The sequence below is a fragment of the Bufo gargarizans genome, chromosome 3 (assembly GCF_014858855.1).
Source record: "Bufo gargarizans isolate SCDJY-AF-19 chromosome 3, ASM1485885v1, whole genome shotgun sequence".
Classification (NCBI taxonomy): domain Eukaryota; kingdom Metazoa; phylum Chordata; class Amphibia; order Anura; family Bufonidae; genus Bufo; species Bufo gargarizans.
In genome coordinates, this window is record NC_058082.1 from 275,785,986 (window position 1) to 276,074,343 (window position 288,358).

At 43.3% G+C, this 288,358-nt stretch overlaps 3 protein-coding genes across 3 annotated transcripts; 1 reads left to right on the forward strand and 2 right to left on the reverse strand.

The window, feature by feature from the left end:
- Positions 1–2,372: 2,372 nt before the first annotated feature.
- GLOD4 (glyoxalase domain containing 4) lies at positions 2,373–21,151 on the reverse strand. Its single transcript, XM_044286760.1, has 9 exons — positions 20,934–21,151; positions 19,442–19,491; positions 17,491–17,611; positions 16,525–16,669; positions 14,844–14,980; positions 13,095–13,181; positions 11,116–11,229; positions 3,940–4,026; positions 2,373–2,536 (listed from the first exon to the last, which is right to left on the reverse strand). The coding sequence occupies exons 1-9, from the start codon at positions 21,021–21,023 to the stop codon at positions 2,459–2,461; spliced, it is 909 nt and encodes a 302-aa protein (XP_044142695.1). The 5' UTR covers positions 21,024–21,151; the 3' UTR covers positions 2,373–2,458.
- A 125-nt stretch (positions 21,152–21,276) lies between these two features.
- MRM3 (mitochondrial rRNA methyltransferase 3) lies at positions 21,277–36,889 on the forward strand. Its single transcript, XM_044286759.1, has 4 exons — positions 21,277–21,602; positions 31,148–31,392; positions 32,000–32,167; positions 35,946–36,889. Exons 1-4 carry the CDS (start codon positions 21,280–21,282, stop codon positions 36,476–36,478), a joined length of 1,269 nt encoding a protein of 422 aa, XP_044142694.1. The 5' UTR covers positions 21,277–21,279; the 3' UTR covers positions 36,479–36,889.
- A 21,548-nt stretch (positions 36,890–58,437) lies between these two features.
- Positions 58,438–197,136, reverse strand: NXN (nucleoredoxin). The gene is made up of 8 exons (XM_044284789.1): positions 196,640–197,136; positions 105,845–105,962; positions 103,014–103,147; positions 102,381–102,481; positions 91,137–91,243; positions 84,318–84,497; positions 70,933–71,057; positions 58,438–60,289 (listed from the first exon to the last, which is right to left on the reverse strand). Exons 1-8 carry the CDS (start codon positions 196,967–196,969, stop codon positions 60,107–60,109), a joined length of 1,278 nt encoding a protein of 425 aa, XP_044140724.1. The 5' UTR covers positions 196,970–197,136; the 3' UTR covers positions 58,438–60,106.
- Positions 197,137–288,358: the final 91,222 nt, after the last annotated feature.

A 288,358-nucleotide genomic window follows, 5' to 3' on the forward strand; every position in this document is an offset into this window, starting at 1 on the left:
TTTTAGTTTTGGTTCTGGGCTCTTTTACTCCCTATAAGAGAGGAATAACCAGGTATCAGTAGACATGATAAGTTTAGCAAGTCGATATGATACATCATTTCTTTCTCCCCACAGGGGAACTCACAGTTGGAGTAGCCGAGGGGGCTTCCGAAGATTCCATCTGGACTGCAGGAGTGTTAGGGTCAGACATCTGTGCTTGGAGCACTAAGAGGAAGACCAGGTTGTGTTCCACTGCATATTCAAAACTGCCGCTTCTAATATCCAGAGCGGCGTCTGACGTCATCGCGGTGTGGTGCCCCGCCCCTTCAGCCTCCTGCCGGTCCGTAGCAGAGTGCAGCGCTGAGGCTATTCAACCAGGAGTCGGCGTGCGTGTCTCTGCGGCGCATGGTCAGCTTCCTCAATGTAGGGAAGAGGGACTGACGCTGTGAGGAGAGATACAGGCCCCTGCTGACAGGAACGAGATCAGCTCCATTGATATCCTCTGCCCAGCTTTGGACTCAACCGCAGGAGGGCAGAGGTAAGGGACACGGATCCCAAAGGTATTTAAAATAATAAAAGTCTTCACCTCCATCAGAAGGACTCTCTGTGAGGTCCCCCCGTAGGGACAGGAAACACTGAGGGTAAGAGTGGGGGTGGCCTTTTAAACTCTCTGTGTTCCTGCCCCTACAGAGGTCAAGGGGTCAATCTCATAGTAGAGCCGTCATGGTGGACGAAATGGAAAAATTGTTTTTCAAAGTTTTGATTTATTTTTACAGTATTTATAAAACCTATACATATGTGGCATTGTTGCAATTATACTGACCCATTGAATGAAGGGCACATGTTGGAGTTATGGCTCCAGGAAGACAGGGAAGAAAAATGAAAATGCGAAAAAATAAAAAATCTCTGGTATTATAAGGGTTAAAAGTCCATGCATCCATATAAAAATGGTTGGTTGTTATGGGCTTGATCTAGTTACCATACACAGTAGCTAGACTGCTGATATGGTTTCTGATTAAGAACTCCAATGCCTTGACTAATGGTGTGCGATTCACTGAAAGTAGCTAGTTAATGCAGTACAAATTTGCTAAATAAATATTGATCTTTATATCAGTTTTGCCAGGCGCCTTATTCCTTTGAGCCATTTATAGTAGTGCAGTGCAGAAAGTCTCAGTAACAAGTTGTACAGACTTTTGAGACACTATTTGGAGCTCTAACTAGAGATGAGTGAATCTGAGAAAATGTTCTATATTGTAACCCTGTATTTTCCCATATAAGACAATGAAGGCTAAACTCCAGAGATCGGCAGTACTGAGCGGCCTCTGCCACTGATTGTTCTGCTATAGTGAGGTCAATAAATAATGTCTCAATCATTAAAGGGGTTTTCCAGGATTTTAATATTGATGACCTATCCTCACCGCTGCGCTGTCGACAGCAGGCAGGTAAACAATGAAGGGAAGGCAGGGCTTGCATGGACCGTGGCCTTCTCTTCAACCAGTTGATCGGTCTGGTACTGGGTGTCGAACCCCGCTGATCTGATATTGAATACCTATCCTGAGGATAGGTCATCAATACAAAAATCCCAGAAAACCCCTATAAGGACCCTCTTCTATAGGCAGGGTGGAATTAGCATTTCTAGGTCGCACTGCTAAGCTCCACCCCAGCACACCACTAATCTCTGCCCCCATCTGCCTGCTAAATTCCATCCCCATGCAGCCGGGGCATTTCTGCTGATTTAAAGAAGCACTCCCACAAAAATCTTCATTATCTAGCCTATTAGAAAGGTACATAATATAAATTGTAGTGAAGGTAATATTTTTAACTGTGACTGTATTTGTGAGTTATAACCTCCGTTCTGATCCTAAGCTGTGTCATGTGACCAACACTCTTCCTCTCCACACAAACTGGGTTCCTGTCCACACATAAGATGCTGTCTTATTTGGAGAGACAGAGTGTCTGTCACATGACATGGCTGAGGATCTGAAGAGAGGTTATAACTCACAAATACAGTCACTGGTAAGAAAATTACCATCACTACAGTTTACATCATCACCTCACTATCAGACCAGAGACGAAAAAGTGTTGTGGGAGTGCTTATTTGAACCTCCTTGCAGCTGATCTGGCTGCACAGGCGGTATGTCTGCCCCTGGTTTAGTTGTTCTTCTGCCCCATGATTTCTGGGGCCCAAAGCATTTGCATGGTGGTAAAGTCTGCCACTGTCTGTAAACCATATCAAGAAGTGTCTAAGAAAAAGCAGCTCCAGTTCTTGTAGACTGAGCCAAGCTCTGCATCCCGTACTCGGCCAATTTAATATTTTGCCTAGACGAGCCAATGCAGGGAAAACAGTGCACCCTTTGTAATTCCAAAATCTGAACAGATTTTATATCAAAACATTTAATTTTATGCAACATTTATTGGTAATCACGTCATTTTTTTCCTCTGTGAGCTTATAAAGCAGAGGCGGGTAAAGGCTTTTACATCATCCGGTTGATCCCGCAGATGGCTTCTGTCTTTGGTGTTTTGCGAACCATTCATCACTCTTGTCTGCTGACATTGCCTGTAAGAAATGAACAAAACAAAAAGATTTATGTGCATCCATCACAATTACATACACTAGAATTTTAAAGGGGTTCACTACTTGATAATAAGGCTTACTAAATGCCCATAAACAACAAAATGCAAACATTATTTTACCTCAGTTGCTGCCATGTCAGTCAATTGTAAATGCATAAATGTCTATGTCCTGAGCTCCTCTAGTGGTTGCTGCAGGAATACAGTTTTGTAATAGATGTGACGCAGGAGAATTATAAATGCATTTACGCCCCTGCCTCCCTTTGCAAGGCTCCGGGCACAGTGCTGATCACGTCAGTGCCATTTTCAACTTGAAAACCTTCCCTCACAGTTCCTCGGACCACACTGACAGGATGTTGCCAAGATGGCATCAGGATGTCTATAGAGTGAGCAGTGTGCAATAGATTATGTCATCTTGCCTAGTCTCCCCACCCACTCTGCAGACCGAGCGGGAGCATACATGTTGGCTGCAAGATGGAGGGTAAGTAAATTCCCCTGAAGGGGAGCAGAAACATTAAAAATATTACCAAGCATGTGCTTGAAGAGCCTCTGTCACTATGTACCCGAGTAATAAACCAGTAGCTTCATCATGGTCTCCTGATTTAAAAGTTGTTGGCCCCCTGCAGATCAGTGCCTCCATTGCTGAGAAAATAAACCTTTTGTGCAAAATGAGCTGTTCGGTGCAACGAGGGCATCACCGTTGCACCAACAGCTCCCTTCCCTATTGCGCTTAGCCCCGCCCTCCAGCTCTTAGTGACAGGACCAGGCAGTTGTAATGTAATCTTGCCTGGCCCTGCGTTCTCGCCTGTGTGCTGGTGCACATGCAGAACAGTACTATGCAGCCCTAGCAAGCAGCGGGGCTGTACTGCCGATGCACAGGCTAGAACATAGGGCCAGGTGAGATTACATGGCCACTGCCTCTCCATGTCACTCAGCGCTGGGGGGTGGAGTTAAATGAGATAGGGAAGGGAGTTATTTGTATGATGAGGTGCAATGGTGATGCCCTCATTGCACCAAACAGCTCATTTGCATTATACAAAAGGTTTAGTTTCTAACCAACAGAGGCACTGATCTGAAGGGGATACAAAAACGTTTGAATCAGGAGACTGAGATGATGCTACCAGTTTATTTGGCTTACTACTCAGGTACAGGGTGACGGACGCTGAGACCAGCACAGCTCAAATATATGTTTAGCACTCACATCCTGCAAGGTCGCTTTAATAGTAGACAAAAATACACAGTAAAAAAAAAAAAAAAAAAACACAGTTTTCCATACTTCAGATTCCTGCATTCACCTTTCCGGAGCCAGGTTGAAATGAGAGAAGAAGCATGACAGGGTGCCACAATACCTAAAACCAGTCTTCATGTTTTTCACTGATGGAAACTTACATCATTGAGAAGCTGATCAGCCTTTGGATCGAACTGAGACAGTTCTTGGAATGCTTCATCTTCAACAAAGCAAATTTCATGACCATCCTAAAAGACAACCGCAAACAATGAGTGTATACAGTGCGCCACTTTTATAGTACGGCAGAGAACGCCCTAGGCAACGTCTGCATCCTATAGAGCTATGCCACCGAGAAAGTCTCCACTCCCAAGGTCAGCTATACTAGAAACTACGCTAACCTGTAAGTGATGACTTCATAACATCCTATAGAAATTTAGCTGCATGTTCTGTTCTGGATTATTCCACAGTAATGAGCTGCTATCGGTTTATGATGATGAAAGTGAAAATAAAATGCTGCTGCCATACGGAGATGGAACCAATTTAGCAGGAATATTACTCGGAGTCTACAGTCCTAAAGCTCCTCTTATGCAGCATCTGGTAAGATGTTTACTGGGTAATTAAAGAGGAAGAAATTATTGGGCCTTTCCTATGATCTGAGGCATTGAGTCTTTCTAATCTAATAAATCCAATAGTTCCTGAAACGGTAAAATGCAATAAAGTCATTTAAGACTAGGGCAGCTGGCATGGAGCCAGACCGGGAGAGCTATCCTAGGGAGTCTTGTAATCATTACAATGCCAAATATTGGGAAAAGAGTTTAGAGGTTGAATGATGCCAAGAGCTGATGAAAAACGCGTGGCCGCTATTATATTACACCATGGCTCCGTGACCAGGGCTTTGATCCAGTCTTCCACAGGTCATAACATAGGATCTAAGTCACTGTATCGAAAATAACCCCTTACCGACATCCACTGGATATACATGACACTGTTGGAAAGTAATTCCCACAACCCACCATACAAGTACAGGACAGCAACCGCCCAGGCTCAGGAGCTGAGTGCACACCATCAGAAGTGGATATCAGCTGTAACATACAGCTGACACCCTGCTCCAGTGGTCAGAATTGGAGACAACTCCACTCATGGTCATCCAATGTTTTATTGGCTCAAAAAAATTTTTAAAGACGTACACAAATGGTTTCGCTGTACTCTACAGTTGTGCTTGAAAGTTGGTGAACCCTTCAGAATTTTCTATATTTCTTTATACATTTGAGCTAAAACTACATCAGATTTCCACACAAGTCCTAAAACTAGATAAAGATGACCAAATTAAACAAATATTTCAAAAATTTGAAAAATGATCCATTCTGTGAATTGCAAATGTATGTGAATCTTCGCTTTCAGTATCTGGTGTGACCCTCTTGTGCAGCAATAACTGCAACTAAGGGGGAGATTTATCAAACTGGTGTAAAGTAGAACTGGCTTAGTTGCCCATAGCAACCAGATTCCACTTTTCATTTTTCAAAGGAACTGTAAAAAATGAAAGGTGGAATCTTATTTTTTGCGGCACAAATTGTATTCTCTTATGGCACCGTGTAATTATATACAATGTAAAAGGAAAACATTTCCAAATGGGGTGTAAACGCAATTTTGTCATTTTTTTATGGGTTTTCCTTTTACAGTGTTCCCTATTCGGTTAAAATTACCTTTTTTACTTTAATTTGCAGGTCAGTAGGATTATGGTGATACCACATTTTTATATAGTTTTTCTTGTGTTTCAGTACTTTTTAAAAAACAAAATGCTTACTTTTCATTGCCCTATTCTGACCTCTATAGCTTTTTTAAATTGACATCCATGGAGCTGTGTAAGGGCTCATTTTTGCAGAGCGACCTGTCTTTTTCATTGATACAATTTTGGGGTGTTTATGATTTTTGATCACTTTTTATAAAAAAAAATTTAGGCGGGAAAGTGACCAAAAAAATAGCAAATCGGACTTGGAGTGGTTATGGTGGCTGTAATACATTTCCCCAGGTAGAAACTTTTAAATATAAAAAAGGTAGGTTATAAATATCTAAGGGAAGACATTTATTTATTGTTCTGTGTGAATTTTGTCTTGTTTTTGCTTAAAAAAATGAAAAATATGCAAACAGAACACTAAAAAATAGGTAATAAGCAGATGGCTCACTCTGAATTGTCACAGTTGGTGCACAGGTTCAAGAAGACACACCCCTGATTCTGTGCTGCATAAATAAATGTTGAATGGAACCGGCACTCAAACAGTCGGAACACACGTGGGATTGTTTTAACTTATAAAACTTTATTAAATAATATGTTTTTTGTGCACTTCTAAAAAATATATAAAAAACTTAAAAATAATAACTGCTGCACACATTCAATTGGAGGCTTTCAGTGAGGAAGAATCGTTATTAAAACTGCCCTGTAGGTTCGCTATACCATATGTCGCTGCATCCGTATCCCGCTTGTTTAATGGGACTAGTGAATCGCAGCCGTCTATGGTCGAGCGACCTATTTGTGGGGCTATTTGTATGGCTCCTTACAAATTGACAGTTACAAGCAGATGGTTATATAGATAGTCCCTGCGACAGATATATAGTATAGCTTTCAAGCAACAGCTCGCATTGTATAATGTATCAGTCCTCTAGCGCAGTTTTCTTAAGGCTCCGGGTGTATCACCCAAGCAAAGTCAGCAGTTCGGTAGAGTTTTTAAAGTCCCACCTATGTAAGCACAGAGATATAGCGTCGCTCCACGTATATTTCTATCAGTTGTATGTATTACTCACTGCGTTCCGTATGGGTTCACTATGTGTGTCCCGTAGTCGGTTGTTAGCGTGGCGTCCCACGCTTCCACCTTTCTCCGGTATGTTTCTATTACTTCCGGCTCTACTGAAGTCTCGCTTTTAGTCTCGCGAGAATCTTGTGTCGGGTAATTCTTTCGTGAATCCCAATACGGTGTTCCGTGTATGTGAGTTCGCTGGAGTTCTTTCTGTCTTTATTTGGGATTATCAGTTGTCAATCCTTCTGTACATGGCCATGCACTGTTTCACAGGTAACACCCTGGGTGTTACCTGTGAAACAGTGCATGGCCATGTACAGAAGGATTGACAACTGATAATCCCAAATAAAGACAGAAAGAACTCCAGCGAACTCACATACACGGAACACCGTATTGGGATTCACGGAAGAATTACCCGACACAAGATTCTCGCGAGACTAAAAGCGAGACTTCAGTAGAGCCGGAAGTAATAGAAACATACCGGAGAAAGGTGGAAGCGTGGGACGCCACGCTAACAACCGACTACGGGACACACATAGTGAACCCATACGGAACGCAGTGAGTAATACATACAACTGATAGAAATATACGTGGAGCGACGCTATATCTCTGTGCTTACATAGGTGGGACTTTAAAAACTCTACCGAACTGCTGACTTTGCTTGGGTGATACACCCGGAGCCTTAAGAAAACTGCGCTAGAGGACTGATACATTATACAATGCGAGCTGTTGCTTGAAAGCTATACTATATATCTGTCGCAGGGACTATCTATATAACCATCTGCTTGTAACTGTCAATTTGTAAGGAGCCATACAAATATTCCCACAAATAGGTCGCTCGACCATAGACGGCTGCGATTCACTAGTCCCATTAAACAAGCGGGATACGGATGCAGCGACATATGGTATAGCGAACCTACAGGGCAGTTTTAATAACGATTCTTCCTCACTGAAAGCCTCCAATTGAATGTGTGCAGCAGTTATTATTTTTAAGTTTTTTATATATTTTTTAGAAGTGCACAAAAAACATATTATTTAATAAAGTTTTATAAGTTAAAACAATCCCACGTGTGTTCCGACTGTTTGAGTGCCGGTTCCATTCAACATTTATAGAACACTAAAAAATGTTTAAGTTTCCCATCGATATGCCAGAAATGTATGTGGTGGTAGAAGAGATGTCGTCGTGTTTTTTATGAAATCATACAAAGATGTTTAAAAGGGGTTGTCTCACTTTAATAAGTGGTATTTATCATGTAGAGAAAGTTAATACAAGCCACTTACTAATGTATTGTTATTATCTATATTGCTTCCTTTGCTGGCTGAATTCATTTTTCCATCACACTATACACTGCTCGTTTCCATGGTTACAGACCACCCAGCAATCCATCAGTGGTGGTCGTGCTAGAAGAAAAAGAGTCAGCCTCTCTGGTGGCTGGGGCCATGTTAACGAACATAGGCTTCGGCTTTTTCCTATATTGTGCAAGCACGACTACCACTGATGGATTGCAGGGTGGTATGTAACCATGGAAACGAGCAGTGTATAATGTGATGGAAAATTGAATCCATCCAGCAAAGGAAGCAATATGGATAATAACAATACATTAGTAAGTGCCTTGTATTAACTTTCTCTACATGATAAATGCCACTTACAGAAGTGTGAGAACCCCTTTAACCGCCTCCGGACTGCCTAACGCACGGATGCGTCCGAAAGGGGCATCGTGCGTCATCTCGCGAGAGGCGAGATTTCCTGTGAACGCGCGCACACAGGATCGAAAGGTAAGCGAGTGGATCTGCAGCCTGCCAGCGGCGATCGTTCGCTGGCAGGCTGTAGATGCGATTTTTTTTTTTTTAACCCCTAACAAGTATATTAGACGCTGTTTTGATAACAGCGTCTAATATACCTGCTACCTGGTCCTCTGGTGGTCCCTTTTGCTTGGATCGACCACCAGAGGACACAGGCAGCTCGGTAATAAGTAGCACCAAGCACCACACTACACTACCCCCCCCCCCCCCGGCACTTATTAACCCCTTATGAACCCCTGATCACCCCATATAGACTCCCTGATCACCCCCCTGTAAGGCTCCATTCAGATGTCTGTATGTGTTTTACGGATCTACGGATCCATGGATCGGATCCGCAAAACACATACGGACATCTGAGTGGAGCCTTACAGGGGGGTGATCAATGACAGGGGGGTGATCACCCCATATAGACTCCCTGATCACCCCCCTGTAAGGCTCCATTCAGACGTCCGTATGTGTTTTGCAGGTCCACGCATCCATGGATCGGATCCGCAAAACACATACGGACGTCTGAATGGAGCCTTACAGGGGGGTGATCAATGACAGGGTAGTGATCACCCCATATAGACTCCCTGATCACTCCCCTGTCAGGCTCCATTCAGACATTTGTTTGGCACAAGTTAGCGGAAATTGTTTTTTTTTGTTTGTTTGTTTTTTTTCTTACAAAGTCTCATATTCCACTAACTTGTGTCAAAAAAAAAAATCTCACATGAACTCACCATACCCCTCACGGAATCCAAATGCGTAACATTTTTTAGACATTTATATTCCAGACTTCTTCTCACGCTTTAGGGCCCCTAAAATGCCAGGGCAGTATAAATACCCCACATGTGACCCCATTTCGGAAAGAAGACACCCCAAGGTGTTCCGTGAGGGGCATATTGAGTCCATGAAAGATTGAAATTTTTGTCCCAAGTTAGCGGAAAGGGAGACTTTGTGAGAAAAAAATAAATAAAAAATTATCAATTTCCGCTAACTTGTGCCAAAAGAAATTAAAATTCGATGAACTCGCCATGCCCCTCATTGAATACCTTGGGGTGTCTTCTTTCCAAAATGGGGTCACATGTGGGGTATTTATACTGCACTGGCATTTTAGGGGCCCTAAAGCGTGAGAAGAATTCTGGGATCCAAATGTCTAAAAATGCCCTCCTAAACGGAATTTGGGCCCCTTTGCGCATCTAGGCTACAAATAAGTGTCACACATGTGGTATCGCCGTACTCAAGAGAAGTTGGGCAATGTGTTTTGGGGTGTCATTTTACATATACCCATGCTGGGTGAGATAAATATCTTGGTCAAATGCCAACTTTGTATAAAAAAAAATGGCAAAAGTTGTCTTTTGCCGAGATATTTCTCTCGCCCAGCATGGGTATATGTAAAATGACACCCCAAAACACATTCCCCAACTTCTCCCGAGTACGGCTATACCACATGTGTGACACTTTTTTGCAGCCTAGGTGGGCAAAGGTGCCCACATTCCAAAGAGCACCTTTCGGATTTCACCGGCCATTTTTTACAGATTTTGATTTCAAACTACTTTGCACGCATTTGGGCCCCTAAAATGCCAGGGCAGTATATAACTACCCCACAAGTGACCCCATTTTGGAAAGAAGACATCCCAAGGTATTTCATGATGGGCATAGTGAGTTCATGGAAGTTTTTATTTTTTGTCACAAGTTAGTGGAATATGAGACTTTGTAAGGAAAAAAAAAAAAAAATCATCATTTTCCGCTAACTTGTGACAAAAAATAAAAAGTTCTATTAACTCACTATGCCCATCAGCGAATACCTTAGGGTGTCTACTTTCCGAAATGGGGTCATTTGTGGGGTTTTTCTACTGTCTGGGCATTGTAGAACCTCAGGAAACATGACAGGTGCTCAGAAAGTCAGAGCTGCTTCAAAAAGCGGAAATTCACATTTTTGTACCATAGTTTGTAAATGCTATAACTTTTACCCAAACCATTTTTTTTTTTTACCCAAACATTTTTTTTTAATCAAAGAAATGTAGAACAATAAATTTTGAGAAAAATTTATATATAGATGTCGTTTTTTTAGAAAAATTTTACAACTGAAAGTGAAATTTCGATTAATAACAAAAAAAGTAAAAATGTCAGCAGCAATGAAATACCACCAAATGAAAGCTCTATTAGTGAGAAGAAAAGGAGGTAAAATTCATTTGGGTGGTAGGTTGCATGACCGAGCAATAAACGGTGAAAGTAGTGTAGTGCAGAATTGTAAAAAGTGGTCTGGTCATTAAGGGTGTTTAAGCTAGGGGGGCTGAAGTGGTTAAAGTGTAACGCTCATTCTTTTAGTATTTTTGTAATGTGTAGGGGCAGTGATAATGACTATTTTTGCAATATACTTTAATTACTGAAATCGTACATTTCCATCACAAAATAGCTCATTGTGAGCCTTAGCAACGCTCCTTTGTCTTCTGTTTACATAACAGTGGAGACTTGCTAACACTGACTTATGTAAACAGAAGACAGAGGAGCGTTGCTAAGGCTCAAAATGGGTGACTTTAGAGCTATTTTTCTAATGGAAATGTACTATTTTAGTAATTTAAGTATATTACAAAAATGGTTAGTATCACTGCCCCTACACATTACAAAAAAAAAAAAATATAGAATGACAGTTACACTTTAATGGCAATTTTGCACCATGGAGTAAATCCTGATCATATGATTCATCTTTATTTTAACTGGAGCTACACTTTAATATCTACTGGTGACACAATTACTCACAGGATCAGCCAAGATAACAACTTGGACTGTAGCTTTCCCCGGGGTGTCCAGGCTTACAAGTGGAGTTAGGATCTTTTGATTCTCTCTTTTCATGGCTGCCTCAATAGCTGGAAGCTGGCAAAAACAGAAGACACATACCAAAAAAGTGATATAAAATATATGGAATCTAACATCCTGGTGATAGTTGTATTCTTTGGTTAGATACTGGTCCTCATTTTTTTTGCGGATCAGATGCATAACTATTCATATTAGCTGGGTCCACAAAAGATGTGGACAGCGCAACATGTGCTATTCGTATCCGTATGTCCGTTCCGTGGCCCCACAAAAAATAAAAATAAAACATGTCCTATTCTTGTCCATTTTGCGAGCAAGAATAGGCATTTGTAACATACTGCAGGGCCTGCAGAAGGGGAAAATACAGGATATACACAGCCGGTATCCGTGTTTTGTGGATCTGCAATTTGCAGACTGCAAAAACAGATACTATGTGTGTATGAGGCCCTGTCATGTGTTTTATTTTCTTCCTTTAGGAGAAATTGACTTTTTAAAAAAAAAATAAGTGAAGCTTTTTCCACACTGGTATCATGAGGGGAAACTGTGCCATATCCCATAGTATGATGTATCCAATACGATGAACAATAAACCCAACGACTTATTGAGGTTTTCATGGTACGACATGGCAGAACTCCTGACAAATGCTCACAATAGCCAAATGTGGATGAAGAGGCATTTTGTCTTTGGCATGTTACAAAAACAACAAATTATGGAAAACGGTTTTTTTCACTACTAGGCACACTGGTAGCACATAAGCTACCTCAGTATGTTAATAATTAGACAAATGAAGCCATTCTTATTGAATTCTCCAGGTGGGAGATCTAACAAGCACTGTAATGAACAGTTCTGCACTATTGTGGCCTACGGGAAGTACGTTTAAAGGGAATCTGTCACCTGGTTTGAGCATATTAAAGTGTTACTACTGCCATGTACAATGAAATACCTTATTTCTTGCTGTAGCTCCTGAGGGCAACAGCTTCAAATGTGTCACTGGGCATGCGCCGAGTCCAGTGATAAATTTAAAGCTATTGCCCTCAGGAGCGTCTACATCGTGCAGGCAATCCGTGGTACTGCGCCTGCGTGAGATTTCATCGAGCAGACGCAAGGAATCTGTGGGCGCAGTTATATCCAAATAATGAAGTAGCAGATGGGGGGCGGCGGCAAGGAGTTTGGGTGTGGGCAGTTACTTATGCTGGAAGAGGCGTGCTTGGGCTCTGTAGGGAGGCGGGCTGGGCACTGTACGGGGAGTTCCTGGGCTCCAGAGAAGGACAATAACGCCCCTCTGGGCACCTTGGACACTCATTTGCATAACAGAAATAGTGGATTTTATCGCTAATGAAACCATGAAACAAAAATGAAGACTACAGCAAGAAATAAGGTATTTTATTGTACATGGCAGTAGTACCACTTTAATATGCTAAAACCAGGTGACCGATTCCCTTTAAAGTAAATCCTCATTATGGGCCATCACTTGGTGACTAGTAGGGAGGGGATCAACAACCCACACCCTGCCGATCAGCTGTTCGGGTGTAGCTGATGGAGAACCTTACTACAGATGTCAATGGGAGCAGGCCTGCAATGATGAGCGCTGTCCACTAGTTCCAACACTGACTCCTGGCAACAGAAATAAACCCAAACAGCTGATTAGCAGGGTGTCTGACCCCCAACGACCTGCCAGGATCGGCCAGGAACCCCTTTAAATATGAAACTTTAACAAAAATATTTCATTCACAAAATATAATTATATGTTGCGTTTTTTACAGTTCTTTTCATTCTGCTACTGAATAGGTTACTATTTTATCTTTTCAACTATGATAAACTTGAACGTTTGTATAGATACAACTCGCTTGGTTGAATTTATTTTATTTTTATATGCAAAAAAAAATTGGGATAATTGAAATAATAAAAAGTCATTTAAATCTAACCTCATCTTTTGGACAAGCAAATGCAATTCGTCCAAACGCTGTAGCATGATCCACTGGTCCCCCGATATCCTGCAGCTCCAGCTTGCACTATGAAATGACACCTAAATTAGTTACCCTCTTCCCATTTTTGGAGATTCATTTAGGTAATGTTTGATGTTCTGAAGGATGAAGAGTTATTAAAACTGGTGCAGAGGAGAAGTTGCCCATAGCATCCAATCAGATTACTTCACTTGTCTTCAGAAAAAGCAGATGGGAATGTCCTGATATGCTTGGTTTTTGCCCTTGGAAACAGCAACAGTAAAAGTGAATCTGTCACCGCCATACGATGCCCTATCGAAGGGCAGCAAACTACAATAACAGCTCTGCTGGGCTATTATATCAAACAACATCAAAAAATTATGTTAATTTTGGGTAACCTGCCAAAACAGAATATAATAGACTTATGGTTCTGAATCTGCCCCATTCAGAAAGAGGGCACTTAGAATAGTTGCAAATTTTGTTACAAGTATCGTTTGCATCAAAATGTGCAACTTTTTGACTTTTTCCAAAAAGTGGGTGGGAGGAGGCGAGCTGCAAGTAGGAGCTAGGCTGCCTAACTCATTTAAAGGGGTTCTGCACTTTCATTTAATTGACGATCTATCCTCTGGATAGATCATCAGCTTCTGATCGGCGGGGTCCGACACACGGGACCCCCGCCGATCAGCTGTTTGAGAAAGGCAGCGGCGCTCCAGTAGCGCCGCGGCCTTCTCACTGTTTACCGCCGGCCCACTGACGTCACGACTAGTATCAACTAGCGTGGGCAGGGGCAAAGCTCTGTTCACTTGAATGGAGCTCAGCCGCGCCCACGCTAGTTGATACTAGTCGGGACGTTAGTGGGCCAGCGGTAAACAGTGAGAAGGCCGCGGCGATACTAGAGCGCCGCTGCCTTCTCAAACAGCTGATCAGCGGGGGTCCCGGGTGTCGGACCCCCGCCGGTCAGAAGCTGATGATCTATCCAAAGGATAGATCATCAGGTAAATTAAAGTGCAGAACCCCTTTAATGACATTGAGCCAGAAAGCAAGTACATTTCTGTTCTGACTCACGGACAGCAGATGATGTGACAAATATATTAAGTGCACCTCCTAATAAATTAGTTGGATCCTCTGACAGCAGGGCGTTTACTGAGAAAGGCATGTAAAATGGCAGACTTCAGTAAATGACCCCCTATGAGTCTGCTGTATCCTGTCTCAGCTGCTATTAAGCAAACTGCACATCACCTTTTAGATGCAATTATATAAAATAGCCCAGTTAACCAGTTATAGGACACTGTTCCTATATAAGTCAGTGATCTGTGTTTTTAGTAAATGTTATTCTCTGACCTGCAGTGTCTGTATTTGTGAGTTATAACCTCCCTTCTGCGTCTCAGCTGTTTCATGTGACCAACAATCAGACTTTCCAAATGACACAGCATCTTATGTGTGGACAGGAAGTCAGTTTCTCTATGTATTCCTATGGGAGCCTCAAAGTCAGTCTCATAGGAATGAATAGAGAAGTAACGGACTTCCTGTCCTGTGTCAGTTAGAGATCAGAGTGTTGGTCACATGACACAGCTGAGGATCAGAAGTGAGGGGATAGCTCACAAATACAGTCACTGATGAGAAGATTACATCATGTGTCTTTCTATCAGGTCAGAGAATAAAAAATTTTTTTGCGGGAGTTCTACTTTAAGAATAGTATTGTGTAACGAAATAAAATGAAGATGTCTCTACCTGGTTGTCTGCATAACCCAACAGGACGCTCTTTTTGGCCTTATCCTCATGATAGACTCTGAGGCCTAACAAGTCAGACCAGTAGGCAGTAGACTTTTGCAGGTTGGATACAGCAACAGTCACTTTCTGCACTGGATCTGTAAAAATATTACATCTCAAATAAAATATCCTCGTAGATCTGCTTAGAGTTCCAGAACTCTAAATGTGACATATCTCACTAAAAAGGCTTTATTGTGGGTTTTTTTTTTTTAAGGTAGAAAAAGTTGTTAATCAGAATAGAGTTAAGGCAGGGATCAGCAACCTCCGACACTCCAGCTGTTGTGAGACTACAACTCCCAGTATGCTCCAATCGCTTCTATGTGAGTTATAAGAACATCCAAGCAAGCCAGCATGCTGGGAGTGTAGTTTCACAGCTGGAGTGCCAAAGTTTGCTGACTCCCGTTGTAAGACCTGGTTCAGACTTTTTTTTATTGGAAGGCATCATGCACACAACCGTTGCTTTGGTCCGCATCCGAGCCGCAGTTTTTGCGGCTTGGGTGCAGACCCATTCACTTCAATGGCGCCGCAAAAGATGCGGACAGCACTCTGTATGCTGTCCGCATCCGTTGCTCCGTTCCGTGGTCTGCAAAAAAAAATATAACCTGTCCTATTCTTCTCCGTTTTGCAGGACAAGAATAGTCAGTTACATCAATGGCTGTCCGTGCCGTTCCGCAAATTGCGGAACCCACACGGGCGCCATCCGTGTTTTGCAGATCCGCAATTGCGGACTGCAAAACACACAACAGTCGTGTGCATGAGGCCGATTGAGCATGGAAAAAAAAAAATCCTCACACATACCTCCCACTGTTTTCAGTGGGAGGCAGTGACTGGTGCTGCCCTACCATGTGGTTGTTTCTATGTAGGAAGAGCGAACAGCCTGCAGTGGGTAGTCACACACTGATTATCCCCATTGAACGGAGCTATGAAAATTGCAGCAGAGCCCCCAACACAATGTCGAGGCTCAGCCTCAGCTTTCTGCCGTGGCTTCCACAGGCAAAATACTCACTGGATTTTAATACAAGTATCTTTGCCTGTGTGAACATACCCTGAGGATGCTTTTAGACGATGATAATACAGGTGCATTTTTACACCCATACTGCACACCCAAAAGAACTGAGTTTTATCATTATGGAAGCCTATGCTGATCTAACTCTGATTCTGGTGAATGCAAGAAATCCAGGTGTTGAGTCTGAATTCAGGTGAAAAAAAATTGCTTGTATTACAGCTGTCAGCGTTATACCAGGTTACCCCTAGGACTGTGACTGTGACGAGGGGACATCCTCTACGTCTAGAGGAAAGAAGGTTTGTACACAAACATAGAAGAGGATTCTTTACAGGTAAGAGCAGTGAGACTATGGAACTCTCTGCCTGAAGAGGTGGTGATGGTGAGTACAATAAAGGAATTCAAGAGGGGCCTGGATGTATTTCTGGAGCGTAATAATATTACAGACTATAGCTTACTGGAGAGAGGTCGTTAATCCAGGGAGTTATTCTGATTGCCTGATTGGAGACGGGAAGGAAGTTTTTTCCCCTTAAGTGAGGAAAATTGGCTTCTACCTCACAGGTCAACTTGCAGGATGACAGGCCGAACCGGATGGACAAATGTCTTTTTTCGGCCTTATGTACTATGTTACTATGTTACCTGTGTTGGGTTGAGTTTTGTCTTCTAATAAGAACTTGTAACCTCCAGGAGCTTCAGTCTGGAACAGTCCAGGTGATACTTCAGAAAGCGGCCAATTCATCTTCTTTGCATTGACTACAGCTTGACTGGACTGTAGTGTCAGCCCCTGATGAAACATAGTAACAGAACATACTTTCAGTCCCTTGAAAACGAAGGCTCACGTTAATTTAAAGGGGTTGTCCGGGATTAGGGACATGGCTGTAAGAGAACACCAAGCACATAAATATTACATACAGTCCTGTCGTACCATTGCAAGACTTTTCTGATGCCCCGTTTTCTTGTCCTAAATTCTCTGCCGGAGGTGCCACTTTTCAAAGATTCAGTGATGTACCGGGTCCCTTTCTGCAAAGCGAAGCCTCTGCTTCCGCTTCGCAGGGAGCCCGGTGACGTCACAGCCAGCACCAGTGATTATGCGGAGCGCACTGAGGGGCGGAAACTAGGCGGCAACACATTGTGCCTAGCCCCGCCCCTCTGGTCCGGTGATGTCACCGGGCAGGGCATATTCTCAGCAAGGATGGAGGGACGGAGCCAGGAGGCGCTTAGGGGCGCGACTAAGAGGGAGGAATAGTTGCGGCAGGAGGCGGCATATGAATTAGGGGGGCGGCTGCACGAAGGAAACAACGCGATGCTGCGCTGGAAGTTACTGCACACATAAACATAGAGGTATACAATCAGTGGGGGACTGTAGGAGGGGGGGGACCTTCAATCCACTATTAACAGTGATTTAACTGTTTTTTTAAAAACAATCTTGATCCCGGACAACCCCTTTAGTGCTCTGAATGCTGCTGCAATGAGTCTCATTTCACTAAATAACAAATTTTAATAAAAGGCTAGTGTGCGTTTAAACAACTAGTATGAAACCATTGTAACTATAAAACAAGTCACCTACGTGTTAATCAGAGAGACACCATGAAACATTAGGCATACCAAAAAATCATTGCCGAGACGGTACTCCCCGACTCCATAGTTGTAGGTCAGCTCCACAACAAAGTGGCTGTCTTCAGACCCATAGCCTATCATGGTTTTACTCCACTTCCCATCATAGGGGCTGGAATGATGTACAACAGGTTGTAGTTAAACACATTAATCATAAACATACTGCAAGAAAGTACGACTACATTCCCCAGATGAAGAAGTCAGTCCTTCAATTGTCCTTGTCCGTTATCAGTCCCCACTGTGGTTGCCAGGCTATGCAGCATTTCTGAAGAAGACATATGTATCACCTTATAATTACTCATAGATGACTATAGCTAGAGAAGCACAGAATACAATTTCTAACAACTTGACAGAAGAGAACAGGAACTTGGGGGACATTCATCAAGACAGTCTCGATTCCTTCTGAGCAGCCGGAAGATGCGCCAAATTTATGCAGAACCGCACGCCTCGATTTGTTACATCTTCCTGCAGACTCAAATCTGTCAGTCTCCTGTCTTTATTTATGGCAGAAAACTGATGTGAATAATGGTAACTGAGCCAGCTCTGCTGTGCCGCCTGCCAGGGTCCCGTTAGAGAAGTGGCATAAAGGGCCAAAAGTTGCTAATTGTGCCTCAAATATTGCATGCAACAAAATGTGCAGCTTTTTTACACCTATTATTTGAGGCGTAATGACCCCCTTGTTTTTTATTTTTAAGGTGCTCTGACTAACCGATTTTATGTAGCGAGTGACACTGCATCCGAGTCGGGCTGGGTGGAGAGAAGCTGGACTATATTTTCTTCGGAGGCTGTCGTAAAGTGTTTTTCTGGTAAAAATGATTTTATAACAAGTTCCTGCAGCATGGTCCTTGAAACAAAACATTCCTACTTATCTGCTCCACACTGCTTGGGTGCTCTGCCTCCGTCTGACGGTCCTGGCATTGTGTACATCTGGTAGGCTACGGGCATGGTCACATGCACAGCTACAGCCAATGACTGGCTTTAGAAGTGACGTGGCCAGAAGCAGCACCGGGAATGAAAGATGGAGGGAGTGGAGGTAGCATGGAGGCTTCGGAGCGGCATGACGCACATGAATATGAATCTTCTGTTTCAGGGGCCATATTAGGGGAACTTAATAAAAAAATGTTTTGCCAGAAAACCCATTTAACAGGAATCTGTTTTATACTGTCCGATTTGAGGGCAGCATGCACTGATTAAAACAGCGAGTCGGTTACTTGAATCAACCTAGTTATTTTGCCAAAAGCTGAAGTGAGCAGCTCCGGAGTGATCCAAGAGCGGGAGCCTGCGTATTCATCAGCTCCTGGCACTCCAAGCCCCAACATCTCCCTTCCTCCTATCGGGAGAGAGCCGTCATCTGCAGGTGTGGGGCAGGGGGTGTTCACCAGGAGCTCCTAAATACCAGCACTTCTGAGCTCATGCTCTGTATTGAGCAGACTCCAGTGCGTGGCTCAGAGCGGGCCTCCTCAGTATTAACGACTGGTACACCTCAGATAGGGCAGCATAAAACTGCTGACAGACTCCCTGTAAAACACAGGTCAGCACCTGGAGGCTATTTCATGCTGCCTGTGGTTAGGACAGCTGCTGACAGGTTCTGTACATAGATGTTCAGGGATGCCCAACCAGTGGCCCTCCAGCTGTTGCAAAACTACAACTGCCAGCATGCCCGGAGAGCCTACAGGTATCAGCCAACAGGAGGGCATGATGGGAGTTGTAGTTTGACAACAGCTGGAGGGCCGCAAGTTGAGCATTCCTGTGCTAGAGGTATACCACCCAAGAACCCAAATTTGGTCTCATTCCTTCTTCTTTGGGATACCTTCCTGGCTATGTAATTATGGAATGATGCAGTTAGTAGGTTTCATATTCTTCATTTGATATTTTGCGTGTCACTAGTTTGTCATTGCCCCTGCCTCATCAGTAGTAGCTGGTAACATCTCATCTTCCATACCCATTGCAAGTTGCTTTGCAACCTTCTTCAAATTCTTCATGACGTAAAACCTGAAACAGACATTACAACATGCATGTTAGGACTCGAATCAAACCAAAGGGACCTACCGTGCTCTGACCCCTTTGGTGCTGTGTAGAGATTTTAGAATATAACTTCACATTCCCACTACTCCTGGTGAAAAAAAGCTCCATAAAAAGGTATGTTTGTCCAGTAAAGCATGGTCAAAACTGCTGGCAGACTCCCTTTAGGTGAAAGGGGTTTGGTTTCAGCAGGAAACCAAACAACCCCTTACCTGACAGCTCCCACACTGCTGCTCATGTCCTCCCGGCAGGGCTCTGTTTACCCCACTGCAGCGGTGACATCATGTCAACACCTGACTGCTGCAGCCAATCACTGACCGATGCACTGAAGAAGCCAGTGATAAGAATTTCTTATAAACGGAACTGATTTTCAGTCACTGAAAATTCTGCAACAAAATCCACAGGTTGTGAAGACACCCTAACAGTCTATTCTTTATTGAAGGTGGATCACATGCACTGACCTGGGCGCCTTGGCTACAGTTTAGGAGCTCCTCTCGCTTCCAAACTTGGTTAGATTCCGGTGATTACTCCTGAGACATCTTTGACTAGTTCTCCAGTTGTTCCCCCTCTTTCCCGCCCTCCCTTCTCCCTCTTACCTTCCCTGTCTCATGTCTGTCTATGTCTTGTCTTTGTTTGTTTCCTTGTCTACGTGGGTTGACTTTTTCGTGTTTCTTACCATGAGCCACGATTTTAGAAGCAATATATTCGCCTTACTACCATTATGTAACTCAGGTTCGAGACATGAGTGCTTGCTGCATTCACTTTCAGTATACTTGGCCTACAACCTACACTGTGCCGTTATAAGTGTTTGCACTACATGGTACTCGAGACGGCCCTCCTTCTTCAAATTGTAGCTTGACTAGAGGATTATGTGGTAACGTGTATTAGTATTCTCGCTGAAGCCTCTATGTGTACTTAAGGGGCATTTTTTTTCTTTACATTGCCTATAACGCTATGTTTACTTGCTTTGTCTTTCTTTGCAATAAAAAGAGATTCAACAATAAAGGTGGATCACATGCGTTGTTTGGGGTCCCCCTGAAACCAGACAACCCTTTAAGTGGTCATCAGGGCACATCTGCTTTGGCTTAGGAAATCTGAAATGACATTTTACCAGTTTGCTCTATTTTCGGTTCCATTCCCAGTTTTGCTTACAATAGCGGCACAGTTGTAGCTTCACAACAGCTGGACTGCCTGAGCTTGCTGACCCCGGCCCTAATGTTAAGGGGTCCAGGTTGGTGAAGCTGAATGTATGCCTAAGGACCAGGCTGTGGGCAGGTGAGGATAATAGGCTCAATTCCTGCCCCCTACCCAGCACCTGAGCACGGTGGGGCATGTCGATCCCAATGGCTAGCCTTGCTTTAGTCCTGAATACAAACCAAGTGTCACCTGTCTGATCCGTATACACTTCTCACCTTCATTCCGAGAACATCTCGGAAGAATCGTGCAGTCTGAGGCCTATCAGCCACTTTGAGGACATAGTGCAGGGCTCTCCTGCCACCCATTTTTGACAGCTACAATATCAACGCCACAACCTGCCTCTCAGCCGGCGCTTCTTGATGACGTCAAGCATCATCACCATGGAGACCACCCCCTTCTTCCGCTCCCCCCTCACTTACAGTTCAGTACTTGTTTTACGTTATCTCAAAGCAATAATAAAAAATATAGTAACTACAGCACATTAACACAAGTTGTATTCTGCCAGTCACAACATGGCCGCTACTTGTTAGACGCTGACGTCACTAAGTGCGACGGCCCAAGATGGCGGCGCTCATGAGGAGCGTGCTTGGCTGCTCTAGGTTGACAATAAGGCTCCCGGTTAGTGTGCAGGTGAAGCGGGATGTGCGTGCTCTGCGGAGGAAACCCGTGCGGGTCATTCCTCCAGAAAGCCACCGTGATGAGCGCGAGAAGAGAGCTAAAGACGTGAAGGAGCCGGCTACCCGAGCATCTGTGCCTGGCAAGCACCGGCATGACCCTGTCACTAGGGACAAGAGCCCCGCGGATATGCAGCATGGTACTGCCGAGAAGCATCAGACATACGAGCTCAAGTATGACCGGGCCACCGCGGGGGATAGGAGACTCAGGTACCAGCGAGGTCCGCCTCAATGTAAAGCCTGCCTATAGCAACCAATAAGATTTCTGCTCTCATTTCTCTTATGCAGACAGGGAAATCGGAGCAGGGGCCTGATTGGCTGACATGAGTACCTTCTGCCTTGGCACTAGTCTTTATACAGCCACTGACTAGAACAGAGCCATACTTCCCATTACGGTTGCCACCTTTCCCAACAAAAAAAATACAGACAAGTTAACCACTTCAGCCCCGCTAGGTGAAACCCCCTTCATGACCAGGCCACTTTTTACACTTCGGCACTACACTCCTTTCACCGTTTATCGCTCGGTCATGCAACTTACCACCCAAATGAATTTTACCTCCTTTTCTTCTCACTAATAGAGCTTTCATTTGGTGGTATTTTATTGCTGCTGACATTTTTACTTTTTTTGTTATTAATCAAAATGTAACGATTTTTTTGCAAAAAAATGACATTTTTCACTTTCAGCTGTGAAATTTTGCAAAAAAAACGACATCCATATATAAATTTTTCGCTAAATTTATAGTTCTACATGTCTTTGATAAAAAAAAATGTTTGGGCAAAAAAAAAAATGGTTTGGGTAAAAGTTATAGCATTTACAAACTATGGTACAAAAATGTGAATTTCCGCTTTTTGAAGCAGCTCTGACTTTCTGAGCACCTATCATGTTTCCTGAGGTTCTACAATGCCCAGACAGTAGAAAAACCCCACAAATGACCCCATTTTGGAAAGTAGACACCCTAAGGTATTCGCTGATGGGCATAGTGAGTTCATAGAACTTTTTATTTTTTGTCACAAGTTAGCGGAAAATGATGATTTTTTTTTATTTTTTATTTTTTTCTTACAAAGTCTCATATTCCACTAACTTGCGACAAAAAATAAAAAATTCTAGGAACTCACCATGCCCCTCACAGAATACCTTGGGGTGTCTTCTTTCCAAAATGGGGTCACTTGTGGCGTAGTTATACTGCCCTGGCAATTTAGGGGCCCAAATGTGTGAGAAGAACTTTGCAATCAAAATGTGTAAGAAATGACCGGTGAAATCCGAAAGGTGCACTTTGGAATATGCGCCCCTTTGCCCACCTTGGCAGCAAAAAAGTGTCACACATGTGGTATCGCCGTACTCAGGAGAAGTTGGGGAATGTGTTTTGGGGTGTCATTTTACATATACCCATGCTGGGTGAGAGAAATATCTTGGCAAAAGATAACTTTTCCCATTTTTTTATACAAAGTTGGCATTTGACCAAGATATTTTTCTCACCCAGCATGGGTATATGTAAAATGACACCCCAAAACACATTCCCCAACTTCTCCTGAGTACGGCGATACCAGATGTGTCACACTTTTTTGCTGCCAAGGTGGGCAAAGGGGCACATATTCCAAAGTGCACCTTTCGGATTTTGCAGGGCATTTTTTACACATTTTGATTGCAAGGTACTTCTCACACATTTGGGCCCCTAAATTGCCAGGGCAGTATAACTACGCCACAAGTGACCCCATTTTGGAAAGAAGACACCCTAAGGTATTCCGTGAGGGGCATGGCGAGTTCCTAGAATTTTTTATTTTTTGTCACAAGTTAGCGGAAAATGATGATTTTATTTTTTTTTCTCTTTTTTCCTTACAAAGTCTCATATTCCACTAACTTGCGACAAAAAAAAAAAAATTCTAGGAACTCACCATGCCCCTCACAGAACACCTTGGGGTGTCTTCTTTCCAAAATGGGGTCACTTGTGGGGTAGTTATACTGCCCTGGCAATTTAGGGGCCCATATGTGTGAGAAGTACTTTGCAATCAAAATGTGTAAAAAATGGCCTGCAAAATCCGAAAGGTGCACTTTGGAATATGTGCCCCTTTGCCCACCTTGGCAGCAAAAAAGTGTGACACATCTGGTATCGCCGTACTCAGGAGAAGTTGGGGAATGTGTTTTGGGGTGCCATTTTACATATACCCATGCTGGGTGAGAGAAATATCTTGGCAAAAGATAACTTTTCCCATTTTTTTTTTATACAAAGTTGGCATTTGACCAAGATATTTATCTCACCCAGCATGGGTATATGTAAAATGACACCCCAAAACACATTCCCCAACTTCTTCTGAGTACGGCGATACCAGATGTCACACTTTTTTGCAGCCTAGATGCGCAAAGGGGCCCAAATTCCTTTTAGGAGGGCATTTTTAGACATTTGGATCCCAGACTTCTTCTCACGCTTTAGGGCCCCTAAAAAGCCAGGGCAGTATAAATACCCCACATGTGACCCCACTTTGGAAAGAAGACACCCAAGGTATCCAATGAGGGGCCTGGCAAGTTCATAGAATTTTTTTTTTTTTTCGCATAAGTTAGCGGAAATTGATTTTTTTTTTTTTTTTTTTTTTTCTCACAAAGTCTCACTTTCCGCTAACTTAGGACAAAAATTTCAATCTTTCATGGACTCAATATGCCCCTCAGCAAATACCTTGGGGTGTCTTCTTTCCAAAATGGGGTCAGTTGTGGGGTGTTTGTACTGCCCTGGCATTTGAGGGTCTCCGCAATCATTACATGTATGGCCAGCATTAGGAGTTTCTGCTATTCTCCTTATATTGAGATTTTTTTTTCCGTTCAGCCTCTGGGCTGAAAGAAAAAAATGAACGGCACAGATTTCTTCATTCGCATCGATCAATGTGGATGAAAAAATCTCTGCCAAAAAAAAAAAATGGAGGGGAAAGGCGTCTGCCAGGACATAGGAGCTCCGCCCTACATCCATACCCACTTAGCTCGTATGCCCTGGCAAACCAGATTTCTCCATTCGCATCAATCGATGTGGATGAATAAATCATTGCCGGGATTTTTTATATGTATATATATATATATATATATATATATATATATATATATATATATATATATATATATATATATATATATATATATATACAAAGTGCTTGCCAAAGCATAGGAACGCCGCCTCCTCCTCAGCTCGTATGCCTCGGCAAACGTATCTGTCACTGCAGAGGAGAAAATCCCGTCTTGCAGCGCCGCATACACCGACTTGCGTGTAATCTGACAGCAGCGCAATGCTTCTGTCAGAATGCACATCGGTGCTGCAGCTGGTCGATCGGTTGGTCCACCTGGAAGGTAAAAAGACAAAAAAAAAAAAAAAAAAAACCAGGCCACAACGCAATAATTTTATTAACTTTGGAACAGAACATGTAACTTTAACTTTTGGAACTAAACATTAACCTGTTTGCTTACCTGTTTTTTTTTTTTTTTTTTTTTTTTTACCTTTATAGAACAAACCTCTCCTTCCCCATGGGTCAATGTGCAAAGCGCAAATCGCCCAAAGATGTGGCGAAGTGCGTTATGCACTTTGTCCCATGTGAAAGGAGACGTTTGCAGCAGCTGTGAGTGAATGGGCCCTAATAGCCCTGTGTGCCTATCCTGGTGAGATGTGATCCCTATGCTAGGTGTACCTGTGTGTGGTACTTTCGGAAACACTCCCCTAAGCATAGGGCAGGGTGGTCGGGACAGTCAGGACAGAAATAGCGGGTGTCACGCCTTATTCCACTCCTGCTACAGACACGACATTTTTTTCGGGGTGGCGGTCGGTTTGAGGTACCAGCAACGACACTGGGGAAGTGTCGCTCGTGTAGACGGCTAACTACACTGGTGGATGGGGCCACGGAACCTCCTGGATACAGGAGGTTCGCGATGATCTCTTCCTGAAATTTGAGGAAGGATCCAGTTCTCCCAGCCTTACTGTAGAGAACAAAACTATTGTACAGAGCCAATTGAATTAAATATACAGACACCTTCTTATACCAGCGTCTGGTGCGTCGGGAAACTAAATACGGAGCCAACATCTGGTCATTGAAGTCGACCCCTCCCATGTGGAGGTTATAGTCGTGGACTGAGAGGGGCTTTTCAATGACACGGGTTGCTCGCTCAATTTGTATTGTCGTGTCTGCGTGAATGGAGGAGAGCATGTAAACGTCACGCTTGTCTCTCCATTTCACCGCGAGCAGTTCTTCGTTACACAGTGCGGCCCTCTGCCCCCTTGCAAGACGGGTGCTAACGAGCCGTTGGGGGAACCACAGGCGCCAATCCGTTCTAGAAACAAATGCCTAAAGAGTGCCACACTTGTGTAGAAATTGTCCACATAAAGATGGTACACCTTGCCGAATAAGGGTGACACCAAGTCCCAAACTGTCTTCCCACTGCTCCCCAGGTAGTCAGGGCAACCGACCGGCTCCAGGGTCTGATCTTTTCCCTCATAGACCCGAAATTTGTGGGTATAGCCCGTGGCCCTTTCACAGAGCTTATACAATTTGACCCCATACCGGGCGCGCTTGCTTGGGATGTATTGTTTGAAGCCAAGGCGCCCGGTAAAATGTATTAGGGACTCGTCTATGCAGATGTTTTGCTCAGGGGTATACAAATCTGCAAATTTCTGGTTGAAATGGTCTATGAGGGGCCGAATTTTGTGGAGCCGGTCAAAAGCAGGGTGGCCCCTGGGACGGGAGGCGGTGTTGTCGCTAAAGTGCAGGAAACGCAGGATGGCCTCAAATCGTGTCCTGGACATAGCAGCAGAGAACATGGGCATGTGATGAATCGGGTTCGTGGACCAATATGACCTCAATTCATGCTTTTTTGTCAGGCCCATGTTGAGGAGGAGGCCCAGAAAAGTTTTAAATTCGGAAACTTGGACTGGTTTCCACCGGAAAGGCTGGGCATAAAAGCTTTCCGGGTTAGCGGTGATAAATTGTGTGGCATACCTGTTTGTCTCTGCCACGACTAAGTCTAAAAGCTCCGCAGTCAAGAACAGCTCAAAAAATCCCAGGGCCGAATCGATCTGAGCTGTCTCAACCCGAACTCCAGACTGGGCGGTGAAAGGGAAAACTACGGGTGCGGCTGAAGTTGGGGACTGCCAATCAGGGTTTGCCAGCACCTCTGGGATTCTAGGGGCTCTACGGGCACGTCTTTGCGGTGGCTGCGACGGGGTCACTACTGCACGTGCCACCGTACCAGCTTCAACTGCCCTTCTGGTGCTCGCTACTTCACCAGGTTGTACGGCAGTGCTGGTACTAGGTCCAGGAAGGGCTGGGCTGCTGGTGTATGCCTCACCACGTAATCCGACAGCACCAGCCCCACTCTGCTGCTCTTGAAGCGGATCCTGCGCAACCTGCGGTCTAGCGACACGGGGCCGGGTACGCCTGGTGGTATCAGGGACCTCAGCCTCCTCGTCCGAACTTTGGGTCAGAGAGCCACTGCTTTCTACAGGTTCGTATTCTGACCCGCTGGATTCATCAGATGAGGGTTCCCACTCCTCATCCGACTGGGTCAGAAGCCTGTAGGCCTCTTCAGAAGAATACCCCCTGTTAGACATGTGGGCAACTAAATTTCGGGGTATTCCCTGAGACTACCCAAGAAAAAAAAAAGCAAGCCTGTCTTACAAATGGGAGGCTAGCGAAGTACCGGAGGCTGCTGCGGTTGATAAAAAATATCAAAACTGATTTTTTTATCGCCGCAGTGCGTGTAAAGTGAATGTGCAGTGATCAAAAAAAAATAATTTTTTTGTCACTGCGGTGGGGCGGGCGTGGGCAAACGCACGTGTGGGCGACCGATCAGGCCTGATCGGGCAAACACTGCGTTTTGGGTGGAGGGCGAACTAAAGTGACACTAGTACTATTATAGATCTGACCGTGATCAGTTTTGATCACTTTCAGATACTATAAAAGTACAAATGCTGATTAGCGATACGCTAATCAGCGAATAACGGACTGCGGTGCGGTGGGCTGGGCGCTAACTGATCGCTAACTACCTAACCAAGGGACCTAAACTATACCTAAAACCTAACGGTCAATAACAGTGAAAAAAAAAAGTGACAGTTTGCACTGATCACTTTTTTCCTTTCACTAGTGATTGACAGGGGGGGGATAAAAGGGGTGATCAAAGGGTTAATTGGGGTGATCTGGGGGCTAAATGTGGTGTGGTGGGTACTCACAGTAATGATGTGCTCCTCTGCTGGAACCAACCGACCAAAAGAAGGAGCAGAGGAGCACAGCAGCCATATAACCCCATCATATTTACTAATATGTGGGGTTATATGGCTGCTGATTGGTTTTTTTAAAAATCAGCAGCCTGCCAGCCAATGATCGTGGCCGGCAGGCTGCTGACGAAATACTGTGCTGCGAAATGCCGGCCCGCGATGCGCATGCGCGGGCCGGCTGTGACGTAATCTCGCGTCTCGCGAGAGGACGCGCCGATGCGTCCAGGAGGAACTAATCAACCACCTCCCGGACGCATCGGTGCGTACAGCGGTCGGGAGGTGGTTAAGCCACACCTCAAAGGGAGTGTGGTTGTTGGGGCACGGCTTAACATGGGGTGTTAAGTCACTGTCATACTGTGGCTCCCAATAATATTAGTGCCCCCCAGCATTAATACTGCCCCCATTAGTGCCCCTCCAATAATAGTAATGCCACCCATTAGTGCACCCCAGAGTTAATGACCCCATTAGTGTGCCCCAGAATTAATAATGCCCCCGTTGGTGCTCCCCCACTAATGATAACGCGCCCCCGTTGGTGCTCCCCCACTAATGATAACGCGCCCCCGTTGGTGCTCCCCCACTAATGATAACGCGCCCCCGTTGGTGCTCCCCCACTAATGATAACGCGCCCCCGTTGGTGCTCCCCCACTAATGATAACGCGCCCCCGTTGGTGCTCCCCCACTAATGATAACGCGCCCCCGTTGGTGCTCCCCCACTAATGATAACGCGCCCCCGTTGGTGCTCCCCCACTAATGATAACGCGCCCCCGTTGGTGCTCCCCCACTAATGATAACGCACCCAGTAAGAATAACGTCCCAATTAGTACCCCCATTAGTGCCCCATCATTCTGCAAACAAAAACGCAACACTGGCTGCTGACTGGAAGCTCGGGACAGGGTCTACGCTCCAGCATGATGACTTCTCACACGTCCTGTCCTCCAGTCAGCAGCGAGTGTTCCCCACAGCACAAGCAAATGGAGGAGGTGAGTTTTTTAAAAAATTTTTACACAATTGGCGGGGGAGGAAAAGGCTGTACTAATGAGCACTCCACAATGGAAGCACTCACTAGTAACAGGCCTTGTAGAAATATACCGGCAATTAATATTGCTGGTAGAAAAACAATTACCAGCACCAGCAGGGCCACTAAAATACTGCCCGGGTGGCAACCCTACTTCCCATCTTTGGAAAAGCCCGAAGAGGGACAATAGCAGTGGCAATCGTAGTGCACAACCCTTTTAACTCCGCCCAACTTAGGGCTCTTTCACACAAGTGTGTTCCTTATGGGAATCGCGCTTTGTGTGACAGAGACATTGTGCGGTCTGGACTACAGAAGCGCATGGCATTATCATGATTTATAATGCTGTGTGCCTCATACTGACAGCTTTATACTAGTATCTTTTACCCTGGTTTCACACCTAAGCGTTTCGCAAACGCGCGTTTTTATGCGCGATTTTGTCGCGCGTTTTATGCGCGTTTCTTGTAATAGTAAATGCGCGTTTGACGCGCGTTTGGGTGATTGACAGCAGTGTTGTCCAAAGAGTCTATTGCCCAAACGCGCCAAAAAAAGCTCCTGTACTTGTTTGAGCGTCGGGTGTTTTACAGCGCGTTCAAACGCGCTGTAAAACGCGAAAATGTGAACCAGCCCCATAGGGAAGCATTGGTTTTCATGTGTTGCGCGTTTTACAGCGCGTAGGAACGCGCTGTAAAACGCTCAAGTGTGAACTTAGGGTTATAGAATATGGTGCTCGCTACCCTCGGCGTGCACCATGTTCTCATCAGCTGACACAGTGGAGAAGTGCACACGCCGCGTACATTTGAGTTTAGCCATTAATTAGATTCTATGGTGCAGTGGCAGCTTCCAATCGGAGGCCCAGCAGTGAAATTGCGGGGCTCTGATCGGTTACCATGGCAGCCAGGATGGTGGTAAGATCCCTGCCACTGTCTGTGTGTAATACCCCAGAGTGGTATTACTATTCTTACATCCTGCTACTGTCTTTGATTGCTACAAATAATGCCAAATAATGTATTTATTTCCAGGTCCTTTACACTGTGCATTTCTATTATTGTTATGAAACTGTTTTGTACATGTAATATACCTGGTTCACCAGCAGGTGGCGTTGTGTATCTGGCAGAGAGATAGATCCTTAGATAGAATGGAACTTACCATTCCATTCTCCCACTTTGAGCTAAGGTGGGCCAGTCCTGTTTCCTACCAAAAGGGAGGGGTTGCAATTCTAGTTAAGGGCAGTAGTGGAGCTGAGAAAACATGAAAGATGTAGCAGCGTGGGGAAAGTTCCACCTCCTGCAGCAGAAGTCTCAAAAGGGAAATAGTTCATAGAGCACCCTGACTCCTTACAGATCTACAAAGAAAGTGTCACCACGGGTTCAGAAGCCAAAAGCACCCCATTACAGAGATATCAGAACAGTCCTAAAGTCCAGCTACCAGACTAAAGAAGAGTTTAGCACAGCAGAGAGAGTTTTTCCTGCCAGTTTATGCCAAAGCCTGCTGGAACCAAGAGAAAATCTGAATATTGTCTGGATGCAAGTTGATGTAAGTAAAGCTGTTGAACTTTCTAAGGCTACTTTCACACTGGCGGCAGCAGGATCTGGCAGGGAACAGCCTGCCGGATCCGTGCTAACGCTAGCCCACCGTGCCGCTGGAAGTCCGCTTCGGCCCTATTCAGTATAATGGGGACAGGCCGGAGGTCCGGCCGCAGCACAGCAAACATGCCAAGAGGCAGCTGGACAAAAACTACAGCATGTCCGCCGGAACAGCCTGCCGGACCCTGCTGCCGACAGTGTGAAAGTAGCCTAAGAGTCTGGACTCGACTTACTCTCCACCATTACTCATCCCCTTTATTGCTTCAGAGCCTAACCCTGGGGAGCGATGGTATCCGTGACACAAACAGAGACTGTTAAGGGCCACAGCACTCTGCATTCCTAGATACCTGGGACATTATTGGCCCTGGGGTGTGGCACATGCACAGGGCAGCAGGGACAGTGTAAAATCCTATTCACCGTAATAGATCTCTATTACAGTAGATAGCACAAGGGTTCCAGCCCCATAAGGGGGCTAATAGTTATTGAATAAAACGTAAAAAAAATGTTTTTTTTTTTTTTAAATGACCCCCTTTCCCAATTTTACATATAAAAATATAGAAAGAAAAAAAACTATTAAAATATTTAAAAAACATCTCTTATGCCGTAACAGGAAAAAAAAAACATGTGATTCGCCATTTTTACTCACCTTGTCCCCCCGCCCTCCCCGCAAAATAAAAATAGTATAGGACTGTTCTATTATGGGCTGGACATTCCTTCAAATGCGGAATCCACACAGCTTTTTTGGTGTTTATTTTTCTTTTGTGTGGTATCAAAATTTGTGGACCTGCTGTTCATTCGTAGCCACAGTGTACTCTGACAGGGATCGTGAAATGTCCTGTCATTGCTTCAGTCTTTGTTTCTTTTGTTATCACAAAGTCCCATCATCCGATTAATCTGATTTTGATGTCTTGAATACAGCAAAGTAGTTACGATTGCAAAGTCCAAAAAATTTCGTGAGCGCCATGGACAGGTTTTGCTGGAAGGACAGAGGCTGCTGGCGGACGCTCTAGACGCTGGTGCCGTCCTGCAAACGCTCTTCTTCAGCAGAGTTGAGCAGCTAAAGACGCTGCCCGTGGAGAAACTTAAAAAGGCAAACCTAATCAAAGTGAAATTTGAAGATATTAAGATGTGGTCGGATGTAGTCACGCCACAAGGACTAATGGGTGAGTCAGCATGGGATGGAAGCCTGTTAACCTCGGAGGAGTGTGGCAACATTTTACTCTATACTATTGTAATTGTATTGTTTGTATATTGTCATCTTGCATTGTATGAGATGGTTTATCCCATAGAGCAGGGATGCCCAACCTTTACCCCTCCAGCTGTTGCAAAACTACAACTACTAGCATGCTGTAAGCTATGCTGGGAGTTGTAGTTTTGCAACAGCTGGAGGGCCGCAGGTTGAAAATCCCTGCTATAGATGATTATTGGGGACATGGGTCTACTGTAATCCATGTGCACTGTGGCTGAGCCAGACATTTAGCATGTACACTGGAAAATACCCTGGTATATACTGTTTGTCAAGCATGTATCCATAGGACTCCACTTACCTGATGGAGACCGACTGAGTGTCCTGCATCATATACCCTTTTGTCTAGCTGTATGGGAAAGAGCATTGCACTACAGTAAAAAATGCAGATTGTGCTGTATGTATTTATTATTTTTGTTAAATAATGTATATGGCTTATACAGTTGCACAGTGATTCCTCCACCACAAGGCTTGGTCTTGTAATGTCACTGCAGGCACCAAATGACACTTGACTTCCTCCATAGGAATTTTTGGGAGACCTGATCATGTGAAGATGAAGTTTCCTGATGTCCAGGTCCAGAACAGTTTACCACTATCTCTCATCTGTGACAACATCCGTGATCCTGGAAACCTGGGCACCATTTTGAGATGTGCAGCTGGAGCTGGCTGCAGTAAAGTCTTGCTCACAAAAGGTTTGTATGGACCTGAGCGTGTCTGATCACTGCTGCGTACTAGGGGACTCTGGGGCCATTGATGCATCCGTTTTTCCTATTTTTATATATTTTCACATTTTGTTAATATTTAGATTAGATCCAAATTGTCACTTACCTTGGAGATTTGTCACTCTGCTAAGAAGTTTATTAATGCTACTAGCAGTGTATAGCCAGATACAAGAGGTTGTGAAATAGGGGTTAGGCTAGTATCTGAATGATGGTATGAAGAAATGTAAAGGGCATTTGTCAGCAGATTTGTACCTCTGAAACTGGTTGACCTGTTGTATGTTGCCAGCTGAAGGCATCTGTGTTGGTCTTGGTCCCATGTTCATATGTGTCCACATTGCTGACGTTTTTAAATATATGCAAATAAACCTGTAGGAGCAACTGGCGTGTTGCCATTTCACCTAGAGGCTCTGCTCTCTCTGCAACTGCTGCGCCCTCTCCACTTTGAATGACAGGACCAGGCAGTGTAAATGCCATCATGTCTGCCTGCCCCTATCAAAGTACAGAGGGCGCGGCAGTTGCAGAGAGAGCAGAGCCTCTAGGTAAGGGTAACGCCCCCATTGCTCCTAGAGGCTCATTTGCATACATTAAACCATCATTTTTCTCAGTTTCATAGGTACAAATCTGCTGACAGATGGTCCTTTTTAAAGGGTTTTTTCAAGATCTGTATTTGGGCTCTGAATTAAAAAAATAACAAATGTTGCATTTGTTGCCCCTCATGTTGACCTGACATCACGTCAGTTGGCTGCAGCAGACAGTTGCTGGCTGCAGTCGTCACACTTCAACTGAAGTGATGTGATGTTACCACTTGAGCCCATATGCAGAGACTATGAAATCTTGGCGGCAACGTCTGAATCGGGCTACTTTTACACTTGCGTTAGGTGCGGATCCTTCTGGTATCTGCACAGACGGATCCGCACCTATAATGCAAACGCTGGTATCCTTTCAGAACGGATCTGTTTGCATTATTTTTTTAAAAAAAGTCTAAGTCAAAACTGATCTGTCCTGACTTACATTGAAAGTCAATGGGGGACGGGTCCGTTTTCAATTGCACCATATTGTGTCAGTGAAAACAGATCCGTCCGTATTGACTTACATTGTAAGTCAGGACGGATCCGTTTGGCTCCGCATCGCCAGGCGGACACCAAAATGCTGCAAGCAGCGTTTTGGTGTCCGCATCCAGAGTGGAATGGGCCGCTTGTGAGAGCCCTGAAACGGATCACCAGTGTGAAAGTAGCCTCAGACAGTAATCTGGACGCTAAATTCCAGCCAGTAATTGGTGTGCAATTCTATTTGTGACCGGAGGAATTAAGAACCTGCCTGTCTCAAGGGCCACAGAAAGCCAAGGATTCAGCAATCAGTGGTGTAGACTCCTTGCGTCACATTTATTGATGTGGCTGTACCAATAATTTGTCTAAACTGGCACAAATTGCCTAGGGGGAGATTTATCTAAGGCTACTTTCACACTAGCGTATGATCGGATCCGTTCTGAACGGATCCGATCATAATAATGCAGACGGAGGCTCCGTTCAGAACGGATCCGTCTGCATTATTTTTAGCATATAACAGCTAAGTGTGAAAATAGCCTCGTACGGATCCGTCCAGACTTTCAATGTAAAGTCAATGGGGGACGGATCCGCCTGAAGATTGAGCCATATTGTGGCATCTTCAAACGGATCCGTCCCCATTGACTTACATTGTAAGTCTGGGCGGATCCGCGCGGCCAGGCGGACACCCGAACGCTGCAAGCAGCGTTCAGCTGTCCGCCTGTCCGTGCGGAGGCGAGCGGAGCGGAGGCTGAACGCCGCCAGACTGATGCAGTCTGAGCGGATCCGCTCCATTCAGACTGCATCAGGGCTGGACGGCTGCGTTCGGGTCCGCTCGTGAGCTCCTTCAAACGGAGCTCACGAGCGGACCGACGAACGCTAGTGTGAAAGTAGCCTAAACTGGTGTAAAGGCAAACTGGATTCCACCTTTCATTTTCCAAAGGAGCCCTGAAAAAATGAAAGGTGAAATCTGATTGGTTGTTGTGGGCAACTAAGCCAGTTTTTCTGTACACCAGTTTAGATAAATCTCCCCCTACAGTTTCTATACTTTCTTCCTACGTGCTCGACATTGTGTGCGGCCCAAGAGGCTTCACAATTCTGGCTCAAAACTCCCAGTAAGCCAACCAATAGTCAGTGAAAAGTGTCTATCCCTACACCACGTTTCTCCTCCAGACTGGTACAGGTCTAGACAGATGATTCATCATCTTAAGTAAATCTGGGCCAATGTGCTCCAAAATTCTGGCACAAAGTAAGCCCCCTAATAAATGGTATACATTATACATTTAGACTAGACAGTTTAAAGTCCTCAACCACTGTGATGATTCTGGTGCATATTTAGACTGCCTAGAACTCCAGCTGTTGCGAAACTGTGACTCCCAGTATCCTCCACTTGTATGGGAGGATGGTGGACAGTTGTGAATGCTGGGAGTTGCAGTTTCACAATAGGGATCGACCGATTATCAGTTTTACCAATATTATCGGCCGATATTCAGGATTTTCAAAGTTATTGGTATCAGCATCTATTTTGCCGATAACAAATCGGGAACAAGGATCGTGCTGCTGACCGCTCTCCGTGTTTCCTCAGCAGCACAGGAGAGAAGGAAGCAGTGTCTCCATCCCCCTGTGCCGCTGCTGTCACTGCCACCAATGAGAGGAGAAGAGGAAGGGAGGGGCTGTGGCCACTGCGCCACCAATGATGTTAACTCACTCACTCATTCATTCATTCAAAATCAACAGGAGGCAGGAGCTGGCTACAGGATCATATAGCCGCACCCGACCTCTATGACAAGTAGCTGCGATCCGCGGCAGTTAACCCCTGCCACACCTAAGGGGTTAACTGCCACGGATCGCAGCTACAGCTCATAGAGGTTGGGAGCGGCTATATGATTCTGCAGCCTGTATATGAATTAACGGACGAGTTATCTTCATTGGTCGCACAGTGCTCCCCACCCACCCCAGTATTAAAGACATTGGTGGTGCAGTGCGCCGCCCCCCAGTATTAATCATTGGTGGTAGTGGCCACAGGGTCCCCTCTCCCCTCCTCCTCATTGGTGGTGCAGTGGCAGCTTCTGATCGGAGCCCCAGCAGTGTAATCCTGGGGCTCTGATCAGTTACCATGGCAGCGAGGACGCTACTGGAGCCCTGGCTGCCATGGTAATCTCCCTGCTGCTGTGTGCACTATGCACATGGCAGCAGGGAGAGTGTGAGGTCCTATTCACCCTGATAGAGCTCTATCAGGGTGAATAGGACAAGGGATGTAGCCTGTAAGGGGGCTAATAGAAGTAAAAAAAATAAAACAAACACCAAAATATTAAGTATAAATGAAAAAGAAAGATTTACAAAAAAAAGCTAAACGTTGACAAATAAACATGTTAATTTTCAGCAGATTTGTATAGGAATTTTTTTTTTCAAAAATGAAAGTTCACAGATTATCGGTATCTGCTCTAAAAAAATAATATCGGTCAATCCCTATTTCACAAGACCTGAAGTGTTTAAGGTTGCTGACCCCAGGTCTAGTCTAACTTTACACGGTCTAAAAACTGTACAGTCTTAGTAAATCTGAAACCAGACCTCTGAGGGTTTTGAATCTGGAATCCAACAGATCCAGAACACTTGCTCCATGCTCTTGATTGGTTATAACTGTAGCTATTGGCTAACCTGTCCTTAGCTGAGTTACTGGGAACTAATTTCTGTATCTTTTCTAGGGTGTGTGGATGCTTGGGAACCTAAAGTCATCAGAGCAGGCATGGGAGCCCATTTTCGCTTGCCAATAATCACCAGCTTGGACTGGGACACTGTCTCTAACTATCTCACAGAAGACACCAGAGTGTTTCTGGCGGATCACTTCTGGCAGAACATCCCCACTGAGGCCACGTGTTCTTCTAATAAAGCTATTGATTATGGCTGGATTTCTACTGATCCCAGGAGGCTACATAAAATACAAGACTCTGACTATTACTCATCCAGTGATGAAGAAGATGGCGAGGATAACAAAGTACAAGAGATTCCTAACATTCCTATTCAAGGATATTCTCAACCATGGGCCAGGGGCCCCAGTGCACTTGTGGTTGGGGGAGAGACACATGGACTGAGTTTGGAGTCATTACTATTGGCTGAAAAATCAAGTGGCAGGAGACTGTTCATTCCTGTTGTACCAGGCATTGACAGCTTGAATTCGGCTATGGCAGCTAGCATCCTCTTGTTTGAAGGCCGAAGGCAGCTGAAGCCAAGTTCATAACCAAAGAAACCTTTTTCTTGTAGATACATGAAGCTAGTGGGAATGCAAGAGCTGTGGGCCTGTATAGAGTTACGCACTGCTTCCATTTATGCTTTATAACATGTTCATTCTACCATCTTGTTAACATGTTCCTTACACTGTGTGTCATGCATAAATAAAAAATGTGTAGCTTTTATGGCTGGAGCACTAGACCTCATGTCCCAGCTCCTGTACATTTGCGGCTTCTGTATGGCTTGGCACTGTGTAGTGACACACTTAGCTATATAGGTAACTTGATCATAGTGCATATCCTATGGTCTGCAAGCAGGAGAAACTGAGAATATTTTTTTACAGAACGCACATACGGAATGCACACTGAGTAATTTCCGTTTTTTTTGCTGACCCATTGAAATGAATGGTTCTGTATACGGTCCGCAAAAAACCCCAGAACGGACATGGAAAGAAAATACGCTTGTGTGCGTAAGCCCTTAGGCCAGACACATGAGCAAGTTCAATGCGAGGAACTTGCAGCGTCTGTCAGTGTGAGGTCCTGTTTTGACCTCCACTACTCTGACAGGATTGCACAGCATTATAATTAGGGATGAGCGAATCTGCTTCGGATGAAACCATTTCCTGAATTCTGGTTCGGTTCCAAGGTACCATTTTGGAACCGAACCAGAGTTCGGGAAATGTTTTTTTTTTTTTTTAGTTTTTTTTTTTTTTACAGTAGAAATCAAATTCTGAAGTTATTATGCAAAGATTTGAGTGACTTCGCAAAGTAATATCTTTGGTCATCAGAGCCAATACAGTCTAATACTGTACGGAGTGCTCGCTTCATACAGTATTGAAAAGTTTTATTCGAATTGACTTCCCTAACTATAATGATTTAGAGTCCTGGAATTTTTTTTATTTTTTTTTATTATTTTTTTTAGTTCATTATGCGGGGCCACAAAAAAAAAAACGGAACCTATTCGGAAATGCATTCGTATGTCTTCCGTATCCGTTCCGTTTTTGTGGAACCATCTATGTAATTGCTGTATACTGTATATGGCCTATGGAAAAATGAAACGGAAACAAAAAACGGACTGCAAAACACTGAAAAAGCCATACGGTCGTGTGCCCTAAGGGCTCATGCACACAAACTTTTTTTCTGTCCATGTCCATTCTGTTTCTTTTGTGGACCGTATGTGGAACCATTCATTTCAATGGGTCCGCAAAAAAAAAAAAACGGAAGGTACTCCATGTGTATTCCGTTTCTGTATGTTCGTATTTGTGTTCTGCAAAAAAAAAAAAATAGAACATGTCCAGATTACGGACAAGGATAGGGCTGTTCTATTAGGGGCCAGCTGTTCCATTCTGCAAAATACGGAATGCACACGGACTTACTTTTTGAGGATCCTTTTTTTGCGGACCACAAAATGCATACGGTCGTGTGCATGAGCCCTAATGCTGTGAGATCCTGTCAGTGGAGTAGGGGGTCAGAACGGGACCTTTCGCTGTGAGCTCCTTGCATTAAACTCGCTCTAATTTGAGATTTAAATGAATATTGTACATGTTCTACTGATTGATTTATTTATTTTCTCCCACAAAAATACACTGCTCAAAAAAAATAAAGGGAACACTTAAGGCTACTTTCACACTTGCAGCAGGACGGATCCGACAGGCTGTTCACCATGTCGGATCCGTCCTGCGGCTATTTCGCCGGACCGCCGCTCCGTTCCCATTGACTATAATGGGGACGGGGGCGGAGCTCCGGCGCAGCACGGCAGTGCACGGAGAATGCCCGCCGGACTAAAATTACTGCATGTCAGGCTTTTTAGTCCGGCGGCTTTCTCCGTGCACCGCCGGAGCTCCGCCCCCATCCCCATTATAGTCAATGGGGACGGAGCGGCGGTCCGCAGGCACGGCATAATAGCCGCAGGACGGATCCAACATGGTGAACAGCCTGTCGGATCCGTCCTGCCGCAAGTGTGAAAGTAGCCTTAATAACACAATGTAAGGCTACTTTCACACTGCCGTTTCAGGGTCTGCCTGTGAGATCCGTTTCAAGACTCTCGCAAGCGGCCCCAAACGGATCAGTTTAGCCCCAATGCATTCTGAATGGATGCGGATCTATTCAGAATGCATCAGTTTGGCTCCGTTCCGCCTCCATTCCGCTCTGGAGGCGGACACGTTTTGGTGTCTGCCTGGCGGTGCAGAGCCATACGGAACCGCCCTGACTTACAATGTAAGTCAATGGGGACGGATCCATCTACATTGACACAATATTGGTGCAATTGTAAACGGATCCGTCCCCCATTTACTTTCAATGTAAAGTCAGGACGGATCCGTTTGACTTACACTTAGACCTCTTTCACACGAGCATGTCCGGATAAGGTCCGCATGCGTTGCGGCAAACCCGCGTGAGTAGGTACGCAATTGCAGTCAGTTTTGACTGCGATTGCGTTCTGTTGTTCAGTTTTTATCGCGCGGGTGCAATGCGTTTTGCACGTGCGTGATAAAAAAACTGAATGTGGTACTTGTTCGCGCAGCCGGCATCTCTTCTGTCTTGTTCTGTGAGGAATAGGACCTTTGATGACGTCACTACGCTCATCACATGGTCATTCACATGATCCATCACCATGGTGATGGATCATGTGATGAGTGTAGTGATGTCATCAAAGGTCCTTTTCCTCACAGGAGACAGAAGAGATGCCGACTCAGCGAACAAGTGGATTAAGGTGAGTTAAATTTATTTATTTTATTTTTAACCCCTCCAGCGCTATTGTACTAAGCATTCTGTATTTAGAATGCTATTTTCCCTTATAACCATGTTATAAGGGGAAACAATAATGATCGGGTCCCCATCCCGATTGTCTCCTAGCAACCATGCGTGAAAATTGCACCGCATCCGCACTTGCTTGCGATTTTCATGCAACCCCATTCATTTCTATGTGGCCTACGTTACGTGAAAAAAGCACAGAAGAGCATGCTGCGATTTTCACGCAACGCACAAGTGATGCGTGAAAATCACCGCTCATCTGCACAGCCCCATAGAAATGAATGGGTCAGGATTCAGTGCGGGTGCAATGTGTTCACCTCACGCATTGCACCCGCGCGGAAATCTCGCCCGTGTGAAAGAAGCCTTAGACTTTTTTTTTGACTAAGTGTATGCAGACGGATCCGTACTGAAAGGATACCATTGTTTTCATTTATAGGTGCGGATCTGTCTGTGCAGATACCAGACGGATGCGCACCTAACGCAGGTGTGAAAGTAGCCTAAGGCCTCATGTACACAGCCGTTGTTTTGGTCCGCACCTGAGTTTTGGCAGCTAGGATGCGGTCCCATTCACTTCAACGGGGCCGCAAAAGATGCAAATAGCGCTCTGCGTGCTGTGCGCATCCATTGCTCCGTTCCGAGGTCTGCTTAAAAAAATATAACTTGTCTGTTTTGCAGACAAGAACAGGCAGTTATATCAATGGCTGTCCATGCCGTTCCGCAAATTGTGGAATACACATGGACGCCATCCGTGTTTTGCGGATCCGTGATTTGCGGACTGCAAAACACTGGTCGTGTGCATGAGGCCTAACTCAAAGTCACACACTTCTGTGAAATCTCAACCTGTCCTGTTCTGAAGGATTTCTCCTGCTGTTGTGCAAACTGAACAGACAACAGGTAGAAATAATAGGCAATTAGCAAGACAACCCCCTATAAAGGAGTGGTTCTGACCACAGACCATTTCTCTGTTCTTATGCTTTTTGGCTGTTGTTTTGGTCACTTTTGCATTTTGTCATTGCTCTCACCCCTAGAGGTAGCATGAGGCGGTGTCTATAACCCACAGAAGTTTCTCAGGTCGTGCATCTTATCCAGGATGGCACATCAATGTGAACTGTGGCAAGGTTAGGCTACTTTCACACGTGTTAGGTGCGGGTCCGTCTGGTATGTGCACAGATGGATCCGCACCTATAATGCAAATGCTGGTATCCGTTCAGAACGGATCATTTTAAATTATTCTTAAAAAAAAAAAAGTCTAAGTCAAAACGGATCCATCCTGACTTGCATTGAAAGTCAATGGGGGACGGATCTGTTTTCAATTGCACAATATTGTGTCAATGTAAACGGATCCGTCCCCATTGACATACATTGTAAGTCAGGATGAATCCGTTTGGCTCTGCATCGCCAGGTGGCCGCCAAAGCACTGCAAGCAGCGTTTTGGTGTCCGCATCTAGAGCAGAACGGAGCCAAACTGATGCATTCTGAACGGATCCTTATCCATTCAGAATGCATTGGGCTGAACTGATCCGTTTGTGAGATCCCTGAAACGGATCTCACAAACGGAATTCGAAACGCCAGTGTGAAAGTTAGCTGTGTTTGTCAGCACAGTCTCCAGAGCGTGGAGCAGATACCTGAAGACAGGCCAGTACAGCAGGAGACGTGGAGGGGGCCATAGAAGGGCAACATCCCAACAGCAGGACTGCTACCTCCTCCTTTGTGCCAGGAGGAGCAGTGCCAGAGCCCTGCAAAATGACCTCCAGCAGGCGACTAATATCAATGTGTCTGTTCAAACTGTCAGAAACAGACTCCATGAAGGCCCAACAGCCACAAGTCAGTGTTGTGCTTACAGCCCAACACCGTGCAGGGTGATTGGCATTTGTCAGAGAACACCAAGATTGGCAGATTCAGCATAGGCAACCCTATGATCTTCATGGATGAGAGCAGGTGCGCACTAAGCACATGTGACAGAGTCTGGAGACGCAGTGGAGAACGTTCTGCTGCCTGCAACATCCTCCAGCATGACTGGTTTGGCAGTGGGTCGGTAATGGTGTGGGGAGGCATTTCTTTGGAGGGCTGCACAGTCCTTCATGTTGCTAGCCAGAGGTACCCTGACTGCTATTGGGTACCGGGATGAGACACTCTGACCCATTGTGAGACCAGGTGCAGTGGGCCCTGGGTTCCTGCTGATGCATGACAATGCTAGGCCTCCTGTGGCTGAAGTGTGTCAGCAGTTCCTGCATGATGAAGGCATTGATGCTAGGGCCTGGCCTGCCTGTTCCCCAGACCTGAATCCAATCAAGCACATCCGGGACATTATGTCTCGTTCATCGACCAACACAACGTTGCACCACAGCCTGTCCAGGAGTTGACTGATGCTTTAATCCAGGTCTGGGAGGAGATCCCTCGGGAGAACATCTGCCGCCTCATCAGGAGCATGCCCAGGCGTTGTAGGGAGGTCATACAGGCATGTGGAGGCCACACACACTACTGAGCCTCATTTCCTTGTCTTGAGGCATTTCCACTGACGTTGGATCAGCTTGAAATTTGATTTTCCACTTGGATTTTGAGTATAATTCCAAATCCAGACCTCCATGGAATAACAATTTTTTGTACGAATTTTATCTTTTTTTTTGTCAGTACTATGCTATTAAAAGTACAAAATATTGTCTTTCTGTGGCATTAATGCTGAAGAGAGTAAAGTTCTTTACTGCACAGGGAAGGGTTTATCTGCAAAGTTATCCTTATTAGGGGACCTTCACAATAGCATTTGGAATCTGGTAGCCTGATCCTGCGGAGGAAGAGGCGACCGCCTTGTCCCTATTGGCTAAAATGGGATTTGGCTGCTTTTCCGGTATAAATGACGGGTTTCAGACAGACAAAAAACGTTGCCTGCAATGGTTCTGGGTCTAGTAGACATTTGTGTCAAATCAGCATGATGCAAACCCGTCCTTAGGCTACATTCACAAAAATGTCAATAAAAAACAATTTATAAACTAATTTTTTTAAATGACTTTTTTTCACTGGGTCCTTTCTGAGAAAGGCGTGTCAAAAATGGACAACACATCCATTCGTTATACACTGGCTGTAAAAAAAAAACCTGACATTTGAATAACCCCATAAACTACTGTTGTTCCTAAAAAAAAAAAAAAAAAAAAAAAAAAAATCATCTGCCACACATCAGTTTTTTACTGTCCTGTGAATGTAGCCTTAGGCCCCTTTCACATGGGCGAGATTTCCGCGCGGGTGCAATGCATGAGGTGAATGCATTGCACCCGCACTGAATCAGGACCCATGTTCACATGAGCGGTGATTTTCACGCATCACTTGTGCGTTGCATGAAAATCGCAGCAAGCTCTATTTTGTGCGTTTTTTCACGCAACGCAGGCCCCATAAAAGTGAATGGGGCTGCGTGAAAATTGAAAGCATCCACAAGCAAGTGCTGATGTGGTGCGATTTTCACACACGGTTGCTAGGAGACGATCGGGATGGAGACCCAATCATTATTATTTTACCTTATAACATGGTTATAAGGGAAAATAATAGCATTCTTAATACAGAATGCATAGTACAATAGCGCTGGAGGGGTTAAAAAATAAATACATTTTAACTCACTTCATCCACTTGAGGGCTGAGCGAACAAGTGGATGAGGCGAGTTAAATAATATTTTTTTTTAACCCCTCCATCTCTATTTTACTAAGCATTCTGTATTAAGAATGCTATTATTTTCTCTTATAACCATGTTAGTAAGGGAAAATAATTACCTCTACACAACACCGATCCCAAACCTGAACTTCAGTGAAGAAGTTCGGGTCTGGGTACCACATTCAGTTTTTTATCACGCGCGCGCAAAATGCATTGCACCCGCGCGATAAAAACGGAACGCAATCGCAGTCAAAACTGACTTAAATTGCGTACCTACTCGCACGGGTTTGCCGCAATGCACCCGGGACACATCCTGAGCCAAAACGTGACGCACGTGTGAAAGAGGCCTTAGAATAATAGGTGGAGGACTGCTTTAAGCCTCTTGCAGATGAGCGTGTCCGGAATTATGTCCTGAAGCATTGCAGATGTGTTCAGAGAAAACTGCGCAATTTTGCAAAAAGCCATTCAGTTTTGTTTGCGATCATGTTCAGTTGTCCAGTTTTTATCGTGCGGGTGCAATGCGATTTACTGTGTTTTGCATGCGGGTGATAAAAAACGGAATGTTTACAAACAACATCTCTTAGCAACCATCCGTAAAAATCGCATCCACACTTGCTTGCGGATGCGATTTTCACGCAGCCCCATTCACTTCTATTGGGCCAGCTTTGCGTGAAAAAATCGCAGAATATAGAACATGCTGCGATTTTGCTGCAACGCAAAAGTGATGCGTGAAAACCACCACTCATGTACACAGATCCATTTAAATGAATGGGTCTGGATTCCATGCGGGCGCAATGTGTTCGCATCACGCATTGCACCCGTGCGGAATTCTCACTCGCGTGAACGGAGCCTTAGGCTACTTTCACATTAGCGTTAGCAGGGTTCGGCAGGCTGTTCTGGCATCCATACTAAAGCTAGCCCATGTGTGCTGCCGGAAGTCTGCTCTGGCCCCATTCACTATAATGGGGGCGGTGGGAGATGTGGCCACAGCACGGCAAACATGCCGAAAGGCAACCGGACAAAAAAAAGAAATGATAGAGGAGGAACCGCAGAGGAAGCAGATGTGGGTGCATCCTATCATTTGCAGCGGGTCAGCAAAGGTCAGTTTGTTGGTTTGTACTCGGACCTGCGCACCCTGTGAAGTTCTTTAATTATTGCCGCATGTCGGTGGCTACATTTGATCGGCTTTTGGGGGAGTTGAGACCTGGCTTGACTTTCCAGGACACCAACATGCGGCTGAGTGTCTCACTTGAAGAAAGTCTCATTATTACTTTACTTTAAGGTAAGACTATATTATCAGACTCATACATGAATGACCCACTGTTTGCCTATGCATAGTATTTCGGTCTATGGTCTATGTAATCAGAACTTTACCTCTTCTATGTATAAGTACGTAATAGTAGTTCACATGTATTGTATATAGTACATTATAAGTAAGAAAGTGTGTGTGCTTTTGGGCCAGCCACTTTGTGTTATACCAAGTCATTTATTAGTCACACCAGAATCAAGTTCCGCGGGGGTTAATCTTTATAATCCTGGCTGTAATGATGAGGATATGTCACCTGTGTGTATATGGTAACGGTCTGGAGGTTGATGTAGCTAAACGGGTTTCCTTACTATAAAGTATATAGCAATATCAAGTATTCAGTCCCAATCTTGGAGTATGGCCTAATGTTATTTCAACTTGCCAGACACATTGCCATTAAATAGTGTAAAGTAATGTATTCGATTTAAAAACGTGATCTTTTGTGTATTAATGGTGCTAATTAATATTTGTTTTTCATTTCAAATATCAGGCGACTGGCAACTGTTTTTCGTCATTACATTTTGAGTTTGGTTGAGACTGAAAGCTTTGGTGCTGCCACATCCAACCAGGCAGTAGTAGCTGGATATGGCCCAGGGCTTCCAGGAGAGGGCTCAATTCCCAAATTGTATAGGTGCCCTTGATGGGAAGCACATACGGGTTAAGAAGCCACCGAACTAATTAAAGACAGTTTTTCTGTGTAGTTTTGTTGGCCTTGGCTGACACAAACTACAGGCTTATAATTGTAAATATTGGGTCCTATGGAAGTACTGCAGATGCTCGCATCTTCAGGGCTTCCAAAATAGGTTGGTGGCTTCAGTCCGACCAACTGGACGTACCACAGCCAGCAAACCTTGCTTGCTCCTCTGGCCCACCAGCACCTTATGTGGCTGTAGGGGACAAGGGTTTTGCCTTTTCTAAAAACATCATGCGAATCCTAGGCGAGGTTTAGATGTAAAGAGGCGCACTTTGGCTCCCATTTCCTTAAAACTCTCGTTACTGATCTACCATAGCAGCAAAGAAGAAAACTGGTATTACATAGAGAAAAACCATGGTAACCAACTCCTCCCCACTATCCCAGTATATACAGGCTCAGCCCTCTAGGATCCCCCTCTTTCTTTGCTGCTACCATGGCAGATAAGTACTTTGTCCTTTGTCACGCTTTTATTGTATATTGGCACTTTGTCAGATTCTTTGCCTTGCCCTTTTTTGGAGAGTTTTATTTGTGGTGTTTGGCGTTTGCTCCTAGGCTCAGTTTGGGTTGTTTTTTCCACCCCTGGTTTATCTTTTCCTCTTTTGTTTCGTTTTTCTCTACCCTCATTTATTTTCCTTTCTGAGAGGTATTCCGCTCCCCCCGTTGTCTGGTTTTCACCCCTACCTTTTGCTTTGGTATCTCTCGCCATCCTTGCTGCATTCTGCCCGAGATCTCGCTATAGGCGGGAATTCGGGCGCCATCTTAGTTCCCTCCTGTAGGTTCACGGGCATCGCGTGTATTCGCGCGCTTTGTCGGCTCCTCCTCCGTGATCTCGCGGGATTTTCGCCGTTAGTTTGTCGGGCATGTCCGTTCACCCTGCCTGTCCCTGCGCTCGGCTGCTTTTTGCGCCTGTTCGTCCATTCGGCTCTCCGGTGAGTTTTTTCTTCCACCTTCCCTTGCGTTTCTTGCGCAGGTTACCAGGGTTCCCTCCCCTTACTTTGTGTCTTTTCTTTTTCCTTCCTCAGATTCAGCACTCTGTGTTTTGGTGGTGTGGGGTGACATACTCCTTCCTCCTCATATCAAGATGTCTGTTAGTAGCACTCCTGCGGTCCCTACTCAGGACAATCCTACTCCTGTGGTTAGTCTCCCTTCCCTTGACAGAGTAGTAGATATTCCACCTCCTGAGGACCATGCCACTCTGCTGCAGCAGTCCATCTCCAATGCCATCATATCGGCTATGGGTTCCATGACCTCTGCTATTTCTCAGTCCATCTCCCAGGCGCTTAGCGCTCACCCAGGTCCCTCCTATCAAGCACCGGCTTTAGCGCAGAGCACACTGCCACATGCCTCCAGAACAAACTTGACAGATGGCTTAGCTCCATCAATTGACCACGCGGATATGCAGCGTAAAAGAGCCTGCCCACGCCAGGCGGAAAAATCGCGTGCGCGGAAGACGGCCAGGGTGTTGCCTGAGCCCGTGACTGACTCTGAGGGAGAGTCTATAGAGGAGGCACATGAAGAGTCCTTGGACGACTCAGTGGATGAGTTGGCAGATGTGGCGCTTGATCCATCTGGGTCAGGTCAGATTCCCTTAGTCATTAGGCCCACACCCACCCCCTCAGAGAGACAGCCAGATGACCTGTTGACAGATTCGTTGGGGGAGCTGCTCTTTAACCCGGACGAACTCCACCACCCTCGTTCCGCGGAATGGCTGCCCGCCACTCTGGTGGCCCAATACTTAGAGGCCAAAATACGCACTCCCCTCTCCAGAGAGTCGCGCAACAAATTACGCGCTGAATGTCCACGCCCCATTATACCCCATAAGATTGTCCAACCTGGCACTGTCTGAGGCGGGCAAAGAGGCCCAGGGCCTGCTCTTCGGTGAACCTTTCATCAAGGAGCTCGGCAGATATGTGGGCGCCTTCAGAGCGCTAGACAAAGCGCAGTCTTCAATGAAGAGGGTTTTCAATAACTGTTTCTCTAATAGGGCCGGCAGTTCTACTGTCCGGCCGTTCCTACTCCCATTCCCGGGGTAAGGGAAGAGGCTCCTACACATACAGATCGTCCCTGCAGGATCAAAGACACCAGCCTTCCTTTTTCCCTTCGCGAGGCGCTCCCGGCCGATCCAGAGGCTTTAGGGGTGCTCCCAGCTCCAGACGACCTGTGGGTAAGTCCAGCCCTATTTTCTCCTCCTCTTTTTTCAGTAGAGTGTGTCGGGGGCAGACTCCAGTATTTTTCCCATGTCTGGTCAGAGATCTCCTCCGACCCATGGATTGTAAACACCGTGAAGGGTTTTGTAATAGACCTAGTCGCCCACCCGGGGCTGCTCCCTGCCCCACCTCCACCACATCCCACTTCTTCCCAACACCAGCTTCACTCAGAATTTCTGGAGCTGCTCCAGAAAGGTGCAATAGAACGCGCTCCCACGCATTCCGAGGGTGTCATCAGCACTATGTTTTTGGTACAAAAGAAGGGTGGCCAGATGCGCCCGGTTATCAACTTGAGAGCCCTCAATTCCCTAGTACAATATCGTCATTTCAAAATGGAGGGCATCCATCTACTGAGAGATTTGCTCATCCCCGGGGACTGGATGGTCAACCTAGACCTCAAGGACGCTTACCTGACAGTCCCCGTAGCCCTAGCTTCCAGAGACCTTCTCCGCTTCCATTGGAACGGTCAGATTTGGCGTTTCATCTGCCTTCCATTCGGTCTCTCCTCCGCCCCTTGGTGCTTCACCAAGTTAATGAAGCCAGTGGTTGCGTGGCTACGCAGCAGGGGGGTCCGCATGATTATATATTTAGACGATATCCTCATTATGGCGCAGACCCCTCAGCTCCTATTACATCACCTACGCATGTCCATCAACCTTATCTCAGGCCTGGGTTTCATTATCAACCAGGGGAAATCCTGCCTCACCCCCTCCACTTCGATAGAGTTTCTAGGATTCAGGGTGGACTCCATCTCCCAGACCCTCTACCTTCCCTTGACCAAGATTCACACTATCCGCAAAGAGCTGCGGCATACCTTAGTACGTCCTCACCTCTCCCTTCGCCATCTGGCTCGGATTATCGGACTCCTAGCCGCTTCCATTCAGGCTATCTTCCCGGCCCTCTTCACTATCGGGCTTTACAACGCCTGAAGATTGCTCACCTTCGGGCGGGGTCCTCCTATGCCGACACCATTGTTCTGGACAAAGAGACTCATCCACGAGATACAATGGTGGATCCAGAACCTCACGGTTTTGAACGGCAAGGCGATAATTGGTCCGCAGCCAGACCTCATCATCGAGTCGGACGCCAGTTTGAATGGTTGGGGGCGCACACTGCGACGGGGTGTCCACGGGGGGGGACCTTGGTCCCCGGAGGAGTCACGCCTCCATATCAATGGCTTAGAATTGCTTGCAGGGTCATTCGCGATTCGCAGTTTCGCCAATGGCACCATCAGGTCTTGTATCAGATTGCGGATGGACAACGTATCCGCGGTCCGATACGTCAACGGTATGGGGGGAACACGCTCTTCAGTCCTTACTCACCTAGCGAAAGATTTTTGGGAGTTTTGCCTGGCCCGAGGCATCATGGTAGTGGCGGAACATCTACCTGGCCTGCACAATACTATGGCAGACTGGAACTCATGTTATATGACAGATTCCAGTGACTGGAAGCTAGACGAGCAGGTTTTCCTTGCTTTATCATCTCATTGGGGTTTCCCCTCCATAGACCTGTTTGCGACCCGCCTGAACACCCAGCTGCCTAGGTTCTTCAGCTGGCTGCCGGACCCGTCGGCGGAAGCAGTAGATGCGTTTCTCCAGCACTGGAGGGGATGCGCTGTTGTACGCGTTCCCGCCTTTCTCCCTCATTTCACGGGTCCTCTTGCAGGTTCAGCGTCAGATGGCGGAACTAATCCTGATCATCCCCTTTTGGAAATCCCTGGTTCCCGCAGTTACTGGATCTGCTGGTCGATTATCCCCTCCTCCTTCCGGATCACCTGTCTCTCCTCCAGGGGCCCCTGGGGGAATCTCACCCCCTTCTCCAGACCGTTTCGTTACGTCTCCTCGCTTGCAGGGTCTCAGGAGTTCCTGGGACATCTCAGGAGTTTCGGACACGACTACCTTCTTACTGGAGAGCACGTGGGCTCCAGGCACACGACTGGCTTATAGATCCGCCTGGGACTCTTGGTCTCGCTGGTGCGGCTCAAGCGATTTGGATCCCTTTCAGGCACCTGTAGGTTCGATTCTATCCTTTTTGTCTTCATTGTATGATGAGGGTAAGGCTTATCGCACCATAAATGTGTATAGGTCAGCGATCTCGTCCAGACATAAGGGTTTTGAGGGCTGTCCTGCGGGTCAACATCCCCTGGTCAGACGCTTGCTCAAAGGGTCTCGCCTTTCCCGGCCTCCCAGACCTTGTTTTTCCACCACTTGGGACGTTTCGGTGGTTTTGAGATTCTTCTCGGACTGGCCGTTGAACTCGCTGTTGTCCCTGCGCCAATTGTCTGCTAAGCTGGTCACTTTGCTTTGTTTGATTTCCTGTAAAAGGGTCTCAGACATGCGCACCCTGGATCATGATGCCAGATCGTTTACGCCGGAGGGTGTCCAGTTTAATATTTCCAGACGGACCAAGACCAATATCCGTTCGGTGGCGTATCCTGCTTTCCCTCTTTTCCCCTCAGCTTTGCCCAGTTGCCTGCCTTCGAGAATACGAGTCCCGCACCTCCGCTTTTCGTTCTGTGCAGTTCCCTCAGCTGTTCATCTCTTTTCGCAGGCCTTTCGCTCCAGTCACCAGCGCGACTCTCTCGCGCTGGGTGAAGTGGATCCTTTCCCTAGCAGGTATTGATACGGGTATCTTCACTGCACACTGCTCGCCTGGAGGATGTCATGAAGTTGGCTGACTGGTCTAGGGTGTCCACTTTTCGTGAGTACTATTTTAGGCCACCGTCTCATGCCTTTGCGTCGGTGGTCTCTCAGCTTTAAACTTGCAATACGAGCCTCCGTGTCTTGTCATAAAATTTCATGATTTTCCTATTTTATGACGTAAAGTCATGATTTTATTAAAGACATGGAGGCGAGTATTGCCCCCCCCCCCCCCTTTTTTCTTTCCCTCCCACTGCTGGGGTTTTTATGTAGGGATCTTTTACACTTTTCTTTTGAGAGTTATTCATGTACTCATTGGTTTGCATTCTTTGTTGATTGCAGGAATTTGTGGTTTTTAGTCACATGTTATTTGGTTCCCCTTTTTGTTGTTCGTAGGTTGAGCGGCTTTCGCGGTGCAGAGATCGTGCCCAAGGGTCCAGGGGAGTTTTGCCTGGTCGTTAGTTCAAGTTACCATCTTCCGTTGAAGATCTAAGCTGTCAGGAGTTCCATTCGCTTCTGGTTCCAGGTCACAGTTGGCGGTTGGGAGTTATTTTTCATTCCTGTGGTCTTCGCAAAGAAAGAGTTGGATCCCAGAGGGCTGAGCCTATATATACTGGGATAGTGGGGAGGAGTTGGTTACCATGGTTTTTCTCTATGTAATACCAGTTTTCTTCTTTGCTACTATGGTAGATCAGTAAAGAGAGTTAATGCAATAGGAGCCTCCGTGTCTTTAATAAAATCATGACTTTACGTCATAAAATAGGAAAATCATGAAATTATCGTTTAAGTAGGGCCAGAAGGTTTGTGGAGTGCGTCTTTGGTATTTTTTTCAAGCAAATGTTTTTTTTTTTCTTTTGGCCATACAGCTGGCCCCTGAAAATGTGAATGTGGTCATCAAAGTGTGTATAGTGCTGCACAACTACATAAGCACCTATGAGTCAACACCTGATGAAGACGGCCAAGTACAGGTGAAAAATTAGAATATCGTGCAAAAGTCCGTTTATTTCAGTAATGGAAATTAAAAGGATTGCATTAATGCAGCTTAAAATTAGAATTTTGTGAAAAGGTTCAATATTCTAGGCTCAAAGTGTCACACTCTAGTCAGCTAATATTCCATACCGCCTGAGCAAAGGGTACCTGAGATTGTGACTTTGGGGTTTCATAAGCTGTAAGCCATAATCATCCAAATTATAACAAATAAAGGCTTGGAATATCTTGCTTTGCATGTAATGAGTCTCTCATATGTTAGTTTCACCTTTTAAGTTGCATTACTGAAATAAATGGACTTTGCACGATATTAATTTTTTTTTTTCGAGTTTCACCTGTATATAGTCCGTCATCTGGAAGAGACACTTTCCAACTTGGAAGATCAGGATCTGCTGGACTGAGGGAGTTATTTTCTGATTATTTTATGTCCCTTATCGGTTCATTCCCTTTCCAGCAGTAGTACTCAACACATGGAAGGTTGTAGTTGCCATTATATATATTTTTTTTCATAACTTGGATGGTTAAATTAGTTTTTGTATTTTTTAGTTCGGCAGGAGGCATCGTCTGTCTTCTTTGCCGGCTGGGTAGAGGCAAAGTGGGGGTGGGGGGATCCACTCCCGAAGCAACAGGACGCGCGGATGCAGAGGTGCAGGGTCCTTCAGCACTCTCTGTAGGAGGTGGCCCAGAAGAAGTGTGGAGAGGACTCTTCAGCTTCCTCCTCTAGGTTGTCCTCCGTTCTTCAAAAACAGAACAAGTAAATTAATATATGAACACCCTTTTTTTTTTTTTTTTTTTTTTTTTTATAACCACGTCACATATTACTATAATCAGCAAAATACATTTAGCACATAGTACTACATGAACTAACCAACATTACAAATGTGGTCATGTAGCAACATTGGGGGAATTAGAAGTGGCATAGCTTGCCATAGCAAAAAATCCAATTTCACTTGTAATGTTGTTCACCGACTTTTGCTAATGAAAGGAGGAATCGGCTTGGTTGCTATCGGCAACTATGACATTTCTAATTTACAAATAGTTAAAAATCACATTACCAACATAGTCTACATACAGTGTATCAGTGGTATAAGTAGTGTATACCAAATGGTACCATTCCACTACCTTAAGGAATCTTTAACTAAGTGTGTCTCTTGGAGGCAAACGATAACTGGCAAGAACCTCTTCATCCACTCAAAGATAGCATATCTCTTTACCCTTTCTCGCAAACTTCTCCCATTTAACGAAAGAATCTTAATCATCTAGCAGAGGAAAAAAAAAATGTGATGTGTGAAAAACAACGCTCATGTACACAGACCCAATGAAATGAATGGGTCAGGATGCAGTGCACCCACGCAGAAAACTCACTTGTGTGAAAGGGGCCTTACTCCCTCCTATCTAATGGTATGACCAAGCTCGTTTAGTGAGATGCTCTGTCATGCTAAAACTCCAGATATCTGGACCAGAACTAGTATACATAGAATGACTTAAAAAAAATTATAACCAGAAAACATCCGCCTTTTTTTTATTTTATTAAAAAATACATAGCCTATTCACATAGATGTTAATATATGATAATAAAAATTGATGTAAGTGACCCTATATTTGAATAAAAAATAAAGGTATATTCATGATTAGAACATTTATAGTGTGCCTATAGGACTATTATGGCAGATTATTATTTTTTGCATTAAAAAATATTACTTTTTTTTGTGTGCCCTTGCAACTTATGATGGCAGTGTTTCCAATTCTAAAAGCGACAATATTATATTACTTATTTTTGCAATTTTTTTTCTCCACAATGGTCCCATCCCCCAATTTTTTGTGCATTTAAAATGGCATAGAAACATTTTTTTTTTTTTTTTTTTTTAAGATGTTAGTGTGTCTTTTATGATCTTGTAGTGTTTATTAAAGGGTCACCTACATTTAGAAAAAATAAATAAAAAAAGTTTAGTGATAGGAAATGATCTAAAATAAATATGTGCATCCAAAGCTGCTGCTTCAGCCCTCCCCGCCAGGCTTTGTTTAACCTGCTGCAACTAATGACATGATGATGATGAGTGAGTACTGCACCCAGTCTCCGGCCTCAGCAGTTGTTTATTGACTTTACATTATTGCTGCAGCCAGCTAAACAAAGCTTGATGAGGAGAACTGAAGCGGCGGTGCTGGATCTACCGGCACATGAATGTATTTTTTGTCCGTCCGTGTGCAGAATCATTTATTTCAATGGGGCCGCAAATAAAACGGAAATATGCATTCCGTTTCTATATGTCCACATGGCCATTCTGCAAAAAAGATAGAATATGTCCTATTCTTGTCCATTTTGCGGACAAGGATAGGCATTGTTACAATGGATCCGCAAAAAAACTAAGATCCTTCTTTAAATCTCCCATATACTAAAAGAATAAAATCTGCATAGGAAAAAGTCCTTATGTCAATATTGTCCAAAGGTGCAAGACAAGACAAAAGTACATATTTTCAAACAGGTAACTCGCAAGAAGGGAAGAGGTGCAAATGAGCTCTTAACAAGCTCTGCCTCTAATGCCACCTGATGTAAGGCAGCTATCCTATAAGTCAATGTTCAGCTCTTAAAATAAGCCTTGAGACAGGACTTGCAGGGAGACACGGTGGAGGTGAATTAAGCCTGATCACATGCAGATGCAACATTTTGGGTCCTCCCTAAAATCATAAAATGCACTGCATGTATGTTTTGGGTGGAGTAATCTTGTAAATATAGAAGCTGCAATTACAATGGCTATCCACTAGGTGTCATATTTGGATAAGGCAGAGTTCACATATCAGTTATTTTCATCAGTTATTGTGAGCCAAAACCAGGTGCAGATCTCTCCATTATACCTCATCTCTGTGGAGGCTTCACTACTGGTTTTGTCTCACAATCACTGATGGAAATAACTGATCAAATAACTGAAGTGTGAACTTGGCCTAACTTCTTTTCTAAGAGCAACCATCACAAAAATGTACCACTGTATGTGCTGATCAGGCTAGTGTTTTTGTTGAAACCCTTAATAGGCTTCCTTCACACGCAGACTTTAATTTATTTAAAAAAAAAAAAAGCAAAAAACTCCCCACTTTGGGGGGTCATTTATCAGGAGCAGCATCTGTACACTGGTCTCGATATCCACTGTGCTGCCAGAGCATGTGCTTTATTTTATGACCAGACGCAGGCATCATAAATTAAGCACATCCTCCAGCTGTCCACACGCCTAGATTGTGAGCTGGCATAGATTTCAGTCATTATTTAGTCCCGAAAATTGACATAAATTATGATAAATGAGCGGGGGCTGATGGCCCTGCCATTCCCTTTTTGAAAAGGGGACAGGACGTAGAGTGTAGAAACACTCCCTGTGCCCAAATATAGGCACAATGGTGTTTAAATAGTTACAGAATCGCAGTTTGCAACTTTTTATTTTACACCCGTTTCTGCCATAGAGGGTCATCGTGTGAGGGCCGGACAAGATGCAGGTGCGTTGCGGGAAAATGCAAGATTTTTTCGCACACGAGTGCAAATCGTTTTAATGCGTTTTGCACGCGCGTGAGAAAAATCGGCATGTTTGGGACCCAGACCCGGACCTCTTCACAAAAGTTCGGCTTTGGGATTGGTGTTGTGTACATTTGATTATTTTCCCTTATAACATGGGTATAAGGGAAAATAATAGCATTCTTAATACAGAATGCTTAATAAAATGTGCCTTGAGGGGTTAAAAATAATAAACAAATTTAACTCACCTCATCCACTTGATTGCGTAACGGATCTCCTCTTCTTTCTTCAGGACCCGGGTAAAGGACCTTTGATGACGTCACTGTGCTCATCACATGGTCCATTACCATGGTGATGGACCATGTGATGAGCGCAGTGACATCACCACAGGTCCTTTTCCTCAAAAAAGAAAGAAGACATGCCAGGCTGAGCGGTCAAGTGGATTAAGGTGAGTTTATTAATTGTTTTTTATTTTTTAACCCCTCCATCACTATTTTACTAAGCATTCTGTATTAAGAATGCTATTACTTTCCCTTATAACCATGTTATAAGGGAAAATAATAAAGATCGGGTCCCCATCCCGATCGTCTCTTAGCAACCATGCGTGAAAATCGCACCGCATCCGCACTTGCTTGCGATTTTCATGCAGCCCTATTCACTTCTATGGGGTCTGCGTTGCGTGAAAAACGCACAATATTGAGCTTGCTGCGATTTTCACGCAACACACAAGTGATGGGGGAAAAATCACTGTTCATGTACACAGCCCTATTGAAGTGAATGGGTCCAGATTCAGTGCGGGTGCAATGCGTTCACCTCCAATGCGTTCACCTCACGCATTGCATCCGTGCGGAATTCTCACCCGTGTAAAAGTGGCCTAAGTGTACCTCCACATGGTGGAAATTCAGTAGCAGCTTTCACTGAAAGGGGTTATCCAATCCTATAAAATGCCAATATGCCAGGCTCCTCACAGTGTATATACTTACCCCGCACTGCCACAGCTGCTTCTCCCCATCCACGGATGAAAACATCCGGTCGGGTGGGGAGCAGCCAATAATGGCAGGCGGGGATGCGCCTCACTAGCATCACGGGTGACGCTAGGGAGGCCCCCCGACACCGGATGTGCACAGGAATAAGCGGCACAGGGAGCAGGGATCCGGGCAAGTATATTCAATGTGAGAGGCCCTGCATATGGAGGGGCAGTTTATAGGACTGGATAACCACCTGTAGGTGGCATTGCTTAAGGTTTATTTATTTTACTCACATAGTGCTGACATATTCCACAGCGCTTTACAGACATCATCATCATTACTCACAAACTAAGTTCCCTATCAGTATGTCTTTGGAGGGGGTATCAAACCGAAGTACCTGGAGGAAACTCGAGCAAACACAGAGAGATGATGTCCTTGGTCAGATTTAACCACTGAGCCACCGTGCTACATGTAAACGCATAGCAGAAATTGAAATCCTGGGAATTGAAGACGCACAGTGCAGTTTACACTGTGGTTTTGTTTTTTTTCTGCAGCATTTGGATAGTCTTTCTGAAATCCCATCCATCTTGCTGGTATTGTAAAGGATGCAGATTTTCCGTAGCAAGATCCGCAACATCTACACTACATGTGGCACCAGTTCCATCAAGAGAAGTTAGCTTAAAAAATAATGGGGCCAAAACCTACAGTATATTTCCTGAGGAAGCAAGTGATTATAATCAATATAAGACCTTATGTTGTAAAAAATAATAGTACTGGATGGGTTAAAAATGAAATCCAACCAGACTGATGACCACTGTTACTAGACTAAGGGTACAATCGACCACACTGTGAGGTCGTGCCACAGTTGTGAAGCAGCTGCACTGTGGTCAAGTGCCACATGAGACGGTACACGCCGCAGAGGGCTCCTATAAGCTAACAAAGACTGCATTGTTATGGCAGCGGTGACTACATTGTGATTTCGGACACGGCATCTGTTATATGCCGAAGGCTGCTGTGTAGTAGGGCAGCCATTGAATTGAATGCGATCACAGCATGACTCACATGTTGCTGTGGCCCCATTCAGTTCAGTGGCTGAACTATTACATGGTGGTCATTGGTAGTGCAGATCGCCATGTAGCCCCAGTCTTATTTTCATAAAGACATGCATCCGACCATTGTTTTATGGTAATACTGATAAGAGGTTCAGAAGAGACATAAGTGGATTTTAGGGACTCTGTTCACACAAGTATCTGCTGGAAGTATTAAACACTAGTGTTATGCTCATGCCACAATTGACACAGCTTGACCACGGGTCTAACTGACTGAACTCACAGCTTCATAGGAATCTGTCATAGGGCCATGACGCACATAAATACCACAAATGGATAATACTTCTGGTATATGCTGGTGTGAATTCGGCCTAATGGTATGGCCACACAACACAAATGGCCACATGTGGGCAAGACACAGCCACCTGCAGCAGCCAATGACTATGACAGCACAATGTTATGGTTAAATCATGCAGCCAATGACTGCTGAGAGGACCTGTCACCTCTCCAGATATGTCTGTTTTAGGCTACTTTCACACTTGCGGCAGGACGGATCTGACAGGCTGTTCACCCTGTGGGATCCGTCCTTCCGCTATTTCGCCGTGCCGCCGCTCCGTCCCTATTGACTATAATGGGGAAGGGGTGGAGCTCCGGCACAGTACGGCAGTTCGCGGTGAGAGGCCGTCGGACTAAAAAGTGGGACATGCAGGACTTTTAGTCCGGCGGCCTTTCGCCGTGCACTGCCGTGCCGGAGCTCCGCCCCTGTCCCTATTATAGTCTATTGGGACGGAGTGGCGGTCCGGCAAAATAGCGGAAGGACGGATCCGACAGGGTGAACAGCCTGTCGGATCTGTCCTGCCACAAGTGTGAAAGTAGCCTTAGCAACTACTTGCATCTCCCATGTAACAACAGTTCTGGAGCATCTATTCTTATGACTCTGATGTGCCTTTCCTTTTTTATTCTGCTAGAAGTTATGAATTAATTACTAGCAGTTTGCAATGAAGGTCCAGATAAATGTTACCAGTTGGGAGGGGGTGTCCCTGCAGTCTGACATTATCAAATCAGTGCTGCCAGTGTCATACTATGCAGGGACAACTCCCCCCAACTGGTGACACCAGGGGCCTAGCTATAGGGGGTGCAGAGGTAGCAGTCGCTACAGGGCCCAAAAACCCATGCATGTGCCACACAAGACACCGGTATTATAGAAAGTGCATGCTGGTCAAGTTACACCTCTGGCTGGAGAGAAGGGGTTAGATCAAGAATTAGGCATGGGGGACGGGGGGGGTCCATTTCAATTATTGCCTTTGGCAGGGGTAAGACTATGTGATTCCCTGCCCCTGGTCACAAAGCACTGAGGGAAGGGGGGCCCAAGCTGAACTCAGGGCATCAGGGCCCATGAGCCTTTAGCTACGCCCCTGGGTAACACCCATCGGGACCTTCATTGCAAACTGCTAAGAATTCATTCATACATTTCTATAAAGAAATGGTACCGCATAGAGTCATAATAAAGGCCGCAGAATTGTTATTACATGGGAAAAGCAAGTAGTTACTAAAACAGATATGTCAGGAGAGCGACTCTTTTTTATATAAAACCTATTAGTCAGAGTGGGGAACCGTGGAGCTGGTCGATATGAGATTTAAGACAGTGACACAACATTTTACTAAGAGCACCTTAGGACACCATAAAACTAATGACAGATTTAAGGCTAGGTCTACATGACGACATTTGTCGCGCAACATTTTGTTGCACTAATGTCGCGCGACAATTTTTATAATGGCAGTCTATGGTGTTGCACTGCAACATGCTGCGACGCAACAGTCGCAGAAAATCCATTCGAGATGGATTTTTCTGCGACTGTTGCGTCGCAGTGGCAGCATGTTGCAGTGCGACACCATAGACTGCCATTATAAAAATTGTTGCGCGACATTGGTGCAACAAAATGTTGCACTACAAATGTTGCAGTGTAGTTGTGCATTGTCGCGCGACAAATGTCGTCGTGTAGACCTAGCCTAAGAGTTTCAGGAGCCTTTGCGACTTGAAGCAGACTTTTCAGTGTCATGACTTCACTGTGCAGAAAGTGTGTATTTCGATGCCTTTCTTCCCATTCACTCACTCTTACACACCTACAGTAACAATTGTAGGTGTGCCTCCAATGTCCTACATTCTAGTGTTCCATAAATGGCAGCAATATGAACCATGCTGAAGCTTCAGATGTAATAGAGGGATGCATTGAAATAATTAGACATAAGACCACTTTATTGAAACCATTTTTCTGTTTGTCTAGGGAACACAGTAACAAATACCTGGAGCCATCAATCAATTCTATATGGCGTGTAGATCGGCGGACTGGTCAAGCAGCCAGGCATAACACTTCTAGTAGTGTCACAGCACAACTTTAAGCATCCATTCTGTTAAAGTGAATCTGTCACCAGGAAACTCACTGGTAAACCGGGCACAATACCTTGTACAGCTAGCTTAGCTGAATGTAATGATACCTTTTACTTAGGGATCTGTTGCTTTAGTCTGGAGAATTAGTACTTTGAATGCCATATGCAAATGAGCTGTTAAGTGCACTGAGGGTGGGCCCAAGCTTCTACGTGCACCTTGCTTCTCCTGCCAGCCGGCTACATCTCCTCGGCCTGGCAAGATGACTATGCAGGGAGGGCAAAGATAAACAAAGTGGCTTGGGCCTGGCCTTGGTGCACTTACCTGTTCATTTGCAAATGGATAAACCGTACTTTTCCTCCTGAATGAATCAACATATCTCTAGGGGGTCATGCACACGGCCGTTCAGTGCATTGGGGACAGCAATTTGCGTGCGGATTACGCAGACGGATCCAGACCCATTAAACGGACCTGTCAGCCTACGGTCGTGTGCATGGGCCCTAAGTTTAAGGTATCACTACATTCAGCTGAGCTAGCCCCACGAGTTATTGAGCTTGGCTTAACTGTGAATTTTGTGGTGACAGACATCCTCATTGTTTGGTGAGAAGAAAATCACGACAAAACACCAGACTCGACTTGTCCGAAACATTTCCACGTTTTTCACTCGCCTACCTTGTTCAGTGCAAGGTACAAGAAAAAATAAATGTGTGCCAGTCTTGAGAAGGACGTATGTTTGCATCACTAGTACAGAAGTTCTGAGTAATGTCACAAGGATTTTGTGTGATTAATGATGATGAGTGGACTTTATCGAACCCTACAAACGTTACACGTCTCTAGTTCTGTTCAGAAGCTGAAATTGTTGTAAAAGCAATATACAAAATATAAGTTACTCCTAAAGATGACAGATTGGTGTTTTACATGAAGATGTGAGGGCTTGGTAACAACGAGAGATATCACAAGCAAGCCAGTGATGAATTGAGGGTAAGAGGCTGAAAGCCAGGCAACAAGTTATGTGCACAGCACTGCTAATACCATCCAATCGAGAACACTGAATACTGATGGGTGAATCCCTGCTCACAAGGCTCTGGAACATAAAAAAAGCTAGGAAGCAAAGAAAACGTATGTGAAACACAGGAGAATGCATGATAAATGCAGTGGGAACCTGACAGGGAGGACAGGTGACCAATCCAATTCTAAAAAACACATTTACTACAAACCCAGTTATCATATCAAACCCATATAAAGGGAATTCTCAATGACAGAGGTTTAGGGTCTACCGCTGATGACAGATACAAATCCAGGCTTGGAATACAAAACGATGGCGAGGGTTTCAGAAGAGGCTTTTGGCAACAGACAGTTCTGGTAGAGGATCAGTTTTTAAAACCATGACACAAAAGGCACCTTGACAAGGCGTTCTCTGGAGAGATAATATGATAAAATCCTTATGGCGACAGGGTAAGCATTTGTGTTCTTAAATAATAATTCTTTATGCAAGGCATGAATACTGATCGAGATCTTGTTAAATAGGCTCCGGTTTCAGTTTTTCTGCTAGGAAGTCGTTGACGAAATTCTCCACAATATCCGGCGTGATCTCCTCCACATCCATGACATACTTTGCCCGGGCAGACATGTCCAGTATGGTCAGCAGAGGCGCAGCTTCTGGGAGGTTAGTGAAATCCCGCAGGGAGTCCGTCATGTCATCCTGAAAGCGTAAAGGCAAATGTTATTTCCCCCAGTCAGGCTCATTAGTTCCTACTGTTGTGATTTGCTTGATCACATAAAGGCGTATCAAGAATAATAGAGCATATAAAGACTTCATCTCAAGCACTTCCTCAATAAACATTACATGGACTCCCTTTAGACTGTGCCCTTCCCGATGCATAAACTCTGTGTCAATGCTGGTTAATAGCTCAGACACCATAATCCCACCGGGAAAAAAAGCACAAAAGGTCCTATGTGCCTGCTGCTGTGGCACATGAAGTTTCTACAGGTCGCATTAATCCACAAGGTGTAATATAATTCCCGAATACAACATAACAATGCAGCATTTCAGCGTTTATTTCACACAGAATCCATGAGGAAAAAAATGAAGGCAAACAGTATGGGTGCTCAGACAACAATTTGAGCAGAATTCTTATCAAATTGCTCTAAAACCGTATATCACAAGCACATGATCTTGCTTATAGCTCCCGTCACCTTCCCCTACACAGACAAAGAAGCAGGAAGTTCAACTTTTCATCCTGCTCCCCAAATAATACAGCAAGAGCTCATTTCAAGTCTATGATTATGGAGCTTAAAATAATATCACACTTAAAGGGCAGATTTATACCTATGAGACCTGGTACATGTGCGCTTGGCAGCAGAAGGCATCTGTGTTAGTCCCATGTTCAAATGTAACATATGCAAATGAGCCTCTTAGAGCAACGGAGGCGTTACCGTTACATCTAGAGGCTCTGCTGTCGCTGCGCCGCACCTTAATTGACAGGGCCAGGCAGTAAAAAGGTGATCACTCCTGGTCCTGTCAATCAAAATGCAGGGGGTACAGAGCCTTTAGGTGTAGCAACAACTCCCCCATTGCTCCTAGAGGCTAATTTGCATATATTAAAACATATGGGGTCGTTTAATAAGAAAATACTAATGGAGCTCACCCCAACCAACAATACACACTGAATGATACAATACTACAGAGGTAACCGTCGCTCTTGCCATAAAATATGGGTAAATATATCTCATAATAAGATCTTTACTAATACACAATGAACAACTACTGTATATACATAAAATATATCAAAACTGCAGTCCAATATACAAAGATCAAACCACATAGCAACATGGATATATAATACTCCTGGGCAGAGCCTTGCAGCTTATAGCCATGACAATTGTTTAAAGTAATGCTGTATTACATACAACTTTGCACTGAAAGAGTTAAAGTGAAAAAAATCCCTGAAACACATTTACGTAGAAGGGTAAAATAAACCACCACTACGTGGCATTGTAAGCAGGACAGGAATAAAGTACTGCTAGAAAGATGGATTGCCGTGGTTGTGCATAAGCCTCCCTTTTGTTGCTAAGAAACAGAAGATGTCAAATAGCTGCCGACACTGCCGATACAAGTAAGCTGCGCTGCACATTTCTCATTACATATGGTTAAGTGGTTGTGTCGATGGCAAAGCAGCAGTAATGACTTAGCAATGCTGCAAAATGCTGTCTCTCTAGGGCACCATTCATCGTAAAACAAATAGGTTTAGTTCTCATAACTAAAATATATCATTTTAGGGTTGAGCTTGTGCCGGGGTGAACACATCTTATAGGGTCCTATAGGTAAAATAGTATGAGACCCCATGCACCACCAATTTCCCAGTACACGTGAGTCAAACACTCCCAGGCAATGTGGAACGAACAGCACAATGCCCCAGATTTCTGAAGAATTTATGCCCTTTTTTGATTAAAGGGGTTATCCCATGACTAATGTAAAAATTTTTGAGAGATCATATAATACACGACAGTCACTTTCTAACAAAGCTAGAACCAGCCCTGTACCTCACATGGATCCAGAGATCTCCCCATTCACTGCTAGATTTATATCAAGCTCACAGCTCAGGGGTGTGTCTTTTCTAAGGGGGTGTGTCCATGCTCTCCCTATCACGATTTAGGAAACTGAGCATGTGCGGCCATCTCAGTGAGCCGAACAAAAATTAAAAATCACGTGGGACGCCGATCCTGAGCGAGGAATACATCGCACAACAGAAGACAACCTTCGGGGTCGGGTGAGTAGCTGTACTACAGGTGGGACACCCCTGTAGTAAGCGAAACCCAGTCTCTTGTGAGTAGAGATAGAGAAACAAAATAACTAACATAACTACTAACAGAATAACTAATAAAAACACTATATAAACACTATATGAACATATGTGACACCAACGGGTCCATAGAGGAATATACCCACTGGAAATCCTTTTTAAGTGTCAACCACCACAGAATTGGATGTGAAGTCGCTATTGAAGTGTCGGAACAGACACTATTTCAATGGTTTATAACTCTGTGGGCATAATATTGAACCCACTGAAAACACTTAGTAATCTAAAAACCATTGCCAGCAAAACCGTATACTGGGTGTTAACAGGAGCACATACTACCACGGGTTGAACCCTACAGTCTATATTGACTGATATTGATGTAACTTTATTAACAACTGCATGTGTTATTATTAACTCCAACATTTTTTTTTACTAACCCGTAAATTATTGTTACTAAAGCAACCATCTATAGGCCTTGTGCAATTTTTCTAACTTTTTATGCTTATGTTTTTTTATGATGGTTTTTATTAAGAATAAATGTTATTTATAAGCACAACAACTTTTTATATATATATATATATATATATATATATATATATATATATATGGAATACAGATGGTGAGTGCCTGCTATTTTGTTGCATAAAGATTTTATCTCAAGGAAGTGACTGGGTGAACCACTTTAAAGCAAAGCACCATTGCCATAGTGTTAGGAGGGGTGAGCCACTATAAACAAGTTATACTTGCTAAAAAAACTAACAAAAAAAAAAAACACAACAGCAAGTAGTGCTATACAGATAGATTTTGTTAAATAACTTTGTGCTAAATTTTTAATTAAATGCAATTACAAACTAATTCCGATCCAGTTGCTGGTTTGAAAACTGCAGAATATTTTTCATGGGACAACCCCTTTAAGCAGAATTTTTTTTATAGTATAGTAATATAATCCAGCACTCGATATTAAAAGCGCTCCCTTTTTTAATCCATGCAAGAGCTTTTAATATTGAGTGCTGGATATTATCAAACTTTGCTGAAGGATTTATTACACTAGGACGCCAGTCCTGCATTGTCTGTGCACTATGCATAGCTTGGAGACGTTTGAATAGATGGGGCGAGAGGTTTGTTTTTCTTTTATTGTACCGTAGAAGAAATAAAAAATAATAATTGTGATAAAAAAGGTCTCCCTCCGCCTCACCCACTTTATTCAGTTTCTATGTCAGAAAAAGTGGAACTGGTGCTTCAATGATTTGGAACTCATTCTGAACACCATATTTCTCAATGTATAATCTCCTTCTTCACTTCACATATTGCAAAGCAGTCTGCCTGCAGCTACCACTAGGGGGGGCTCAGTGCATACAAGTTTATAAAATGACCATTGTCTGCAATTGAAGCTGTAATCATCTCCTTCCCCTGAGCTCCAAGTGGTGGTTGCATTAAAATGCAGTGTCTTCACATGAGAAACAGGATAGAGTTGAGCACCAAGCACCCCTCCTTCTCCCAGGCCACATAGCAGTCGTGTGGTCTGGTCCACTTCCACTACGCCACTGAGCTTGTGCTTTCATTTACACTTTTTATATCTAGTATCAAACAACATGCATACCCTTAGCACGCAAAAGGGGGAAAAAAAATATAAAAAAAATCACCTTTTTCGATTTTCCCAATACAAAAAGGCAAATGACAAATACTATAGTATATGCATAAATTATATGGTGGTTAAAAAAGTTATATATATTAAAAAAAAATGTGAAATACTAGTCCACTATATACCAAATGCTATGATCCCAGACCATTGTGTAGGGGCAGTACACACATGGTCATACCTGGGGCTGATGTGGCAGGGGTGCAGTCTCAGTCAATGTGCCCTTACTACTCTGTGACAGATGATGATGTAGGGTGGCATCAACATCCAAAGGATCTATATTACCTGTATCTTTACTCAGTCTCTGGCAATGCTTACTATATCACAAAAATGTGCATAATGCTGAACTTGCAATCATATTTCTTTTCACTAGAGGGTATCGGCAGCCACTTTTCTCTGACTAGACAAGGGGCAGTGCCAGGACAGCAGTATTCTGAAAGCATAGAAAATGGTGAGAGAAAGAACAGGAAATTCCAGGATAAAGTACGTAGATATACAGACATCACCTCGATGGGGGATGTCATGGGCTTTGTGCCAGTTCAAATGCCATATTTCAATAAGGACTGCTTTGTACAAGTTGCGCGCTTCATTGAGATGGATGTTCAGGTTTCTGAGCGCCTGCAAATTAGTTCCAGGACTCAACACTTGTAGAAGACAATAAACCAAGATCTTAGCCTAGCAATGAGGGAAGCATGAGATGTGTTTACTGCGCCATCTAAACAATGGCCGCATACACAGCGCAGTGCCATCTGCATTATCAGGGGCATAGCAACACAGCCAACAATGCTGCTATTCTAGAAAGCTTGCATTCTCTAGCATGCCTGTGCCAGGGGATTATCAGACCTCACCACAGAGAATTCACTATATCTTTCTTTTATTAAGAGATTGTATAGAGCAGATTTTCTCATAGGGGCGCACACAGTGCTGTAAATAATTTTATTAATGCATGTATAGTCACAGACTAGTAAGACATAAACAATAGCTTTTACTCTGTTCGCCCGTTTATTCCTAATTTTAAACATTTTGATGCAAACGGACTAAGTAGGAGACCTATAGCCTATAGTAAGAGCATGTAAGTCTCTCGAAGCTGCACACTATACTGTGACTGATGAATTGATCATGGGAGAGATATATGTGATGACCATTAATATATTTATACATGCTTATTAGATTTACCAACAGTCTTTTTTTTTTATAAACTACCATATTTCTTGCACCATAAGACACACTCCCCCCCCTCCCCAATGAAGGGGGGAAAGTTAGTGTGTCTTATGAAGAGAATACTACTGACTGCCTCCATTATGCAAGCACTCACATTACACAGTAGTACCAGGGAGCACTGTGCTGTGACCTGATGCTGTGTGACCTCAGGTCACAGTGCAGTGAGGTGTCGGCAGAAGACAAGGGAGCAGTGAGTGCAGGAAGAGCTTGCTGGATCTGAGAGTGGTTCCATCATCCACAGCAGAAGAGGTAAGTAAATTTATTATACATTAGGTCTCATCTGAGATCTGATGGTGGTCTAATAAGGAATAGGGGTCTAATCTGAGGTCTCGTGAGGATTGGGTTCCTGATTTGGGGGTCTGATCTAAAGTCTGATGAGAAAAGGGGCTTTGATTTGGAGGTCTGAACTGAGGTCTGATGAAGACCTATGGGGTCTGATAAAAATAAAAATGTTTTTCTTATTTTCCTCCTCTAAAATCTAGGTGCGTCTTATGGTGCAGAAAATAAGGTAAATAGTTCTCATTTTGATAATCTTTCGGGGTACTGTAGTCCAGCCATTCTAGTTATTACTTTAGTTGCCCTCCTCTGAACCCTCTCTACTTCTGCTATGCCTTTATTGTGCATAGAATTGTGAGATCTGACTAGTGATTTATAATTTATAGAATTTAGATGGGAGTCAGACTATACAAGAATATAGTAATATGTAACATGGCAACAGCAGAGAATGGGACAGGCTTAACCATATACATATAGACTGTGGATGCCAAGGGGAAGGATTCATTTTAAATACTTTTTATTAAAAAAAAGCAAAAATCTGTGTTATGCTTCATCAATAAGATGCATAACTAAATATAAAATTATGTACAAACCTCCAAAACACTGTATGACTATGACATTTGTAGAACTTTACACAGCGTACAACGCTAATGTGTGAAGACCATTCATCTGTCGTGGTTTGTCATTGTCTTTATCCTATTCTCCTCCTTCCCCTGCTGCATTCTGTCATGTAATAGTCACAGTGCCTAGACCAGTTTGCTGAGGTCTCATATTAATATTAAGTGTCAATTATGTTTTTGTTTTGTTTTTTTAACACGAGAGAGAGTATACGAATATTAAATAGGTAATACAAATATAACTCTTCCATCCTTCTCCATTCCTTCTGAGTCATACTTTTCCCGTTTTTACAACCCTACATTGCTCCTCTCTAGCAGTTCCAGTAGAGCACAAGCCCAGTAATGGTTAACAGGGTGAAATAAACTGTCTACTCATAGCCAACTGTGGTGGAATTGACGGGCCAATATGCCAAATGCAGGGTCGGTATAAAGAATTAAGGCCTGTTAAAGTCAAGAAAAGTGGAAGAAATAATTGATTGAATGTTTCAGCAATTAAAGGAGACTTCCTATACCAACATAACTGCATAAAATGGCCTGCAGCGTATATCAAATTATGTGTAAGCCATATTAATATCTTATTCTATGATAAGTTATTCGTAAAGCCATGTAAATGGTGATTTGGAGCCATACAGCAGATTAGATTTAACAAAACTATTGCAAAGGAAAAAGAAGAAGTCGCCTTTTCCAACCAGTCAGTTTGCAGCTCGTTTAAGCTCTTGGAAAAATAAAAGCAGCAAACTACTTGCTATGGGCAACCATCAATTTTACTTCCCCTGGTTCTGCTAAATCTATAAAAATGACTTCATGACAGCAGTGAACTTAAGAGACATCAGTCCAAGAAATGGGATTACCACAAACAGCAGCCCATGTAACTCCCAGTCCTTATGGCTTTATTTATTACTTCTGATAGGTATCCTTTAATTAGATTCCTGGGACCCAGAGAATCCATACCATAAGCTGAGATAGCGCACAGGAGCACTGAGAAGCAATCACTGATGATAAGTTAGAGCTCTACGTTGAATAGAGATGAAGTGAGGACACTAAAGATGAGGCTTGGCCCTCGCTGTCTAGCAGCATGGCCGTGAAATCCTGAAATGATATATAACGTGCTCCTCCCATTTTAGAAATTAATTCCTCTCCAGTTGGAATGGACTGCTGAAGAGAAACAGATGTGAACACTGTTACAAAATCGTCTCTGTGCTGACTGAATAATGTGATAGATCACAGACATGGAAACGGGAATAGCATTAACACCACTTTATTAAAAAGAATTAGCAGATTTAGCCACACCTTCACCGATGCAACTGCTTACTGTAATCTCAAGTACTGTACGTGATGCACAGATCATTTTAAGGAATGCAAATTATGAGAAATGGATCAAAATCTTCCCATTTGGTTTGAAGGCTAAAAATGACAATTACACAAGTTCTTCAGGATCAAAGATGGCGGGGGCAAAAATCGGACAACAGTGGCTACATGAGCATCCTGCAACATGCATATACCGGGCTGGTACCTGCTTTCCATCATATTACCTGCATGGAAACACTAACGCACAAGAGATTCCAGTACTGAATCTCAATATTTGTAGCCCCAAAGTGACTCAATACTCAGTAATAAAAGACAGCCATCTAATCAGGCCACTTGTTTACCAACGTAAAAATGGGGTATAGTATAGCTCTACCGGCAGCTAGGATATTTATCTACTACAGCGCTGCTTAGGAAAATCAAGTGTTGGAAATAAGCCTTTATCCCACGGACATGTGGGTAGAAAAGTCAGCCAACAGTTTAAAGCCTGGTTACAAAATGCTTAGAGAAGAGCACATTAATGAAATTAAAGGGGTTGTCTGGTTTCAGTAAAAAATAGTTATTTACGCAATAAATCCTGTGCTGCAGCTCTAGATCTGGCTGCAACAGTAATACCATGTCAACAACATGTGACCACTGCAGCCAATCACTGGCTGCTTGGGTGCACCACTGAGGCCAGTGAGTGGCTGCAGCGGTGTCACGTTGTCAATGTGATGTCACCACTGCAGCCAGGTAAACACAGCCCTGCTGGGAGAACCAGTGATTCTTTATTGCAGGTGGATCACACTTAGACTAGACAGTGTATAGGTGCACCAGACTTATCATCCAGCATCAGTGACTGTCATAAACCTGCTGCAGTGTAAGACTGTCTAAGTTTGCATTCTCTTACATTTACTAATATTGTCTAAAAGTAACAACCTATCAGAAAGGAAAGTCAAGTAATAAAATAGATAAAAAAAAGAGAATACAGATGCAGTAAGTAGCCTTGAAATCCAGCAGACTGTGAATGGTTGCTTCAGCTTCTGACTTAGGAATCTTAATCTCTAGCCTTATGGGCAGAACAAAGATCTGTCAAGACAAGGCAAAGTCTACCTAGATAAATGATCAGAAGGGTGTACATCTGGTTTAAGGAATGCAGAGACCTGACTGCTTTTGTAGCTTGGAGAAACATTAAATACAGAATGAGTCTTGCTCAAATATAGAATATAACTCTAGATAGAAAAGAGTTTTCAGACAATATTTTATAAAATATAAAAAAAAATCTTAAGAAACAAGAATTAACATTGTACAATCCAGGACTCATATATAAATAGCATACACCGCCATATGTAAAAAAAAAAAAAGAAAAAAGTTATAAAAACCCCAAGTATGATATATTGGTTCAAAGGACAATGAACTACATGGTGGAAGAATTTGTCGTCATAATCTGACCAGCAAGGTATTCCTCATTGAGAAGACCATCAATTCCCAAGTATGAGAGAAAATAGAACTAATATTATAGCATTTTTGACTCTTGGGATAATGCATCACAATCCTTGAATTCTAATTCTCTTTTTATTATTATTTATAATGCTAGATTTGGTGTGGGAAGGCAAAAATTGACACCTGTTGAAGCCGTTACCTTGATTCCATCCCATATGAATTTGTCAATTCTGCAATAAATCAAACAGCCCCATAATTCTTCCCTGCCTTAAAATCCATATTCATTGCCTTTATGAGTAACCAAAGTCTTCATCCACCCACAGACTACCCAGTTCACAAGTCTAATAACAGAAGTCTAACCAGGTAAGAGAACGGGAAAACAAGTTTGAAGAATCTTCTATTTTCTATCAAATTGTAAAATGAGGTGTGCTCATGCAGCCTGGCCTGACTCCCTGGAGATGGGCCGTGTACTCAAGCAATCAGCTTTAGTTTGTATTGCCACACCCAGGGTCTGAAACCACTAAGTCCCACGTGTCTCTTTCCCAAGTCCAAATGATTGATGGTATTTTGGACAGAACATCATACAGTTTTATACCAGAGATATAAACGCTTACAAGGTTTTCTTCATTACCTAAGTATTTTTGTATTGCGACACTAACTTGGAATTTGCAAATGTCCAGTTAAATTGTCAAAATTAGAGTTAACAGACTCATTCTGGGATTTCTTCCTAGACAATATGTAAAATAAATGAAATTGTGCATATTTTTTATATACTGTATATCTCACAGCTCTTTACATTTAGGAAGAATTAGAATCCATACCAGGGGTAGTGGCCATTGGTATTCCTTCTGAGTTGAGCAATCAGAGAACACAATAATAAAAACGTTTGCTACAAAACATTCTTCAAGTTCTGAATGAAAGGTTGGAGCCTCCATTAAAACTCTAATTAGTCAGCTAAACAAAAATAAGACCATGTTTCTGCATACAAATTCCATTTTCCCAGAAAGCCAAATAAAATGTAAAGAAGGTTTGAGTGGGGGCCTTGTTTCATGTTTTGGTCTTCATTCCTGGATTCAAGGACCTGCATACCAGCTACATATTAGACTGCACAGAAAAATAGCAGTACTACCAGTATTCAAGAGATGCCAAGGTGCTTGGACCAGTTTCTAACAATTGATGAAAGTAGGAAGGATTTGCGATCTCCTGCCTTTAGCAAGGAACAGACATATCCACCATGCATTCAGCAGATAAATCCTTCATACTTATTTTATCACCACAATTGAAGTGACATCACCTGATATTTTAAAGAGAACCTGTCACCGTAAAAAAGCTAATTTATCTGCAGGCAGCATGTTATAGAGCAGGAGGAGCTGAGCTGACATATATATAGTTTTGTGGGAAAAGATTCAGTAAAACTTGTAATTCATCCATTTATATCCATGCTCATTTCTGGGCTTTGAAGTCAAGGAGGTGGTCCTATCAGTGATTGCTGGCAGTCACTTATAGGACCTCCTCCTTGACTTTAAAACCCAGAATGAGCATGGTTATAAATGGATAAATTACATGTTTTACTGAATCTTTTCCCATAAAGCTGAGCTCCTTTTGCTCTATAACATGCTGCCTGCAGCTCAAACACCATGGTCAACATGACAGTTTCCCTTTAAAGTCTACTTTTCACTGCACATAGATGATAGTTTTGTATTACATTTTACTGTTGCTTATATAGTGCCAATGCTCTCTGCAGCCCTGTAAAAAGTCTTCATTTGCATCAGCCCCTGTCCCCAGTGTGGTCCCAATCTATTTTCTCAAACACACACATTAAGGCCAGTTTCTTATGGAGCCAACAGTACATTTGTGGAGTCTTGAAAGGAACAAGCAAACACAGGGAGAACATACAAACGTCATGCAGATGTTGTCCTTGGTGGGATGTTGAACACAAGACCCCAGAGCTGCAAGGTAACAATGCTATCCATCTGAGACACCATGCTTGCCCATATTCACATTGTATTTGGGCATATTCACTGAAGGGAAATTCTACATGTGATTCTTCTTTCCCTCTACTCACCTCACTGGCCACAAAGAACAGTAGTGGTGCTTCCTCATCTTTGGCTTTATATTGTGCTATAATTTTCTCCGCTATGGGTTGAACGAGCTGTTTTGCTGCCTCTGACTCGCCTTCATCTTCAGAGTCTATAAGATATAATGGGTGAATGATTACTAATCTCTGACAAATACAATAACCCAACCTGCAAAACAAGTATTGGAATTCTGATTTCATAGTGAGGATGAGGGGGGTAGACAATACATAGAATGCTCACTTGGGTCATAAGCATAAGATGGTATATGACACTTTCACCATCCATTGACGTTTGGCTTCAGAAGAAAGGAGAATTAAGTGGTTGTTTACTTCTAGTGATAGCTAAAAAGCCATCCTACATTTGAAAACACTCACAGACTTTACATTCTCCACATTAATTAAATATGCAGGGTAAAATACAATATTTTAACTCTTTTTACCCCGAGCCAGTTTTCACCTTCCTGCCCAGGCTATTTTTTGCAAATCCGACATGAGTCACTTTTTGTGGTAATAACTTTGGAACGCTTTTATTTATCCAAGCCGTTCTGAGACTGTTTTCTCGTGACACATTGTACTTCATGATAGTCATAAATTTGAGTCAATATATTTCACCTTTATTTATGAAAAAATCCCAAATTTACTCGAAATTGAGAAAACTTAGCAATTTTCAAAATTTCAATTTCTCTGCTTTTAAAACAGAAAGTGAATATTTATTACTTAACATTCCCCATATGTCTACTTTATGTTGGCATCATTTTGTAAATGTCATTTAATTTTTTTACGACGTTAGAAGGCTTAGAATTTTAGAAGCAATTCTTAACATTTTTAAGAAAATTTCCAAAACCCACTTTTTAGGGACCAGTTCAGGTCACTTTGTGGGGCTTACATAGTGGAAACCCCTCATATATTACCCCATTATAGAAACCACACCCCTCAAGCTACTCAAAACTGATTTTACAAACTTTGTTAACCCTTTAGGTGTTCCACAAGAATTAAAAGAAAATAGAGATGAAATTTAAAAATTTCACTTTTTTGTCAGATTTTCCATTTTAATCATGTTTTTTTTTTCTTTAACACATCGAGGGCTAACAGCCAAACAAAACTCAATATTTATTATCCTGATTCTGCGGTATACAGAAACACCCCACATGTGGTCGTAAACGTATGTAAGGGCGCAGAAGAAAAGGAATGCCATATGGCTTTTGGAAGGCAGATTTTGATGGACTGGTTTTTAGATGCCATTTTGGAAACTAGGGGATAAGGTGCCAGTTTTATTGCTACCATTTTGGGGTACATATGATTTTTAATTGCTCTATATTATGTTTTTTGTGAGGCAAGTTAACCAAAAAATGGCTGTTTTGGCACCGTTTTTATTTTTTTACAACATTCATCTGACAGGGTAGATCATGTGTTATTTTTATAGAGCAGATTGTTACGGACGCAATAATAACAAACATGTCTACTTTCTTTGTTTCTGTTTTACATAATAAGCATTTTTTTAAAAGAGAGTATGTTTTTGTGTCTCCATTTTCTGAAAGCCATTTTTTATTTATTTTTCTGCCGATCGTCTTGTGCAGAGGCTTGTTTTTTGCAGGAAGAGTTGATGTTTTTATTGGTACCATTTTTGGGCACATATGATTTTTTGATTACACACTATGGGGCAAGGTGACCAAAAAATTGGTAATTTTGGCAAAGTTTTTATTTATTTATTTTTCCAACATTCACCTGAGGGGTTAGGTCATGTGATATTTTTATAGAGCAGATAGTTACGGACGTGGCAATACCTAGGATGTATACTTTTTCTTATTTATTTAAGTTTTACACAATAATAGCATTTTTGAAACAAAAAAAATTATGTTTTAGTGTATCCATAGTCAGAGCCATAGCTTTTTTATTTTTTGACTTAGGTAGGGTCTAATTTTTTGCTGTATGAGAGGACGGTTTGATTGGTACTTTTTTGGGGGGCATACGCCTTTTTGATCGCTTGGTGTTGCAATTTTTGTTATGTAAGGTGACAAAAATAGCTTTTTTGATACAGTTTTTATTTTTTACGGTGTTCACCTGAGGGGTTAGGTCATGTGATATTTTTATAGAGCTGGTTGTTACGGATGCTGCGATACCTAATATGTATACTTTTTTAAATTTATTTCACTTTAACAAAATAATAGCACATTTGAAACAAAAAAATGATGTTTTAGTGTCTCATGTTCTGAGAGCTATAGTTTTTTATTTTTTTGCGGGATGAGGTGACTGTTTTATTAGCATCACTTTGTGGGACATACACCTTTTTGATCGCTTGGTGTTGCACTTTTTGTGATGTAAGGTGACAAAAATGGCTTTTTTTATGGTGTTTATCGGACGGGGTGGATCATGTGATATATTATTATAGAGCCGGTTGTTACGGACGCGGCGATACCTAATATGTGTGTTTTTTCTTTTTATATTTTTTATTATGAAATCAGGGGAAAAGGGGCGTTTTTCTTTTTTCACTTGAAACTTTTTTTTTTTTTTTATTAACCTCCTGCTGTCACACTAACACCGATAGGCACTCTCAGGTCTCAGTGACGCCAATTGGCTTCATCTCGCGAGACCCGAGATTTCGTGTGAATGCGCGCGGTCACAGCGGCGCGCAGCTGAGGAGTTAATCTACAGCCTGTCAGTGATGATCATTCGCTGGCAGGCTGTAGATGCTAAAAAAATTGCATCAGAAAGGTATATTAGACGGGGCTGTGTGTGAGAAATATCTCTGTAAATGACAACTTAAAAAAAAATATATATATACAAAGTTGTCAATTTACAGAGATATTTCTCTCACCCAGCATGGGTATATGTAGAAATACACCCTAAAACACATTGCCCTACTTCTTCTGAGTATGGCGATACCACATGTGTGACACTTTTTTGCAGCCTAGGTGCGTAAAGGGGCCGAAAGTCCAACGAGTACCTTTAGGCTTTACAGGGTTGCTCACAATTTAGCCCCGCCCAAAATGCCAGAACAGTAAACACACCCCACAAATGACCCCATTTCGGAAAGTAGACACCCCAAGGTATTCACTGAGGGGCATAGCGAGTCCGTGGGAGAATTTTGTATTTTTTTTGCCAGAAGTTAGCAGAAATGGAAACTTTATTATTATTATTATTTTTTTCCTCAGAAAGTGTAATTTTCCGCTAACTTATGAAAAAAAAATTAAATCATACATAAACTCACCATGCCCCTCCACGAATACTTTGGGGTGTCTTCTTTCTAAAATGGGTCATTTGGGGGGTATTTATACTATCCTGGCATTCTAGCACCTCAAGAAACATGACAGGTGCTCAGAAAGTCAGAGCTGCTTCAAAATGCGGAAATTTACATTTTTGTACCATAATTTGTAAACGCTATAACTTCTGCGCAAACCAATCAATATACACTCATTTTATTTTTTATCAAAGATATGTAGCACAATTAATTCTGACACAAACTTGTATGGAAATGTAACTATATTTGAACAATTTTACCAGAAAAAGTTAAAAATACACTTTTGAGAAAATTGCGGTCTATTTTGATTAATATCAGAAAAACGAAAAATCTCAGCAGCAATCAAATACCACCAAAAGAAAGCTGTATTTGTGAGAAAAAAAGGAGGTAAAATTCATTTGGGTGCCAAGTTGCATGACAAAGCAATAAACCGTTAAAGTTGTGAAGTGCCGATTTGTAAAAAAAAAAAAAAAAAAAAAGGCCTGGTCACTAGGGGGGTATAAACCTGTGGTTCTTAAGTGGTTAAAAACACTTTTTACTTTTTTTTAAACTTTATTTCTGACTTTAACTTTTGGTGGTCTGATCTCCTCTGCAATGCATTACAATACATTTGTATTGTAATGCATTGCCTGTTAGTGTATTACACAGAGTAATACACTAACAGGTTGCCTAGGAGACCCAGCCTGAGGCTGGATCTCCTGGGCACCCGTAGAAGGCAGGTCCCGATGCCATGCAAGGCATTGGGCAGCCTCTGCACGGCATCGGGCTGCCTTCTCACCCATCGGGTCCCTGCCACAGCAGCGCGGGGACCCGATGGGCTCCCTCACCCGCAGCAAACCCCTTCTATGTCGCGGTCAGCACTGACCGTGGCATAGAAGGGGTTAATGCACCAGCATCAGTGTTTTCACCGATGCCAGCACATAGAGCAGGAATCCGGCTAACGGGAACAGCCGGTCCCCTGCAGTTGATCGGGCTCCTGCACCCGCCCAATCAGCGGGCCATAATAGTACGGTGCTGGGCGGCAAGTCTCGTCTCGCTGCACCGTACTATTACTGTGCTGGTCAGGAAGGGATTAAAAGGTTTGTCTAGCTTACAAAATCCACCACATATATCCTATAAGAAACCTTTTAGGGAATTCTGAATTAACAGAGGTGGTAGAAAGCGGAGTGCAGTTATAAAGAGTGGCTCTCACAGTGGCAGACCTGACTTGTCATGCATTACATAGACAACCGATTGATTTGAATTTAGTAATATTTTATCATGACTGGCACAAATGTACAAGACCGATGCATGAGAAATGACCTCCCCTGAGAAGCACCTTCCCCCTTGTTTACAGCTTTCTACACAAAGCTCCCAAGTTAATCATGGCTGCTGATGGAGGACCCAACAAGATCATCAGCAGCCTCCACTGAAAAATACTACACATTGTCATTTACCATGCCCTGTGCAGCGTTAGGCCTCCTGCACACGAACGTTTTTTTACACGGTCCGCAAAAACGGGGTCCGTAGGTCCGTGATCCGTGACCGTTTTTCCGTCCGTGGGTCTTCCTTGATTTTTGGAGGATCCACGGACATGAAAAAAAAGTCATTTTGGTGTCCGCCTGGCCGTGCGGAGCCAAACGGATCCGTCCTGAATTACAATGCAAGTCAATGGGGACAGATCCGTTTGATGTTGACACAATATGGTGCCATTTCAAACGGATCCGTCCCCATTGACTTTCAATGTAAAGTCTGGAGTTCTGTTATACCATCGGATTGGAGTTTTCTCCAATCCGATGGTATATTTTAACTTGTAGCGTCCCCATCACCATGGGAACGCCTCTATGTTAGAATATACTGTCGGATATGAGCTACATCGTGAAACTCATTTCCGACAGTATATTCTAACACAGAGGCGTTCCCATGGTGATGGAGACGCTTCAGGTTAGAATATACAAAAAAACTGTGTACATGACTGCCCCCTGCTGCCTGGCAGGTGCTGCCAGGCAGCAGGGGGCAAACCCCCCCCCCCCCCCCCTGTTTTTAACTCATTGGTGGCCAGTGGGCCCCCCCTCCCCTATTGTTAACTCGTTGGTGGCCAGTGTGCGCACCCCCCTCCCTCCCTCTATTGTAATAATAGCATTGGGGCCAGTGTGCGCGCCCCCCCACCCCCCCCCCCCTCCCTCCCTCTATTGTAATAATAGCATTGGGGCCAGTGTGCGCGCCCCCCCTCCCTCCCTCTATTGTAATAATAGCATTGGGGCCAGTGTGCCCCCCCCCCCCCCCGATCATTGGTGGCAGCGGAGTAGAAGATTCATACTTACCTGGCTGCTGGCTGCTGCGATCTCTGTGTCCGGCCGGGAGCTCCTCCTACTGGTAAGTGACAGGTCTGTGCGGCGCATTGCTGTCACTTACCAGTAGGAGGAGCTCCCGGCCGGACGCAGACATCGCAGCAGCCAGCAGCCAGGTAAGTATGAAAATCTTCTACTCCGCTGCCACCGATGATCGGGGGGGGCTGTGGGGGGGGGGGGGGGGGGGTTGTGCGCACACTGGCCCCAATGCTATTATTACAATAGAGGGAGGGAGGGGGGGGGGGTTGGGGGGTGCGCACACTGGCCCCAATGTATTAAAACAATAGAGGGAGGGGGGGGGGGGGGTTGGGGGCGCGCGCACACTGGCCCCAATGTATTAAAACAATAGAGGGAGGGAGGGAGGGGGGTGCGCACACTGGCCACCAACGAGTTAACAACAGGGGAGGGGGGGGGGGGGCGCACAATGATATTCAAACTGGGGAGGGGGGGGGGGGTCTGCCCCCTGCTGCCTGGCAGCCCTGATCTCTTACAGGGGGATATGATAGTACAATTAACCCCTTCAGGTGCCGCACTATCATATCCCCCTGTAAGAGATCGGGTGCTGCCAGGCAGCAGGGGGCAGTCTTGTACACAGTTTGTAGTGTATTCTAACTAGAAGCGTCCCATCACCATGGGAACGCTTCTGTGTTAGAATATACTGTCGGATCTGAGTTTTCACGAAGTGAAAACTCAGCTCTGAAAAAGCTTTTATGCAGACGGATCTTCGGATCCGTCTGTATGAAACTAACCTACGGCCACGGATCACGGACACGGATGCCAATCTTGTGTGCATCCGTGTTCTTTCACGGACCCATTGACTTGAATGGGCCCGTGAACCGTTGGCCGTGAAAAAAATAGGACAGGTCATATTTTTTTCACGGCCAGGAAACACGGCTCACGGATGCGGCTGCCAAACGGTGCATTTTCCGATTTTTCCACGGACCCATTGAAAGTCAATGGGTCCGTGAAAAAAAACGGAAAACGGCACAACGGCCACGGATGCACACAACGTTCGTGTGCAGGAGGCCTTATTCAATCTGTCACATGTCCCTCCATCAGTGACCATGTTTCCAGCGCATTTGGGAAAATAAGGATAAGGCGGTACTTATTAGGTGGCACTTACTGCCAGGTTTCTCTACAGATAGCGGCTGATCCTCGGGGGCACACCAGAGAGACATATTCTGATCAGCATAATGTCAAGCGACCCTTCTAACAGAACCCCTTTCAAGAGGATAACCGGAGTGAGATCTCTATGTGTTCTGTGCAATATGAATAAGAAGGCAACAAGCACAGACAGATGGACCAAATGTCACATGACCACAAGGTCCTGGGTGATCAGAAAAGTGTAGAAATGTATTCACATGTAAATAGCAAAAATACGAATTCATTAATCAAGTGGTAAATACTTATGGCATGAATTATGCTATATTAACCTGGCTTTTTCCCCCAAATATATACACTATTTTATTTTATAGTGTTACCCTTTAAGTACTGTTGTGCTTGAATTTTGAAAGTATGCATTTTAAAAATACTAGGAGGAGGGAAAACAACTTAATGAGAATCTGTAAAAATTTCAAACTCCTGTTTTGGAAAATGTAAGAACATTCACATGAACACATAATACGTTCATAAACAAGCTAATTCCTAAATGTCTCTGTGAAAAAATAACCACACATATGTGAGACAGACGCTCTGGAAAGTTACACATAAACAATACTTTATAGTGTTGGATCTTGCACTCAGCAGGGAAACAGGAAACAAGGGAATCATTTCCCTTCCCAGGCAAAACACTTATTGCCTTCCATGAATTAATAACTGACCATACAAAGGAAAGAGAGCACGACTGCGACTGCCCGCTTTAGTATGAAAAATCACTTTGTAACGATGGAAACCAGCACCATTCCGTGACAAACACATAGAAAAGAAAAAGCTGTCTGTAGAAAGCACACTGCCGATGAGGGAGATTTACAGGTATAATTCTGTGTGTCCATTTCCTCAACCAGATTAACATCACACAGGATTTTATGGGTGAGAAGAGTTCAGGGACAGATGCAGGATTCTGTGGGCGTCAGCACCGCTTTCATAATACAGTTGTCTACTAGTCACTCGACTGCCCTCCATGTAAAGCCTCTGTGTTCCAGTTCACATCAATGAGGGAACTATTCCCATGTCTTCCTCATCAGAAATCAGGGCAGCTGAAGATGTCCATGTCAGCAGTTTCTTGGACTAGACTGCTGCTATGCTTAATATTAATACTTCCTGTAAAATTACATAATTTTATATGATTTTAGCTGGAAACACCACTATAAAAAGCATTTTAGAATTAAGGCCATGTGGGAAATTTACATAGAGGTTCCTTACAGGCGACACCTACATATTCTTCCTGATGCTGTGCTCCAGATGCTTCAATAATGTATCCACTCTGGGACAAGTGTCATCTTACTGGTGCTGTGGACGGGTTTCAGGACCACTATAAAGAACCAAGACAACTGACGCAGTTTTGATACAAAAAAAAAAAAAAACTACCGTAAATGAATTCTAGACTGCAACAACCAAATTTATGCAAGCTACCTTTTGTCCATTCTATGTATACTGTAATGCTGTGTCATAATGTATCATGCAATATAGCTGGCATAATCGCCTTCTCGGCTGTAACCCAACCAGTGGTACATCACCACTGAAGCCAGTCATTGGCAGCAGTGGAGCATGCCCAGCAAGAAGTAAACAAGCTAGGGACTGAAAGCCAGAACACAAGACCGAAGCAGGGATCAGGTAGGTGCGGGCCTTTCAATAGCGGAGGCAGACTATGGGCATCACTTAAAATTATGTTATTCCAAGAAAACCCCTCTAAACTGTGCACACCTCTTGAATTTGGACAGTTAGTAGGAAAGATGTATATGTGTATATATTCTGCATAGTCAAGGTGCTAGTTAGATTGGATACACAACCATGACTATACCTGTGCAGAATAACGTAAGGCAGACCTACGCAAGCACCAAAGTCCTAAAAAGACCCACAACAAATTGTTTATGGATTAATATCTCATAGTACTAGAGCAGGAATATATAATCCTCAAAATGAAGCATAGAAAGAAACCTAATAATGCATTATCAAGACAAAGGGGGGGATTTATAATCTACCTGCACCGGAAAATTTGACTTTTTACAGAGATTCTATTCACACTGTCTATTCTGTAGCGGTGCAGTCATGGTTGTGTGTTCTTCCATGCAATTTGATCTTAATAATTTTGGCACGTTTTGTACTGTTCTAATATAAGAAAATTACCAGTGATTCCACTCCTGCACGGTCTACTACAGTTTTTTTTCTTCAGAAGCTGCCCCACATCTGTCCATGGGCTGTGTCTAGTATTACAGCTCATCACCACACAAGTGAATGGGGCTGATCAGAAATACTAGATATAGCTTACGGACAGACCTCCTTCTGTTTCTGGGGACCTGTATTCCCAGACCTACTTTTTTTAACAGAAATAATTCTGGCTCATCTTTTATTGCGAGTGACATGATAGGTTCAAAACACATCTACTGGCCAATATGGAAAATTATATTTTGAATATATATATTTTTCCATAAACTGTCATTACTATAATGATTGCAGTAGCAGCTATGGCTATGTTTGGAGCCTACGTCAGAGGTATTTGGATACAGTTCCATACATTACCCATAGGCCCCCATTGTAATTTTTCCCATTTTAGGTGGCCCTTCGCATAGGAAAGCGCACTAGACTAAGCTTTTCTATACAGTGGAAAACTGTGAATGCCAAAAGGCTTTTGGAATAAGCTGGGTCATGGGGCCTAATGAGTTATGAACAGAGCCCAAGGGTATTTTCAGACTGAATTTTTGGGGCATGGGTTTTAGTGCAGATTTCATGCCAAAAACCGGGCCGAATCTGTGCTGAAACCGCGCCGCAAGTCATGAGGATAAGTTTTTTTTCCGTGTGGTTTTCTACACTGCACCAAGAAATGTACAGGTACATTCCTGGAGGAAACCTTGGAAAGCCTGCTTGCAATTTAGCTCCATTCAATTGCGCTAAACCGAGAGCGGGACCATACCAAAATCCACAGTAAAAACCGCAGCACTTTCTGCCGTGTAATACGCAGGTGGTTTTGTCGCAAACTAAATCCCTTGTGTGAACTTCCCCTCAAACTATGAGTGCATATTTGCATATTAACTTCCAGCCAGCAAGTAAGCAGAAATTCATAGCACGTGTTCTGTCTATTAAGGTCACTTAGTGACCCGAGTGTGATAAAAGGACTCCCTCGGACTAATACTTCTTTCAGAGAAAAAGCAGTCATAGTAAGTAGTCAGATTGTGACATTTTTAAAAAGACGCAAAAACGTTGCACATCCATGACAGGCATCCCCAAGGTGTACTTTTACTGAAATAGGCGCAACCATACTGCACTTGCATCAGATTTATTATTGCTGTGTGCCACTTTCACATATTTGGCACAGGTGAGCATAGCAACTCCAGTCTAATAACTAACCTTCAAATACACCTACCATGATACATTTCTCCTAAAAGTAGCACTTTTTAACTTTTGTATGCGTCACTATAGATTTTTGCTTACATTATGGCATTTTCATTACATTACGACAACACGGCAGATTATTTTATTTTTTTGCAAAGATTTCGGTGCGTTTTTATGTGCCATAAAACTCCATGACAATAAGCATATAAAGGGGTTGTTCAAGACATTCTAATTTTTTAAAAGAAATAGCAGGGACTCTATTAGAATAATTAAAACAAAAGATAATGTAATGTCATTACAATCACTGGCCTCTGCATGACTCTGCCGAGGTCAATTATTGGCTGCAGCTGTCATGTGGGGTTATACGGCATGTCATTGCTGAAGTCAGGATAAAAAAGCCTGGCAGAGCAGACAACACTGGAAGGGAGGGAATTCTGGAAGATAAGTATAACTTTTTTTTTTTATAATTCTGTTAGCAACCGTGCCATAATTTTAGTTGTTTTCTGTTCACATAGCTGCATAAGGACTTATGTGGACATTTTTGTGGGACAAGTTGTATTTTTTAATGGTACAGTTTATTTTACTACAGGAAAAGGAGGTGATTTAAATTTTTACTATTTTTTTTTTTTTTTTTTTTATATATATATATTTTAACTTTGGTATTTTCATTTATCACTGTAATTTTAAGTCCCCCTAGGGGACTTGAACATGTGATCTACTGATCGCTTGTCCCATAGGCTTCAATCAAATACTACTACAGCCTATGAGATTCTGATGCTTTTTAGACAGTTAGTAATGGCAGGCCTGGAAGCTTTCCCAATTCCCCAGACTGTCATAGCAATCAATCGGTGCCGATCGTAAGGCAGAGGGAGCCTAACGCCACAGATGCCGTGATCACTATTGATCACAGCATCTGAGGGGTTAAATGACTGAAGGTGGCCGGTTCTTTTCCTGTTCAGCTGCATTTACTCTAATGCAGCTGAACAGGAAAACAAGTTGCCATATCCAGGCAGAAGAACCCACAGCGTGTGCAAGTGCACTGCAGACAACAGCATCAGAGTAGCCGGGGATGGGTAAGTACTGGCTACAAGATCTTTCTTCCACAGGTTAGTAACACCTGTAGATTAGGTAAAATGGACAAAGAACCCCTTTAATGGGGCAAATATTGTCCTCAAATAAGAAATCCGCTCACTGGTTCACTTACTACAGAATGTACCTCCCATTTTCGATAACTGTTATAGCTGTTGATGCTCATGCTCGCCCTGCGGCACGCCATGTAAGTCTTCAAAACCACTGTCTACTTAGATTTTTCTATTCACAGTAAGCTCTCTTTACAACTACCAAATTTTAGTGTCATAAGGTGCTGCGAACTAAGAAGCTCACACAGTGACTGGAAAGTAAAAAGGCACAGCGGGATATCTGAGAAGATCAACATTGCTCAGGAGGATATGCCAGCAGTAGCTAAACAATTTAAGGTTAAAGGACTTGCACAGTATTAGATAAAGATGGCTTCTTTCTTACAAAACCAGTGCCACACCAGTCAATGAGGTGTGTCTGAATAATTGGGACTGAGCTGCAATACTGAGCTCCTATGATCACATAAATGGCAGATTTACTACTGTAAATAGATTTGTATGTCTTGTAGATCTCATTTCAAAACAGGGGACACCCATTAAAGGGATTATGCCACGATTCATGTAAAAAATGAAAATCAGACATTATATAGTACATGAAACCCTCTTTCTAACAAAGCTAGAACCAGCCCTGTACCTCACATGGATCCAGAGATGTCCCCATTAATTGCTATGCTATACTTTCTTCAGGCTGGCAGCTCAGAGAGTGTGTTCTTTCTGCTGCAGCTCTCTCACTGTATGTCACATCTACTAATGGTAGACATAGTTGGTGGCTGTTAAAGGATGGAACAGAGAATGTGCCACCATGTCAGCAGATGGACGTGCTCATAACTATAAAGAGTCAAGGGGGCGCCATTATAATGAAATAAATTAGAAAAATACAAAAGTAACTCATTTTTTTATGCTGAATAATATTAAAATAGCACCCTTTAGGCGAGGCATAACAAACCCTTTAAGTGAGGCATAATGACTATTTGTAAATCACTTGCCATTGCTTTCACACAATTAAATACATTTGCCCTTGAATCAGACATTACTTTGTATGACTCTGTGGAATCTAGAGAGTGAATCGATTTAAACAAACCCAAACTTCTTATGATGTATTTTGGGCAAAACAGAGAGAGAGCTAGAAAGTAAAAAAAAAAAAAAAAAAGAAAGAAAGAAAGAGACCCACGTGTAATACTCCACTGGAAAATAGACGTGCAAGTCAGTTCTCCTTCCAAAAGGAAGAGAATATCGAGTGCCCCCACATTATACTTCTATGAATGAGACATGCAAGTCAATTCTCCTTCCAAAAGAAAAGCGTCTTAGTGTCTCAAGAGCGAATTACCCTGGTTAGCCGAGTGGCCTTTCTCAGGGTCTTCATGGTGCTCTCTATTATTATAGAGACCAACTATTATGCATGTGGAGTCTTCTGCTTTTCTAGGATATACGCAACTTAATTGATGTCTGCCTGCATCAGAGAGACTTAGGCCTCTTTCACACGAGTGTCATGGATTAGGTCCGGATGTGTTCAGTGAAACTCGCACCATTTTGCAAGCAAGTTCAGTCAGTTTTGTCTGTGATTGTGTTTAGTTGTTTTTCCACGTGGGTGCAAAAAACTGAAGGGTTACAAGCAACATCTCTTAGCAACCATCAGTGAAAAACGCACTGCATCAGGACATGCTTGTGGATGCTATAAGAATATAGAACATGCTGCGTATTTCATGCAATGCAGAACTGATGCGTGAAAAGAAACGCTCACGTACACAGACCCATTGAAATGAATGGGTCAGGATTCAGTGCGGGTTCTATGCGTCACGCATTGCACCTGTACGGAAAAACTCGCTCGTGTGAAAGGGGCCTTAGCGTTCATTTCTTTTAGCAAGGAAAGCTAGTTTGCATACCTTTGATTTTCTGGGAAAGGTATTAAAATTAGCTTTTCTTCCAAAAAGAAAAGAAAACAGCTTCCCTGATGCCAGCAGAAGATATGATAATTTGCCTAGGTCACCTTACAGTGTTTTATACCAATTTTCAGGGCAATTGGAGCATATTTGATTCTGGTAGGATCAATTCAGAAGTGAATCAAATATTTTTTTTTAAATTGGGGAATAGGACACAAAACTCATTAAATCCACTCATCTCTAATGGAATCCCACCATAACGCTAACTTTTAGTGAATTGACCACCATTTGATTTTCATACCTACAAAAAGGACAAGGCAGGGACCCTCATTCAGCTGAACGGCATTTAACTCTGTCAGTTCCACAACAGGTTTAGGGTACCATGGGAACTCTTTACAGTCAATGTCATGAAGAACTTCCACTCTCCCTTGTCGTGTAATGACCTCTCCTTTTGGATCCAATATAATGAGATTTGGAATGCCTGCAAAAATAACCACATATTATGTTGAATAATATTCCACCAAAATGGAGAATTATGTAAAAAAAAAAAAAAAAAAATCAAGCATCACACATACAGTACTTGCTAGTATACTGCCAGCAAGTGTAGAACTGATTAACATTACAATACAAAGTGGACCCTTCCTCTTTTCTCTTACATGAACACATGTAATGAAGATGGAATACTGCAAACATATCGCTTTCTCAGAAGCAGAAATCTAGATTTATGATACCATCAGGCCTCTTTTATAGAATTTATAGTTCTCATGGGTAATACAAAGGGTCAGAGCTGCATTTTGCCTCAGGCAGCGTCTGCGGGAACGGCAGTTAATGGTCGGGTAGGACTCCCATCCCTGCTATTCTTTGTCATGGGCCTGAATCCTATAAGTCAATATAATGGTACAAGCAGTTAAGATGACATCTTCACAAACGCCTGCACTGGGTCTGTGCATCACACTGTCTAAGACCCTGGAACAGGCCAGTGGCTGGCATTGCAGACAGCGGCATGGAGCAGGTGAGGATTTTGCAGTTTTTTCCCCTTTCCTGCACTACTTTCGGCAATACAGAGGGGGACCACTGCCATTATACATACTTAGGGCATTGCAGAGGGGGCCATTATACATAAGGCATTGGAGGGAGCTTTATATATACTGTGGGGGCATTATACAGTAGCTACTGGAAGCACTACAGAGGGCATTATAAAGACTAGGGGCACGTAAGGGGAGCATTCTGACTACTAGGAGCACTAAAAAGAGCATTATAAATATTGGGGGCACTATACAGGGCATTATAACTATTGGGGACATTATAGAGGGCATTATAACTACTAGGGCATTATTATTGGACACAATATGGAGGGTACTGCTACTAATGGAGTACTCCTGGTGAGTATTATCACTATTGGGGGTACTGTAAGGGGAACTATTGCTAATGGAGGAACTCTGGGAGAGGATTTTTACTACTGGTGGAATTTTGGGGAGCATGGCACTATATGGCATTATTATTTCTACAGTACAGTGTAGTGTTTGGAGGAAATGGGGAGCACAGCAAGTATTGGGATTAGCAGCAGGATAACACTGTTGGGGTACCAGAAAGACGATGAAGAATGAGAAGTGAGGAACCTAAAGCTACTTTCACACTAGCGGCAGGACGGATCTGACAGGCTGTTCACCCTGTCGGATCCGTACTGCCGCTATTTCGCCGTGCCGCCACTCCGTCCCCATTGACTATAATGAGGACAGGGAGCGGAGCTCCGGCGCAGCACGGCGAGAGGCCGCCGGACTAAAAGTACTGCATGTCCGACTTTTTAGTCCGGCGGCCTCTCACCGCACACTGCCCCCGTCCCCATTATAGTCAATGGGGACGGAGCAGAAGTCCAGCAGATCAGACAGGGTGAACAGCCTGTCAGATCCGTCCTGCCGCTAGTGTGAAAGTACCCTAAGATGTCTTTGTGGTAAACTCTGCAGAAACGAGACGTGGCTGAAATTATTTCTCGTGGAAGTCTGGTCTGAATGCTAAGGATGAAGAAAGAGAATGTCAACATTAGAGAAGATATCACTGGATTTCCATTCTCCTATATGTTTTAAAGCGCTTTATGTAACCTCCATAATGTCGATTAGAATGTGTCTTTAGCAGTAGTGCTGGGGGAGGGGAGGATTTGGACTGACAATTTGGCAATTCTGGCAGTTAAAATTTTCTCCTCAGGCAGAAAAAAAGCTAGAATCTGTCATGCAAGGGGTATAATATCACTGCACTATAAGTGTCTCTAAACAGTGTGCCGCAGCTTGAAAGACAAATCGGAAGGAAATGAGGGTGAACAGGAAAGCAAGCCATAAAAGTTACCTTAAAGGGGTTAGACACTTTCTGGTTACTGTAGATTAATGTGTTTTTAAGATGACACTTACTAATATAGTCTTTGTTGACATTCAGCACCTTTTTCCATATTTTCAAGTTATTCTCCCAATTATTTTGTGCTGTCCGTACAGAGGTCCTGTCCATTCCATAAAATGGCTGCTGATGGAGGGTTATGTGACCAGACAAATCACCTCCATGTGATGTCTCCTTCATTCACATACACTGCACCTGCACCTACCATCTGTACTTCACAGTTGGAAGTTTAGAGCAGTTGCAGCGTTAGGGCTCATTCAGAAAACCGTATCTGTTTTTGAGGTCCGCAATATACGGATACTGGACTTGTGCGTCCCACATTTTGTGGAACGGTACTGCTAGCCCTATAATAGAAATGTCTATCCTTGTCCGTCTGAATGAGCCCTTAGAATGGAGTCTGGTCACATAACTCTCCATCAGCAGCCATCTTATTGCCAGACAAAAGATTTGCCTAACAAGGGGACATAGCTTAAGAAATATAGCAAATGGCACAGAATATCAACAAAGGCTATATTAGTCAGTGCGGTATCGTACATGCATTTTAGCCACAAGTAGCCAGAAAGTGGCCAACCCCTTTAAGATGGTTTCACACACAGGGCCAGATTTACTTTGTATGTCTGTGCCTAGAATCTGTTTAAATAGTTGTGCAAATTGGCGCAACTAGGCCTTCCCCAATTCTTCCCTATTCTCTTGGAAAGGGATGTGGCTTAGCAGTCAAGGGTCTGGCTTCACAGGAAAGGAGAATGGACTAAAATGTGACATTTTGCGCCATAATTGTGGTCTATAATTCTGTCTCAGAATAAGCCAAATCAATAGTGTATATAAGCCCTGCACCACAGTTATCTTCAAGCCTGAGCCACCGTTATAAATCTGTTGCACTTGTTTTAAGTTTACACCATCTGTAGGATTAGTAAATCTGCCCTAGCCTAGCGTCTTTTTTTTTGCGGTTTTCCATGAAGTACTTTAAGCCAAAGCAAGAAGTGGGAAATACAGACAATAGTTTTTTACTTTTCCTTCCTGCTGGATCCACTTGTGGCTTTGGCTCTGGCTCAAAAAACTGCATGAAAACTGCAGTGACTTTTTCCAAAATGAGGAAAAAATTAATAAAATGTGTTTGAATCCACCCTAAGGCCTCGTTCAGATTTCCGTGTCAGTGAAAAAAAGCATACGTGTTTCATCCGTGAAAGATCAGTGGTTGGTCTGTGTGTCCATTTTTACCATCCGTGTTCCACCCATAATTTCCGAAGAATCTTCTATTAGTCATCAGTAAAAAAACTGACGCAACACAGATGTATGTCAGTGATTTTCACGAGCCCATAGACTTCAAAGGACGTGCTTGGTCCACATCACGGATCAAAGTAATGCATGTCCCCGTGATGTTTTTTTACTGACCTAGGGTCAGTAAAAAAAATAAAAAATACTGAAATGTGAACAGACACATTTAAATCAATGGGTGCGTGTGCAGAAAATGAGGACATAGTGAAAAACGGAAATGTGAATGAGGCCTAAGTGAAGCACACAGGCTTTCACAACTTTACTTAATACTTAAAAAACCCACTTAATCTACACACTGGGCTATAAATCCGACTAATAGGGGTATTTATCAATGCCTTTACCCCACAAAATCAGTGTAACAAAGTCGCAAATTATATCACATGCCATATTTGCGGCATAATTTGGGAGAGTGGCTGGGTTTCACAAGGCCCAACGAATTTGGCCCCATTCACATGACCATATTTTTGGTCTGCATCTGATCTTCATTTTTAGCGGATTGGATGCGGACCCATTCATTTTAATGGGGCTGAAAAAATTGTTAGCCACATCCGCAGTCCCGCAAAAAAGATCATGTCCTATTTTTGTCCTTACTGCAAAGAAGAATAGGCACTGATACAATGGGTCCACAAAAAAATAAAAATGAAACTCATGGATGTCATGCGTATTTTTTGCTGATCTGCGTTTTGTGGACCGCAAAGAACATACGGTCGTGTAAATGCACCACAGTTATAGCTGAAGTTAAAATGTCCGTGTGCATGAGCCCTAATTTATTAAGAGGCATGTGCCACTTAATAAATTAGGCGCATCTTACTCCAGTGCAGGGAGACGTCCCCAAAATGTACAAGGTGTAGAATATCAGACAGACCTGATTCGTGTCCTGTGGAGCTCTCCTAAACTACAATACTGGAGTGAACCAGTCAACCCCATTATCTGCCTGCTTGGGTATACTTCTGATCTCCTTGTGATGGAGAACTAGCGAGCCATCTTGCGTTTATTATACCAAGCCCGCAAACTCATATCATATCACTACAAATTGATCCAACTAACGTTGCAAAAAATCCTCATATTAAGGATCTTTAATATTTTTTTATTACTTATTTATATAGGGCTGACATATTCCGCAGAGCTTTACAGACATCGTCAATAACTGTCTCGAGTGGAGCACATAATCTAATTTCTAAATGGAGTGTGGGAGAAAACCCACTCAAAAATGGAAAGAACATAAAAAACTCTGTGCAGATGTCGCCTTTGTTCAGATTTGAGCCTAGAACCCCAGTGCTAACCACTGTGCTCAAGGATTGAGAAACATGTCTATATTTATGGTCAAGAAAGCTAGATAATCTGGCTCTAGTGCCATTAACGTTTATAGGAAATAGATTTTTAGGTCCCTGATCCGTGGTTCTCCTTCTGTATTACAAACAGTATTCAGTAATGTAAGTAATTTATCCTGATTTCTTCTCTTGTTTCTTACTGTCTATAGATATGGTAGCGGAACGTGTATAACAAAAGCATACAGGTACTGTATTGTGGTTGTGGGTCTTGCAATTATCTGCAGACTTTTAGTTATCTTACATATACAGACATTGCTGCAAAAATGAAGGATGAAAATGGACTTTGGAGAGCAGGATTTTGGTTGTTTTTACTGTAAAACTTCAATAAAAAATTATCTGATAAAACGAAAATAAGCTGCATGTACAAAATATCTGGATGCAATGTTTAGTTACAACTCTGAATGTGAAGGAAAGATTCACATAGTGTTTAGGAATGCCACACAAGCTTGGTCTGAATGTAAACACATGGTAAACCCACATATACAAATGAAAATGTGTTAACACCGGCTGGATTCAGAGCAGACTGTCTGTGCTCAAGCATGTCAGGCAGGATCCTGGAGACTTCTTTAATAGTGGCGTGTGATTTCGTGTAAAGCTACTACATCTAATCTCTGCTTTTAGAAACCGTTTCTAATCCCCATAAAACAAACCTTACAAACATAAAACATTGTATTTAACCACAGAGCAAACACAATCCTAAAGCTTGCCGAGAGCACTTGTGAAATGTGCTGTTCAAGAAGAACCAGCAACCAAAGCTTCCCTTATTTTTTATGTTCTTTTAAAATATATTATGATGCGCCAGTGCAGGGCTTTATTAAGACTGGCGTCTAAAACGCCGGTCTTAATAAATGACCCCCATAATCTTTTATAATGGTTTTTCAGTTTGCCTGTAGACAATTGATTTTTGGATAAGTTGCTCAGAAAAAAGAAGAATTCCAGTTGGCAACTCTGTGTGTACACCTCCCTCTAGGGTGGGCAACAGATGCATAAACCTTCAGCGAGGTGGCTGCCCAGAACTTACAATGTATGGTCAACCAAGCACCAGATTTTAAGATGTCTGCGCACAGTAGATGAATGTCGGCCAAAAAAATGCTTCTTTCAGTTGGACCAGTCTGTTTAGGCTTCTAAGTTCTATTAAGTCTTTGTTGCTAAATTATATTCCCAACACCGACATAAATACTCTAGGGCGGTGTCACACTCAGCATTTCATGGCAGTTTTTGGTGCAGTCTTTTGAGCCAAGGCTAGAAGTGGATCCGGCAGGAAGCAGAAGTATAAGTAACTTCTTATGTCTTAAGTCATTATAAATTTCTCATTTGCTACCAACCCGCCTCTGGACATCTTGGCTTAAAAAACTGCATCAAACACTGCCACCAAAAGCTGTGTGTGAAGAATTCCTGCCTTGACGTTTATATATGCCCTAGATAGCACCTACCCTGTAAAGGTATTTCCATTTAAAAACACTGAAATTAGGCCTCTTTCACACTTGCGTTGTCCGGATCCGGCGTGTACTCCACTTGCCGGAATTACACGCCAGATCCGGAAAAACGCAAGTGTACTGAAAGCATTTGAAGACGGATCCGTCTTCAAAATGCTTTCAGTGTTACTATGGCACTCTGGAGCACCCCGGGAGCCGCACGGACGGTAAGTATACTTCTCCCCCGCTCCCCACTACACTTTACCATGGCTGCCAGGACTTTAGCGTCCCGGCAGCCATGGTAACCACTCTAAAAAAGCTAAACGTCGGATCCGGCAATGCGCCGAAACGACATTTAGCTTAAGGCCGGATCCGGATCAATGCCTTTCAATAGGGATTCATTCCGGATCCGGCCTTGCGGCAAGTCTTCAGGATTTTTGGCCGGAGCAAAAAGCGCAGCATGCTGCGGTATTTTCTCCGGCCAAAAAACGTTCCGTTCCGGAACTGAAGACATCCTGATGCATCCTGAATGGATTTCACTCCATTCAGAATGCATTAGGATAATCCTGATCAGGATTCTTCCGGCATAGAGCCCCGACGACGGAACTCTATGGCGGAAGACAAAAACGCAGGTGTGAAAGAGCCCTACAGCAATAAATGTCAAATTTCCATCTTGAAAAATTCCTGTGGCTACAAAATAGACAATTCTCTCACCTTGTATTCCATATAATCTGTTCAGCCGTGATCGTCTTGCCTCATCACTATATGGAACAGCCAGCCAAGGCATTTCACTGAAATACTGTTTAAAGGATTCTTCAGATCTGCGGAAAGAGAAAAAAAACAACACAGTTTTAATGCTAAAGAACCTTTCTGTAATTACAACAATAAAATCTGTATTTAAAGTTATCAAATCTGCAGATAGAGGTTTGTATGACAGGGACAAAAGGAACAATTTGCAAATTGTTAAAGGGGTTATCAATATCAGCACCCCCCACCAACAGCCACTAATAAAAATACAGCATTGTGCAGAACACAGCGGTGTAAACAATATGGAGAGGGGAGGGGTGTATTAGTGTAGTGTTATTTTAGGCAGGATCAGTGAGGAGTTTAGGGCACGCCACCAGCGGCATAGATAGTTACAGTGGTACGCAGTGAGGGACAAAGTTACTGAGTATTGCTATACTGATCTCTATCAAGCAATATTGAGGTCTCCATCATAGCCAATAGTAGGACAATGACGCACACCCCTGTGCTAAGTGTCGACCTGCGGTTGCGGTGCAACCAGTAGCAACTTGAAGAGACAGAGCTGTCGCTACAAATGTAACCCTTTGTACAGGGACCAAAATAGGAGTTGCTCTGTCAGATTGACACAAATGTTACACAGGTGGTAGAGCCTCAAACAAGGGGACTCCGTCAGCTACATAGCAAATAAAGTGACAACCATTAACCCCATAAATAAAGGTTGACGACATTACCCAACTAGGGGGCCCCACGTTATTAATTATACCACATACCACCACAGTTTCAATTGGAACACACTCCAATCTATGCACCCCAAAGGCATTAAGGAGTAAATAGTAGGTTGCTGGTAGCAACCAGTAATAACACAGATAGCTACTCTATACCTCACTAAACACTGGTATTTTTAAATGGGTTTTCTTTATGTGTGTATGTCTATAAACAAATTGAATAAAGATAAGATTTGAAATATCAGTTAGGGACCCCTAAAGGGATTGTTGGTCCCATAGACCATTTCTGTATTGCAAACAATATGGAGGACACAGTGCTTGCAGACCTGTGGCCCCTTCAAACAGATGATCTGCAGGTGTGCTGAGTCGGTCCCCAAATGAGCTATCCTAAGGTTAGGCCATCAAATTTCATTTTAAGGAATGTGAATCCCTCTTACAGCTGAGATAAAATTAGCAAGCAATCGCCAGGCACCTCTAATGCTGCTGATCTTGCAGGACAGTATAACAAAAATAAAAGTAAACCAAACCTGCCATTAATTGTTGTTGAGATTCAATGTTTCAAGGGTATCTGCCAGCCCCCCACAGGCCTTGCTCACACAGTGCCAAAACCAAGAGAGGACCCTAAACAAAAGTATAAAAGACAAACTTATAGTGCTTTTTTCTGATCCAATTTGGGATAAAAAGTGCATGCAAAACTGCACTGTGTAAACAAGGCCTTATATATTAAATCAACAGCAGGTCCCACCTCATGCTGGCAATAAAAAAATAAAATCAGGGGGTCGTAGCATACCTCTAGCCAAAAATAAAAATTTCACAGAAAGTAGCTCTCTGTCAGTTGCCATGTACAGCAATGGGTTTGTTTTTCACATCACATGGTCAACAAGAGCCCCCTCTCCCAGCTCCGCTTGGCAGCCAATGGCAGTGAAAGAGCTCTCTTACTTCCCATCATGTTCATGTGTACCTGAAAAAGTTGCACTGGGGTTTCAGAACCATGGTGTCTATTTTTGAGACACATTGTTCTTTCATGTTAGTGGTAAATTTAGTGGTAATACAGCAAGGGTTAATGGCAAAAGAAACCGCAATATTGATTACCCTAATTCTGTAGTTTACAGAAACACCCCATATGTGGTTATTAATTGCTAAATGGGCACATGGCAGGGTTCAGAAGGGAAGGCGCCAGGGTTACCGACCATTTTGAAATTTCTGGACAGATCATAAAAATAGGAGACTTTTTTGTCCGCAAAAAAAAAAAATAGAAGTGTCTGTAATTTTTTTGAGGCTGCTGGTCCTTGACTATCATTTTGGTTGTAATTATCATCATTTTACAGCTCACAGTAAATGCTGGTAATGAGCTCTTATCAGTATACTGAGCTATAGACATGCATTACTTATAGTCTTTATCATTCATTATAGTTTTTCAATTTGTCCGTAAAAAATGCTGTCTGTGATTTTGGGATAAGTTGTCCAAAAATAAAAATTCTGGTTGGCATCCCTGGAAGGCGCTCTATATGGTTTTTAGAGGGCAGATTTTGGTGGAATGGTTTTCAGGTGCTACAGTGCATTTGAAGAGACCCTGAGGTACCCACCCAGTGGAAACCACTAATAAGTGACTCCATTTTAGACACTAAACCCCTCAAGGAATTTATCGTGGGATGTAGTGAGTGTTTTGACCCAACAGGCATTTCATATAAGTTAAAAAAACTTAGCTATGAAAATTAAACATGTAATTTCTTCCAATAAAATATTGTTTTAGCCCCAAGTTTTTCATTTTCACAAGTGGTAATAAGAAAAAAAGCACCCCAAATTGTGGTACATAATCTTTCTCTAGTAAGACTATGGGCGAGTTCACATGACATATTTTTTCCATCTAAAATAATGGATCTCTGATTAAAACGGCTCAAACGGATGCCACATGTGCATAACTGATACTCAGAAGTTAACCCATTTTACAAACACCACCAGTCACAGAATTTACCAAGGGGTGTAGTGAGCATTTTGCCCCCACAGGCGTTTTGCAAAAATGTATTCACATCAGATGGTGCAATTTGAATATTGCAATATGTTGCTCTCAGCTTGTGTCAGTGTAAAAAGTAAGACTTCTTATTATTATGCCATGCTTACTGGTTTTAGAAACATCCTACATATGGCCCTAATCGTTTTCCTGGTCATACAACAGGGCTTAGTAGTAAAAGAACATCAAGTGCATTTGAGGTCCAATACAGCGATTTAAGCAGCTAATAACTGTAGAGACGCTGGGTGAAATAGTACATGGAACACCTGAAAAGTGAGGACATTTTGGAATTTCTGACATCCAAGTATTAAAGGGAACCTGTCACCGGGATTTTGTGTATAGAGCTGAGGACATGGGTTGCTAGATGGCCGCTAGCACATCCGCAATACCCAGTCCCCATAGCTCTGTGTGCTTTTATGGTGTAAAAAAAAAAACCAATTTGATACATATGCAAATTAACCCGAGAGGAGTCCTTTCCCTGACTCATCTCACGCACAGGACACTTCTCAGGTTAATTTGCATATGTATCAAATCGTGTTTTTTTTTTACACAGTAAAAGCACACAGAGCTATGGGGACTGGGTATAGCGGACGTGCTAACGGCCATCTAGCAACCCATGTTCTCAGCTCTATACCCCAAATCCAGGTGACAGGTTCCCTTTAAGGGGTGGAGTGAGCATTTTAACATCACAGGTATTTTGCAGAAATTAATGAGCAGGGGATGGTGCAAAATCAAAATGATAAAAAAAATATTTTTTTTGCCCCAATTCTGCTCTCACTAGAACTTGGACAAAGGCATGTATGGTTAGAATATAAAACATTATAGATTGTTTATTGCCATTAACAACTTTAATACTGTTGAAGTGCATCTCGCTCAGAAGAAAAATGTTTCCAGTCAGCCGCCTAACTGTTTTCATTCCAACGCTATTCAGCAATTGCCAACAAATATCGTCTACCGAGATTATGTTTACTGTCCCCTGATATATGAAATAACTTGGCAAAGGTTCGATCTGTACTTCTCACTGGTTCACTCAGCAGTAAGCCAGCTAAAGAGTTCATTTTCACATTTAGTTGTTTACTGAATGGCAGAATACAATTACGGAAAATATGTAACCATTTTATAAAGTAAACTATTCTAAAGGTATAAACAATTCAGCATTTCACTTATGAGACCTACTGCTTTTGTGCAGTCCTGCCAAGTTCTAGAGGCCCTAATAGAGAAAATAAAATGAAAGTCCACACAGTGAAATGTATATCAGGATCACGGAAGATATTTAGAAATAACTCAAAAAGGTAAAAGCCAACATTAATTTTGCCGATACAGTTGCCAACTGGCTCCTGGCACAATTTTAACCAGCTCATTAACTTGTCCCATTACTCCTCTCATAATAGTCACCTATCACATTTGATCTGCACAATCATGCAAAGTACATTCACTGTTATTTTTGTTATTGGTTGGTTTATTATATCATAAAATGTGTGAACCTCTACCAATCCGCAAAATGATGGAAACCCATCCCAACTGTCAGTGAAAAGATGATCTCACATGTATGTGAGTAACCATTCACATGTGAATAACCATTGCAATAAATTGAAATCATAGAGGCCGTCCAGTAGTAATAATTTTAATTTAGTGACAACCTGATGTTTCTCCACCAAGGATCACAAAAATACCCTTTATACAGTGGTCCCTCAAAATATTTAGCCTCAGGGTACAATATTTTCTACTAACAACGCTCTTTCCAGTCAGCATGGCCATTTCTTTGGTAAAACACGTATACAGTGTGGTACTACATGTCCTGTACTGTCCTCTGTCTGAGCTGCTCCTTTGGATGTCAGGTGAGGGTGGTTCCACTTTTTTTTCCGGGTACACTGTGTGCTATACAGGACCCTGAAGAAGCTCCTGTCCTTACTATAGAAAGTGATTTATAGCTCCAAGCAGCCATTTCTGACTTACATGTAGGGACGTTCTTTTTCTATCTAAGCCATCTGCAACTTTTTTTAATTCTTCATTTTTTATGATCTTGAGATGACATTTTGGGTTTTTTAAAACCAATTACTAGTTTTCCATAGAGTTATGGACTCAAGTTGCAAAGGTTCCAACGGACAATAGTGTCCTGGAACCAATTAAAATTGTAACTTTAGGGACCATTGTACTTATGAATCACTGGCATTTTTACCCAAAATGTTTAATTCTGTCTTTTCTGTACTGTCTGTAGAAGCTCTGTGTCCGTGTTGCAGGCCGAATGCTACCCCGCAGCTGCACCCTGTGCATGTGTGATCTGCATAATCTACAATCTATTAGCTATGAGACATCATTTATAGGAAAAGAAAATGAAACTCATATGTTCAGCCTAGCAAGATCTTCAAAAGCATTTTCCACAGATTATAAATCTTCTTTTGTGATTGACTTGACAGTTGCATCTCTACACAATTACAGTATTCTACGATGTAATAAATAAAGAATTAGCTGGGCTCTAAGCAAACAGCTGAAAAATGAGCCAAAACATACAAGACTAGTGATGTCACCATCACAATCCTGCAGCGCCAAACCAGGGAGGCTTGAATTATTGTGAAATACAACTCCCATGGGGCATCTGCTAATGTTGCAGTAATAAAGAAAACGTTGCAAAATGAAAAAAATGTGTGCCACTTATTTTGTGAACATATACTCTTCAGCTATACATATGCTTGCTAGATGAGAAATGGCAGTACTCTATATAATATTTAGACGATAGGAAGTTACCATAACTTGTCAGTAATCTGAAATATGTTTCTTCAATTCTGTGCTCTGCTGGCTACACCTGTCTACCATATGCATACTGTATGTTTGAATAAATCTGCTCTGTATCAGAAAAATTGGATTTTTTGTGCTTTCCTGTAAAATCCTTTTCTGTCATTGGGGGACACAGAAGACCATGGGTATAACTGCTGCCACTAGGAGGCGACACTAAGCAAAAAAGTGTTAGCTCCTCCTCCTCAGCTATATCCCTTCTGCAGACACTGAGCTAATCAATTTGTACAAAAGCAGTAGGAGCAGCCAGGAGAAGCCAACAGAACACAATAAAAAGGAAGAAAACCGGAGATGGGTCATCATCAAGAACCAGAAGGACCCATCTAGGAGAAACAGCAATGTACATACAGGGTGGGAGCTGTGTCCCCCCAATGAACTCAGCGAGAAAAGGATTTTACAGGTAAGCACAAAAAATCCTATTCTCTTGCTTGTATCATTGGGGGACACAGAAGACCATGGGACGGTAAAGAGCAGTACCATGGGGAGCCAACAAAAACAGAACGAATCCAAGGCCAGTCATAAGGCCCTGCACAGAAATGCTGGGGAAAGACACACCAGGAACCCTGAAAAGGGACAGGAAGACCCATTCCCCGAAAGGCAGACCTAATCGGAAGCTGCAGACAGGAACCAGAGATAGGAAAAATATTGCGCTAGGAAGGGAGTGTGGACTAGGGTTGGGCAATAAACCGGTATTAACGATATACCGCGGTATAAAGAAACGGCGATATGGCGATATCGCCATTTCTTAATTACTGCTGTATTTTAGTGACATCATAGGGGCAGTCGCACGTCACAGTGCTGAATGCCTCTAAAATGTCCGGCGCACATTACAGTCAGCATAGTGGAGAAGGAGAGTCCCTCCCCACTGTGATCCGGCTGCCGCTGCGCCACCAATGAGAAGTTAATAGTGAGGAGGAGCTGTTGCCGCTGCGCCACCAATGAGAATTACCCTCAATTCAAATATAGACTGCGGGTGCCGGCCGTATCACATACCCGGCACCCAGTCTCAACGACAGAAAACGGCGATCCTGCGAACCGAGGCAATTTACCCCTCAAATGCGGCACCTGAGGGGCTAATTGGCACGGTTCGGCAGGATCCCTGTCATTGAGGCTGAGTGCCAGCTGTGTGATATGGCTGGCACCCGCAGGCTATATTTGTATTATGAGGTTAATTACATTCATTGATGGCGCAGTGCGCCCCCCCCATACCCCAGTATTATAAATTATAATCATTGGTGGCACAGTGCACCCAAGCCCCCCAGTATTATAATCATTGGTGACAGTGGCCACAGGGTCACCTCGCCTCTTCATTGGATAAAAGGTTCCCAGGTTCTAGCCCCATAAGGGGGGCTAATAGTTATTAAATGAAAAAGTATAAAAAAAAAAAAAATTTAAATTTTGAATCACCCCCTTTCCCAATTTCCATAAAAAAATATAAACAATAAAAAAAACAAATTAAGTATTGCTACATCCGAAAAATTCCAAACTATCTCCTATGTGGTGAACGCCATAACAGAAAAGTCCCTTAGGTCACAAAGAAATGGCATCTAGTGGCTGTAACCAATCTGGGGGCTGCTGCACAGACAGGCCGGCGCTGAGGACAGTTGCTGCATTCTGGGGACTGCTGCACAGACAGGCTGGGGCTGAGAACAGTTACTGCACTCTAGGGGCTGTGGTAATATGGCTATAGTGTGTAGGGACTAAGACCCACATGGGAAGCGCCAGTCTTTAGTAAATGACCCCCAATGTTTTATTTGACTGAAAGGCATATTTATAATGCCAAGGTGCCCTTCCTGACAATGTGCACCTATAATGGGCACACTCTGAACATCGCACTTATCAGGGTTTTCCGCTAGGATGTCCCATTTTCTATGGGAGCGGTGAAGACGGCTGATAGCTGCTATCTCCAGCAATCCCATAGAGAATGAATGGAGCAGCAGGGGGCACAGCCGCTCCATCATATTTGGGGGGGAATGGTGACCCCGTTCTTGGTGGGCAACTAAGAGATATTACTGCATAGAGGCATCAATGAGACATTATACTGTATGGGGGCAACAAGGAAACGTGAATGCATGTTTTGAGTGTTTTTTTTCTAAATGGACATCGCGATATATATCGCTATTGCAATAACTTTCTATATATCGTTATCGTGGGAATGTTTTTGATATCACCCAACCCTAGTGTGGACCCCACAGCAGAACGGGTGCATACAATCCAATCCAATCCAATGGCTAAAAACTGATTAGCTCAGTGTCTGCAGGAGAGATATAGCTCAGAGGAGAAGCTAACTCTTTTTCTGCTTAGTGTTGCCTCCTAGTAGCAGCAGCAGCTATACCAATGGTCTTCTTTGTCCCCCATTGATACGAGTGAGAAATTGCGTTTTCATATCTTAATATATGTTTTGAGAGGCTAATTTGCACATTCTTTTATGTCAAATATCTTTTTATTTTTTAAAGACGTATTGTAGAACAAACAATACATAGTTCAAAGGGAATCATTTACTCACAACAAACAGCACTATCACTTAGAGGCTAATCTTCAACTAACTACATTGTTTGTCTACCTCTGTAGTGCTGGTGAGATATATACCAATAAATTGAGAAATATGTCAACAATAAAAGATGTCATGATAAAGAAAGTATGAGAGATAGAGAAAGAGGGAAAATTTGGGGAGGGGGAAATAGGGTAGGGGGGGAGAAGAAGTAAGTGAGGGTTCTTCCTAAGGTGCGTTCAGTGAATTGTAAAAGAATGAAATAAAAAAAAATAAAAAAAAAATAAAAATCAAGGTTGTGCAGAAGTTGAGTTAAATGCGTCCATGTATTTGGATTGCTTCCAGAGGTCCCAAATTTTGAGGAAGGATGATCTGGTCATAGCTTCCCAATGTGCTAGTTCTTCTAATCGGAGTATTTGATTGACCTTGTTGGCCCAGTCTTGTAGGGATTGAGATCTTGGGCTTTGCCAGAGAGTGGGGATTAACAACTTAGCTGCAGATAGCAATAATATGGGTAGATTGTGTTTACGGGGAGTAAAGGAAGAGGTTGGGGAACACAGGAGGACAAGTGGTGGAGTTAATGTGATCTTGCTGGAACACACATAATTTATGCTGTTTTCTATGGCTTTCCAATAATCTTTTAAAGGGGACAGTACCACCAAAGGTGAGATAAGGTGCCTCTATCAGACAGGGACCTCCAACAGGCATCTGGAATTTCTGGATTAATTGGATGAAGGAAAACCGGAGTTTTGTACCAGCGTGTTAGTAATTTAAAGGAGTTTATTTGGAGCTTTACACATCGCGAAAAGCCATGTGATCTGGAGAGTATAATATGCAGTTCTGGATCAGAGAGGGTCATATTCAATTCTTCTTCCCATTTAGACACGTACTGGGGCTTAAGTTGAGAGTCGTTAGTTAAAAGCCAGTTGTATAGGAAAGAAAGCTCTTTGTCTTGGGGCGAATGTTTCAGTAAGTGCAATTCTAGCCATGTATCCCTATGTGTAGAAGGCATTTTCTTGTATGCAATTTTACAGATAGAGTCGAAGTCATGTCGCTGTATCAAGTTGGGGGGATGTATTTTAGTCTTTTGTAGTAAAATATCTGATGTGGGAGCAGTATCTGTGTAGAATATATCCCCTACTGTAATGTTAGAAAGTTGTGTCCAAAAGTCTGAGGGAATGTTTGTACCCAGATTAACATATTTAGGTAGGAGGCTCAGAGGCATTACTGGTGATGGGGATGAGATCAGAGCTGTTTGTTTATTGAGCTTTTGCCACACATCTGCAATGCTTCTGAGAAGGATATGCGGGTGATAATTAGCAGGTTTAGAGATGTCCCACCAACAACAACGGTCTGCTAAGGTGAAAAGATAGTTTTCAATGTTGGCATATAAATTAGATGGTGGGTTTAACGTGATTGTGATCCATCTACTAAGCTGGTTCGCTTTATAATAGGTGAGGAGGTCTGGTAGCCCAAAACCACCGAACCTTTGTTTGCGTTTCTGAAGTCTAAAAGGGAGTCTAGGGAGTGCTTTGCTCCATAGAAATTAATTAAATATGGACTGTACTTTGGAGAAAAGGGAGCCAGATTGTAGCAGGTAAAGTAATTTGGGCACAATATAAGCTTTAAGGAAGTTTTTCCTGCCTATCCACGACATGAAAGGTAGATGTAGTTTTTTAAGCTGATCAGTTATGTCTTGCAGTTCTGGTATATAGTTGGCTTTATACAGATTAGCTGGATCTGGTGTTAAATTATGACCCAGATACCTAATATAATCTGCTGGCCAAGTGTACTTAGATTGATGTTGGAGCTGGCGAGTCTGATGTAGCGGAAGCGTTATATTCAGAATTTCTGATTTAGTGGACCTGGCATGTGATATTATACGTATAACCCTAACAGTATTGTCTTTCTCCTGTCTACTTTTAACGAACCCGGTTTGTTCAGCACCAATGATCCTGGGCAGTATAGGACTCAGTATATATGCTAAAGCTTTAGCCCACCATTTAAGGTCTGTGTTGAGAAGAGATATCGGCCTATAGCTGCTGGAGAGAGTTGAATCTTTGCCTTCCTTAGGTAATATAGTTATATGAGCTTCTAGAGATTGCGGTGGCCAGATATCTCCTCCCAAGAGTGCATTACAGACTTTAGTGAAACACGATAGTAAAAGGGATTAAAATTTTATATAATAGTTGATGGAAGGCCACCCGGACCTGGTGATTTACCCGATGGGATACACTGTAGTACTTTGCCCAGTTCTAAAGGAGTAAAGGGTTGTGTCAAGGCACTTTTATCGGTCTCTGAGATGAAAGGGAGATTAAGTGAGTCCAGGAACTGGTCAACTGCTCCTGGGGAGGGTGTCGAAACTAGGGAGGCTGGGTCAGAATGAAGATCATACAAATTAGAATAGAAATCTTGAAATGCCTGAGCAATTGATTTGGAATCAGTAGATATAGTTTCCTGTGGCATGCGAATTTTGGCGAATATGTGATTTATCTTTTTGTTGTTTTACCAGGGCTGACATAATCTTATTACGCTTATCTCTGTGGGCATAGGATTTAAACATGTGGAATAACTTAGCCATGCGAATATTAAGAATGTTTTTAATCTTCGCACATTATTTTAGATAAAAAATAAATAAATAACATTAATTAAACAGTCCTCAATAGCAGAAATTCATTTAAGGCTACTTTCACACTAGCGTTCGATCGGATCCGTTCTGAACGGATCCGATCATATTAATGCAGACGGAGGCTCCGTTCAGTACGGATCCGTCTGCATTAATAACTTAGAAAATTTTCTAAGTGTGAAAGCAGCCTGAGCGGATCCGTTCAGACTTTCAATGTAAAGTCAATGGGGGACAGATCCGCTTGAAGATTGAGCCATAGTGTGTCATCTTCAAGCGGATCCGTTCCCATTGACTTACATTGTAAGTCTGGACGGATCCGCACGCCTCCGCACGGCCAGGCGGACACCCGAACGCTGCAAGCAGCGTTCAGGTGTCCGCCTGTCCGTGCGGAGGCGAGCGGAGCGGAGGCTGAACGCCGCCAGACTGATGCAGTCTGAGCGGATCCGCATCCATTCAGACTGCATCAGGGCTGGACGGAAGCGTTCGGGTCCGCTCGTGAGCCCCTTCAAACGGAGCTCACGAGCGGACAGCCGAACGCTAGTGTGAAAGTAGCCTAAAAAACACTTACCTGTCAGCACTAACTAGAATAATTTCAAACTTTTGACCCAACTCTTTAATTTTCCGGTAAGACTCCACCAGGACTCTGGTCAGACTTCGACATGGAGGACACTGAAATGTAAACAGAAATATACATAACATTTTTATCTACATATGGAGATGGATATCAATGAAATTGCATGCTGCCATAATAATTAAAAGGGTTGTCTACTCCTTTACTATTGATAATCCATAAATATCTGATCAGCAGGAATCAGACACCCCACAATCCTGCCAATCAGCTGTTTCAGAATAGCTCTGATGCCGTAACTACACAGCTCTGTCCATTGTGTAAGGGTCACCATTTGTCTCCCCTTTACAGGTCCAGCTAAGTGGTCACAACCCCTTTAAAGGCCTATTCACAAAAACCATGTTCAAGTCAGGGTGCTGTCTGAGTGTAAAACGGACAGCATGCAGACTGAACTCTGGGACATTAGTTAATGGGCCGATTAACACATCAGTTTTTTCTGCACAGACTGAAATTCCCGACATGCGATCTTGATCCCATAACTGCCTTGACTGTCCAAATAACCATCTTCAGTATTCAATGCATCGTAAAAATCATGCACCCCCTTTAATTACTTTTCTGATTGATTGTACTCACCCAGTGTGCAGAGAAATATACACCAACATAAGAGCCTTCCAGGGTACTACTATCCTGGGACTGGCCATTCTTCCTGAGCAAAGGGCCTGCAATAACTTCACTGAAGGGCTTTGGACCCCAAGGGAACTCTAGACCTGTGTAACATAATAATTGCATTTGTATTATTCGTTATGATCGCTTATGTTTAGCTATAGAATATTGTAACAGAATTTCAGTAAAATTCTTATTTTCAAAGTACTGCACTATACCGGTTCATGTTATATAACTGTAGCTACTGCTTAAATGTTCATTTATTTTTTTTACTTTTCCTTTTTTAGATGCTAGTATGATGAAAATGTGCACTTAAATAGATCCCAGACAACCTGATGTCCAGATTACACCTTAGTAGGGCTTATAGACATCATACAGGAGGGTCAGTCACTCATGGCTTGCCCGCCCCCATTAGCCACTCTGGCAGACTTGGGTATTACATAGATGGCTACTCATTTGAATCAATGCCATGTAATGCCACATTTTGCAGCACCAGCTTTGTTTTAAAATAGGATCGCTGTTGATAAGAGAACGCCTTTAAAGGGACACTGACAGGCCCAAAAAGCATATTTAGGTATATATATGATAGTACAGTACTGCCGTTTGAAGCGCCGCCCAGCTCATCAATATTCACTTCGCTGGGCGGCTACTCTGAAGCGCTGCTGTGCCCGGCGCATGCGCATAAAGCAGAGGCTGCATCGGCCTCTGGGAATCAGACTGTGCGCAGGCGCGATGCGATCCCGGCCAGTGAGGGTGCCGGGCGCATGCGTGCGCTGAAGATGGCCGGGGACACTAGTAGCCGCCCAGCGAAGTGAATATTGATGAGCTGGGCGGCGCTTCAAACGGCAGTTGTGGCGAGGCTGGCTGGGCGCAAGTTGAGATGAAACGCCGCCCCTTGGGCAGATTGAACACGATGAAAGCAGGTTATAAAACTTCTTTTTAGTGTATTTATAAGGTGGACAGGGGGGGATACTTAGATGATTCTAATACACTTTATAAGAACTGTACTGTCATATATATACCTAAATATGCTTTTTGGGCCTGTCAGTGTCCCTTTAATGACTATGGGAGAGGAGACCACTCATTTGTGGTTTTGAAAAGTTTTTATAGGATAGAAGTCTACTAAGGGAGGCAGAAGAGCACAGACAAGAAGTTGCTTGCTCCTGGAGCCACAGAGTTTTGTAATCTTAAAGAGTAATTGTACTTTTGCAAAGCTTTGACATGTCACCAGTGCCATGTCAGAAGTTTAGATTGGTGAAAGTCCAGGTGCTAAGACCTTCACCAATTGCTGAAATAAGTGGTAGAAGCACTCAGCTGAGCATTGTGCCACTAACCTTTCCTGGTGATGAGCTCATACATGTCAAAGGATTAAAGGGTAACTGTCATATTTTTTATTTTATTTGCTAGTTCATTAGAGCTAGGCTCACCTGAGTTACTCTGTCAATGATTATCAAAAGATCTGTAATTACCTTATAATAACAGCTTTCATTAATGTCCTCTGTCCCTTTCCACTGCTCCCTTAAAAGATGTTGCTATGGCTTGTCTGTCTTCCCTTCAGTTTAAACAGAAGACAGAGGCGGTCCTTCACACTGCATGCCTGCATTAAGCTTTAGAGTGAGGAGGCGTGTCTCTCAGTAATCCAATCTGATTGGCTGGCAGGGAGCTGCTGGCTACAGCATGTGTGTATGGGAAGTGAGGGCAAGCAGTTTTGGCCTCAGAGAACTGGCAGAGGAGCTATCTTGAGAAGGTCCTCATATTGTAAATGTTTAAACAGCCGTAACTAAGGTAAAAACTCAAGGAAAACATCGGTATGTGAAACTAAAGATTGCTTTATGCTTTATGCTGCTGTAACATATGCTAATTAATTTTTTTTTTTTTTAGGAAAACATGACAGTTACCCTTTAAAGTTTTTTGAACTTTAAAAATTATGTGCAAATGGTTTATATGCAGTAAGGCGTAACACCTATTAATGTCTGAATTACTGTCTGTAGCCGACACAGCCCTGTAAGCTTGTCACACAGCCATGCCCCTGGTGTTTATCTCCTGCTGGTGTGACATCCCATTGTGGATGCCACAGATTACATCTCTGTCATGTCCGTATTTCACATGCTGGGCAGCAAACAATGCAGTGTATGTGAGCAAACCAGTAACAGAACAGATAGGGAGCTATTAAACCACTACCTTACATATTGTAATAGAGAGGCATGCAGACTGCTGAAGTGGGGAAATCTGTGAGAAGAGAGAGGAATCATGGGTAATACCACCTCTAGAAACTCTAGCATCACTAAAACAAATGTACATCACAGTGCAAGGCAAGACAATAAAAAAAGAACTACTTTTGAGCTATGGAGATCATCTGGTGAGAAATCATAGACATATAGGTATTATTACGGCTTATTTTTATTAAGCCCTTAAACACCTTTAGGCTGGCCATACACTTAAGACAGCCACAGAACTGTAAAAGTGCATACTCTACTAGGCTTAGCATGCATGTTTATTTGGAGAGAGGGGAATAAACAGCTGCCAGATAACACTGTCAGATGTTTGTCTCCTGGGGGAAAAAGGATCAGCAAGTTTAAGTCATTCATTCCCAATACCGCTTCCGCCATAACACCTCTGTCTTCAGGTAGCAGTCAGTAGACAATAATACATGAAGTGTGGATGTAGCTCAAGTATATAGCCAGCTTTATACAAGAAAATGTACTTGTGTAAGTAAAGTCATCCCATAACAGCACAAACATTAAACATTTTTCATGGACAGAGAAGTCTCGATCTTTTGTACAAGATTAAAACATACTAACCTTCTGGGTCATCTCTTATTAATAAGAGGCCGTTTCTACACACAACCTTCCCGGTAGATGCTTCAATAAAGATAAGGGAGGGAATGTTGGAAATTCTGTACTTGTTCCAAAGTTTCAACTGTTAAGAAAGGAGAAACCCAATTACAATAACTAGAAGTGAAGTACAGTATAACATTTTATTTCTGAAAAGCAAGGACATGCTTAATCAAAACTAACTAAAGCAAGTTATTCCAGGAAGATGTGACCACCTAAAATACATTTCTTTAGATATATTCATACTTTCCATACTTTGCTGGTGGCTGCTATGCTCCATCATTTAACTAGAGAGGTTCTATAGCAGCAAAAAAACATCAGCTCAGCTGAACATGATTTTCAGATCCATAGACATCAGTAAAGTTCAAATGTAATGAGAAAAACCCTCCAGGAAGTAAAGTAAAGTAAACCTAAATAAAACCAAGTGATTACATAGGACATAGCTTCAGACCAAAACCTAATTGAGATATATTATGTATATCCAAGCATTGTTAAACCAAAACCACTTGACAGACCACACATGGAATATAGGGGCTTATTTACTAAAGACCGGTGTTTTATATACCAGTCTTCGTAAAAGACTGCAGCGTAAGATGCGGTTAAATTCTTAAGAGGTGAATATCTTCAAATACATTTGTTGCATCTTTTGCTGTCCATGTGCCAGAAACGGAAACCTACTTCAGCTACAAGTTAGTGAAGATATCAGTTATAAGTTACACTAGATGACTGGCGGAAATTGTTTTAAATGTGTCAGACTGTGGTGGCCTCAGCCCATTCTGCTAGGCTCCACACACTTGTTTAAAAAGTGCTGAGAAGGGCGTGGCCTACCGCAGCATGGAGTAGGGAGCGCTTCAGATCACTCCTGCCTGAATCCTGTCACATCCCGATATCTGAAGACTGCTGGTGGAAGCAAAACATATTACAGGTGCCCCAGAAGGTAGCGGATTATCCTGAATAGAAAAAGGTTTAACGGGTACCGCGCTAATTTGTAAAGCAGTATACAGGATCAAGAACCAGAAAGCAACGTGCCAAATTCGTATGATGCACAAACGAAAAATTCCAAATCCATAAACAATAATATACAGGCGGATCTCACACTTCCATATAAGCCATGCGATGATTTTCAGCAACCTGATACTCAGCTGCGCATATATGAAGACGACTGTCTTACGTCTCCCAGTTCACATGCGAAAGAATGGATGTCCGCCTGCAATATACGGTGAAATCTCCCCTTGTGATAACAGTCACACGAAAAGCCTGATCCGAAAACAGTCCGGAATACCCTAATGAAGGACAGAAAAAGATTGCGCAATACCCTCGGGGTTTAAAAGTAGGAATACTTTAATCTACTTACAAAAGGCAAGTTTTCACAAGCATATAAAATACCCGACCCGGGTTTCGCACTTAGCTTCGTCAGGGGCTGCAATCCAAATGCCGCCAAAGGTCAACACATATATAGCAGTCATTGACCCCGGAACAAGTACGGACTTCCGTTTGTCCGGCAAAATATTTAAACTGATCTTTTTAAAAAATAAATACTAAAATTGCCAACATAAGTTCTAATGACACATACATTTAGCAAGATACAATAAAATACAATAAATTACACAAAACTAAAATAGTATTAAACATAGTAGAAAAACTTGCGTTATATAATAAAACATCTAAAAATTTTTTTTGATTAAACCATACAGACAGATTTTATATCCCACTCAATATTATGTCCGTTAGGCTGCAATGTGTTCATATCATAAATCCATTGCGCCTCCCTTTTATTAATCTGTGTGGCAGGATTACCTCCACGCCAGTGACGTTTCACCAATTCTACACCACAAAACTTTAGACCCGTAGGGTCTTTCTGATGGAACCTCTTATAATGTGCAGAGACACTATGAGTCTCGAGTCCTTTTTTAATATTTTTAATATGTTCGCCAACTCGAACTTTTAACTTTCTCAGTGTTCTTCCAATATACTGGAGACCACACGGGCACTCCAGTACATAAATAACTCCCATTGATTCACATGAGATACTACCACTAATTTTTTTAGAGATAGATTTGGAGGTAGACACAATATCATCTTTTCTGATTATTTTTTTATCTTCTCTTGTGCGATTTCTGCAACATAAACAGAAGCCGCACCAAGTGAAGCCGTTGCGCAATTTCGGTGCACCAGAAGACTCTCTCACATAACTGTGCACGATACGGTTTCTGACAGTGGGGGCTCTTTTAAAAATAAAGGGCGGTTTTTGGGGAATAAATTCACCTATAACTGGATCATTTCGCAAAACCTTCCAGTTATTTTGAATTATTCTTTTAATATGGGGGCAATTAATAGAATAGGTGGTTGAAAAAGCAAACTTATATTTTTCTTGAATCTGTATTTTATCTTCCGCAGACACTTTCTTTTTAATAGTACCCAAATTTTCCAACTTAATTTCTTCCTTTTGATTCAACAGAACTTCCTTTTTATATCCCTTTTCTACAAATCTATTTACTATGATGTCACTTTGTGTCTCATAATCTTCTATACTGGTACAATTTCTTTTGATACGTTTCAATTGTCCCTTCGGCACATTACAGATCCATGGTTCATGATGGCAACTATTTCTTTCAATATAACCATTGCGGTCAGTAGGTTTAAAATAAGTGACAGTTTTTATCTTTTTTTCATCTACCCTGATCTCCAGATCTAAAAAATGTATAGTGTTTTTACTAACATCATGGGTGAAATGAATGTTCCACTTATTTGCATTAATTTGAGAAATAAACCTCATTAACCCTATCTCCGTTCCATACCAAATGCCGATGCAGTCATCTATATATCTCCTCCAGAGTTGGAGGCTACCACCCTCCATCTCAACTTTAATAATCGGGTCTATATTAGACTGTTCCCAGTAAGACATGAACAGATTGGCGAAGCTGGGTGCGAATTTCGCACCCATCGCCACTCCCGACACCTGGAGAAAATAACTATCAGCATACCAGAAATAATTATGTCCGAGGCAGTACTGTATACAATCCATAATAAAGATTTTTTGCTCATTAGACATTTGAACATCTCTATTCAAATAAAATCTTATCGCCTCCATGCCTATCTCATTTGGTATGATTGTGTAAAGTGAAGTGACATCTAATGTCATCAAAATAGCATTTTCGGGTAAATCATTTATTTCTCTCAAAGCCTCAAGGATATGTCCAGTATCCCGTAGGTATGATGGTGTGATAGTCACATATTTTTGTAAGAAAATGTCTATATACTCGGATACACGGCTGGTTATTGAATCAATCCCTGAGACAATGGGTCGCCCTGGGGGGCGTTCTGCATTCTTATGAATCTTAGGTAAATAATATATAGTCGGAGTTTTTGGGTACAAGTTATTTAAATACTGATGTTCTTTCTCATTCAGCACTTTTTGCATTAGACCCCTATCTAACAAAACTTTAAGTGTTTTTTTATATTCGAATATGGGATCCCTTTTCAATTTTCTGTATGTAGTAGTGTCGCTAAGAATTCTCTGCATTTCCGTGTTGTAGTCCTCATGATTTAAAACAACTACACCTCCACCTTTATCTGCTGGTTTTATAATTATTTTATCATTTTTTTCCAGAGTTTTTAACGCCTCCTTTTCATTTTTAGTTAAATTATTCTTTTTTGAACCTCCTATATCTAATTGATCTAGCCCTTTAAGAACCCCACGTTTAAAAGCTTCTATACATTCATTTTCCTTATTATCTGGGAAAAAAGTAGATTTATTTCGCAGATGCGTGTATATTTTAGTATCTTGCGCATTGGAAGTTTTTATTGGATTCTTTTTCAAATATTTACATATATTTAATTTCCTTATGAATCTATGCACATCCAAATATGTTTCAAATTTATTTCCTCTATATATTGGGGCAAATTTAAGACCCTTATTAAGCACAGAAAGTTCATCTGGAGTCAAACTATGTGTGCTTAAGTTATATATGCCTATGGAATCCCTCTGCCTTTCTTCGCTTCTGGGCTTATTGTGTCTTTTTCCTCCCCTTCTTCCCCTTCCTCTCTTTTTTTCTTTCTTGGTGTCCCTTCCATCTTTTGTGGTGATTGTGGTGTTTTCCCTTTTATCATCTTGTGGGGAAAATTTTCCTCATGAGTGTTAATTCCCCTCATTTCTTTAACATATACTGTATCTTCAATGTCATTTGTTTTTTTAAAAGGGCTATGGTTATAAGCCTGTCTATTTTCTGAAGGGAGATTTCTACCCCCTTCTCTATTATCTGTTCCTCTAGTACGGTTATAATCATTATACTCTTGTATATAAGGTTCTCCCCCTCTATTATTATAATAGGGGCGGTATTGTTGTCTGTTTCTGTCTGAATTATGGTAATCCCGGGAACCATATTGATATTGATTATAATGCCCACGATGGTTTTGCGCATTATAATAATGGTTCTCGTTATGTCTATAATAGCCTTGATTTCTACGATGGCCATTCCACCTAGGTCTATAATCACGAGGTTGCTCCCGGCCCCATCTGGGGTTGGAATTTACCTGGTGATTATAGGTGGTGGTTCTCCCTATATCAGGTGCGGTGCGCTCATTGTTTTTAGGCTCACTCACATATACTGCTGTATCTTCCTTTTTCTGTTTCCATTTGTACACTGTATTATTTTTATATTCCTCTATAACCTTTAAATACTTTTTTTGTTTTTTCTTTTTTACTTCTTGTTCAGCTTTCATGACTTCTTTTTGGCATTTTTGTGATAATTCAGAATATTCAGATAGTTCTTTAAAAGGCGCTAGTTTGACCTTTATCTCCTCTATTTTATTACATATGGAGGAAAGTTTCTTTTTCCTTCTCTCTATAATAAATCTCATAGCACCAAAACCGCATGAATTAACAAAACTCTCCCATTCATATAATTCTGTTTCAATGTCTGAATTCAATGGGAGTTGCCACCTGAGGCCCTCTGGGATCTTTTCTTCCACAAGGAACCGCTCCAGTGAAATAACATCCCAAATGGTTCTAATTTCTTTAACCATTAATAATTCTAAGGTATTAAAAACCTCATCAATATCATTACTACAATCTTGCTGAGGTTTCTCATTAAATACTTCGTGTACATTTAAATGCATATTGTCTCTAAAAGTAAAAATATCCATAATCCACACCAACTGAACCTAGAAACAAAGTAACAGACAGAAACAGATTGGTGGGTGTGGACCAATGGACAGTCAGCTGCGGCGCCCTTAATAGGACAGGTTCAAAGTCCTTAATACAAAATAGAAAAAGGTTTAACGGGTACCGCGCTAATTTGTAAAGCAGTATACAGGATCAAGAACCAGAAAGCAACGTGCCAAATTCGTATGATGCACAAACGAAAAATTCCAAATCCATAAACAATAATATACAGGCGGATCTCACACTTCCATATAAGCCATGCGATGATTTTCAGCAACCTGATACTCAGCTGCGCATATATGAAGACGACTGTCTTACGTCTCCCAGTTCACATGCGAAAGAATGGATGTCCGCCTGCAATATACGGTGAAATCTCCCCTTGTGATAACAGTCACACGAAAAGCCTGATCCGAAAACAGTCCGGAATACCCTAATGAAGGACAGAAAAAGATTGCGCAATACCCTCGGGGTTTAAAAGTAGGAATACTTTAATCTACTTACAAAAGGCAAGTTTTCACAAGCATATAAAATACCCGACCCGGGTTTCGCACTTAGCTTCGTCAGGGGCTGCAATCCAAATGCCGCCAAAGGTCAACACATATATAGCAGTCATTGACCCCGGAACAAGTACGGACTTCCGTTTGTCCGGCAAAATATTTAAACTGATCTTTTTAAAAAATAAATACTAAAATTGCCAACATAAGTTCTAATGACACATACATTTAGCAAGATACAATAAAATACAATAAATTACACAAAACTAAAATAGTATTAAACATAGTAGAAAAACTTGCGTTATATAATAAAACATCTAAAAAATTTTTTTGATTAAACCATACAGACAGATTTTATATCCCAATCTGTATGGTTTAATCAAAAAAATTTTTAGATGTTTTATTATATAACGCAAGTTTTTCTACTATGTTTAATACTATTTTAGTTTTGTGTAACATAATATTGAGTGGGATATAAAATCTGTCTGTATGGTTTAATCAAAAAAATTTTTTAGATGTTTTATTATATAACGCAAGTTTTTCTACTATGTTTAATACTATTTTAGTTTTGTGTAATTTATTGTATTTTATTGTATCTTGCTAAATGTATGTGTCATTAGAACTTATGTTGGCAATTTTAGTATTTATTTTTTAAAAAGATCAGTTTAAATATTTTGCCGGACAAACGGAAGTCCGTACTTGTTCCGGGGTCAATGACTGCTATATATGTGTTGACCTTTGGCGGCATTTGGATTGCAGCCCCTGACGAAGCTAAGTGCGAAACCCGGGTCGGGTATTTTATATGCTTGTGAAAACTTGCCTTTTGTAAGTAGATTAAAGTATTCCTACTTTTAAACCCCGAGGGTATTGCGCAATCTTTTTCTGTCCTTCATTAGGGTATTCCGGACTGTTTTCGGATCAGGCTTTTCGTGTGACTGTTATCACAAGGGGAGATTTCACCGTATATTGCAGGCGGACATCCATTCTTTCGCATGTGAACTGGGAGACGTAAGACAGTCGTCTTCATATATGCGCAGCTGAGTATCAGGTTGCTGAAAATCATCGCATGGCTTATATGGAAGTGTGAGATCCGCCTGTATATTATTGTTTATGGATTTGGAATTTTTCGTTTGTGCATCATACGAATTTGGCACGTTGCTTTCTGGTTCTTGATCCTGTATACTGCTTTACAAATTAGCGCGGTACCCGTTAAACCTTTTTCTATTTTGTATTAAGGACTTTGAACCTGTCCTATTAAGGGCACCGCAGCTGACTGTCCATTGGTCCACACCCACCAATCTGTTTCTGTCTGTTACAGCGGATTATCCTGGATCAAATAGTGGGGGTGGAAGCAATGCCGAAACGTGGGAAGAGCGGCGCGCGCGCGCACACAGGACGGAGGGCAGCTGGAATAGAGGAGGACGGAAGACATGAGGCGGTGAGTCGGAGTGCGGCAGAAGGGGTAAAGGACTGGTCACAAACTGCTGTGGAAGGAGGTAATTCCTCCTCAGAACAGGAGCAGCACTCCACAGATGAAGAGGGAGAGAATAACACTGGCTGCCAGGTCCCTTTGTCCCAAACAAGAGCTCAGGGTAAAGAAAACCCTCACAAATATACTGAAAAGGAACCTACCCTTAAAGATAGAATGAAAGCAGTAGCTAGCTGCAATTGCACCCCAAAAGACCTTAACCTCCAAGTGGGCAGCCTACGAGAAGATATATCCCTGATCAGGCAAGACTTACATAAAGTTAATGAAAGAACATCAGAGCTTGAAAAACATCAGAGATGGAAGATGAAGCTAGGCCTCTTAAGATGGCGGCTAAGACATGTGGCGGCCCTGTTTGCCAAAAAGGAAAACAGATCACGTCGTAATAACATCAGAATAGTGTGGGGGTCCTGGAAATAACAGAGGGGACAAATGCCACAGAATATATTGAAAAATGGCTACAGGAAAAAAGGACTGGATACCATTTTGAGGCAGTCACGAGACAACGTGGATTTGGTCATCAATGGAGCGAAAATTTCCATCTTCCCAAACTATTCCACAGAGGTTCAGAAGAAGCGGACAAAGTTCCTGGACATCAAGAGACGACTTAGGAATCTACATATTCCATACTCGATGTTATTTTCGGCCAAGCTACGCGTGGTGGCGATGAGTGATACCAAGTTCTTTGAGGACCCATAAGAGGTGGAGCACTGGCTGGACCACCATGAAATTAAATTGTGAGCGCGAGACAAGGATGTCTGAGAAGATCATCTCAGGGAATCTATTTCTTCAGTGTATAGCCTTTTTCTCTGTTTTCCTGTTTTTAGGAATGTAATATGAAGAGGGACACTTCATCTGACGATGCTTCCACAGATGGGACTTTACGAACACAAATAATCTATCGGTTCCTCTGATGCAGGAGCGTGAGTAGTGCACAGAAAGTGCAGCTCAAGGAAAGTTTCTAGTTTATATCTTGCTCTTAAGAGCAGTTACATACTACAAGGTTAAATATGCCATTTCAAAATGTGGGCCTCTGTGTTAAGGAGAGCCCTAGTAAAGTGTTGTTTCAGAATCCGTTATAGGGGGGGGTGGGGAGGGCGCGTACTCACTCCGACATGGCAACAGGGTCAACTTTACACTGCATGTTAGTGCGGCAACTGGCCTCAATGCTGATGAAATGCGTTGGGGTTCAGTTCCTGACTATACATTATGGGTTGGTGCGATCACTGGAGGGAGATCACTTTTACATTCCATATCAGGAATATGAACATACATGACGAGGATACTCAGCTGGAATGTGAGGGGCATGGCTGAGACACACAAACGTCATAGTATCTTCAATTACCCATCACGTTTTCAGCCAGCTATTTGCTGTTTACAAGAAACACATTTAACCAAGGACACATTGCATTGGTTGCAGAAGTCTTGGGTGGGATATGGTGCTCATGCGGCACTATCCTCGCATTGCAGGGGAGTTAGTATATTAGTACATAAGAACATTAGATTTGAATGCATTAAAGAACATTTAGATGAGGAAGGAAAATTCGTATGTGTACTGTGCAACACTGAAGGCATTCAAATGATACTGGTAGCATTATATATTCCCCTGCCATTTGTGTCGACCCTGTTGAGAGTGATCCTTGAGTTTGTGGCAGAATATCCCGGAATTCCGTGGATGCTGGTGGGAGATTACAACTGTACACCAGATGACCAGATGGACAGATGTAGGGTGGAGGGATCTGGAAGATCCCCGGGAAGTTCGGCGTTATGCAACATTATGACAGAGATGGGTTTAATGGATGTATGGAGATTGAGACACCCGACAGAACAGAAATATTCTTGTAGCTCGTCCACATATTGTTCTTTATCTCGAATAGATTTAGCACTGGTGAATGATGGAATGTTCCCGATTGTTCATTCCCCCGATTATTTTCCCAGGTCGATATCAGACCATTCCATATTAAAGGTGGAGCTGGATATAGGGAGGGCTAGAATGGGGCCGAAATTATGGAAGTGCAATGCAATTTGGTTACAAATTCTGGGGGACCTGACAAATATGACTGAATCCCTCAAATAATATTTTACTTTTAATACTGGTACGATGTCTCCCCATGCTGTCTGGGATGCTATGAAAGCATATCTGAGGGGGCTTTTGATTAAGTCCATTAGTGTACATAAAACTAGATCCAAAATAGAGGATGTCAGGGTTCACAAGGAGGCTGAGGAGGCGGAGAGGGCATTTGGGGTAGCACCCTCCCTGGCTACCAGTAGGGTATTAAAAGAGGCGCAGAAACAATTGAGGTGCCATCTATTGAAGGTAGCAGACAGGAAACGCACCTTTTATAGACAATGCAAATTTGCAGAATGTGAAGTGTTGGGCATACTATCGGTTATTTCCAGGGCCCAGCAAGGAGCATCATGTATTGTGGAACTGTTGGATCCCCAGGGGAGGCCTTGTACAAGTACAAAGGATATTCTAAGTGTACTACAGGGATTTTACTCCTCTCTGTATAGCTCCAGGAATACCAACTCCGAGAAAGCGTTTTTACAATTCCATAGGGGGGCAGAACTACCCACACTTTTGGCAGAGGAGAGGGACAAATTAGAGGGGCCTATTGATATGGAGGAATTGGTGGAAGCCTTGAAAGATGTGGCTAAGGATGGTATTCCTGTGGGGACATAAGAAATTTCAGGATATACTATTACCAGAACTACTGAAGGTCTTTAATTATTCGTTGGAGGTGGGCTGTCTTCCAGCCTCTATGCAGTGGTGATACCGAAACCAGGGAAAGATCCAATATTCCCCAACTCCTACAGGCCAATATCCCTCCTAACGTTGGATGTTAAGCTGTTAGCAAAGGTTCTGGCGAAAAGACTATCTAAGGCCATACTTAGCATAATCCACCCAGACCAAACGGCTTTATGCCCCAAAAATCTACAGCTATTAATATTCGTAGAGTATATACCAGCTTACAAATACCAGCGGATAACTGGGGATAGGGCAGTTCTGTCGATTAACGCTGCTACGGCCTTCGACAGTGTGGTGTGGGGATATCTCTGGGGTACATTGAGATGTATGGGCTTTGGTCAGCGGTTCATTAAGTGGGTGCAGGTCCTCTACTCTAATCCAAGGGCACGTATTCGGGTAATGAGAGAGTGTCTAACTATATCCAGCTAGCTAGGGGAACTAGGCAGGGGTGCCCATTATCCCCCCTCCTATTTGCTATAGCTATTGAGCCTTTAGCGGCATCAGTGCGCAAGTCCCCAGACATTAAGGGCTTTCAATAAGGGCAGATAGATAACAAAATTGCGTTGTACACTGATAACACTTCTATTTCTCGGGGGCCTTACTATTAATTGGCAAAAATCTGCGTTGATGCCTATTGATGATCAGGCAATATCTGAGGTGGCCATTGCTCATAATATCCCCTGTGTTAATAATGTTAAGTATCTAGGAATCCAGACTTCACCCAGGATTAAAGACTTTAAAGAGTTAAACCTATCCCCCTTGCTAGCGAAGTTTAGAAAGAAGACTATAGCATGGAATAAGCTATTTCTTTCCATAGTGGGCAGGGTAAATCTCCTTAAAATGGTGATGATGCCACAACTTTTATATGTGCTCCATAACTCCCCGATCTGGTTACCTTTGGAAAGATTTAAGAAAATTAACTCTATATTTAGGGAACTTATTTGGAGAGGAGGTCGGCCAAGAATCAAACTGGAAACATTACAATACTCTTAAACGACGGGGGGGACTGGCGGTACCAAATCCCTGGATCTATTACCTAGCAGCACAGTGTCGGCATTTTAAGGGATGGAAAAACTATTAGTTGGCAGATATGACTAGTCAGATTCTACAGCAAAAAATGGGGAGGAAGGATCTAATGTGGTTACTGGAAGGAGAGGGAAAGCATACTCTGGATGATAATTTCCCTCTGATAGGCCTTATAAGGAAAGTATGGAAGAAAGTCAAGCAGCTGAGAGGCGTGACGGGCGTTAGCGAGCTAACCCCGATTTGGAATAACTCATCTTCCGGAATTCCTTTCTTGGTCAGGCCTTCAGGGTTGGGAAAATAAAGGGATCCATGGGATAGGCGATGTAGTAGAAGGTGGGGTATTTAAATCATTTACAGATATACAGGAGAAATTCCAAATTCCTCAAACAAGATTTTTCAAATATTTACATGTGTATGAGACCATGAGGAAAAAAAAGGTACTATCATTACTAAACTAGATACGGCCCAAAAAGTAATCCTTACAGGAAGAGAAAAGAGAGGTTTGATATCTATGCTTTATACATTGTTACTAGATAAGTTCTTAATCCATTGACTTAAATGAAAAAGTGGGAGGAAGATGTGGGGGAGATGTCGCAGGGGCAATGGGAGGATGTTTTGAAGGTGATTCCATTGACTTCACTGAGTGAACAGGGAAAGTTGTCCCAACTCTTCATTATTCACAGAGTATATAAAACGCCAATATGTCTAAAATACATTGGGGTCAGAACAGATGCATGCTGTCTGAGATGTTCTATGGAACCAGTGGATTTGATTCACATGATATGGAAATGTCAATATCTAGATATGTTCTGGATAGAAACCATACGCCAAAACATGGCAGTTAGGGTAGATAGAGACCCCAAAATATGTATTCTTGGATACGTCTCTGAAATAGGGACAGATGGGTATAGTAAGATAGCGGTGGGTAGATTGTTGTATATAGCCAGAAAACTGATTGCGTTGCATTGGATACAGACTAGTCTCCTGACGTTAGAAGAATTTATGGTTACAGTCAATAATATGTTGACCTGTGAAAAAGCTAAATTCCTGAAAAGAGGGTGCCCGCAAAAGTTTGAAAAAACTATGGAGCAAATGGTTGTCTAATAGTCACGTTAGATTCTAAAGAGATAGAGGGAGAAGCACAAATGTTGCAGTGAGTACGGATTTTGGGAGGGGGGAAGGGGTTTATTCATGTATGTTATATAATTATATACAAAAATAATACGCAAGAGAGTACATCAAATTGATTTATTTTTCTGTATTGGGATATCAGAATATGCTTATTGTACACAGCTTTGAAAATCTTGTTAATAAAAAAGATTTGACTAAAAAAAAAAAGTGCTGCGAGCAGCGAGAAACACAGAAAGTAAAAAATAAAAAAAAGGGAGTTTGCGCAAAAATTTGAGAATTTGTATGCCAGGAAACTGGTGCCAAGATTTGTAAATAATCTCCATTGTGTACAATTTTGGGTGCTTGACATAGCTGAACTGTAGCAAAGCAAACAAGGGTGCCCAAAGTAATTTAGGTAATGAGTGAATCACAGCGCCAAGATTATCAAACTTTAGGCTATTTCCTTTGTTAAAATAAAAAAGACGGTTTAGCAGTGATCTAATCCATGTTTTATACCCAGGCCTGTAACCATGACATCCATCCATAATGTATAAAGAATAGAAGGTTAACACCAGCATAGATGAGATTTCTTCACTAGAAAAGGAGTAAGACTATGGAGCTCTCTGCCGGAGGAAGCTGTCATGGTTAATTTATCATTAAGTAACATATCGTTAAGTAAAATAAAAAGGGCCTGGATGCCTTTCTTAAAAAATATATTACAAATTACATGTACTAGTTTTCTGGAGATGGATCCAGATATTTATTCAGATTACCAAATTCGGAGTCATGATGACCTGGAATGGAACAAGGAACACTTCAAATGCTTTCTTTATGATCAGGAGTAGAGATAAATGAATTGACGACCTATGAGGGGTTGTCTCTGCAGGTGAAGAAGTGCCTATCTGCCGCTGGATTTACATGGCCAGACATTTAGGCTACATTCACATGAAGAAAAAAAAGAAAAAGAAAAAGGGGGCTATTAAAAATGGCAAAATAGTCTGTTTTGAACAGCCATGAAACTGATACTTGTTAAAAAAAAAAAACAGGCTATTAAGAACTGTCCCCTTCAATTGTTTGGGGTTCATCTGGCCATGAAAATAACAAAAAAATAGCACATATTCTATTTTTGAATGCCCATTATTCATGGGCCATTAAAAAATGACCATGTGAATAACCCCATAGACTAAAATGATTCTGAAAATGGTTGTGTGACAATTGTTTGAAAAATATCTGTGTGAATAAAGTCTTAGCCCGGCCCTGACAATTTCCTATTAGCTGAGAAAGGACAGAGGCTCATCTTCTACTTTGGGGCTGCCACTGTGCGCTCCTCAAAGTGACAGCTTCGAAGCCAAGCCTCTGCCCTCACTCTGCTAATTAGAACTTGTCAGGGCTGGGCTCAAAGTCTGGCCCTTTAATCTAGAGGCAGGTGGGTGCTTCTTCTCCAGCAGGGTCAGCCCCTTACAGTTGAAGTTGATTTTCTCATCTTTAATTAGGAGTTATAGTTGAGCAAGTGGTCAGTGCTGGATGCCACGTGTGGAAAGTAACCCCATAGGTATGAAAAGAACACCTTAGGGACAAAATAACTTCTAGCTTTGCCTTAGACCATTATATATGTATTCTTTCTCCAGCAGTCCCATAGAAGTCCCATTCACACAGGCACTTGGGGTAGCTCTGACGCCAGAAGACTGCACCTGACACACACAGTTCCATCCACTGTGTAGTGGACAGAGCGAAATATTGCAGCGCTGCCCCTATTGAAGTGACCAGCTACCCCCACCACACAATGGATGGACTTGTGTATTGTCTGCGCAGAAATACCCCAAAACAGCAGGGGTGTGGGGTGTCAGACCACACCGACCAGATATTGATGGTCTATACTGCTCTCCCCAGCCCCTACCTAGTGCTGTCAGCCATTAAGCATGACCAAAACTGCTAAGTAGGTCTTAAGGTGCATTTACATGGCCTGAGATTCGGGCAGATTATCAGGAACGACCGTTCCCGACAATCTGGCCATGTAAATGCTCATTCATCAGGTGATCCTGTCATTCATGCAGGCGCCACCAATCAAGTCTTCTAGGCAGCAGATCGTGTGGTCGAAACAAAGATCTGCTGCCCAGAAGCCATGATTCTGTATGAGGACAAGGGGTCGCTATAGACATCCCTCATCCTGTGAAGATCTCTGCATGTAAATGCATCGGTCTCCTTCACCTAACGAGCAGCCGACTGTCGGGAAGGAACGCTTCCTACCCGCTCAGCCGGCCCGTGCAAACAAGTCATTGTAGGAAGAACCATGTCAATAAGGATTTAATTACAGTGAAACTTATTTGTCATCCAATGATCTAGATTCTAGGTCAAATCACACAGCACAATGGCAAGAAGTGATGCAGACATGGGCAGGTGGCTGACAGGTCTGTGAAGCAATAAGGTGCACACTCCAAGCACATCTGGGAATGTTATACATATATAAGCGGAGGTGGAAAATCTAATACACAGGACCTGCTAGTGCCTCCATAACTGATAGTTTGTTTGTTTTTTCTTTAAATCTGGGAACACTCTGCCTTAAGACTTGCAAATCCAAACTTATTTTCAAATGGTCAAAATACAGTGAAACCTCTCCAAAAGAGAGTAGCAGATTTCCTGTGGCAGACTTTCGTCTCCACCATATATACTGTCTTTTTGAGAAGGCCACCCCTCTAGGAGACCACCTCAAAAGCCGTTTTGGGTGGTCATCTCCTCTATGAAATCAGAGTAGGGTCTTTTAAATGTGGACATCAGAAACGTATGTGTTGTTATAAAGTCATGTATATCTCTAAACACTTTGAGGGTCATTTATTAAAGGGGTTGTCCGGGTTCAGAGCTGAACCCGGACATACCCTTATTTTCACCCCGGCAGCCCCCCTGAGCCTAGCATCGGAGCATCTCATGCTCCGATGCGCTCCTGTGCCCTGCGCTAGATCGCGCAGGGCACGGGCTCTTTTGTTTTCAATAACATACTGCCGGGCGGTAACTTCCGCCCAGCAGTGTGTTCTGTGACGTCAACGGCTCTGAGGGGCGGGCTTTAGCTCTGCCCTAGCCGTTTTACTGGCTAGGGCAGAGCCAAATCCCGCCCATCAGTGCCGGTGACGTCACCGGGGTTCCTGTCAGCCCCATAGAGAGCCCCGGTACGTCACCAGAACTCAGAAAAATGCCTTTGCCCTGTGCAATTTAGCGCAGGGCAAAGGAGAGCATCGGAGCGTGAACTGCTCCGATGCTCCTGTCAGGGGGGCTGGGGACTGGGTGAAAATGTAGGGCTGTCCAGGTTCAGCTCTGAACCTGGACAACCCCTTTAAGACCGGCGTTTTAGGATCCAGTCTTAAAAAGGCTCTGTGCTGGATCCGCCAAAGTTATGTAGAGGCGCCGGCATCTACATACCTTCAGCGGATCCACCCCTGCTTCTAAATCTATGCCAGCTCCCTTGCTGCTGTAGATTTAGACCATTTTCTATGCCTAAAACAGAAGTAGAAAATGAGGAATGAGACGTCCCCTTTCCCTGCCACAACCCACTTTTGTAGACCTGGCGTTAGCAGGGAAAAGTCACAGATTACAACACAAAGAACATTTGCGGCATAATCTGTGCCAGAAATACGCCCAATATAGGCGTATTTCTGATCGTAAATGAACCCCTTTGTGTCTACATCTAACAACACACTGCAATACATTAATTGTAGGTAGCACAGTCTATGTTGTGTACTTTGTTGCATGTAGTGCGCCACAGGACACTTAAAAATAAGAGTATGCCGATATCTGCTCTGTTCTGAAGTCCATGCATGGGATACTTCTTCCCGGATTGTTCAGGCAGGGGATTACAAGGGTTATACACCAGATAGGGGCAGGAATCATCAAAAACTTCTCAAGAGAGGCTTTCTGGAGACACATGTCTAAAGATTCGTTCACATCTCAAGTGTGTACACTACCAGAGTACACAGGCATAGCTTTCTGCTGGCATTTATGCCAGAAAACGGCCGATTCCCATTATAGTGAATGGGGATCCAGGGGTAGCCGGCTATGCCGGATATGGTGTATACTAGGGATCGACCGATTATCGGTTTTACCGATATTCAGGATTTTGAACGTTATCGGTATCTATTTTGCCGATATATTGATAACGTATGGGAAACAAGGATCGCTCTTCTGACAGCGCTCTCATTGTTCCATCAGCAGCACAGGGGAGAAGTAAGCAGTGTCTCCCTCCCCCTGTGCTGCTGCTTCCACCAATGAGAAGAGATAGGACAAGAGGAGGGGAGGGGCTGTGGCCACTGCGCCACCAATGAAGATAACTCTCTCATTAATTCATATACAGGAGGCGGGAGCGGGCTGCAGAATCACATAGCCGGCTCCCGACCTCTATGAGCGGTAGCTGCAATCTGCGGTAGTTAACCCCTCAGGTGCCACGGATTGCAGCTACCGCTCATAGAGGTCAGGAGTCGGCTATGTGATTCTGCAGCCAGCTCCAGTTTCCTGTACATAAATTAATGAGAGACTTATATTCATTGGTGGCGCAGTGCGCCCCCCCCCAACCCCAGTATTAGACATTGGTGGCGCAGTGCCGCCCCCCCCCCCAACCCCCCAGTATTAATCATTGGTAGCAGTGGCCACAGGGTCCCCTATCCCCTCCCTATTGGTGGCAGTTCCGATCGGAGCCCCAGCAGTGTAAGCTTGGGGCTCCGATCGGTTACCATGGCAGCCAGGACTCTACTAAAGCCCTGGCTGCCATATCGGCTCCCTGCTGCTGTGTGCACAAAGCACAGAGCAGCAGGGACAGTGTGAGATCTATCAGGGTGAATAGGACAAGTGTTCTAGTCCCTAAGGGGGCTAATAGTTAGTAAAAAAAAAATAAAAACACACCAAAATATTAATCATAAATTAAAAAGAAAGATTTACAAAATAATAACTACACGTTAACAATAAACATTCATTTTCAGCAGATTTGAGTAGGAATTTTTTATTTCGTTTTTTAAACGGAAATTCACAGAATATCGGTATAAATTATCGGCTATCGGCTGGAAAGTTCACAGATTATCAGTATCGGCCCTAAAAAAATCAATATCGGTCGATCCCTAGTGTATACCAGTATTCGGTTCCTCTGCTGGAACAGACTACTGGGGTTCTTTTGAGTCCTAATAAAGCCTGTGACATTTCTATAATTGGATACTGGGACTTCCATTTTCATGGGCCGCATATTTCTGTGTATTCTAATTCCAGGTGAGCTGGCTATGTATGTTATTATGAATAAATGTACTATTGGGTGTTACCAGTGTGGGGGGAGGGGTCCATGCACAGTCTGATAGTGATGGAATCAGTGCTGTCAGACTGCGCAGGGACACACCCTTAACTGGCAACATGCAGTTTTACATTTATTCACAAACTTCTAGTAGGAATAACAGAGGCATGGCATAGGGTCACCATAGACCATCATTATAAAAATTGTATCGCGACATTGGTGTGACACAATGTCGCGCGACACATGCTGCAACGTAGTTGTGCCCCATGTGTCGCGTGACACATGTCGTTGTGTAGACCTAGCCTAAATGCTTCAGAATTATTATTATTATATGGAAAATGCAAGTATTTACTACAACAGACATATCAGTAGATGGTGACAGGTCCTCTTTAAAAGGAACAGAACAAGACTGCATGCTTATAAATGCGTTCATGCAGTGAATAAAAAAAAAAAAAATTTCAACACGTAGAGACTCCATCCATACTGCTTACAGTAAACATTGTTAGGCGGCTACCAAACTGATGATATCATGCGAAAAAGGGAGTATTTTTCACCAACGCTTGACAGCCTATATAACCTGAGCTAAAACCACACCTGATGTTTTACATAAATCTGTGTACATGTGAGTACACTCATCCCTGTGGCATCGTTCTCACCCTCCAGCGGCCTGTAGTTTTTCACCTCTGACAATGAAGTGTCAGAGGTGAAAAAATCTTTTATCACACTTGGTAATGACGTACAGGATTTTGCATCCACCATTTCATTTTCTGAAGTTCTGCCTGTGCATAATGTTCAGAATGATAGGCAGAGGCGCATAAAGGAGTTCAACATATGGCTTGGTAAATGGTGTCAAGAGCAAGGATTTGGCTTTGTTTCTCATGCTAGCTCTACTTGGAATAGAAAGGAACTGTACAAAAAAGATGGTTTGCATCTTTCTCTCAAAGGAACAAATGTACTTAGTGAACAACTCCAAGAATTTGCGAAAGAGTATTTAAACTAGGAAGGGGGGGGCAAAAGAGTTAAAATAAAAGAGTCCAATTGCCCCCCGAAACAATGCCAGAACAGGTCAGAAGCACAGAGGTTAAGAAATGATAAGCTCCGAGTCCTCTCTACAAATGCTCGCAGTTTAGGTAAAAAAAATCAATGAACTTGGGTCAATAATGGCATCTGAGAATGTAGATTTAGTGGCTGTTACGGAGACATGGTTTAATGAAAGAAATGACTGGGACATAACCATACCAGGGTACTCTTTATACAGAAGAGACAGAGAAGGCAAGAAAGGAGGAGGAGTGGCCCTGTATGTGAAAGATAGCATTAAATCTAACCTAATACAAGTTGGTGAGGCCAACATAGAGTCAGTTTGGGTTACGTTGCAGTTTGCTAATCATGCAGTAACTCGTGTAGGTGTGATATATAGACCACCTGATCAAGTTAAAGAACTAGATGATCTACTAGTTGAAGAAGTAGCTAAAATGACAATGAAAGGAGAAGTTATCATTATGGGAGATTTCAATCTTCCAGATATAAACTGGAAAACCAAAATAGCAAGTTCTACCAGGAGTACAGATATTCTAAATTCCCTACTGGGGTTATCCCTACAACAAATGGTTGAGGAGCCAACCCGGAGGGAGGCCATTTTGGATTTGATATTCACAAATGGGGATTCGGTATATGATGTCATTGTAGGCGAAACCTTGGGACCTAGTGATCACCAGTCAGTGTGGTTTAATATAAGAACTGTGAAAGAGTCCCACCACACAAAAACAAAAGTTTTGGATTTTAGAAAAACAGACTTTTCAAAAATGAAATTAGTCATAAATGAGTCCTTATCAGACTGGAACGGATTACATGGAGTCCAGGAGAAATGGGACTACTTAAAAGGTGCATTATTGAAGGCAACAGAAAATTGCATTAGACTTGTCAGTAAAAGCAAAAAAAGGAAGAGACCACTGTGGTACTCAGCAGAAGTGGCCCAAATCATTAAAAATAAAAAGCTAGCATTTTGTAATTATAAAAAAAAACAGAGCAATGAAGATAAGGAAATCTACAAGATTAGGCAGAAAGAGGCCAAGCAAGTTATAAGAACTTCTAAAGCTCAGGCAGAAGAAAAACTAGCTCAGTCTATGAAAAAAGGGGATAAGACATTCTTCAGATATATAAATGAAAAAAGGAAATTAAAACAAGGAATAACTAAATTAAAAACAAAGGACGTAAGGTATGTAGAAGAGAATAAAGGGCTAGCCGACTGCCTTAATGAATACTTCTGTTCAGTTTTTACAAAAGAAAAAGAAGGAGAAGGACCTCCACTAGAAAGGATGACTATTAAATCGTTTGATGCATGTGTCTTTACAGAGGAAGATGTTCTAAGTTTGCTGTCTAAAGTGAAGACAAATAAGTCACAGGGGCCTAATGAGATACACTCAAAATTATTAAAAGAGCTTAGTGGTGAGCTGGCAAAACCGTTAACAGATTTATTTAACCAATCATTAGTAACAGGAGTCATCCCGGAAGATTGGAAATTGGCAAATGTCGAGCCCATTCACAAGAAAGGTAGTAAGGAGGAATCGAGCAACTATAGACCAGTGAGTCTGACATCAATAGTAGGCAAATTAATGGAAACCCTATTAAAATATAGGATTGTGGAACATCTAAAATCCCATGGATTGCAAGATGAAAAACAGCATGGGTTTACTTCAGGGAGATCATGTCAAACAAATCTTATAGATTTTTTTGACTGGGTGACTAAAATAATAGACGGTGGAGGTGCAGTAGACATCGCATATCTAGATTTTAGTAAGGCTTTTGACACTGTCCCACATAGAAGACTTATCAATAAACTGCAGTCATTGAGCATGGACTCCCATATTGTTGAGTGGATTAGGCAGTGGCTGAGTGACAGACAACAGAGGGTTGTAGTCAATGGAGAACATTCAAAACAAGGTCATGTTACCAGTGGGATTCCACAGGGATCTGTACTGGGACCAATTTTGTTTAATATCTTCATAAGTGATATTGCAAAAGGCCTCGATGGTAAGGTTTGTCTTTTTGCTGATGACACAAAGATATGTAACAGGGTTGATGTTCCTGGAGGGAAACGCCAAATGGAAAAGGATTTAGGAAAACTAGAAGAATGGTCAGAACTCTGGCAACTGAAATTTAATGTGGATAAGTGCAAGATAATGCACCTGGGGCGTAAAAACCCAAGGGCAGAATATAGAATATTTGACACAGTCCTGACCTCAGTATCTGAGGAAAGGGATTTAGGAGTAATTATTTCAGAAGACTTAAAGGTGGGAAGACAATGTAATAGAGCAGCACGAAATGCCAGCAGAATGCTTGGATGTATAGGGAGAGGTATAAGCAGTAGAAAGAGTGAAGTGCTTATGCCGCTGTACAGAACACTGGTGAGACCTCACTTGGAGTATTGTGCGCAGTACTGGAGGCCATATCTCCAGAAGGATATAGATACTCTAGAGAGAGTTCAGAGAAGAGCTACTAAACTGGTCCATGGATTGCAGGATAAAACTTACCAGGAAAGGTTAAAAGACCTTAATATGTATAGCTTGGAAGAAAGAAGAGACCGAGGGGATATGATAGAAACTTTTAAATACATAAAGGGAATCAACTCGGTAAAGGAGGAGAGCATATTTAAAAGAAGAAAAACTACCACAAGAGGACACAGTTTTAAATTAGAGGGGCAAAGGTTTAAAAGTAATATAAGGAAGTATTACTTTACTGAGAGAGTAGTGGATGCATGGAATAGCCTTCCTGCAGAAGTGGTAGCGGCAAATACAGTGAAGGAGTTTAAGCATGCATGGGATAGGCATAAGGCTATCCTTCATATAAGATAGGGCCAGGGACTATTCATAGGATTCAGATATATTGGGCAGACTAGATGGGCCAAATGGTTCTTATATGCCGACACATTCTATGTTTCTATGTTTCTAAGTTTCCCTTCTCCTGCGTGCAGGCTGTAACTGCTCAGACCACATGAATATTCTGTGTAATGTAATAGAAGAAACTGAAGGCAGGGAGGGGATATGCAGCTGCAGATTCCCTTTCTGTTATACTGCATGCTGAAAGAGAGGAGGTAAAGCGGGAGCTTACTATACGAGAGACACATGGCAGTAACCCAGCAGAATGGAACAGATTTTCTGCAACAAAATCTGCCACGCGTGAAGGCAACGCGGACAAATGAAAAAAAAAGGCAGCAGATAGTTTTTTCTATTTTTAGAAAATTACCAGTGCTTCACATTTTACAGTGTTTCACAAAGAACTATTTCTTGCAACAATGTACCATAATTAGTACGTATTCTTATTAAATATTATTTGGCTTGAAAAATTAAATGTATGAAGTCAGCCTAGGGTCTTATTCACACATCAGTTCTACACAGAATCAGCATGCTTTGGTTTGTTTATTCAGAGCAGGCATCCTCAAACTGCGGCTCTCCAGCTGTTGCAAAACTACAACTCCCAGCATGCCCGAACAGCCTACAGGTATCAGCATACAGCAGGGCATTGTGGGAGTTGTAGTTTTACAACAGCTGGAGGGCCGCAGTTTGAAGATGCCTGATTAAGAGGGTCTGTAAAAATCACAGACAGCATACAGATGCCATCCATGCGCTGTTTTTAAGGCTACGTTCACAGTGGCGTTGTGAATCCAGTAGCCTGACCAGACAGGCTGCTTCGGCATGAATGCCAGCTGGACAGTAACCACTGCATGCAGCAGTATTTCTCTGACCGAAAGCCGGCATTTATATATATGAATAAGGCTAAGTTCACACTTCAGTTATTTCCATCAGTTATTGTAAGCCAAAACCAGGTGCGAGCCAAAAGCACAGAACAGGTGCAGATCTTTCTCTGAGTAGGCTTCACTACTGGCTTTGGCTCATGCACATGAACATATGCCTCCCGAGACATACGGTCCATGAGTGGGCCATATGTCCTGGAGCGACAACGATCGTGTGCACAGCATCATAGGCTACTATGACACTGTGCGCAGCATATGAGTGCGGGACAGTAGCCCTGCGAGCGGACCGCCGCACATAGCATCATAGTCAAATATAAAGCTGTGTGCTCCGATGCACACGATCGGTGGCGCTCCAGGACATATGGCCTTCTCAAGGACCGTATGTCTCGGAAGGCAAATGTTCGTGTGCATGGGCCCTAACTGATGGAAATAAATGACCAAATAAGGGTGGGTTTACACTAGCGTTATGGAGTCCGTTATGGCTTTCCGTTATAACAGGGTTATAACAGAATCCATAGGATGGAATGTAAAACGGAAGCCTTTAAGAGGCATTCCGTTTTGTTCCGTACTAATAGAAGTCTATGGGAAAACATAACGGATCCGTCTGGGTCCCGTTAAGCAAGACGGAGAACAAAGTCCTGTCAACAGGACTTTGTTTTCCGTCTTGCTTAACGGGAACAAAACAGATCCGTTTTGATTCCCATAGACTTCTATTAGGACGGAGAGCGACCTTTTTGAATTCCGTCATAATGCAAGTCTATGGGCCGCATAACGGATCCGTCCTTCAGTCTTATGGATTCCGTTATGTTCCGTTATAACCCTGTTATAACGGAAAGCCATAACGGACTCCATAACGCTAGTGTGAACCCACCCTGACTGAAGTGTGAACTGAGCCTATGAGCGCTTTTCTTTCTGTGACTGCTGTGCCAATGAGTGAAGCGCGTGGCTTCTGAGCAGCTGTTTCAAATCTTCCTCATCAGCCAAAGCTAACACAGATGTAGAATCCATTAGACGATCCTCAAGCTGAGCTTTGTGCTGCCCTCAGAGACACGAAACTACAATCTGCCTGGTACATTAACCTCCAAAGTGCTTGACCTGTCAGAGAAACCCTGAACTTTGCCAAATACAAGGTATAAAAATATCTAGATAACGTAACAGAAGTTTCCCCTTACATCTCACAATACTGTTGTCACCCTATTCCATGCATCATCTGAAAGTATGCTACACTACTTTGACTACTTTTCTAGCAGACATCATGCAAGTGACCAGAGTGTGACTGACTTCTAAAGAAGAATAAAGTGGCAAGACTCTGCAGTCCGTCCCTTCTGAGAGGCTTTTACACAGGCTGACCGTTTCCCATAATATAAATGTACCGCCCTTTATTCAACAAACGAGCGGTTTCCACTGTTTGTGGGCAGCACATTGTCAGTTGTACACAGGTATGTGCTACCTGCAAACAATCTCCATACAGAGGGGATGACTGCTGCATGTAAATGGAGCTCATACGAGCTGGCAATAATCAGGAGAGGATGATTTATTCCCAGGGACGGACCAGCCATATACCATACAGAGAAATTTCCTGATAGGCCGATGCCCAGGGGCAGTTTGTGCACTCATCACGGCCGCCAGCTGGGTACATAATGATCTGATGCTCTCAGCATCAGGTACTTAAGCCACGGGCCAGCATCCACAGGTACCCTCCTGAATTCTACTCTATCACTGTCCTCAGGAGAATACTGTAAGGCTACTTTCACACTTGCGTTTTGGCTTTCTGTTTGTGAGATCCGTTCAGGGCTCTCACAAGCGGTCCAAAACTGATCAGTTTTGCCCTAATGCATTCTGAATGGAAAAGGATCTGCTCAGAATGCTGTTTGCCCAGTTTGCCTCCGATAAGTCACCATTCCGCTCTGGAGGCGGACACCTGCCTGGAGCGTTTTGCTGTCCGCCTGATGAAACTGAGCCAAACGCATTCGTCCTGGCACACAGTCTAAGTCAACTGGATGGATCCGTTTTCACTGACACAATCTGGCACAATAGAAAACGGATCCGTCCCCCATTGACTTTCAATTGTGTTCAAGACTGGTCCGTCATGGCTACAGAAGACATAATACAACCGGATCCGTTCATGACGGATGCATGCGGTTGTATTATAGTAACGGAAGCGTTTTTTCAGATCCATGACAGAGCCCCAAAAAACGCTAGTGTGAAAGTAGCCTAAGCGGATGGCAGTATTTTATGCTGCACTGTAGTATTTTATTCTGCTGGGGCACTAAGGTACTGCTGAACCTCCCTCTCCACTTCTATTAGCCCTGTCTACGTCTACTGCCCCCCCCCCCCCCTCTGTCAATCTGAATCCACCTACGACATGGGGCTATTTTTAGGTTTATGTCCAGGGTCGCTAAAAGGGGTTGTCTCATCATGGACAATGGGGGCATATCGCTGGGACCTGCACCTATATCAAGAACAAAGTCCCACAAGGTGGTGGCTGGAGGACTCCGGTCCGGCCACCACCAAGCTGGCTCCCCATAGAAGTTAATGGGAGCGTACCGGGCATGCGCGCCCCCCGCTCCCATTCATTTCTATAGGGCTGACGGAAATAGCAGAGCGCCAGGCCCCATAGAAAATGAATGGAGGGCAGGCACGCATGCGCAGTGCACCCTCCTTCACTTGCGGGTCTCTGTTCTTGATATAGGTGCGGGTCCCAGCTGTGGGACCCGCACCTATAAGAGAATGGGGGCATATTCTAGCGATATGCCCCCATTGTCCATGATGAAACAACCCCTTTAAGTTTCCAGTCCGCCCCTGTTTATTCCCAATCACTGCCTTGTCCATATAAATGGGCCCGGACTGCATTTTTGCCTAAAAATGCTTGATATTGGGTAGGGAAAGTTTGTTGTAGTAACTACTTGCATTCCCCATGTAATAACAATTCTGGAGCACTAATTTTATGGCTCTATGTTGTGCCACTTCTTTATTATTCTTACTGGAAGTTCTGAATGAATTGCTAGCAACTTGCAGTAGAAGTTACCAGTTTGGGGTGTGTCCCTGCATAGTTTGACACCAGCAGCACTGACAGGACAGTCAGTGACTAGTAACACCCATCAGTACCTTTGCTGCAGACTGCTGGTAATGCATTTGTGATCTTCTAGCAGGAATAATGCAGGAACGGCACAGCATAGTCATAAGAATAGATGCTCCAGAATAGTTATTATGGAGAATGAAAGTAGTAACTAAAACAGACATGTCAGGAGAGGTGACAGGTCCTCTTTAAGGCCTCTTGCACACAGCCGTTGTGCTGCCGTTCCGCGCATTGGAGACCGCAATTTGTGGTCCCCAATGCACGGCCCCTATCCTTGCGGCAGGCAGACTCATTCAACTTTAATAGGTACATGATCCGTCCGCACCATAAAAAAATAGAACAAGTTCTATTTTTTTGCGGTGTGGAGGCATGGACAGAAACACCACAGAACCACGCCGTGCCTCCGTTCCGCAGCGCAGCTCCAGATTACGGACCCATTCAACTGAATGGGTCTGCATCTGTGATGCGGGGAGCACAAGGCCGGTGCCCGCGGGCCGCAATACGGGTCACGGCCAGCAACGGCCGTGTGCATGAGGCCTAAATCGGTATTGTTACATATATGGCCATGGGAAGGAATCCGGTTAATGACAGGATTACTAGGGACATTGAAAATAACATACACATGGATTGTCATCACAAGTCCACAAGCCTCTCATTATAAATGATCTTATACTTGTCAGACCACGTGGAATGGAATCTGGTCTAACATTTCAAACATCAACATCTTGAAAAGCTGCTCGCGACCCACGTTCCAATCACAGCGATGGAATGGCCTTGAATATTGTAAGCATATAAACGTCACAATCCAATCCAAGAGTTAACAAAATCATATTGCACAACAGGCCCCACCTATGTAAAGGCACAGCCAAAATATAAGGCGATGCTTAGTCTTCTGTATTAACACACACTTCTCCATACAGTCAACTCTAAAAGCTTTGTCCATATTCCTAGAGGATACTCAGCTATTAATATACGAGTGTTGTTTCTAGCCTCAGAATGCCCCCAACATTGTACAGTGGGAATAAGTGCATGTCCATAGTGCCACGCCATCATAAATATGTAATTTAATCATTTGAACAGGAAACTTAAGTCAGTTTTCTGTACAAGATAAAAATATGCTGAAGGGTAATCCAGCTGAAACGTTCTGCATGATTATACCTAATCCTTCCAAGGTGGTCTAAGCCTTATGCGGGAATAGCTAAACTCCCTAATAGCAGAACACGGCCCTCACCATCCCAGGCTGACAGCTGCAGGATCTATGATTAGACATGTTAAATACTGCATCACGCAGGTATCCGGTCCAATTACATGGGGCTCCTTCAACACGGGCTCATCTGTCCAGCATGTCTGCTGCACCTGCAGTAAGCCTTTATAGGGCTGCATTACAAAAAATGCCTTCTTAAGGGTTAAATGGGTTGTCCAAGTTAAAGGGGTTACCCAACGTTTAATATAAGAAATGAAAACCAGACATCATCATATCACACATGACAATTGCCACATCTGCCCATGGTTTGCACCTAGTTCCACTATAGTGAATGGAGTTAGGAGAGACAGATTTTTGATTGATACCCATCTCATGAGCATGGGTACCTTGAGGCCTCATGCAGTCTGCAAACCACAGATCCACAAAACACTGATACGAGCCATGTGCATGCCACCATTTGTTCCACGTCTATAGAAATGTTCTATCCTTGTCCGCAAAACGGACAACTCTTCGTTTTTACAGGCCATATACGGATGTGGACAGCCTATGGCGTGCTGTCTGCATTTTTTTAATGAAGTGGTAGGGATAACCTACTCATTATACCATAATTTCTCCTTCTGGGTACATGTGTACGGGGTGTAAGAAGCATGACTCACATGGAGATCTAAAGGGCTTCTGTCAGCAGATTTGTAGCTATGACACTGGCTGACCTGTTACATGCGCACTTGGCGGCTGAAGGCATCTGTGTTGGTTCCATGTTCATATGTGCCCGCATTGCTGAGAAAAATGATGTTGTAAATGAGAAGCAAACAAGCGCACAACCAGTATTAATATAGAATCCACGTGTAGTCCATTGTGTAAGAAAATGCTCCTGCAGACAGTGGAGCCATATAATGTAACAGAGTCTTCTCTTTTTGTTGTATACTGTAGAGCTGAATCACAGAGACATATAATTAAATGGGTTTTGGAGCCTGGCCAGCGCATCATTTCTCTCTGCTTCAGTATTGCTCTGGAAATATTTTATTACATATATAAACTACATGACCAGCCAAAATGTGTGCTGCCCAGAATATACATTGTGGTACTTCTATAACAATGTGCTGTATGACTGTTGCATCACTGAGCATTTGCAACACAAATAGTCAAACGTGGAACTGCAGGCAATCTTTATATCTTTCAGTAATGCAGAAATCACATTGCTGGGTTCCTCTCAGTCTGTGCACATATAGAGGAAATCACGCTGCCTTATGACTGCCAAAAAGCCAGGCTCCATCCACTCTCAGGCCTGGTCTAAGTTAACAGAGATATCTCTAGCAAAAAAAAAAAAAAAAGCAGATTGTTCTTCGCAAGGAAACCCTTTACTTAGTCACCGCCTATTGACATCAATGTGGTTTATATAAAATCTACAATTAAGACCACAGAATAAAAGAGCCCTTGCTCAGACACTGAATTTGCCTGAAATGTTTCACAGTTTTTGTAGATAAGTCATTCTTTATGGGCTATGGAAAGGGGTGCTCCCTCTTATAACCATGTTATAAGGGAAAATAATAATGATCGGGTCCCCATCCCGATCGTCTCCTAGCAACTGTGTGTGAAAATCGCACTGCATCCGCACTTGCTTGCGGATGCTTGCGATTTTCACGCAGCCACATTCACTTCTATGGGGCCTGCGTTGCGTGAAAAACGCACAAAATAGAGCTTGCTGCGATTTTCACGCAACGCACAAGTGATGCGTGAAAATCACCGCTCATGTGAACATGGGTCCTGATTCAGTGCGGGTGCAATGCTTTCAACTCACGCATTGCACCCGCGCGGAAAACTCGCCCGTGTGAAAGGGGCCTTAGGGTGCTGCCACATGTTCAGGTTTTTAGATGCAGCTTTTAAAGCCTAAACAAGGAGTAGATAAAAAAATTAAAAAAGTATCTATCCTTAAAGCGTACCAGAGTTTTCAAAAACAGTTTGTATGATGGCTCTCTTCATTGCACAATTATAACTAAGAAGGTATAGGTCTTTTTTGGGCTTCAATAATGTCTTTTTTAGCCTAATTATTCACCTCTTCAGCTGTACAGTTAGATACATGTCTCTTACAAGCGGGGGGGCCTATCCTTTCTGTGGAATCTGCCTGCAGTGTACTGCTATGACATCCTTTCTCTTACTTTCCACTATGTTTTCAGCCACGGAGCTCACAGGGCAGATAAGGAGGGGGGAATCACACTTACAGAAAAGCAGAAGGCACCAGAGATCTTCAGAAGGCGTTCTTTTATTAGGCTCAGGATCTCAGCTAGCTCTCATACGCCCCCACTTTATCTCTGCCTGCTGCTGACTTTACAGCTTTTTTCAGATGGCTGCAGGCATATTTTTAAAATAAAGTGATTTAGAAATTTTTTATTTACCCCATTCTCTTTTAAATTAAATGGAATTGTGTGAAAATACAGCGACTCTGTGGCTTTAAAAACAGCATAAAAAACCTAAACGTGTGGCAGCACCCTTAAGTTGGAAATACACATTAGATATAGGTTGGCTGAGCCTGAACCCAGTGAGTTTAGAAGCTTCAGCTGAGCATCTGATGTGTATGGCATTCTCCACTGACAGCTGGTGTCAGGAGAGATTAGGATCAGACATGATGGATTTCAACTGCCCAAAACATCTGTTAAGCTGTTATGAGGTGTCTGGCAGCAGCTTTCTCCCCCTCTCCCCATTTAGTACACCTGCATGCTCAGCCGACGACTGCCCAATGGTTATCGTGGATAACAGTGGATTCTATCCAACCCAATCTTGCTTCTCCAGGAGATATGTGCCAGACAACCTCTCTGAATCATAAAGCTTCAAAGGGGCAGTTCATAACCATGAAAGGCCAAATAATGTTATATTACCTTAAAAAAAAAATGTATTACTTTTAAATTTTAACAATTGAGAATTTGCAAGCCAAAGCCAGGAGTGAAATGGGTAAAAAGCAGTATGAAAATATTTGTACCTCTTTGGGTTTCGGCTTGTGTGACATGGCTAAAGAATAGGCATACACATTAGGCTTCGTTCACATCACCGTTCAACCTTTCTGTTTTCCTGCTCTGTTTAGGAACAGAAAGGACTGATTCGGCACATAACTGAGCCGAACGGAACTGAAGGACCCCATAGTCTAATATGGGGTCCGTTAGGTTTCCGCTCATAGGAACATTGTTGAAATGGAGACAAAAGTCCTGCGCGCGCAACTTTTGTCCCCGCTCCAAAATCATCTTCTGAGTGGACTACACCTAACGGACCCCATTTATAACTTTTAATACAAATGCCAGTATCTGCATACAAAAAAGAAAAAATGAAAAACATTTAAATAGAATAGAAATGCTGCCTTCAGTATAAAAAGCATTGGTTTACTTTAGTATAGCCTGATTTGGTCTATTAAGTAAACGTCCCTATGTTTCTTTCCTTGGCTGCGAGTGGTATGACTTCAGTGCCCAGCACCCAATGCTTTACAGCCAATCAGATATACAGTCAGCTAGCTCTCTGAACAGCAGCCTTCAGGGTATGTTTGTACTTAGAGAAAAACAGCAGATAAAATATACTGCTCCCATGTAAAAGCATTCCTTTCCAAAACTTGAAAATTAACACAGGATATAAATGCTGGATCCAGAATTTTGGAGAAACTAACCACCGTGAAAGTAAAAGTTATAGTGCTTACAAGAGTTAGACGTCCATAGGATAATTACAAGCTTTGGTGAACCAACACTCAAACAGCAATCCTCACTTTTGGATTTGCCACCTTGCATGGTATTGTGCTGCATGCACTACTTTTTTCTCCGCTCCAAAATCATCTTCTGAGCGTAAACCTAACGGACCCCATTATAGTCTATGGGGTCCGTAGGCTCCGCTCGCCTCAGTTATGTGCCCAATCCGTCCTTTCCGTTCTCCTGCTCTTATAATGGAGCAGGAGAATGGAAAGGCTGAACGCTGATGTGAACTAAGCCTTAGGGTCAGACCATACAGCAGGTTCGTGTCGCAACCGTATCGTCTCAGCGTGCTCTAATTAAACTAATGAAGACCGCGACGTTTAGTCAGTCTAAGGCTAGGGCTACACGACGACAATTGTTGAAGCAATGTCGCTCACCATTTTTTGTAATGATAGTTAATGGTGATGCACTGCAACATGCTGCGACACGACAGTCGCAAAAAGTCTATCCAAGTTGTGTTTTTGTGCAACTGTTGCGTCGCGGTGCAACATTGGTGTGACACATGTTGCCATGAAGTCCCAGCCTAATGGCTGTGCGGCCATTATCAATGCACCCGACTAAACAGTGCGGTCTTCATTAGTTTTATTACAGCAAGCTATAGCCGCATGGTACTCAACTGCAGCGCGGCCATGTCACAAGTGCACTGCACGGTCATACCATAAGGGTTCAGCCACACATGATGGATATGCTTTATATTATCCACAATGGAACTGTGTGCAGAAAATCCACAGTGTAATACAGTAGTAGCAAGTGGAGGCGATTTAAAAAAAAAATGCAGTGGATTTTAAACTGCGTAAATTTATGCTGTGGATTTCTACGCGTATTTCACGCTTTCTAATGCAGAGGGGTATATCTGGGGCAAACGTGCAGAATTTACATTCTAAATTCTGAAACAAAAATACATTGGGCTACTGCGGGATTGTGGCAGATATGCACCAGTTTTTCCGCTGTAAAAATAAAGATATTGAACCCGCCCTGTGTCGCTGTACCCTCAAGCCAGGTGTATTATGCATCCATATTTTGGACAGGCGTCCCGGCTCAACACTTAGCATCGTAGGAATCAATGATGCGGCAAGCTCAAGTCAGTTAAACCTGGTTCACACATCCAAAACAAAAACGCATAATGCATTTGTAATACCCTTGTAAGGACCTCTTGAAAATCAGTCTTCAGACTGCTGTATAGCTGCCCAAAAATATTAGTTGCAAAAGAGCAATGTTGTGAAGAACCTGTAGAAGTATTATATAGAAGGTATAGCTACAAAGGAATACATTTAATGTGTGTGTGTGGAATACCTAAAAAACCTGCCAAAGGGGGGAGTGGCCAGCAGCCAAAATGACTAAACGCATCTGAGCGGTGTTCCGAGGCTGGCACAGCACTACCAGGATAAATCCTGCAGACCTCAAGAGATGTAAACTCTCCAACAGTCTATCGCGACTTCTGAGGGTGTGATATACTGACCTGCCAGTAAGACACCCTGATCTGGCGCCGGAGCGTGCAGATCCGGGACTAGTGAGACGAGGGGCGAAGGAGGAGGCTGAGTTGCGGGCATACAGAGCGCTGCGGCGCAAGAGACAAGTTGAGAGGAGCGGGGAAAGGCAGAAGGAGCACAGAAAGGAGGGGAAAGAGTGGGGAATCGCAAAATGAACACTATTTAGAGCGCCACTGCGGTGAAGGACAGAGCGCGATTGAAGCTGCGCACCTCCAATAGTTTTCCCGCCAAACGGCCATATTGGGAGCTACACCTTGGTACTGGGAGAAAGAAAGAACTACGGCCAGCGGAGAGCCTACTCATAATGAAGCCCACTGACAATCCTGTGCTACACAGTACAGCTAAGCTCCCTCACACAAAGAATAAGGGTTAACCCCAGACTGCCTGGACAGGATATACCCATAGAAGCATAAGTCAGCTCCATATAAAGGACTTGCCAGATCCACTGGCAGCTTTAGAACTCACAAGAAAACACACTGCAATATATCAGCCCCAGACACAACTATACTCGCTGTCTATTACTCCATCATCGATCATAATCGGGGTCTCAAAAAGCACCAAGTGCTGCAGACAAATGAAAAGAATTTGCCAGACAACCTGATGAGAATTCGCGGTCAACACTACCGCAGAGGAATAGGCATACCAGAGCCAGCACTGCATCAGCTATAACAGCGCCTGTAAATGCTTCTGACAAAGTCCAAGATGAACCTACTCTTAAGTAGTGATGAGCGAACTTCTGTTTTAAGTTCGGCGTCTAAAGTTCGGCTTCCGGTTAGCGGAGAATCCCGATATGGTTCCCGATATGGATTCCGACTTCCGTTGTGGTCCGTGGTAGCGGAATCAATAATCGGCCATTATTGATTCCGCTACCACGGACCACAACGGAAGTCGGAATCCATATCGGGATTCTCCGCTAACCGGAAGCCGAACTTTAGACGCCGAACTTAAAACAGAAGTTCGCTCATCTCTACTCTTAAGGAAGTAACAGCTCAGGTTCTAGAAGCCATTACTGCATGTAAAACATCTCTCACAGGGAAATTGGACGAAGTCAAGATCGATCTAGGCCTCCTGCGTCAAGACATGCACAATTTACGAGAAAGAGTTCAACACACTGAAGAGAGTATATCATGCATAGAAGACGCTACCGCCACTGTTCACAGATCTATTTCTGACCTTAACACTAAAGCGGAGCTCTGGAAACAGAAAGCTCACCTAGAAAATAGGCTCCGCAGAAATAACATCAGGATCATCGGCTTGCCTAAAAGAGCAGAAAGGCCGCAAACCTGAAAAATTTATTGAAACCTGTATGAAAGAACTTTTTCCAGATGCTAATTTCTCATCAGCCTTTGCAGTGGAAAGAGCTCATAGAGTATCGGCAAAACTACCTCCACCTGGAGCCCCTCCTAGACCCATGCTCCCAAGATTCCTTAATTGCAAAGACAGAGATAAGATATTGGCTCTTGCCAGGAGAAAACAAGAAATCAAATACGACAACACCAGAGTATCCATATTCCTGGATTTTTCTATGAAACTGCAGAAACAACGAGCCACCTTTATGGATGTCAAGCGACTCCTGAGAGAAGCCAACATACCATACTCCATGGGCTATCCTGCAAAACTACGAGTGGTGGATGACGACCGAGCAGTATTTTTTACCTCCCCTGGAGAAGTCACTGAATGGCTAGATATGAGGCGAAGATCACCGAGACGCTAAGACTCCTGACAGAGCCTAAGGGTATAACATCGATTGGTGTCAATGGACTGGCTAGGATAAGTTTCAGCTATAGTTAATTGCAGTTTCTGGTTGCACCTATATACATATAAGCAAACATTGTTGAGAGACACCATACATACTTATTCAGTTTATCATAGTAGTGGCCGCAGCCGGCATGCCAATGTCAAAACATCAAAGACAGAGGCATCCCGGTTTCACTGGCCTATAGTCTGGTTAGAGGCAGGTTATACCAGACGTAATATATAAGTTTACAAGGTTTTAACTGTTTTCAAACATGGGTTGTTCAATTTGTTCACAGTTTTTTCGGTTACCTACTGTTAACCACACTACAATATATGCTACTACAGCCATTGCAGTAAGTGCAGCCCCTGATATTATAGGCTTACTCCGGATACCATGGCAGACTTGAAAATCCTATCATAGAATGTCAAAGGATTGGGTACCCCACAAAAAAAGGTGTTTGCTTTCATCAGACATTCCAGCCCGCAAATTCTGTGCCCTCCAGGAGACACATCTACTAACACACACCTCTGGGGCCCTAAAGAGGCCATGGGTACAATGGGCCGCACACTCGTATCATACCTCCTCTTTAAGGGGGGTGTCCCTGCTAATACATAAAATTACTACACTGGGAGGTAAAAACTTGTCACAGGTACAGAAGGCAGATATGGTTTGTTCATGCTCTTATTGATAATGAACAGTACGTCTTACTAGGTATTTATAATCCTTCCCCTGGTTCTATGCAGGTCCTACACCTAGCAGCTACCTTTGTGGCAACATACCCCATGCCAAAGTAATATGTATGGGAGATTTAAACATGATGTTAGACCTCTCGTTGGACCGACTCCTAGTTGCGGCAGACCATTCAAATACAGGAAATATCTTGAAACTCCATAGATTTTTAGCTGAATTCAGATGGTTTGATCTATGGAGAACTAAACATCCCGAATCTAGGTTTTATTCATGTCATGGTAGTCGCGACTCCTTAACCAGCATAGATTACATGCTAGGCAATGGACTAACATAGTTAAATATCAGATCCATAACATAACTACCCCGGGGAATATCAGATCACTCCCCAATACTAGGCATGTTAATACGCACAGCTCCATCAATAATGTACAGGATGAATATACACCTGTTCTGGCTGAGCCCTATGGGTTCAACAGATGGGACCTCATACCAACTGCAGGAATTCTTGAATGCACATGTTGACGAACCCAATCTAGCTTTGGTGTGGGATACTCTAAAGGCGTTTCTGCGTGTGGCATTACACTCTAACATAACATACATTTAAAAAAAGACACTAACCGATCTGAAACGGAGCTAGAATCTCAGTACACCACGTTGGAACAATAATACAACAGTCACCCGACTGATGCCAATAAGACAGCTTGGCTCCAGGCGGGCAGACAATATCTTGCGGTGCCTAAAGACAAAGATGACCGGAAATTATTTATCCTAAAACAAACAGCTTTTGAGTTAGGCAACAATCGGCTAAGCTACTTGCTAAACTGATCGGGCATGACTAGCCCTCCTCAGCGATTCTAGCAATTAGAGACCATATGGGACAGGAATCCAATACCCAGGAGGCAATTGTTCGAATCTTCACACGTTTCTACCAAAATCTATACAGATCCAGCATAACAGTATCTGAATCAGAGATAGATTCATACTTATGTAGATGGCATCCCATTCCCTAAACTTACTAGAACACAAAGGGACCAACTAGATCATCCTATTAGCGCAGAAGAAGTGTTACAAGCCATAACAGACCTTAACAATGGGAAATCTCCAGGCCCAGACGGGCTTCCAAAGGAGGATTATGCCAGATAGATATGCAGAGATATTGGCTTCCCAATTGTTGGCCACATATCATTCGGTCCTGGGGACGGGGAAACTACCGGACTCTTTTATGGAGGCCACTATAATTCTATTACTCAAACCTAATAAAGATCCCCTTGAGTGTGGATCCTATAGGCCCATTGCTCTGTTAAACGTGGATTATAAAATCCTGACCAGAATATTGGCGACTCGCCTTAACCAGGTAATCCTGTCATTAGTTTATCGAGACCAAACAGAATTTATACCGGGAAAATCCACCACTGAAAATATAAGAAGGTTCCAGGTGGTCACACAGATGGATTACTCCCGGAGTGCAGATTGGGCTTTGGCATCACTTGATGCTGCTAAAGGCATTCGACTCGATAGAGTGGCCATATTTGATTGGATGCCTACGGGAATTTGGATTTGGCCTATCACTGCTACTAATTCTTTATAGCAATCCGGTACTACTACTAGACTACTAATTAACAGGGAATTGTCAGAAAGCTTCCCTCTCTATAGAGGGACAAGACAGGGATGCCCCCTGTCACCACTCTTATTTGCCCTGGCAGTTGAGAATCTGGCCATTAGAGTGAGAAATAGTAACACTATACATGGAGTGACCATAGGAGTGAGGGAAGTCCAGAATGGACTATATGCTGATGGCATGATCCTATACATGTCATCATCCGATTCCTCTCTCAGAGGCGCGGTGGCCCTGATTGATGAGTTTGGGGACTATTCAGGTCTGAGAAGCAACTGGGAAAAATCTGTTTACATGCCTCTGGGTAAGTCAGATTGGAAAGGGCTGTCCCATGTTGCCCAATTAAAAGCAGTGGACACATTTAAATACTTAGGAGTCAAGATCACTAAACAATACTCTCGGGCTATATCACTCAATGTTTGCCCCTAATTGATCACATACGAAACAAATTTATAAGTTGGAAACCGCTACCCATATCAGTGGCAGGGCGCATCAACTTAATTAAAATCATAATGCTCCCTAAACTCCTGTATGCAGTTCAGCACTCAGAAACACATATACCCAAATAGATATTTAAAGAATTAGATTCTATGACTAGAACCTTCATTTGGGGCAGGTCACGGGCTAAACTCAGTTTGGATACACTGAAACGTCCCAAAACAGAAGGAGGCATGGCTTTACCAGACTTTTTTATGTATTTTTTTAGCTGGTCAATTAGGCTTATTAATTCATGGTATACAACAGAAGACCTGCCTACCTCAGAGTACTTTTTATCACTATACCTAAATTGTAGCACTTTGTGGTTGGTGTTGGAGGGGTCCCCAAAATTCCAGAAACCATTGTTGCCTATACACAAACTGGGCCAGGCGGTGTGGAAGGAGGCCAATTTCACTGAAGTAGTGTCGGACATACATTTATGGGATACCCATCTTTGCCAAAAATTTGATAGAGTCAGGGGTCTCTGGTGCGAGTCGTCACATACTATGTACACAACCTCGAGAATGCGACAAGCCCTATTGTCGGCTCGGGGTAACTTAGGCCAGATGGATTAATGGGGCTGTCTGATTATACTACCTGATACCACACTAGACAGAGAACTTAAGGGTTAGGGAGAATGCATTGGCTGATTGGAAGTCATTGCAAAATGTTTCTGTTTTAAGTTTATTATGTACTAATGAACAAAAGAAATTGAGGAAATGGAAGTGGCATGCAATATTACACTGTTTTTGACAATAAGAGTATTTGCTATCATTGTTCATTTTACTTTTGTCAATAAAAAAGTATAAAAAAAAAAAAAAAAAAACTGCTAAAGGCTCAATCATTGCCAAGAGCTGTTCAAACACCACACTATACATTCAGTCATTGCCAACATGTTCAAACACCACACTATACAGTCTGTGAACATCAGCATATACTATGGATTTAAAACAGCAGTAAATACTATATTGCTGGTAGTTAACACTTTAAGGGCATATCCACATGGGACGTATAAGCTGAAGAACTGCTGCTGACGATCTGTCTGTGGCAAATCTGCAGTGTTTTATAGCATTAGCAATGTACAATGTAGATTAAATTTTAAGTAATCTCATCCACATGCTGTGAAAAAAAAAAATTCTGTGTAAATTCACCTGTGGGGCGGATTTTAAATGCTGTGAATTTCCACTGCAGATTTTTCCTCATCTGCTCACTGTCGACACTGCGGTGGCGGAGCAGTGCAATTGCAGCCTGTTTGTCCCATTCCCATTTAATAGGAAGGAGCAGTTGTAGTTATACTCCATCCCATTGGATGGGAAGCTGTATTTACAGTGCTCCACCACTGCAATTTTGAACGTGATCAGGCAAACCAGATCAGTGAAGAGAATGCAATGTTCGCATGAATGCTGCAGACGCTTCAAAAATCTGATCAGCCGGGGTGCCGGGATTCAGACCCAGCCAATCTTATATTGACCCATCAAGAGGTAGATCTTTTTAACCTTGCGTACCTTCGCCTGTTTTCTGGACTAACCCTTTGTCTGCTGTATTGGCTCTATCCATCTCTCCTGGTTTTAACCAGTTTTCTGCAATCTTACTCTGTAGACATAACTTGGGTCTCTAACAGCTAAGTCCACTGGCCTTGCGGAAGGCTCTCATGAAGAACCTAGGTCTAAACTAAGCATCCTACCAACCAGAGTGGTTAAGGAGGACTAGTAGCAGTTTCTGAGTTTGCAGACAGTGGTTCAGGACGTTGGCCATTGTATTTCCTTAAATCTATTTCTTCCTTCATGACTGGAACTGCTAGGGTTGATTAATACGACCATGCTCAGTCTGTAAAACATGATCCGTGTGCTGGATGCATCTCCCGGACCGACCGTATCGTAGTGGGCTTTTATCCCCCACCATTTATTTTATTTGTTTTTGCTTCCAAACAAGTGTACAGGTATACGGTCATGAGTAAGGGCTAAATTGTTTTCTGCCCGAAATGCGTAGACCTATGCAACTTGTATCTGGATGTTTTTAGCATTTGTTATCTAATAAAGTGCTTTTTTGGAATACCACAAAGAAAGGCAGGTATACATTAATACAATAATCCGATAATCAGGGATGGTCGTGCAAGTCATATTCAAATAATTTCAATTGCAACCCCCACATTGAGTCCCTAGAGTTCAAGTCCCCCTATACCGAGAGCATGAACCTCAAGGAAACCTAAGAAAACCGCCAAATATTTCCCTCCCATACCCTTCTCTGAAACTAACCCTAATTATTCCCTTACCCAGCTCAAAGCAACCTCTCTATTCGATTAACCTGATTGCAGCCTCTCGCGGTGTGGGTGGTAAACTCTACAGCGAACATAGGAGGAAAGGAAAAAGGTACTAGGCCTGGAAACTAGGGAAAGGTCACCACCTAGTGAATCACTAAACCGAGCCCTGACTGCTATCAATATGAACAGACCTTGATGGTAGGAATGTTCATACACAGGAACCTAGAGCCCTATCTAACCCTAAAGATCCCTGGAAATAGTGTGAGGACAAAAGGTGACCTGTTCCTTCCCAGCTGAAGGAACAGGAGACTCCCTGGAGGCCCAATACCAAAAGAAAGGGGAATACAACAAACTAGAAAAAGACACTTAACTGCGAAGTACGCGGACGAGCAGGAAATCCGTGGAAAACCAAACACCAGCACTTCCACAACCAGAAAGGAGCTATCAACCGCATAGCATGATGGGTGAGACCAGACTAAATAGAGGAGTTGGAATGACCACTTAAGCTACACCTGAGACAAGAGGTGTGGTCATAACCAGCAAACACAGAAACAAGTGAAACCAAAGAGGCTGTCAGATCACATCACGTGCAGTCAGTCTCTTAGATCCTCTGATCCCTGTCATGGGAGAGACCGTGACACCAACCCATATTTTAACAATCAGTGTATAGTCGCTTTTATATCATGGATCATATTCTAGATGTTTAAGAGACCTTTAACGGACCCAGAGTGCCTTTCAAATCCTCTGTCAAGTACCAAGATGAGAGCTTGAAGGGTCCCATCACCCGTGTTTAGTCTGAATATGGGACATATTCCAAGATAAACTGTCTCCATGTGTGGAATAATTTTTTCCCCAGTGTCTCAACTTGTTTAAGAGACTCAAGCCACTCTAAGTGAAACATATTCTTGAGATGTCCTATTACTGCTTCCATGGCAGGTATATATGGTCTCAACCATTGTGCCAGTAAACATCTTTTAGCAATCGCCAAAAGCCGATGACCCAAAGGTGGAAGAACCTGTTCCTTCTACATCCGCCTCCCCAATCATCCAACCCCTTCACCGCATACAGAATGGCAAGAGATGGTGTCAAGACTCCCTGGAAGCTGCTAATTTTATTCAGAACAAATTCCACTTGTGTCCAGAAATATCTCAGGTTTGAGCAATCCCACAGACCATGTTATAAGTCAGAGCTTGGTTTTGCGCATCTGGAACACGCTACTAGTCTATCTCGCTTTGCAGGGGAGCTAGGAAGACCAAATGCATAAAATCGCACGATGTAATATTTTAATGTCGGTTTCCCTCCAATTGTCATTCACTACGACTCTGTATAGGGCCACCAAGCCTTTACAAACAGTGACTGTAACCTCCTCGATTCCCAAAATCTTACCCCATTTTCTAAATAAACCTTTGGGGTCCTTGGCGCCAAAGCGATCTCTCAGTGTCTGATAGAGAGGTTGCTGATGTCCTACCTGGGCATTTAAAGGGGTTGTCCCATCTCAGACAATGGGGGCATATCGCTAGGATATGCCCCCATTGTCTGATAGGTGCGGGTCCCACAGCTGAGACCTGCACCTATATCGAGTACGGGGCCCCGCAACTGAAATAGGGCGCACTGCGCATGTGCAGCCGCCCTCCATTAATTTCTATGGGGCTGCAGAAAATAGCCTGGCGCTGGCTCGGGTATTTCCGTCGGCCCCATAGAAATGAATAGGGGCCTGGGCCGTGCATGTGCATTCACTTCTATGGGAGCAGCGCTTGGTGGTGGACGGACCCCAGGAAATCTGGGGTCCTCTAGCCACAGTTCTCCCGGCTACGTTCTTGTTATAGGTGCGGGGGCATATCCTAGCGATATGCCCCCCATTGTCTAAGATGGGAATGCCCGTTTAAGAAAGGTATCAAAGTTAATTGAAGACCTTTCTTGGGACATGTCTCTGACTAGACCCCTACTATAGTTTCTCACCTGTAGGTAGACGAGTAACTAGGACCCTTCAGTCCCCACCTCCCTGCTAACTCAGGCAATATTGTTCCGTCTCATGGAGCAAGTCTCCCATTTTCTTCACTACACTATTCATCCACTGCCGAAAAATTGTGCTATCCAGTTCGGGCTTGAATAATGGGTTATGGACAGGGGGGAGGTGTTTGGAGAATTGGTAGTATAGATTAAAATGCTTTCTCAATACTTTCCATGTAATTATGGTGTCTCTAAAAACCAGGGATCTTTTTATTGGAATCGGAAACCCCGAGATCATTGTATGTAACAATGCCACCAAATTCCAAGGTTTGGCGAGTTGTTTTTCCAGTTTTAAGTTAGAGTAGTACGATGTATCAGTAATCCAATCCAGGTAATGGTGGCTAATACAGGTTAGGTTATAACATCTTATGTCGGGGAAATTAAGTCCTCCCTGTTCCTTTTTCAGCTTTAACTTCCCCAAAGAGATTCTCGGCCTGTTCCCCTTCGGTATAAATCTAAGAAACCTACGCTCCAACAGTTCAATATCGGCACGGCATAAGAGTAGTGGGAATGTCTGAAAGGGATACAACAGCTTTGACATACACATCATTCTAATTAGGTGGCACCTCCCCGCCAATGAAAGTGGTAAGCTATGCCACCTATCCAAGTATCGTAGCGCTTTTATGATAGTCAGTTTCTGTGTGATCGTATTGTATTGATAATAGTTTTAGTCCTCTATGACCTGTATTAGATTACAAAAACAATATCTGCTGCTTATATTCTTGTAAAACTTTATAAACTTTTAATCAAAATCAGATATTGCAACAAAAAAAAAAAAATATGAACATATGTTTGAAAGATCAGAAACCATACAATGTGACAAACACAGGATAATAGGGGATTGTCTGCACAAGGACACATTTTTCATGTCAGTGTAGATGTGCAAAGACATTAAGCTGACATAATATTCTGGCAGACTGATTTTCAATTTCACTTTCCCAAAGTACACATAAAAGTATCCATTTTTTGTGTAAATAACATCTTGAAAAGTCACTAAAAAGGCAACTTGAGGATGAAACGGAACAGCACTCTGCCAGTTCATTGTTCCAACCAGACCCAAGTAAAGAGGAATTGGACATAGCAGTGATTTGAATAGCTTCCAAAAGTTAAACCTGCGCTCTTGCAATAAGTTAGACTGATTTCTAAAATTGTTTTACATTCAGAGAAGCACAGCATTGTTGATTTGTATTAAAAAGGGATTTTCGGGCATATAAATTCCTTTTCTTCTATGAGAACATAGTAAATAAAACATCACTCGCCATGCTGGAAACAGAAGATGTTATAACGCCAAAATATGAAAATTTTATGTACAGACATTGTGGTCACTTCCATCAGTCGCTAAGATATACCTTCATCCGAACACCTAGACCCAATGATCACTCGTAGGGGGCACAGCAGTCCAGCACAATACCAGTCACAACCAGCTGACTGACCACCTATTCTAGCAGTTACCCTCTGATCAGGAAACCCCTTTATTTCATCTGATGCAAACAAATCCCTCACTTTCCCTGCAGAAGTGGAATCTGAATGATAAGTGATCATGCTAGGACATCATATATAATACACAACAGTGTATTATATACACAGTATGCCATATACACAGTATAGAAATTACATTACAGAGTTTTCTCATGAAAGATATCACAGTTGTCTCAAAGTTGGGATTCCAATTGCAGGGACCGCTACCAATCCAAGAACATGTGTAACAGGTCTCCTATCCATGGTGGTAACAGCCACATTTGTGTGGTCACTATATGGCACAGAGCATCTCCCATGCACTATAGCTGCCCTGGAACCCCCACCGATCAGACATTTATGGTATATCCAGTTGACATGGCAAAGCCTGTTTATTCCATACCTTCATGTTCATTACCATCCAGAATTCAGCTTACATTTGTAAGCTGCTATGCTCATTCACTTCTAAACCAATGTAATACTCTATACATGTACTGTATATAATTCCACATGTGCTAATTCATAGTTTTGATGCCTTCAGTGTGAATCTACAATTTTGATAGTCATGTAAATAAAGAAAACTCTTTGAATGAGAAGGTGTGTCCAAACTTTTGGTCTGTACTGTATATAGTCTCCAATACACTACTAAACAAACAGATTTCCTTTTTATAGGTTTTATGAAAGTTTAGAGCTCATGGGGAGCATGCACAAGGCAATCTAGCCTAATGCTGGGTTCACACAAGCAGTTTTTGGATGCATGTATGAATCCTGGCCAGAGGATAAGCATGAACATAGTTCACGCTCCATCTGCTACACCCAAATATTGCTCTTAGAAGAGTTTACTAGCACCACTCAGGATGTGGTCTAGATGAAGACAGAGGATCACACTCTGTGCACTCAGCCAGAAGGGAGGTCCTGGCATGCAGAAATCCGCCCAGTGTTCACGCGCACAATAAGGTGATAATGTGTAACTGTATATTTGTTGTTCTATTGGAGAATGCCCAGCAAGAAAAAAAAAGGTAGATCTGGATATTTCACAAAGGGAATATGTGTATATTAGATATCAGGCACGCACACATGACAAAAGATTCCATGCCTAGTAGGCTTGTCTTAAACACACACACCAAAGGCTTTTGCAAGCCTACGTCGACTAATTCGCTCCTCCACCAGACCAGCTTCCACCCGCCCTCAGTGAAGCGTGCGGTCCCGTACGGACAATTTGTCCGGTTACGGAGGATCAATGATACTGATGCCGGGTTCCTCCAACAGGCTAGCAAACTTAAGAGTAGGCTGCTGGATAGGGGTTATCCATCGGAGAGTGTCTCAGCAGCTTTGCGCAGGGCCGCCAACCTGGACCGCAATTCTTTGCTTACCCAAGGAAGAAGTAACACAACACCTCCCCGCTTTGCCTTTTCTTTTAAAGGGCTTCTGTCACCCCACTAAAGTCATTTTTTTTTTAGGGCTAGTTACATTCCTTATAGTGTGATATATGAAAATATAATGATGTTACTTACTTTCATTCAGCCGTTTCTTATAAAAACGAAGTTTTATAATATGTAAATCAGGTCTCTACCAGCAAGTAGGGCGTCTACTTGCTGGTAGCCGCCGCAAAAAACCGCCCCCTCGTTGTGTTGATTGACAGAGGCCAGCCGCGATCTCCTCCTCCGGCCGGCCCTGTCAGCATTTTAAAAATCGCGCGCCTCTGTTCATTCGGCGCAGGCGCTCTGAGATGAGGAGGCTCATCTCCTCAGAACTCCCTCAGTGCGCCTGCGCCGATGACGTCTTCTCTTTCGGTGATGTCATCGGCGCAGGCGCACTGAGGGAGTTCTGAGGAGACGAGCCTCCTCATCTCAGAGCGCCTGCGCCGAATATCTGATGTGTAACCGAGCACTCGTTTTCCCGATTCCCGATTTTCCACGTCTAGCCCGCCCCTTATAAAGCACAAATATGCTCCATGACGTTCACAGCGGCCAGAAGAAGCGCGCCTGCCGCGCAAAACGGCCGTAGCCGCTACTACTTGCCACAGTGTGTCTGCCCTTGGATCCGATGTTTGCATCGCTTTTTTCTACGAAGTGTAATAAAGCCGCAACATAATCACAGCTTCGGTGAGTGCCGCCAACTTTGTTTCTTCTTCTACTTGTATTATACATTGTGGATTCTCCCTCTACAACGCTGAGCGCCGCCTAGGAAGCACGCCCACACCACAGTATCGGCTCCCTGCAACTTTGGGCTGTGAATCAGTGTAGGCAGTGCTGCCGTACTCACTTTCTCAGCTGTAATCATTGTCTTAAAAACACACACACACACACAAAATAAAACTCAAACCAATCAATACAGAACACGTTACTAAGATATCCAACTAGCTCTGAAGGGATCTGCCACTAAGTGTTGTGATCCGTCAGATTAGGAATGAGTAAGGGGTCCCATAGAAGTCAGTTAGGTTACACTTGTCCATGGCCATACTAGTGCCGGACGCCGTGCCATACACCATCAGCTGGGGTCACATCTTACCAATCTCTCTACCTGTATCGGCTCCTGATGATACTGTTAATAAGTTGAAACGGGTCGAGCTATATCTATAGTGCCACACAGCGCATTCTGAGCGCCACCAGTTGGTGAACATGATTTAGACACCAACTGGTTATATACAAAGTGCTATTTAGTACTCTGTTACTCTAGCACCATTGAGGGCTATATCTACAGTGCCACAGAGCACATTCTCAGCGCCAGAAGTTGGTGAAAACTATTTAGACACCAACTGGTGATATACAAAGCACTATTTAGTACTCTGTTACTCTAGCGCCATTGAGCGCTATTAAAGCGCTGGTTACTAGTGTTGAATTTTGAAGTGCCAGCTAGTGGCACATGTCACCACTAGCTTCATGTTGTAGAGGATAGTAAGCGCATTAGTTTGCTGTACTTTGTTTCCAGAGCACACACGGGACGGATTGCGATAGAGTATAATTGCAATCATAAGGTGTCAGAAAACAATAAGAAAGAGCTGGGACACCAGAACCATAGTGCCCATTAGCTCATAATTGTTTTACCAACCAGCTACTGGATGGGCTGAACTGTCGGACACCCGTACATTGGCTGCCCTGTAGGTAGCTTGATTCTTTGCATCCTCCTTCTACATCGGCACGATATAGGGACTCTAATCCTAGTGTATATAATTGTGGGAGCTACAATACCCCGCTAATGTCACAATTTGGAAGATTTTTTTTTTTTACCTTTTGGCCTGTTATTGGGTGTTAATCCGATTTTAGGAAAGACTATGGAATAAAGACTTGCTATTTTATTTTAGCGTCTATACAGGCAGTGACATTGCACTTGTCCATAACCAAAGCGTTCTTTTGCTATGTTTGACATGTATACATAAATTACACTTTTTATTACAACTCTAAGCAAAAAAAGTTTTACCGTACGCGGAGATATGTAACTGTATTCATACAGTTGCACACATATAAGGCAGATGTTGGGCAGACAATTTCAAACTATTCTATTGTAATCCCAAAGTGTGAACCTAGCCTTACCTGATGATTATTTTTCCTGTATCTGCTATAAAGTGCAAAGTAAGGCAGCAGAAAATTTAAATATATTACATACGATTCATTTCACACTGCTCCAAGTAGAGTTGTTGCGATACCAAATTTTTGATTCGGTTTCGATACCATGAAAAAGTATTGCGATACTCGATACCATTCAATACCACGTGAAAAAAATAAACCAAAAAAGCCACGTGCATTCCGCATTTTTAAAAATGGCGAATCGTGCAGTTTTTTTTTTTTTTTTTCTGTTCCGGCATTCACCACCTAGATTTTTTATTTTTATATTTTAATAGACTTTTCTGAAGTGGCGATATGTAATATATTTATTATTTATATATTTTATATGTGAAATTGGGAAAAGGGGGTGATTTATACTTCATATTTTGGTGGTTTCTTTTTTTACACTTTTTATTTAATAACTATTTCCCCCCTTAGGGGGTAGAACCTGGGATCTTTCATCCCTTGTCCTATTCAGCCTGATAGAGCTCTATCAGGGTGAATAAGACTTCACACTGTCCCTGCTGCTCTGTGCTTTGTGCACACAGCATCAGGGATGTTACCATGGCAACCAGGGCTTCTGTAGCGGCCTGGCTGCCATGGTAACCGATCGGAGCCCCAGGCTTACACAGCTGGGGCTCCGATCAGAAGCTGCCACTGCACCACCAACGAAGGGGAGGGGAGAGGTCCCTGTGGCCACTGCCACCAATGATTTTAATACTCAGGGGTTGAGAGGGGCCGGCGCACTGTGCCACCAATGATTTTAATGGGATGGGGGGTTGAGGGGGGGGGGGGTACACTGCACCACCAATGATAATTACCCCTTTATACAGGAGGCGGGTACTGGCAGATCAGCGGCAGTTAACCCCTTAGGTGCCGCACCTGAGGGGTTAACTGCCGCTGATCGCAGCTTCCTGTCAGGGGCAGGGTGCCGGCAATGCGATTCTGCTGCCGGCACCTGCCTCCTGTATTATGTGTTAAAGACTGACTACTTTATATGGGACTCCAGACTTTCACTATCAGGCTACACAGAGCGGTGCCCAGCGATGTCTCAGCACTCACCATTAGTCCTGGGCGCCGCTCCGTTCGTCCGCAGTGCCCTATTACTGTCTCCTCTCCTGCTCCACATGCTGCTGATTACTATTGGAGCGATGGGAGGAGACATCAGCTTCACTAGTGGGCGTTCCTTCTCCCTGGCTGTAGCATTGTCCAATCGCAGCGCAGGGAGAAGGAACGCCCACTAGTGAAGCTGATGTCTCCTCCCATCGCTCTGATAGTAATCAGCAGCATGTGGAGCAGGAGAGGAGACAGTAATGGGGCACAGCGGGCGAACGGAGCGGCGCCCAGGAATAATGGTGAGTGCTGAGACATCGCTGGGCGCCGCTCTGTGTGGGAATAGTCCTATCATTGGTGGCGCAGTGCGCCCGCCCCTCCTCCGCCCCTCTCTTCTCATTGGCGGCAGCAGCACAGGGGGAGGGAGGACAGCTTTTTTCTCCCCATGCTGCTGAGAGAACATGAGCGGGCCGATAGCAGAAGCGCAGCCCAGTATCGAGAAAACCGAAATCCCGGTATCGTATCGATACCTGGACAAAAGTATTGATTGGGTATCGAAATTTCGATACCCGCAACAACACTAGCTCCAAGCATTATATGCTGCAGAAAATTATCACTTTAAAAGAAGTAATTTGATTTGTAATATCTTTATTAAGACATACAATCCCTAGCACATGACTAATTAGATGAAATTATTCTCAAAACGGATCATTTCTTCCTGGAATCTCTGACTTTCACAACTGCTCTGCCTTTGACTTTACACTTAACTGCAGAAAGTTCTCTTGGGTATCACACTTCAGGGTGCTGCCACATGTTGTGGCTGTCCTGCATTTTGGATGTGGCAAAAAACAAAACAAAAACAAAAAAATGCTTCATAAAAACCGCATACGGATTTGGCACATCGATAATGCAGCGCAGCCTCACCTGATAAAATTCACAAGGTTTAGTGGAGGAGAATTAGTATGTATGCATACTTTTCAAACTGAACCAAAATAGAGTACAGTAAAATTCTGCCAATTCAGCCTCCTCAGACCACTAGTGCTGAATGGTCAGATATTCTGAGCCATAGAACATCTATGCAAACAGATATATATACACACACATACATACACACAGTACATACATGAAGGGATGAAGTCCCTGGAGAAAAAGCCAGTAGTGAGGCGACACTTCACTTTTTCTCAGATGTGTGCTGTCCGCATTTTCCACAGAGAGCACACGTACCCATTGATTTAAATGCGTCTGTATTTATTTATTTTTTACTGACCATGCTCTACTTTGGTCCTTGATGCGGACCAAACATGCCCATTGAAGTCTATTGGTCTGTGAAAATTACAGAGACAACACAGTTGGCATCCGTGGTTTGTCCGTTTTTCATGGAAGACAGATAGGAAATGCTCATGAAATCAATTTTCAGCTGAGCCACATCCCTGGATTACAGATGACACACGGAGCGTAAAAACGGACACAGGGCCCATCCATGGATCCTTCAAGCAGATTTTCACGGATTTAATAAGGATGCTTTTACCACGTACGTAATACTGACAAGGAAATGTGAATGAGGCCTAACACCTATGGCTTAGAACAGGGATCAACAACCTCTGGGACTCCAGCTGAGGTTAAACTATGACTCCCAGCAGCCACCCTTGCATGGCTGATCTCAGAAGTCCCACAGGTGAATACAGCATGATGGGAGTTGTAGTTTCACTCCAGTTGGATTGACGTTGCTGACCGTTGGCCTAGAGCCTCCCCCTGTGCTTATGTTGGGAGCTCGACCATTAGGCCTCATACATAGGCCCATATCCGCATTTTTTGCAGGCCTATTGACTCCAATAGGTCAAGTCGCACCGCTTGGCTATATTCAACTCCCACAGAAATTAATAGCATGCAACCATGCTTGCGCAGTTCGCTCTCTTCACTTTGTGATCTCCATTTTTAGAGATAGCTGCGGGTCCAAGTGGTGGGACCCATAGCCATCAGATATTAGTGGCATATCCTAGCCATATGCCACAAATGTTTGAGATGACACACAGTTTCTATATAATTAATGTGGCTTGCCTATATCCCAGTACAGAAACATGTAACTGGGACAATTTCATACCATTTTTATCCTTTAGTATCAAAAAAGGTTAAAACATCCTTAGCTAAATAGGTATTATAAAAAACATAGTACTTTTGCTTGTTCAGTGTCCATGTGCTTTTGCTGTGGTATACCGGACTAAGGTTTTTATAATACCTATTTACGGTAGCTAAGCATGTTTTAACATTTTTTGATAATAAAAGGATGAAAAATGGAATGAAATAGTTCAAATTATATATTTATGAGATGACACAACCCCTCTACAGTGTCAGAGAACTTTCATAAAACTTTAATGTTTTTTTTTGATATGTCATGGTAACATATAAAAGGTTTTGATTGGTGGGGTCTGAGTTATGATCCTTACTGCTGGGTTCAATAGAAACTCTATGAGCCTGTCTCTAATCTGACTTTGGCAGCGACAAGAGACAGTGCCCTGTCATAGCACTCTGACCTCCACTGATCAGCATTTGCTATGTTACTATTCAATAGCAAAAGTATTTTGAAATTACAGTTATACTTTAAGATTTATTGAAAATATGTTGTGTTAGTAATATATTAAGCAGCTATAAAAATAGAGTATTTCACCATTTTAGCAAAGTCAGTTGTAAAAAAAAGAGAATCTGTAAAACAAAAACACACACATAACTAAAATAGCTCATAAAAAGCACAATGTAAAAACTTCTGTCCAAAAATGGTCTGAAACCCATCATTCAACAAATACATTTTTTTCTGGCATGACTAGGTCAAGGAAGTATTTGAAATAACTCTCTAAGCTCTAGTTAAAATGAAGCAATAGAGCCAGAACACGTGTTCAACAAATTCAGTTGATCAGATGTCAAATGAGAGTACTCTAAAGTGTTTTATTTGCTTTGGTATAATTAAGAGAGCCTCCTGGCAAATTACCTTACATTTTTTAGAAACCATTCAATACGTGAAATAAATCCCAAGCTAGCTTGCAATAGGATGGTGCACAACCTATGTTAGTCCAATACACATAGTGTCAGGCCCATATGTCACCAGCTAGATCCCTCACAGAGGCAACTATAAAATGCCCAAACAACTACAACCTAATATATACTACTGCACTCACCAAAAGAAATGCTGAAGCCTATTCTTAGGCAAGCAATGAACTAGACAAAATAGAAAGGACATAGAGCCATCATCAGATCCAGTTGTAGACAAAGCATTCTGCCACAACAGTCTGCAAACATGTGAGATCCAATAATGTGCTTATAACTCAATAGGACACTAGCCTTGTTCACGGTCCTATGACACCCTACACAGGAGAAGCAACTAGGCAGTCCTTATCATACAGTGTATGGGCAGAGTATCCACAGAGTATCACAGGCACAAGGTCCTGCAGGCAACTCTTAGGCCTCTTTCACACGGGCGTTGCGGGAAAATGTGCGGGTGCGTTGCGGGAACACGCGCGATTTTTCCGCACAAGTGCAAAACATTATAAAGCGTTTTGCACTCGCGTGAGAAAAATTGCACGTGTTTGGTACCCAAACCCGAACTTCGGTCTGGGATCAGTGTTCTGTAGATTGTATTATTTTCACTTATAACATGGTTATAAGGGAAAATAATAGCATTCTGAATACAGAATGCATAGTAAAATAGCGCTGGAGGGGTTAAAAAAATTATAATTTAACTCACCTAAGGCTACATTCACACGTCCGTTTTTTCTTTCCTGATCTGTTCCGTTTTTTGCGGAACAGATCAGGACCAGATCTGGACCCATTCATTTTCAATGGGTCCTGGAAAAAATCGGACAGCACAATGTGTGCTGTCCGTTTCCGTTGTTCCGTTCCGCATGTCCGTTTAAATATAAAACATGTCCTATTCTTTTCCGCAAAATTCGGATCCTGGTACAATACAAAGTCAATGGATCCGCAAAAAACAGAAGACATTCGGATGTCATTCCGTATGTCATCCGTTTTATGCGGAATCCGTTCCTGGAAACACATAACAAATATTTATTTATTTATCTCAATTTCTTTTCAAAGAAATCCAAACAACTTTATTTGATTATTGAAATTTATACATGGTTCCGTTTTTTGCGGATCCGCAAAAAACGGATGACATACGGAAACATTTTCAGGAACAACGGATCCGCAAAAAACGGACCGAAAATCGGGATATAGGAAAATACTGACGTGTGAATGTAGCCTTAGTCCACTTGATCGCGCAGCCCGGCATCTCCTTCTGTCTCCTTTGCTGAACAGGACCTGTGGTGAGCATTCATTGCAGGAACAGGACCTGTGGTGACGTCACTCCGGTCATCACATGATCCATCACCTTGGTAAAAGATCATGTGATGGAACATGTGATGACCGGAATGATGTCACCACAGGTCCTGTTCAGCAAAGGAGACAGAAGAGATGCCGGGCAGCGCGATCAAGTGGACTAAGGTGAGTAAAAAAAATTATTTTTAACCCCTCCAGCGCTATTTTACTATGCATTCTATATTCAGAATGCTATTATTTTCCCTTATAACCATGTTATAAGGGAAAATAATAATGATCGGGTCTCCATCCCGATCGTCTCCTAGCAACCGTGCGTGAAAATCGCACCGCATCCGCACTTGCTTGCGGATGCTTGCGATTTTCACGCAACCCATTTACTTCTATGTGGCCTGTGTTGCGTGAAAAACGCACAAAGAGGAGCATGCTGCGATTTTCATGCAACGCACAAGTGATGCGTGAAAATCACCGCTCATGTGAACAGCCCCATAGAAATGAATGGGTCAGTATTCAGTCCGGGTGCAATGCGTTCAACTCAATACTCGCGCGTGTGAAAGGGGCCTTAGGTAGGTCTCTTAGACCTCTTTTACATGAGACACACAAAACTTATGGTTCTAATGGTTCTGCATGCAAGTTGAATCATTTTTGTCTGTGACCGTGTTCAGTGTTTCAGTTTTTTTCCAGGATTGTACCAGTTTGTCATCTGTTTTTCACCTACATGAAAAACTGACACACAGATTGTCCTGCCAACCATCAGTCGGACACCCTACTCTGAGATACTGGAGTGAAAGAGACAAGGGAAGAATATTTATGATGCTGGACAGCTCAGCTGTCAGAAATTAGACCATTAACCTTTTAAAGACAAAGGTAGCAGGAGGTCAGTATATAGTGTGGGGATTTGCTCTAGTAGACAGGTTAGCGGAAGCAGTATAGCGGCAAGGAACCAGGTTGTAAATCAAACTTCAGTGTTTTATTCACACTCAGCAAAACATAACAGTCTTGGTGCTTGTTCATACACAGCAAAACAAAACAATGTTTACCTGGAATCCTAGGTGTCAGTTCACACCCGGCTGAATGCTCAGCCACAGAAAGGTTCACTGGCAGGCTTCCAGGCAGCCTGCATGCCTGTTTGCAGTCTTCAGCACAGAGGACTCTGCAGATTCACTGTCAGATGGAGGTAGATCCACAACACCTGATAATGCTGACTGCTTTATAAACCAGCCAAGACCCGGCCTGGAACCTGGAGAGTAGCCACCCACCCAGCACTTTTGACTACTCCCAGTAACATCCGTCCTAGATCAGCTTTACAGCCATATTAAACAGCTGAAGTGTCAGACTTTAATCTGCAATAATGACACTTGAGAAAAATACGGCTCTTACCTCACCGAGGCCAGGAACCTCGGTGACACATACCGACCATCAATGAAGGCCCCTTGTTCCTTCCTACAATAGTCAAGGAATGGAAGCTGCAGAGAAATATGCAGACAGACGACTAAAAGGATTGGTGGTCTCATAGCACATACTGTATTTGTAAAAATAAAAAAAAAAAAGAGAATACTGACCTATACAGGAGATTATACTCCACCCCTACCAATATTTAGAGTGATGGTGGTGTGTGTAGGGACATTCAATAACTAAAAGAGGGTCCATATCAGGACCTACGGCATAATTAGATTAAAGTTGGATATTCATGCAGAGAGAAAGTGCATGCATAGAGCTGCACAAAAAGAACAATGTGGTGTGAAAGCCCACTACCTGTCAAACACCTTAGATTCTGCAGTTACTACCTGGGATGCAGACAACTCCAATCAGAAAAGATTTAACTGCACTGTAATCTCTGGCTGCTAGTGCTACATCCATGGGTCACTTATAGGAGTCCAAGCAATGCTCCTAAAAAGGTATGGACAGGCTGCAGATAGCAAGCATTTGACAAAGGTCTGCTGGGGGGCCCAAGCTGAACTTTTGCACTGGGGTCTGCGAGCCCTTAATTACACCTCTGGGCACACTGCAGGAAGAAGTTTATGTCTCCAACATGGTAGCATCCATATAGCATTTTAAAAGGGTATACCAAGTTAAGCTGGAATACGCAATACCGGTTTCTCACTAGTAGGGGTCCAACCTTTGATTCACAAAGCTTGCAACACATATGACTTGGGATACATAATGTCAACATACATCCTGTAACTAATATTACTGTCACATACCTGGTCATTACTCCAGCGGTGAGCCTGGCCTCTCAATTGCAATGCAGCCAGGGATTTTCCTGTTGCTGTAGCAACCAAGCCCATTGAGGGTCAGGCTGGTTAGTCTATCAGGGAACAGGAACACTGGGTTCTGTGCCGGCGTCACATGCTTTCTGTCAGTGGGAGATTTAAACAGGCTGCTGCTGGAAACAGGTTCCTGTGATTAGTCCTTCTGCCTCACAAACTGCGTTATACTGGTTCTCCGAATTCCTAGATTACTGACCCTCTGCTTTTTGTGTAATCTTGATTCTGAATACTGATTTGGCCTCTGATATCATCTCCTATTTTGACCTCGCTTCTATGTTGAGAATTTGCCTGTTTAATTGTGCCTGTTTGTGCCTTACCTGGTCTGTATGTCACCCCATTTTTCTCTTGGCTAGGTCCCATGCGCTTAGGTCAGGGACCACTGACCAGTTAGGGGCCATCATTTAGGGCAGATCGCCCAAGCAAGTAGGGATGGTGGTGTGGTTGGAAGTACAGGGCTGCACCATTTCCTTCCTTTCATGACTATTATGCATTCGGAAAGTCCTCAGACTCTTTCACTTATTTTTTTATGTTGCACCTTTTGCTATAATAATAATAAATAAAAATAAAAAAAAAGGTTTACAGTTTCCCCCAGCGAGTGAAAACTAAATGTTCAAAAATTTTAGCAAAATTATTTAAAAAGAAAAATTTAAATATCGCATTGACACAAGTATTCAGACACAATACTCAGCACTTAGTTGAAGCACCTTTGGCAGCGATTACAGCCTCCAGTCTCCCTTGGTATGATGCCACAAGGTCTGCACACCCGGATTTGAATCTGGTTTCCAGATATAATGCTTAGAATTAAGGCCAAAAAGTTAAGGCCAAGTTAAATCTTGGCTTTATCAGACCAGAAAATCTTGTTTCTCACAGTCTCTTTATGTGTTTTTTTGTTTTGGAAACTCCAGGAGGGCTTTAATATGTCTTCAATTGAAGAGAGGCTTCTCTCTGGCCACTCTGCCATAAAACCAAGATTGGTGAAGTTCTGCAATGATGGCTGACTTGTTTTGAGCTCAGTTACAGTGACTGGACTCTTAGTCACCTCTCTTACCAAGACCCTTCTCTCTCGATTACTTATTGTGGGGGGATGCCAGCTCTAGGAAAAATCCCAGCTGCTCCAAACTTCTTCCATTTAAGAATTATGGAGCCAAGAGCCACTATGCTCTTGGGAACTAACTGTAGCAGAATTTTTTTTGCTCCCTTCTCCAGATCTGTGCCTCCAAAAAATCCTGCCTCTGAGCTGTACAGACAGTTCTTTTCTTCTCATGGCTTGGTTTTTGCTCTGATATGCATTGTACGCTGTGTATCTTTCCAAACCATGTCTACTGAATTTACCACAGTTGGACTCCAATCAAGGTGAAGAAACATCTCAAGGCTGACAAGAGAAATGGGAGGCCCCCAGAACCATACAGTCACAGGAAGAGAGAGTGCAGCCCCCTCAAATGCCATAGCAAAGGGTCAGATTTTTTATTTTTTATTTTAGCACAAGGCTGCAACATAACACAATATGAAAAAAGTGAAAGGGTCGGAAGACTTTCCAAATGCATTGTACAGCAGTAGTACATTTATGTAGGTATAAAAAAAGAAATAGGACCGTGGGTACTAGCAGATCTTGTTAAGTCATGCCTAGCACATCACTACAGTAATGTATCAGTACATGGGTGCTTATACACATGGGATGAGGTCACATGATCCAGCTGTGAGATCAACAGGGCTGGATTAGGAATCAACATGTATTACTCCTGTAAAAAGGCTTTCAAATCAGGTTCAAGCAAGAGACTGCAAGCTGTTGGCATAGAATTTCCCATAAGCGTGTCCAACATGATCACCCATAGCGTACGCACACTGGCCAATGTTTGTTTTGATTTACTGGTCTCCAAGCTCCTTGGCATTGCCAGAACCCACAATATCATGTTAGCTAGCAAATGCCGCCTGAAGCACAATAAAGTTCACAGTGCACTGCAATGTTAAAAAGGAAATATCATGAAGGTTTTAAATTAAGCTGCCTTGCGAGAATGGCATTGCGGATACTATCAGATTATTTAAAAAGCTGCCATCTGACAGCAGCATTGGAATAATAAAAAATAAATAATAAAAATTATATATATATATATATATATATATATATATATATTTATATATTTTTTTTTTTCTTCTAGCTGGATTTCCAGGAAGCAAAATAATTTGCTGCAGATTCTACCCACAAACATGAACTTTGTCTTGTGTGTGGTTTCCGTTTTTTTGTGGCACAGTGGAGCAGAAATGTAATGGTTTATTTTGCCTGTGCCATTTTTAGTTTGCGCCAAATTTATGACCACCAGGAGTTTTTAATGTGTTTAAGGCCTCTTGCACACGATTGTATTTTCATTCCGTGTCCGTTCTGTTTTTTTTTTGCAGACCGTATATGGAACCATTCATTTCAATGAGTCCACAAAAGAAACGGAAGGTACTCCGTGTGCATTTAGTTTCCGTATTTCTGCATTTCCGTTCCGCAAAAAAATAGAACATGTCCTATTATCCACATTTTTGACAAGGATAGTACTGTTCTATGAAGGGCCAGCTTTTCCGTTCCGCAGAATACGAAATGCACACGGATGTCATCCATATTTTTTGTGGACCGCAAAATACATACGGTCGTGTGCAAGAGGCTTCATGAATAGAACATGTCCTATTCTTGTCCATTTTAGGCATTGCTACAATGGATCCTCAAAAAAATAAAAAAATAAATGGATGGCATACGGATGTCATCTGTATTTTTTTTGCAGACCGCAAAACACATACGGTCGTGTGCATGTAGCCTAAGACTGTGACAAAAAAAGCACAATATATAACTAGACAAAAAATGTCTTTAAAAAAAACCCTTTTATTTGAATGGGCACTAGTAATACTACATTTTCACGTCAGATACACATCGCTTATAAGTAGCAAACAGCAATGCAAAATGAGATACTATGGTCATTAGAAGCCAAAGAGAGCAATATAGTAGATTTATCTATGTACATATTGTATACTGATTAGTTCCAAAAGGTGGACATTTAATGAGCAAGGAGGGATTTGAGCAACAAGCAAAGCGTGTTCCTTCAGAAGAGAAACTCTTGGAAGGTACTATATATGTCATATGTGAATGTCATACTTAAATGGTGCTATAACCATGGCTTCCAAAGTTCCATTCATGACAAAGCCGATACAGCTGTCCCAAACGGCACAGAGATCCCACCAACTTTACTTAGGTCCATCAAAGTTCCAGTGTTTTTGACAGTAAGCATAGTGCCACAGACTGCACTTTTCTGTCAAAAATAACAGAACGCTTAACAGATCCCACAAACAGTATTGTGAACAGAGCCTAAAATGTACAACTACAACTTTAAAGAACATCTGTCAGTAGATTTGTACCTATGACACTGGCTGACCTGTTACATGTGCGCTTGGCAGCTGAAGGCATCTGTGTTGGTCCCATGTTCATATGTGCCCGCATTGCTGAGAAAAATGAAGTTTTAATGTATGCAAATGAGCATCTGGGAGTAACGAGGTGAGGGTGTTGCCAATACACTTAGAGGCTCTGTTCTTTCTTGATCACATCTACACTGCCTGGCCCTGTCAATCGAAGTGTAGAGGGCGTGGTAGTTGCAGAGAGAGCAGAGCCTCTAGGTGTAATGGCGACACTCATTTGCATATATTAAAACGTAATTTTTCTCAGCAATATGAGCACATATGAACATGGGACCAACACAGATGCCTTCAGCTGCCAAGTGCACATGTAACGGGTCAGCCAGTGTCATAGGTACAAATCTGCTGACCGATGTTCTTTAAAGGGCTAATGGGTAATCTATATCATATTACTGGGGTTCAGACTCTCAGCAGACCCATAAACAGCTGATAGAAGGAGCAACAACCTCCATAATCAGCTAATAAAAGGAGCAACGGTCCAGCAGAACAAGCGCAGCTCCTTACGCTGTTTAATGGCCTGAAAATCACTGTGCAGTGACCAGGAATATAATGCAAGCTCAGTCCCATTCACTTAACTGTAAGCTCAGTCAAATAAATGGATTGAGCTTGCAGTACATTTCCCGGCCACTACACAGGGTACAGAGCTGTGCTAGTTCTGGTGCGCTGCATCTACTTCTATCAGCTGATCAGTAGGGGGTGCCAAGAGTCGGACCCCCACTAAACTCATATTGATTACCTATACTAAGGATGCATTGTCCATATTTAGGTTCGTTAAACCCCTTTAATGCTTTGAAAGAGAAAACAGAATGCAGACGCAAAATGTCTGCATTGGAGATGTATACAAGACATGTAACCCGGGTGTAGGTGCCCTGCAAACACCATCTGATGCATAGATGCTGCCCCTCCTGCAATGATTTGCTAATAACGAGAGTGGGAAAGGAGTCTACACGGTGGTAAAGAATGCTGTTCTTCTAGGTGCAAATTATAAGTCATTAAATAAATATCTTTACAGGACAGTTATTTATTAGTGTCCAGAAGCAAAGCAAGCACTGCTGAGGCAGGAGGTAAGTGTATCCCCAGGGACAGAGGAGGATGGCTCAGATAAGTTACCAGCCTCCATACTATACCACTAGGCCCCACAGGATCCATGACTTTTACAGCTAACGGCTTATGACTGGTGATTAGTGATATATACAAAGATCAAGCCATTTCCATCCCTACTTCTAGTGGAGCAGCTATTCAGCAGGAGGGGGAAGGGCTGGATAATAATGCTGGTCTCGTTCCCATGGATTGTCAGGACGTTCCAAGAAAACATGGTCAACATCTGTAACTTCTTACGTATGATGTGTGTATGATAATACCCTTATCAAAGATAATGACTCCTTTCCTTGCTGTAACTGTAGAAATTAGAGCACATAGTGGTTAAAGGCAAAAGCAAACACTAAACAAGAACACAAATGTTCCAGATTTGTATAAAATGATAGGTTTTACGGTTAAAACACGGGATATTAGGTCACGCTGACCCAGAGCCCAAACTCATATTAAAATTCTTGTAGGTAGCCCCCCTCTTTCCTTCCTAGGGGAATTGTACTCAGGGTAAACATCCCCTTTAAATGTTTTCAAATGCCCTAAACTGACCAGGGCTGTCCAGAGGCAGAGAACAAAGGGATGCCTAAGGGGGGTTATAAACACATTTCTGCCTAATGAATAAGAAAAATGTGGCCTTGTTTTGTACAGTAAAACAATTTATCAAGAGCTGTTGAGAGGTTAATCCTGCAGTGTGAAAGCGAAGATCTTTGCCATGTTGCATTCATTATTATTTTCACTTGAAATGTTCTTTTCTCTCAACGTTCCCAGAAATTTCTGACAAAACAGACCACATTAAGCTCTACCCGTCCCGTAGTAGTTTCCAATTGTAATGCAAAAAGCACGCCCCCTATCTGGCTTTGTGATTTTACAACATAACCATATTGCTGTGCTTGTGCCATTCCTCTATAAAAGACTGACCATAAACATTAGATCCATATCTATTAGATGTCTACTGGCTGAACCTATCAATTCAGATAAGATGTACCAACCCAAAGTGTATGGGGACCTCTATATTCTCCTCCTGACATCAGATGTGAGGGAGAAGCTAGCCATATACACTGACCTAAAGAATTATTAGGAAAACCTGGTCTATTTCTCATTAATGCGATTATCTAGTCAACCAATCACATGGCAGTTGCTTTAATGCATGTAGGGTTGTGGTCCTGGTCAAGACAATCTCCTGAACTCCAAACTGAATGTCAGAATGGGAAAGAAAAGTGGGCTAAAACAGCAGAAGACCCCACCGGGTACCACTCATATCCACTACAAATAGGAAAAAGAGGCTACAATTTGCACGAGCTCACCAAAATTGGACTGTAGAAGACTGGAAAGAAGAACTGTTGCCTGGTCTGATGAGTCTCGATTTCTGTTGAGACATTCAAACGGTAGAGTCCGAATTTGGCGTAAACAGAATGAGAACATGTATCCATCATGACTTGTTACCACTGTGCAGGCTGGTGGTGGTGTAATGGTGTGGGGGATGTTTTCTGGGCACACTTTAGGCCCCTTAATGCCAATTGGCCATCGTTTAAATACCACGGGCTACCTGAGCATTGTTTCTGACCATGTCCATCCCTTCATGACCACCATGTACCCATCCTCTGATGGCTACTTCCAGCAGGATAATGCACCATGTCACAAAGCTTGAATCATTTCAAATTGGTTTCTTGAACATGACAATGAGTTCACTGTACTAAAATGGCCCCCACAGGCACCAGATCTCAACCCAATAGAGCATCTTTGGGATGTGGTGGAACAGGAGCTTCGTGCGCTGGATGTGCATCCCTCAAATCTCCATCAACTTCAAGATGCTATCCTATCAATATGGGCCAACATTTCTAAAGAATGCTATCAGCACCTTGTTGAATCAATGCCATGTAGAATTAAGGCAGTTCTGAAGGCAAAAGGGGGTCCAAGTATGGTGTTCCTAATAATTCTTTAGGTGAGTGTATATTAGATGTCTACTGGCTGAACCTATCAATTCAGATAGAATGTACCAACCCAAAGTGTATGGGGACCTCTATATTCTCCTCCTGACATCAGATGTGAGGGAGAAGCTGGCCATATATATTAGATGTCTACTGGCAGAACCTACCAATTCAGATAAGATGTACCAACCATTTAAAGTGTATAGAGACCTCTATATTCCCCTCCTGAGGTCAGATGTCAGGTGAGATAAGGATCAAGGCTTTTGGATTCCATCATGCTTGAGTATTATTTTTTTCTTTGGGAGAAAACCACCGCCACAAGAATCATTCCCCATTCAGAAAACATGCATGCTCAGAGTGCTGTACGTCCAGTTGGCAAACCAGAGAAAGATCAGGCAGTTGCGTTTCAAAATGCCCATTCCTTTTGTTCTCAGGGAGATAAGCTGCCTTTAGAGGTTTCTGGCAGCAGCTTTCTGCCTGCTCCCCATTGAGAACACAAACATCCTCAGCCGAGACATACATGCATGCATGTGTAAAAAAGACATCTGCAGCGTATGTACTTAAGAAAGCAGTAACATCATAGGAATATCTGGAGCAGCACATATGTAGTGGGTTTCATGAAGGGCACTCATTAGGTATAGTTATTGGGGCTCTCCAGAACCATACCACTAGGAGTTAGGTTGATGTCAGGCTCTGATCTTTGGGTCTGCAGCTATAGATATTTCAAATATGGCAATCTCCATAACATGGGTATAATACGGTCATGCTCAGAAATCCTAACCCTTCTGAAGTTGAGCAGCTATATGTCTATTGCAGGTGGAAGAGTCAAATAAAATTTTCCAGCATGCATAATAGGTTAGAAATGATTACTTTCAGGCATCCGAGTTGAGGCGAGCATGATTCGTGGCTAGTGTAGCCTTTATTTCATATAAAAGGTCCACATGTTCAAACCCACAATTTCCTCTCTCTCTAGAATGCAAGTTCTTCCTTGCTATTTCCTAGGGATGTCTATATTGTAAGCCGGGGTTCTTCTCTTTTCCCTCCTATAACCTCCCCATCATCATGATGCAGTTCTATGCCGGCTTGCCTTCTACAGGGCAAACTGCTGCCGTGGCCTAATTAGAACCATTAATGTTGCTTTACATGTCAGAACAAGATATTTTTATTTAAGAAAATAAAATATAGAAGAGGAAAGATTTCCTGGAGCTTAACTCTTTTGTTGCCAAAGGCAGAGCTAAGATCTCGTCCTAAGCCTCTGTAAACCCAGAGCTTAAACGGCATTTTCTCTGACCCGATTGTAACTCGTTTTCATACAAAAAGCCATTTTATTCATGAAATTATTTGTGCAGTGGAAAGTAAATGGTCGGCTGCGCATTCTTTCAAGATATTTCAGTTTGTTCCACAAGCAACCATTTGCTGGAGGACAAATCACAAAAGCCATTTGTCATTTGCTCTCTGAGGGAATTTTCTGTCAGGCAAGTCCCTGGTGAGCACCGTGTATCTGCAAAATCGAGGAAATCTAACCTACACAATGCACTGGGCCTTTTGCATTTTTCATGCATTTCTTCAAACTGTACCAATATATGCAGACTTCTTAAAACGCTAAACAAATAGAACTGTATACAGTTTATAGTTTTCAATTGCTCCTCTGTACAGATATGTTACATACCTGTTATAGCGCCCCCTAATGTTCTTCTGATTCCATCTTAGAATATCTACCTAAGGGCTCATGCACATAAATGCATTACTTTCCGCATCTGATCCCTATTTTGTGCAGGTCGGATGCAGACCCATTCACTTCAATGGGAATGTAAAAGATGCGGACAGCACACCATGACATGGCCGCTTCCATATGTCTGTTCAGTGGCATCTGCAAAGAAATAGAACATGTCCTATTCTTGTCCAAAACAGGCTACGGTAGTGTACACGAGAGGAGGCTGATTCCATTGTGTCGATTCTTATTGGTTGGCCAGCTAAGTAGCAAGAATCATTCAGCCTCCTGTGTACAAGAGGATCCAGAGATGGGACTGACCTATTAAGCATGTGTGACCACCAGCATTGGACACATTAGGTGGACATTCTTAGGCCTCTTTCACACGGGAGTCATGTTTTTGGCCTGGATAAGATGCGAGTGCGTCGTGATAAAATGCGCAATTTTTCCACGCGAGTGCAAGACATTGTAATGCGTTTTGCACGCACGTGAGAAAAATCGCCATGTTTGCTACCCAAAACCGAACTTCTTCACAGAAGTTCGGGTTTGGGTTAGGTGTTGTGTAGACTGTATTATTTTGCCTTATAACATGGTTATAAGGGAAAATAATAGCATTCTTAATACAGAATGCATAGTACGATGGGGCTGGAGGGTTTAAAAAAAATAAAAAATTATTTAACTCACCTTAAGCGACTTGTTCGCGCAGCCCGGCTTCTCTTCTGTTTTCTTTGAGGAATAGGACATTTGATTACGTCACTGCGCTCATCACATGATCTTTTTACCGTGGTGATGGATCATGTGACGGACCATGTGATGAGCATAGTGATGTCACCACAGGTTCTTTTCCTGTGCACAGCAAAGAAGAAGAAAGAAGAGAAGTCGGGCTGCGCGAGCAAGTGGATTAAGGGGAGTTGAATTTTATATTTTTATTTTTTTAACCCCTCCAGCCCTATTGTACTTAGCACTCTGTAATACGAATGCTATTATTTTCCCTTATAACCATGTTATAAGGGAAAATAATAATGATCGGGTCTCCATCCCGATTGTCTTCTAGCAACCGTGCGTGAAAATCGCATCGCATCCGCACTTGTTTGCGGATGCTTGCGATTCTCATGCAGCCCCATTCACTTCTATGGGGCCTGCGTTGCGTGGAAAACGCACAAAGAGGAGCATGCTGCGATTTTCACACAACACACAAGTGATGTGTGAAAATCACCGCTCATGTGCACAGCCCCATATAAATGAATGGGTCTGAATTCAGTGCAGGTGCAATGCATTCACTTCACGCATTGCACCCATGCGGAAATCTGTGTGAAAGGGGCCTTAGAGTAAGGGCTCATGAACACAAGCATATTTTTGTTCCGCACCAGATCCGCATTTTTAGTGGGTCGGATGTGGACCAATTCATTTCAATGGGTGTGCTTGCCCGCATGTCCGTTCTGCGGCCCCGCAATAAAATAGAATAGGACTGTTCTATTAGGGGCTGGCCGTTCCGTTCCGCAAAATCGTGTCGTGTGCATGAACCCTAAATGAAGCTAACACCTTGGAATGCCATGGCAAGTATATAGCAACAATAGTTAAACCACATATGTCAAACTCATGGCCCTTCAGCTGTTGCAAAACTACAACTTCCATCATGCTTAGACAGCCTACAGCTATCAGGGAATGCTGGGAGTTGTAGTTTTGCAACAGCTGGAGGGCCATGAGTTTGATATCCCTGATTTAAACATACATATTTTTTTTATAATTAAATTTGAAAATTTTTACATTTTGCCTGACCTAACAGAGTAATGCTGTGCTTATTTGTTGGGAAACCCCTTTAAGGAATCCCTAATGTAATATATTTTGATAACTTTTCCTTAAATACTGCTAAGGCTACTTTCACACCTGCGTTCGGTGCGGATCCGTCTTGTATCTGCACAGACGGATCCGCACCGATAATGCAAACGCTTGTATACGTTCAGAACGGATCCGTTTGCATTATTCTTTCAAATAAATGTCTAACTCAAAACGGATCCGTCCCGACTTACATTGAAAGTCAATGGGGGACGGATCAGTTTTTAATTGCACCATATTGTGTCAGTGAAAACTGATCTGTTTGGCTCCGCATCATCATGCGGACACCAAAACTCTGCAAGCAGCATTTTGGTGTCCGCCTCCAGAGCGGAATGGAGGCGGAACGGAGGCAAACTGATGTATTCTGAGTGGATCCTTATCCATTCAGAATGCATTGGGGCTTAACTGTTTTGGACCGCTTGTGAGAGCCCCGAAACGGATCTCACAAGCGGACCCAGAAACGCCAGTGTGAAAGTAGCCTAAACTGTTTGAGGCAATAGACCTTAAATCTTTAGACAGTGTTTGTGTATCTTGCCAAACGCTCCCTAAGGCAGGAGCAGCAGTTGTACTCAGGCCTTTCAAGAATGCGGTAATATGTCAGCTTCATTCCATTAGCCAGGTGCTCATAGGAAGCTGCTGGCTTCAAAAGTAGGGTTCGAGCAGACTATTTCACTTTACAGGCCCCATTCTTTATAAGGGATCATGCACACAAAAGTATTTTCTTTCCGCTTCCGTTCCTTTTTTTTGCGGACCGTATGCGGAACCATTAACTTCAATTGGGCTGTAGAAAATACAGAAGTACTCCGTGCATTCCGTTTCTCCGCATGGTCGTTCCGCAAAAAAGTAGTGCATGTCCTATTATTGTCCTGCAAATCACGGACCGAGGCCCCATTCAAGTCAATAGGTCCTCAAAAAATACGGAACGCATCCGTATTTTTCAGACCCATACTGTAGAAATGCTATGCCCAGCCCATATTGCTCATGTGTTTAGTGATAAATAAGTTACTGTTTCTGTATTTGATCTGCAAAAAACGGATCAACTACGGAAACCATACGGATATATTTTGTGCAATAACGGAACGGAAGAGGACTTAAATCAGAGGGAAAAAAACTCAAAACGGTTGTGTGCATTAGCCCTTAGAGAGAGGTAAAGCTTTGATGCAAGAAAAACATGCATAATGTGCCCATGGACCAGCCGTGTTCTGGCTACATAAGTCCCTGAGCTGTACACAGCATCGGAACGCAAGTATGAAGATACAAATTGCATAACCGGACTCTGTGTCACTTACACTAAACACGGCTTACTCTAGTTTGGAGGGTGTTTCGGAGCTGCCCGATTCCCTTTAAGAATTATAATCATGGGTAGATTGTAGCTAGTTGCTGCAGGAAGGAGGCAAAGTATAAGAAGAAAGTGTTGAGCCACCAACAGAAGCAGGATAGTACAGCAGAACCCAGAATTATGGAGAAGCTGACTCACTCTGGATGCCGCACTGGGAAGGAAGACCGAGCTGTGGTATGGCCGCCTGAGCCTGGAGGAATGGCGCTGGGAACTAACTGTGGTTGTAATCAAGAATAGGTAGCAGCAAACTGCTGCAGGAGAAACACATAATGTAAGGCATATTATAAGCGGAAACGTAAAGTAATTGTCAGAAGCAGGAAAATAGTATGATAGGACCTAGGAGTACAAGGGAGCTGACTCACCATAAATACCACCTAAAAAAGGAATTGGCACTGTAGTGTAAGAGCCTGAGCCCTAAGGAATGGCTCTGGGGACTGTGCATGTCTGGCACCATATGTAGGAGAGGTGAGAGGAGTCAGAAGAAGGGGGTGTCGTCCAGGAGTGTTACCCCCATAAAGCGGGTTTGACAATGGGACGCCACACAGAAAAAAAATACACAAAATGTACATGAGATTTGGCAAATCTAACCTACTTTGCTGGTACTGTGTTATATTGCGTTTTTCCGCACAAAAATCCATGCAGAAAAACCACATGTAATCCGTATTGTCTACAGGTAGCCTTAGGAGCAAGCCGAGATAGTGGAATACAAATCTTGATTCTGAATGAAGAAATGACAAGGATACCCTGAAACAACGCTCCAATGTAAGACATCTGTCTGCATGTCTTCAATCGATAAAGTTTCTTTTATTTTTTGGAGCTTCAGTTCTATTGTACAACTGCAATACAGAGCCTAAAGTAAGGTCGTGTTCACACAGTCAGTGTTTAGTCAGTGGTTTCCATCAGTGACTGTAAGCCAGCTGCACTGAGATCAGGTATAAGGGCTCATGCACACAAACATATTTTCTTTCCGTGTCCGTTCCGTTATTTTTGCGGACCCGTATGCAGAACCATTTACTTCAATGGGTCCGCAAAAAAAAACTGAAGTTACTCCGTGTGCAGTTTCCCTATGTTCGTATTTCTGTTCCGCAAAAAAACAGAACATGCCCTATTATTGTCCGCATTACGGACAAGGATAGTACTGTTCTATTAGGGGCCAGCTGTTTTGTTCCGCAAAATACGGAATGCACACGGATGTCATCCGTATTTTTTGCGGACCGCAAAATACATACGGTCGTGTGCATGAGCCCTAATGAAGAGATTTGCTCCTGTTCTGTGTTTTTGAACCGCACCTGGTTGTAGCTCACAATCACTGATGCAAATCACTGATCAACTACTGACTGTGTGAACATAGACGTGCAAGTGTTCCAGCAGGAAAACAAGTAGCATCTGAAATATCATATACATTTTGCAGGCATGGATAGCACAGGGAGGGCACAATCATCCTCATGGTTATACAAATACACAGTTAATTCCCATTATTTTGACCACTTTTGATGTCGGGGAGACCCAACTCAGACATATTGGAGAGAGTTAAAAAAAAAGGTCATCAGGGGTCTTCCTGCAAGATCCATGCAACTTTTAGACTTGGTACCTGAGAATCCCAGGGTCGGAGTATTCTTCATACTTCCCAAAATACACAAAGGAGGGAATCCAGGGAGGCCGATCATTTCAGGTGTGGAACCCCTCACTGAAAAAATCTCAGGTTGGATAGAGGGCATCCTCAAACCATTAGTGAGGAACACAAAAAGTTATCTACAGAACACCACTGACTTATTGAACAAACTGTCAACCATAGGTCCCCTACCTAAAGGCAGAATCTTGGCCACCATGGATGTGGAATCCTTGTATTCGAATATCCCACATGATGATGGATTAACTGCTTGCCGAGTATACCTGGAGGCGAATAGGATCGTCTCAGAGTCTGTACTACAACTGACCAAATTCATCCTCACCCATAACTATTTCTCTTTTGACAAGAAGATATATTTACAGTGCACTGGGACCGCCAGGGGCAGTAAAATGGCACCTCAATATGCAAAGCTCTTCATGGCAAAACTGGAAAATGACTTTTTGGTATCTTGCCCAAAAAAAAACAAAACCTTGGCCTACTACCGTTTCATTGATGACATCCTAATAATCCGGACCGACTCTGAACATGAACTGATAAAATTTTATGAACAATTCTACAAATTTCCCCATAAAATCAACAACAAATCCCACCATAAACCTGACCCTCAACTATATACACACACACACACACAAGTCAGCTTTCTGGACACCACCATAAAACTTTAAGACGGCTCAATACAGACATCCCTGTATCGAAAACCTATTGATCAGCTTACATACCTCAAATGGGACAACTTCCACCCCAAACATATTAAAAAGTCCATCACCTATAGTGAAGCCATCAGATGTAACGGAATCTGTTCCGGCCAATCAGGGATGAGCATTTACAATATCTGAAAAGGACATTTTTACACCAGGGTTATCATGCTGCTTCAATTGAAGAGCAGATCACAAGAGCCACAAAGATCCCCAGAAGTCAACTTCTCCAATACAATGAAAAGAAACAGAACCAGCACATACCTCTGGTTGTGACCTACAACTAGAGGTACTAAGGAAAACTGCCCAAAAATTACATAATGTCCTACGTAAGGATGATCGACTAAAAACAATCTTCCCAGATCCCCCCCTTTACTAGCTTACCAACAACCCCAAATCTAAGGAATATTCTGATCAGATCAAGTTTAAGGCCAAGTACCAAAGAAAAATGAACCCATCCCTGTAATATAAGAAGATGCAAAACATGTTCCCATATAATGACAACAGATCAGATCCAGATCCCCAACACACAGAAGGACTATAAAATCCCTGGGACATTCACATATTCTACATCAAATGTTGTTTATCTGATTCTCTGCACTAAATGTCCTGTTGGAGGCCTCTACGTTGGAGAAACAGGACAGAAACTCAATGCAAAGATGAGATCCCACCGCCACACAACTAAAGAGAAGAAGCTACACTTTCCTGTGGCTAAGCATTTCTGTAGCCCAGGACACAATGTAGAACACATGAAAGTTCTCATATTAAAAGGTAACTTCAAATCCCAAAAAGCTAGAAGAATTTGGGAATACAAATTTATAATACTGCTTGATACTTTGAATACTGGACTGAATTTGTCCTCGGGATTTATGACACACTACAAGATCTAAAGAGTCTTCTATAGACATAGTCAGGGCACCAGGTCTCTGAGATAACATCTATTTAGAGACCATAAAACTTTCACACCCCTTATCTGTAAGATAATTAAGGACTCATTCTCAAGACCTTTGATATGTTGTTCTGTTATTTTTCAAAGGTCCATTCATTCCCCCATGTCTCTGTTCTTATTGTACCGTATTTTTTGCCCCATAAGACACACTTTTCCCCCACCAAAAGTGGGGGGGAAATGCCCCTGTGTCTTATGGGGCGAATGCTTCCATTTTACATCGCAGACTGCGATGTATGAGCCGGGAGAGAGGAGGGGCTGGAGTCCGGAACTAGGGGCGGGGCCCGGTGCAGTCACTGTACTCTTACACCGGGCCCCGCCGCTCACAGCAGTATTTAAAAACATGAATCCTTATCCTGTTATTAAGTTTAACTAATGCTGCGCTCTCCCATGTTGCCATGTTCCCCTGTATCCCCACAGCACAGCGGACGGCAGCAGTAACGTCACGCGCCTGCTCCGCCCACTTTATGAATGAAGCAAGGCGCGCGACGTCAGTGAGTGATGTTACTGCTGCCGTCCGCTCTGCCTGCTATGGAAACTTGTTCGTAAGTGCTGTGGGGATATAGGGGAACATGGCAACATGGGAGAACGCAGAATTAGTTAAACTTAATAACAGGATAAGGATTCATGTTTATAAATAATTCGGTGAGCAGAGGGCCGGTATATTTTGGGGTACACTGTTATGAAGGGGATCTGTGGATGACATATAGCAGTGTCATCCACAGATTTCCCACCCCATAGCAGCGCGTCATCCACAGATTTCCCACCCCATAGCAGCGCGTCATCCACAGATCCCCCATAACAGCGCGTCATCCACAGATCCCCCCATAACAGCGCGTCATCCACAGATCCCCCCATAACAGCGCGTCATCCACAGATCCCCCCATAACAGCGCGTCATCCACAGATCCCCCCATAACAGCGCGTCATCCACAGATCCCCCCATAACAGCGCGTCATCCACAGATCCCCCCATAACAGCGCGTCATCCACAGATCCCCCCATAACAGCGCGTCATCCACAGATCCCCCCCATAACAGCGCGTCATCCACAGATCCCCCCATAACAGCGCGTCATCCACAGATCCCCCATAACAGCGCGTCATCCACCTAGGTTTTCCTCCTCAAAAACCTAGGTGCGTCTTATAGGGCGAAAAATACGGTATATATATTGCTGTTTCTGCATATATTCTTGTAGTACGTTTGATGAAGGGACTGGTGATGTCTTGAAAGCTCACTATGTAACATCGTTACTTCTATTTTTGTTAGCCATTAAAAGGTATCAAACCTGCAATACTCTTATTTTGTTTCTCTTAAGGACAGCACTAAACTAGCTCATGAAGGAAGTTATGTGTCCTGAGCTGGCTTGGTGGTATATAAGGTGTACGATAGGCGGTCTGTACATATTCCTCTTCGCTGTCATGGGTAAAAGGGTATGATTTATCAAAGTTCCAAAAAGGGATGAATATAAGCTTTTGTGCCACTATAGTGTGGCGTATCAGACACTTTATGCAAAAGTGCATCATAAAACTGGCATAAACGTATGTTTCAAAATAAACCAACTAATAGTTGCTATAAAGTTATACAAAAATGCCTATCCCCACACCACATAGAATCTAGCCTGAGCCACAGTGATAAATCTGGTGCAGATCTAGACAGACAGTTTAAAAGCCCCTTTACACAGGCTGACAACCGGGGCAATGATAGGGAAAGACTGGTCCTAGAAACAGTCGTTCCCAATAATTGCCCTGTGTAAAGGACAGATTATTTTGCCGCTGATCACCCGATGACTGAGCAAGAGCTCATTCATCGTGAGAAGGCATTGCTGGTGCAATCATCCAAATCACTGTTTTGGGCAGCGGATTGTGCTTTCTAAACAGCGATCTGCTGCCCAAAAACAATTATTCTCTATGGAGACAAGCAATAGTGATCCCTCCTCATACAATGAAGGCGACTACTGCATATAAATGCTTGCACCACGAGTGTAACAGGCAGGCAATTATCGAGAATAAACGCATCGTTCCTGATAACTGCCTATGACGGTCGGTATTTAGGCCATCTATAGGCTTAATAAATCTGCCGCACTGAATGTGTATTGGGATAAATTATCGCTAGTCCCCATAAGGAGGAGATGATTGCTGCATTTACATCTCCTTTGGTAATCAGGCAGTGATTTGATTTATAGCCTCAGCTTAAACTAGTTTTTCTTATCACAGTTGAAAATTTATGCCAACTTAAAAAATGCAGGTATGTTAAATTGTGCTGATAAAAATTAGCAAAGCAAACGTAACCTGGAATGACAACCATGAATTACTTTTGTTAACACTATTAGCCACCTTCTCTGTGGCCTCAAATTCCAGACACTCATCACAAGGTTGTAGAGAGGATTTTCACAGCAAGAACTGGTCTCAGGGCAAAACCATAGCATCAGTTAAACAATGGGACGTGACAAAGAGGTTTCTATTTTTTTAAAGTCCCCTCTTAATAGGTCTTGGTTTTCAATAACATTACAAATACAAGTGTCAAGTTAAGTTTAGTATTATCCAAAAATGGAATACTGACCTGTGAATGTATGCCAATTAGTTCCCCTGATCAGGAAACCATGTTTAGCTTCATGGCACAGCTTGGGACACAGCATTTAGGTTCACACAATTTTATTTTATTTTATTTTTTGGGAGGGGGGGGGGGGGGGGATGCCACTGCAGTTTTTATGCAGTTATTTGAGCCAAAGCAAGAAGTGGATCCAACAAGTCCTTCCCCTAGGCAGCTCTACAATTGGAGGCAACATTCTGCTCACATTCTAGGACAAGTTGCTTGGAGCCATTTTAAATCATTCCTGGAGAACCCCTTTAAAGCCACATCTAGGTTTGCCCTAAAAATCTATCACAATTGCAGTTTTTTTTTTAAGTGTATAAAACCAGCCTCACGCAAACTCACAAGTATGAGACAGAGAGACCACAGTCTTGCAAACTAATTGACACCTTTCACAAGAACAAAATCCTATATATCTCATACTATAAAACACAAAAGAAAATGTCCCATATCTTGTGAATAATTAGAAAATTATGTTTTATCAAGAACTGAAAAAAAAAAAAGAAAGAAAAGATGATCTTCAATGGTACAGGAAAATATGAAAGTCGTTTTTAATAGTTTACTTAAAGGGGTTGTCTGAGTTAAAAACCAAGTCAGCCTCTGTAAATACAATAAAATAACAAAAGAAGCCATACCTTTTCTCCCCTGCTTCTTCCTGCACTGTGCTCCGCTCCTCCCCGCCGCTGCTGCGACGTTCTGGGCACACAGTTCACCGCTGCAGCCATCCACTGGCTTCAGTAGTGATGTCTTATGTACTGCTGAGGCCAGTGATTGGATACACGGTCACCTGTGTGCTGGGCCGTATATAGAAATCACTGGGCCCCATAGCAAGAATTAAATTGGGCCCTTACTGCTGTATATACTATATATCTGTACACGATGCATCTATTATACCTTGTACCTCACATATCAGCACACTGCTATATATACTATATATCTGTACACAATGCCTCTATTATACCTCATACCTCACATATCAGCACACTGCTGTATATACTATATATCTGTACATATTGCATCTATAATACTGTGCAATATATGAAGTGTATATATATATATATATATATATATATATTAGGTATAATGGATGCAGTGTGTACAGATATATGTGGTCAGTTATACATTATGGTCACTGTGTGTGAGGTAGTGGTCTCTGTAACTGTCTGAAGTATTACAAAAGAGTCAGCAATGAGTAAAAACAGGGCATGGGGGGGGGGGGGGGGCAAATGAAGAGGAAAGTGGAGGACCTCCTCTTACCACACCATTCCAGTCTGTATGGATCAATGCAGAGCTGATTGTGAACTTCTAATACTTGCCAATAGGGGTCAAAGGACCTGTGATGATGTCATCACAGGTCCCAACAGATGCACTGTTCTAACCTGGGAACTCCACTTTACACTGTGCAGTTCCATTACACGACCTATGATGACATCATCAAAGGTCCTTTAGCTTTAGGAAGATAAACGTGTAAACGTGAACAATTAGGGGGCAGGGCCTCTCCTCCACTGCGGGCCCCCCTTCCTCACAGGCCCCATAGCAGCTGCGTGGTCTGCCCATATGGTAGGTATGCTACTGCCTGTGTGCACTGTTATCACTGCTGCAGCCAGGAAGACAATGTTAGTGTCTGAGAGGAAAGGAGAAAATTGTTGGAAGCAACAGGGGAGAAAAGGGGCAAGTATGGCTTCTTTTGTTATTTTATTACATTTACAAGGGCTGCACAAGTTTCTATTTAGCTATTTTATTCAACTCCTTTAATAATCATTTATCAATGCTGCAACTTTTTCGGACATGCCTGTTTTAATAGTTACATGCATTCTCTATGGAATAACAATTCTGGAGACTCTCTTCTTATGGCTCTATGTTGTGCCATTCCTGTATTATTTCTACTAGAAGTTATGGATGAATTGCTAGCAGTCTGTAGTAAGGGTACAGAGGGGTGGTAACCAGTTGGGGGGGGGGGGGGGAGCGCGGACACTGCACAGTCTCACTTTATCCAGTCAGGGCTCCCATTGTCAGATGGTACAGGGACAGACTCCCAACTGGCTCCCACCCCTCTGTACTTTTACTGCAGACTGATAGCAATTCATTCTTAACCTGTAGTAGAAATAAAGGAATGCTACAACATGTGAATGCATGTAGCTATTAAAACAGGCATGTCAGGAGAGGTGACAGCTCCTCTTTAATGTTACAGGCCCAAGGTTTGCAGCATCTGTAATGCTATAACACTTTACGTCTGTGCTTTGGCCCTGTTTGTTCTTGTCAGAAGGATATTGGGTTATTCCAAGTCACCTTTTACCATTGGTACCCAGATCCCTCCATTGACCATACATCACTGTCGGAGGGGGTGCCAGTTGTCGGACCCCTTTAAAATTTATATTTTAATAAGAATAAAAAACAACTAAATTCATGCAAATAAACACCTAGCAGCAGCAAATATTAATCAATCATTCTTCATCATCACTGTTTTTAGATACAGCAAGAAGGACTAAACATACACTTCAAGAGATTTTGCAGTAGCACAAGCTGGTTATGTTAAAGATAGCATCTGCTTCTCGTCTGTCTGAAGAAATAGAGAAAACCACTGATGACGCCCATAATTTATCCCACATAAAATTAATAGGACAAAATCCACAAGTGCACTATTATAACTATGTTAAATGTGCTCAGCATTATCAGCATACATATGATTAAAAAGTTCCCTGTTCGGTTTTTTTTTCCAAGTCATTAAAATATCTATTTTTGGTAAGACACAAGATGATGTATTTTAGACCATATGGCGTGTTTCTGATGGGCACCAGGTTTTTGCATCCACGCCATCTGTTGTTCTGTAAACTGAAAAGAAAATTAAGTCAAGTGCCTGGGCCAAAAGTTCCAGATAGAGCAGCTGCCTTCAAGACAAGTCAAAGAATGAAGAAACAGGTCATCTTCAAGTCAACAGTATCAACTCCTGTCACATCGTCAATGGGAAGGAAGAATGCATGGACCTCTTTGTGCTCAAGGCACAGCAATAAATACATTCCTGCTCATTAGATATGAATGCGCCTTCACAATGAGGTAATATGGAGGCACAGAAACGCGTTAGAAAGAAAGAGATCAATGAGACATCTGCAGCAATGAAGCAACCAGTCTATCAAGGCTTTCATTATCTGTTCGCGCAATGACAACCTGCAAAGCTCTACACTTGACCTCTCTCCAGTCACAGACAATGGGTTAGCATAAGTGTACCCGCATTAAAAGGCAATCAAATATCACTTCCCAAGACCAACCTGTAACTTATAATAGCATTACACCTCTAACCTTACTGATTACTGATCAGCAGAAAGAGAATTCTTTCCAATTCATTTAGTCCATAATTATGTTCCTCTTGAAGAACAAAAGCTACGTACCTTACACCAGCCATAAGGAGTTCTTCAGCCGTTACCTTACAAATGGGCTGTGACTGCTCTCCTAAGAGTAAGACACTTTTTCCTACTCTACCATTCACCCCAGTCATTCGTCTCAGAAATCAAGGGGTTAGTTTAAGTGAAATGAAACAAGACATGAGCTCTTTTTTAGATTCCCAGGAATTTGAAATAAAAATATATTTACGTGCAATTTTTAACCACAGGTACAAATTGCAACCATTTTCTCTTCATTTTACATCAGAAAGAACATACAAGCCACTTGTGGTGTAGCATAGCATGTTATTATCTCAAGTAATAATATTGGTCTTTAAAAAGGAATAAAACTAAATAATTCATTCAGTGACACTGCAGTAGGAGAATGTATTTGCTTTTCCTCTTCAAGGGCGTTGGGTTTTATTATGTAGAATAATGGCCGCCATACGTCATGCTGCAAAGTCAATATGGGGAATTTATCCAACACAGGGTGCCAGAAAAGTGCCTGTGAAAAAAAAAAAAAAAAACTAACATCATTTGCTCAAAGATTTTGCAACTTTTTGTTCTCCTGCCATTTTTTTTTTTTTTTAAGTGGGTGGTAGTTACCGTAACTTAAAGCCTCATGCACACGAATGATTGCCGCCCAGGCCTGTGCTGCGGACCGCAGGCTGGTGCCCATGTATTGCAGACCCTAAACCAGAGACTACTATGACATATAGTGGAAGTCTATTCCAGCCCGTAGCCGGCGTAGATTTGCTTTTCTGACTCATGGATGTGCCAAGTTTATTAAGACTGGCTTATGAAATTCCAGTCTTAGATTATTTTTTTTATGCAGTGCGTTTTGGTACTGGTGATTCCTCCCCTTTTTTGTGCTCCCTTGAAGTTTTTTTTGTTTTTTCTAATTGCAGCGTGCTCTGGGAATGGCTTTTTTTCCAGGTATTTTCCAATAGGCATCTCCATAGGAAAGAAAAATGTAGTATGACAAAAAAAACTTTTTCAATATGTTTTACAAGCAAAAAAAAAATTTGTTTGTATGACAAGATTCAATATAACATATTTTATTCATTTATATTCCTGCTCATTCTAGGCTTTGAAGTCTAGGAGGCGGTCCTATCAGTGACTGACAGCCTTCCCTCTATGACTGTTTATACAGATAGCTGTCGGTCACTGCTTGACTTCAAAACCCAGATATTGCGATACTCGATACCACGCGAGAAAAAAAAAAAAACACAAAACAAAGCCGCGTGCATTCCGCATTTTTTGGGAATGTCCGGCCCATAATAGAACAGTCCGATCCTATTTTATGGGGAGACAAGGGGACTAAAAAAAAAAAAATGGCAAATCGCGCAGTTTTTATTTTTTTTCTGTTACAGCACTCACCGCATAGGACGGTTATTTAATATTTTAATTGTTTGGATTTTTTGGATGTGGCAATATGTGATATGTTTATTATTTATTTTTATTGTTATTATTATATTTTATATGTAAGATTGGGAAAGGAGGTGATTTATACTTAATATTTTGATGTTTTTATTTACTTTTATTTAATAACCATTTCCCCCCTTAGGGGCTAGAACCTGGGATCTTTTCATCCCTTGTCCAATTCACCCAAATAGAACTCTATCAGGGTGAATAGGACCTCACACTGTCCCTGCTGCTCAGTGCATAGTGCACACAGCAGCAGGGAGCTGACTATGGCAGCCAGGGCTTCAGTAGCATCCTAGCCGCCATGGTAACCGATCGGAGCCCTAGGATTACACTGCTGGGGCTCAGATCACAACTGCCACGAATGAGGAGGTGGTGAGGGGACCCTGTGGCCACTGCCACCAATGATTTTAAAACTGGGCGGGTTGGGGGCTGGGCGCACTGCACCACCAATGATTTTAATACTGGGGGGGTTTAGGTGAGGGGGTGCACTGCGCCACCAATGAATATTGGGGGGGCTCGAGGGGATGAAGCGTACTGCGTCATCAATGATTTGAATACTGGGGAGGAGGGGAAGAGGGCGCACTCCGCCACCAATGAGAGTATAATTAACATTTAATACAGGAGGCGGGTGCGGCATCTGAGGGGTTAACTGCCGCTAATCACAGCTCCCCGCCAGCACACGCCTCCGGGATTTGTATTAAACATTTACTTTCATTGGTGGAGAAGTGCCTGCCCCTCCCTCCTCATTGGTAGCAGCGGCACAGTGGGGAGGGAGAGACTGCTTTCTTCTGCCCTGTACTGCTGAGAAGAACACGGAGCACGCTGAGAGCAGCGCGATCCTTGTTCTCCGATACCGGACTGCGCAATAGCGAAGCCTAGTATTGAAAAAAGGCAAATCCTGGTATCGAGGTCGATACCAGGCCAAAGTATCGATTGGGTATCGAAAATTCAATACCCGAAACAACCCTATCTATAACATGCTGCCTTAAGCTCAGACACCATGTTAAATGTGACATGCTCCCTTTAATAAATTCCTTCCAATAATTAAATGTGAGGTAAGGAGAATATAGTTTTAGGTTTTTGACAATTAAAAAAAACATTTTTAATTGCATGGTAACCATTCTCCCAGATGGGTTACAAGTCAAGTTATCTCCAGGACTCAGGAGGATCCTGCACAGAGAAGGATCTGTCTAGCAGTAGCATGGAGATGTGTGCCTTTTTTCCTTATATGCACTTTTCCATCAAATGGTAATATTTTAGCAAGTGTCAATTTTTTTTTTAGCAAGTGTCAATTAACAATATAGTATGCTGATCGGCGATGTACCGACCATCCTACTGAATGGCGCAGAATAATAATTAATAGTAACATAGTACATAACATAGTACATAAGACCGAAAAAAGACATTTGTCCATCCAGTTTGGCCTGTCATCCTGCAAGTTGATCCAGAGGAAGGCAAAAAAAATATAAAAATAAAAATAAAAAATGAGGTAGAAGCCAGTTTTCCCCACTTTAGGAGAATAAAAAGTTCCTTCCCGACTCCAATCAGAATAACTCCCTGGATACATAATCCATCTTGTCAAGGCAATATAGAGTGGCTATCTTACAGGATCTTTTACTCATCTGTAGCCACAACATGATCTAAACCCATGGCACTCACAATATAAGGGCTGTTTTACACGAGCGGATGCCGTGCGCGACATCCGCTGCGTGAATGAGAGCCAAGACCCGCTGCGGACAGCAGAAGCACGGAGCATTAACCTGATTGATAATGCTCCGTGCCTCTCTGTGATCTCTTTACTACAAAATCACGGTGACAACTTTATCTCACTGTGATTTCGTAGTAAGAGATCACAGAGAGGCACGGAGCATTATCAATCAGGTTAATGCTCCGTGCTTCTGCTGTCAGCATCGGGTCTTGGCTGTCATTCACGCAGCGGATGTCACGCACGGCATCCGCTCGTGTGAAACAGCCCTAACAGAACACATAGTATTAGTAAAGGTATTCTGCATGGCAAAGTGTTGATACTGACAACCAGCCAATGTATGTTTTGCCATTCTAACAATCAGAACCACAACCAACTCTAACTTATATTACAAAACAAAGCAAGACCGGCCAGACTATGGGGCCGCCAACAGTAGTGTCATCAGAAAGTCAAGTGCAAAATTCCACAGCCCTGATAGAAGATGGAAGTAAACATTACATAACAAGTACGCCCTTTTGACTTCTAGTAGTCACTTCCCTTTTTAAGATGCTTTGCATTTTTTATCAGTACATGTCCAGTGAAGTCAACAGCTAAGGCTTAGCCTGGAATAATATTATGGAGAATAATAATAAATTTTTTTGTGCCAAATTACTTAATTTTGAATTGATTTTCTGCCGAGTGGCATTTTAGAGAAAAATGCCACCTCTCCAGTAGCTAACCCAACTGTTTAATTACAAACCAAGATATATAGTCATTGACAACAACAAAAAACGCACCAAGAAAGTTAGTCCTCGCAGGTTGCTGACCCTCGCGTTCCAGCCATCCCATGAATGCTCAATTGGTTATAAATCTGGCGACTGGGCTGGCACTCCAGTCAAGGAGGGAGGGGGTTGGTGGAGTCAAAAAACTAGATGGACATTGCTAAAAAAAAACATTTATGTTTAAGACCACCTGTACATGGTGGCAGGTGATTGTACATAAGATCCGCAATTTCTGTGCGGATTTATTTGTGTTTCTGCACCATATTTGCACCAAAATCCTAATGTCTAATTGTAGGTTTTATTGCGGATTTGAGGTGGTTTTGGCGCAGATCTCACCCTTCCATTGGAAATGCTATTTATTTTGAAATCCGCGCCGCAGGTAAATTTCCTAATGGAAAAAATAAATAAAAAATTTACGTTAGATTTGTGTAACCTCATACACTTTGCTGGTACTGTAATTCTACATGGAAATCCGCGCAGACAAATCGCACATGCTCCGCAAAGTGTGCAGGTGTCCTCAAGGGGTTGTTCATCCCCCTAAAGGGCACCTTTCTGCCTGACCCCCTCACATGGCTGGACCTGCAGAGGGAAGCATACTTGCTCCTGTTTGTTCTACATGGTTGCTGCAACCAAGCACTGTCTGCAGCGGTTACATACTCCATATTACATGACCCAGTGACGTGAAACATGGGCACTGCTGTACCCAGTCATTGGCTGCAGCGGTCAAGTGAACAGCATTAAACAGGATGTTGTAGACATAGACCAGAGCGAGGCAGCTGCGAAGCCATAACCCAGTGGTGGGAGCAGATAAGTATGCTTCCCTCTGCAGGTCTGTCCACGTGAGGTCTGGCAGAAAAGTTGTCTGAAAATTAATCCCTTTAACCTCTTGCCGACTGCCCGTTGATTATATATTTGTCCAGGCAGTTAGCACATACCTCTGCATAGACGTTTTAAAACGCCCGTGCGGGGACTGCAGCTGCGCATAATCGTGTGGGAGAGGGGAGCCGGCGGTCAGAGACCTCAGAGAAGAGCCCTCTCTGCAGTGGTTGGGTCCTCCTCTGCTGCAGCTTCTCACTCCAGAGGTCTTGTTAATAGTCCCAGTTCTCACAAGGAGGCGGTGTGACGGAAATTGTCCCCTAGCTTGTCACTTCAGAATGATATATGTGGTGCCATAAAATCTCAGGGGACATTATCACAGAATGGGGGGAAGTAGGGTGGATATTCATAAGTGAAAGTATGTCATGCTCGGGGAAGAACGGCCAAGTAGAATATATAAATATCCCACTTTTTTCTGGAATGGTGACAGGTCCTCTTTAAACAGAGAGCAAGGTGCAGATTTTTCCCCTCTCCACTTGCCATACTTCTATATGAAGAAAAATAAACCATGCATCAGGATTAACTCCTGTACTAACGTCTCTGCAGTAAAAGTCTTTGTTCACATATTCTGTCACATATTTGGAATTTCTTTCTTGTCTAGCAGGCCTCTCCAGTGCAAACAAGGCAGGGTACCGGAGCCCTAGGGAAGCTATAATCATCCCTTGTTCTATATGGGGCATCTACAAGCACTCCAAGGCCTTATTCACACAGTCAGTGTTCGGTCAGTGATTTCCATCAGCGATTTGGAGCCAAAACCAGGTGCGGCTCTAAACACAGAACAGATGCAGATCTTTCCCTTCTACCTCATCTCTGTGGAGGCTACGATCCTGGTTTTGGCTCAAAATCACTGACCGAACACTGATGTGTAAATGAGGTGTAATCCATATGCAAATGAGCAGTTAAATGCAGGGGGCGCAGGCCCGAGTCACTCTGTGCACCCTTGGCCCCCCCCATGCTTCATCTACCAGCCGCTCCCTCTCCTTCCTGATTGACAGGGCCAGGATCTGCATAGTCATCTTACCTGGCCCATTCACACAAGAAGAATGGAGGGGGGCTAAAAGAGGAAGCAGGAGGATCGAGGATGCAGAGTTGCTTGGGCCCGCCCATAGTGCACTTAACTGCTCATTTGCAAGTGAATAGTTTTCTCCAGAATGAAACAATGGATCACTAAGTGAAAGATATCATTACATTCAGCTGAGCTAGCCCTGTAAAGCATTCTGTCTGGTTTAACTGCGAATATCCTGCTGACAGATTGCCTTTTCACTGATGACCCATCCATGTGCTGCCCGCACCCGTACTTCCGTTCCGCAGCACCACAAAAAAAGTAGAGCATGTCCTATTCTTGTCCGCAATTGCGGACAAGAATAGGCATTTCTATCCACGATGAACACACACGGCCTGTTTCTGTATTTTGTATGGTCGTGTGAATGTACCCTCACACTATACGGACAAAAAACTGCAGGATGTATACTTAAAGGGGTTTTTCCAAGTTTCTGATACTGATGACCTGTCCTCAGGATAGGTCATCAAAATGTGATCAGTGGTCTTCCCATACCTGGCACCCCCACGATCAGCAGTTTGAAGAGGCCACAGCACGCTGGCGAGCTTCTTCCTAGGCCAGTGATGTCACTTTCATAAGTCACGTGGCCTCAGTGCAGCTCAGTCCCATTCAAGCAATTGGCACTGAGCTGCCATACCAAGCACAGCCACTGTCCAATGGATGACACCGTGCTTGGTAAGATGCCAAGTCCGCAGTGCTCACTGAAGTGCCGAAGCCTCCTCAAACAACTGTTCGTCAGGAATCCTGGGTGTCAGACCCCTGCTGATCTAATACTGAGGACCTACCCTGAGGACAGGTCATCAATATGAGAATCTCCAAAAAACCCACTGAAGGTTATATTCAGCTGGGTTAGTACAAACCTGAATCAAGACAAGATTTAGTCATTTACATCAGCAGTATACCAGATGCACTTTGAAAGGTAAAGGGAGTCATTTATCAAAGACCAGCTTTTTATGCCGGTTTTTGATGCCAGAAAAAGCGCCTAATTTATGACGAGGCACATAACTTATCATAAATTAGGTGCACCTCCCGCAACTTTTTTTACACCAAAAACTGGCGTAGCAATGTTAGTAAATGATCCCGTGTTTCTAGCATTTTAACCACTTGTTTACAAATGTACCATATAAAGCCTTATACTTTCTTACCTGTTCTATGTATTGGTAACATATTCTGCAATTCATAAAACAATGGGCAGACTTATCAATGCTTTCATACGAACGAGATCTGTTGCTATGTAAAAAGTAAAAACAGGAACGAAACATTCCAGTAAAATGAAGTATTACCTTCATAAACATAGTGCATGCCACTACGTTTCTTCTATTTGTTTCATCAATATTAGATTGGCAGGGGTTGACTCCCTCATGCTCGCTGATCAGCCCTTTCAAAGTAGCTCTGGCACTGAAACTACACAGCTCCAGCCATTGTGTAGTGGATGGAGCTGGTCAGTGCCGGGTCACTGCCATGGGCATCAATGGAAACAGCACAGACACGTCTAGCTCCGTCCACTACACAGTGGATGGACCCGAGTATCAAGCAGGGAGCTACTGCACAACAGCTGACTGGTGAGGGTGCAGGGTGTCAAACCCTCCCCCCCCCCCCTCAAAAAAATAAATAAAAATGATATAGCGTGCACACAAAGTATTTGATCTGCATATATTACATGCAGATTTGCCCCAGCTTCCACTCACTGATTTGCAAAGAAATCCGCAATGCTAATTTTCACAAAGAATTGACACGTGGCAGATTTCAAAGCCACACCACACGCAAGTTTCCCTACTATGAAAATGTCCTTATCATGTAGATGAGATTTTTTTTAAACTTATAATATATATATATATATATATATATATATATATATATATATATATATATATACAGTACAGACCAAAAGTTTGGACACACCTTCTCATTCAAAGAGTTTTCATTTTTTTTCATGACTATGAAAATTGTAGATTCACACTGAAGGCATTAAAACTATGAATTAACACATGTGGAATTATATACATAACAAAAAAGTGTGAAACAACTGAAAATATGTCATATTCTAGGTTCTTCAAAGTAGCCACCTTTTGCTTTGATTACTGCTTTGTACACTCTTGGCATTCTCTTCATGAGCTTCAAGAGGTAGTCACCTGAAATGGTCTTCCAACAGTCTTGAAGGAGTTCCCAGAGATGCTTAGCACTTGTTGGCCCTTTTGCCTTCACTGTGCGGTCCAGCTCACCCCAAACCATCTCGATTGGGTTCAGGTCCGGTGACTGTGGAGACAAGGTCATCTGGCGCAGCACCCCATCACTCTCCTTCATGGTCAAATAGCCCTTACACAGCCTGGAGGTGTGTTTGGGGTCATTGTCCTGTTGAAAAATAAATGATGGTCCAACTAAACGCAAACCGGATGGAATAGCATGCCGCTGTAAGATGCTGTGGTAACCATGCTGGCTGGTTCAGTATGCCTTCAATTTTTTATAAATCCCCAACAGTGTCACCAGCAAAGCACCCCCACAACATCACACCTCCTCCTCCATGCTTCACGGTGGGAACCAGGTATGTAGAGTCCATCCGTTCACCTTTTCTGCGTCGCACAAAGACACGGTGGCTGGAACCAAAAGATCTCAAATTTGGACTCATCAGACCAAAGCACAGATTTCCACTGGTCTAATGTCCATTCCTTGTGTTCTTTAGCCCAAACAAGTCTCTTCTGCTTGTTGCCTGTCCTTAGCAGTGGTTTCCTAGCAGATATTCTACCATGAAGGCCTGATTCCCACAGTCTCCTCTTAACAGTTGTTCTAGAGATGTGTCTGCTGCTAGAACTCTGTGTGGCATTGATCTGGTCTCTAATCTGAGCTGCTGTTAACCTGCGATTTCTGAATCTGGTGACTCGGATGAACTTATCCTCCGCAGCAGAGGTGACTCTTGGTCTTCCTTTCCTGGGGTGGTCCGCATGTGAGCCAGTTTCTTTGTAGCGCTTGATGGTTTTTGTGACTGCACTTGGGGGCACTTTCAAAGTTTTCCCAATTTTTCGGACTGACTGACCTTCATTTCTTAAAGTAATGATGGCCACTCGTTTTTCTTTACTTAGCGGCTTTTTTCTTGCCATAACACAAATTCTAACAGTCTATTCAGTAGGCCTATCAGCTGTGTATCCACCTGACTTCTCCACAAGGCAACTGATGGTCCCAACCCCATAAGGCAAGAAATCCCACTTATTAAACCTGACAGGGCACACCTGTGAAGTGAAAACCATTTCAGGTGACTACCTCTTGAAGCTCATCAAGAGAATGCCAAGAGTGTGCAAAGCAGTAATCGAGATGGTTTGGGGTGAGCTGGACCGCAGAGTGAAGGCAAAAGGGCCAACAAGTGCTAAGAATCTCTGGAAACTCCTTCAAGACTGTTGGAATACCATTTCAGGTGACTACCTCTTGAAGCTCATTAAGAGAATGCCAAGAGTGTGCAAAGCAGTAATCAAAGCAAAAGGTGGCTACTTTGAAGAACCTAGAATATGACATATTTTCAGTTGTTTCACACTTTTTTGTTGTGTATAATTTAGGGCTGCAGCTAACGATTATTTGAATAATCGATTAGTTGCCGATTAATTTCTACGATTAATCGATTAATCGGGAAAAACGACAAAATTACAAAACAGAGGTTTATATGATCTTACTTGAAAAATTATGTTCAAAGGCCATATTAAAACAAATTGTGGACGACACTTATGGGGGATCTGTGGACGACACTTATGGGGGATCTGTGGACGACACTTATGGGGGGATCTGTGGACGACACTTTTGGGGGTATCTGTGGACGACACTTATGGGGGGATCTGTGGACGACACTTATGGGGGGATCTGTGGACGACACTTATGGGGGGATCTGTGGACGACACTTATGGGGGGATCTGTGGACGACACTTATGGGGGGATCTGTGGACGACACTTATGGGGGATCTGTGGACGACACTTATGGGGGATCTGTGGACGGCGTTTATGGGGGATCTGTGGACGGCGTTTATGGGGGATCTGTGGACGGCGTTTATGGGGGATCTGTGGACGGCGTTTATGGGGGATCTGTGGACGGCGTTTATGGGGGATCTGTGGACGACACTATTATGGGGGATCTGTGGACGACACTATTATGGGGGATCTGTGGACGGCGTAGTTATGGAGAGGGGGATATGTGCACTGTTATGGGCATAACAGTGCACAGATACAGATCCCTTTCCTCATAACAGTGCACAGACCCCCCTCCCCATAGCAGTGCCATACACAGACCCCCCCTCCTCCCCATAGCAGTGCTATAGACAGATCCTCCCCCCTCCCCATAGCAGTGCTATACACAGACCCCCCTTCCCCCTAACAGCCCCGGCGCTTGCATCTTTATTTTACCTTTTTACAATGACGCTCCCGCTCCTGTAACAGCCAGGCAGAGCGGACGGCGGCGTAACGTCACTCAATCACGTGACGCGCCTGCTCCGCCCACTTCATGAATGAAGGAGGCGGAGCAGGCGCGTCACGTGATTGAGTGACGTTACGCCGCCGTCCGCTCTGCCTGGCTGTTACAGGAGCGGGAGCGTCATTGTAAAAAGGTAAAATAAAGATGCAGCGCCCGCCCGCATAGCAACGAATCGGCGATTATTCGATAACTGGATTCGTCGACAACGAATCCAGTTATCGAATATAATCGATTACATCGATTAATCGTTGCAGCCCTAGTATAATTCCACATGTGTTAATTCATAGTTTTAATGCCTTCAGTGTGAATCTACAATTTTCATAGTCATGAAAATAAAGAAAACTCTTTGAATGAGAAGGTGTGTCCAAACTTTTGGTCTGTACTGTATATATAGCAGGTACTGTACTACATTGGCTGTCACTGAAGTTTTAAAATAACTGTTGATAAGCCATGGCAACATATCAAAGGTGAGACCCCCACCAAACGCTGGAACGATTGCAGGGGCCCATAGACCTCGTTGCAGGGGCTTTCCACAGAGCCCATCTCGTGCAGCAGACAACACCCTATATGAGCACTTCTCTGTCCTCGTTCTAGCGATTAGTGGGGTTCTCAGCACTCAGACCACCAATGATTAAAACCTTTGATATGTCGATATGACATATTAATTTTTTTACTATTTCTGTGACACTTAACCCCCTCCATTACAAAACAGACCATACTAAAGGTATCTTTACTTGGGATCTTCATCTAGCCAAAGATAAACATACAGTGGAAGACATCAAAAAAGCTGTAACAGGCTCATGCGAGATTCTGTGGATTGTAACTGTCAGTGGTGACTGTGCCCTGCAATGTATATGCTGCTTCTTCCAAATACTGCCAGTAAAATCTCCAAGGACATATATTAAAGGGGTTTTCAGAGATTTTTTATACCGATGACCTATCTTCAGGATAGGCCATCAGAATCTGATTGGTGGGGGTCAGACACCCGGAACCCCCTCCCAATCAGTTGTTTGAGAAGGCAGCGTCGCTCCTGTGAGCCCCACAGCCTTCTCTCTGCTTTTCCTAGGAACAGGCAGCGGCGCTCCTGTGAGCCCCACAGCCTTCTCTCTGCTTTTCCTAGGAACAGGCAGCGGCACTCCTGTGAGCCCCACAGCCTTCTCTCTGCTTTTCCTAGGAACAGGCAGCGGCGCTCCTGTGAGCCCCACAGCCTTATCACTGGTCTAAGAAAAGCAGAGAGAACGCGTTCATCGATCACATGGCCCAGGAACATCTCAGCTGTGCTTGGTAGGCTGCGAAAGGTCAGCGGCACTCACAGGAGCGCCGTTGCCTTCTCAAAACAGCTGATCGCGACGGTACTAGGGGTCGGATCCCCACTGATCAGATACTGATGACCTATCCAGAGGTATCAGTAAAAAAAAAATCTTGGAAAGTCCTAATGACGGCAAAATATTCAATTAACATTACCTCAATTTACACTGCCCTGCAATCCTATATGTGCTTTTCTGCAATTCCCATTGGTCATCATTGCAAATGACATAACTTTATGGAGAGGAAGAAAAACTCCATGTATAGTGTGTCATAGACAGAAGTCACCGAGCCTCCGACCGATGTAGGGAAAAAATGCCTTACTTATGAAGTAAAATCTTAGGCTATGTGATGATTTGCTAAATGCACAAAGGGAAAAGCAACTTCCCTTTGTCAGAGAATGGAAAAACTCTGTTAGCAAAATTCCACCCCTCACCGTGTGCCAAGCTGTACAGATGGATATTACACTGAAGTTCAAGCTCGGAGCCTCTTTCATTACCACTTTAGAGAAACGTAGAATTAGCAACTGCCATGTATGATCAGAACAGGCCCATTTTCAAAGAGATTTTAAAGTGGAGCCTCCAGCAGAATACAGGCTGCTGTAAACCGTACTTCTCAAGGGGCTGCTGAGATGCCCATCAAGAATCTCGACAGCATCTCTCCACTGTGCATCGGGTTCCTATATTCCAAAGTAGGAGTTCACTTTTACCCGTCAAGTGGTATTCCCACCTGGAAATGTATAGTATATTGATAGGATATGCCATCAATGTCCAATAGGAGTGGCTCCAAAGGTGGGACTTGCGCCCAAAGTGAATGAAGCCACGTATTCATAGCCATCTCTTTATTCACCGCTATGGGGCTTCCAAAAATAACCGAGTACTCGCTTAGCTATTTTTGGAAATGCCCTAGCAGTGAATGCAGAGGATAACACGCATTCACAGCAGCGCCCCGCTCCCGAGACAGGAGCTGAGTATTCCCATAAGTCTGCAGATGGGAATAGCCCTTTAAGGTCTCCTACACACTAATGTGCCGTGTTTTGCGGTCTGCAAATTGCGGATGCGCAAAACATGGATGCCACCCGTCTGCCTTCCGCAATTTGCAGAACGGAACAGACAGCCCATTATAGAAATGCCTATTCTTGTCCGCAAAATGGACAAGAATAGGACATGATCTATAATTTTTGCTGGACCACGGAACGGAGCAATGGATGCGGACAGCACAGTGAATGGGTCCGCACCCAAGCCGCAAAAAATGCGGCTCGGATGCGGAACCAAACCATGGTCGTGTGCAAGAGGCCTAAGGAGGCGGCCTAGTTTAGGTCTTAAAGGGCTTCTGTCACCCCACAAAAGTCTTTTTTTTTTTTGGCTAGTTACATTTCTTATAGCGCGATATATGAGAATATAATGTTGTCACTTACTTTCATTCGGCCGTTTCTTAAGAAAACGAAGTTTTATAATATGCAAATCCGGTCTCTACCAGCAAGTAGGGCGTCTACTTGCTGGTAGCCGCCGCAGAAAACCGCCCCCTCGTCGTGTTGATTGACAGGGCCAGCCGTGATCTCCTCCTCCGGCCGGCCCTGTCAGCATTTCAAAAATCGCGCGCCTCTGTTCATTCGGCGCAGGTGCTCTGAGATGAGGAGGCTCGTCTCCTCAGAACTCCCTCAGTGCGCCTGCGCCGATGACGTCTTCTCTTTCGGTGATGTCATCGGCGCAGGCGCACTGAGGGAGTTCTGAGGAGACAAGCCTCCTCACCTCAGAGAGCCTGCGTCGAATGAACAGAGGCGCGCGATTTTTGAAATACTGACAGGGCCGGCCGGAGGAGGAGATCACGGCTGGCCCTGTCAATCAACACGACGAGGGGGCGGTTTTCTGCGGCGGCTACCAGCAAGTAGAGACCGGATTTGCATATTATAAAACTTCGTTTTCTCAAGAAACGGCCGAATGAAAGTAAGTGACAACATTATATTCTCATATATCGCGCTATAAGGAATGTAACTAGCCAAAAAAAAAATAAAAAATGACTTTAGTGGGGTGACAGAAGCCCTTTAAGGACACAGTACTTTTTCATCATTACAATGAAAAGCGATAACTTTTCATGGACATAACCTTTCACCCCCTTGATTTTTTATTTTTTTTTATTTTTACATCACAGCCTTAAGTTCAATGTTTTGTTAATCTGAACTTTATGTGATGGATCAGAACACAATAGTGTAAGTTGGTGAAGTGAAATGAGAAAAATATATAAATAAAACTATTGTTTAGAAATAGAAAACAGAAGATTCACCTCCTTTGTTACAAAGCCCATAAAAAGCTCTGGCGCAACCAATTACCTTAAGAAGTCACATAATTACACACAAGTAGACATAATTTCACTAATCTAAGTGTCACATGATCTGTTATTACATATACACACCTTTTTTGAAAGGCCCCAGAGGCTGCAACACCTAAGCAAGAGGCATCACTAACCAAACACTGCCATAAAGACCAAGGAACTCTCCAAACAAGTAAGGAACAATGTTGTTGAGAAGTACAAGTCAGGGTAAGGTTATAAAAAAATAAATAAAAAAAAAAATCTTTGATGATCCCCAGGAGCACCATCAAATCTATCATAACCAAATAGAAAGAACATGGCACAACAGGAAACCTGCCAAGAGACAGCCGCCCACCAAAACTCACAGACCGGGCAAGGAGGGCATTAATCAGAGAGGCAGCACAGAGACCTAAGGTAACCCTGGAGGAGATGCAGAGTTCCACAGCAGAGACTGGAGTATCTGTACATAGGACGACAATAAGCCGTACGCTCCATAGAGTTGGGCTTTATGGCAGAGTGGCCAGAAGAAAGCCATTACTTTCAGCTAAAAACAAAAAGGCACGTTGTGAGTTTGTGAAAAGGCGTGTGGGAGACTCCCAAAATGTATGGAGGAAGGTGCTATGGTCTGATCAGACTGAAATTGAACTTTTCCGCCATCAAAGAAAACGCTATGTCTGGCGCAAACCCAACACATCACCCAAAGAACACCATCCCCACAGTGAAACATGGTGGTGGCAGCATCATGCTGGGGGGGATGTGACTGGGAAACTGGTCAGAGTTGAGGGAAAGATGGATAGTGCTAAATACAGGGATATTCCTGAGCAAAACTTGTACCACTCTGTGCGTGATGTGAGGCTAGGAGTGCGTGATGTGAGGCTAGGACGGAGGTTCACCTTCCAGCAGGACAATGACCCCAAACACACTGCTAAAGCAACACTTGACTGGTTTAAGTGGAAACATGTAAATGTGTTGGAATGGCCTCATCAAAGCCCAGATCTCAATCCAATAGAAAATCTGTGGTCAGACTTAAAGATTGCTGTTCACAAGCACAAACCATCCAACTTGAAGGAGCTGGAGCAGTTTTGCAAGGAGGAATGGGCAAAAATCCCAGTGGTAAGATGTGGCAAGCTCATAGAGACTTATCCTAAGCGACTTGGAACTGTGATTGCTGCAAAAGGTGGCTCTACAAAGTATTGACTATAGGCTGGTGAATAGTTATGCACATTGACTTTTTCTGTTACTTTGTCCTATTTGTTGTTTGATTCACAATAAAAACAAACATCTTCAAAAGTTGTGGACATGTTCTGCAAATTTAATTATGCAAATCCTCAAACAATCCATGTTACTTCCAAGTTGGCAGGCACCAAAATACAAAACAAAAGTCAAGGGGGGGAAGGGGGTGAATACTTTTGCAAGGCACTGTAGATAGCTGTCAGTCACTGATAGCTGTACACAGGGGAGGTGTTATCAGTGATTGATAGTATTCTTTGTGTAAGTGTGTATACATAGATAGCTGTCAGTCACTGATAGCTGTACACAGGGGAGGTGTTATCAGTGATTGATAGTATTCTTTGTGTAAGTGTGTATACATAGATAGCTGTCAGTCACTGATAGCTGTACACAGGGGAGGTGTTATCAGTGATTGATAGTATTCTCTGTGTAAGTGTGTATACATAGATAGCTGTCAGTCACTGGTAGCTGTACACAGGGGAGGTGTTATCAGTGATTGATAGCATTATCTGTGTAAGTGTTTATACATAGATAGCTGTCAGTCACTGGTAGCTGTACACAGGGGAGGTGTTATCAGTGATTGATAGCATTCTCTGTGTAAGTGTGTATACATAGATAGCTGTCAGTCACTGATAGCTGTACACAGGGGAGGTGTTATCAGTGATTGATAGTATTCTCTGTGTAAGTGTGTATACATAGATAGCTGTCAGTCACTGATAGCTGTACACAGGGGAGGTGTTATCAGTGATTGATAGCATTCTCTGTGTAAGTGTGTATACATAGATAGCTGTCAGTCACTGATAGCTGTACACAGGGGAGGTGTTATCAGTGATTGATAGCATTCTCTGTGTAAGTGTGTATACATAGATAGCTGTCAGTCACTGATAGCTGTACACAGGGGAGGTGTTATCAGTGATTGATAGTATACTCTGTGTAAGTGTGTATACATAGATAGCTGTCAGTCACTGTAAGGGTACTTTCACTCTAGTGTCTTTCTTTTCCGGTATTGAGTTCTGTCCTAGGGGCTCAATACCTGAAAAAAACTGATACGTTTTATCCTAATGCATTCTGAATGGAGAGCAATCCGTTGGATTTTTGGCCAGAGAAAATACTGCAGCATGCTGCATTTTTCTCTCTGGCCAAAAATCCTGAACTCTTGCTGGAATGCCATTGAAACGTATTAGTGCCGGATCCTGCATTAAAATTGCTGCACATTGCAAGATCCGTTTTTCCGGTCCGTGCGTGCGCAGACCTTTAAATCTGTGAAACAATAAATACTGGATCCGTTTTTCCGGATGACACTGGAGAGACGGATCCGGTATTTCAATGCATACATCGTGCGCACAGCATCATAGGTTACTATGATGCTGTGCGCATTGGGCAACCCACGGGACTGTTGTCCTGCACTCGTATGATGCTGTGCGCTCCCGTGTGCACAATATATGCCGCTCCGGGACATATGGCCCGCTCTGACGGACCGTATGTCTCAGAGGGCATACGGTCATGTGCACGAGCCCTACATATGCTGCCTGCAGATTGCACTGCATTGTGTGGGGACAAGTTTTATCTAAGCAGCCACCATCACAGACAACCACTTTCAAAACGCAGCCAGTGTAAGGATTCCCCAATTGCCATTGAGCCGACTCCTAGCACCCCAAAAAACTGCTGGTTATACCAAGGGGAAGCTGTGCCCGGCCAGAGCCTGCAGATGAAGGGCTTTCTATGTAATCTCTCACTATAGAGTACCAGAGCAGTAGATGTCAATAGGACCCCTCCACCCCATTGTCAGCCCCTGCACAATGCAGTCTAGACAGCTCTAATACCATTAGCGCCCACAGTCCTGGAAGGGCACTAGTTTCTTGGCAGTACATACCACCCACCTCTGCATACCAACACATACCATAACGAGGCATGGCACAGACAGCTCTGCCAACCCATCAGTCATATGTGACTAATAATTCCTGCTGAGCACTGGCTCAGTGATGGGGGGGGGAGCTTGCCATGGCTACAAGTGTACACGGTCGGGCAGGGTCGCCTTCCTGCCTAGGTAACAATACGCAGGGCACGCCGCCCTCCCCCTCACCTTCTTATGCTTCTCCTGGTACGGGAGTGCCAGCCAGGGCATGTCCTTCAGGAAGAGCTGCCATTTCTTCTGGTCGGGGTCCGAAGAGATGAAGACGACCTCCAGCCGGTCCCGGGTCTTGCCGTAGAAGTCGCTGAGGCTGGGCAGCAGCTGCAGGCAGGGAGCGCTCACCCCGCAGCCGAAGAGCAGCCCGAGGAGGGACACCCGGGAGCCCAGAGACTGCACGTCCACCTCCTCCCGCTCCGCCGTCACCAGCTTCTCCCCCAGCAACTCCAGCAGCAGCCCGGAGTCCTCGCCCCGCTTCTCCCCGTGCAGTCCGGGGCCCGACATGCTGCTGCTCGGACTGGGGCCCCCGTGTCTTGTGCTGCGCTGGTGCGGGCTTCAGAGACGAGCTCCCCGGCGGCCGGGAGGGGATGAGCCGTGTGCGCCACACGAGCCGCGCCGGAGTCCGGGCTGCCCTCAGCCGATTGGCTGCAGCGGAGGTAGCCGGCTGTACAGGGAGGGGGAGGAGAGCGGGCCGCTGTGTGAGAGTGCCACCTGGGTGCCATGTATGGACATTCTGCGCTCCCCACTTCCGAATATTCAGTGTGCCTGCTCAGTGCCAGCCCCTACACAATCCTTACTTTCTTTTGTGGCACCGTTTTGTTTTTTACTTGAGTTTATCTGGTAAATTTGTCATACTGTATTTGGGGGATTTAGGAAAAAGGTGGTGCTTTTGGTTTACTTTTGTGGCTTAAAGGGGTTGTCCGTTTTTGTTAGTTTTTTAACCTGCACCCCAGCCTGGAATACGCCTAGAGAAATCCATATTCATCTGCTCTCCATTCTTGCTCCCTGCTGCTCTTCACTGGACCCGCAATGGTGAGCCAACTTGTGTTTTAAGTTCTACTTCCAAAGTTCGGGTTATCGAAGAATCCCATTATGGATTCCGCTACCACGGACCATAACGGAATTTGGAACCCATAACAGGATTCTTCGATAACCCAAACTTTGGATGCAGAACAGTTCGCTCAAAACTAGTGATAACGCCTCACCAGGGGTAGTTTGGTTGTAGACCCTACAGGGATATTTCCCAGTGGGCCAATGCCCAGGGAGCCACCCAAGCCCTGTTCTCTGCCAATGGCTGGGTACATAATGAGTTCTCAGCCATAATTAACACTGTGAGAATCAGGTACTCATGTACCCGGCCAGCGACCACATATGCCCTCCTAAATTCATTTGCTGTGGCTGGCATCTCGCCTCCTAAGGCCCAGTTCACATTTCAGTTATTTCGTCAGTTATTTTGAGCCAAAAACAGGTGCGGGTTAAAAACCTAGAACAGGTGCAGATCTCTCCATTATACCTTATCTCTGTATAGGCTTCACAATAACTGATGGAAATAACTGACCAAGTAACTGAAGTGTGAACTCAGACTAAGCCCCCTGCTCCATACCTTAATCAGAGACAACTGGAGGACAGCAAATGGCATCTATTAATGGCCACCACAAAGGGGCAGCTTTTGGGACAATATATTGTGCTTTTGTGTGGTATATGGTTCTGCTGGGACGGTATTTTGCACTATAGTATTGCTGACCCTGCCTACTTGTTTTTGCCCTGCCTTCTGTCATTTTGGACCCACCTATGACATAGGGCCACGTTTAGGTTTTTTTTCCAGGGCCACTTTAAGTTCTGAGTACGCCCCTGCACCTCTGCTGGGTCACATGCTACTTGGGGACACATCTCCACTGAGATCAGTCGCAGGCTGCAGCGACGCATGTTGACAGACAGGGACCAGAAGACCAGTAAAGAGAGGCGGAATGGAGCGGGGGGCATCGGTTTGTCAACAAAGACAGCTAGTTGGTGGCAAATGAAAAAAAAAGCTTGGAAACCCTTTAGGCCACCATGACGTACCTGTACGTTAGAGACTGCACTGCCTTAGGTCTCCACTACGTACAGGTTCGTCATGTCAGCAATCTGTCACCATTAGGGCTGAAACGATTACTTGATCGAATCGAGAAATTCAACCAAAAAATCCTCAATGCAAATTTTTTGGCATCGAGGATTCATTTGTGTCATGTGACCACGGAGCAGACGTGAACCGCTTGCTATTACTTACCGCTCCGGGGTCACCCGCTGGCCCACACCGCACTTTCAGCCCTGACACTTTGTCAGGACATAGTAAGCGCGTACTATGACCCGACGCTGTGTGATGTCAGGATTGCAGTGCAGCATGCAGAGAAGAAGACGGAGGAGCTGTGGAGCGGCGCCCCTACAGGAAAAGTAAGTACTGGGGCTGGGGACATGGCTAGGACGGGGAGATGGTGGCACTGGGGGGCAGTTGGCACTGGGGGGCACCTGATGGCACTGGGGTGCAAGCTGGTGGTACTATGGGGCAGATGATGGCACTGGGAAGCAGCTGATGTCCCTGAGGGCGGAAGCTGATGGCACAAGGGGGGAAGCTGATGGCACTGGGGGGAAGCTGGTTGCACTGGGGAGCAGCTGGTGGCATTGGGGGGGGCAGCTGATGACATTGGGGGGCAGCTAATGGCATTGGGGGGGCAGCTGATGGCACTGGGGAGGAAGCTGATGGCACTGGGGGGGGTCAACTGGTGGCACTGAGAGCACGGGGGGGGGGGGGGCTGATGAGTTTTTATAAAGAAAAACGTTCTTTTAATTCGTTTTTTGTTATTAGAGTACTTGATTATTCATTGGATTAATCGATAGAATATTCGATTACAAAAATAGTGGATACAGTTGTGTTCAAAATTATTCCACCCCCAATGCTGTAATGGGTTTTAGGGAATTTAGTGTACATTTGTAATTGTGTTCAGAATGAAATCTTACAATGACTTTTTAAAGAACCAAATGCAACTAAAATGACATCAATTGTTTTTGTAATACAGTATTAAATGTTATTTTTTTGTGATTTCTTCATTGACACAATTATTCAACCCCTTAAAGACTACCACTCTTAAGAACAGAGGTCCATTCAAGTGTTTTCGATCAGGTATTGAAAACACCTGTGGATGTCAAGGAGCAGCAATCAAGCATAATAAGCACCAATTAGGCAGATTTAAAAGGACTGTGATACTCATCTCCTTTTAGACATTTACTGGTGTGTTTACAAACAATGTGAAGTCAAGAGAATGGTCAGGAAGACAAGAGAAGAGGTGATTTCTCTTCACAGGAAGGGCAATGGCTATAAGAAGATTGCAAAGATGTTAAACATACCAAGAGACACCATAGGAAGCATCATTCGCAAATTCAAGGCAAAGGGCACTGTTGAAACGCTACCTGGTCATGGCAGAAAGAAGATGCTGACTTCGACTGCAGTGCGCTACCTGAAGCGCAAAGTGGAGAAAAGTCTCTGTGTGACTGCTGAGGAACTGAAAAAAGATTTGTCAGATATGGGTACTGAAGTTTCAGCTCAGACAATAAGGCGCACACTGCATAATGAAGGCCTCCATGCCAGAACTCCCAGGCGCACCCCCTTGCTGTCTCCAAAGAATAAGAAGAGTCGACTGCAGTATGCCAAAAGTTATGTGGACAAACCACAAATGTTTTGGGATAGTGTTCTGTGGACTGATGAAACAAAATTAGAACTGTTTTGGCCCATGGATCAACGCTATGTTTGGAGGAGGAATAAGAAGGCCTATGAAGAAAAGAACACCTTGCCTACTGTGAAGCATGGCGGGGGGGGTCAATCATGCTTTGGGGCTGTTTTGCTTCTACAGGTACAGGGAAGCTTCAGTGTGTGCAAGGTACCATGAATTCTCTTCAGTACCAGGAGATATTGGATGAAAATGTGATGCAGTCCGTCACAAACCTGAGGCTTGGGAGACGTTGGACCTTTCAACAGGACAATGATCCCAAGCATACCTCCAAGTCCACTAGAGCATGGTTGCAGATTAAAGGCTGGAACATTTTGAAGTGGCCATCGCAGTCACCAGACTTAAATCCGATTGAGAACCTCTGGTGGGACTTTAAGAAAGCAGTTGCAGCGCGCAAGCCTAAGAATGTGACTGAACTGGAGGCTTCTGCCCATGAAGAATGGGCGAAGATACCCGTAGATCACTGCAAGACACTTGTGTCAAGCTATGCTTCACGTTTAAAAGCTGTTATAACTGGAAAAGGATGTTGTACTAAGTACAAAGATTGAATGTCACTTGGGGGTTGAATAAAACTGATAATGATGTGAGCACAGAAAAGACATTTGTGGTTATTTCATTATAAATGTTATGTGATATTTGTCTGACTTACAAGTGCCTCTTTGATTTAATTGTAAACAAGATGACTGAAATGATCAAAATCAATGTCAAACTGGCCAAAACACTCAATTTCAGTGGGGGTTGAATAATTTTGAACACAACTGTAGCTGCAGCCCTAGTCACCATGTCTGCAGACACACAGCCAGGGATCTCCATTATCCAGCCAGGGATCTCAGTTATCCAGCCAGGGACCAAGGAGGACGGTCCCGGGCCGGTGATCGCCCTGATTGGCTAGTCTATACAGACTAGCTAATCAGAGGATTCTAATGCCGGCAAAGGGTTCTGATCCCCACAGTTTATGACAGTGTGGATCAGAACCATGTAAAATTTATTTATATGATAAAGGCAGGAGCCTGATCAGGCTAAGTGTAAATGAAAATACACAGCAGTACACTATACAGTGTATTGTAGAGCCATCAGGCCCACTGGATCTTCAAAAAGTGTAAAAGAAAAAATGTAAAAAAAAATCGAACTTCTTCCTATATCCACACATATAATTGGTGAAAAAAAAAACACTAAACATGCTTGGTATCGCTGCGTCCGTAATGACCTAATCTATACAAGGATCATGTTACTTTTTACCACACAGTGAATGCCGTAAAAATAAATAATAATTATGATGGAATTGGAATTTTGTCCACCTTCCCCAAAAATTGTATAAAAAGTGATCAAAAAAGTCATATGTACCCAAATTTTTTATCAATCCTGCAAAAAATGAGGCCCTACATAAGACAATTGCCCAAAAAAATAAAAAATTTGGATTTCCGAAAATGGAGACTTGAACATAAAAAAAAAATTATTGTGCAAAACTGAAATAAAATTTAAAAACTAGACATATTATGTATCGCCGCGTCCATAACAAGCTGCTCTATAAAAACATCACGTGATCCAACCCGTCTAGTGAACACCATTAAAAAAATAAAATAAATACTGTGCCAAAAAGCTATTTTTTATCACCTTATATCACAAAAAGTGTAATACCAAGGGATCAAAAAGTCATATGTGCCCCAAAATTGTACCAATCAAACTGTCATCTCATCCCGCAGAAAAGTGAGACCCTACCTAAGACAATCGTCTGAAAATAAAAAAAAATATAGATTTCAGAAAATGGAGACATGATTTTCTTTTTCAAAAATGCTTTTTTTGTGTAAAACCGAAAAAAAATATATAAATATTAGGTATTACTGTGTCTGTAACAACCAGGTCTAAAAAAAAATCACATGATCTAGCCCCTAAGGTGAACACCATAAAAATAAAAACCTTTTAAAAAAAAAAATGCTTTTACGTATACATATTAGGTATCGCCGTGTCTGTAACAAACTGCTTATCACATGATCTAACCTGTCAAGTGAACATTGTAAAAAATAAAAACTGTGCCAGAACAGTCATTTTGTGGTTACCTTGCCTCACAAACCGCATCACCTTATCCCATGGTTTCCAAAAGGGGGTCCCCTTTTGGGAGTTTCTACTGTAGGGTGCATCAGGGAACTTCAATGGGACAAATGTGTCTAAAAATCACTCCAGCAAAATATGCTTTCCAAAAACCATCTGCCCCCTGCTATGTGGCTATATATTGACTTTCGTTTGGCCGTTAACCCTTGCTGTGTTACAGGGAAAAAGGATTAAAATGGAAAATCGGCCTAAAAAGGGAAATTTGGAAATGTAATCTCCATTTTCCTTTAATTCTTGTGGAACACCTAAAGTGTTAACAAAGTTTGTAAAATCAGTTTTAAATACCTTAAGGGGTGTAGTTTCTAAAATGGGGTGGTTTCTATTATGTAAGCCCCACAAAGTGACATAGCTGAACTGCTCCTTAAAACAGTGGGTTTTGGAAATTTTCTTAAAAATGTTAAGAATTGCTTTTAAAATTCTAAGCCTTCTAACGTCTTAAAAAAATAAAATTACATTTACAAAACTATGTCAACACAAAGTAGACATATGGGAAATGTAAAGTTATAACTATTTTGTGACATATCACTATCTGCCTTAGGCTACATGCACACGATCGTATGTGTTTTGCGGTCAGCAAATTGCGGATACACAAAGAAAAAACGGATGACTTCCGTATGCCATCCGATCCAAATGAGCCCTTACATAAGTAAATTGCTTAAAAAAAATGAAAACTATAGCTCTCAGAACATAGAGACATTAAAACATCATTTTTTTGTTTAAAAAATGCTATTATTGTGTTTAAAGTGAGATAAATAAAAAAAGTATACATATTAGGTATCGCCGCGTCCATAACAACCAGCTCTATAAAAATATCACATGACCTAACCCCTCAACTGAACACTGTAAAAAATTAAAAACAGTGCCAAAAAAGCAATTTTTTCTCACCTAACATCACATAAAGTACAACACCAAGCGATAAAAAGGCGTATGCCCCCAAAATAGTACCAATCAAACCGTCACCTTATCCCGCAAAAAATGACATTCTACCTAAGACAATCGGTCAAAAAATTAAAAAGCTATGGCTTTCAGACTATGGAGACACTAAAACATCATTTATTTGTTTCAAAAATGCTATTATTGTGTAAGACTTAAATAAATAATAAAAAGTATACATATTAGGTATTGCCACGTCTGTAACAATCTGCTCTAAAAAAAAGTCACATGACCTAACCCCTCATTTGCATGCTGCAAAAATAAATAAATAAAAACTGTGCCAAAACAACCAATTTTTACCTTGCCCCATAAAGTGTAATAAGGAATAAAAAAAATCATATGTACCCAAAAATGGTACCAATAAAAACATCAATTCTTCCTGTAAAAAAACGAGCCCCTGCACAAGATGATCGGCAGAAAATTAAAAAAAATATGGTGTTCAGAATATGGAGACATAAAAACATTTTTTTTCAAAAATGCTTTATTATAAAATACGGAAACAAACAAAGAAAGATGACATATTTGATTGATATAATTGCATCCGGAACAACCTGCTTTATAGACGGATGAATGTAAAAATAAAAACGGTGCCAAAACCTTGCCTCACAAAAAACGTTATATAGATCAATTAAAATCATATGTGCCCCTAAATAGTACCAATAAAACTGGCACCTTATCCCCTAGTTTCCAAAATGGGGCTCACTTTTTGGGAGTTTCTACTGTAAGGGTGCATCAGGGGGGCTTCAAATGGGACATGGCATCTAAAAACCAGTCCAGCAAAAACTGCCATCCAAAAACCATATGGCGCTTTTTTCTAATGTGCCCTGCTGTGTGCCCTTACATCAGTTTACGACCACATGTGGGGTGTTTTTCTGTAAACCGCAGAATCAGGGTAATAAATATTGTTTTGTTCGGCTGCTAACCCTTGATGTGAATAAATGGAAAATCTGCCCAAAAAGTGAAATTTAGAAATGTCCTCTCCATTTTCCTTTAATTCTTGTGGAACACCTAAAGGGTTACCAAAGTTTATAAAATCAGTTTTGAGTAACTTGAGGGGTGTAGTTTTTACAATGCAGTCATTTATGGGGGGTTTCTATTATGTAAGCCCCACAAAGTGACTTCAGACCTGAACTGGTCCTTAACCCTTTCATGACCAAGGGTCATTGATGCCCCCATGTCCACGTCTAATTTTGCAAATCTGACAAACACTTTTACTTATCTAAGCCATTCTGAGATTGTTTTCTCGTGACACATTGTACTTCATGATAGTCATAAATTTGAGTCAATATTTCACCTTTATTTATGAAAAAATACCAAATTTACCAAAAATGTGGAAATATTCACAATTTTCTAAATTTGAATTTCTCTGCTTTTAAAACAGAAAGTGATACCTCATGAAATATTGATTACATAACATTCCCCATTTGTCTACTGTATGCTGGCATCATTTTGTAAATGTCATTTTAATTTTTAGGATGTTAGAAGGCTTAGAATTTTAGAAGCAATTCTTAAAATTTTTAAGAAAATTTCAAAACCCACTTTTTAAGGACCAGTTCAGGTCTGAAGTCACTTTGGAAGGCTTACATAGTGGAAACCCCACATAAATTACCCAATTTCAGAAACTACACCCCTCAAGTTACTCAAAACTGATTTTACAAACTTTAACTCTTTAGGTGTTCCACAAGAATTAAAGGAAAATGGAGATAAAATGTCACCACTTTTTTGGCAGAGTTTCCATTTTAATCCATTTTTTTTCTTTAATACATCAAGGGTTAACAGCCAAACAAAACTCAATATTTATTACCCTGATTCTGCGCTTTACAGAAACACCCCACATGTGGTCGTGAACTGCTGTATGGGCACATGGCAGGGCACAGAAGAAAAGGAGCGACGTATAATTTTTGGAAGGCAGATTTTGCTGGACTGATTTTTAGATGCTATGTCCCATTTGAAGCCCCCCTGGTTCACCCCTACAGTAGAAACTCCCAAAAAGGGACCCCATTTTAGAAACATGGGGATAAGGTGCCAGTTTTATTTGTACTATTTTGGGGAACATATGATTTTTTTTATTGCTCTATATTAAGTTTTTTGTGAGGCAAGGTAACAAATAAATGGCTGTTTTGGCACTGTTTTTATTTTTTACAAGATTCATCTGACGGGGTAGACCCTATGCTATATTTTATAGAGCAGGTTGTTATGGACGCAATAATATCAAATATGTCTACTTTGTTTGTTTCAGTTTTACATAATAAAGCATTTTCTCCATTTTCTGATCGCCATATTCTTTTTATTTTTCTGCCAATCGTCTTGTGCAGGGGCTCATTTGTTGCAGGAAGAGTTGACGTTTTTATTGGTACCATTTTTGGGTACATATGATTTCTTGATCATTCATTATTACACTTTATGGGGCAAAGTGACCAAAAAATTGGTTGTTTTAGCAGTTTTTATTTATTTATTTATACAGCGTTCACCTGAAGGGTTAGTTCATGTGACTGTTTTCTAGAGCAGGTCGTTACGGATGTGGCAATACCTAATATGTATACTTTTTCTTATTTATTTAAGTTTTACACAATAATAGCATTTTTGAGAGCCATAGCTTTTTTATTTTTTGACCGAATGTCTTAGTTAGGATCTCATTTTTTGCGGGATGAGGTGACGGTTTGATTGATTCTATTTGTGGAATACGCCTTTTTGATCGCTTGGTGTTGTACTTTATGATATGTTAGGTGACAAAAATTAGCTTTTTTGGCACTGTTTTTATATTTCTTTTTTTACGGTGTTCATCTGAGTGGTTAGTGTGCCGGCATACATACATAATTCCTCTGGGTAGCCATCTTGTATGCTTCTGGCATATGTAAAAAAACTGTGAACTCTCATCTTCCTGAAGCCTGGGTCATCTATGATATAGATGGACACTTTTATTACCACTACTCTGTGAGGCCGGCTATAAAAAGTCATAAAGGCTATACCCGGCCCAGCTCATCCTGTCCTATAAGATAAAGATCAGCTCGCTATCAAGCCTGGCTGGAGCATGACGTCATTAATTTCCAGGTCTGGTTTGAGGAGAGCTAATAGCCCTTAATTAGCTCTGGGCATAAAACCAGTCCACTTTCATATTTCATTTATGAATCAACTTATGCTCTTTCTGACACCAGATCCAGGCTCTACAAAGTATTGTGGTTAATTGGGTATCAAATATGACCAGAGGATGTGATTCTGTAGCTGACCTATGGGTGCAAGAAGAAGTACAGGTCCCAGCATTACCGTGTGTGGTCTCATTCTGTATGTAAATAAATAAGGATCGCAAATATGTATTCTGTATAAAAATATGCTGATGTATCAGGGAGATACAGGCTTAAGTATAATCCTCAATGTAGGAACTGAACTTTGATGGGGTCATAAAACACTTGGAGGCCAATCCCTGGGCTTGACAGTCACTCTGCTGCCATTGGCTGACAGGAGTAAGTCTCCTGCCCATGGGAGAGTTCATAAAAATCTGTGCACAAGGACAGAGGAGAGAGACCCATGGAACATCACCAGACACTTAATTGGACATTGACTGCATATCCCTGTATCAGAAGAACTTTGAGGGTCTCCCCTGATACATACTGAACGGGGTTTGCAAGGATTCAAAAAGGACATATGAATGACCATCTGAAACCCTCCAGAGAAACTAAGTATTCTTTCATCTTTTTTCCCTTTCATTTGAACTGTCGTGATTATTTATATTGTTATTATTATTCTGTAGATTTATAGTCATTTTCATTAGATTTGTATGCACTGCTTTTTACCGCTTATTAAAGATTATAAAATCTAAATAGCCAAGTCTTCCATATTCTAAGCTGCTGAACAACGTACCTTGCCTTTGAAGAGACGTTACCAGGTAGTTAGTTAAATTGCATTTAGGAATTGTAGCTGGGGGTGATTGACTGCGGTTGGTCAGTAAGTGATATCCGGTTCATCCACTGATCTGTGTGATAGTGAATGACCCGGATAGTCGGCTCGTGGAACGGGAACCCACGTGGTGGCAGTTACCGAAGTGTAGTGGGGGGGTGTTAGCCGGATGGTAATACCCCGGTCACGTGAGGTCTCTGTGTGTGCGCAGACTCCGTCACAGACTACTACGTCACAGCTGTGGGATCCGGACCGATCGGATCCATAGTTCGTGACATTTTCGCTATGTGATATTCTTATAGAGCCGGTTGTTACGGATGTGGCTTTTTTATTTTTTATTTTTTTTCATTTTAACACAATAATAGCAGTTTGAAGCAAAAAAAAAAAATCTGATTTTAGTGTCTCCATTGTCTGAGAGTGATAGTTTTTTTTATATTTTTTGACCGATTGTCTTAAAAAGGGTCTCATTTTTTGAGGGATGAGGTGACGGTTTTCTGGTACCATTTTGTGGGACATACGCCTTTTTGATCGCTTGGTGTTAACACTTTTTGTGATGTATGGTGACAAAAATGGCTATTTTTTTTACACAGTTTGTATTTTATTTTTTTATGGTGTTTATCGGACAGGATGGATCATGTAATATATTTATAGAGCCGGTTGTTACGAAAGCAGCAATACCTAATATGTGAAGTTTTTTTTTTTAAATTTCATTTTTCTATGATATAAATGAACTGATATGAGAAAAGACAATTTTATTTTTATTTAAATTTTTATATATTTTTTTACCACTTGTTTTTACACTTTTTTATTTATTTATCAAGACTCATCTGGATCTTCAAGATCCAGTGGGCCTGATCACTATACAGTGCATTGCAATAGTCATCTATTGCAATACACTGTATAGTCAGTGCTACATTTACACTAAGGCTGATCAGACCCTCAGGGACTGATCAGCCTTAGATACATGGCAGCTCGGACATCTTTATAAGGCGCGATGCAGGAGAGAGGCAGCTCCCTCCCTCTCAACCCTATGGATGCCACGGGCGGCTGCTGACCACGGCCTCTATGGGGTTAAACGGCCGATCAGTGCCAGCACGATTTCGCCTCTTGCAGCAGAGTGTTAGCTATAAATTTCAGCTAACACTCTCTGCTGATGGCAGCGGCTCCGTTCCTGAGCCGCTGCCATCAATGCCGGCACATAGGAACAGGTTGCAGGGGGACAATGGAGGCAATCGGAGGCACAATGGCAGGATCTGGGGGCATATGGGAAGCAGTGAAGATATCAGGGGCATGGGGGCACAGGGGGGGGGGGTCATTGCTGATTTCAGGCTGAGATCTCAGATCACAGCCTGAAACCGGCATTTTTACAAAGTGACGCGATCGTCGGCAAGGGACCACTCTGATCGGCATTACTAGACTGTATGCTGTCCGTGACAGCAGAGCAGCGACAGAAGTTATAATCCAAGCGTTTTGCAGCGCTTGGATTAAAGAGCTGCCATGACGTCTATACACGTGCTAGCTGAACGGGGTATGTGCAAATAGCACATATATAGCCGTATGGCAAGCGGGAAGGGGTTAAAAAGTGGGTTTTGGAAATTTTCTTAAAAATTTAAAGAATTGCTTTTAAAATTCTAAGCCTTCTAACGTCCTAAAAAAATAAAATGACATTTACAAAATGATGCCAACATAAAGTAGACATATGGGGAATGTTAAATAATATTTTTTTTATGAGGTATCGCTTTCTGTTTTAAAAGCAGAGAAATAGAAATTTAGAAAATTGCGCATTTTTCTAAATTTTTGGTAAGTGGCTTGGATAAGTAAAAGTGTTCCAAAGTTATTACCACATAAAAGTGACACATGTCAGATTTTCAAAAAATGGCCTGGGGAGGAGGGCAAAAACTGGCCTGGGGTACAAGGGATTAACACTGGGTGCGCACACCAATGTTTTAATTATATTTTGAGCTTTGCGCCTTTAAAAAAAATAAGTATTTTTTCCTGTCCTTTTTAATATAAGAGCCAAAAATGATGCATCATGTATGAACAGGTATAATGAATGGGCTTTTTAAGGAGAAGCAAACAACCACAAAGCCAGAAAAATACATTTCCCTATTTCACTGCTGCCCCTGAACTGTTCGTATGGTTTATTTTGTAAAACCAATTGAAAACAATATTTTATGATGACAGCAAGAGAAAAACTTTTTCCATATGTCAGAAACATATCGGACCTTCCTCTTTAGTGATATTCCTTATTATTACATAGTACATGTGAAAACATTATTCATGGGAAGAAAACTACTGAGGATTTTAGTCCTCAGATTTAGGATTTTAGTCTGAGAAAATCCTCCTATTAGCTACAGTGGCCCACAATACAAAAGATCCTGGGTTTGAGACCTGGCCGTGACAGCATTCAAGTTAAATATTCAAGGTTATCCCCAAGCACAGGATTCAGGGACTGTCAGGTAAATGAACAGAAACCCCAAACTTTCTAATCCCTTTTTTTCTTCAACCCTCTGCCAGTTATGGCAGGGGCCCCAGTAGTCCGACACCCACAAAATCATGATGCCATTAATATCTATAGTGGGAAAACTTGGTGCAAATGTCTAATTCTAAATAGCATAAATAGTCATTTTTGACAGATGTCAACAATCCCACTTTTTCTAGTTGGCAGGGAAATATTTCTGCTTAGGGCTTCACATGGACATTTTCCAGAGCAAACACTGCTCCTCTAACCGAAACTCACAGCATCATAATGACATAATGGTGGTGAGTATAGTACAGTAGAGCTGTGGTCAGGCAGGAATTCACTGCATCATAAATCATTATAATGCTGTGAGTAGAAATAGCAGTGTTCAGTTTGGGAAATGCAGCCATCACATGGAGCATGTTTCCCAGACTGAACATGCTTGTGTGAAAGAGGCCTAAGAATACAGCCACACATGGGGTAACAGAAAAACCACAGCATTTTCAGTGGAAGCAGTGCATATAGTTTTATCTTCGGCTTTCAATTTTTGCAATGCAAATGGGGTTGCTGGCTGAACACTCATCTGTCTTCTCCAGCCCCCATGTACATTTGATTGTGATGCATGCAGCAGAAACAGCCAACATTTATTTAATGTGTATGGGCAGCTTCACTTAGGATTGAAGAATCAGGCATAACACAATGTTTGTTGATAGGCAGCATTTAGAGCAGAAAATATCAGTATATTTAGACCTGTTCCCACACTAAAGTTACTTTTCCAAAAGAAGACATGATTAAAGTTCTGTACCTAATACACAGTTTTGATAAATGGAGTTTGAACCGAGCTGCCACACACATTAAATACAGATCCATTTTTCTAATCTTGAATAGCCCTTTTAAAGTATAGTTTGTTTTGTTGTGGGTTTGAACTGAATCCCACTTCCTCCCAGGTGTTGTTCTTTAGGTAATTGGTGAGGCTATTTATTCCTCCCTCTCTCTATAGCCTTTGTGGGTTATAGTTCTGCCTTGTGTGAGCTCTGGAAGTTTGGTGGATGATCTGCTCCAACACATGTCTAGATAATTCCTTTTCCCTTCTCTGTGTCTGTTTTTACTAGGCCTCTAGGGTGACGCTAGCTCCTTCGGTTGTTGAAGGAGCTGGGTGTCTCTTTCCCTCTTCCCTACAGCTGAGGGTTTGGTTCAGTGTGTTACAGTCTTAGGTACGTGGGCATGTGCATATCTACCATCGAGATATGCACATGGGCATAGCAGCTTAGGAGGTGACCCCTTTGTTCCCTAGCATTTGGGGCCTAGTCAGTTTTGTATACCTTATCGTAATCTGTTTCCTTCCCTTATCTTACCTACCGTGACACTTCTATATTCTTTGTAATGATTTTCTTTGTAATTTAGTGAGTTAGGAATAGTTAGATACCATCTACTATACAAAGACCCCCATTGTGATGAGCAGGCTGCATTCCTGAGTCATTATCTCCGAAACATGTGTACTACACACTGAACATCCTTAGGAGGAGGGGCTGAAAGGTATAACTCTTTGCAAAAAAACAAATAACTGGAACTCCACTGAGAACATCATGTAGGATGTTGTAGATCACTATCTCTCTTTTGTATCACCAGGGGTTATCAGCCATGTGCTACGACATGGCGACAGGAGTTCCTTTATATTGTATTGTGTAGGCCAGTTGATCGATTATTATTTATTCTGTATGTGATTTGTCTGTTTTACTTTATATTTAATCACACTTAGTGACTATCTTATCACTTAGCCTGTTTAAGCCTATATATTCTCAAATCACTGAATTCACATTAAAACAGCTGGATTAGATTTCAGTCTAGAGCATAGTGTTTAGGTAGCAGCAGCATTCAGAGGCCACAGAGTGGCAAGGTGACATAGTGTGGAGGTGGCAGCAGCAGCAGTATCAGGAGATCACAGTGACCCGGTAACAGAGTGGGGAGGTGGGTGGCAATAACAGTACCCGCTGATGATGGTGGGTGTAAAAAGGAGCCCTTGGCATCATATGTGTGGCATCAGGCGGGTGGCAGCATCAGAATAGTAGCTTAGGCAGGTAGCCAGAAGAAACCAGTCTTTTGTCAAGGTTTGGGTGAGGCAGCATGGATGATCTAATCTGAAGCATTAGACATTGGTGGGTGGAAATCCTGGCTGATCCATGCCTGAATAATCTTGACAAAGGTCAGGCTCTCCACATTTTGGGTAGACAGGCGAGTTCTCATTGGGGTAACTATGGCCCCCGCCGCACTAAACACCCGCTCTGATGCCATACTACTACCTGCCTGGGAAGGACAGCTTTTCCAGGGCAAACTTGGCCAGTTGCAGCCACAAATCCAGTTTGGCTGCCCAGTAGTCCAACGGGTCTTTGATGACTAGTGGCAGGGTGCACTCCAAGTATGCCACCACCTGCTGGTTGAGGTTCTGCTCTATGTCCAGCTGCTGGTGAGTAGTTTCTTCACTATGCGGGTGAAGAAAGCTGCTCATCAGTGATTCTAGACTCAGCTGCTGCTGATGGAGCTGGTACTGCTCCCAGCCCCCCCCCCCAAATCAGCCATAGCAGTGGAACATGAGTGCAGAGGGCCACTCCCCAGTCAGACCTGTGAGAGGATGGACGATGGCGCAGATAGGCAGTGGCCAACTGACTACATAGGATGTCTCTATAGTCGTTCAGTTTGTCCTCCCTCTCAGTGAGTGTAAAAAAGGCCCCCATTTTGGACCAGTAGCAAGGGTCTAACATGGTGGAGAGCCAGTAGTCATCCCTCTAGTTAATGGTGACAATTCAGCTGTCACTACGCAAGCAAGTGAGCATGCATCGGGCCATTTGCGCAAGTGACTCGAAGGGACTCCCTGCCTCTATCTCCACTGCATACTGCCACAGTGTACCTGGGTCATCTACCTCATCTTCCTCATCTCCCTCTTGCTCCTCCGGCTGCTCCTGCTCCTCCTCTCCTGTCACCTATGTAGAAAAACCACCCATTTCGGTACACATTGCTGGTGCTCCAATGTCATCCTCCTACAGTTCAGCCCCCACAGGGCTCATGTGGCCATGAGATGTAGGCGCCACGTCTCCAGTCCCCTGACCAGCCAGATTTCCCAGCATCTTTTCCAGTGTATGAATCAGTAGAATTACGTAGTCCTGGCGACTGACCAATAAAGTGGCTTCCTCAAAGGGCACGAGCAAATGGCAGGTGTTACGCATGAGCTGCCACTGGTTAACATCAAAGTTACACAGGGGAATACCTCTGTCCTCTTGGATCATCAAGAAATCGTTTATGGCCCAACATATGGAGGGTTGAATTCCAATGGGTGGAAACGTCACATATCAGCCTATGTTGGGGGACACTATTCTGCCGCTACAGCTCAAGGAGGGTGTACTTGGCGGTGTACAACTGTCTGAAGTGCATGAAAAGTTTCCTGGCCATTTTTAGGATGTCTTACAGATGGGTGGAAGACTTCAGGATCCGCTTTACAACCAGATTGAACACTTGCGCCATGCAGGGTGCATGGCTCAGCCATCCTTGATGCAGCACCCACACCATGTTCTTCCCGTTGTCGGTCACCATAATTCCGATTTTGAGTTGTCGCAGAGAAAGCCAGGATTTGATTTCTTGATGAAGGATGCGGAGCAGTTCCTCCCCTGTGTGACTCCGTTCGCCCAGGCAAACGAGGTGTAGAATAGCATGACACCGCTGTGCCCTGCACATGTGGTATGCTGGAGGAGCACTGTGAATTGTCCCTGCAGTGGAGGCTGAGGACACGGTGGAGGATGAGGAGGCGGACATTGTCGCAGGATCAACGGCGTCAAAACGTGGAGGCGGAAGCGGCGTCACCTGGCCAAGTTGCTGGTGTGGCTGGGCAGGAACCACATTTACCCAGTGGGCCATAAAGGACATATATTGTCCTAGACCATAGTTATAGCTACCGACCAATTTTCCCAAAAAAGGCTGTATCACAAATTTCACCACTGAATGGCTAATTGATGCAATTACTCAGTCCCTACAGAATAAAGTCTACATTCACAGACCAATTTTCCTGAAAAAGGCTTTATCACAAGCAAATGTCACCACTGAATAGCTAATTGACGAATTGTTAGTCCCTACGGAAGGTACTCTACAACCACCCATCAATTTTCCCGAGAAAGGCTGTTTCACAAAAAAAATTCAGCACTGAATGGCTAATCAACACAATTACTCAGTCCCTACAGAAGAAAGTCTACATTCACTGACCCATTTCCCCAAAAAAGGCTGTATCACAAAAAATTTCATCACTGAATGACAATGTAAATTCACCGCAGAATGGTTAATAAGAAGTACTTATTTTTCCTATCAATAAACACCAACAATGTCTGTATGACAGTGTAAATTCACCATAGAACAGCTAACAAGTACTTATTTTTCCCATTAATACACCCCAACAATGGCTGCATAACAATGTCTGTTCACTGCAGACCAGCTAATAAGACGAATTATTTTTCCTATTAATACACCCAAAAATAATATATCCATCACAATTCACCGCAGAATGGCTTATAGGACGTATGTATCTATCCTATTAATACACCCCGTAAATGGCTGTAGTACAATTGAACTTCACAGCTGAACAGAATTTTTTATTTATTTTTTTGCCACTAATACACGCCAAAAAGGGCTTTAATTTTCTCACTTCACCACACAACGGCTAATAAGCCATTTTTCCCCACTAATACATGCCAAAAAAGGCTTTAGAACATATAACTGCGGCCGTGAGCGGCAAATACGTCTTTTTTTTTTCCACTAATACACGCCAAAAAGGGCTGTAATTTTCTCAGTTCACCACACAACAGCTAATTAGCCCCTCCCCCCACTAATACACAACAAAAAAAAGCTTTAGAACATATATACAGTTGCAAGAAAAAGTATGTGAACGCTATTGAATTATATGGATTTCTGCACAAATTGGTCATAAAACGTGATCTGATCTTCATCTAAGGCCCCATGCACACGGCCGTGTTTCACTGCCGTGTGCGGGCCGTGGAACCGCGGCCTGGATCCCTCCTGAGAGCAGGAGCGCACGGCGTCACTGGTTGCTATGACGCCGTGCGCTCCCTGCTGCCGCCGCAATACAGTAATACACTGGTATGATCTATACCAGTGTATTACTGTACTGTGCCGGCAGCAGGGAGCGCATGGCGTCATAGCAACCAGTGACGCCGTGCGCTCCTGCTCTCAGGAGGGATCCAGGCCGCGGTTCCACGGCCCGCACACGGCCGTGTGCATGGGGCCTAAGTCACAACAATAGACAATCACAGTCTGCTTAAACTAATAACAAACACATAATCAAATGTTACAATAAATCCAAGGGTTCACATACTTTTTTCACCTACACTGTGAATGTTTATATGGTGTGTTCAATAAAAACATGGTAACATTTAATTCTTTGTGTGTTATTAGTTTAAGCAGACTGTGATTGTCTATTGTTGTGACTTAGATGAAGATCAGATCACATTTTATGACCAATTTGTGCAGAAATCCATATCATTCCAAAGGGTTCACATACTTTTTCTTGCAACTGTATAACTGCACCGCACAAGGGCTAATAAGACCCCAATAACAAGAAGGGTTTGCTGGAATTACAGAGGTATTGCAAACCTGAAATGAGCAGCAGTATAATGGCAATTTGGATGCGCAGTCAGTGCAGCAAGGTGTAATAGGATTGTTCCTATTACCCAAGCTGTAAACAAGATGCAGGTGCAAGAGTTCAGCTTGGGTCCCTCTTCTTTCAGTGCTTTGTGGCAAGGAGCAGGGGTACACCTAGATTTTCTGCTGCCTGAGGTAAAAATTGAAACAACACCCCCATGCCAAATTCTCAACACCTTTCCTCCAGCCCTACTGTATATTTATTTAATGCACTTATATAGCGCTGCTATATTTCGCAGCGCTTTACAGACATTACCATTGGGCTCACAATCTAAGTTCCCTGTCAGTATGTCTTGATTCTCTTGAGTATGTCTTGTCTGGAGTGTGGGAGGAAACCACAGTACCCAGAGGAAACCCACGCAAGCATGGGGAGAACATACAAACTCCATGCAGATGTTGTTCTTGGTCGGATTCAAGCCTAGGTGCTGCAAGGCACCAGTGCTAACCACTGAGCCACCATGTTGCCCTTCGTTAAAGACATACTTGGAAAAGATTACATACGGCACTACAAAACATACAGGGTAATACAGCACTACATACCTCTTACATCTAGTCATGTCTCCTTTGATGTAGATATTCTCTTTCCTCATCTTCTTCTTTCAGACCAGACCACCAAGAGGATTTCTTTTAGCTATCTCTCGTTTCTGCAGATTTTGACAAACAGACATTAGTTTCCTACTTTTCCATCATCCTCCACCCCCAGTACTGTCTTGGGTCGCTCTATGTAAGCTTTCTGTTAGATGCTGCTGCAGCCAGACACTGGCCGCAGTGGTGATCTTCTCCCCTTGTGTTGTGACAAATGGTCACGTGATGCAAGGGGAGCAGGTCACAGCTGTGGCCAGCCGTTAGCTGCAGTGGCTTCAAACCTGAAGTCTACATGGAGGGATCTGAGACAAGCAGCAGGGGCTTGGGAGCGAAGGTGCCAGGACCCAGTGCCAGAGATCAGTAAGTAAGTAAGTAAGTAGGATCACCACACAGGTCCCGCCAATCACAGAGGTCTGGAAATTAATGGACAGCACCTTTATATTGTAGCATGCAATAAACAATAATATAACATATACATTGCTGGCACGTTCACTAATTTAGCGTGTTGCAGTCACATAACAACTAGGTGGGGCGGCTACAGCAACCCATAGTAACAAGTTAACTTTAAGGAGCACAGTTTCTTTGTAAGAGGGGGCAAGTCTTACTTTACACTCACATTAGAGCATGAAGAGCAAGTGACAGAAGAATGGCTGCTCATTGATTTGTAAGGGGGAACTCCATACAGGTTGTATTGGCCATTGACCTTTTACTTGAACTCTGGACCCCACAAGAGGATGATGGAGTGAATAAGATGACGTACGTTTAACAGCAATAGATGTTTACTCAGTATTGAGGCAAATACATAACGTGGTGCTTGCAGTCTTTCTCACAGAAGAGATAGTCTATTGGTTACAGCACAACGCTTCTTACAATGGCACCAGGCTTATCAGTAGCAGTCTGCTTGGTAGTTACTGTTCGTGGCAGAGGCTCTATGCGTGGTGGTTACAGCATACCTCCCAACCATCCCGGATCCAGCAGGACAGTCTCAGATTTCGGCAGCTGTCCCGAAATCCCTGCTGATGTATGTACCGTTCTCAGCTGTCTCTGTATCCTATAGATTATGATGGTAAAGCAGGGAGCCGTCTGCTCCACACTTCACCATTCCTCTAAGGCTACTTTCACACTAGCGTTTTATGTGGATCCGTCATGGATATGCAAAAACGCTTCCGTTACCATAATACAACCGCATGCATCCGTCATGAAAGGATCCTGTTGTATTATGTCTTCTATAGCCATGACGGATCCGCCATGAACACTATTGAAAGTTAATGGGGGGCGGATCCGCTTTCTATTGTGTCAGAGAAAACTGATCCTATTAACAAACAAAAAATCCCGCAGAGAAAACTGATCCGTCCCCATCCCCGCACCACATCGCGGACAGAAAAACGCTGCTTGCAGCGTTATTCTGTCCGCGATGGGAGCGCAACCAAACGGAATAAATGCATTTTGGTGCATTCTGTTTCGTTCAGTTTAGTTTTGTCCCCATTGACAATGAATGGGGACAAAACTGAAGCGTTTCTCAATAAGGATCTCAATAGTGGAATTGAAAATGCTAATGTGAAAGTAGCCTCAGTTGCCGGTGTTCTGTCTTTTATTCGGTCTTTTGTCTAGTTAAATCTCCTTAACCTCACACTGCGCACGTACAGATAGTAAAATCTCCTTACTCTCACTACACAGTGCGCTTCAGATTCATTGCTGGCTGGCTTCAATCCGCGCGTGCGCAGTGTGAGGGTAAGGAAATTTACCAAGACAAAAGAGCGTCAGCTCCTTAACCCTGAGAGTGCACGCGTGGTTGGGCACGTTGCGCGTCCATGAGTCAACGCTCACTGTAATTTTACCTTACGCATGACCTGGTACTGCGCTTGCACACACATCGACACACCCCCGGAAATCACGTGGGGTAAGGGAATCTGACGATTTAAGGTTTTCTAACAGAACACCGGAACTCCACAGAAGTCAGACACAGGATGCGGTCTGACAACCCTCTGCTGGTCTCTGGTCTGTGTTGGAGGAGTGGTGCCGGCTGGGAATCAGTCGGTGGACTCCCCCACGGCTCAGCAGTGCGATGTGTGACTGCATCCTACTGGTGGGGAGCACAGATCATGAAAAAAGGAAACTTGGAGTCTCTGTTGACAGAATAATAATTTATAACTGGTTGAGTCTTGGTCACATGTGTTTGCGCACAAAGACTGTCCTCACATACGCCCTGTAAAATAACTTTATTTAATTAAAAGTTATGTAAGAAGGATGCCCAGAATACCTTGTGTTAGTAGCTATGAAGAGCGAGTGACAGAGAAACACACTGTAAACAAACTTCTGCTCTTAGCTCCATAGAAAGCAGTGAGAGGTGGCAGTGGGAACTGGACCACTTGAGCTTAGTGAAGATCTGAGATGGGGTAAGGTATCTCTCTTCCACACTTGACTGGACGGCATAAAAAAGTTGGGCCTGCTGTACTGGCTTTCAGCGATCCTGGAGTTTACAACTTGTTACAGACCCAACTCAAAGTAATTGTGGGTGAACTACGTACCAGAGGGAGTAACCTGTGAGTGGTTATGGACTGTTTCCCAGTTGTATTCTGTAGTTGGTGATCATTCAGGACACCCTGTACGTGACCCAAGTCAAGTGTGACTACTCTGCCAGCCTTTTGAATGCCTTTTGAATTGTTTACACAGTCTGAGATCCAGCTATCGGTATAAAGGACACATGAGGTACATCCTTGGCTACTGAATTGCCCCCTGCAAGGATGAATATGTCCTCGGCAGGGAAATGGTTAACCCATAACCACTGTTTTGTCTCTGTCTCTCCGGGTTTTGACCCTTCTTACGTACTACTATTTGCACTCTGGTCATTCTGGTACATCTGTTTCTAGTGAGTTTGCACCAGTTTTCTGCAAACTTACTCTGCCGACGTAACCTGGGTCTCTAGAAGTAAGTCCATCTGGCCTTGTGGCAGGCTCTGATGACAAACCTAGGTATAGCCTTAGCTTCCTACCAACCTGAGTGGTTACGGAAGACTGGTAGCAGTTTCTGAGTCGGCTGGCTGCGGTTCTGGATGGTGACCACAGTATTTCATTAGTCCTATGTCACCTTGCTGTGCACTGATATTGTTCAATCCCTGGGTTTACTGAGGAGAGGCTGAGCACTTACCATTCCCAGGATCACCCACTGGGTACTTCCAAGCTGATTTGCATACAGTATGTGATATGTTTTTTTTCTGCAATTAGACCTTTATCAACAGCCAGGAAGGTATATCTTTTCATCTGTTTAAATCCCCTACCTGGCACTTTTGAATTGATTTACTAGGCAGAAAGTAACTGACGGACTCCCATTAACCACCTCCGGACCGCCTAACGCACATGTGCGTTCCGGAGGTGGCAACGCTGCGCACAGTCACGCATATACGCGTCATCTCGCGAGACGCGAGATGACGCGAATATGCGCGCGCGCATGCGCAGTTCGCGCCGGCATTTCGCACAGCAGTATTTCGTCAGCAACCTGCCAGCCAATGATCGTGGCTGGCAGGTTGCTGATTTTTAAAAAATCCAATCAAAGTGCCAGATAGCAGATCATATTTGTAAATATGATCTGTTATATGGCTGCCTGCTCCTCTGCTGGTTCTTTTCGTCGGTTGGATCCAGCAGAGGAGCAGGCTTCACAGTGAGTACACCAACACTACACTATAGCCCCTGATCACCCCCCTGAACCCCAATTAACCCTTTGATCACCCCTTTGATCACCCCTGTCAATCACAAGTGAAAAGAAAAAAGTGATCAGTGCAAACTGTCACATTTTTTTTTCACTGTTATTGACCGTTAGGTTTTAGGTATAGTTTAGGTCCCTTGGTTAGGTAGTTAGCGATCAGTTAGCGCCCAGCCCACCGCACCGCAGTCCGTTATTCGCTGATTAGCGTATCGCTAATCAGCATTTGTACTTTTATAGTATCTGGAAGTGATCAAAACTGATCACGGTCAGATCTATAATTGTATTAGTGTCACTTTAGTTCGCCCTCCACCCAAAACGCAGTGTTTGCCCGATCAGGCCTGATCGGTCGCCCACACGTGCGTTCGCCCACACCCGCCCCACCGCAGTGACAAAAAAAAAATTTTTTTTTGATCACTGCACATTCACTTTACACGCACTGCGGCGATAAAAAAATCAGTTTTGATATTTTTTATCAACCGCAGCAGCCTCCGGTACTTCGCTAGCCTCCCCTTTGTAAGACAGGCTTGCTTTTTTTTTCTTGGGTAGTCTCAGGGAATACCCCTAAATTTAGTTGCCCACATGTCTAACAGGGGGTATTCCTCTGAAGAGGCCTACAGGCTTCTGACCCAGTCGGATGAGGAGTGGGAACCCTCATCTGATGAATCCAGCGGGTCAGAATACGAACCTGTAGAAAGCAGTGGCTCTCTGACCCAAAGTTCGGACGAGGAGGCTGAGGTCCCTGATACCACCAGGCGTACCCGGCCCCGTGTCGCTAGACCGCAGGTTGCGCAGGATCCGCTTCAAGAGCAGCAGAGTGGGGCTGGTGCTGTCGGATTACGTGGTGAGGCATACACCAGCAGCCCAGCCCTCCCTGGACCTAGTACCAGCACTGCCGTACAACCTGGTGAAGTAGCGAGCACCAGAAGGGCAGTTGAAGCTGGTACGGTGGCACGTGCAGTAGTGACCCCGTCGCAGCCACCGCAAAGACGTGCCCGTAGAGCCCCTAGAATCCCAGAGGTGCTGGCAAACCCTGATTGGCAGTCCCCAACTTCAGCCGCACCTGTAGTTTTCCCTTTCACTGCCCAGTCTGGAGTTCGGGTTGAGACGGCTCAGATCGGTTCGGCCCTGGGATTTTTTGAGCTGTTCTTGACTGCGGAGCTTTTAGACATAGTTGTGGCCGAAACAAACAGGTATGCCACACAATTTATCACCGCTAACCCGGGAAGCTTTTATGCCCAGCCTTTCCGGTGGAAACCAGTCCAAGTTTCCGAACTTAAAACTTTTCTGGGCCTCCTCCTCAACATGGGCCTGACAAAAAAGCATGAATTGCGGTCATATTGGTCCACGAACCCGATTCATCACATGCCCATGTTCTCTGCTGCCATGTCCAGGGCACGTTTTGAGGCCATCCTGCGGTTCCTGCACTTTAGTGACAACACCGCCTCCCGTCCCAGGGGCCACCCTGCTTTTGACCGGCTCCACAAAATTCGGCCCCTCATAGACCATTTCAACCAGAAATTTGCAGATATTTATACCCCAGAGCAAAACATCTGCATAGACGAGTCCCTGATACATTTTACCGGGCGCCTTGGCTTCAAACAATACATCCCAAGCAAGCGCGCCCGGTATGGGGTCAAATTGTATAAGCTCTGTGAAAGGGCCACAGGCTATACCCACAAATTTCGGGTCTATGAGGGAAAAGATCAGACCCTGGAGCCGGTCGGTTGCCCTGACTACCTGGGGAGCAGTGGGAAGACAGTTTGGGACTTGGTGTCACCCTTATTCGGCAAGGGGTACCATCTTTATGTGGACAATTTTTACACAAGTGTGGCCCTCTTTAGGCATTTGTTTCTAGAACGGATTGGCGCCTGTGGTACCGCGCGAACTAGTCGCGCGGGCTTCCCCCAACGGCTCGTTACCACCCGTCTTGCAAGGGGGCAGAGGGCCGCACTGTGTAACGAAGAACTGCTCGCGGTGAAATGGAGAGACAAGCGTGACGTTTACATGCTCTCCTCCATTCACGCAGACACGACAATACAAATTGAGCGAGCAACCCGTGTCATTGAAAAGCCCCTCTCAGTCCACGACTATAACCTCCACATGGGAGGGGTCGACTTCAATGACCAGATGTTGTCTCCGTATTTAGTTTCCCGACGCACCAGACGCTGGTATAAGAAGGTGTCTGTATATTTAATTCAATTGGCTCTGTACAATAGTTTTGTTCTCTACAGTAAGGCTGGGAGAACTGGATCCTTCCTCAAATTTCAGGAAGAGATCATCGAGAACCTCCTGTATCCAGGAGGTTCCGTGGCCCCAACCACCAGTGTAGTTAGCCGTCTACACGAGCGACATTTCCCCAATGTCGTTCCTGGTACCTCAACCCAACAGTCACCCCGAAAAAGATGTCGTGTCTGTAGCAGGAGTGGAATAAGGCGTGACACCCGCTATTTCTGTCCTGACTGTCCGGACCACCCTGCCCTATGCTTTGGAGAGTGTTTCCGGAAGTACCACTCACAGGTACACTATTAGCATAGGGATCATCTCACCAGGACAGGCACACAGGGCTATTAGGGCCCATTCACTCACTGCTGCTGCAAACGTCTCCTTTCACATGGGACAAAGTGCATAACGCACTTCGCCACATCTTTGGGCGATTTGCGCTTTGCACATTGACCCATGGGGAAGGAGAGGTTTGTTCTATAAAGGTAAAAAAAAAAAAAAAAAAAAAAAACAGGTAAGCAAACAGGTTAATGTTTAGTTCCAAAAGTTAAAGTTACATGTTCTGTTCCAAAGTTAATAAAATTATTGCGTTGTGGCCTGGTTTTTTCTTATTTTTTTTTTTTGTTTTTTTACCTTCCAGGTGGACCAACCGATCTACTAGCTGCAGCACCGATGTGCATTCTGACAGAAGCATTGCGCTGCTGTCAGATTACACGCAAGTCGGTGTATGCGGCGCTGCAAGACGGGATTTTCTCCTCTGCAGTGACAGATACGTTTGCCGAGGCATACGAGCTGAGGAGGAGGCGGCGTTCCTATGCTTTGGCAAACACTTTGTATATATATATATAAAAAAAAAAAAATCCCGGCAAGGATTTATTCATCCACATCGATTGATGCGAATGGAGAAATCTGGTTTGCCAGGGCATACGAGCTAAGTGGGTATGGATGTAGGGCGGAGCTCCTATGTCCTGGCAGACGCCTTTCCCCTCCATTTTTTTTTTTGGCAGAGATTTTTTCATCCACATTGATCGATGCGAATGAAGAAATCTGTGCCGTTCATTTTTTTCTTTCAGCCCAGAGGCTGAACGGAAAAAAAAATCTCATTACCTGTATGCTCAATATAAGGAGAATAGCAGAAACTCCTAATGCTGGCCATACATGTAATGATTGCGGAGACCCTCAAATGCCAGGGCAGTACAAACACCCCACAACTGACCCCATTTTGGAAAGAAGACACCCCAAGGTATTTGCTGAGGGGCATATTGAGTCCATGAAAGATTTAAATTTTTGTCCTAAGTTAGCGGAAAGTGAGACTTTGTGAGAAAAAACAAAAAAAAAAAACAATTTCCGCTAACTTATGCGAAAAAAAAAAAAATTCTATGAACTTGCCAGGCCCCTCATTGGATACCTTGGGGTGTCTTCTTTCCAAAGTGGGGTCACATGTGGGGTATTTATACTGCCCTGGCTTTTTAGGGGCCCTAAAGCGTGAGAAGAAGTCTGGGATCCAAATGTCTAAAAATGCCCTCCTAAAAGGAATTTGGGCACCTTTGCGCATCTAGGCTGCAAAAAAGTGTGACACATCTGGTATCGCCGTACTCAGAAGAAGTTGGGGAATGTGTTTTGGGGTGTCATTTTACATATACCCATGCTGGGTGAGATAAATATCTTGGTCAAATGCCAACTTTGTATAAAAAAATGGGAAAAGTTGTCTTTTGCCAACATATTTCTCTCACCCAGCATGGGTATATGTAAAATGGCACCCCAAAACACATTCCCCAACTTCTCCTGAGTATGGCGATACCAGATGTGTGACACTTTTTTGATGCCAAGGTGGGCAAAGGGGCACATATTCCAAAGTGCACCTTTCGGATTTTGCAGGCCATTTTTTACACATTTTGATTGCAAAGTACTTCTCACACATATGGGCCCCTAAATTGCCAGGGCAGTATAACTACCCCACAAGTGACCCCATTTTGGAAAGAAGGCACCCCAAGGTATTCTGTGAGGGGCATGGTGAGTTCCTAGAATTTTTTATTTTTTGTCGCAAGTTAGTGGAATATGAGACTTTGTAAGAAAAAAAAACAAAAAAAAAAACATCATCATTTTCCGCTAACTTGTGACAAAAAAAAAAAATTCTAGGAACTCGCAGTGCCCCTCACGGAATACCTTAGGGTGTCTTCTTTCCAAAATGGGGTCACTTGTGGCGTAGTTATACTGCCCTGGCAATTTAGGGGCCCATATGTGTGAGAAGAACTTTGCAATCAAAATGTGTAAAAAATGGCCTGCAAAATCCGAAAGGTGCACTTTGGAATATGTGCCCCATTGCCCACCTTGGCAGCAAAAAAGTGTGACACATCTGGTATCGCCGTACTCAGGAGAAGTTGGGGAATGTGTTTTGGGGTGTCATTTTACATATACCCATGCTGGGTGAGAAAAATATCTTGGTCAAATGCCAACTTTGTATAAAAAAATGGGAAAAGTTGTCGTTTGCCAAGATATTTCTCTCACCCAGCATGGGTATATGTAAAATGACACCCCAAAACACATTCCCCAACTTCTCCTGAGTACGGCGATACCAGATGTGTGACACTTTTTTGATGCCAAGGTGGGCAAAGGGGCACATATTCCAAAGTGCACCTTTCGGATTTCACCGGTCATTTTTTACAGATTTTGATTGCAAACTACTTCTCACACATTTGGGCCCCTAAATTGCCAGGGCAGTATAACTACGCCACAAGTGACCCCATTTTGGAAAGAAGACACCCCAAGGTATTCCGTGAGGGGCATGGCGAGTTCCTAGAATTTTTAATTTTTTGTCACAAGTTAGTGGAATATGAGACTTTGGCCCCATGCACACGGCCGTTGTTCACGGCCGTGTGCGGGCCGTGGAACCGCGGCCTGGATCCCTCCTGTGAGCTGGAGCGCACGGCGTCACTGGTTGCTATGACGCCGTGCGCTCCCTGCTGCCGGCACAGTACAGTAATACACTGGTATAGATCATACCAGTGTATTACTGTATTGCGGCGGCAGCAGGGAGCGCACGGCGTCATAGCAACCAGTGACGCCGTGCGCTCCAGCTCACAGGAGGGATCCAGGCCGCGGTTCCACGGCCCGCACACGGCCGTGAACAACGGCCGTGTGCATGGGGCCTTTGTAAGGAAAAAAGAGAAAAAAAAAAAATCATCATTTTCCGCTAACTTGTGACAAAAAATAAAAAATTCTAGGAACTCGCAGTTCCCCTCACGGAATACCTTGGGGTGTCTTCTTTCCAAAATGGGGTCACTTGTGGCGTAGTTATACTGCCCTGGCAATTTAGGGGCCCAAATGTGTGAGAAGTACCTTGCAATCAAAATGTGTAAAAAATGACCGGCGAAACCCGAAAGGTGCACTTTGGAATATGTACCCCTTTGCCCACCTAGGCTGCAATAAAGTGTCACACATGTGGTATCGCCGTACTCAGGAGAAGTTGGGGAATGTGTTTTGGGGTGTCATTTTACATATACCCATGCTGGGTGAGAAAAATATCTTGGTCAAATGCCAACTTTGTATAAAAAAATGGGAAAAGTTGTCTTTTGCCAAGATATTTCTCTCACCCAGCATGGGTATATGTAAAATGACACCCCAAAACACATTCCCCAACTTCTCCTGAGTACGGCGATACCACATATGTGACACTTTTTTGCTGCCAAGGTGGGCAAAGGGGCGCATATTCCAAAGTGCACCTTTCGGATTTCACCGGTCATTTCTTACACATTTTGATTGCAAAGTTCTTCTCACACATTTGGGCCCCTAAATTGCCAGGGCAGTATAACTACCCCACAAGTGACCCCATTTTGGAAAGAAGACACCCCAAGGTATTCTGTGAGGGGCATGGTGAGTTCCTAGAATTTTTTGTCGCAAGTTAGTGCAATATGAGACTTTGTAAGAAAAAAAATAAAATAAAAAATCATCATCATTTTCCGCTAACTTGTGACAAAAAATAAAAAGTTCTATGAACTCACTATGCCCATCAGAATACCTTAGGGTGTCTACTTTCCGAAATGGGGTCATTTGTGGGGTTTTTCTACTGTCTGGGCATTGTAGAACCTCAGGAAACATGGCAGGTGCTCAGAAAATCAGAGCCGTTTCAAAAAGCGGAAATTCACATTTTTGTACCATAGTTTGTAAATGCTATAACTTCTACCCAAACCATTTTTTTTTTGCCCAAACATTTTTTTTTTATCAAAGACATGTAGAACTATAATTTTAGCGAAAAATTTATATATGGATGTCGTTTTTTTTGCAAAATTTCACAGCTGAAAGTGAAAAATGTCATTTTTTTGCAAAAAAATCGTTACATTTCGATTAATAACAAAAAAAGTAAAAATGTCAGCAGCAATAAAATACCACCAAATGAAAGCTCTATTAGTGAGAAGAAAAGGAGGTAAAATTCATTTGGGTGGTAAGTTGCATGACCGAGCGATAAACGGTGAAAGGAGTGTAGTGCCGAAGTGTAAAAAGTGGCCTGGTCATGAAGGGGGTTTCACCTAGCGGGGCTGAAGTGGTTAAATCAGGGATCTGCCCGATTACCAGTTGTCCTTAGAAAGGATTTTTTTTCCTTCTTTATGGGAAGTTGGTCATTCAAAGTTAGTTTTTGCCTTTACTTGGTTGCTGGCCGTGTTACTAAAACATATACAGCATGGTATATGTTTTTTAAAGGATAATCAGCTGCACTATTCTATACGGTTAAAAAAAAAATATTAGCAGATACTGGCCTGAGGCCAGAACAGCACTGTTGGTATTAAGGGGACCCATGGGCACTGTTTAATTTATGTGGTTTCCTGGTGCATGCAGTAAACATACACAGCAGTGTGAAAAGACCCATACCAGCAATAACAGATGTAACAGAATAAAATCATCCCATCTCACAATACAAGAGCACCCTCTGCTGCTGACAACTATAATTACAGCTCAGTTAATTAAAGAGAACCTGTCACCAAAAAATGCAGTTCAATTTGCAGGCAGCATGTTATAGAGCAGGAGGAGCTGAGCAGATTGATAAATATTTCACGTCACGGTTCACATGGGAGGTTGCACTCTCTGTGTAAGGTCAGTTTCGTATATGCGATAAGAGATCTAGCAGGCTGTTCCAGCAGAGAAATACCTACTGGAGCTCTCTGGATCTGGATTGCTGGACGCTGCACGCAACAGTTTTTGTCCAGCCAACTCTCGGCATATTTGCTGGAGCCGATGGGCGATCCAGAGAGCGCTGCCAGAACAGCCTGCTGAATCTCTTACTGCATATGTGAAACTAGCCTAAGACCTCTTTCACACGAGCGGGTTTTCTGCGCAGTCGAAATGCGTGACGTGAACACATCGCACCCGCACTGAATCCTGACCCATTCATTTCAATGGGTCTGTGTACATGAGTCGTTTTTGTTTCAGGCATCAGTTCTGCGTTGCGTGAAAAATGCAGCATGTTCTGTATTCTGCATTTTTCACGCAGCCCTGGCCCTATAGAAGTGAATGGGGCTTCAGTGAAAAACGCATTGCATCCGCAAGCAATTGCAGATGCAATGCGTTTTTCACTGATGGTTACTAAGAGAAGTTGTTTGTAAACCTTCAGTTTTTTATCATGTGCGTGAAAAACGCATGAAAACGCATTTCACCCGCGCTGAAAAAACTGAACAACTGAACGCAATCGCAGACAAAACTGACTGAACTTGCTTGCAAAATGGTGCGAGTTTCACTGAACGCATCCGGAGCCAACCCGTCATGCTTGTGTTAAAGAGCCTAAGTGTGTAAACATATGTAGATAACTCTCAGTCACTGATAGTTGTACACGGGGAGGTGTTATCAGTGATTGATAGCATTTTGTGAGTAAAAGTGCACTCACACAACCATAATTTTGGTCCTCATCTGATCCGCACTTTGTCTGTTTCTGTGCGGCCAAGAAAAGGCATTTTTTCAGTGGAGCCTGCGAAAACTGCAGGATGCACACAGACTGCATCTGTATTTTGCAGATCAGTGAACTGCAAAATGGATATGGCTATTTCGTTTTTTTTTATTGCGGATCCATTGTAACAATGCCTAATCTTGTCCGCAAAACAAACAAGAATAGGACATGTTCTATTTATTTTTTTGCGGGGCTACGGAACGGAGCAACAGATGCGGACAGCACATGGAGTGAATGGGTCGGCACCCGAGCCGCAAAAAATGCGGCTCGGGTGCGGAACCAAACCATGTTCGTGTGCATGTAGCCTAAGGCCTCTTTTTGATTGTATATTAATTGTAATGAAGTGAGTACACCTGACATGTAAATTGTTATGATTTGGCACAATGCTATATATGTTCAGTGTTTTGTCTGTGCACATTGTTTGAGGAAGGCTCCTGTGTAGAGCCGAAACGTTGCATGATCCTTGTGGGTGAATAAAGTATTTTTTCTATTTTTATTCCTTGGAGTGCTGCCCGTTTTTACAATATATATATATATATATATATATATATATATATATATATATAATTCCCATTGTGTTGTTTCACCTAGACCTGCAGTTATGAGGATACTTTCGCCATGCTTAATTAGCATTTTTCTGTTTTTAACATTGTGAATCACTATTCAGACAATGCGTTTTTTCAGGAATTCACATATTTTCAGTGTTTTTCATTAATGTGCCGTCCATCACTTAATTCTTCGGAGACTGGCACATTTTGCTATTCCTGATATAGGAGTCTAAATAGTATATATCTCATGTGCACTCACTTGGTTTTAAAGATGTTAAACTTGCACCAATGTTAATTTCAGTTGTTCCTATTGGCTGTGTTTTGGGCGTGCTGCGATCAGCTCCTCCTAGCTCTCACCTGGAGGTGGGAGGAGAGGTATCAGCTAGCCTATATAAACATGGCCAGTTGGATATCTAATCAGTCACGTTTGTTTGAAACGCGCAGACATTCATTTGGAACACTGAGGTGATGCTGTCACTGTATGGATTCGTACTATACTGAATAAAGGAACCCACAATATTTTCTAACTTCGATGCTGGATCCATTGCTTCATTTCTACTATTTCACGGTTTTACCAAGGTTTCCGTGCATCCAGGAAGTTGATACAAGGGATAGAGACAGCAGGTGAGATGGACATTGTTACAACAAGATTCTCTCCGCTATTACCTGTTGGGGATAAAGTTCCGTCTGGTGACCGACCACTCCCCTCTCAAGTGGATGAGCCAGGCCAAAGAGAGGACACTGTCTGGCGGGTGTTCACCCCCTCAGGGTTGAACAAAGGGGGAGGTATGTAGGAAGGCGCAAGGGGCTGTCATTGATGGAAGGTATGTGTCATCGAGATTCCTGGCCTAGGTGAGTTAAGAGCCGGTAGTTTTAAGTGTCAGTGGCAGCTAGTTTTTTGTTAGTATGGCTGTAAAGCCGATCCGGGCCAGCTCTTACTGGGAGTAGCCAAAGTGCTGGGTGGGTGGCTGCTCCACACTCTCCAGGCCGGGTCTTTTTGGCCTATATAAAACCAGCAGTCTCAGCTGGGTGTGGTTTATCTTCCAACTGACAGAGAAGCCGGGAAGTCTCTGTGTTTTGGGACCTGTGAATTTGTGCCGTGCTAAAGGGCTGAGAGCCGCATGCCAGGAAACAGGCCCATAAATCCTGCAGTGGACTGTGGGTGGAGAACTGCTAACCAGGTGACGATTTTGTTCTATGGACATTGCATGGTGTGAACAAACACCAAGACTGTGAACGGTCATTTTCTTTTTCCTTATGTGTGAATAAACACCGAACTGTTTAAGTTAATGGCTTTGTGATTGCCTCTATACTGCGTCCGCTAGCCTGTCTACCAGAGCAAAACCCCACAATACACATATATACATAAAATCGGGGGGTATGAATGGGCAGCTATAAGCCCACATATATATATATATATATATATATACACAGTACAGACTAAAAGTTTGGACACCTTCTCATTCAAAGAGTTTCCTTTTTTTTAATGACTATGAAAATTGTAGATTCACACTGAAGGCATCAAAACTATGAATTAACACATATGGAATTATATACATAACAAAAAAGTGTGAAACAACTGAAAATATGTCATATTCTAGGTTCTTCAAAGTCACCTTTTGCTTTGATTACTGCTTTGCACACTCTTGGCATTCTCTTGATGAGCTTCAAGAGGTAGTCACCTGAAATGATTTTCACTTCACAGGTGTGCCCTGTCAGGTTTAATAAGTGGGATTTCTTGCCTTATAAATGGGGTTGGGACCATCAGTTGCATTGTGGAGAAGTCAGGTGGATACACAGCTGATAGTCCTACTGAATAGACTGTTAGAATTTGTATTATGAAAAGAAAAAAGCAGCTAAGTAAAGAAAAACGAGTGGCCATCATTACTTTAAGAAATTAAGGTCAGTCAGTCCCAAAAATTTGGAAAACTTAAAAAGTGTCCCCAAGTGCAAGAATATTCCACCGGCGCTAATTACACAACCTAATCCTAAGCAGCAGTGTCAAAAAACAGCTCCGCAATAGCTGTTATAAGCAAGTTGCACAAATCATTAGAAAAATAGAAAGGAGACACCGCGCTCAGCTTAATGCACCTGACCCTTATTAACCCCTGGTTCGGATCGAGATAAACCTGCCCACCTCAGTTTAGAATAGCAAGATTACCTTGGTTCTGATATGTGGGATCAGGGGGCCACCTTCTCGGGTGTTCCAATATGCACGATTTCTTCTACACAGAGGCGAATAGCAGGTAGAATAAGCTGTGTGGAGTTCGCCCCGGCCGGTAGCGAAACTCCGTTTGTACTTACGCTCACGCTCACAAAGGGAGCTGGTAACGTTACCTACTGAGCTACGGAATACTGTGGGCACCAAAACACCTACCTACGCGTTTCGAGTACAGCGGTACTCTTCGTCAGGGAATCAATCTAGTGCCTCCAATAGCTTACTTTTATTCTACCTCTTTGCGGTCTTAATTAACTCCGGTTTCAAAAATTCGACGATTGAAATATATTCGATAATATTAATCAATGCTTTTAATCGAAACCAAATAACTTGATTTCTGAGTTTAGACCATTCGGGACAAGCGTGTTCATATTAAAAATCCATTGGGTTTCCTTTTTCGACATATTCTTAATGAAATCGCCTCCTCGTATATCCATTTTAACTACTTCTATTCCGAAAAAAGAGGATCCCTCAAATTTTCCATTATGCCTCAATGTGTAGTGTCTCGAGAGAGGATGCCCTTCCGATTTTTTATTTATATTATATATGTGCTCACTCAGTCGTTTTTTAAAATTTTCTCTTTGTGCGCCCTGTGTATAACTTTTCGCAGGGGAACTTTATTGCGTAAATGACTCCTTTGGTGCTGCATGTTATGTAGTCCCGAATATTATATTAGTAGGTGCCATCTTCGTTTATTGTTCGACTCATTTTGATCGTATTTTTCAGCGATTTTTTACATACCATGCATTTTTTACAGGGAAAGAATCCTTTTAACTCATGCTTATCTTTTTCTTTTTTACTATTCATTATGGCCGCACATTTTTTTGTGGGTGCAATGATGTTCCCAATATTTGCCGCTTTTTTAAAAACAAACGCTGGGTCTTTAATAAACAGATGTCCTATTGTCTTATCCTCTTTTAATATATCCCAATGACGTTTTGTGATATTCCTGAAAATTCGTGTTTGGGCATTATATGGGATAATGATGGGTGGAATTTTTTCTCTTTCGCTCTCTTCCTGTTGTATCTGTGACACTTTTTCCACTGTTATATTCTTTAGAAGGTTGTCCCTCTCCATACGTTTAATCTTATCTTTCTGTTCCAACAGTTTATCCATATTGTATCCCTTTGATGCAAATTTATTTTGCAATTTCTCTGCTTCTTTATCATACTCTATTTCCTCTGTGCAATTTCCCCTAATGCGTAAAAATTGGCTCCTAGGTATATTATCAAGCCAACAAGGTAGATGGCAGCTGGTCCTAGAAATGTAACTATTCGAATCAGTAGGTTTCTCATACGTTTTTGTGCATATTTTTTCTCCCCTTACATAAGTGCTTAAATCTAAAAAATGTATTTCTCTAAAACTGTATGTTGGAGTAAATTCCAAATAAAATTCATTTTTATTAATATCAATAAAAAATTCCTTTAAACTTGTTTCTCCCCCTTCCCAAATAAAAATGACATCATCTATGAAGCGCCGCCAGAGGACGAGGCCCGCCCGGAGCTCGTTGTTGGGGTGTATAGCTTCCATCTCCCACCTCCCAACGTAAAGATTAGCGAACCCCGGTGCGAACCTCGTCCCCATAGCGGTCCCCCACGTCTGAAGATAGACGTCATCCCTATATTTACAAATGTTTTTTTTCCAAAATAAATTAAATACATTCCCCAATAAATTCTATCTGCGTATTGGGCAGCTCTCCTTTTTGGTATAAAAAATACTGTGCAGCTTCGCGGCCTTTATTATTTTCTATTACCGTATACAACGACTTTACGTCTAGCGTACCTATTATATAGTTCTCTTTCCACTGTATTTTTTCAAAAATTTGAAGTATGTGCTTGGTGTCTTTAAGATAGGTAGGTAGGGACTGTACACACGGTTGTAAATGTTGATCTACATATTTGGATAATGTACTAGTTAGGCACTCCACCCCTGATACTATAGGCCTACCAGGGGGCCTATTGACATCTTTATGTATTTTGGGATTTTGATAAAAAATGGCAATTTTTGGGTATCTGTTGTCAATGTAAAAGATTTCCTGTTTGTCAAGGATACCTTTCTCCCTGGCTTTATATACCAGTTCTTTTAATTCCTTTTTAAAAACTTCTGTCGGATCCATTTTTAATCATTTATATGTTTTACTATCGCTTAATATGTTTAGCGCTTCCCTATCATATTCCTCTTTATTTAGTACCACAATCCCTCCCCCCTTATCTGCCGGGCGAATGATTATCTGATTGTTTTCTTGCATATTTATTATCGCTTCCTTTTCAGCTTTAGTTACATTACTCATATATTTAGATCTTTTTGATGTTTTGATTTTCTTGATATCCCTCGTAACCAGGTTCATAAAGGTGTTCAATGCTGTGGAATATTCATTTATTGGATTGAACCGAGACCTGGGTCTCAGGCCGGTATGTTTAAATGGGTCATTATTAGTTTTTATTTCTTCCTTTTGATGCTTGTTTTTATTCCTTTTTAAGAAATATTTTTTTAAAGCTATACGCCTCATGAATTTACGAACCCCTATAAAGGCCTCAAATTTATTGAAATAGGTTATTGGGGCAAATTTGAGCCCTTTCTTAAGCATTTCTTCCTCCCCCTTACTTAGCACATAATTACTTAAATTGTAGATTTTTTGTCCAAGATCTTGATCAGTTGGTACGTTATTTTCCCCTTCCTTAGCTCTTTGCTTCATTATTTTTTGTAATTTTTTCTTTTTGGTGAATTTCCCTCCTCTACATCCCCTTTTGAATTTCCTTTCGTCTGGGGCCTGAAAAAATCCAGTTTAACCGTTTTTTTTACTGCTTGTTTTTTTTTTTGACGTGTCTCGTTTTTCTTTCGGTCTAACTGCATTCTCTGTAGTGCCTCCCATATTATTACCACTATTCTCATTCCTATCTGTCTCACACCTCTCCCTTCTATTTAAACTTATTTTGCTTTCTTCCCCATCTCCTTTATCCTCCTCAAGGGGGCTATACCGATTGTATGTTATGGTTGGTCGTAATTCTCTCATACTGCAGGCTACGGGGGGCCTTTTCTGCCTCATCTCCTTCTATGAGTATTTTCTCCTCGCTCATTATTTCTTCCTCACTGTGTACTGTCATCAGGGACAATAACTCTTCCCGTTCTTCATTATATTGTGGTATGTATTCATCTACAGTTTCAAATGAATTTTCTCTATATTTAAATTCTTGGGCAATATTGGGCAGGGAATCCCAATTAAATTTTCTTACCTTTTTCTCTTTAATTTCTTCTTCCATTATATTCAATCTTCGTTTTATATTTTCCAAAAGTTGTTTTATATCTACAGTGGGATGCGAAAGTTTGGGCAACCTTGTTAATAGTCATGATTTTCCTGTATAAATTGTTGGTTGTTACGATAAAAAATGTCAGTTAAATATATCATATAGGAGACACACACAGTGATATTTGTGAAGTGAAATGAAGTTTATTGGATTTACAGAAAGTGTACTATAATTGTTTAAACAAAATTAGGCAGGTGCATAAATTTGGGCACTGTTGTCATTTTATTGATTCCAAAACCTTTAGAACTAATTATTTTAACTCAAATTGGCTTGGTAAGCTCAGTGACCCCTGACCTACATACACAGGTGAATCCAATTATGAGAAAGAGTATTTAAGGGGGTCAATTGTAAGTTTCCCTCCTCTTTACATTTTCTCTGAAGAGTAGCAACATGGGGGTCTCAAAACAACTCTCAAATGACCTGAAGACAAAGATTGTTCACCATCATGGTTTAGGGGAAGGATACAGAAAGCTGTCTCAGAGATTTCAGCTGTCTGTTTCCACAGTTAGGAACATATTGAGGAAATGGAAGACCACAGGCTCAGTTCAAGTTAAGGCTCGAAGTGGCAGACCAAGAAAAATCTCGGATAGACAGAGCGACGAATGGTTAGAACAGTCAGAGTCAACCCACAGACCAGCACCAAAGACCTACAACATCATCTTGCTGCAGATGGTGTCACTCTGCATCGTTCAACCATTCGGCGCACTTTACACAAGGAGATGCTGTATGCGAGAGTGATGCAGAGGAAGCCTTTTCTCCGCCCACAGCACAAAAAGTGCCGCTTGAGGTGGGCTAAAGCACATTTGGACAAGCCAGCTTCATTTTGGAATAAGGTTCTGTGGACTGATAAAACGAAAATTGAGTTATTTGGCCATAACAAGGGGCATTATGCATGGAGGAAAAAGAACACAGCATTCCAAGAAAAACACCTGCTACCTACAGTAAAATATGGTGGTGGTTCCATCATGCTGTGGGGCTGTGTGGCCAGTGCAGGGACTGGGAATCTTGTCAAAGTTGAGGGACGCATGGATTCCACTCAGTATCAGCAGATTCTGGAGACCAATGTCCAGGAATCAATGACAAAGCTGAAGCAGCGCCGGGGATGGATCTTTCAACAAGACAACGACCCTAAACACTGCTCAAAATCCACTAAGGCATTTATGCAGAGGAACAAGTACAACGTTCTGGAATGGCCATCTCAGTCCCCAGACCTGAATTTAATTGAAAATCTGTGGTGTGACTTAAAGAGAGTTGTCCATGCTCGGAAGCCATCAAACCTGAATGAACTAAAGATGTTTTGTAAAGATGAATGGTCCAAAATACCTTCAACCAGAATCCAGACTCTCATTGGAACCTACAGGAAGCGTTTAGCGGCTGTAATTTCTGCAAAAGGAGGATCTACTAAATACTGATTTCATTTCTTTTTTGTGGTGCCCAAATTTATGCACCTGTCTAATTTTATTTAAACAATTATAGCACACTTTCTGTAAATCCAATAAACTTAATTTCACTTTTCAAATATCACTGTGTGTGTCTCCTATATGATATATTTAACTCACATTTTTTATCGTAACAACCAACGATTTATACAGGAAAATCATGACGATTAACAAGGTTGCCCAAACTTTCGCATCCCACTGTAGATGATCTTTCCATGGTCTTAATTCTTCAAATAATTTTTTGATGTTTTCATTTGTGTTTATTAGTCTTTGGTTTCTTTTTCCAATAATAAATTCCATGGTTTTACGTGAAAAATTGTGTAACATTAATTTCCATTCTGCTGTAATATTCTGATCCCCCATATCGTCTGAAAATGATTTATCTATTTTTAACCCTCTTGGTACAATGTCATATTCCAGATATTTTTCTAGGGACGCTATTTCCCAGAGGTCTTTCATCTCACTTATAAGTAAATATTCCAATTGCTTCAGGGTTGTCACAATGTGTGGTAGGTGCGTTTTTTTCTTCTTTATGTGAACTTTCTCTCTGCCGAATATTACCCATCTTAAATAATGTTTGAACCCTCTGTATACGTTCCTTCCTATCCCACCATAAAATCGACATATTTGTACACACCTTCTAACACTCAGTAAAATATCGCTGAATGAACTGTTTAACAGGGACTGCCTATCCTCAATGCGGAGGTGCCGCGATAATATCTCTTCTAAAAATCGATAAACTATCGACAAATGGAATCTTTGTAAACAGCTAAACATAGAAATACAAGAATATTCCACTGGCGCTAATTACACAACCTAATCCTAAGCAGCAGTGTCAAAAAACAGCTCCGCAATAGCTGTTATAAGCAAGCTGCACAAATCATTAGAAAAATAGAAAGGAGACACCGCGCTCAGCTTAATGCACCTGACCCTTATTAACCCCTGGTTCGGATCGAGATAAACCTGCCCACCTCAGTTTAGAATAGCAAGATTACCTTGGTTCTGATATGTGGGATCAGGGGGCCACCTTCTCGGGTGTTCCAATATGCACGATTTCTTCTACACAGAGGCGAATAGCAGGTAGAATAAGCTGTGTGGAGTTCGCCCCGGCCGGTAGCGAAACTCCGTTTGTACTTACGCTCACGCTCACAAAGGGAGCTGGTAACGTCACCTACTGAGCTACGGAATACTGTGGGCACCAAAACACCTTCCTACGCGTTTCGAGTACAGCGGTACTCTTCGTCAGGGAATCAATCTAGTGCCTCCAATAGCTTACTTTTATTCTACCTCTTCGCGGTCTTAATTAACTCCGGTTTCAAAAATTCGACGATTGAAATATATTCGATAATATTAATCAATGCTTTTAATCGAAACCAAATAACTCGATTTCTGAGTTTAGACCATTCGGGACAAGCGTGTTCATATTAAAAATCCATTGGGTTTCCTTTTTTGACATATTCTTAATGAAATCGCCTCCTCGTATATCCATTTTAACTACTTCTATTCCGAAAAAAGAGGATCCCTCAAATTTTCCATTATGCCTCAATGTGTCTCGAGGAAGGATGCCCTTCCGATTTTTTATTTATATTATATATGTGCTCACTCAGTCGTTTTTTTAATTGTCTCTTTGTGCGCCCTATATATAACTTTTCGCAGGGGCACTTTATTGCGTAAATGACTCCTTTGGTGCTGCATGTTATGTAAATATATAAAAATAATCGCTGAAAAATACGATCAAAATGAGTCGAATAATAAACGAAGATGGCACCTACGAATATAATATTCGGGACTACATAACATGCAGCACCAAAGGAGTCATTTACGCAATAAAGTGCCCCTGTGAAAAGTTATACATAGGGCGCACAAAGAGACCATTTTAAAAAATGACTGAGCGTGCACATATATAATATAAATAAAAAATCGGAAGGGCATCCTCTCTCGAGACACTACACATTGAGGCATAATGGAAAATTTGAGGGATCCTCTTTTTTCGGAATAGAAGTAGTTAAAATGGATATACGAGGAGGCGATTTCATTAAGAATATGTCGAAAAAGGAAACCCAATGGATTTTTAATATGAACACGCTTGTCCCGAATGGTCTAAACTCAGAAATCGAGTTATTTGGTTTCGATTAAAAGCATCGATTAATATTATCGAATATATTTCAATCGTCGAATTTTTGAAACCCGAGTTAATTAAGACCGCAAAGAGGTAGAATAAAAGTAAGCTATTGGAGGCACTACATTGATTCCCTGACGAAGAGTACCGCTGTACTCGAAACGCGTAGGAAGGTGTTTTGGTGCCCACAGTATTCCGTAGCTCAGTAGGTGACGTCACCAGCTCCCTTTGTGAGCGTGAGCGTAAGTACAAACAGAGTTCTGCTACCGGCCGGGGCGAACTCCACACAGCTTATTATACCAGCTATTCGCCTCTGTGCAGAAGAAATCGTGCATATTGGAACACCCGAGAAGGTGGCCCCCTGATCCCACATATCAGAACCAAGGTAATCTTGCTATTCTAAACTGAGGTGGTCAGGTTTATCTCGATTCGAACCAGGGGTTAATAAGGGTCAGGTGTATTAAGCTGAGCGCGGTGTCTCCTTTCTATTTTTCTAATGATTTGTCCCCAAGTGCAGTCACAAAAACCATCAAGCGCTACAAAGAAACTGGCTCACATGCGGACCGCCCCAGGAAAGGAAGACCAAGAGTCACCTCTGCTGCGGAGGATAAGTTCATCCGAGTCACCAGCCTCAGAAATCGCAGGTTAACAGTAGCTCAGATTAGAGACCAGGTCAATGCCACACAGACTTCTAGCAGCAGACACATCTCTAGAACAACTGTTAAGAGGAGACTGTGAATCAGGCCTTCATGGTAGACGCAGAAAAGGTGAACGGATGGACTCTACATGCCTGGTTCCCACCGTGAAGCATGGAGGAGGAGGTGTGATGGTGTGGGGGTGCTTTGCTGGTGACACTGTTGGGGATTTATTCAAAATTGAAGGCATACTGAACCAGCATGGCTACCACAGCATCTTGCAGCGGCATGCTATTCCATCCGGTTTGCGTTTAGACCATCATTTATTTTTCAACAGGACAATGACCCCAAACACACCTCCAGGCTGTGTAAGGGCTATTTGACCATGAAGGAGAGTGATGGGTGCTGCGCCAGATGACCTGGCCTCCACAGTCACCGGACCTTAACCCAATCGAGATGGTTTGGGGTGAGCTGGACCGCAGAGTGAAGGCAAAAGGGCCAACAAGTGCTAAGCATCTCTGGGAACTCCTTTAAGACTGTTGGAAGACCATTTCAGATGACTACCTCTTGAAGCTCATCAAGAGAATGCCAAGAGTGTGCAAAGCAGTAATCAAAGCAAAAGGTGGGTACTTTGAAGAACCTAGAATATGACATATTTTCAGTTGTTTCACACTTTTTTGTTATGTATATAATTCCACATGTGTTAATTCATAGTTTTGATGCCTTCAGTGTGAATCTACAATTTTCATAGTCATGAAAATAAAGAAAACTCTTTGAATGAGAAGGTGTGTCCAAAATTTTGGTCTGTACTGTATTCACTACTTGTGATTTACTCACGGTTTTCTGGTGCGTGGAAGGTAGCGATTGACTCCTGGCGCGCGCCCGGCCCTGCGTTTTTTGACTTCCTTGTTCACTAAACATCTGGTTCACAAGAAGCGCTATGTGTGGCCTGCTGCATATCGCCCACCCGAGCATTCAGGAATTCGGAGGCAGAATCAGATGATTCTTGGTCTGTAGAGCTAAAGGCAACTCTGGAAGCTCTCGATTTTCTTCCGTGATAATTTATGCGCATAATCGAGTGCAGCGTATTGGCCCTTGTTTTAGACCAGTTGTAGGCAGTGTTGCCTTTGTAGTCTTGTAGATCACAAGCAAATTTACCTTGCTTGACTGCCATGAGGCTCTCTTCCATTTTGTTGAGGTTGTCTTGCAAGGCAATATCCATTTTTTTCAAAATATCCAAATTGGAAAAGGGTATAATTGATTCTTGCATGGCCTTGATTTCTTCCCTTAAATTACAAAGGGCTTCTTCCTCATGTGACACTATTAGATCCATAAGTTTAATGGAACAATCCGATCATTTTCTTTTCAATGTAACGTTGAAGCGAGGTTAAGTCCCACCAGGTTCGCATTTCTTTCATTAATAGTTTCTCCAGGGAGGCCATTTGAACTTTGAGTTCTAGAGTATCCTGAGAGTCCTTGTCTTTGTTGTAAAAAATTGCATCCATTTTTTTAAGGCGTTCATTCTATGACACGAAGAGATGAATGATTCATGTTCAGCTATGCAATTCAGCTGTTGCAGAGATATGTAAACAGTAGTGTGGGAATAATATTCAGAACAGAAGGTCAAGGAGCAGCACGCTGATTTCCAAGTGGTGAAAACACAAAGGTAAAAAGTTCCAAGGACTGCGCTCACCTGAACAGTCTTGAGATGGAAGCACTTACTGTGCTTGGAAAAGGCACCAGGTTTAGAACTGTATAAAAATAAGATGGGATGTCCAGCTTCCAAAAAAGACGCAGTTCTTTATTCCAATAACACACAGATTAAAAAATCCAACATGGCAAGCAAATCTAAACGTTTCGGATACTCTAAGGCCTCTTTCTCACTTGCGTTGTCCGGATCCGGCGTGTACTCCACTTGCTGGAATTACACGCCGGATCCGGAAAAACGCAAGTGTACTGAAAGCATTTGAAGACGGATCTGTCTTCAAAATGCTTTCAGTGTTACTATGGCACCCAGGACGCTATTAAAGTCCTGGTTGCCATAGTAGGAGCGGGGAGCGGGGGAGCGGTATACTTACAGTCCGCGCGGCTCCCAGGGCGCTCCAGAGTGATGTCAGAGTGCCCCATGCGCATGGATGACGTGCCATGAGATCACGTGATCCATGTGCTTGGGGCGCCCTGACGTCACTCTGGAGCACCCCGGGAGCCGCACGGACGGTAAGTATGCTGCTCCCCCGCTCCCCGCTACACTTTACCATGGCTGCCAGGACTTGAGCGTCCCGGCAGCCATGGCAACCATTTAGAAAAAGCTAAACGTCGGATCCGGCAATGCGCCGAAATGACGTTTAGCTTAAGGCCGGATCCGGATCAATGCCTTTCAATGGGCATTAATTCCGGATCCGGCCTTGCGGCAAGTCTTCAGGATTTTTGGCCGGAGCAAAAAGCGCAGCATGCTGCGGTATTTTCTCCGGCCAAAAAACGTTCCGTTCCGGAACTGAAGACATCCTGATGCATCCTGAACGGATTGCACTCCATTCAGAATGCATTAGGATAAAACTGATCAAGATTCTTCCGGCATAGAGCCCCGACGACGGAACTCTATGCCGGAAGAAAAGAACGCAGGTGTGAAAGAGCCCTAATACAGATCCTTATTCATGACAAGTTGGTTGCTAAATGGCTACATTCTTAAATAGCTGAACTTCCTGGCACTCACAGGTGATTGTGATTCGCAGGAACGGACACACAAATTAGGTTCCGCCTACTATCCAAGTGCCAGGTAAGGAAGAGAGCAGAGATACACATAAAAAGTTGGATGTATCAAAAAACATAAACTTTAAAAATATATACTATGGGCAAGGATCAGTCTTTTTGTCAGAGTAGGTCCCACTCAAAGAGGCGACCTTGGCGTGGTGAGTGGGCTTATGCCTTTTGATCAAAATGTACACTAATGCCTCTTGTACAGCATGCAGTTTGGGGGGCTGTACACATTATTATAGCGCTGAGAAGTGAGTTAGATCAAAGCGTAGCATTGTGGATGTGCGATCAAGTTCAGCTTCTCTCCCCCTGGTATATTAATGGTCTATTTTTTTCTTTACTGGTATCAGCACTCCTCCCATTCGGCACAGGTGGTTTTAATCACACAAGTCTGCATATAGTGGTCATTGACCTGTAGCTCCTGATAGCAATGGACATGTTGTGTTAGACAACTGTTCACATGGTGCAGTACTGCGTGGTGGCCTTTGTTTTTGTAGTGCTGTTCTGGTGGGTTGGTGGGACCTAGTGCCATGGGTGGCATTGTCAGACAGCAGGGTTGCTGTTTTGACTCCTGGGTCCCGCCGCCTACCAGGGCAGTGCCGCTTTGTCACCACACTGCGCTGCGCCTTTTTGTCAGAGTAGGTCCCACTCAAAGAGGCGACCTTGGCGTGGTGAGTGGGCTTATGCCTTTTGATCAAAATGTACACTAATGCCTCTTGTACAGCATGCAGTATGGGGGGCTGTACACTTTAATATAGTGCTGATAAGCGAGTTAGATCAAAGCATAGCATTGTGGATGTGCGATTGTCACTACCAGAGCTTTGAGACGTTCTCACAGCTCTGTTTCTCCACCCCTGTGATGATGTCACTACTAGAGCTTGGAGGAGCTCCCTCTGCCCTGTTTCTCCACCCCTGTGATGAGGTCTTTACTTTCTGTTTCCTTCCTCCCAGCTGTCTCTCCTGTGTTTGATTTCGCTGCCTTTAAATCACCCCTCCTCCTTTGTAGAGGTGCGGATTATACTTTTCATTTGAGCTGTATCTCTCGTTTGAGTATCTTCACCTGTGTGATATCTTTTCACTGGATCTGTGTTCTGCTGAAGCAAGTACTTCGGATATTGTCTGCTGACTTTGGTTCTGTTTTCACTGCAGCCGCAGCCCCTTCAGTTAAGTGTTCAGACATTGTGTGTTTCTGTTTCTTTGCTGACTGGATCCGAGGCGACCCCGGTTCTGTCCATATACCGAGCAGGGCACCGGTGGCCATGCCCCTTCCACTATTGTAGGGGTTTCAGTGGTCATCAGCCTAAGGTACGCTGGCATGTCTCGATCCACCATATGGATCCGGACATGTGCATAGCAGCTTAGGGAGAGCTTTTAGGGTCTGACAGGGGTCACCCTTTATCCTCCCTAGTTTGGGTCCGGTCAGTTGCTATTCACTGTGTGTTGCTCACTTACAGCCGTGACATTATAATCCGCCAAACCGTCTTTTTTTTACATGGATCCGCTTTCTGACCTGGTTGACCGCATGCAGGGTCTTTCTTTGGAGGTAGCGGATCTCCGTCAATCTATGACTCAGCTTCAAGCTTTGGGCTCTGCTCCGGCCCATGGAGTCTGTTGCGAGCCAAAGGTCTCACTTCCGGAAACGTTCTCCGGGGGCAGTGAGAATTTTGTTCATTTCCTCTGGAAATGAGGAACAGAGGGTGAGGATTGTCATCTCCCTGCTCAGGGGTAATGCTCAGACTTGGGCTTTTTCGTTGCCATCGGGGGATCCCTCCCTTCGATCCGTGGAAAGATTTTTTCTTGCCCTGGGGCAGATATATGATGACCCGGATCGTGTTGCTCTGGCCGAATCTAACTTACGTTCTTTATGCCAGAACAAACTGTCTGCGGAGCTTTATTGTTCTGAATTTCGGAGATGGGCAGCTGATTCAGGTTGGAATGATACTGCACTCCGGAGTCAGTTCTCTCATGGTATCTCAGAGAGATTGAAAGATGCGTTTGCTTTCCATGAGAGACCTACGTCCTTAGAGTCTGCCATGTCATTGGCGGTACGCCTTGACAGGCGTCTAAGAGAAAGAAACGAGACCTCTCTGTCCAGTCATTTTCAGTCTAGGGGCAGTGGTGCGGACTCATTCACTGTGCAGGGGCCTCATCCTCTCTCGGTTCCCTCTGTGGAGGAGCCCATGCAGCTAGGTCAACTTGCCCCTGATAAAAGAGGATTTAGTCCTCAGAGAATGGTGTGTTTTTGTTGTGGGGGCATAGGTCATTTGGCAAATGTTTGTCCGTCTAGGAAATTCTTGAACTGTACTAAGAGTTATAATAAGAGAAAAACCTCAAAAGGCAAATCATCAAACTCTGCTTCATCTGCTACTTTGGGCAAAGTTGATGTAGGAATTGATGCTTTTCCTCTGACCTGCAGTTCCCGTTTTCTCCTTTCTGCCAGGGTAGCGCTAGGGAGCAAAGTCATTTCTTGTGAAATTTTTGTCGATAGTGGAGCGGCCGTCAATCTTATTGATACTCAATTTGTAGCCATGCATGGTTTTCAGGTTTGCACATTAGAAAAGGATATACCTGTTTTTGCTATTGACTCTGCTCCACTCTCACAGAGATCCCTGAAGGGCATTGTTCACAATATCCGGTTAGCGGTAGGTGACACATCTAATGTGGAGGATATATCTTGTTTTGTGCTTAACGGATTGCCTTCTCCTCTAGTTTTGGGGTTACCCTGGCTCACTAGACATAACCCCACTATTGATTGGCAAGGAAGGCAAATAAATGAGTGGAGTGAGTTTTGTAGAGAGAATTGTCTCACAGCGATTTTGGCAGAGGTGTCTACTAAAACGGTGCCATCATTTCTCTCTGATTTCTCGGACCTGTTTTCCGAGAGCGGTGTTCAGGAGCTACCTCCTCACCGGGAGTTTGACTGTCCCATTAACCTCATTCCCGGCGCCAAGCTGCCAAAAGCACGCCTCTACAATCTCTCACAACCGGAAAGAATCGCAATGCGAACTTATATCTCTGAGCATCTCGATAAGGGGCATATTCGTCCCTCAAAATCACCTGTTGCCGCTGTTTTTTTTTTTGTTAAAAAGAAAGATGGCTCTCTGAGACCTTGCCTAGATTTTAGGGAGCTGAACCGTATCACGATTCGCGATCCCTATCCCCTTCCTCTGATCCCGGACCTCTTCAACCGAATTGTTGGGGCCAAGGTTTTTTCCAAATTGGATTTGAGAGGCGCGTACAACCTGGTCAGGGTCAGAGAGGGGGATGAATGGAAAACGGCCTTTAATACCCCTAACGGGCAGTTTGAGAATCTCGTTATGCCTTTCGGCCTGATGAATGCTCCGGCCGTCTTTCAGCATTTTGTTAACAGTATTTTCTACCATTTAATGGGGAAATTTGTATTGGTGTATCTTGATGATATTTTGATTTTTTCCCCTGATGTCCAGACCCATCAGGATCATCTTTTTCAGGTTCTGCGGATTCTGCGGGAGAATAAATTGTACACCAAGCTGGAGAAATGTGTTTTTATGGTATCGGAGATTCAATTTCTGGGTTTTCTCCTCTCTGCTTCTGGTTTTCGCATGGATCCGGAGAAGGTCCGTGCTGTGCTGGAGTGGGAGCTTCCTGAGAATCAGAAGGCATTGATGCGCTTTCTGGGTTTTGCGAACTATTACAGAAAGTTCATTTTTAATTATTCCTCTGTTGTCAAACCCTCACTGACATGACAAAAAAGGGGGCGGATTTTTCCTCTTGGTCGGAGGAGGCGCTTGCAGCTTTTTCTAAGATTAAAGAGAGTTTTGCGTCTGCTCCCGTCTTGGTGCATCCCGATGTTTCCTTACCTTTTATTGTTGAGGTGGATGCTTCCGAGGTGGGTGTGGGTGCTGTTTTGTCCCAGGGCCCTTCTACTGCCAAGTGGCGACCCTGTGCCTTTTTCTCTAAAAAACTCTCCCCGGCAGAGAGAAACTATGATGTGGGAGATAGAGAGTTGTTGGCCATCAAGTTGGCTTTCGAGGAATGGCGCCATTGGTTGGAGGGGGCCAGGCACCCTATCACCGTTTTTACCGACCATAAGAATCTGGCGTACTTGGAGTCGGCCAGGCGTATGACTCCGAGACAGGCCAGATGGTCTCTGTTCTTCTCCAGATTCAATTTTGTCATTTCATTCCGCCCTGGGATCAAAAATGTGAAGGCTGATGCTCTCTCTCGCTGTTTTCCGGGAGGAGGAAACTCCGAGGACCAGGGTCCCATTTTGGCGGAGGGGGTGGTTGTTTCTGCTCTGTATTCTGATTTGGAAGCCGAGGTCCAAGCTGCCCACACTGAGGTACCTGCCAGTTGTCCTCCTGGGAAGTTGTTTGTGCCTCCTGAGTTACGTCACAAACTCCTCAAGGAGCATCATGATACTGTTCTTGCTGGTCACCCCGGGAGTAGAGCCACGGTAGATCTCATTGCTTGGAGATTTTGGTGGCCGGCTCTTCGTAAGTCGGTGGAGGGTTTTGTGGCTGCTTGTGAGACGTGCGCTCGCGCTAAGGTCCCTCGTTCATGGCCTTCAGGTCCCCTTCTCCCATTACCCATACCTTCCCGTCCTTGGACACACCTCTCCATGGACTTTATCACGGATCTTCCTCGTTCCTCAGGGAAGTCGGTGATCCTGGTGGTGGTGGACCGTTTTAGCAAGATGGCTCATTTCGTACCCTTCCCTGGTTTACCCAGTGCTAAAACGTTGGCGCAAGCTTTTGTCGACCATATTGTTAAATTGCATGGCATTCCCTCGGATATTGTTTCCGATAGAGGCACGCAGTTTGTGTCCAGATTCTGGAAGGCATTTCTGTTCTCGCCTGGGGGTTCGGCTGTCCTTCTCTTCTGCTTTTCACCCGCAGTCGAATGGTCAGACTGAACGCGTTCAACCAGAATCTGGAGACATATTTGCGCTGTTTTGTGGCAGAGAACCAGGAGGATTGGTGTTCATTTCTCCCTCTTGCTGAGTTTGCTCTGAACAACCGTCGTCAGGAATCTTCTGATAAGTCACCATTCTTTGGTGCATATGGGTTCCATCCGCAGTTTGGGACATTCTCGGGAGGGGCTCCCTCTGGTTTGCCTGAGGAGGAGAGATTTTCCTCGTCTTTGTCTACCATTTGGCAAAAGATTCAGAGTAATCTTAGAAAGATGAGTGAGAAATATAAGCGTGTGGCTGATAAGAGACGTGTGCCTGGTCCGGACCTGAATGTGGGTGATCTGGTGTGGTTGTCTACAAGAAATATTAAACTGAAGGTTCCCTCCTGGAAATTGGGTCCCAAGTTTATTGGGCCTTATAAAATCTTGTCAGTCGTCAATCCTGTTGCCTTCCGTCTTGATCTTCCACGGGTTTGGAAGATACATAATGTATTTCACAGGGCTCTTTTAAAACCATATGTCCAGCCCACGGTACCCTCCTCTTTGCCTCCTCCTCCGATTTTGGTTGATGGCAATCTGGAGTTTGAGGTTTCCAGAATTGTGGACTCTCGCATTGTCCGCGGTTCTCTTCAGTACCTCGTTCATTGGAAGGGTTATGGTCCTGAGGAGAGGATGTGGGTTCCGGTGTCGGACATTAAAGCCACTCGCCTCATCAGGGCATTTCATAGGGCTCATCCTGAGAAGGTGGGTCCTGGGTGTCCGGAGTCCACCCGTAGAGGGGGGGGGTACTGTCACTACCAGAGCTTTGAGACGTTCTCACAGCTCTGTTTCTCCACCCCTGTGATGATGTCACTACTAGAGCTTGGAGGAGTTCCCTCTGCCCTGTTTCTCCGCCCCTGTGATGAGGTCTTTACTTTCTGTTTCCTTCCTCCCAGCTGTCTCTCCTGTGTTTGATTTCGCTGCCTTTAAATCACCCCTCCTCCTTTGAAGAGGTGCGGATTATACTTTTCATTTGAGCTGTATCTCTCGTTTGAGTATCTTCACCTGTGTGATATCTTTTCACTGGATCTGTGTTCTGCTGAAGCAAGTACTTCGGATATTGTCTGCTGACTTTGGTTCTGTTTTCACTGCAGCCGCAGCCCCTTCAGTTAAGTGTTCAGACATTGTGTGTTTCTGTTTCTTTGCTGACTGGATCCGAGGTGACCCCGGTTCCGTCCATATACTGAGCAGGGCACCGGTGGCCGTGCCCCATCCACTATTGTAGGGGTTGCAGTGGTCATCAGCCTAAGGTACACGGGCATGTCTCGATCCACCATATGGATCCGGACATGTGCATAGCAGCTTAGGGAGAGCTTTTAGGGTCTGACAGGGGTCACCCTTTATCCTCCCTAGTTTGGGTCCGGTCAGTTGCTATTCACTGTGTGTTGCTCACTTACAGCCGTGACAGCGATCCAGTTCAGCTTCTCTCCCCCTGGTATAACAATAAGAAATGGCCAAGGTCAGGTGGCCAGAGCGGAAGGGGGAGCGAGGTATCATTACCCTCTGCCTTACCTTCTTCTTCTTATCCTTCCTCTAGACCCAGCTCTCGGGGGGATTTTTTATCCAAGGGGACTCCTTATCAGCTGCGGGACCGAACAAGGGCAGGAGAAGAATAGAGGAGAATGAACTTATATATAGTCAATAGAGATGTCGCGAACATAAAATTTTCCGTTCGCGAACGGCGAGCATGAATTTTTGCAAATGTTCGCGAACGGGCAAACTGCAATTGACTTCAATAGGCAGGCGAATTTTAAAACCCACAGGGACTCTTTCTGGCCACAATAGTGATGGAAAGCTTGTTTGAAGGGGGCTAATACCTGGACTGTGGCATGCCGGAGGGGGATCCATGGCAAAACTCCCATGGAAAATTACGTAGTTGAGGCAGAGTCGGGTTTTAATCCATAAAGGGCATAAATCACCTAACATTCCTAAATTGTTTGGAATAACGTGTTTTAAAACAACAGGTATGATGTTGTATCGATCAGGTAGTGTAACTGTTACGCCGCTTCACAGTGACAGACCAAACTATGACAGACCAAACTCCCTGTTTAACGCACTGCAAACAACCGCAAACAGTCTATTTGCACAACCGCAAACTCCCCATTTGTACAAGGTTGGATACCAAGCTAGCCATGTCCCGTTCCTTGTCCTCACTGATGTCATTGAAGGTCTCTTCCTCCACCCAGCCACGTACAACACCAAGGGTCCCCGAAAGGTGACAACAAGCCCCCTGGGACGCCTGCTGTGTTTGGTCTTCCACCTCCTCAAAGCCACCTTCCTCCTCTGACTCCTCTTCTTCAGACTCCTCTCTCTGCGTTTCCTCTCTCTGCGTTATTATAAGGTGTGTTAAGTAGTACTATTCCTATCAGTTTAATCCCTGTTACGTCCCCTATCAGGGGACGTGTATATGGAACCGATTTTAGGAACCAGGAGATTGAAAAAGATGCTTGGTCGGTCCTCCTACTTCAAATTTGGGGCACTGCACGTGCAATCTACTGTGCCACCAGATAGGAGCGGTGTGTCTGCTGACTGTGAGGTACAGGGTCAAAGTTTATTCAATGATGATGTATAGGGGGCGCACCGAACATTGCATATGTTCGCCTGCTGCGGCGAACGCGAACAAGCTATGTTCGACGGGAACTGTTCGCCGGCGAATAGTTTGGGACATCTCTAATAGTCAATCTCTCCTCTCGTGCTCTCAGTGAGACTGAGAGAAAATTGCTTAAAAAGGATTATCATTCGTTCCCACCAGTAAATTTGACCCTTTCATCTGGGTCAAGGACCTCCATCGGTTTTCAAGAAAATTTAAATGGCACAAGTTTATGAAGTATTATAATAAAGTCACGTGTGAGCAACTTGGTATTCAGGATAGTGACAGACCCTATAAACATATTTAGTTATTTCTATGCAGTTATAGGTCTATTAAAGTGTATTCCAATTATATAAGAGTACCCCCTGTCCGCATTTTAAACCATGTAAAAACAACTGTATATTCATCTGTCAATCACATTTCTTTGTGCCCATGGGGTGTTTTTTCTCCTACCTTCGTGCCCAGCCGCGCCCCAACTGTCGATTCCTACCGCCGCCCAGCTCATTATTATTCACTGATCCTGTCAGATCCCGCACATGCCCGACTTATGGGCAATGGCCTCAATCGGACCATCTGTGCATGCGCCGGATACCTGTATCCGGAACCCTCACAACCCAGAAATGTTATGCGTCTGCGTCCCTTATTCTTTTATGCGGCTTCTCTCTGTGTCTCCTGCTGCACCTGCGCTGGACAAGAAACTCACTGAGGGCGGAGAGAAGAGTAAAAGCCGCCCAGCGCAGTGAATAATAATGAACTGGGCGGCGGTAGGAAACAACAGTTGGGGAGCGGCTGGGCACAAAGGTAGGAGAAAAACCGCCCCTTGGGCATAAAGGAAGGTGATTGACAGATGAATATAAAGTTGTTTTTACATGGTTTAAAATTTGGAATACACTCTAATAGACCTATGACTGCATAGGAATAACTAAATATGTTTATAGGGCCTGTCAATGTCCCTTTAAGATTTTTTGGGATCTGTTGGATGAGGGAACACGTAAGCCAGGATATGGACCATTTACAGACCTTCGTCCAAAGAGCAGTAAACTCCCCCCTCCTATGAACTATGACCACATTCATATCTTCTTACAAATGGTTGTTGAACCATTGTATTGTAATCTCTCTGGATTAGAGATTAAGTCTTTAATAGGCCTAGAGAAAGACTCCTTGATAGTGATTAAATCTGCGGATAAAGGAGGTAATCTTTTCATCATGAGCTGTGACCAATATAGACAAATGTGTGAACGCCTGCTAAGTGATGGGGACTGCTACTGTATATTATCCTTTGACCCCACAGACATTTTCCTTGGATAATTGGTGTCCATCCTTGATGGTGGCCTCATGGAAGGGGTTATCAGTGAGGCTGAATACCGCTTTTTGAGACCAAATTCACCCCAGATAGCTACTTTTTACGGACTACCAAAGATCCACAAGGGTTTATCACCACTAAAGGGTCATCCGATCGTGTCTGGGGTTGACTTGATTACTCAGAACAGTGGAATTTATATTGATAAGGTTCTCAAGGGATTTGTGTCAGCCCTTCCGTCATTTACAAGGGACACGATGGACTTCTTGAGAAAAATTGAGACCATCAATGTGGAATTATTGTGTTCCCTTGCAAGTATTGATGTGGAATCACTGTATAGTTCGATTCCTCATTCTAAAGGGTTGATGGCAGTGGCAGTTGACCCTCCTAGAGTTTGTTTTAACACATTATTTCTTTCTATTTGACTTGCGCTTCTTCCGCCAGCTCAAGGGGACCGCAATGGGTAGCCCATGTGTGCCAACTTATGCTAATCTCCTCCTGGGCTGGTGGGAGGACAAGGTGGTCTTTCCTGATAATCAAGCTTGGTGTTGTGGCAAATTCACCTTCTGGACACGTTATATTGACGATGTTTATTTTAATCTGGAATGGTGACTCTGACGAATTCAAATTGTTCGTCGGGACATTGAATACAAATGAGCTAGGCCTGACTTTCACTTCTGAGTTTCATCCAGATACATTAATATTTTTGGATGTCAGGGTCACCAAGGAAGGGGATGGGCTTTTCACAACCACCTTCAGGAAGACCATGGCGACAAATAACCTTCTTCACTGGGATAGTCATCACCCGGTGAATTTAAAGAAAGGTATACCTCGTGGTCAATACCTGAGGATGAGGAGACCTAGAAAACTTTTATCATGATTCAAGGAAGCTTCAGGACCATTTTAGGATTAGAGGTTACCCCCAACAGGTTCTTAGAAAGGCGTTTTTAGGATGCTCAGGTACGAGAACTGAGTACCCTCTTAGTCCCTAAGGGATTTGAGTCTAGAGGGGGAGAAACTATCAGAATTATCTCCACTTAGGATGTCGAAAATCGAAGAGTAAGGGAGATAATCGAGAAGTGCTGGCCCATCCTCCGGATGGATCCGGATGTGACTGATGTACTGTTATCATATCCAAGTATCACTTTTCGGCGTGGTTGTTGTATACGTGACCGGTTGGTCCATAGTCACTTTTAGCGTCCCGTTCCACCTGATACTTAGTTAGACAGAAAACCAATGGGTACTTTTCGGTGTGGGGCTTGCTCCGCTTGTCGTTTTTGTCAGAATGTCAAAAAATAACACCTGCTTAGCCACAAATAAAAGCTATGATACGAGGGACTTTATAAACTGTAGGAGTAGCACACAGTAATATATATAATCACACTATAACACAGCACTATACAGTCCTAACTACGCTAACACAATCCCAAGTCCTCCTCAGAATCTAACTACAATTACAGTCACTATTTAATAGCAGCCCACCCAACCTGGCTATACACTCTGTCCCTATGGGGAGACAAAAAGGGTTAAAAACACACTGCAGGGGATATTAGCCCAGTAAAGAGTTAATACAGGGCTAATGCAGCAGATCAGGGGTTGGAATACAGGCAGGGGAGCATCAGGGGTTAATGGATAGGGAATGATAGGGATTGGTGGCAGTGGGTAATACAGGGAAGGGGAGCAAGGATTAATGCAGGGGTAGCGTTGATGGTATAGGGAATTCAGGGGTTAATGCATTGGTGGTATAGGCAAATGCAGGGGCAATGCAGCGTTGGTGGTATAGGGAATGCAGGGGTTAATGCAGCGTTGGTGGTATAGAGAGGAAAAGGGGTTAATTATATTGTTGGTGGTATAGTGATCCTCTTGTCCTGGCCGCACAGCTCCACTGAAGAGTGCAGTGCTGCCGGACTATTGCCACAGGCAAGGTCACGTGGGCCGGTGCACCGATATAACGCCCCCCCCCCCCCAGGGTGCAGTAATTATCGCACCAAGGGTGGTAAGAAACAGCTGGGCTGGAGATGTTTATCAAAAGGCAAAGGGATCTTAATGATCCCTTGCCTTTTGAAGTGACCCAAGGCTGGACATAATTGTCCAGCCATCTGGTGTCATTCCCCCGCAGGAATGCCGGAGGGTAAGTCTAGTGGGGGCACCTGGACTGGGGTCATTCTCTGGCCAGCAATATATAAGTATATACATCCATATAGATACTTGGGGCATATCTATATACATATATATATACACATACCCCAACCTAGGGCAGTATTTGGGAACGTTTATATAAGTATGTATATACATACACAGACATGTCCATATGTATATATATATACATACATCTGTATATCCTGGGGACATACATGGGCAGCACCTAAGTATATATACACAAACATGCATTACAGGGGATATGCATATCTGCCTATATATCTGCATGCCAGGCCCATATAAGCATATCCCCATTTGCTATTTAGGGCAAATATATATATGTATATATGCAAAAGTTAGACATATATACATATGCAAATTTACCCCTTCCCTCTACAATCCCCCTGTTGTCGAGAACATGACAATAAAGCCTGGGGGAAGGGTTGGGACATATTTGCCCCCTGTTGAGGAAGGGTTGAGATGTATGCATATATATCCATGCATGCATGCAAACATGTGCATGCATGTATGGTATATATGCATACATTGACCACCATATCAGAGGATGAGGTGCGCAGATGTGCCCAGCATCTGCGCCCAGCATCTGTGCACGTCTGCCCTTGGTGGTCCACAGAGGCTCATGTTGGCCCCTGTGGGAAATATATGGTCCCTGGAAGATAATCCCCCTCATAATATAATATATGTATCCCCCTGATAGACCCCTATATACCCCAGTATCAGTGTATACATGTGTATGGATGTGCCCCAAGCATCCATACACATGTATATTATACAGATATCCCCCCATATCCATAGGCCCCAATATCTGAAACCAGGTGCATCAGTGTGAATGTGCCCCAAGCATTCACCCTGATGCAATCTGGCTGATTGCATCAGAATGACCAGACAAGGGTCCGGTCATCCTGATGGCTACAAAGGACTCAGGTTCAACAGAATCTGAGTTCTTTGTTCTAATTATCTCCAGCGCTACTGGAGATAATTGTGCATGATAGAAGGGAGGGAGAAACCTCCCCTCCTTCTATTATGCGCATTCCGGCAGCGCGATTACCATTGCGCTGCCCGGAATGCTAAAGGATACATGCGGGAGATCAAAGGCTTCTCCCGCCTGCTGGTATATGGCGCGGCCTGATGTACGCGTTCAGGGACGCGCGGGCTGGCGCAGTGACGTCATATCACTGCGCCGGCCCACGTGTCTATGATGGGCGTGCGCCACCTTGTGGGCGGTGCAGCAGTGCGGGCCGCCGGAGATAAATATCCGGCGGCCCCTGCACTGGTGGAGACAGAGCACCCCCCCTTTGAAGGAGAGCGCAATCGGCGCTCAGGAGGAACGGAGCAACCCCCTAGACGAACGAGCAACAAACATTAAGTATCACCCCCTTTATCAACCCTTATATCCCTGACCCCCTACCACTAACCCACCAACTCACCCCTATCTATCCACAAACAGCCCATAAACACCCCCATTGTACCCTTCCCCTTGATTACACCCCTATTGTACTCTTCCCCTTGATTAACCCTTACCTACCCTGTCCCACCAACGCTCCTACCACTACCCCACCCATGATTACCCCCTCTCTGTACACTTGCAGGGTATTAACCCTTGCATTGCTGTACAGCCCTGATCACCCCCACTGTACCTTACCCCTATTATACAGCCCTGATCACCCCCACTGTACCCCACCCCTATTACTGTATTTGTGTCTGTGGCCTGCATGCACCCCTGCAGTGCCACCGTTAACCCTCGTCGTACCCCATAGGGACAGTAAGTAGAACTAGGTGGGTGGGCTGCTAATACTTGTGTGAGTGTATTGTATAGTTAGTTTGTGGGTGGAATTTGGGAACGTGTAGTGTAGTTTAGTACTGTATATTTAGTGCTGTATTTTTAGTGTATTGCGTGTGTAGTGTACTAGGTATTAATAAATATCTTGTTTTACTTGTAACTATCTGTGTAACGTGTAGTTATTGGCGATAGTTGGTTCAGTAAGGCGCATGCAGCTAGTTAGTGATTAGTGTAAGGCAAAGTATAGTGAAAGTATTTCTAATATTGTTATATAAAGGTATAAATAGGCGGAGTCATCAATAGACGGCTCCTCCTATTTATGAATATTAATTATCAATATTCGCATAAATATTGGTGATTAATATTCCCCCTTTACATTTTGAAATCTGTGTTTGGTTTTGAGGCTAGAGGTCGGTTATACTGTGAATTATCAGGCAAGAGAGACGCGGTCAGCGGTCTGAGCGTCTAGGACCTGATAATTTGGACAGGTAACATGACTCTTCCTTATGGTGTTTGAGGCTAGAGGTCGGTTATTCTGTGAATTGTCAGGCAAGAGAGACTCAGTCAGTGGTCTGAGCGTCTAGGACCTGATAATTCGGACAGGTAACGCGACTCTTCCTTATAACACCAAACGCAGATCAAAATCTTTAGCAGAGAATCTATAATCTGTGAATTAATATTTTGCTATTTGCTTTACACGGTCACTCCATCGCTCAAGTGATTGCGAGGGAGAAGAGGACACGTCACTGAAGGAGATCCATCTTCGTTGGAGCGGCGTACAAGTCCGGCTGGTCGGGAAGAAGCGATCCGGGAAAAGGACTCCTTCCAAGCAGCCGCTAGGACGAAGAGGTACGGCACCAATGAGAAGATGGACGCTCATCAAAAAGTGAGTATGGACTTCCCCACACTGCAACACTTGAGCAGACACAGCACATTTAACCGCATCCTCCCCACCACATACAAGTCAGCAGAAATGCTGTGGTCCGATTTGTTAGCACAGGCTTGTAGTTACGACAAGCTTTGTGTTAACAAACGGACGGTGTTGAACAAAGCCACTAAGCGGCTTCGGATGCTAGCCAAACTGGTTCATACGTCAGTCAACGGAGACAATTCCTCCGGCCATTCACTGCCAGTGCTGTGCCAGTAATTCGGACCAGGTTTTGGCATTGCGGGCACAGCTGGCGGAGAATGTGCAGTCTACTGTTGACCGAGATGCGCAGGTGGCTAGGTTAGAGTCACAGTTAATAGAGCTGCAGAGGCAGAAGGAGGAAATTGAGGCTAAATTGACTCAGTCTTATACTAAGGTCAAGGCCTTCAATGAGCAGACTGCCTCAACTGATGTGACGGTAGCCAAATTGAAGGCTCAAGTTGCTGTAAGCTCCCAGATAATGACTGGCATGCAACAGGTCATCACCAAGTTGGTGCCGGCCCTTTCTTTTCCCGTGAAGTCAGGGTTGGAATCTCCCAAAACTTTGCCAAAAAGGGGGAGAGTAGTCTGTGACAGGCCAAATCACCAGACCAAGCCTGTCCAGACTAACAGAGATTTTTCCCTGACTTTGGGGAAAAGAAAGATTGTGAAAAGTGCCTCCCTGAGGATGGAACAATTCAGGGAGAACGGATGCAGTGTGGACGGACCTAAGCCATGCCGTGCAAACATCAAATGTTTTGCGTGTGGTGGCTTGGGTCATATAACAAAGCACTGCAAAACAAGTGCGAACAAAACACACAGGACAGGAAACTAAGTCACGTGTTTCAGGTGTGAGAACAAAGGACACATTGCAAGGAATTGCCCTTGTGCAAGGAATTGCAATGTTGCCAACAATATTAGCCAGGTAACAAATTGTGCAGTGGGGTCTAGTCAGCTTGGCCATAAAGGAGTTACCTCTCGGCAGTATCACCAGCTGCTGAGGGGTCAGAATGGCCAAGCTAGGCTAGGCAACATTTGACACCCCTGTACTATTTGTTACACCGTTTGTTCCCTGTGTATGTCCATGTTGTGTGTTTTTTGTTATCTGTTAGTACATATTTCTTGATGTTGATGGTGGTAGTCCTTGTCTATGAATGTGTCCCACCATGCTGATTTTTGTAGTTTGTTGTCGCTGCTGTTTTTGAGTCATTCTTGTGTCCCCTTTGGGTAGAACTTTGTTATACTGTGGATCGAGAAAATTGTTGGTTTGCGGAACGGGTGACATTGGAACACAGTTAAGTGGGATGTCACGATGAGCAACCAAGGTTTGATCGATACAGATAACACTGTTTGCTCAAGGTTTTCGGTAGGGCTGTGTTACACTGGGGACTGGGGCGGACAGACAACATTGGTGTAATGTTGTGCTGCGCACTAATTCTAGTCCGAACAGGTAACACAGCTCTGATAGGGATTGGACACAGAATGTTTGGCAGCAGAGTGTGTACTGTGTTGGGGGGTCCTGGGGAGCCAGGGCATGACTCATGCAATTGGTTCTGCAGGCCTCCACAAGACAGGATCACAGGGGGAAATCAGCCTGGGTACACATGAGTGGACGGGGATACGGTGCCATCAATAACAAGATGGTGCTTCGTCCACAGCACTTCAGTTATCCTAACCTAGTAGGGTGGCCATCCTTATCTGTTGGTGCAGAGGGATGTGTAGCAGAGGACGCGATCCTCTGAAGGTAGGGTGTTCAGACACCAGTGTTAGGATAACGAGGGGTCCTGTGAGATAAAGGGCAGCCCAATACCTTTCTCTACTCATGGGTCAAAGGTATTGGTGCTGGGATTTTGACATTTAATTGCACCGTGAGGGGAGAAATCCCCCAGTAGCGCCTGGTATTTTCTTCTGCCATAGGTGTGTTTAATATGGAACAGAGGATAAACCCAGATGACGCCACAGAAGAGAGTAGCTATCCCCCCTGACACTTTTGTGAAGCTCCAGAGGATCCCACTGGATTTTGGCAACCAAGCAACCTTTGTTCAGAGGTGTTCTAGAGATGGAGGACTGTGCCACAATCCAGCGGGAGCATTATCTCAGGCTCTGGAGAAAGACTTGGAGACGTTCGGGTGGAAGAGCTTATTATCACTTGTTTCACCCAGTGAAACGTCTTCTGGTTCTGGTCATCATCATCTATATTAGACTGTGTATCGGAGGGTCAAGGGACTTATTGACCAAATACACCAGAACCAGACAGAACTTTACAGAACCAGCCGGAGGAGGAGGCTCAGGACATAACTCAAACATTGTCCTGTAGCCAAATATTTTATGGACACACCTTGTTTCCTATGAGGGTTCATGATGTATATCTTGTGCTACCCTGATACCCCATAGCACATTGTACATATATTGATTTTGTTTGTTGGTTGATTGTGTACCCATAGAACAGGCATGTCCAAACTGTGGCCCTCCAGCTGTTGCAAAAATGCAACTCCCAGCATGCCTGGATAGGTTACAGCTATTAGGGCATGCTGGGAGTTGTAGTTTTGCAACAGCTGGAGGGCCGCAGTTTGGACATGCCTGCCATAGACACTCTAGGTACAAATGTGTGACAGCCTGTACCCAGGGAAACTCGCCCAACACACTGCGGTGAGTTATTATTTGGCTGTACACATTTGCATCCTATAGTCATTTCCCATTGAGACGGGGGTCTGTGACGTACCTGTGTCTTTGGAGGTAGAGAGATAGGCCAGGTTGTAGGAGTCTCTATGGGTACACACATTTAATGGAATTTGCTGTGTTGGGAGGGATGTGACCTGTGTTTGTGTGAATGGGGATAAGATTAGGACACGATAGGGACAGGCATCGTTTGTTTGCCATTTGCCACCTTGAACCCTGGATCAGTGAAGTTCTTAAAGGAAGGGCTGGATGTGTAGTGTGGCGGAGGTGTTCTCCGCAGTAGAATTAGGTACCAAGACATCACCTCGCTCTGACCTGCCTTGTAAAGATCTATTAATCTGTCCATGGGAGAACCGCACCCATCAAGATGGAACGAGAGACGTTGGACGAAAGTCGTGCTTGAAGAAAGTTGGAGACTGATGTTGTGAGGGTGAATCCGCTCCAGATTCTTGGAGGCGGGCCATACCTGAAGATCGGAAATGATACCGAGAGACTGTGGGGGTGTGGTCACTCCAATTGGGGGTGACCGACACTGGAAGATTATCACTTGAAAGAAAGGCCAGTTAAAGGTTGTGAGGGTGAACCCGCTCCAGATCCTTGGAGGCGGGCCATACCTGAAGATCGGCTACCGAAAAACTACCGAGAGACTGTGGGGGTGTGGTCACTCCAAACATTGGGAGTGGCCGACACTGGAAGACTATTCAAAAGATGTCAAGAAAGTTCCCGCGAGAAGAAGACGAGGAGTAGGTTACGGTGAAGGGCAGGTCGGAGGAAGCTGGATGAGGGATGTCTAGGTACCTAAAGATCAGTGTGCACTACAGTTCTTCCTGAACTTCCACCAAGTATGGGGTTGAGGGGGGGGGGGGCAAATATATCTCAACCCTTTTCCCCCAAGATATTGTCGTAATTCCAACAACATGGGGATTGTTGAGGAAGGGTTGAGACGTATGAATATATATCCATGCATGCATGCAAACATGTGCATGCATTTATGGTATATATGCATACATTGACCACCATATCAGGGGATGAGGTGCGCCGATGTGCCCAGCATCTGCGCATGTCTGCCCTTGGTGGTCCACAGGGGCTCATGTTGGCCCCTGTGGGAAATATATGGTCCCTGGAAGATAATCCCCCTAACAATTACCTCTTTGATTCTGAGGGCCTTCACCCCCCCCCCCCCCCTTGTTCGTGATCACCACACACTAAGGGACTGAGGGCTGTTGGGATATAAATTGATTTTGGTAATGGAGATTTCTGCACCAGTGTCAAGCATGATTTCAGCATCTTGGTTCTTTATTTTGGCTTTAATGTGAGGTCTCCCTGAAGAATCCAGTATGATGGGACATACTGGCCCCAGATCTTTAGGGACCCCTGATCTTCTATCAATTTCTACCAGACTCCCAGTAAGTACCTGTGAGGTACATACTGCCACTTGTGGGTTCTTGCCTTGGACACTTGGTGTGGATTCCTTGGATTCCACACCCCTTACTGAATGCGCTGGGGTAGTCACAACAGCCACACATTTTGGTGTCTGGCCTTGTGAATGTCCCAGGTATTTATCAACATATTCCCCCACTGTTTTGGCATAATTAGGTTTAATCTTGAGACCATTATGTTTACCAGTTTTTTTAGGATTTGTCTGGTTATTACAGGGCCATTGTGGACAATTCCTCTTTATGTGCCCGTATTGTAAACACACTTCTTTCCAATGGCGGGTCCGTGGGGAGAATAGTTGAATTGGATTTGGTGTGCTGTACACGTTCATCTTGAGATCTAACCTGTACAGGCACATGCTCCCTCACTTTCACCGATTCTACACTGCTCAATAATCATGGCCGCATCCGTGAGGGATGGCTCCCTAGCTGCACTCAGCCGGATTGCAGTATCAAGGTATGGGAATTTTTCCACAAACATGCGGACCATACCCTGTGGAATTCCGATACCCTGATCCTTTGTGACCCTTCTGTACATAGCTTCAAACTGACTACACAGAGACAAAGGCTCATCTTGTATAGTTGGTTTGAACTTAGACAGGATATCTGGAGTGACGTCCCAATGGCCCGTTGCCAGTCTCATGAGTATGGAGAGACGTACCTCCTTATCATAAAACTGTCCATTCTTGGGGTGCGTCCTCCCCGTTACCTCATACCTTTGGTTCAGGTGTGTAGGTAACCACAGCTTGAATAACTCCATACGATATTCAGGGGCCACTAAATATTTGTTACAATGACCCTCGAAAATATTGCCTGAAGTGAACGGATCTACATAGGGATCGTATTTTGGGATCGTATATACATCTATATAGATAATTGGGGCATATCTATATACATACAGACGTGGACAAAATTGTTGGTACCCTTTGGTCAATGAAAGAAAAAGTCACAATGGTCACAGAAATAACTTTAATCTGACAAAAGTAATAATAAATTAAAATTCTATAAATGTTAACCAATGAAAGTCAGACATTGTTTTTCAACCATGCTTCAACAGAATTATGTAAAAAAATAAACTCATGAAACAGGCATGGACAAAAATGATGGTACCCCTAACTTAATATTTTGTTGCGCAACCTTTTGAGGCAATCACTGCAATCAAACGCTTCCTGTAACTGTCAATGAGACATCTGCACCTCTCAGCAGGTATTTTGGCCCACTCCTCATGAGCAAACTGCTCCAGTTGTGTCCGGTTTGAAGGGTGCCTTTTCCAGACTGCATGTTTCAGCTCCTTCCAAAGATGCTCAATAGGATTGAGGTCAGGGCTCATAGAAGGCCACTTTAGAATAGTCCAATTTTTTCCTCTTAGCCATTCTTGGGTGTTTTTAGCGGTGTGTTTTGGGTCATTGTCCTGTTGCAAGACCCATGACCTGCGACTGAGACCAAGCTTTCTGACACTGGCTAGTACATTTCTCTCTAGAATTCCTTGATAGTCTTGAGATTTCATTGTACCCTGCACAGATTCAAGACACCCTGTGCCAGACGCAGCAAAGCAGCCCCAGAACATAACAGAGCCTCCTCCATGTTTCACAGTAGGGACAGTGTTCTTTTCTTGATATGCTTCATTTTTTCGTCTGTGAACATACAGCTGATGTGCCTTGGCAAAAACTTCGATTTTTGTCTCATCTGTCCACAGGACATTCTCCCAGAAGCTTTGTGGCTTGTCAACATGTAGTTTGGCATATTCCAGTCTTGCTTTTTTATGATTCGTTTTCAACAATGGTGTCCTCCTTGGTCGTCTCCCATGTAGTCCACTTTGGCTCAAACAACGACGGATGGTGCGATCTGACACTGATGTTCCTTGAGCATGAAGTTCACCTTGAATCTCTTTAGAAGTCTTTCTAGGCTCTTTTGTTACCATTCGGATTATCCGTCTCTTAGATTTGTCATCAATTTTCCTCCTGCGGCCACGTCCAGGGAGGTTGGCTACAGTCCCATGGATCTTAAACTTATGAATAATATGTGCAACTGTACTCACAGGAACATCTAGTTGCTTGGAGATGGTCTTATAGCCTTTACCTTTAACATGCTTGTCTATAATTTTCTTTCTGATCTCTTGAGACAGCTCTTTCCTTTGCTTCCTCTGGTCCATGTCGAGTGTGGTACACACCATATCACCAAACAACACAGTGATTACCTGGAGCCATATATATAGGCCCAATGGCTGATTACAAGGTTGTAGACACCTGTGATGCTAATTAGTGGACACACCTTGAATTAACATGTCCCTTTGGTCACATTATGTTCTGTGTTTTCTAGGGGTACCATCATTTTTGTCCATGCCTGTTTCATGAGTTTATTTTTTTACATAATTCTGTTGAAGCATGGTTGAAAAACAATGTCTGACTTTCATTGGTTAACATTTATAGAATTTTAATTTATTATTACTTTTGTCAGATTAAAGTTATTTCTGTGACCATTGTGACTTTTTCTTTCATTGACCAAAGGGTACCAACAATTTTGTCCACGTCTGTATATAGAGGGAAAAAATACAATGCAGCAGCACCCTGCAAAGCAGATAAAGTACAATAATGCCAAAAATTATGGCTGCCATAAAAGAAGCTGTCTGGCACAAGGAAAGGTATAGAGTGGGCTCGGCATGCATGTTGGTACCTGCATCCCTTGTAATGGAGGCCATTATGGCACCAAAAATGGTAAAAGGCAGAGTGGATCCAGCATGCATGTGGATCCAACACTCCCTGAATTTTATGGCGGCCATTATGGCGCATAACAGGTAGTATTTAGTGACCCGTCTAACAGAGATCGCCTTGACTTACGGCACACGGGCTCAGATGGTTTTGTACAAAATGCATTGGCCAAGCATCTCACTTTATAAATAAGAGTAGCATTAGCACAATAATTTTTGGCATTATTGTACTTTATCTGATTTGCAGGGTGCTGCTGCATTGTCTTTTTTTCCTCTAGGTCTTTGCCATGGTGGCATGCACCTGCGCACTGGGAGGTGCTGACTAACCCCCTTTTTTTGTATATATAAATATATATACACAAGTATATACACACACAGACATGCATTACAGGGGATATGCATATCTGTATACAGGGAGTGCAGAATTATTAGGCAAATGAGTATTTTGACCACATCATCCTCTTTATGCATGTTGTCTTACTCCAAGCTGTATAGGCTCGAAAGCCTACTACCAATTAAGCATATTAGGTGATGTGCATCTCTGTAATGAGAAGGGGTGTGGTCTAATGACATCAACACCCTATATCAGGTGTGCATAATTATTTGGCAAAATGGGTCAAAAGAAGGACTTGACAGGCTCAGAAAAGTCAAAAATAGTGAGATATCTTGCAGAGGGATGCAGCACTCTTAAAATTGCAAAGCTTCTGAAGCGTGATCATCGAACAATCAAACGTTTCATTCAAAATAGTCAACAGGGTCGCAATAAGTGTGTGGAAAAACCAAGGCGCAAAATAACTGCCCATGAACTGAGAAAAGTCAAGCGTGCAGCTGCCAAGATGCCACTTGCCACCAGTTTGGCCATATTTCAGAGCTGCAACATCACTGGAGTGCCCAAAAGCACAAGGTGTGCAATACTCAGAGACATGGCCAAGGTAAGAAAGGCTGAAAGACGACCACCACTGAACAAGACACACAAGCTGAAACGTCAAGACTGGGCCAAGAAATATCTCAAGACTGATTTTTCTAAGGTTTTATGGACTGATGAAATGAGAGTGAGTCTTGATGGGCCAGATGGATGGCCTGTGGCTGGATTGGTAAAGGGCAGAGAGCTCCAGTCCGACTCAGACGCCAGCAAGGTGGAGGTGGAGTACTGGTTTGGGCTGGTATCATCAAAGATGAGCTTGTGGGGCCTTTTCGGGTTGAGGATGGAGTCAAGCTCAACTCCCAGGTCTTTGTTTTGTTTTTGAATGTCAGAAATGTATATTTGTGAATGTTGAGATGTTATATTGGTTTCACTGGTAAAAATAAATAATTGAAATGGGTATATATTTGTTTTTTGTTAAGTTGCCTAATAATTATGCACAGTAATAGTCACCTGCACATACAGATATCCCCCTGAAATAGCTAAAACTAAAAACAAACTAAAAACTACTTCCAAAAATATTCAGCTTTGATATTAATGAGTTTTTTGGGTTCATTGAGAACATGGTTGTTGTTCAATAATAAAATTAATCCTCAAAAATACAACTTGCCTAATAATTCTGCACTCCCTGTATATACCCACATGTCGGGCCCATATAAGCATATCCCCATTGGCATATTTATAATATGTGTATATATGCAAAAGTTAGACATATATACATATGCAAATCTACACCTTCACTCTACAGTGACCATTGATTTAGCAACTGCCTTGATGTATACCTTATTATTCAGTGACTGGGTTCCCACATTACAATTAGCGGCTTAAATAATAACTGTCACACTTAGACCCTAATTTCTATTTTCATATATGTAGTTACTAATAACATGATATTCCAGAATCAGTTACTATTAGACTGACTTACCCCATATTTAATTCAGCCCTTAGCAACCAGTCTGCATAAAACTGCAATTTCACTATTCAGTTAAGGCTACTTTCACACTAGCGTTCGGGTTTCCGCTCGTGAGCTCCGTTTGAAGGAGCTCACGAGCGGACCCGAACGCAGCCGTCCAGCCCTGATGCAGTCTGAATGGAGGCGGATCCGCTCAGACTGCATCAGTCTGGCGGCGTTCAGCCTCCGCTCCGCTCGCCTCCGCACGGACAGGCGGACAGCTGAACGCTGCTTGCAGCGTTCGGGTGTCCGCCTGGCCGTGCGGAGGCGTGCGGATCCGTGCGGATCCGTCCAGACTTACAATGTAAGTCAATGGGGACGGATCCGTTTGAAGATGCCACAATATGGCTCAATCTTCAGGCGGATCCGTCCCCCATTGACTTTACATTGAAAGTCTGGACGGATCCGTACTAGGCTATTTTCACACTTGGCTGTTCTATGCTAAAAATAATGCAGACGGATCCGTTCTGAACGGAGCCTCCGTCTGCATTATTATGAGCGGATCCGTTCAGAACGGATCCGCCCGAACGCTAGTGTGAAAGTAGCCTAAGATGGCCGCCACTGCCCTCACCCTGAGGCTAATCCCGCCTGCCCTCACTAGCCAGTAACAATAGCCCCCCAAAAGTGTCAGTAACCAGAGCCCTCCCCCTAAAGGGTTAATCTCCTGCAGCACAAAGGGGTCCTCTTACCACATGTTGCTTTCATTTATACACTGAGCAGACGGCAGATCTCCCTTCCCTGGTCTGTGCTGCTTCGACTCTGCATTGTCCCAGTCTGCTGAGTGAGGGAGCGTCTGCCAAGCGCAGGGACAGGGAGAAGTGCACACAGCCCAGGCACTGTTATCAGCTGCTGGGGAGGACCTGGCTTTAATCATTTACTTACAGTCCCTGCTTCTGCGTCCTCCGTCCTTCAACACATAGACGGATCATGCCTAGCAACCTGATTTTAAGCACAGGTAAAAGTAGGCAGTACAGGGAACAAAACTGTGGAATTAAGGGGTAATTGAATACACAGTGAAAAGTTGAAATAGGGCTCACAGCCGGCCCGCGCATGCGCATCGTGGGCCGGCAAAAGTTAAAGGAGTTTTTCATCATCAGCCTGCCAGCCAATGATCATCGCTGGCAGGCTGATGATTTTTTTTAAAACGAATCACAGGCCATATAACACCTTATATTTATAAATATAAGGTGTTAAATGGCTTCTCTGCTCCTCTGCTGGTTCTTTTGGTCGGTTGGTTCCAGCAGAGGAGCAGACATCACAGTGAGTACACCAAACAGCACACTTAACCCCCAGATCACCCCCCATCACCCCAATAAACCCCTTGATCGCCCCTGTCAATCACCTAGCGAAAGGGAAAAAAGTGATCAATGTAAACTGTCACTTCTTTTTTTCACTGGTATTGACTGATAGGTTTTAGGATAGTTTAGGCCCCTTGGTTAGGTAGTTAGCGATCGTTTAGCGCCCAGCCCACTGCACCGCAGTCACTGATTCGCTGATTAGCATATCACTAATCAGCATTTGTACTGTTATAGTATCTGTAAGTGATCAAAACTGATCACAGTCAGATCTATAATAGTATTAGTGTCACCTTAGTTCGCCCCCTCCACCCAAAACGCAGTGTTTGCCCGATCAGGCCTGATCGGTCGCCCACACGTGCGTTCACCCATGCCCGCCCCGCCACAGTGACAAAAATATATATATTTTTTTTAGCACTGCACAATCACTTTACAAGCGCTGCGGCGATAAAAAAAAATCAGTTTTGATATTTTTTATCAATCGCAGCGGCCTCATGTACTTCGCTAGCCTCCCATTTGTAAGACAGGCTTGCTTTTTTTCTTGGGTAGTCTCAGGGAATACCCCCTAAATTTTGTAGTCCAAATTTCAAACAAGGGGTATTCTTCTGAAGAGGCCTACAGGCTTCTGACCCAGTCGGATGAGGAATGGGAACCCTCATCTGACGAATCCAGCGGGTCAGAATATGAACCTGTAGAAAGCAGTGGCAGTCTGACCCAAAGTTCGGACGAGGAGGTTGAGGTCCTTGATACCACCAGGCGTACCTGGCCCCGTGTTGCTACACAACAGGTTGCGCAGGATCCGCTTCAAGGGCAGCAGAGTGGGGCTGGCGCTGTCGGATTACGTGGTGAGGCATACACCAGCAGCGCAGCCCACCCTGGACCTAGTACCAGCACTGCCGTACAACATGGTTAAGTGACGAGCACCAGAAGGGCAGTTGAAGCTGGTATGGTGGCACGTGCAATAGTTATCCCGTAGCAGCCACCACACAGACAGGCCCGTAGAGCCCCTAGAGTCCCTGAGGTGCTGGCAAACCCTGATTCGCAGTCCCCAACTTCAGCCGCACCATTAGTTCCCCCTTTCACCGCCCAGTCTGGAGTTTGGGTTGAGACAGCTCAGATCGGTTCGGCACTGGGATTTTTTGAGCTGTTCTTGACTGCGGAGCTCTTGGACATAGTCGTGGCAGAAACAAATCGGTATTCCACTCAATTTATAGCCGCCAACCCGGGAAGCTATTATGCCCAGCCTTTCCGGTGGAAACCCGTCCAAGTTTCCGAATTAAAAAATTTTCTGGGCCTTCTCCTCAACATGGGTCTAACCAAAAAGCATGAATTGCGGTCATATTGGTCCACAAACCCAATTCATCACATGCCCATGTTCTCTGCTGCCATGTCCAGGGCACGATTTGAGGCCATCCTGCATTCCCTACACTTTAGCGACAACACCACCTCCCGTCCCAGAGGCCACCCAGCTTTTGACCGGCTCCACAAAATTCGCCCCCCTCATAGACCACTTCAACAACAAATTTGCAGATTTGTATACCCCTGAGCAAAAGATCTGCGTAGACGAGTCCCTTATACATTTTACCGGGCGCCTTGACTTCAAACAATACATCCCAAGCAATTGTATAAGCTCTGTGAAAGGGCCACAGGCTATACCCACAAATTTCGGATCTATGAGGGCAAAGATCAGACCCTGGAGCCGGCCGGTTTACCTGACTATCTGGGGAGCAGAGGGAAGACAGTCTGGGACTTGGTGTCACCCTTAATTGGCAAGGGGTACCATCTTTATGTGGACAATTTCTACACAAGTGTGCCCCTCTTCAGGCATTTGTTCCTAGAACAGATTGGCTGCTGTGGCACCGCGCGACCTAGTCGCCGGGGCTTCCCCCAACGGCTCGTTACCACCCGTCTTGCAAGGGGGGAGAGGGCTGCCTTGTGTAATGAAGAACTGTTCGCGGTGAAATGGAGAGACAAGCGTGACCTTTACATGCTCTCCTCCATTCACGCAGACACGACAATATAAATTGAACGAGCAACCAGTGTCATTGAAAAGCCCCTCTGTGTCCACGACTATAATTCACTCATGGGAGGGGTGGACTTCAATGACCAGATGTTGGCTCCAGATCTGTGCCGTTCATTTTTTCTTTCAGCCCAGAGGCTGAACGGAAAAAAAAAAATCTCATTACCTGTATGCTCAAAATAAGGAGAATAGCAGAAACTCCTAATGCTGGCCATACATGTAATGATTGCGGAGACCCTCAAATGCCAGGGCAGTGCAAACACCCCACAAATGACCCCATTTTGGAAAGAAGACACCCCAAGGTATTCGCTGAGGGGAATATTGAGTCCATGAAAGATTTAAATTTTTGTCCCAAGTTAGCGGAAAGGGAGACTTTGTGATAAAAAAATAAAAATAAAAAATTTCCGCTAACTAGTGCCAAAAAAAAAATTCTATGAACTTGCCATGCCCATCATTGAATACCTTGGGGTGTCTTCTTTCCAAAATGGGATCACATGTGGGCTATTTATACTGCCCTGGCATTTTAGGGGCCCTAAAGCGTGAGAAGAAGTCTGGGATCCAAATGTCTAAAAATGCCCTCCTAAAAGGAATGTGGGCCCCTTTGCGCATCTAGGCTGCAAAAAAGTGTCACACATGTGGTATCGCCGTACTCAGGAGAAATGGGGCAATGTGTTTTGGGGTGTCATTTTACATGTACCCATGCTGGGTGAAATAAATATCTTGGTCAAATGCCAACTTTGTATAAAAAAATGGGAAAAGTTGTCTTTTGCCGAGATATTTCTCTCACCCAGCATGGGTATATGTAAAAATACACCCCAAAACACATTGCCCTACTTCTTCTGAGTATGTCGATACCAGATGTGTGACACTTTTTTGTAGCCTAGGTGGGCAAAGGGGCCCACATTCCAAAGAGCACCTTTCGGATTTCACAGTGCATTTTTTACACATTTTGATTTCAAACGACTTCTCACGCATTAGGGCCCCTAAAATGCCAGGGCAATATAACTACCCCACAAGTGACCCCATTTTGGAAAGAAGACACCCCAAGGTATTCTGTGAGGGGCATGGCGAGTTCCTAGAATTTTTTATTTTTTGTCATAAGTTAGCGGAAAATTATGATTTTTTTTCTTACAAAGTCTCATATTCCACTAACTTGTGACAAAAAATAAAAACTTCCATGAACTCACTATGCCCATCACGAAATACCTTGGGGTGTCTTCTTTGCAAAATTGCGTCACTTTTGGGGTATTTATCCTGCCCTGGAATTTTAGGGGCCCTAATGCGTGAGAAGTAGTTTGAAATCAAAATGTGTGAAAAATGCCCTGTGAAATCCTAAAGGTGCTCTTTGGAATGTGGGCCCCTTTGCCCACCTAGGCTGCAAAAAAGTGTCAAACATGTGGTATCGCCGTACTCAGGAGAAGTTGGGCAATGTGTTTTGGGGTGTCATTTTACATATACACATGCTGGGTGAGATAAATATCTTGTTCAAATGCCAACTTTGTATAAAAAAATGGGAAAAGTTGTCTTTTGCCGAGATATTTCTCTCACCCAGCATGGGTATATGTAAAAATACACCCCAAAACACATTGCCCTACTTCTTCTGAGTATGTCGATACCAGATGTGTGACACTTTTTTGTAGCCTAGGTGGGCAAAGGGGCCCACATTCCAAAGAGCACCTTTCGGATTTCACAGGCCATTTTTTACACATTTTGATTTCAAACTACTTCTCACACATTAGGGCCCCTAAAATTCCAGGGCAGTATAAATACCCCACTAGTGACCCCATTTTGGAAAGAAGACACCCCAAGGTATTCCATGAGGGGCATGGCGAGTTCCTAGAATTTTTTATTTTTTGTCACAAGTTAGCGGAAAATTATGATTGTTTTTTTTTTTTCTTACAAAGTCTCATATTCCACTAACTTGTGACAAAAAATAAGAACTTCCATGAACTCACTATGCCCATCACGAAATACCTTGGGGTGTCTTCCTTCCAAAATGGGGTCACTTGTGGGGTAGTTATGCTGCCCTGGCATTTTAGGGGCCCTAATGTGTGAGAAGTAGTTTGAAATCAAAATATGTAAAAAATGCCCTGTGAAATCCTAAAGGTGCTCTTTGGAATGTGTCCCCCTTTTCCCACCTAGGCTGCAAAAAAGTGTCACACATGTGGTATCGCCGTACTCAGGAGAAGTTGGGCAATGTGTTTTGGGGTGTCATTTTACATATACCCATGCTGGGTGAGAGATATATTATCGGCAAAAGACAACTTTTCCCATTTTTTTTATACAAAGTTGCCATTTGACCGAGATATTTATCTCACCCAGCATGGGCATATGTAAAATGACACCCCAAAACACATTGCCCAACTTCTCCTGAGTACGGCGATACCACATGTGTGACACTTTTTTGCAGCCTAGGTGGGCAAAGGGGCCCACATTCCAAAGAGCACCTTTCGGATTTCACAGGGCATTTTTTCTACATTGTGATTTCAAACTACTTCTCACACACTAGGGCCCCTAAAATGCCAGGGAAGTATAACTACTTCACAAGTAACCCCAGTTTGGAAAGAAGACACCCCAAGGTATTTCGTGATGGGCATAGTGAGTTTATGGAAGTTTTAATTTTTTGTCACAAGTTAGTGGAATATGAGACTTTGTAAGGAAAAAAAAAAAATCATCATTTACCACTAACTTGTGACAAAAAATAAAAAGTTTTATGAACTCACTATGCCCATCAGCGAATACCTTAGGGTGTCTACTTTCCAAAATGGGGTTATTTGTGGGGTTTTTCTACTGTCTGGGCATTGTAGAACCTCAGGAAACATGACAGGTGCTCAGAAAGTCAGAGCTGCTTCAAAAAGCGGAAATTCAAATTTTTGTACCATAGTTTGTAAACGCTATAACTTTTACCCAAACCATTTTTTTTTTGCCCAAACATTTTTTTTTATCAAAGACATGTAGAATAATTTTAGCGAAAAATGTATATATAGATGTCGTTTTTTATAAAAAATTTACAACTGAAAGTGAAAAAATTGCAAAAATTTCGGTAAATTTCGATTAATAACAAAAAAAGTAAAAATGTCAGCAGCAATGAAATACCACCAAATGAAATCTCTATTAGTGAGAAGAAAAGGAGGTAAAATTCATTTGGGTGGTAAGTTGCATGACCGAGCAATAAACGGTGAAAGTAGTGTAGTGCAGAATTGTAAAAAGTGGTCTGGTCATTAAGGGTGTTTAAGCTAGGGGGGCTGAGGTGGTTAAAGAGGACCTTTCATGGGTCCAGACGTTATAAACTAAGTATCAGGATATGTAGGGCATAGTGCAGGGATCTAACTGTACTTACTATTTTTTCTGGGCGCCGCTCCGTTCGCAGAGAGCGTCACAGCCAGGGAGAAGGTTAGTTTTCTTTTCTCCCTGGCTGTGACGCTCTTTGCTGCAATTGGACAACTCTACAGTCAGGGAGAAGGAGACGCCCATTGAGAAAACGGAGCAGCGCCCAGAAAAAATAGTAAGTGCAGTTAGATCCCTGCACTATGCCCTACATATCCTGATAATTCGTTTATAATGTCTGGACTCATGAAAGGTCCTCTTTAATCTTTCTGATCAATATATCTTCTCACACTCTAAAAACCAGAACTATTTCAACAGAGATATTTTCCTTTATCTTCATATTCTTAGTGCTAGCCACACATCTATTTGCACATACTAGGTACAATACCTATTCATTAACTGACACAGTCCCTGATGTATCACACTTACCGTCCTCTACTGGTTGTGCAATGAGCACAGGCAGGACCGTGGTACGGTTACACTGACGCCAAATTATGCAGAGGATCAGGATATGGGTATAATAGTCTATAGTTTTTTGTTTGTGAAGCCAATTCCAGCGTGCGCAGGGTATTGTTACAGGGCCTTTCTAAGATGTTATAACGCAAGTTTAGGAATGCCAGAGTGGTGTAATGTCTATGTATGATAGTGGCAATGATGTCAATGGTGTCTCCTACCTGGGTACGACTGGACTCCTGGCTCACTTGCAATAAAATAAGTGTAGTGATAGTAGGAGTAATAGAGGGATTTGCAGCAAAAATTGATGTCCAGACCTTTGGGTGAAGTTCAAACTTGTCTTTACTGATTGTAACTTTCATCAGAGCAAGATACAGCTTTTGTCTTAGGTCCCAGCAGGTATTGGCAATGGTTGGCAGGGATTTATCTTCTGCTCTATTAACCTGGAGCTTGCAGGAAAAAAGCGTCTGCTTGTTAGCTCTATACTGTGACAGGAATTTGGCTTCTGCACTCTCTATCTTCTGCTTTGTATGGGGACTGACTAGCTGAGGAGGAATATGGCTTCTCCTGGGTCTCTGGACTAAACTCACAGTTATCTTCTCAGGGTATGCTTTCTTCCTGTAACTGGAGGTTGTCTGCTGTTTCATCCAGCCGAGGCTGCGGGGCTCAGGCTGGGGATGATGATCAATGTCTCAGCTGAGACAAGATCCTGGCTTTCTTCTCTATCTCAGGGAGCTCCTAACATGCACACCCTACCCCTAGCAGGGGCTGGGCTACACCACCTCTAACTTCCTTCTCTCTCCATGCTGCAGCATATGGGCTTAGCCCACTCTGCTCACAGAGGGGGAGCTAAGCTGGAACAAACTATTCCAGCTTAGATGTACTAAACTGTAGCTAAGTGCTTGCTAACACATTGCTGTCACCTGCTGGTGAAAATAGAAAAATACAGCAATATACACTTAACCGGGTTTAGAATGCACAGTTGTGAAGAAATCATGTAAAATCCCATCTGATGACACGGTAAAGGAGATTGTAGTGGGGTAAAAGAGTTTAGTAACACAACTCTGGGGTGTTACACTTGTATTTGTTACAAACAAACAAATCTCTGATGCTATAGCATTAGGGTACCAAAATTTCTGAACATTTAACACAAATGCCGTTCTGATCCTTGTAGACACTTGGGCGTTTTCTCTCTTGCTGTGCAACAAATTAACATCTTGACACTGCCCTGTTTTCCAACTCATCAGAACCCCCCTCAATATCACAGGCGTTCTCATGTCCACAATCTGCAAACTCTATCTTCACAGAGTCTTACAGATTTGCATTTGTATCTGCTCAGTTCTACAACTTTCAAAAGAAGGTTGTTAGATTCTACCAAGCCTACTACAGCTCCGCTCACAGCAGATTTTCACAACACGTGCAACCCAAATAATTCACCTGCAGCTTATTAATTAACGCAAACGCTTGGGTTCCCATTCAGAGTGGTGGGTCCAAACTACCCTCACTCTATATAACGCCCTATCAATGATAAGCTTATTCATTTTCTCAAATCCCGCTCTTCTGACACCTAGTGTAACGTAACTTGAATTAAAAAAATTTGAGAATAAATAAGGTTATAATTGTTGTGTCAGACTTAAAGCAAGCCCGAGTGGTAGAAGTAGTGGTGGCAGAAATTATGTCATCGTTGCTGGTGGGGGCTCTGTGGGGGTTCTATCGCTCAAGTAATATTTTTCTTTAGAGTGCATACTATTATAGTAATGCACTCAGCCCAATTGCAATATATATATATATATATATATATATATATATTTTTTATTTTTTTTAAAGAGGAAATTATCTTCCAAAAGATCTATTTATCAGAGTCATCTTTATGACCTAAAGTACACTAATGCGGTTAGGCCACGATTGATGTCAAAAATTAAAAACAGCGTATGAAATTTCCATCTTTTTCTTTACAGTACATGTCATCTGATAATGTCATACACAGGGTTAATTCATGTGATCCAATTTATACTATAATGCGTGTCCATGTAGGGGGAACTTACTAAGGCCAAATAAAATTCTTCTACAACAACATTGTTTAATGCCCAATATTCTGATATATGTACTCATCTTTGTTCATGATATTACCCTAATTTGGATATTTTATTGTGCAATGTGTACAGTTCAAAATAAAGACAGGAATTGATTTCACCTACTTGTTCAGATAATAATGTAAAAGGTGATTCTAAATCATCTATATTTTTCTCTACCACTTATAATGTGGAATTTACATCTATTTGTGGATTCATTCTGAAAAATATTTACCTATTTAACACCGGGATCCTGATTTTTCTCAAGTGTTATCCCAGGGCTATAGGTGTGTGTCCAGATGGGCTCCTTCATTGGGCCAGATTCTGTCCTGACCTTATTCTTCATCTTAACTAAAACTAAAAGGCACATTCAGATGCGGTCATACTAAATGCATTTGCTGATGTGTCTAAAACCTTTCTGTGGGCTACTTGTCACTCAATATGCGACAATATGCCAATTCCCTAGATCCCAGCTCAGACCACCAATCATACTTCAGATCAAACCCCCAGTGTTAATTAGACCACTGGTCAGACCCACAAAAAGACCTCAGATCAGACCTCCAATGTTAATCAAACCTCAGATCAGACCAAAAAAAATTAAAAAAATAAACTCGCCTCTCCTGCTCCGGAGGCAGCCATCATCTCTGAGATACAGCACTCTTCCTGCCACACTTTGCTGTGACCTGATGTTGTACAGCGTGAGGTCACAGAGCGCAGAGCATATGGCGCCGGCAGGCGAAGATCAGGGAACGGTGAATACAGAGCTGGCACGGGAGCACATTATTTACCCCTCCCCGGTCCTGCTGTACTAATGAATTTTTTGTCACAGAACCGTTCACATGCTAATTTAGAAAAAAAAAACTTCCTCCTTAGTACAATGCTGTGGGATCCTCGTTAGTTGCCCAAATGGAACATTGGTTTTCCATTTTTTTTTCTCTATTCCCAAACCTCTCAACCAAAACCTACCCTTCCTCTCTTGCGATGCGTCTCTAAACCCTCCTCAAAAATGGAGGGAAAAAGAAAAAAAAAGAACAGAAAAAAATGGGTATGAAAAGTGGGGGGAAGGGGAAAGAACAATAAAAAAGAAACTACCACTTCCAATCACCCCATATCCTAGACCATTTTTCCTCAGAATTTCTTTGGTTATATAAAACATTCTCATATCTTTTGGCCTTATTAACCAGACATAACCACTCATTGAGCTTTGGAGTATTTTGTGAAACCCAGACTCGAATAGTCAACAGTCTGGCTAAAAACATAATTCTAATCAAAAGAATCTTTTTGTACTTATGGCAGTTTACCTTAGCTAGGTCACTCAGTATCCAGCACTCAGGTGTAAACGGAATTACTACCCTCAGTTTTCGGGTGATAAAATTCTGTATTGAACCCCAGTAGACCTGGACACAAACCAAAGCATGTGCAACAAATCTGCCCGCTGTGCATCACACCATGGGCAATTCGAAGTCTCTCTTAAACCACATTTATTAAGCCAACTCGGCGTGATATACACTCTGTGTAGAGTGTTAAACTGTACCAATATGTGATTCGAGTTATGCGATACTAATCAAATAAGCAAATATATTTCCCCATTCCTGTAACGTAACCATAGGACAATCAATTTCCCAGGCCCTCTGCCCGGGGAGACAGCCTTTTTAAATAGTGCCTTAACTAATAATTTATATAATTGGGAGATCTTGCCTAGGCTTCCTATCACAACATTCAAAGGTGAAGAAGTGTCTATCACCAACAATAGAGCTTCTTTTACACTAAGGGCTCTTTCACACGGGCGTCGTGTGTGAGGGACGAATAGGATGCGGGTGCGTCGCGGGAAAATGTAAGATTTTTCTGCGCGAGTGCAAAAATTTTTAATGCGTTTTGCATGCACGTGAGAAAAATCGGCATGTTTGGTACCCAGACCCGAACTTCTTCACCCAAGTTTGGGTTTGGGTTAGGTGTTCTATAGATTTGATTATTTTCCATGTTATAAGGGAAAATAATACCATTCTTAATACAGAATGCTTAGGAAAATGTCCATTGAGGGGTTAGAAATAATAAACAAATTTAACTCACCCCATCCACTTGGTCGCATAGCGGAGCTCCTCTTCTTTCTTCAGGACCTGGGTAAAGGACCTTTGATGACGTCACTGCGCTCATCACATGGTCCATCACCATGGTGATGGACCATGTGATGGATCATGTGTTGGAACATGTGATGAGCGCAGTGACGTCATCAAAGGTCCTTTACCCAGGTCCTGAAGAAAGAAGAAAGAAGAGGAGATCCGCTTTTAACCCCTCCACCCTAATTTACTTAGCATTCTGTATTAAGAATGCTATTTTCCCTTATAACCATGTTATAAGGGAAAATTATAAAGATCGGGTCCCCATCACCGATCATCACCTAGCAACCATGCGTGAAAATCGCACTGCATCCGCACTTGCTTGCGGATGCTTGCGATTTTTACGCAGCCCTATTCAGTTCTATGGGGCCTGCGTTGCGTGAAAAACGCACAACATAGAGCATGCTGTGATTTTCACGCAACACACTAGCTTTCCAGTCACTCTATATTCTTGTTCAACATTAATTAATTGCCCAGATTCCAGGAGGGTAAATATATTATCAAATGGGGATCATTTTACCAAGGTCTTACCCAAAGCACTTTTATCCCATTCACAAAATCCCATAACTGCCCAGCTAAAAAATAGCCCTTGAAGTAGGGAAGATTCAACCCTTCCTGCTCCAATGGCTTATTCAAATATTCCAGTTTTAACCTTACTTGCTTTATTCCCCAAAGAAAGTCGTTGATCAACCTCTCAATGAGTTTAAAACTTGTCCTCTATCCAAATTGGGGAATTCCTGAGGGTTGTGTGGATTCGCTCTGGTAGTTAAGATAAGTGTGCACGGTACGGAGGTAAAATACAAGTTCGCAATTCACACTTAGTGATTATTCACACATGATGCCAAAAACAAAACGTCACTTTTGCAGTGTTGGTGTTACTTTACAACCAATGGCAAGTTTATAAAACAAAAGTCACCTTGGTGGCAGTTCTGCCTCAGAAAGTTCAAATACAGGCTTTAGGCGGCCTGTTCCTTTGACACATGGGTCTCTGCTCTCCAAACCAGCACAGGCCTCAGATGCCATCTCACAGACCTCCTGAGCTCCACTGTCAGATGGAGGTAATTCTCTCCACCTGGCTGTGCTGGCTGTTTTTTATGCCTGGCGAAATCAGCCCTGGAACGTGGGGAGTAGTCACCCAGCCAGCACTTTGACTACTCCCATTAAGAGCCGTCCTGGATCAGCTATTACAGCCATGTTAAATACCAAGGTGTCAAACAGCAACTGCTGACACATTAAAACGACTCTTAGTCAACCGAGGCCAGGAACCTTGGTGACATGTACCTATCATCTACGATGATTCCTTGTACCTTCTTACAGGGTATAGAGAAGTTGGGTAGAATCACTATCTTAACCAAGGAAATTCTGTCAGCTCTAGTTAGAAGTATATGAAGCCATATCGTGATTTTTTATCTCAATTTAGTTATCAATGGAATCAAACTAAGTTGAAAAAAGTCTTCAATCCTAGGGGATATCATCATACCAATATACTCAAACGAATTGACCACCTTTAACATTGTCAAGGGCCCCGGCTCAAATACTCAAAATTATCCAAAAACATAAGTGTAGTCTTTGATCAATTAATGTCTAGGCCTGAGACTTCCCCAAAGGAAATAACTATGCAAATAATTCTTGGGAGGATTATATTAGAACGATTTTATAAATAATAGGACATCATCCCCATATAGATAAATCCTATCCTCTAATCCAGGCGTGGCCAACCTTACAGACACAAGGAGCCCCCAAAAAATAATTTATGACTACCAGGAGCCACAAGCTATACATTTACACATGAGTCACAGTATTTGTCACCTTACAAGATGCACCTAGGTTTTAACAAAGAAAAATAAGAAAAAAAAATGTTTAATCTGATCTGAGATCTGATAAATATATTTTTTTCTTATTTTTTATTAGCAGAGAAATTTTTTTTCATCAGACCTCCATATCAGACCCCCAAAATCAGACTCCCAGTGTCAGACCCTCAGTGTTCAGATTTCCCCCCCAATGCTCAGATCTCCTCCCCATGCTGACCCCCCATGCTAAGATCTAACCCCTATTGCTCAGATCTGACCCCCATGCTCAGATCAGGACCCCCCATTGCCCAGATCAGAACCTCCCATGCTCAGATGACACCCCCATGCTCAGTTCTATTATTTTAAAAAAATCTCTTCCCTTTCCTGATAAGGCACTGGGCTCCTGCTCGGGTACCTGCTACTCTGCAAGTCTGATACGCTCTCCACTGTGACCTGATGAGCACAACGTCAGGTCATAGTGCATGTCTCCATGTACTACGTTCTCACACTGTGTGTATAAGGACATAGTGGAGAGTGAGCTCGTGCTGCAAAGTAGCAACAGTGCCCGATCAGGAAAAGAGATCTGAGCATGGAGTGGAGAGTGAGCTGGCCTGACTGCTTCCACAGCTAGAGCCGCACTTGAAGAAGCAAAGAGCAGCATGCGGCTCAAGAGCCATGGGTTGGCCACCCCTGCTCTAAGGCCTCTTGCACACAAACTTTTTTTTTCCATTTATGTTTTTTTTGCGTTTCGTATACGGAACCATTCATTTCAATGGATCAGCAAAAAGAAAAACGGAAAGTACTCCGTATGCCTTCTGTTTCCGTATTTTCATTTTCCCGTTCCATTCAAAGATAGAAAATGTCCTATTATTGTCCGAATAACGAACAAGTATAGTACTGTTCTATCAGGGGCCAGATGTTCCGTTCCGCCCAAAAAAAAAAAAAGGATGCACACGGACATCATCCGTATTTTTTGCGGATCCATTTTTGCAGACCGCAAAACACTGAAAAAGCCATACGGTCATGTGCAAGAGGCCTAATCCAAGTACTCCAAAGCCGTCAATCCTTGTATCCTGCCTAACACTAAGTGCCAATGGCTCAATATAAATATCAAACAATAACGGAGAGAGTAAGCAACCTTGACGAGTACCTCTAGTCAACATAAAACTCAAGGTAAGGCTGCCATTAAGATTCAGCTTTGCAACAGGGGAATTATATAGAACCCTGACCATATTTATAAATCTCGTCCCAATACCATCCTTCCCAACACCTTCCATAGGAATTTCTACTCGACCCTATCGAACGCCTTAGAGGCATTCAAAGATAGGGTGGAGCCGGAATCCCCCCCGGATGACTGTATATTCACAAAAAGTTGATGGTTGTGATGAGTACCTATAGTAGAGACAAACCCATGCTGATCAGGGTGTATAATCGAGGAGATAACTCTGGAGAGTCTTGTGGCAAACATTCTTGATAAGAGCTTAAAGGGATTCTGTCATAAGAATTTAGGCCTATAACCTAAACATATGGCGAGGTCCCTACTAATACACAGAATCCTAAAGTGACCTTATCAAATGCGCCTGTGGCTCTATTATCATATAAAACAGGTTTATATAACCTGTCACTCACATCCCAAATGTGTCCAAGGGGACGTCTCATGATGTAGGGTGCCCGGCTGCAACCATCTCCTTTCGGTGCCCAGCGCCGCCTTTTGAATTAAAATCGCCTCCCTCCCTTTCATTAGAGCCACCTACCTCAGTTCATCGCCACCTCTCTAATGTCAGCGCCACCTCTGAAATCGTCCGCTCTCCTCAGGTTAAACCTAGTGCTCACGCGCGGGATCTGGCTGAGGAGAGCGGACGTTAGAGAGGCGGCGATGAACTGAGGTAGGCGGCCCTATAGAAAGGGAGGGCGGTGATTTCAATTCAGAAGGCGGCGCTTGGCATCGAAAGGAGATGGCTGCAGCCGGGCACCCTGCATCATGAGACGTCCCCTTGGACACATTTCTGACGAGAGTGACAGGTTATAAAAACCTGTTTTATATGATTATAGAGCCACAGGCGCATTTGATAAGGTCCCTTTAGGATTCTGTGTATTAGTAGGCACCTCGCCATATGTTTAGGTTATAGGCCTAAATTCTGATGACAGAATCCCTTTAACATCTGTATTCAGGATCAATATCTGTCCATATGACCCCATATCTAAGGGATCTTTCCCCTTTTTCAATAATAATACGATTATAACTTAGCACTCAGAAATTACCTTAAAAAAACATGGAAAAATAACGTTGCCATATTTACGATAAAGCTTGTATGGAAAGCCTTCTAATCCAGCGGAAAGATTTCCCAAGCAAGCCTTTATTGTAGCCTCTAACTCCTAAAGTGAGAATTCTACTTCAAGGGATTCTATTTGTGCGTCGGTGAGAACTGGGAAAATGATGGAGTCCAAATAGGCATCAATCCTTTGATCAGGAGTATTATTACTAGTTTTATATAAAAAGGCTCCCTTTATTTTCTCTTGGTTATCAGTAACTATACCCAGATCAGAACCTCCCATGTTAGACGAATACTAAGTATTTCTTTTTTTTTTTTTGGTCTTGATTAGATATCACCTTAGCTAGGAGCTTTCCTGGACGACCAGATTAACAGAATTTTAAAATCAATATCAATAACACCGCGCTTGCCTCAACCTTCTACAGTACACTACTACGCAATAGGGTTTTCACAGACTGGTTTGCTTGACACTGGAGCTGCCGTTACCTATCTCCTAGCGCTTGGTCCGTGACTGCTTTCTCCTGCAGGCTGTAGTTTGAAGTGGTACTGGGTACTTGGTTGGGGGTGTCTGTCTCACGGTCTGCGCCCCGGCCAGTGGCGCAACGCAGTTTCTACAAATTGTACTTGGCATTCTCACGAGTGGATAGTGATGTCACTGTTCCAGCTACGTAATTTTGTTACTAGCTACGATCTGTAGCTGGAACAGTGACGTCACTATCGACTCCTGAGAACGCTAAGAACAATTTGTATAAATGGCGTCGTGCCACCGGCCGGGGCGCGGACCTTGAAACAAACAACCCCATCCAAGTATCCAGTACCACTTCAAACTACAACCTACAGGAGAAAGCAGTCACAGACCAAGCTCTAGGAGACAGGTAATGGCAGCTCCAGCATCAAGCAAACCAGTCTGTGACAACCCTATTGCGTAGTAGTGTACTGTAGAAGGTTGAGGCAATCGTGGTGTCATTGATATTGATTTTAAGCTTTTGCACTTGGTAGCAGTTTCTGCGATTTTGCTATGGCACTGCAGCTAAGGATACAGAGGAGAAAGCAAGCGCCAGTATAATTATCATCTATTTGTGACAGATTCACAGAATTGCTTTTGAAGCCTGAAGAAGAGTCTCTGCTGAGCCTTATGAAGGAGAAATTCAGAATACTCCTGACTTGTAGTTTGCATCACCCTTCTATTTTCTTCCATTTTATTCCTAGAGGACTGATTCATCCCACATAGCGCAGCAGCTTTTAAAGCCCTCTCTTTCACCCCATACACCCGTCTTAAATTGGAGATGTTACTTATTAGAAATAACACCCTAAGGGCTCTTTCACGCGAGCGGATGCAGTGTGTGGAATTTACTGTGTGAAAGAATGCCAAACCCCGCTCCGGACAGCAGAGATATGGAGCATCAACATGATTGATAATGCCCCGTGCCTCTCTGTGATCTTTTTACTACAAAATCAGTGAGATAAAGCTGTCACCCTGATTGTTCTCCTCCTCCTCTCCTTCTTTCTGTCCTTTCCCCCTTCTTCTACTCCAATATTTCTTGCTCTTTTAAAGAGAGACAAACTTCAAGTCCTGTTGCTACATATATATAATATATACAGTGGGGCAAAAAAGTATTTAGTCAGACACCAATTGTACAAGTTCTCCCACTTAAAAAGATGAGAGAGGCCTGTAATTTTCATCATAGGTACACTTCAACTAGAGACAGAATGGGAGAAAGAATACAGGAAATCACTTCACATTATAGGATTTCTAATGAATTAATTGGTAAATTCCTCTGTAAAATAAGTATTTGGTCACCTACAAACAAGCAAGATTTCTGGCTCTCACAGACCTGTAACTTCTTCTTTAAGGGGCTCCTCTGTCCTTCACTTGTTACCTGTATTAATGGCACCTGTTTGAACTTATTATCAGTATAAAAGACACCTGTCCACAACCTCAAACAGTCACACTACAAACTCCACTATGACCAAGGCCAAAGAGCTGTCGAAGGACACCAGAAGCAAAATTGTAGACCTGCACCAGGCTGGGAAGACTGAATCTGCAATAGGCAAGCAGCTTGGTGTGAAGAAATCAACTGAACGAGCAATTATTAGAAAATGGAAGACATACAAGGCCACTGATGATCTCCCTCGATCTGGGGCTCCACGCAAGATCTCACCCGTGGGGTCAAAATTATCACAAGAACAGTGAGCAAAAATCCTAGAACCACACGGGGGAACCTAGTGAATGACCAGCAGAGAGCTGGTACCAAAGTAACAAAGGCTACCATCAGTAACACACTACGCCGCCAGGGACTCAAATCCTGCAGTGCCAGACGTGTCCCCCTGCTTAAGCCAGTACATGTCCGAGCCCGTCTGAAGTTTGCTAGAGAGCATTTGGATGATCCAGAAGAGGATTGAGAGAATGTCATATGGTCAGATGAAACCAAAGTAGAACTTTTTGGTAAAAACTCAAATCGTCGTGTTTGAAGGAAAAAGAATGCTGAGTTGCATCCAAAGAACACCATACCTACTGTGAAGCATGGGGGTGGAGACATCATGCTTTGGGGCTGTTTTTCTGCAAAGGGACCAGGATGACTGATCCGTGTAAAGGAAAGAATGAATGCGGCCATGTATCGTGAGATTTTGAGTGGAAACCTCCTTCCATCAGCAAGGGCATTGAAGATTAAACGTTCCTGGGTCTTTCAGCATGACAATGATCCCAAACACAAACAAACAAACAAAGGAGAGGCTTCGTAAGAAGCATTTCAAGGTCCTGAAGTGGCCTAGCCAGTCTCCAGATCTCTACCTCATAGAAAACCTTTGGGGGAGTTGAAAGTCTGTGTTGCCCAGCGACAGCCCCAAAACATCACTGCTCTAGAGGAGATCTGCATGGAGGAATGGGCCAAAATACCAGCAACAGTGTGTGAAAAACTTGTGAAGACTTACAGAAAACGTTTGACCTCTGTCATTGCCAACAAAGGGTATTGAGATGAACTTTTGTTATTGACCAAATACTTATTTTCCACCATAATTTGCAAATACATTCTTTAAATATCAGACAATGTGATTTTCTGGATTTTTTTTTCTCATTATGTCTCTCACAGTTGAGGTACACCTATGATGAAAATGACAGGCCTCTCTGATCTTTTTAAGTGGGAGAAATTGCACAATTGGTGGCTGTCTAAATACTTTTTTGCCCCCCACTGTGTGTGTGTATATATATTTTATATATATATATATATATATATATATATATACAGTACAGACCAAAAGTTTGGACACACCTTCTCATTCAAAGAGTTTTCTTTATTTTCATGACTATGAAAAACCATCAAACGCTACAAAGAAACTGGCTCACATGCGGACCGCCCCAGGAAAGGAAGACCAAGAGTCACCTCTGCTGTGGAGGATAAGTTCATCCGAGTCACCAGCCTCAGAAATCGCAGGTTAACAGCAGCTCAGATTAGAGACCAGGTCAATGCCACACAGAGTTCTAGCAGCAGACACATCTCTAGAACAACTGTTAAGAGGAGACTGTGTGAATCAGGCCTTCATGGTAGAATATCTGCTAGGAAACCACTGCTAAGGACAGGCAACAAGCAGAAGAGACTTGTTTGGGCTAAAGAACACAAGGAATGGACATTAGACCAGTGAAAATCTGTACTTTGGTCTGATGACTTCAAATTTGAGATCTTTGGTTCCAACCACCGTGTCTTTGTGTGACGTAGAATGGATGGACTCTACATGCCTGGTTCCCACCGTGAAGCATGGAGGAGGAGGTGTGATGGTGTGGGGGTGCTTTGCTGGTGACACTGTTGTGGATTTGTTCAAAATTGAAGGCATACTGAACCAGCATGGCTACCACAGCATCTTGCAGCGGCATGCTATTCCATCCGGTTTGTGCTTAGTTGGACCATCATTTATTTTTCAACAGGACAATGACCCCAAACACACCTCCAGGCTGTGTAAGGGCTATTTGACCATGAAGGAGAGTGATGGGGTGCTGCGCCAGATGACCTGGCCTCCACAGTCACCAGACCTGAACCCAATCGAGATGGTTTGGGGTGAGCTGGACCGCAGAGTGAAGGCAAAAAGGCCAACAAGTGCTAAGCATCTCTGGTAACGCCTTCAAGACTGTTGGAAGACCATTTCAAGTGACTACCTCTTGAAGCTCATGAAGAGAATGCCAAGAGTGTGCAAAGCAGTAATCAAAGCAAAAGGTGGCTACTTTGAAGAACCTAGAATATGACATATTTTCAGTTGTTTCACACTTTTTTGTTATGTATATAATTCCACATGTGTTAATTCATAGCTTTGATGCCTTTAGTGTGAATCTACAATTTTCATAGTCATGAAAATAAAGAAAACTCTTTGAATGAGAAGGTGTGTCCAAACTTTTAGTCTGTACTGTATATATATATATATATATATATATATATATATAAATAAAAGCTCAAGGAAGGCTCCAGTAGTGAGCCGAAACATCGCATTGCCTATATGGGTGAACAAACTTTTTTAGCATTTTTTTTACTTTATGGAGTGCTGCCCGCTTTTACATACATATATATATATATATATATATATATATATATATAAAATGTATTACATTTTTTCTTTTTTATATTTTTCTATCCTCCACCAATCTCCTCTCCCTTCTCTCTCTCTCTCTCTCTCTCTTTTCCCTCCTTCCTTGTTCTCATATATCAAAAATAAAACATCAAGGGAGGGAAAAAGATAATAGACAAAAAAAACAAAAAAAACTGTATGGATGGATCTCGCCACAGGTGTCTTCAGGGAGGACAGAAGACATCAAGATCTTTTCCCAACTTCTTTCCAGGGTTGCGGGGAGAAAGAGTAGAGAGCGTATCCACAAAAGGCACACCGGTGAGCAAGATGGATCTATGCCCCTCCACTAAAGCCAAAACAGCAGCACAGCCAAAATCAGCAGAGCGGACGAGCCGGACGCCCCGCAGAGACCCACAGGACCCCAAACAGGCGGCCACATGGCACAGAACTTCAGCGCAGGAGGAAACCCCCGCCACAATGTCCAGTAGGGAACAGTAGGGGGGAGCAAGAGCGCAAAGAAGCGGGGTAAAGTCCAGGAAGTCAGGGAAACATACGGTGGTCAGAGATGATTTCTCCCTCTCATGTCATTAGCCCATGGCAGAGGTCTTAACACACATCCTGAGGCACAGCAATCCAATAGGGGAGCACTGTGTAAGCAGGAGCAGAATCACAGGAGGCAGTTCAGAGGAAGGAGGAGGGAGCGACTTCATGTCTTCAAGTCCGTCCTGGTTTTCAATTTTTTTTATGGTTCAATTTGTTTTTATTGAAAACCATAGTAAGCTTAGACATATGTATCACAAGTAGATTACAAATTCAAGTATCATATCACCATACAGATATAATGTCAACAATCATCAATACAAGATGAAAGGAGAGGGGGGGGGGGGGGGGGAGACAAGACAAGGGACCAGGGGGAGAAGGGAGGGGAGGGAAGGTAGTGTACTAGTAATCCAGACAAGATTTTATTGCAGCCAAACTAATATGAGTAAGTTAAGTAATAGAACCTGAGGTCAACCAACCTGAGAAACCCGCGCGAATCACGGAACTGATACCAGGCTTCCCATTGTTTAGAGTGCACTACGTCAGAACCCTGGTCTTCGGCACCCAACTCTTCTAGGCGCGCTAGACAATCCAAAGCTCCAACCCAAGTCACTCTGAGAAGGCTTTCTGTTGAGCGCCAAACTCAAGGTATTATTTGGCGCATTGCTATGATAAAGAATCTGAGGATGCCTTTCCTGACTAAATTAATTCTACCCGAGTAAACTGAAAGAAGAGCTAACTGGGGGGACAGAGGTGTATGGATTTTGTATAGATGGTCATGTAGCGTGAAAATATCGCGCCATAGTGTTGCTACTCCTGGACACTCCCACCAAATGTGTATCATAGTGCCTCTAGATTTCAAACACCTCCAGCATGTGTCCGGGACAGAGGGGTAAAACTGGTTAAGCTTAACCGGGGTCCTATACCACCTAGACCAGATCTTATAATTGAGTTCCTGGATCTTACAGGAAATCGAGGACTTATGAGTGAATAGAAGAGATCTCTTCCATTGATCAGGCGTTAGGGAGTATCCCAACTCAGTTTCCCATGATTGCATAATTTTCTTAGCCGGAGCAGGGAATTCCCCTGTGTCATTCCCGATCTCTCCCGAGTTCAGAATGGCATATATAAGAGATATAGAATGCCCAGGAGCAGAAGTAGCTAGGCATAGTTTCTCAAAGTCAGATAAGGAGGATTGGAGTTGCGGACCGGGTGCCAGAGATCCAGTGAAACTGCGTAATTGGAGGTAGTGGAACCATCTCCCTGGTGAGTCAGGAATGAGATGTCCTAAGTTTTTAAGATCCTTAATCCCTCTGACAGAGTATATGTCTTTGACCCTGACCTGAGGTTTGGATTGTAACCCGAGAGATGGCAGAGCTTACAGTGCGGCTGGCAGCAACAGATGACCAAATATGTTTGTGAGTGGGCCAGAGATCGTGGCCAATCGAGCCGTGGAGGCAAACCTAGTCCAGATATCTACTAAGGAAGATAGGAAAGGCGACAGCCTTTGGATGGGTATTTGGGTCAGGGAGCTTGTCGGGAGCCAGAAGACGCCTGGAATTAGACCAGGGGCTAGAGCATGTTCTAATTCGACCCATAATTTTCTTTCAAGATTGTGGGTGAGGTCAATCACGCAATTGCCAACCGCCGCTCTGTAATATGATAAGTGGCTGGGATCCGACAGGGGATTGTCTGAAATAGATATAGGAGCCTGGGCAGAACGTCCATTTTTAAGGTGTTTTTTTATCTACCGAACCAGGAGACATTTAAGGCTGACCAAGAACGAAAGTTATTTTCAATGGTGTGGAGTATAGGCAGATAATTGAGCTTGAACAAGTGGGAAGTATCAGAAGAGATCTAAGTTCCCAAGTGTTTAAGCCTACTCGGAGCCCATTTAAAATAGAATGAATCCTTAAGTGTGGTAACATCTCCGAGAGGGAGGGTGATATTTAGAAGTTCAGATTTTTGAATATTGACTTGGACAATGCCCCAAAAATCTGAAATTCCTTCAGTACCGAAAGGAGTCCAATTCTAGGTGATGTTAGGTATAACAAGAGATCGTCGGCAAACAGTGAGAGTTTATGTTCTACATTGCCAATGTGGACTCGCAGGGCATTAGCTAAGGATTCCATAACAAGAATGTAAAGAAACGGGGAGAGGGGGCATCCCTGTCGCGTTCCATTTGAGATAGGGAAGGGATCCGACAGAGTACCGTTGACATGAACCCGAGCGGTAGGGCCAGAGTATAAGGCCATGATTCTATGAATCATTTTGGGACCCACCCCAATATGCGTCAAGGTCCTTTCCAGGAAGTGCCAACTAACTCTGTCGAAGGCCTTCTCCGCATCCACCGAGAGCAAGCACATAGGGATCTTTAGTTGTTTAGCTTTAGAGATCAAGCTTATAGATTTGATGGTGTTGTCGCGGGCCTCTCGTCCTGGAACGAATCCCACCTGCTCTCTATGAATACAATTTGGTATGTGGGGGTGTAATCTTAAAGCTAGCATTTTGGCAAATATTTTCAAGTCAATATTAAGAAGGGAGATGGGCCTATAATTGGAACAAAGGGAATGATCCTTGTCCGGTTTGGGAATAACTGTAATATGGGCCTGGAGGGTTTGAGATGGGAAAGGGCATGTGGCAGATATAGAATTGAATGCATCTAGGAGTATGGGAATCAGGTCATCCGTGAAGTATTTGTAGAAACGTGCGGTCAGCCCATCTGGGCCGGGACTCTTCCCATTTTTGAGGTCTTTAAGGACAGATAGGAGTTCTGGTGAGGAGAAATCATCCTCCATGCCAGCAGATGCATCATCTGGTAGATTCGAGGAACCGAATCGGGATAGGTAATTTTGTATGTCGTGGGACGAAGGTCTCGGAGCAGATGTGCATGTGTGATCTAAGTTGTATAGGTCTGAGTAGAATGTCCGGAACTCACGTGCAATTTCAAACGGGGCATGAATCTGACCTTTCGAACCCACATTTAACGAGGGGATATGTGTGAGAGGAATATGCGGATGTAAGGCTTTCGCCAACCATTTACCACACTTATCACCAAACTCGTAGTAACCTTGTTTAACTTTGTCTCTGAGACAGAGAGATTTTTGGTCCAAAATTTTTAATATCTGCTGTCGAATGGAGGAGAGTCTGAAGCAGAAGTTTTATTAATGGCTTCTTTAGCATCAAGCTCTGTAAGAAGTGTAGTTATCTTGTGGGCCCTTTCTCTTTTGAGCCGGGACCTATGAGACAGAAAAACGCATCTGACAACACATTTAAGTGCTTCCTATTTTAGAGGTGGAGCAGTAGTGTCTGACCGATGGTCAGTGATAAAGTCAGCAATGGTTTTCTTCACATCTGCAGTGTCATTTAATCTCCAAGTAAATGTGCGAGGGAGTGTGTGGGTTGGGGACAGTAATCCAAATACTGGAGCATGATCTGACCATATCATGGAATCAATTGAGCATCGGGGATCAAGGTCCAAGAAGCTCTGAGATCCGAAGAGATGGTCTAATCTGCTGTAAGTGTTGTGGGCAGAGGAATAATAGCTGTAATCTCTGACACCCGGATGCAAGACCCTCCACAGATCGACCAACCTGAGAGATGAACTTACACAACGAAGAGGGAGAGACCGTGGACTTACCCACAGAAGAATCCAGCTTGGGGTTCATGGTCATGTTGAGGTCACCGCCCGGGATAATACGAGAACCCTCGGCGAAGCCAGCCAGTCTTCTTAGGATTTTGGTCCCAAAGGAAGCCTGGCCCTGGTTAGAAAAGTACACATTAGCAACAGTGAATATGTGATCATTAAGTGTGAGCTTAAGGAATATATATCGCCCCTTAGTGTCAACATCAGAGGCTAAAACCTTAGGTTGGAAGGCTTTGTGGAAAGCTATGGAGACTCCACCTGCTTTTTTATCTGGATGTGGACTGTGGAACCAGGTAGGGTAGTACCTGTTCCTGCAATTTGGAATGGATGAGGTCTTTAAATGGGTCTCCTGAATCATCGCTATCATGATCCTTTTTTTATGAAATCGATATAGGACTTGGCTGCGCTTCTCAGGTTTGTTGAGGCCCCTGGCATTGAAGGAACTAAACAACAACAATCCTGCCATGGTGGATGGTAGGGGTAAGGGCTACAGATGTATGGCTAGACTACACGTAAGGGAAGAAACAGGAGGAAGATGGAGGACAAACAAACAATACAGTGAAGGAACACTGGGATGTCAGTGGACAGATAATGGAAATCTGAGAAGTAACAGGAACCAAACGGTCAACGGTTCAACGGTCACTAAGTAATGACTAATCGTCATATACAACACTACAGTAGGTGTTGTAGTACCTAGTAGGGGTAACAGAAGACAAGGGCATTACGGCTGCCTGACTTGTCTCCGGGTAAGCAATGAAGTAAGTAAGTATAACAGGTCACAAACAACCTATCAGAACATTAGGTAGGACAGTAGGAAAGATCTAATGGGCCTGTGCAACAAGGCCGCTTTAGGGAGAAAAATAAATTACTTGCAACTAGAGACTGGAACCTCTCAATAGTTGGACAAATCAGTCCTTAGAAGAACGGGAGCTTCTAGTCGGCCTCTGCTGTTTTGGGAGCGCCGTCTGCCAAGGCTCTCTACGTGGCGTGCATATCATCTCCCGTTGTCTGGGCCAATCAGGAAGGTTGACAGATGGTAAGTTGAAAGTGTCCAGTATCTTCTGGAGGTCAGCGATGGTCTTAAAAGTAGCAGACTTCCCATTCTTTCTGGCAAAAAGCTGAAAGCTGATAG

Bases quoted from the DNA above. Each gene is read 5' to 3' on its own strand.
- GLOD4 (XM_044286760.1), bottom strand. From the start codon at position 21,023: ATGGGTGGCAGGAGAGCCCTGCACTATGTCCTCAAAGTGGCTGATAGG. The intron at 14,981-16,524 runs GTAACATAGTAA...ATATTTTTACAG, and splicing joins CAAAACTCAACCCAACACAG to ATCCAGTGCAGAAAGTGACT. The intron at 4,027-11,115 runs GTGAGTAATTGT...GTTGTCTTTTAG, and splicing joins TTGTTATCTTGGCTGATCCT to GATGGTCATGAAATTTGCTT.
- MRM3 (XM_044286759.1), top strand. From the start codon at position 21,280: ATGGCGGCGCTCATGAGGAGCGTGCTTGGCTGCTCTAGGTTGACAATA. The intron at 31,393-31,999 runs GTGAGTCAGCAT...CTTCCTCCATAG, and splicing joins CACGCCACAAGGACTAATGG to GAATTTTTGGGAGACCTGAT. The intron at 32,168-35,945 runs GTTTGTATGGAC...TATCTTTTCTAG, and splicing joins TAAAGTCTTGCTCACAAAAG to GGTGTGTGGATGCTTGGGAA.
- NXN (XM_044284789.1), bottom strand. From the start codon at position 196,969: ATGTCGGGCCCCGGACTGCACGGGGAGAAGCGGGGCGAGGACTCCGGG. The intron at 91,244-102,380 runs GTAAGTGTTTTT...CTCTTTCCGCAG, and splicing joins ATTCTAGTTAGTGCTGACAG to ATCTGAAGAATCCTTTAAAC. The intron at 60,290-70,932 runs GTGAGTAGAGGG...TTACGCTTTCAG, and splicing joins TGTTCTTTGTGGCCAGTGAG to GATGACATGACGGACTCCCT.